The 239,110-nt window shown below is 46.4% G+C and overlaps 51 protein-coding genes and 4 non-coding genes across 55 annotated transcripts; 27 read left to right on the forward strand and 28 right to left on the reverse strand.

Annotated features, from left to right (window-relative positions):
* The first annotated feature begins 16,559 nt into the window (after positions 1-16,559).
* On the forward strand, positions 16,560-17,780 carry IWZ02DRAFT_451803 (CAP domain-containing protein). The gene is made up of 2 exons (XM_066767543.1): positions 16,560-17,184; positions 17,281-17,780. The coding sequence occupies exons 1-2, from the start codon at positions 17,028-17,030 to the stop codon at positions 17,646-17,648; spliced, it is 525 nt and encodes a 174-aa protein (XP_066622081.1). The 5' UTR covers positions 16,560-17,027; the 3' UTR covers positions 17,649-17,780.
* Positions 17,781-17,824: 44 nt separating this feature from the next.
* On the reverse strand, positions 17,825-18,904 carry IWZ02DRAFT_519331 (NADP-dependent oxidoreductase domain-containing protein; the record flags this gene model as incomplete). The annotated part of the gene is made up of 3 exons (XM_066770736.1): positions 17,825-18,243; positions 18,361-18,576; positions 18,674-18,904. The coding sequence occupies 3 exons, from the start codon at positions 18,902-18,904 to the stop codon at positions 17,941-17,943; spliced, it is 750 nt and encodes a 249-aa protein (XP_066622082.1). The 3' UTR covers positions 17,825-17,940.
* A 25,850-nt stretch (positions 18,905-44,754) lies between these two features.
* On the forward strand, positions 44,755-44,876 carry IWZ02DRAFT_t65. Its single transcript has one exon. It is a non-coding gene; the product is annotated as a tRNA-Ala (tRNA).
* A 93-nt stretch (positions 44,877-44,969) lies between these two features.
* Positions 44,970-45,839, reverse strand: IWZ02DRAFT_268777 (uncharacterized protein). The gene is made up of 2 exons (XM_066763450.1): positions 45,386-45,839; positions 44,970-45,332 (listed from the first exon to the last, which is right to left on the reverse strand). The coding sequence occupies exons 1-2, from the start codon at positions 45,654-45,656 to the stop codon at positions 45,145-45,147; spliced, it is 459 nt and encodes a 152-aa protein (XP_066622083.1). The 5' UTR covers positions 45,657-45,839; the 3' UTR covers positions 44,970-45,144.
* Positions 45,840-47,016: 1,177 nt separating this feature from the next.
* On the reverse strand, positions 47,017-49,300 carry IWZ02DRAFT_268798 (uncharacterized protein). Its single transcript, XM_066763451.1, has 6 exons — positions 48,773-49,300; positions 48,628-48,723; positions 48,543-48,579; positions 48,399-48,493; positions 47,943-48,349; positions 47,017-47,893 (listed from the first exon to the last, which is right to left on the reverse strand). The coding sequence occupies exons 1-6, from the start codon at positions 48,857-48,859 to the stop codon at positions 47,299-47,301; spliced, it is 1,317 nt and encodes a 438-aa protein (XP_066622084.1). The 5' UTR covers positions 48,860-49,300; the 3' UTR covers positions 47,017-47,298.
* Positions 49,301-51,116: 1,816 nt separating this feature from the next.
* Positions 51,117-52,811, forward strand: IWZ02DRAFT_378647 (tRNA a64-2'-o-ribosylphosphate transferase-like protein; the record flags this gene model as incomplete). The annotated part of the gene is made up of 4 exons (XM_066765000.1): positions 51,117-51,451; positions 51,520-51,554; positions 51,668-52,522; positions 52,618-52,811. 4 exons carry the CDS (start codon positions 51,117-51,119, stop codon positions 52,809-52,811), a joined length of 1,419 nt encoding a protein of 472 aa, XP_066622085.1.
* Positions 52,812-53,643: 832 nt separating this feature from the next.
* IWZ02DRAFT_490634 (BAR domain-containing protein) lies at positions 53,644-54,662 on the reverse strand (the record flags this gene model as incomplete). The annotated part of the gene is made up of 5 exons (XM_066769677.1): positions 53,644-54,038; positions 54,098-54,156; positions 54,206-54,353; positions 54,413-54,583; positions 54,650-54,662. 5 exons carry the CDS (start codon positions 54,660-54,662, stop codon positions 53,644-53,646), a joined length of 786 nt encoding a protein of 261 aa, XP_066622086.1.
* A 393-nt stretch (positions 54,663-55,055) lies between these two features.
* On the forward strand, positions 55,056-56,239 carry IWZ02DRAFT_469667 (uncharacterized protein; the record flags this gene model as incomplete). The annotated part of the gene is made up of 2 exons (XM_066768743.1): positions 55,056-55,406; positions 55,469-56,239. 2 exons carry the CDS (start codon positions 55,056-55,058, stop codon positions 56,237-56,239), a joined length of 1,122 nt encoding a protein of 373 aa, XP_066622087.1.
* Positions 56,240-56,466: 227 nt separating this feature from the next.
* On the reverse strand, positions 56,467-58,985 carry IWZ02DRAFT_268927 (phosphoribosylformylglycinamidine cyclo-ligase-like protein). The gene is made up of 2 exons (XM_066763453.1): positions 58,578-58,985; positions 56,467-58,525 (listed from the first exon to the last, which is right to left on the reverse strand). The coding sequence occupies exons 1-2, from the start codon at positions 58,899-58,901 to the stop codon at positions 56,723-56,725; spliced, it is 2,127 nt and encodes a 708-aa protein (XP_066622088.1). The 5' UTR covers positions 58,902-58,985; the 3' UTR covers positions 56,467-56,722.
* Positions 58,986-59,010: 25 nt separating this feature from the next.
* IWZ02DRAFT_451822 (phosphoribosylamine-glycine ligase) lies at positions 59,011-60,803 on the forward strand. The gene is made up of 2 exons (XM_066767544.1): positions 59,011-60,009; positions 60,059-60,803. Exons 1-2 carry the CDS (start codon positions 59,205-59,207, stop codon positions 60,535-60,537), a joined length of 1,284 nt encoding a protein of 427 aa, XP_066622089.1. The 5' UTR covers positions 59,011-59,204; the 3' UTR covers positions 60,538-60,803.
* Positions 60,804-60,897: 94 nt separating this feature from the next.
* On the forward strand, positions 60,898-61,923 carry IWZ02DRAFT_268934 (uncharacterized protein). The gene is made up of 4 exons (XM_066763454.1): positions 60,898-61,143; positions 61,283-61,340; positions 61,504-61,596; positions 61,666-61,923. The coding sequence occupies exons 1-4, from the start codon at positions 61,106-61,108 to the stop codon at positions 61,741-61,743; spliced, it is 267 nt and encodes an 88-aa protein (XP_066622090.1). The 5' UTR covers positions 60,898-61,105; the 3' UTR covers positions 61,744-61,923.
* A 1,191-nt stretch (positions 61,924-63,114) lies between these two features.
* On the reverse strand, positions 63,115-63,200 carry IWZ02DRAFT_t76. Its single transcript has one exon. It is a non-coding gene; the product is annotated as a tRNA-Gly (tRNA).
* Positions 63,201-63,227: 27 nt separating this feature from the next.
* On the reverse strand, positions 63,228-63,307 carry IWZ02DRAFT_t75. Its single transcript has one exon. It is a non-coding gene; the product is annotated as a tRNA-Gly (tRNA).
* A 50,173-nt stretch (positions 63,308-113,480) lies between these two features.
* IWZ02DRAFT_451829 (uncharacterized protein) lies at positions 113,481-115,251 on the forward strand. The gene is made up of 4 exons (XM_066767545.1): positions 113,481-113,572; positions 113,619-113,689; positions 113,737-113,984; positions 114,040-115,251. Exons 1-4 carry the CDS (start codon positions 113,551-113,553, stop codon positions 115,136-115,138), a joined length of 1,440 nt encoding a protein of 479 aa, XP_066622091.1. The 5' UTR covers positions 113,481-113,550; the 3' UTR covers positions 115,139-115,251.
* IWZ02DRAFT_268968 (uncharacterized protein) lies at positions 115,205-115,813 on the reverse strand. The gene has a single exon (XM_066763455.1). The coding sequence runs from the start codon at positions 115,712-115,714 to the stop codon at positions 115,271-115,273; it is 444 nt and encodes a 147-aa protein (XP_066622092.1). The 5' UTR covers positions 115,715-115,813; the 3' UTR covers positions 115,205-115,270.
* Positions 115,814-116,150: 337 nt separating this feature from the next.
* Positions 116,151-119,231, reverse strand: IWZ02DRAFT_269005 (uncharacterized protein). The gene is made up of 2 exons (XM_066763456.1): positions 118,568-119,231; positions 116,151-118,518 (listed from the first exon to the last, which is right to left on the reverse strand). The coding sequence occupies exons 1-2, from the start codon at positions 119,070-119,072 to the stop codon at positions 116,231-116,233; spliced, it is 2,793 nt and encodes a 930-aa protein (XP_066622093.1). The 5' UTR covers positions 119,073-119,231; the 3' UTR covers positions 116,151-116,230.
* A 5,625-nt stretch (positions 119,232-124,856) lies between these two features.
* Positions 124,857-125,634, reverse strand: IWZ02DRAFT_481977 (uncharacterized protein; the record flags this gene model as incomplete). Its single annotated transcript, XM_066769135.1, has 1 exon — positions 124,857-125,634. Exon 1 carries the CDS (start codon positions 125,466-125,468, stop codon positions 124,857-124,859), a length of 612 nt encoding a protein of 203 aa, XP_066622094.1. The 5' UTR covers positions 125,469-125,634.
* Positions 125,635-133,719: 8,085 nt separating this feature from the next.
* IWZ02DRAFT_t66 lies at positions 133,720-133,843 on the forward strand. The gene has a single exon. It is a non-coding gene; the product is annotated as a tRNA-His (tRNA).
* Positions 133,844-134,621: 778 nt separating this feature from the next.
* On the reverse strand, positions 134,622-136,225 carry IWZ02DRAFT_469671 (chaperonin 10-like protein; the record flags this gene model as incomplete). Its single annotated transcript, XM_066768744.1, has 6 exons — positions 134,622-134,985; positions 135,173-135,309; positions 135,331-135,666; positions 135,714-135,865; positions 135,991-136,024; positions 136,127-136,225. 6 exons carry the CDS (start codon positions 136,223-136,225, stop codon positions 134,622-134,624), a joined length of 1,122 nt encoding a protein of 373 aa, XP_066622095.1.
* A 2,858-nt stretch (positions 136,226-139,083) lies between these two features.
* IWZ02DRAFT_490644 (uncharacterized protein) lies at positions 139,084-139,977 on the forward strand (the record flags this gene model as incomplete). The annotated part of the gene is made up of 1 exon (XM_066769678.1): positions 139,084-139,977. One exon carries the CDS (start codon positions 139,084-139,086, stop codon positions 139,975-139,977), a length of 894 nt encoding a protein of 297 aa, XP_066622096.1.
* Positions 139,978-140,929: 952 nt separating this feature from the next.
* On the forward strand, positions 140,930-141,658 carry IWZ02DRAFT_269064 (uncharacterized protein). The gene has a single exon (XM_066763457.1). The coding sequence runs from the start codon at positions 141,056-141,058 to the stop codon at positions 141,575-141,577; it is 522 nt and encodes a 173-aa protein (XP_066622097.1). The 5' UTR covers positions 140,930-141,055; the 3' UTR covers positions 141,578-141,658.
* An 82-nt stretch (positions 141,659-141,740) lies between these two features.
* On the reverse strand, positions 141,741-142,456 carry IWZ02DRAFT_378005 (thioredoxin-like protein; the record flags this gene model as incomplete). Its single annotated transcript, XM_066764976.1, has 2 exons — positions 141,741-142,058; positions 142,124-142,456. The coding sequence occupies 2 exons, from the start codon at positions 142,454-142,456 to the stop codon at positions 141,741-141,743; spliced, it is 651 nt and encodes a 216-aa protein (XP_066622098.1).
* A 519-nt stretch (positions 142,457-142,975) lies between these two features.
* Positions 142,976-144,507, forward strand: IWZ02DRAFT_451860 (uncharacterized protein). The gene is made up of 4 exons (XM_066767546.1): positions 142,976-143,181; positions 143,235-143,322; positions 143,374-143,760; positions 143,816-144,507. The coding sequence occupies exons 1-4, from the start codon at positions 143,035-143,037 to the stop codon at positions 144,253-144,255; spliced, it is 1,062 nt and encodes a 353-aa protein (XP_066622099.1). The 5' UTR covers positions 142,976-143,034; the 3' UTR covers positions 144,256-144,507.
* A 981-nt stretch (positions 144,508-145,488) lies between these two features.
* IWZ02DRAFT_519344 (uncharacterized protein) lies at positions 145,489-148,159 on the reverse strand. Its single transcript, XM_066770737.1, has one exon. The coding sequence runs from the start codon at positions 148,030-148,032 to the stop codon at positions 145,825-145,827; it is 2,208 nt and encodes a 735-aa protein (XP_066622100.1). The 5' UTR covers positions 148,033-148,159; the 3' UTR covers positions 145,489-145,824.
* A 1,168-nt stretch (positions 148,160-149,327) lies between these two features.
* On the reverse strand, positions 149,328-153,329 carry IWZ02DRAFT_433201 (aerobic respiration control sensor protein-like protein arcB; the record flags this gene model as incomplete). Its single annotated transcript, XM_066766273.1, has 3 exons — positions 149,328-150,872; positions 150,958-151,075; positions 151,126-153,329. The coding sequence occupies 3 exons, from the start codon at positions 153,327-153,329 to the stop codon at positions 149,328-149,330; spliced, it is 3,867 nt and encodes a 1,288-aa protein (XP_066622101.1).
* Positions 153,330-153,908: 579 nt separating this feature from the next.
* IWZ02DRAFT_269168 (rRNA processing/ribosome biogenesis-domain-containing protein) lies at positions 153,909-156,747 on the reverse strand. The gene has a single exon (XM_066763458.1). The coding sequence runs from the start codon at positions 156,705-156,707 to the stop codon at positions 154,371-154,373; it is 2,337 nt and encodes a 778-aa protein (XP_066622102.1). The 5' UTR covers positions 156,708-156,747; the 3' UTR covers positions 153,909-154,370.
* Positions 156,748-156,844: 97 nt separating this feature from the next.
* IWZ02DRAFT_451867 (filamentation protein-like protein) lies at positions 156,845-161,097 on the forward strand. The gene is made up of 7 exons (XM_066767547.1): positions 156,845-156,909; positions 156,973-157,001; positions 157,059-157,176; positions 157,230-157,571; positions 157,620-158,266; positions 158,315-160,231; positions 160,277-161,097. The coding sequence occupies exons 2-7, from the start codon at positions 156,996-156,998 to the stop codon at positions 160,739-160,741; spliced, it is 3,495 nt and encodes a 1,164-aa protein (XP_066622103.1). The 5' UTR covers positions 156,845-156,909; positions 156,973-156,995; the 3' UTR covers positions 160,742-161,097.
* Positions 161,098-161,344: 247 nt separating this feature from the next.
* On the forward strand, positions 161,345-162,619 carry IWZ02DRAFT_499428 (uncharacterized protein; the record flags this gene model as incomplete). Its single annotated transcript, XM_066770232.1, has 2 exons — positions 161,345-162,301; positions 162,358-162,619. The coding sequence occupies 2 exons, from the start codon at positions 161,348-161,350 to the stop codon at positions 162,580-162,582; spliced, it is 1,179 nt and encodes a 392-aa protein (XP_066622104.1). The 3' UTR covers positions 162,583-162,619.
* Positions 162,620-162,775: 156 nt separating this feature from the next.
* On the forward strand, positions 162,776-164,044 carry IWZ02DRAFT_451873 (uncharacterized protein). Its single transcript, XM_066767548.1, has 3 exons — positions 162,776-163,143; positions 163,394-163,473; positions 163,544-164,044. The coding sequence occupies exons 1-3, from the start codon at positions 162,872-162,874 to the stop codon at positions 163,630-163,632; spliced, it is 441 nt and encodes a 146-aa protein (XP_066622105.1). The 5' UTR covers positions 162,776-162,871; the 3' UTR covers positions 163,633-164,044.
* Positions 164,045-165,338: 1,294 nt separating this feature from the next.
* IWZ02DRAFT_269281 (magnesium transporter NIPA-domain-containing protein) lies at positions 165,339-168,410 on the reverse strand. The gene is made up of 2 exons (XM_066763460.1): positions 167,169-168,410; positions 165,339-167,121 (listed from the first exon to the last, which is right to left on the reverse strand). Exons 1-2 carry the CDS (start codon positions 168,133-168,135, stop codon positions 165,449-165,451), a joined length of 2,640 nt encoding a protein of 879 aa, XP_066622106.1. The 5' UTR covers positions 168,136-168,410; the 3' UTR covers positions 165,339-165,448.
* Position 168,411: 1 nt separating this feature from the next.
* On the reverse strand, positions 168,412-170,374 carry IWZ02DRAFT_269275 (WD repeat protein). Its single transcript, XM_066763459.1, has one exon. It carries the CDS (start codon positions 170,334-170,336, stop codon positions 168,585-168,587), a length of 1,752 nt encoding a protein of 583 aa, XP_066622107.1. The 5' UTR covers positions 170,337-170,374; the 3' UTR covers positions 168,412-168,584.
* Positions 170,375-171,205: 831 nt separating this feature from the next.
* On the forward strand, positions 171,206-173,778 carry IWZ02DRAFT_269304 (major facilitator superfamily domain-containing protein). Its single transcript, XM_066763461.1, has 2 exons — positions 171,206-172,127; positions 172,178-173,778. Exons 1-2 carry the CDS (start codon positions 171,604-171,606, stop codon positions 173,499-173,501), a joined length of 1,848 nt encoding a protein of 615 aa, XP_066622108.1. The 5' UTR covers positions 171,206-171,603; the 3' UTR covers positions 173,502-173,778.
* A 3,087-nt stretch (positions 173,779-176,865) lies between these two features.
* Positions 176,866-178,513, reverse strand: IWZ02DRAFT_469678 (uncharacterized protein; the record flags this gene model as incomplete). Its single annotated transcript, XM_066768745.1, has 4 exons — positions 176,866-177,084; positions 177,610-177,815; positions 178,028-178,325; positions 178,439-178,513. The coding sequence occupies 4 exons, from the start codon at positions 178,511-178,513 to the stop codon at positions 176,866-176,868; spliced, it is 798 nt and encodes a 265-aa protein (XP_066622109.1).
* Positions 178,514-178,987: 474 nt separating this feature from the next.
* Positions 178,988-180,015, forward strand: IWZ02DRAFT_269416 (uncharacterized protein). The gene has a single exon (XM_066763463.1). The coding sequence runs from the start codon at positions 179,433-179,435 to the stop codon at positions 179,955-179,957; it is 525 nt and encodes a 174-aa protein (XP_066622110.1). The 5' UTR covers positions 178,988-179,432; the 3' UTR covers positions 179,958-180,015.
* A 375-nt stretch (positions 180,016-180,390) lies between these two features.
* IWZ02DRAFT_269395 (Gti1/Pac2 family-domain-containing protein) lies at positions 180,391-182,704 on the reverse strand. Its single transcript, XM_066763462.1, has 3 exons — positions 182,456-182,704; positions 181,275-182,328; positions 180,391-181,229 (listed from the first exon to the last, which is right to left on the reverse strand). Exons 1-3 carry the CDS (start codon positions 182,597-182,599, stop codon positions 180,508-180,510), a joined length of 1,920 nt encoding a protein of 639 aa, XP_066622111.1. The 5' UTR covers positions 182,600-182,704; the 3' UTR covers positions 180,391-180,507.
* A 7,576-nt stretch (positions 182,705-190,280) lies between these two features.
* On the reverse strand, positions 190,281-192,333 carry IWZ02DRAFT_519378 (sterigmatocystin biosynthesis P450 monooxygenase). The gene is made up of 3 exons (XM_066770738.1): positions 192,110-192,333; positions 191,527-192,054; positions 190,281-191,468 (listed from the first exon to the last, which is right to left on the reverse strand). The coding sequence occupies exons 1-3, from the start codon at positions 192,206-192,208 to the stop codon at positions 190,515-190,517; spliced, it is 1,581 nt and encodes a 526-aa protein (XP_066622112.1). The 5' UTR covers positions 192,209-192,333; the 3' UTR covers positions 190,281-190,514.
* A 502-nt stretch (positions 192,334-192,835) lies between these two features.
* Positions 192,836-194,616, reverse strand: IWZ02DRAFT_269476 (low-temperature viability protein-like protein ltv1). The gene is made up of 2 exons (XM_066763464.1): positions 194,493-194,616; positions 192,836-194,434 (listed from the first exon to the last, which is right to left on the reverse strand). Exons 1-2 carry the CDS (start codon positions 194,513-194,515, stop codon positions 193,048-193,050), a joined length of 1,410 nt encoding a protein of 469 aa, XP_066622113.1. The 5' UTR covers positions 194,516-194,616; the 3' UTR covers positions 192,836-193,047.
* Positions 194,617-194,671: 55 nt separating this feature from the next.
* Positions 194,672-197,057, forward strand: IWZ02DRAFT_402209 (nucleolar GTP-binding protein 2). Its single transcript, XM_066765633.1, has 2 exons — positions 194,672-194,891; positions 194,941-197,057. Exons 1-2 carry the CDS (start codon positions 194,748-194,750, stop codon positions 196,819-196,821), a joined length of 2,025 nt encoding a protein of 674 aa, XP_066622114.1. The 5' UTR covers positions 194,672-194,747; the 3' UTR covers positions 196,822-197,057.
* A 94-nt stretch (positions 197,058-197,151) lies between these two features.
* IWZ02DRAFT_451889 (acyl-CoA dehydrogenase/oxidase) lies at positions 197,152-199,020 on the forward strand. Its single transcript, XM_066767549.1, has 3 exons — positions 197,152-197,404; positions 197,465-197,926; positions 198,000-199,020. Exons 1-3 carry the CDS (start codon positions 197,288-197,290, stop codon positions 198,834-198,836), a joined length of 1,416 nt encoding a protein of 471 aa, XP_066622115.1. The 5' UTR covers positions 197,152-197,287; the 3' UTR covers positions 198,837-199,020.
* Positions 199,021-199,120: 100 nt separating this feature from the next.
* IWZ02DRAFT_378851 (GPI mannosyltransferase 4) lies at positions 199,121-200,726 on the reverse strand (the record flags this gene model as incomplete). Its single annotated transcript, XM_066765012.1, has 2 exons — positions 199,121-200,562; positions 200,618-200,726. The coding sequence occupies 2 exons, from the start codon at positions 200,724-200,726 to the stop codon at positions 199,121-199,123; spliced, it is 1,551 nt and encodes a 516-aa protein (XP_066622116.1).
* A 1,030-nt stretch (positions 200,727-201,756) lies between these two features.
* IWZ02DRAFT_378569 (Skp1 family, dimerization domain-containing protein) lies at positions 201,757-202,412 on the forward strand (the record flags this gene model as incomplete). Its single annotated transcript, XM_066764995.1, has 4 exons — positions 201,757-201,811; positions 201,877-201,965; positions 202,014-202,184; positions 202,239-202,412. The coding sequence occupies 4 exons, from the start codon at positions 201,757-201,759 to the stop codon at positions 202,410-202,412; spliced, it is 489 nt and encodes a 162-aa protein (XP_066622117.1).
* A 697-nt stretch (positions 202,413-203,109) lies between these two features.
* On the reverse strand, positions 203,110-205,290 carry IWZ02DRAFT_519386 (uncharacterized protein; the record flags this gene model as incomplete). Its single annotated transcript, XM_066770739.1, has 4 exons — positions 204,798-205,290; positions 204,578-204,649; positions 204,235-204,515; positions 203,110-204,145 (listed from the first exon to the last, which is right to left on the reverse strand). Exons 1-4 carry the CDS (start codon positions 205,059-205,061, stop codon positions 203,110-203,112), a joined length of 1,653 nt encoding a protein of 550 aa, XP_066622118.1. The 5' UTR covers positions 205,062-205,290.
* On the forward strand, positions 205,276-206,064 carry IWZ02DRAFT_490664 (NADH ubiquinone oxidoreductase subunit NDUFA12-domain-containing protein; the record flags this gene model as incomplete). The annotated part of the gene is made up of 8 exons (XM_066769679.1): positions 205,276-205,326; positions 205,378-205,398; positions 205,471-205,477; positions 205,529-205,609; positions 205,662-205,704; positions 205,755-205,775; positions 205,828-205,965; positions 206,013-206,064. The coding sequence occupies 8 exons, from the start codon at positions 205,276-205,278 to the stop codon at positions 206,062-206,064; spliced, it is 414 nt and encodes a 137-aa protein (XP_066622119.1).
* A 1,050-nt stretch (positions 206,065-207,114) lies between these two features.
* Positions 207,115-212,320, forward strand: IWZ02DRAFT_378911 (ATP-dependent bile acid permease-like protein; the record flags this gene model as incomplete). Its single annotated transcript, XM_066765016.1, has 3 exons — positions 207,115-207,179; positions 207,237-211,579; positions 211,626-212,320. 3 exons carry the CDS (start codon positions 207,115-207,117, stop codon positions 212,318-212,320), a joined length of 5,103 nt encoding a protein of 1,700 aa, XP_066622120.1.
* An 852-nt stretch (positions 212,321-213,172) lies between these two features.
* On the forward strand, positions 213,173-213,684 carry IWZ02DRAFT_482000 (uncharacterized protein; the record flags this gene model as incomplete). The annotated part of the gene is made up of 1 exon (XM_066769136.1): positions 213,173-213,684. The coding sequence occupies exon 1, from the start codon at positions 213,355-213,357 to the stop codon at positions 213,682-213,684; it is 330 nt and encodes a 109-aa protein (XP_066622121.1). The 5' UTR covers positions 213,173-213,354.
* Positions 213,685-214,893: 1,209 nt separating this feature from the next.
* On the reverse strand, positions 214,894-216,738 carry IWZ02DRAFT_419858 (ATP-NAD kinase-like domain-containing protein). The gene is made up of 2 exons (XM_066765823.1): positions 216,410-216,738; positions 214,894-216,363 (listed from the first exon to the last, which is right to left on the reverse strand). The coding sequence occupies exons 1-2, from the start codon at positions 216,522-216,524 to the stop codon at positions 215,114-215,116; spliced, it is 1,365 nt and encodes a 454-aa protein (XP_066622122.1). The 5' UTR covers positions 216,525-216,738; the 3' UTR covers positions 214,894-215,113.
* A 5-nt stretch (positions 216,739-216,743) lies between these two features.
* On the forward strand, positions 216,744-219,060 carry IWZ02DRAFT_419860 (acyltransferase-domain-containing protein). The gene is made up of 4 exons (XM_066765824.1): positions 216,744-217,294; positions 217,357-217,600; positions 217,645-218,090; positions 218,150-219,060. Exons 1-4 carry the CDS (start codon positions 217,098-217,100, stop codon positions 218,583-218,585), a joined length of 1,323 nt encoding a protein of 440 aa, XP_066622123.1. The 5' UTR covers positions 216,744-217,097; the 3' UTR covers positions 218,586-219,060.
* Positions 219,061-219,666: 606 nt separating this feature from the next.
* On the reverse strand, positions 219,667-221,977 carry IWZ02DRAFT_451905 (major facilitator superfamily domain-containing protein). The gene is made up of 3 exons (XM_066767550.1): positions 221,047-221,977; positions 220,551-220,979; positions 219,667-220,501 (listed from the first exon to the last, which is right to left on the reverse strand). Exons 1-3 carry the CDS (start codon positions 221,560-221,562, stop codon positions 219,857-219,859), a joined length of 1,590 nt encoding a protein of 529 aa, XP_066622124.1. The 5' UTR covers positions 221,563-221,977; the 3' UTR covers positions 219,667-219,856.
* IWZ02DRAFT_269880 (uncharacterized protein) lies at positions 221,577-222,641 on the reverse strand. The gene is made up of 3 exons (XM_066763465.1): positions 222,057-222,641; positions 221,781-221,976; positions 221,577-221,702 (listed from the first exon to the last, which is right to left on the reverse strand). The coding sequence occupies exons 1-3, from the start codon at positions 222,477-222,479 to the stop codon at positions 221,656-221,658; spliced, it is 666 nt and encodes a 221-aa protein (XP_066622125.1). The 5' UTR covers positions 222,480-222,641; the 3' UTR covers positions 221,577-221,655.
* A 461-nt stretch (positions 222,642-223,102) lies between these two features.
* IWZ02DRAFT_377863 (uncharacterized protein) lies at positions 223,103-224,027 on the reverse strand (the record flags this gene model as incomplete). The annotated part of the gene is made up of 3 exons (XM_066764968.1): positions 223,103-223,386; positions 223,442-223,628; positions 223,728-224,027. The coding sequence occupies 3 exons, from the start codon at positions 224,025-224,027 to the stop codon at positions 223,103-223,105; spliced, it is 771 nt and encodes a 256-aa protein (XP_066622126.1).
* A 172-nt stretch (positions 224,028-224,199) lies between these two features.
* On the forward strand, positions 224,200-225,143 carry IWZ02DRAFT_490670 (uncharacterized protein; the record flags this gene model as incomplete). Its single annotated transcript, XM_066769680.1, has 2 exons — positions 224,200-224,565; positions 224,616-225,143. The coding sequence occupies 2 exons, from the start codon at positions 224,200-224,202 to the stop codon at positions 225,141-225,143; spliced, it is 894 nt and encodes a 297-aa protein (XP_066622127.1).
* Positions 225,144-225,526: 383 nt separating this feature from the next.
* IWZ02DRAFT_451916 (uncharacterized protein) lies at positions 225,527-228,094 on the reverse strand. The gene is made up of 5 exons (XM_066767551.1): positions 227,797-228,094; positions 227,536-227,705; positions 227,310-227,439; positions 226,893-227,261; positions 225,527-226,834 (listed from the first exon to the last, which is right to left on the reverse strand). Exons 1-5 carry the CDS (start codon positions 228,022-228,024, stop codon positions 225,914-225,916), a joined length of 1,818 nt encoding a protein of 605 aa, XP_066622128.1. The 5' UTR covers positions 228,025-228,094; the 3' UTR covers positions 225,527-225,913.
* Positions 228,095-229,749: 1,655 nt separating this feature from the next.
* IWZ02DRAFT_451920 (60S ribosomal protein uL2) lies at positions 229,750-231,304 on the forward strand. The gene is made up of 5 exons (XM_066767552.1): positions 229,750-229,797; positions 229,978-230,006; positions 230,064-230,572; positions 230,630-230,715; positions 230,772-231,304. Exons 1-5 carry the CDS (start codon positions 229,795-229,797, stop codon positions 230,907-230,909), a joined length of 765 nt encoding a protein of 254 aa, XP_066622129.1. The 5' UTR covers positions 229,750-229,794; the 3' UTR covers positions 230,910-231,304.
* Positions 231,305-231,870: 566 nt separating this feature from the next.
* On the forward strand, positions 231,871-233,324 carry IWZ02DRAFT_433227 (uncharacterized protein; the record flags this gene model as incomplete). The annotated part of the gene is made up of 4 exons (XM_066766274.1): positions 231,871-231,994; positions 232,050-232,217; positions 232,266-232,662; positions 232,721-233,324. The coding sequence occupies 4 exons, from the start codon at positions 231,871-231,873 to the stop codon at positions 233,322-233,324; spliced, it is 1,293 nt and encodes a 430-aa protein (XP_066622130.1).
* A 1,045-nt stretch (positions 233,325-234,369) lies between these two features.
* IWZ02DRAFT_433228 (SNF2 family N-terminal domain-containing protein) lies at positions 234,370-238,624 on the forward strand (the record flags this gene model as incomplete). The annotated part of the gene is made up of 3 exons (XM_066766275.1): positions 234,370-234,474; positions 234,528-238,572; positions 238,620-238,624. 3 exons carry the CDS (start codon positions 234,370-234,372, stop codon positions 238,622-238,624), a joined length of 4,155 nt encoding a protein of 1,384 aa, XP_066622131.1.
* Positions 238,625-239,110: the final 486 nt, after the last annotated feature.

The following is a 239,110-nucleotide window of genomic DNA, read 5'->3' on the forward strand; positions in this document are numbered from 1 at the left end:
CCTACTAATATTATTATAAATAAGGAGTTAGAGTAGTTATAGCTATCGCGTGTATATATTACGCCTGCCTATTATAATACCCTTTACTATAGTAGCTAAACTAGGTTTTCTTTTCTATAGGATCTATTTATACTAGTTAGGCATTCCTATTATCCCTAGTTCCTATATAGGGTCCGGTTAGTAGAGTTATTAAGTCTTTTTTAATACCCTTATAGTAATTAAGGTCTTTTATAGGTATAGTTAGTAGAATAGTCTACTTATATTAGGCTAAGTCTATAGGATAGTTTCTAAGACATACTTATTCCTATCTAGTACTTACTCTTACCTATTACTACCTATAATCCTTTCTATACTCCTCTTTAAGTTAATATATCTATATGATTATTTAGGCTATCGCCTAAGTTATCTCCTAGTTTCTATAGGGTGTTATTAGGGTCTATTAGGGTCCTAAGGGGGCTCTCTACTACTACTATTACCCCTTTAGGTTTATTTTAGGACCCTAGGGGTTATCCTTATCCTTACTTTATAGGGCCTACTAGGGCTAGCCTATTAGTTACCCCTTTAGGTACTATCTACTTACGTTTAGCTAGGTTTTTTAAAACGTTATAGGTAGACTTATACGTGTCTATTATTTCTTAGTAGTTATCTAGGCTATCCTTATACATCTATTTATTAAATTCATTCCTATAGCCTACCTACTTAACGTAGTACTATACCCCTCTAGGGGTAAGTTTATGGTTAATAATAGTTTCTACTTCCTAGTACTTATCGCCCTCATCATTAATCTTAATAGGGTAGGGTTTAGCATCTACTAGGCCCTAATAGGGTTCTAGTAGGGAGATATAGAATGTTAGGTAGATCCTTACTATACTTAGTAGGAGGTCTAATTTATATGTTAGCCTACCGTATTATTAGATAATAGGGAAAGGGCCTAGATAGTAGGCGTCTAACTTCTTTATTAGTTATTTAGTATAGATATTCTTTAATAAAAGAAGCACTCTTTCTCCTATATTAAATTATTTATCTAATTAGTAACGGTTAGCGTACTTAGCCTAGAGTACTTAGGTACGCTCTATACGCTCCTTAGCCTCCTTATATGTTTTAGTTAGCTAGTAGAGGTAGCTCTCTACCTACTAAGCTTACTTAGAGTCTATTATTACTATAATGTTAGGGTCTATAGTAACCCCTTTATTATTAATTAGGTGCCCTATAGTAGCCCTATTAGTTCCCCCCCCCGTCTAGGGTATAGCGTCTAGCATACTATTAGGGAGATTAGGTACCTAGCTATAGGCTAGGTATATTAGAGCGAACTTAGTTATTAAGTAGACTTTACTATTATAGGTAAAGGCCGCCTCCTATAGGTATAAGGCCTAGTCTAATTATTTATAGTTAACATATATGCGTAAGTACGCCTCTAGCTTCTAGTTTTAGTACTTAGTTTACCTATTAGTCTATAGGTAGAATGCTATACTTAACTTTTAGATAATTCCTAAGTAGTAGTAGAATATGCTCTAGTAGTTACTTATAAAGAGGCTACCCTAGTCTAAGATAATATTAATTAGGTACCTAGTTACTATAATAACCTTATACTAGATAAGAGTACCTAAGCTATCTATGCTTATAGTTATTTATATAGGAAAGTACTATACATATTTCATAAACCTATCTACTAGGACTAGGATAGCATTATATTCGCGTCCTAATAGGTCCTAGGAGGCTAGAAGGTCCGTAATAAAATCTATTACGAAATGTTACTAGGGTATTATAGGTCTTTAGACTAGTTTAAGGAGCCCGTATAGCTTATACCGCTATAGCTTATTTTATTAGTAGGCATTATAGTCTCCTATATACGCGGTTACGTCTTTAGCTAGTATTAGCTACTAGTATTTACGGCTAATAACCTCTATTATGCGTTTAACACTAAAGTATCCGCCTACTAGGTCGTTATAATTCTGTATAAAGATCTTACCGTGTAGTAGGGTGCTATTAGGCACCTATACTTTACTATTCTAGTAGATAAGACCTTAGGGGTCTATAGAATACCCCTCTCTAGTACTATCTACCCCTATTACGCCGTCTATACGGACCTCCTAAGATAGAGGGTTCTTCTTCTAGCTATCTAGAAGTAGCTAGAGAAGGGACTTAGGGGGGTTAGTATATACCGTTTTACTAAGAGTAGCTACTACTTCTTAGTAAGGCATTAGACTTAGCGCTAAGCTAATACTAGTAAGTAAGGACCCTATAAGGAGGTATTACTCGTGTTATTAGACTTATTTTAAGGGCAGCTTTACTAGTACCTCCGCTTTAAGTAGGTACCGTAACGCGTCCGTCTAGCCGGTAACTAGGGGTATAGTAGTACCTAGTAACTCCTTAAGGTCTTTCACTTAGAGCTTCTATTATAGAGTAGGTAATAGTACATCTAATACTAGCTGTTTATCCGCTTCTTTAAAGCCCTTTACGTAGTCTAGGTAGCGGGATAAACTATTAGCGGGGTTAATTAAGCTAGGTTTATAGCTAATCTTAAAGTTAAATTCTACTAATAACTCTATATACCTAGCCTACCTTACGGTTAGGCGTTTAGTATCTATAAAATAGCGGAGGTTATTATAATCTATAAGGACTCGCGTTAGGGCGGGTATATATACTAGGTAGTACTACTACGTCTTAAAGCACTCTATAATTATAAGTAATTCTTTATTATAGGTATTATACCGCACCTCTATAGTAATAAACTTACGTAAGTAGTAGGTAATTAGGTGCTAATAGGTAGCCCTATTACTACTAATAGCTAGCTATAGGAGTATTCCTATATATATATAGTTAGATACGTCCGTAATTAGGGTTAATAGGCGCTTTAGATTATAGTACTATAGTAGGGGGCCTTCTAGGAAGGCTACTTATAGCTATTTAAAGGCCGTCTAGGCGGCCTCTAGCTAGTACTAGGGTTAGTACTACCTTATAGGCCCCTTTCTAGTCTTTTTCTTCTTTACTTCTATAGCATCTAATAAGGCGCCGGCTAGGGCCTAACTAGCCTCCTATAGGAGTTCATATAGGGGTTAAGTTAGCACGGAGTAGTTCTAGATAAACCGGTAATAGAAGTTAGTAAAGTCTAGGAATACTTAGATATCCTTATAGCTTTATAGTTCCGGCTATTCTTTAATAGTCTAGACCCTCTTAGCGTCTATTTAGACGCTATTAGGGGTAATTATAAACCCTAGGAACTTAACGCGTTTTATATAGAATACGCACTTTAAGATTTTAGTATATAGTTTCTATTACTATAGATGTTATAAGATTTACTTTATGTGCCGTATATAGTCTACCTTATTTTAGGAGTATATAAGAATGTTATCTAGGTAGATAATATAGATAGAATCTAGGAGCCTAGCTATAGCTTAGTAGATATACGCTTAGAAAGACGTAGGAGTATTAGCTAGCCTAAAAGGCATAACTAGATACTTATAGTAGCTATACCGCGTCTTAAAGGCCGTCTTCTACTTATCTCCTACCTTAATCTAGGGTCTATAGTAGGTATCACAGAGGTCTAACTTTATATATATAGTGGCCCCTAATACGCGGTCTATTAGCTCCCTAATTAGGGGTAAGGGGTAGTAGTTCTTAATAGTAACCTTATTAAGTCCCTAGTAGTCTATGTAAAGGTATAGGGTCCTATTAGCCTTAGGTATAAAGAGGATTAGGGCCCCTACGGGCGACTTACTTAGTCTAATCTATCTAAGGCGTAGCGTCTTTTCTAGGTACTCTCTAAGGATACTTAATTCTCTCTTAGATAGGTTATATATAGGTAACTATAGTAGTATTCTACCGTCCTTAAGATTAATTATGTAGTTATATACTAAGTTCTAGGCTAATACGCCGGTAAGATCGCTATTAAAGATGTTATTAAATTTAGCGTATTACTCTAGGAGGCCCTAGATTAGGCTCCTACTAGTACCTATATAGGCTACTAGATATAGAGCGTAACCGCCTTTATTAGGGTAACTAGCGGTTACCGGTAATTATATGCCCCGTAGGGTCCTACTAGGGCCTAAGTAGCCGACCTATTAAGGTTATTATACTATAGACCCGTAGGTCTAGGCACTATAGATGTATCCCTTAGGGCTAACCTCCTTTCTTAATTCCTCTAACGATACTTATTTAATTATAGGTTTATAGTCTAGGTTTACCTAGGAGAAACATAGCCCGCGTCTCTAGGAGTACTTAAAATAGCATTTAGCCTTAGAAATCTATTCTAGGCTAAGGATAAGTTTAAACGCTATATCTTAGCTCTCCTAGAATAGTTAGGGGCTAATAGCTTAGCTCTAACCTTAATTATCTTACGTAGTTATAGTAAGCTAATAGGCTAGTCCTAAGGTAAGAGGAGACCTATTAGCTAAGGTAGCGTTTAGGTAGTAACTAGGTAGCTCTTAGGTAGGGACTAGGCCCTTATCCTAAGCTACTAACCTCTAAACTATTACGTAGTAGTAAAATAACTTATAAGCGGAGGGTATAGCCGAAGTAGATCCGCTAAGAAGCGCTTAATTATACGTAATTCTAAGAATGCTCCTTAATCTACCCTAGGCTATGCTACCTTTTATATATCTTTATTAGATAATGATAGGATTACCTTTATCTATAAGCTAACCGCTATCTAGCCTCGTACTATAGTCTACTACTCTATATACGCATCTAAAGTAGTATACGTAGTCGAAGGATTTATCTAGAGTAGTAACTATTTCGTACGACCCTTATACGACGAGTTTAGTCGTTACGGCGTATACCTAGGTAGTTAGATAGTTCGCTACTTAGGTAGGCTAAGTTAGTTCATCTATTAGTTCTACTAAGTTAGTTTATTAGGAAGTATGTTAGGCCGTATCTATCGTTCTAGGTATAGGCCGTAATATAAACTAGGTTTAGAGTAGTACCGTTATTAATAAGAGCTATTAGGGAGTACGTCCTAGTAGCCGTATTACATGCGATACGAACTACTAATAAGTTATATATTACTTAACGGTCTCTTTATTAATTCTCCTACCCTAGTTACTAAGACGCTCTTAGGTATATAACTAGGGCGCGCCTTTTTCTAACTTTTTATTAGTTAGTAGCGGTTAGTCTCTTCTTAGCTAGGGAGTACTACCCTTTTAGTACTAATTACTAGTCTAATAGTTCTTTAGCCCGCTCCCCTATTAGGTTACTTTATTAGCTACGCCCCTAGATAGGAAGCCCTAGTATTTCTTCTTAGGCCTTAGCCCCTAGGGGGGTACTAAGCTAGGTTTAAACTAGCCCCTTTTAGGCGCCCCTTTAGGGTTACCCTTTAGGGATACCTACCCTAGGAGCTCCTCTACCTTCTTAACTTTAGTGAATATATTACGCTTAGTCTTTATATAACTCTTAGTACTTATCTTAGTTAGCTTAGTATGTAAGATTAGGTGTACCTGTAAGAACTAGTATATAACGCGGTGCTCCTTATTAATAATCTTAAACTTAAGATGTCGCTCCTTAGCTTTTAGTATAACCTATAGGCTTTTAAACTCTTACCCCTTTATTTAGGTCGTATTAAAGAACTTTATATACATCTTAAACCTCTATATATTAGGGTCCTAGATCTAGTCTATAATAAACATGCGGAAGTCTTTAAAGTAGACTAGGGGGTTTATTTTTAAGTTAAGGGTATTAAATACCTTATCGCGTAGGTTTACCTTACTAATAGCTAACCCCTAGGTAGCCTATTATAACTAACGCCCTAAATCTTTAGAGGTACTATATGTCTTAAATACGTTATTTAGGGCCTAAAACTAGGAGTCTATATCCTTTACCTCTAAGCTTATAAGCTTAGGCATTATCGCGATAGCTATTACGTAGTAACGACTATTAGACGCTAGTAATGTAAGTATATTATAGCTATGCCATCGTACTATCGCGCGATCACTTAATAAGCTAAAGATAATCATAACTAAGCCGCGTAAACCGGCTAAGCTATATAAGCTAGTAGTGCTAATAGATAATAAATACTACTAAGGATATATAGCCTACTTAACGGCTAATAAAACTTTACGCGGTAATAAGAAGATTGATTTCTTATCTATTTTAATAACATAACTAAAGTAGTAATTCGTATAGTAAAGAGAGAGTTTAGTTCTCATTTCACTCCTTATATAAATACATATAGAAGATAGAAGAGTATATAGTATCTTCTATATTTATAATAATTAAGAAGACTTAACTTAACTTCATCTTTTAACTACTTAACTTTAATTAAGTTCTTTTTAATTTTATATATATCTAACTAAGTAGATAGCCTCTAGGTAAAAGCCTATATATTAGCCGCTTAACAATTTATGATAGATATAGAAGATTATTCTAGGTATTATCCCCGTCCTACTTTTTTATTACCTAAGGGAGGTGTTAGAATACCTAAACTAGGTATACTATATATGTAGCCTAAGCCTTATATATAACCGTCTATTATTTAAGAAGGAAATTTAAGTCGTCTTAGTAAGGTATATTAGTATTATCTAAGGACTAAAGAGCATTAAGTATATATTAACTATAGAAGTCTTTATAAGGCTATAGTATAGTATATAAATATTAAGGAGGTATCTTCTCTATACCTACTTATAAGAAAGTAGAAGACTATTCTATATATAGATAGTATAGCTAAGAATTAAGCCTACGCGACTAGTACTTAAGAGGAGTCTAGTAGTTAATAATAAATACCCTTATATAGAGGTACTAAATTACCTTATAAATTAGAGGAAGGAAGAGGATAGGTACTCCCCTTCTTATTATAATCTTTTTACTCCCTATTACTAGTTAAGCTTAATATATAAGTATAAGAGAAAGGTCTTTTTTATATAATATAATTTTAGGTTAAAGAAGCTTTTAGGTATATTCTACTAGAAGAAGCTAATAACTATTAATCTAAGATTACTCCTCTTATAAAGGGATAAACCTAGGATATTACTATTTACGTAAAGATATAAATTAAGACTCTTAAATAAGTTATCCTTAACTTAGCGGAAAGGATTTTAAGTCATTAACCTTTATTATATAAAGATACTATTAAGTTAATAAGTTCATAGTATTTAGAAGAGAATAGATCCTAGAAGAAGAAGAAACGCATACTAAGAGTACCTAACCTACCTAAATTAATAAATAGCTAAAACCCTATATATGAGTATTAGTAGCTCCTTATAAATAATAAAATCTATAGTAATAAGGACTACTTTAAAAGAGGTACTACTATAGATACTAAGGAAGCTATTATAAGTTATATCCTCTTAAGGATATAGGGTAAGGTAGCATAGCATCTAGTACTATTTTTATATACTTATATAAAGATAGATAATCTAGTTCTTAATACTAACTTATATTACTAGCTTAAGTAAATATTTAAGAATCCGCATTAGTAAAAGGATATAAAGAAGAAGCTAAAGGATCTTCATTATAAAATTCCTATAGATCTTTAGAAGTTCTAGTTAGAGTTTATATACCTAGCTTTAGAAGATAACCTTCCGTATAAATAATAGAAAGAGGATTTTCACTCTTTATTAGATCCCCTACTATAAACTCATTTAGTAGGAATTAAATAAGATAACTCTATTTCATTTAAAGAATACCTTTAAAAGGTATACCCTATTATATAAAGTATAATTAAGTACTAAAACGGTTAAAACATATCTTTATCATCCTAGGAAGACTATATAAAGAAATAATAATAGGAATAAGTAGGTAAATCCACTCTTTTAATAGGTAGAAGTTTAAGAGAGTAGCCTTTTTTAAAGTCATTATAGAGATCTACTTCTCGCGTAATAACGGAAAATCTAATACGTAAAGGAAAAGTAGAACTCTAAGGTAATATTAGACCCTACTATTAATGCGGAAAATTTAGATACCTTATCTAATAGTACCTAGAAACCGAAGTAAAGATAGTTAATACCGTAATAGAAGAAGAAGGAGAAGAGCATGCGATATTAGAACTATACTCTTCTTTATTAGAAAATAATAAGTCTTAGGGGAAGTCTCCTCCCTAAGATATAAGCTTAGAGCTCTATAAATTACTAATTTATAGGTGAATATTCATGACCTTATTAGAGGATACCTATTTACTATATAAACTATAATTATAGCTAGCGGTTATACTATACCTATTTATGCCCTAGTTAATACTAGTATAAACGGATCTAGCTTTATCTATCCTTAACTTCTTCTATAACTTAGGGAATTAGGGATTAAGAAAAGAAAGATTACTAGTAGGAACCTTAAAGTCTCTAGGTTTAACTAACGCATAAATAAGTAACTTAATTTCATTTATTAATTATAATTCCGTTTCTAATATTAGCTAGTTATAATATACGCCTTTATACTAGATATTAGGCGCCATAATATTATTCTAGGCTACTAGTTCCTCATATATCATCATATTCTTCTAGATTACTATAACTAATAACTTATTTAGTTAAGTCCTCTAGACCGAATTTCTTTTTTAAATCTTTTAAATATTCTAAAATTATCCGCATAAAGTAAAGTTTTATGGATAAACTAATTAATTTCTTTAATATATATCTCTAATAATATTAAAGTTAATAACTAAGAAACCTTTTTTACTTCTTTTATGGAAATTAACCTACCTAAAAATATACTAATAGAAGTAGTAGATCTTTATTCTATTATACTAGATAATATTAATAAAGCTAATAAAGATAAAGCCTTTAATAAATACCTTAATGATCATTTACCCTCTAAGTATAAGAACTACCGCGATGTCTTTTTAAAATAAGAGTCTAACTAGCTACTACCTTCTTATATAGGAGTTAATTATTAAATTTTTCTTATACATAAGGATTCTCTATACCTACTAATAAGTCCCCTCTATAGAATGTCTCTAGAATAGCTTACTATAGTAAAGGAATACGTCTAAGAGAATTTAAAGAAAGGATTTATTACTAAGAGTTACGCGCCCTACGCCTCTCTAGTATTAGTAGTAAAAAAACTAGGAGGTAGCTAGTAAATTTATGTTAACTACTAATAGTTAAATAATTAAATAAAGAAGGACTTATATCCTTTACCTCTTATCTTAGAACTCTTATAGAGAGTAGGTAAGGGAAAGGTCTATATAAAACTAGATATTTAATAAGCTTTCTATTAAATCTAACTTTAAGAATAGTCTAAAGAATATACTACCTTCCGTATAAGATACGGACTATTTAAATACCGCGTTTTACCTTTTAGGCTAAGTAATAGGCCTACTACTTTTTAATGTTTTATTAACTAAGTTCTCTTTAACTATTTAGATAATTTCGTTATTACTTTTATGGATGATATTCTTATCATTTCTAAAAAACCGCATAATTATACTTAACACGTCATTAAAGTTCTATAATAATTATAAAAAGCGGGATTATAAGCTAACATAAAAAAGAGTAAGTTTTTAACTACTTACACGAAATTCTTAGGATACATTATCTCTACTAAGGGTATATTAATAGACCCATAAAAAGTTAAACCTATTCGTACCTAGTAATTACCTACGACCCTCTAATCTCTTTAGTCTTTCTTAGGATTCTATAACTTCTATTAGAGATTCCTTCCTAACTACGGATGAATTAGCCGGCTACTAGAAAAACTATATTTAAAAGTAAAGTAGCGATAACTTAGGCTAGTTAAGGAAGAATCTTTTAGGAACCTTAAGAAACTAATATATAGTAAATTACTACTTATAAACTATAATCTAACTTTAGATACTTATATAGAAATAGACGTAAGTAATAGAGTAGTTATAGGAGTCCTATCATAATATTAAGAAGATTATGAATAGAAACTAGTATCCTTTTATTCTAAGGTAATGTTAGATACTAAACTCTACTACGGAATACCTAATAAAGAACTCCTAGCTATTATATAAGGACTAGAGGAATAGAGATCTATACTTATAGGCCTTTATAAACCTTTTCTTATAATTATAGACTATTAAGTATTAGAATACTTTACTTCTAAGTGCTAATTATCTACACGATAAGTAAGATAGGCTAAGTAACTTACTAAGTACTAAGTCCGGTTTACCTACTAACTAGGAAAGGAAAACATTATTATAGATGTTCTTATAAGAAAGTAAGAGTAACTTAAGACTTAAAAAGAGAAAGTAAAGGCTATATAAGAGTAGTATCTCATTCCTACTTCCTAGGTAGTCCTACTTATAATAATAGAGCTAGAAGTTTCTCTACTAATAATTTTCCTTAATAAACTTCTTTATGTGAATAGAGAAAACCTAGATCTTAAACTATAGAGAGAAATAGCCTATCTTTAACTAGAAAACAAATCATATTAGAAGCTATAGGATAGATTACTTCTTTACTATAGCGTATTAGTTATTCCTAACTAGGATAACCTTTACGTAAGAATAATTAAAGTAATACATACTACTTACGTTACTACCTATCCGGGAATTAATAAAATGTAAAAGCTATTATGGTAATACTATTACTAGCCTAGCTAGACTTACATAATTAAGAGATATAGCTGAAACTACTATATTTACTACTAGAACTATGAATTTACTAATAAGACACCTAGCCTTCTATATCCTCTACTAATTCCTAACTATCCCTAGTAATACCTAGCTATAGATTTTAAAGAGATACCGTAAGACTAAAAGGGATTTAATTATATCCTTATTATTATAGACTAGTTATCCTAAAGAACCTTTAGTTTACCTTATATAAAGAAAATTAACGCTAAAGGAGTATCTTAACTTTTCTATAATTACATCTACCGAATTTTCGGAAATCCTAAAAGTATACTATCGGATTAAGGTCCTTAGTTCATTTTAGCCTTCATGTAGGAGCTATATAAGTTAACTAGTATTAAATAACACTTTAATTTAGCCTATTACTCTTAGATAAATAGAATTACTAAGATAGTAAATTAGGTCCTTATGCGCTAACTATAACCCTTTATTAATTACTACTAAAATAACTAGTCTAATCTTCTACTATTAATAGATTTAGCTTAGGCTACCCTCCTATATAAGGCTATAGGTCTTATACTAGTAGAAGTAGACTTTAGCTTCGTGCTATATATATATTATAACTAGACTACTTACATAATAATAACTACTTTACCTAAAGGTAGAACATAGTCTATAGCTTAGTCTCTCTAAAAAAGAAGATAAGAAGCCTATAAGTACACCTATAAATTAATTCACTAATTATAAGAAAAGAACTACTAATAAGCTAATAAATACTATTATATACCTAACTTTAATATTAGAGACTTTATTTACATTAAGAAGACTAGCTAGATAATAGACTAGCTAAATCTAAAATTAGACGCTCCTAACGCGGGACCATTTAAGATTACTAGAATGAAAGGACATTCATATAAATTAGATCTTCTAAAAAGCATGAAGGTGATAAACCTTTTTTATACTAATTACCTACGTAAAGTAGCTATAGACCTATTACTATAATAGAGATACACGGAACTAAAACCTAAGATTATTAATAACTAGTAAGAATAGGAAGTTAACTTTATCCGCGTAAGTAAGGTTACTTATAGAACTTTAAAGTATTAGGTTTAATAGGTAGGATATAATTAAGATAATAAGTAGTATATAGTAAGTTCTTTTATTAGGGCCCCCTAAAAAGTAGAGGACTTCTATACTACTAATCCTTCTACCCCTAGACTACTAAAGAACCTAGAAAAGTAGAAAAGAGCCTTCCTTAAATAAGAATTATAGGAAGAAACGTAATTAGATAACTAACCTACTTATACTCTAGTAAAGAGAATCCTTTAACGCTATAGTAAATAACCCTTATCCGTATAAACTAATTTATCCTTATCTATCCTATTCCCTATTTTAATTTTATTCCTTATCTTTTATACCCCTACTCCTCTTCCTCCTCTTTAGTAGGAATTAGAGCCGACTTCTTAAGTTTAGGCCTTATTACACCTTTAATAGCGCCCTAGAGAAAGTTATTAACCTAGTTATCTATTACATAGTAAAGAGTAAGGTACTCTCTAGGCTATATCTTATCCTTACGCCTTTTATATTAATTAGGAGGATGAGTACTAGTAAGGTTACTTATAGTATAGTTAAGGTTACTAGTGCCCTAGACGTAGTTCGTGTAATAACCCTATAAGAAACCTAGTAACTTATAGTAACTATAGAAGATATAAGTAGAGAGATTATCCTAGCACTTAGTATAACTAGTAGCTTAATTAATACCCGCGTATTAAATTAAGTAAGCATTACGCGAAGAGCTCTAAGATTCTATAGACATAATATTAAAATAATCCTTAGAAACTAGGATGATAGTATAACGAGCTAAGTTACTAAGGCCTAATATATATATTACATATTAGCTAGTTTTATTACTACTAAAGGATTTCTATAATAAGTTAGCTATTATACGAAGATAAATAAGTAGTAATATATACCTTAGCGAGTTTTTTAAAGGCCTTATATAGGATAAAGACTATAATCTTATTAGAAGCATCTACCTCTAAGTCCTAATCTAAAGGTTATACTAGTAATTCTATAGGTAAAGTAGCTAGATGAATGATACTACTATTATTACCCTTATGTGAAGGTATACTTAATAGCGCGTTAGCGTAATAGCTACTAGAACGTGTATATAAGGGTAAAGTAGGCGTAGTAGGCATATTAGCTTACGTAACGTTCGCGCGAGGATCTATAGGTAGAATAGTAATATATACTAGCTCTTAGGAGCTAGGTACTATACCTAGACTAGTTAGCTTTACTTTACCTTTTTAAAACTCTAGATACATAAACGATCGGCTAATTACACGTAACGTATTACGTAATAATCCTAAGTAGCCTTAGTATCCTCTTAAGGCGTTATATTGCCTTTAAGGCGCTTTAAGTAATAAGGTTAATTAGATACTATCGCGCGATAATTAGTTAAGCGTTTTAAACCGAGGACTTACTATAAACGTAATGACTTACTATTATTACTTAAGTAAGAGAGGGAAGATGTAATAATAGGGGTAAGATTATTATTATAGAAAAAGTTAATATAAGGAAGATTAGTTATTATAGAAAGGGTAGTAGTAAAGAAGGTTAGTTAAACTATAACCCTAATAATAAGATATACCTAGTAGTTCTATACTTTACGCCCTTACTAAGATAACGCCGGTTAGTTATCTATATAAGTACCTAATAAGCTAACTTAGGCTTCCTATTAGAGGGGGAATATCGTAATAGCTATTACGTAGTAACGACTATTAGACGCTAGTAATATAAGTATATTATAGCTACGCTATCACGCTATTACGCGATTACTTAATAAGCTAAAGATAATTATAACTAAGCCGCGTAAACTAGCTAAGCCGTGTAAGCTAGTAGTACTAATAGATAATAAATACTACTAAGGATATATAGCCTACTTAACGGCTAATAAAACTTTATGCGGTAATAAGAAGATTAATTTCTTATCTATTTTAATAATATAACTAAAGTAGTAATTCGCGTAGTAAAGAGAGAGTTTAGTTCTCATTTCACTCCTTATATAAATACATATAGAAGATAGAAGAGTACATAGTATCTTCTATATTTATAATAATTAAGAAGACTTTACTTAACTTCATCTTTTAACTACTTAACTTTAATTAAGTTCTTTTTAATTTTATGTATATCCGACTAAGTAGATAGCCTCTAGGTGAAAGCCTATATATTAGCCGCTTAATAATTCATAATAGGTATAGGGGCCTTAATAAGGGAGCTAAGAGGGTTATAATAGGGAGCTTATAAATTAGGTTATAAGTTAGGCCTAACTAGGGTTATAATAGGTAGCCCTAAGAGACTTCTTTTAATCTTCTAAAGCCCCTAAACCCGTTAGTATAAGTTAGTAAGCTCCTCTATATTCGCGGAATTAAGCGTTACTAAGAGCGCTATAATTTTATTATTAATAGTTATAACATATAGATTTAGTATTAGAGTAGCTAAGAGCTAGCTCTTACTATTATTTAGGGACTAGATTTTAATATAAGCATCTTTATTAACTAGGGGGAGGACTATCCTCTAGTTAGTAGCCTCTTAGCCTCTAACTAGCTAGTTTATAGCTAGAGAGCTAGCCTCTAGTTTAATACTTCCTAAACGAGTTATAGGAGCTATTTTTAATTTAACTAGCCGTAGTAGTTAAAGGTTTTAAATGTAAGATTTAGCACTATAGGGAGTTAAATTAAGGGTGAATAATAATAATGTATTTAGTATAGATATTAGATGAAACCTTAGTTTATTAGGTTTTATCTCTTAGGGCGTTTATATATCCTTACTAATATGTATAGCCCTCTTTAGGTCCTAGTATAGCCCCCTTTAGGTCCTAGTTAGAGTTCTCTAGGCCCCGCCTTAGTTATAGCATTATAGTATAGTAATTTTTAATTTTTTAAAAATTTTATGTATAGTAATAACTTATTAACGTATAGGCTTTTTTCTAAGAAGTAGTAGCTAAACTTAAGAAGAGTGTTATTTTCCTAGCTCTTAATTCTTACTAGCTCTACTAGTAACCTTTTATTAGTCGTGCGATCAGCGAGTCTAGATTCCCCGCTAGCGGGTATGTCCATAGCGAGAGAAGATTCTATATGTTGCGACGCACAAAGTCTAGATCGAAACCATCGCAATTTCGATCAATCAGGTGCGTTGAATTATCGATGGAATTGGATTCGAATCGCTTCAACGTCTGTTTTGCCTGGCTTGGTGGCTACACGGAAGTGGCCGACCGTTTGGGCAAGAGAAGGGGAATGAGAGCTCCTTCGGCGAGCCTTGAGTGAGCTGACAATTCATCATGTTGTCCACAGATTCAAGGTTTTCTCATCCCCGAAGTCAAGCGCTTCATCCCGACTCTGAGGATCAAGGTTCGCGGAATCCGAGTCTCGAGGTGGTTCGACGCTGAAGCTGACAAAAGATGATCAAATCCACACTCAGTCGATACATTTTGGACCAAGGTCCATCAGCCAACGACCTGATTTTGCTTCATGGATAGCCGCGACAACAGTTGCCACCTTACCCCGCCGGCGTCTCGTCGAACTGTTGACAATTGGACCATTCGATGAAGCTATGCATTGCATGACGCAACGGGCGTCGTCGTCATTGCAACATCGAAGAGGGATTTCTTTGCAATTCTTCAGCGCAGTAGCAGCCTATTGGCGCTGCCGTCAAACCTTATGAAATTAGGCCATTGCCTGATGGAGAAGCTTCAAGCTATAACCACACGGCCGGGCGTCGGCGCCTATGTCTAGCAGACCAATAGGACTGGAAGCCGCAGTCGAATTGTCTTGAAGGTGGGTCCCAAGCCCTCTTGTTGTCCATGCAGGTGTCTTGTACGGCGCCTCGCTGTGCTGTCGCGGTCTCTGCTCCGATCCTTGATGATGTAGGAAGCGCGAGACAGCATCGGCACTAACTTCCTGGTTGACTCGCGGTCGAGGAAGCACCGGATCGATGCAACAGCGGTGGGAAAACGGACAAAGACTGGACAGTACTTCTGCAATTGGCGTATGAAAAAGCATGCGGGTACTACAAAGGTTCTAATCAAGCATAGGTGATGGCAAAGATGGTCGTCGAGGTGGAAATTGAGGGCGTGACGATCAAAACCCGAAGCGCTCTGGGGCCTCACCAAAACAAGCCTAGCCAACAACCTTAAACGGCTTAAGGACGTGCCCTCAGCCTTACGATGCCAGCCAAGCTCTCGACCTCCCCCGGGGACGAAACACCGACCCTCACCTGCCGACGCTCCAGAAAACCGCACCAAGTCCTGCAACCCTGCCCTTCTGAGACCCTCCCTCGTCGTCCACGTCGGGCGCCGTACCGCCGACTCTCCAATTGCGCCGCCTCCCTGCAAGGTACCCGAGGCTCCTCTGACATCCCCCCGCGCCTTCACGGCGGCAATATTGCTCTTGGGTCTAAGGCGCGCAGGGAAGGGCGCACCAAAACCCGCAACTTCACGTTGAGCTGCAATCGTATTCGTCAAGTCTCGTCCAATACGAGCTCCGCACCGTGTCAAGGCGACGGCTTTGCTTTTGCGGCGACGGCTTGACTGCTTGAGCGGCGTGATGGTGGACCGCAAGGTGCCAGAACTTCACCCAAGGCCTCTGCGGCATTGCGCCGACACGGTCTAGGCATCGAGTGCTTGAAACATCAACGTCAATAATACCCCTGTCGTGGCGCCCTGGTCATCCGCGGCCAAACCCAGCAATCAGAAATAATGGCCTTTCACAGCCCTCTCCTACTCCCTCTGCTCTTCTCACCAATTTTTTCTACCACGGCATCGTCATTCCTTTGCGACCCGTCATTCCCTCGCACGCTGCACAGGTTGTAGTGCTGTTCGACTGCCAGTCTTGACGACTACACGACACTCATTCAAACCAAAAGCGAATTCTTCGATCTTGGCAAATCAACCACCATGAAGGTGGCAGCCCTTCTCAGCGTTCTCTTCTCCACGTCCGCCCTCGCCGGCGTGATTCAGCCTCGCCAGGACGACTCGTACGTTGAGATTTCCGCCCCACTCATCAATCTTTCCACAACGCTGATCATTGCCGATCAACAGGATGTCCGGCGGCGAAGAACAACCAACATCCCAAGATCCCACCGCAGCAAGAGGAGCTGCTGGTGGAGGAGCTTTCAAGTTTGCGCCTTTCTGCAAAGCCTCTGGCTCAGCGACGCAGAACCCGCAGGATCCCATGGCCAAACAACTCATGGCTTACCATAACGTACACCGCACATTCCACGGCGCGTGTTCGTTGTTGTATGATCCCGCGCTGGCCAAGACTGCACAGGCCGCAGCCAATACTTGCAAGTTCCAGCACCAGATGACTGGGTAAGCTTAACCCCTTACGTTCAACTCATTTAACCACGGACCAATCGGTTCCCTATGCTTCGTATTCTCTTTGGCTTACTCTAGTTCTATGAACCCTTCTCCTCTACGAAGGCTTGCTAACAATGTGATCGCAGGGACAATGGTCAAAATGTCGCCGAGCAGTCCGCGTCAGGTGACATCGCCGCTGGTACCGTGTTTATGTGGTATGAGGAAGGATCCAAGACCAACTACCAGGGCGGCAACATGGAGCAAGGCCACTACACCCAGGTGTTGTGGAAGGGCACGTATGCGCTCGGCTGCGGCGTCAAGAATTGCGGACAAATGACGCTCGTGTTCTGCAATTACGCTCCCGCAGGTACGTGCTCATTTCTTCGTCCATCCCCTCGTCACTTTTCCCTTGCCCGTTGTGAGAGGTGTCGTTTCTGCAGTGGAATGCTAACGCTCGTCACAGGAAACATGATTGGTGCGTTTGAGCAAAGCGTCGGCAACCGCGTGCCCAACGCGCGCCCCATCTGCGCCGAGCAGCAAGCAATGTCGCAGTATTCCAACGGCGGCGGCGGAAGCGGTGGCGGCGGTGGTGCCGGAGGCAAGTGCATCACGGATCAAGAGCTTGGTCTGCCCGCCAGCACTGGTGGTAATGGCGGCGGCACCACTGGCACAGAAACAGGCGGCGGTGGCGGCAGTGGTATCAGGATGAAGAAGGGCCAGGGTGGATTGCGCGGCATCCAGCAGAGTGGCGGAGGAGGAGGCATTAGCCCGTTCGCACAGCTGTTCCAGGGAGGCGGAGGCGGTGGTGACATGATGAGCAGTGAAGGTTGAGCTCGCTTCGACGCCGAGCAGTTTTCATTCTCTTTGTACGATATATCGTGCACTCTTTCATCAATACGACGTATGTAGCGATGGTGTTTGATTGTTGCAACACAAGAAATGGGGTTTGCTTTTTGTGATCTATCATGAGTCTCATGTGTGTAAGAGTACTTGTCAGCTACTTACTCTCAAACAACGACAGGAAAAAGAACATATCCGTCTCCCCGGATAGAGTTGGCAGATCAGCCGCACTTGAGTAATCGTCTCCGGCTCCCCTGGCCAGGCCTCGGAGTCTCGGTTCAACTCAGTGCCAATCCTTGAGCGGCAGCCCCCTGGCCAACTCCCATCCCTGATTCAGTGCCTCTACGACATCATCGTCCGGCCGCGGGCCTTTTTCCAACGCCACCAAGTTCTCCTCCAGATGCATCGAGCTGCTAGCGCCAACAATGACAGCGTCGCCCTTGTCCTTGCTAAGCGCCGAGTGACGCGCCAGCCAGCGCAGCGCGGCCTCGGCCTCGCCAATACCGTGCTTCGCAGCGACGGGCCGCAGCAAGTCGAGAGCGCCAAAGTGGGCGTCGTTCCAGTAGCACCCACGGTGCAGAACGCCCTACTTGCGCTTGGGATCGAAGCGGCTGCCCTCCCCGGTCTCGCCGCCGCTCTGGTCGCGGCGGTAGCGGCTCGTCAAGAGGCCGCCGGCCAGCGGGTTGAAGACGTCAATGCCTACAGCGACGATGCCGTAGTGCTGCAGGCACGGGACCAGCTCGGCCTCGACGATGCGGTGCAGCGCGTTATACAGGCCCTGGTACATGGTCGGCATGATCCAGCCGTTGCGCCGGCTGATTTCGCATATCTGCGCCACTTCCCACGACTGGTGGTTGCTGATGCCGAAGCACGTGAAGTAGCCCTCGCGGTGCAGCGCGTCAACTTCGCGCAGCGTGTCCTCGTACGTCGTGCTGCGGTCCGGGCCGCGTAGGATAGAAGGTGTCGAATTTGTCCGCGTTGAGCGCCTTCAGGCTCTGCATGAGCCCGCGCCGCACGTCGGCTGGCTTGTGTGAGATTTCCATGCCCTTGCCGGCCGTCGGGTACAGCTTGGTCTCCATGGTTATGCCCGCGCCTTGCCAGTCGGCCTCACCCAGCGGCTCTTCGGTTGTCCCGTTGCCGTAGACGCGCGCCGTGTCGACTTCGGTGTGGCCGTGAGGGCGGAAGATGGGGAAAAAGTTCTTAACTTCGTCAACAGAGGTCACGCCAATGCCCTCGTTTGCTGTCATACCACGTCAGCTGGCGTTGACATGGCTTTTTGGTTCTATATGGCGGCACGACTTACCGGCCTTTACAATTGCCATTGGCGCCGAGGACGACATTGATGGCGCTCTTTCCAACTACAATTTTGCTGGGTATCTGTGGGTAATCTTGGATGAGACGTAAGTGAAAATTGAAGAAAACACTGGACTGTGAGAGCGCTAAACAGCATCTCGACAGCCAGCAGCCCAATAAATACTTCCTAGAGAGCCCATCTCTGGACCTTGCAGCAGAAACAACAGCAACCGCTTAACTCCGCAAAGCCCAGGAGGCGACAGACGACCATACGCACGAAGGGCTTCTCTCCGCTACCAGCGGCTCCCCGATAATTGCAACGGCCCGAGCCTTGTTAATTCCTTGTCGCATTGTGTGCAAATGCGACGTTAAGCTGTCCGACTCATGCGCAAGTGTTGTCGATGCAAATGGATCCTTTCCTGAACGAGTAATTCGTGGCCGCGGATAAGCAGCAAAAGCTGGAGACAGTGTCGGTGGTGCTGCTGGCCTGGCGGCAGGTCGGTCTTCACCCCTTGGATTTTTCAACAATGTTCTGATGGAAATCTCGATTTGAAGGTCGCTGGCGAGCGAGTACGAGGTAGCACCCAATGTACGTGTAGTCATTTCCAACCAGGCGGGAGGCGATACAAGAAAGTCTTTAAACGCCCTTGATGCCTCCCTTGAGTAATGAAGACGAGTATTTTGATTCTATTCAACTGTTTGCTTGACGTCAAAATTCGAAGCCTCTGGGCAGCTGTTCAGAAGTGGAATCCACTCCACAAACATACGAACGACGTATTTCTCAGAAGAATTTTACCTTCACATGCCATTGATTGTATCATGTCCGCTTATTGCAATCCCACTGAAGAAGAATCTGCAGCGGAGAGAGCAGTATGACGAGTGCCGTGTGTCGGCAACGAGCAGCCAATCCTGTGACACTCGTTCCATTGTCTCAGCTGCCAGCACAAGGTAGAGTGCAGAGCGGACGACGTGTGGTTCTTGGCTAAAGCGACTGAAGTTGGATTTCGAAAAAACGGGAGGAAAATAAATGATGGATGACGTTAATTTAGCCTAGGCTGCGGCAGTCCTAGCAAACTTCACCTTCATATAACATAGCACTACGAACGCTTAACGCATATCTAGTGAAGTACTTTATTTTAAAATAGCTCCTAAAGCATCTAAGATAAATTTTAGCCGTAGAATTATAGCTCTAGATAAGTTACTATACTAGTTTAGTTCTACTCTACTCTTCTCTAGTTTAGCTACTATTTCTTAGAAAAAGCTAATATAATAATAAGTTATTACTATATATAAAAATCCTTAGGAACTTTAAAATTACTATACCTACTATAACTCTATAGTATAGGCTTATATATATAACTAAAGTAGGAAAGTAATAAACTACCTTCTAAAGTATTATACTATAAGTATACTCTTACCTACTCTCTAGGAGGAGGCTATACCTAACTAGATCCCCTTTCTACTAGATAATACTAATAATATCCCCTAAAATGCCCCTATACTATCTAGCCTACTACCTACCTAATTAGCTAAAGATGTAATAGACTAGGATTCTATAGAGGACCTAGTCCCTCTATCCTCCCTACCTATTATTATATAAGGCCTAGTAGAGTGTAAGATTTAGCACCGTAGGGGGTTAAATTAAGTAGTAATAATAATGTATTTAGAGTAGATATTAGATAAAACCTTAGTTTATAAGGTTTTAGCTATAGAGGGCTTTTTATATATCCTTACTTATATATATAGCCCTATTTAGTGTGAGATTTAGCACTATAGAGAGTCGAATTAAGTATGAATAATAATAATATATTTAGTATAGATATTAGACGAAACCTTAGTTTATAAGGTTTTATCTCTTAGGGCGTTTATATATCCTTACTAATATGTACGGCCCTCTTTAGGTCCTAGTATAGCCCCCTTTAGGTCCTAGTTAGAGTTCCCTAGGCCCTACCTTAGTTATAGCATCATACTATCCCCCCCTCTAAAAGGGCTATTCTTAGACTATTAGTAAGTAGCCGTCTTAGGGGTACTAAGTAGTATAGAGTTAAGTAGTAGCGTTACCTATTAGGTCATTATGTTATCTAGCCTAAGGGTATAGTTATGCTATTAGGCGTGTTCTAGCCTATAATTAGTATTATTATAGCCCTAAGCATTATTATATAGTAATAGGGTTTTCTTTATTTAAGTCTATAGAGTTATCTACTTTATTATTAGCCTTATAGCTTATATATAAGTGCCTAGGTGTTAGCTTATAGGTATAGAGTTAGTAGCTAGTAGCGTATAAATAGGGTTACTTATCTTACCTACTATCTATCTTTTTTATCTATTACCTTTATATAACTTTTACTATAGCCCCCCCCCTATCTTATATATAATAAGGTTCATAGCTACCTAGTTTATTTCTAGCCTTAGCCGCTATTAGATCGCCCTACTTATGCGTAATATATTTACTACTAGTCTAGAGTGCTACTAGGTAACCCTTTAGCTCCTATTATAAAGCTATAGACCTCTCCTTATAAGCGTAAGGCGCCTAGCGGCTCTCCTAGGGGTAATACTAGTACGTTATTATCTAGTAGTTATGAGCCGTAGGCTTACTTATAGTAAGTTATTAGGGCTGATTTCCTAAACGGCCGGAGCTAACTATTCTAGGGACTCTTTAATTATTTAGGCCTAGATCTACATGTTATTTATTAGTTATAAGGCGCTAATAGGTAGGAGTAGTAAGTATATATACTACGCCGCTATAGCTAATTAGTATAAATAGGTATACTATTTAGGTACTACTTAGGTATGTTACTAACTAGTTATTAGTAGATTAATGAGCATTTTCACCGCGCGGTTAACATTACGCTAGAGGAGCGTAAGTACTTAATTAACTATACTTACTATACTATAGCGTATAATAAGTTAGAGTCTTATTACTAGACCTAGTCTTAGACTTAGGTGTCTTATTCATCTTCCCTTCTTATATCTACTAGTAGTATAGCTACTACTCCTCTAATAGTAGCCTATTCTAAGGCTAAGCTAGATTATGCTTATAGGCTTTTAGATAAGGATATATATAATGCTACTACTCTAGCCTAGTAAGATATATTTATGTGTCCCTTAGCTTTATAGTTTAGCTATTTAAACATACTAGAGTATATAGCTTAGAACTATACTAAGGCTATAGGTAATAGTATAAAGAGTAAGGGGGTTATACTAGTAGAGTTAGGTTATTATTATTAGGTAAGTTACCGCGCCGCGTAGGAGTATTAGAAGGTAAGTTATTACTATTTATAACCCTATTTAGGTTCCTATTAGCTAACCTATAGTAGAATACTAGCAGCCTCTTTAGCCCTAATAAGCCTACTAATATTATTATAAATAAGGAGTTAGAGTAGTTATAGCTATTATATATATATATTATACCCGCCTATTATAACGCCCTTTACTATAGTAGCTAAGCTAGGTTTTCTTTTCTATAGGATCTATTTATGCTAGTTAGGTGTTCCTATTATCCCTAGTTCCTATATAGGGCCTAGTTAGTAGAGTTATTAGGTTCTTTTTAATACCCTTACGGTAATTAAGGTCTTTTATAGGTATAGTTAGTAGAAGTAGTCTACTTATATTAGGCTAAGTCTATAGGATAGTTTCTAAGATATACTTATTCCTATCTAGCACTTACTCTTACCTATTACTCCCTATAATTCTTTCTATACTCCTTTTTAAGTTAATATATCTATGTTATTACTTAGGCTACTACTTAAGTTATCTCCTAGTTCCTATAGGGTGTTATTAGGGTCTATTAGGGTCCTAAGGGGGCTCCCTACTACTACTATTACCCCTTTAGGTTTATTTTAGGACCCTAGGGGTTATTCTTATCCTTACTTTATAGGGCCTACTAGGGCTAGCCTATTAGTTACCCCTTTAGGTACTATCTACTTACGTTTAGCTAGGTTTTTTAAAATGTTATAGGTAGACTTATACGTGTCTATTATTTCTTAGTAGTTATCTAGGCTATCCTTATACATCTATTTATTAAATTCATTCCTATAGCCTACCTACTTAACGTAGTACTATACCCCTCTAGGGCAAAGTTTATGGTTAATAATAGTTTCTACTTCCTAGTACTCATCGCCCTCGTCATTAATCTTAATAGGGTAGGGTTTAGCATCTACTAGGCCCTAATAGGGTTCTAGTAGGGAGATATAGAATATTAGGTAGATCCTTACTATGCTTAGTAGGAGGTCTAATTTATACATTAGCCTGCCGTATTATTAGATAATAGGGAAAGGGCCTAGATAGTAGGTATCTAACTTCTTTATTAGTTATTTAGTATAGATATTCTTTAATGAAAGAAGCACTCTTTCTCCTATATTAAATTATTTATCTAATTAGTAACGGTTAGTATACTTAGCCTAGAGTACTTAGGTATGCTCTATGCGCTCCTTAGCCTCCTTATATGTTTTAGTTAGCTAGTAGAGGTGGCTCTCTACCTACTAAGCTTACTTAGAGTTCGTTAGCGCTATAATATTAGGGTCTATAGTAACCCCTTTATTATTAATTAGGTGCCCTATAGTAGCCCTATTAGTTCCCCCCCTATCTAGGGTATAGCGTCTAGTATACTGTTAGGGAGATTAGGCACCTAGCTATAGGCTAGGTATATTAGAGTAAACTTAGTTATTAAGTAGACTTTACTATTATAGGTAAAGGCTACCTTACATAGGCGTAAGGCCTAGTCTAATTATTTATAGTTAATGTATATGCGTAAGTACGCCTCTAGCTCCTAGTTTTAGCGCTTAGTTTACCTATTAGTCTATAGGTAGAATGCTATACTTAACTTTTAGATAATCCTTAAGTAGTAGTAGAATATACTCTAGTAGTTACTTATAAAGAGGCTACCCTAGTCTAAGATAATATTAATTAGGCACCTAGTTACTATAATAACCTTATACTAGATGAGAGTACCTAAGCTATCTACGCTTATAGTAATTTATATAGGAAAATACTATGTGTATTTTATAAACCTATCTACTAGGACTAGGATGGTATTATATTTATATCCTAATAGGTCCTAGGAGGCTAGAAGGTCCGTAAGGAAATCTATTATAAAATGTTACTAGGGCATTATAGGTCTTTAGACCGGTTTAAGGAGCCTATATAGCTTATACTACTACGGCTTATTTTACTAGTAGGCATTATAGTCTCCTATATACGCGGTTACGTCTTTAGCTAGTATTAGCTACTAGTATTTACGGCTAATAACCTCTATTATATATTTAATACTAAAGTATCCGCCTACTAGGTTATTATAGTTCTATATAAAGATCTTACTATGTAGTAGGGTGCTATTAGGCACCTATACTTTACTATTCTAGTAGATAAGACCTTAGGGGTCTATAGAATACCCCTCTCTAGTACTATCTACCCCTATTATACCGTCTATACGGACCTCCTAAGATAGAGGGTCCTTCCTCTAGCTATCTAGAAGCAGCTAGAGGAGGGACTTAGGGGGGTTAGTATATACTATTTCGCTAAGAGCGGCTACTACTACCTCTTAGTAAGGTATTATTAATTAATTAATTAATTAATTAATTATTTTACGTCTTACTAGAGCTATAGGCTATCTAAGACGGAGCTATCTATAGGGGATACCGCGTACGTTTATAAGGTAAGTAGGGATGCCCGGCTAAAGAATCTCGTATAATAAAGTATAATTCTCGGTATAATGTCGGTATAGGGTTATTATAGATAGATAGTTTATCTAGGCTCTTTTTAGGTAAGGGGGGGCTAAGAACTAGCCTTCCTACCGTTATCTAAGTAGATAGGTAGTATGAAGCAAGAGTAAGGAAAGGAAGGGGGACGGGAAGAAGGCGTATATAGAAAAGTAAATATAGTATAGGGTAGTAGGTAAGGTAGATTATATATATACTCTACTATAGTATTCTAGTACTATCCCTAATAGCACCATTTTTAGTTAGTATTATATAATACCTTTCTTAGTACCTATAAAGGTGAAAAAGGCGGGTAAGGTTTTTAACTAGTAGCGTATATCTTCTAGCTAACTAGCATAGTTAGCTAATACTTATTATAGAAAATAAGTAATGCTAAAGAACCTAGGTTTAATCTATATTAATGTTACTTATAATTTAATCTAGCCCTATTACCGCTATTAGATAACCGTACGTTAATATTATTACTAATAATAGAGCTCTATATGCCGCCCTAGCCTAGGTATACTATATAGATAAATAGCATTAAGCCCTAGCCTTACTACTAAACGGTTATCTAATTATTATTAGGAGTAGGAGGGTTTAGCTAGAGTAGTTATAGAGTAGTCGTCTAAGCTATATTAATACCTTCCTAATCTAGAGGGCTAGGGTCCTAGTAGAGGCTCTATATAAGGTAGAGGAGGGGTATAAGCCTAGAGGGTATTAGTTAGATTATAGATAAAGGGGTCCTTTCCTAGATTATCTTCGGTTAGAAGGGTAGTTACTAATAAGATATTATAGTATTTATCGGGCGGTATTATTATAGCTATAATTATCCTAGTCTATCTTACTAAACTATACTAGGTAGGCTCTAAAGTAGCTATAGTTTAGTTTTAGTTAGAAGTAGGCTAATACTTCTAGTTATCTATACTTAGGGAGTTAGATAGACATCCTTAGTATAGATAGGAAGTTACGTATATATAACCCCTAGGATAGTATTATCTATGCTTCCTAGTATCATATAGTATATATTATCTATTCTATTATAGTTCTCTATTATACGTACATCCTAAGTAGGGTAGTTATTAGCGGTATTCTATAAAGATAAGTAATATCTTTATTATATACCGTATAGTAGATAGTTTATAGTAGAGAATATAGTAGATTCTTTACTATAAGAGAACTTCCTTAAAGGACTAACTAGCAGGCTACCTAAGGGTGTTTATATAGAAGAACCTATAGATTCTAGAGAGTTCTATCTCTAGGTAATTAGTAATAGGTTCTTCTATTAATAGAAGACGATTTCTAATCAATCTAGACTAGAAGACTCTAGGCCTTAGTAATGAGACAATCTAGAATAAGGGCTAGAATCTAAAAGAACCCGTAGGAATAAGTTCTTAGTAATAGAGGAGGTCTAGAAGAGTCTAGAATAGTCTAGACTTATTCTTAGGCCTCTAACACTCCCCCTAACTTATTACGCAGGGTAATAGAGAGGAATTTAGTAAAGAGAGCCTTAGTAAGTACCTTAGTTAAGGCGTCTATAGGCATCTCTTTAGTAGAGATATAGGAGAATCTTATAAGATTTTCCTTAACTAGCTGCCTTAAGAAGTGATACCTTATGTCTATATTCTTAGACTTTTTAGTAGCATCTTCCGTAGTAGCTATAGCCGGTATGTTATCCCCTTTAAGGACTATAGGAGTAGGTATAAGGTCTTTATAACCTAACTCTTCTAAAAATCCTTTAATATAAAGGATAACCTTAGCTAGTATACTATAACCTATATATTCTACTTCCATAGTAGAAATAGAGATATAGGTTAGTCTACTAGCCTTCTAGGCTATAGGCCCATTAGTAGAGTAAATAATATAAGCTACTAGAGAATGTCTATTAAGCTCATTCCCTAAGTTAGAGTTAGAGTAGGATTCTAGATTAAAACTAGTACCCTTATAGGTAATAGTATAATCTTTAGTTCCTTTTAGATAGGATAAGACTCTTTTAGCAGCTCTAAGGTGCTCTACTAGAGGGCAGCTTAAATACTAGCTTAAAGAAGCTAGTATATAAGCTATATTAGGCCTAGTATAGACTATAGCATATAGAAGAGAGCCTATTAAAGATCTATACTCTTTAATAAGGTCTTTACTAGCCTAATAGTCCGTGGGTGGTCTAGGAAGCTCCTTATATAAATAAGGAGTCTTAGAAGGCGTAATAGAGCTTAGAGAGAAAGTCTCTAAGACTTTAGAAAGATAGCCTTCCTGTAATAAAGATATAGTCTTTTTAGACCTATCCCGGGTGACTTAAATTCCTAAATAATAGGAAATAGGTCCTAGGTCCTTAATAGTAAACCTAGACCTTATTAATTCTTTAAAAGAATTAATAATAGACATATCCTTACTAAAAAGTAGGATATCGTCTACGTATACTAAGACCTATATAAATAAGCCTTCTTTAGAGGTCTTAGTATATAAGTAGGCCTTAGATAGAAGCTATTTATAGCCGTTCTCTTCTAAGAAGTGGCTAAAATAGGCTGCCCATGCCCTAGGGGCTTATTTTAGGCTATAGAGAGCTTTCTTTAATTTATAGACTTTATTATTAAGCTTAAAGCCTATAGGTTGATGTACATAGACGTCTTCATTTATTTTCCCATTTAGGAAGGCGGTTTTAACGTCTATATGTACGATTTCTAGGTCTAAATAGGCAGAAAGGCTTAGTAGTAGGCGTAAAACTATAGGTAAGACTATAGGACTAAAAGTCTCTTTATAGTTTATACTATACTCCTAATTTTAGCCTTACACTACCCATCTAGCCTTATAGCGGGTAATATTTCCCTTATTATTAGTTTTAATCTTATAGACCTATTTACCTCTAAGAATTTTATTATCCTTAGGCGGGTCTACTAAGATCCAGGTTTAATTCTTAATAAGGGAATTATATTCTTCCCGCATAGCTCTCTACTAGTCTAGGCTATTAGGAGAATTAATAGCCTAACTATAAGTAGTAGGTTCCCTATTACTATAGAGTAAGTAATAAGAGATATCTTCCTCTATATTACTTAGGCCTTCTATAGTAACATAGCTGCTACTACTAGGGATTCTAACCTCTTTAAAGGTCTCTCTAAGAGGATGAGGTACTTCTTCTATAGGGCTATTAATAGTAGCCTCTATAGTAGTTAATTCCTTAGAGGATTTTTCTCTAAGGCGCTTACTTCTCCTAGGCTCCTCCCTACTAGTATCTATAGTAGTTATAGACCTAGATCTTAGTCTATTAGGAGGGCTAGTTATAGAAGAAGGAAATATAGGCTTAGTATAGTCTATATCTTCCTTATCTTCTATACTTTTAGTATAGAGAGAAGGAAATTCATCCTCTTTAAAGGTAACATCCCTAGTGCGTATAATAGCTTGTTTTTCTATATCCCAGCATCTATAAATATGCTCCCCCTTAAAGCCTAATAATATACCAGGCCTAGAGCGTGGAGAATACTTAGAGGATATAGTACGCTTTTCTCTAGGGATATTTATAAAGACTTTACTTCCGAAAGTCTTTATATAAGAGAGATTTATAGTAGGAGACCTACCCTTAGCTATATTTAGCCGGGCTAGAGGCGAAATATCCTCTAGGGACTTCTTAGGGGTCCGGTTTAGAATATAAGTAGCGGTTTTAATAGCCTCTAGCTAGAAGGTAAGGGGGACCTTAGAATTTAAGAGAAGGCAACGGGTAATAGTATCTATTAACCCATGTGTCCTCTCTATAAGCCCGTTTTACTCTAGGCTATAAGGAGAACTCTTTTCTAGAGTTATTTCTTTATTTTCAGCTAGTAAATCTAGCTGAGTTCCCCTATATTCTAGGCCATTATCTAGCCTTAAAGACTAGACTTTACCATGCGGCTCTATAAGTTTAAGATAGTAAACTATCTTATTATAGGCTTCTCCTTTAGTAAATAGGGGGAATACCTATGTAAACCTACTATAATAGTCTATAAAGGCTATATAGTAGGTATATCCCCCTATTCCCTTAGGAGTAATAGGTCCTATAACATCTAGACCTATCTTCTTATAAGGTTTAGAGACCGCTACTAGTGTAGTAGATATAGTATGCTTAGATTTAGCTAAAGGGTATATAGAATAGTCTATTTTACTACCCTTAATAGGTAGTAGTGCCCTAAGAGCTTCTAAGTTTATATACCCTAACCTATTATACTATAGGTTTAAATCTGCTATATATGAGTGATTTATAGTAGATTCTACCTTAGGTAGAATAAATAGGTTATTTTAAAGTAAAACTTCGGCATATATCTGCTCTCTTTTATCTATAAGTCTTAAGTTCTTTATATCTAGATATATACCATGTATATAAAGCCTAGATATAGAGATAAGATTTATAGATAAATTAGGGATATAGAGAGCGTCTAGAAGGGTTAGATTTATCCTTCTATTAGCGTACTTTAAGGTAATAGGTATAGTACCTATTCCTTTAGCATAGATCTCTCCTTTACCTAGTTTTATAGGTAAATTTACTTCTTTTAAAGAAGTAAAGAGATCTTTATATCTAGACATATAGGCTGTAGCCCCGGTGTCTAGAATCTAGTTATTTAGACCGGGACCCGCGGTAAAATAAGAGGTATAACCCGTAATATGTAGGGTATCCTCTAAATCCGTAGGACTACTATTATTTTCTTTACCCTTTAAATTCCTAGCTCTTTTATAGCAGTTCTTTTCTAGATGGCTATTCTTTTTATAATAAGAGCACTTCTTAGTACTCTTATTATTATAAGTAGAGGCGTTCTTTTTAGAAGAAGATTTCCCTTTATTACTAGTTATAGTAATAAGGGCAGTATTACTTTCTTCTTCTAGTTCTTAGCGCTAAGACTCTTCTACTAGACACTCTATAAGGTGGTCTAGAGTAGTCTCTTCTTTTAGCCCTAGCTAGGCTACGGCGCTCTATGAAGAATAGCTACTAGGTATATTACTAAAGAATACACCTAGTTTCTGCCTCTCCGTTAAGGCTATCTTAGTCTAAGATAATAGGGTTATCTCATCTAATAGATTAGCTACCTAGGTATTAATATCTCCCGTATCTTTAAGGCTTAGTAGCCTTATAAAGTATGAGACTTCCCATGAAAGTCCCTTAGATTCATATCTTTTTCTAAGGGCTTCTCCCATAGAACTTACAGTTCTATAATGGGCAATGCTAGAATAAAGTTTAGGATCTATAGAGATCCTAATAAAAGTCCTTATTCTAGCATCATTAACCTCCTAGGTAGGATCTTCTACTTTAGGTTAAGATTTAGAGTCTAGATAGGCTTTTAGCCCTTCTATAATTACTATATTATTTATAGTAGATCGCTAAGACTCCTAGTTCTCAGGGCCTTTAAGTTTAGGAATGCTAGGGAATTCTTTTCCTATATTTCCTAGTAGAAGATGTTCCTTTCTTAAGGTATATTAAAGATTTTATACCTTATAGAGGTCTTTAGAGTATAAAACTCTTTATACTTATAGTTTTAAGCGGAAACTATAAGTGTATGAAGTCTTAAAGTTTATTAGGTGCTAATAGGCCTAAGGCACCTAATAGAAAGTAGGGAGATTATTAGAGTATTAATGTTTTCTCTAATAACTTAGCCGAGAGTAGAGATATAAAGAATCTGATTTTAGATCCTTGTCCGCCGAGTTTTTCTCTTCAAAACGGTATACTACTTTACTTACTAAGCAAAGTATTCGGGTCGATGCGGGTCGAAAACGTTTCGAAGTATCATGAAGTTTTAGTGTTCCTTATGCTAAGACACTAGCAGGAACTAGTGTAAACGGGTAACGCTTAGGCCTAATATGGTATAGAGGCTGCGCAGCCACACCTTATATTAACATAGTTGATAGAAATGTAAGGAAATCCGGAGAAAGGCGGAGAAAGGTAAAGAATAGGTAGTAAATAAGGCTATTCTAGACTACTAGAAGGTTCTAGAATAAAATCCTAGGTAGATATAGGCCCGACGGTCCTAGGAAAAATTTAATAGGCTAAGAGCCTAAGGATAGGGCTTAGGATACTAGTCCTTACTCTAAAAAAATGCCTTACTTATATAAATAAGTAGGCTTTCCCTAGACTTCTTTATAAGTTTAGCTTAATAGCTATCTACTAAGATAGTCTTACTAAGCCTTACTTATAAGAGCAGTCTAGTATAGAAAGAATAGTATATTCTTTCTTATAAGTAGGGAAGGAAGTAAAATCCTACTTATAAATTATAAGGCAAGCTATATAGTAATCTATAGATTACTATTAGCCGGGCTCATAACCTATTAGCGGTATTCTATAAAGATAAGTAATATCTTTATTATATACCGTATGGTAGATGGTTTATAGTAGAGAATGTAGTAGATTCTTTACTATAAGAGAACTTCCTTAAAGGACTAACTAGCAGGCTACCTAAGGGTGTTTATATAGAAGAACCTATAGATTCTAGAGAGTTCTATCTCTAGGTAATTAGTAATAGGTTCTTCTATTAATAGAAGACGATTTTTAATTAATCTAGACTAGAAGATTCTAGGCCTTAGTAATGAGATAATCTAGAATAAGGGCTAGAATCTAAAAGAACCCGTAGGAATAAGTTCTTAGTAATAGAGGAGGTCTAGAAGAGTCTAGAATAGTCTAGACTTATTCTTAGGCCTCTAATAGTAGTACTTAAGTTATTATTCTCTAGGGGTAACCTAGTAGCCTCCTTTATAAGGGTATCTACTTATAGGTTTCCTCTAATCCCTATGTAGCCTAGGGCCTATAAGAAGGTAAGACTACCTTATCTAGCTATAATTAAGTGGCCTATATCTATAGCTTAAAGTTATAGTCCTTAACCTAGTAGGTTAGACGGGGTTTAGAGGCAGTATAGTATAGCTTAGTTATCTATATATACTATAATCTATTATCCTAGCCATTTCTAGGCAGCTAGCTCTATAGCCCTTATAAGTGCCTCTAGTTCTCTATCATATATAAGCTAGTATAGTCTAGTGTTTACTCTATATCTTACTACTACTCTTATACTATCTTATTAGGTGTCGTATGCTATAATCCCTATACCTACTCTATTTTCTTTTAGGATAGATGAAGCGTTAGAGTATAGAATGACTACTTAAGTTATATATCCTATATATCTAATGTATGCTTAGGCTTCTTATTCCTTTTAGAGGTAGCTAATCTTAACTTCATACGGCGTAGTCTTTTTCTATAGGGGAAAGGAACCATGCTTAATTAGGCTTTTAGTACCTATTACTAGGTCTAAAATTATGTTCTAGACATGTTTAAGTTATATCTAGCATCCTAGTATGCTCTCTAGTTTAAACTTATTAATAATTATATATACTAGGTGTTAGTAACTAAGTTTAAAGAGTCTTATAGCGTATACTTAAAGTAATATATTCCTCCTAAGGTAGGAGGAGAGAAGGCCTACTTTAATTTCTATAGGAATAATTAGGGAGGTATAAAAGGCTTCTAGGATTTAGTATAGTCTACTATTTTAAAGTGTTCATCTAAGTATCTTAGAGCTACTAACCCGCTAGAAAACTAGGGACCTATAATCTACTACACTTTATACGTAAGTAAGGTATAGCTATTAGATAGTAGTAGGGAATAGTCTATATTATATATTAGCTAGCCGTATAAGTCATCTAAGTAATTACTTTACTTAGGCATTTTAAATTATTATATACTACTAGAATGATAGGTATATATTAAACTATATCCTAAGCTATTAGATAAGTTACTTTAGCTATACTATATAATCTCCTAGGAGTATAATTATAGCTACCTTAGCCTTATCTAAGCTTATAAAATAGATAAGGTCTATTTTATCTTTATTAAAGTTAACGGCATACTAGGTTCTAAGTGAGAAGAGCTAGGTTACTTCCTACTAGAGGATCCGCGTATTTTTCTTCTAACTCATTAAGGAGATTATAATTAAAACATTATTAATGTATAAGAGGAATCTTACTAAGTAAGAGGAAAAGAGCTTTCGTATATAGATAAGAAATAGGATTAGGGAGACTAGGCTTTCTTAGGGGATTCCTAAAACTATTAGATAAAGGTCCTCTTATTAGCTATTAAAGGAGATCTAGAGTTATTAACTACTAGTAAATATCTTTACCTATGCTAGGAGGGAAGTAGGGAGCCTAATTTCCCCTATTATATATAAGAGCTAGTTATAGGCTATATAGTTAAAAGCGCCTTATACATTAAGGAATAGAGTTAATATCTTATACCGTGCCCTCCTCTCATCCTAGATAATATATATAAGGATTATTACTATATTAATTACTAACTTCTATAGTCGTCCGCCTATTTAGGATGGGTATAGGAGGTAGGTAGCTTCTATAAGCGCTCTAAGATGTTTTACTATAATGTGTTTAAGGACTTTTCCTAGGTAGTTAAGTAGGGAGATAACTCTATACGCTTTTAGGTCTACGTAATTAGGTTTTCCTAGCTTCTTAAGTATTATACCTACTACTTCTCTCTAGTATTCTAGGTAATATCCGTACGTAAAAAGGGTTTACTATACCTAGGTAAATTTTTCGGGAGAAGCGTTATACGCCTTAGTAATCATCCTTTAGTAGATCTAGTCTAGCCTAGGGGTGGTGCCTTTAATCTTATAAGAGTAGGTATACTATACTTCCTTATCTATAAGGGAGGGCTAGTCCTATAGCCCTTCCTTATAGTTTATCTAGTTACGTAGGGGAATATATAGTAGTAGGGTAAAGAGTTTCTAATAGAAGGCGGTATACTTACCGTTATATAATGATTAGAGTTAATCTTAAAGGTTACGTTTCTAGGGGATCCGCTTAGATCGGGTTAATTTCCTATACACTATTACCTTATAGATAGACTAGGGTGTTTCTTTTATAAGGAAGTTATTCTAGTACTCTTATTTTACCTACTTAATGGCTATGTTATATATATTATATGCTTATATATAGGCGTCTAGGTCCTAATATGCTCTATACCTTACTTATATAGCGGTTATCCTTAAGGTTATAAGGAGTTAGGACTACTAGGGTTTTTATTACTATTAAGGGGTTACCCGTAGGATGCTATATTTAGCTACTATTTCTATTACCTTTATAAGGCTACGTCTAAGTTAGTCTAGGTCCTCTTATAAGGTCCTACTAGAGAGTATGTATTATACCCTATTAGGAAGGGCTTAGGTAAGTAGAATCATAATCTTATATAACTCTTCTCGGATGATTTACCTATACTAGGCCTAGTTAGCCTTTTTAACATTAAACCGTAGTAGTAGCATTAGTATATCTTAAAACTCGTCGTACGTAATAGTAAAGAGAATAGCATTATAGTTAGATAGGATAGCTAGATAAGGTAGTCTTACCTTCTTATAGGCCCTAGGCTACATAGGGATTAGAGGAAACCTATAAGTAGATACCCTTATAAAGGAGGCTACTAGGTTACCCCTAGAGAATAATAACTTAAGTACTACTATTAGAGGCCTAAGAATAAGTCTAGACTATTCTAGACTCTTCTAGACCTCTTCTATTACTAAGAACTTATTCCTACGGGTTCTTTCAGATTCTAGCCCTTATTCTAGATTATCTTATTACTAAGGCCTAGAATCTTCTAGTCTAGATTAATTAGAAATCGTCTTCTATTAATAGAAGAACCTATTACTAATTACCTAGAGATAGAACTCTCTAGAATCTATAGGTTCTTCTATATAAACACCCTTAGGTAGCCTACTAGTTAGTCCTTTAAGGAAGTTCTCTTATAGTAAAGAATCTACTATATTCTCTACTATAAACCATCTACTATACGGTATATAATAAAGATATTACTTATCTTTATAGAATACCGCTAACAGGTTATGAGCCCGGCTAATAGTAATCTATAGATTACTATATAGCTTACCTTATAATTTATAAGTAGGATTTTACTTCCTTCCCTACTTATAAGAAAGAATATACTATTCTTTCTATACTAGACCGCTCTTATAAGTAAGGCTTAGTAAGACTATCTTAGTAGATAGCTATTAAGCTAAACTTATAAAGAAGTCTAGGGAAAGCCTACTTATTTATATAAGTAAGGTATTTTTTAGGGTAAGGACTAGTATCCTAAGCCCTATCCTTAGGCTCTTAGCCTATTAAATTTTTCCTAGGACCGTTAGGCCTATATCTACCTAGGATTTTATTCTAGAACCTTCTAGTAGTCTAGAATAGCCTTATTTACTACCTATTCTTTACCTTTCTCCGCCTTTCTCCGGATTTCCTCACATTTCTATCAACTATGTTAATATAAGGTGTGGCTGCGCAGCCTCTATACCATATTAGGCCTAAGCGTTACCCGTTTACACTAGTTCCTGCTAGTGTCTTAGCATAAGGAACACTAAAACTTCATGATACTTCGAAACATTTTCGACCCGCATTGACCCGAATACTTTGCTTAGTAAGTAAAGTAGTATACCGTTTTAAAGAGGAAAACTCGGCGGACAAGGATCTAAAATCAGATTCTTTATATCTCTACTCCCGGCTAAGTTATTAGAGAAAATATTAATACTCTAATAATCTCCCTACTTTCTATTAGGTGCATTAGGCCCATTAGCACCTAATAAACTTCAAGACTTCATACACTTATAGTTTCTACTTAAAACTATAAGTATAAAGAGTTTTATACTCTAAAGACCTCTATAAGGTATAAAATCTTTAATATACCTTAAGAAAGAAACATCTTCTACTAGGAAATATAGGAAAAGAATTCCCTAGCATTCCTAAACTTAAAGGCCCTGAGAACTAGGAGTCTTAGTGATCTACTATAAATGATATAGTAATTATAGAAGGGCTAAAAGCCTATCTAGACTCTAAATCTTAACCTAAAGTAGAAGATCCTACCTAGGAGGTTAATAATGCTAGAATAAGGACTTTTATTAGGACCTCTATAGATCCTAAACTTTATTCTAGCATTACCCATTATAGAACTATAAGTTCTATGGGAGAAGCCCTTAGAAAAAGATGTGAATCTAAGGGACTTTTATGGGAAGTCTCACACTTTATAAGGCTACTAAGCCTTAAAGATACGGGAGATATTAATACCTAGGTGGCTAATCTATTAGATGAGATAACCCTATTATCTTAGACTAAGATGGCCTTAATGGAGAGGCAGAAACTAGGTATATTCTTTAGTAATATACCTAGTAGCTATTCTTTATGGAGTGCCGTAGCCTAGCTAGGACTAAAAGAAGAGACTACTCTAGACTACCTTATAGAGCGTCTAGTAGAAGAGTCTCGGCGCCGAGAACTAGAAGAAGAAAGTAATACTACCCTTATTACTATAACTAGTAATAAAGGGAAATCTTCTTCTAAAAAGAACGCCTCTACTTATAATAATAAGAGTACTAAGAAGTGCTCTTATTATAAAAAGAATGGCTATCTAGAAAAGGACTGCTATAAAAGAGCTAGGAATTTAAAGGGTAAAGAAAATAATAGTAGTCCTACGGATTTAGAGGATACCCTACATATTACGGGTTATACCTCTTATTTTACCGCGGGTCCCGGCCTAAATAACTAGATTCTAGATACCGGGGCTACAGCCTATATGTCTAGATATAAAGATCTCTTTACTTCTTTAAAAGAAGTAAATTTACCTATAAAACTAGGTAAAGGAGAGATCTATGCTAAAGGAATAGATACTATACCTATTACCTTTAAGTACACTAATAGAAGGATAAATCTAACCCTTCTAGACACTCTCTATATCCCTAATTTATCTATAAATCTTATCTCTATATCTAGGCTATATATACATGGTATATATCTAGATATAAAGAACTTAAGACTTATAGATAAAAGAGAGCAGATATATGCTAAAGTTTTACTTTAGAATAACCTATTTATACTACCTAAGTTAGAATCTACTATAAATTACTCATATATAGCAGATTTAAACCTATAGCATAATAGGTTAGGGTATATAAACTTAGAAGCTCTTAGGGCACTACTACCTATTAAGGGTAGTAAAATAGACTATTCTATATGCCCTTTAGCTAAATCTAAGTGTACTATATCTACTACACTAGTAGCGGTCTCTAAACCTTATAAGAAGATAGGTCTAGATGTTATAGGACCTATTACTCCTAAGGGAATAGGGGGATATACCTACTATATAGCCTTTATAGACTATTATAGTAGGTTTACATAGGTATTCCCCCTATTTACTAAAGGAGAAGCCTATAATAAGATAGTTTACTATCTTAAACTTATAGAGCCGTATGGTAAAGTCTAGTCTTTAAGGCTAGATAATAGCCTAGAAAATAGGGGAACTTAGCTAGATTTACTAGCTGAAAATAAAGGAATAACTCTAGAAAAGAGTTCTCCTTATAGCCTAGAGCAAAACGGGCTTATAGAGAGGATACATAGGTTAATAGATACTATTACCTGTTGCCTTCTCTTAAATTCTAAGGTCCCCCTTACCTTCTAGCTAGAGGCTATTAAAACCGCCACTTATATTCTAAACCGGACCCCTAAAAAGTCCCTAGAGGGTATTTCACCTCTAGCCCGGCTAAATATAGCTAAGGGCAGGTCTCCTACTATAAATCTCTCTTATATAAAGACTTTCGGAAGTAAAGTCTTTATAAACATCCCTAGAGAAAAGCGTACTATATCCTCTAAGTATTCTCCACGCTCTAGGCCTAGTATATTATTAGGCTTTAAGGGGGAGCATATTTATAGATGCTGGGATATAGAAAAACAAGCTATTATACGCACTAGGGATGTTACCTTTAAAGAGGATGAATTTCCTTCTTCCTATACTAAAAGTATAGAAGATAAGGAAGATATAGACTATACTAAGCCTATATTTCCTTCTTCTATAACTAGCCCTCCTAATAGACTAAGATCTAGGTCTATAACTACTATAGATACTAGTAGGGAGGAGCCTAGGAGAAGTGAGCGCCTTAGAGAAAAATCCTTTAAGGAATTAACTACTATAGAGGCTACTATTAATAGCCCTATAGAAGAAGTACCTTATCCTCTTAGAGAGACCTTTAAAGAGGTTAGAATCCCTAGTAGTAGCAGCTATGTTACTATAGAAGGCCTAAGTAATATAGAGGAAGATATCTCTTATTACTTACTCTATAGTAATGGGGAACCTACTACTTATAGTTAGGCTATTAATTCTCCTAATAGCCTAGACTGGCAGAGAGCTATGCGGGAAGAATATAATTCCCTTATTAAGAATTAAACCTGGATCTTAGTAGACCCGCCTAAGGATAATAAAATTCTTAGAGGTAAATGGGTCTATAAGATTAAAACTGATAATAAGGGAAATATTACCCGCTATAAGGCTAGATGGGTAGTGTAAGACTAAAATTAGGAGTATAGTATAAACTATAAAGAGACTTTTAGTCCTATAGTCTCACCTATAGTTTTACGCCTACTACTAAGCCTTTCTGCCTATTTAGACCTAGAAATCATACATATAGACATCGAAACCGCCTTCCTAAATGGGAAAATAAATGAAGACGTCTATGTATATCAACCTACAGGCTTTAAGCTTAATAATAAAGTCTATAAATTAAAGAAAGCTCTCTATAGCCTAAAATAAGCCCCTAGGGCATGGGCAGCCTATTTTAGCCGCTTCTTAGAAGAGAATAGCTATAAACAGCTTCTATCTAAGGCCTGCTTATATACTAAGACCTCTAAAGAAGGCTTATTTATATGGGTCTTAGTATACGTAGATGATATCCTACTTTTTAGTAAGGATATGTCTATTATTAATTCTTTTAAAGAATTAATAAGGTCTAGGTTTACTATTAAGGACCTAGGACCTATTTCCTATTATTTAGGAATTTAAGTCACCCGGGATAGGTCTAAAAAGACTATATCTTTATTATAGGAAGGCTATCTTTCTAAAGTCTTAGAGACTTTCTCTCTAAGCTCTATTACGCCTTCTAAGACTCCTTATTTATATAAGGAGCTTCCTAGACCACCCGCGGACTATTAGGCTAGTGAAGACCTTATTAAAGAGTATAGATCTTTAATAGGCTCTCTTCTATATGCTATAGTCTATACTAGGCCTGATATAGCTTATATACTAGCTTCTTTAAGCTAGTATTTAAGCTGCCCTCTAGTAGAGCACCTTAGAGCTACTAAAAGAGTCTTATCCTATCTAAAAGGAACTAAAGATTATACTATTACCTATAAGGGTACTAGTTTTAATCTAGAATCCTACTCCGACTCTAACTTAGGGAATGAGCTTAATAGACATTCTCTAGTAGCTTATATTATTTACTCTACTAATGGGCCTATAGCCTGGAAGGCTAGTAGACTAACCTATGTCTCTATTTCTACTATGGAAGTAGAATACATAGGTTATAGTATACTAGCTAAGGTTATCCTTTATATTAAAGGATTTTTAGAAGAGTTAGGTTATAAAGACCTTATACCTACTCCTATAGTCCTTAAAGGGGATAATATACCGGCTATAGCTGCTACGGAAGATGCTACTAAAAAGTCTAAGAATATAGATATAAGGTATTACTTCTTAAGGCAGCTAGTTAAGGAGAAACTTATAAGATTCTCCTATATCTCTACTAAAGAGATGCCTATAGACGCCTTAACTAAGGTACTTACTAAGGCTCTCTTTACTAAATTCCTCTCTATTACCCTGCGTAATAAGTTAGGGGGAGTATTAGAGGCCTAAGAATAAGTCTAGACTATTCTAGACTCTTCTAGACCTCTTCTATTACTAAGAACTTATTCCTACGGGTTCTTTTAGATTCTAGCCCTTATTCTAGATTGTCTCATTACTAAGGCCTAGAATCTTCTAGTCTAGATTAATTAGAAATCGTCTTCTATTAATAGAAGAACCTATTACTAATTACCTAGAGATAGAACTCTCTAGAATCTATAGGTTCTTCTATATAAACACCCTTAGGTAGCCTGCTAGTTAGTCCTTTAAGGAAGTTCTCTTATAGTAAAGAATCTACTACATTCTCTACTATAAACCATCTACCATACGGTATATAATAAAGATATTACTTATCTTTATAGAATACCGCTAATACTTACTATATACTAGCCCCTACACTATAGAAAAGCATAACTATAAATACTATATAAAGAGAGGCATAATATATACCTATATAGCATTAAAGTATAGTAACTATAACGGTACTTATTACTCCTAGGACCTAAACTATCCCTATTATCTAATAAAGCCATCCCCCTAGCATAAATATTAGGTAACCTTAAAGTTATGTAAGTTAACTTAAACTAGAATGCCTAGGCTATAGAAGTAGTACTCTAGGATACTCTCTACTTAGTTATCCACCTAATATTTATCTAGGAACTATGGATGACACTATAAGAAGATATAGCTAATATATAATTAATCTCTTACCCCTCTATAATATAAATTCTCCTAACCTTCCTATAGGGCTCCCATCCTTAGATAATGCTCTACCTAAATAAATCCCTTACCTAAGTCTAGGTAATTCCTTACCTAGATATTTTCTCTAGCCTAGACTACCTTACCGTTAATTTAACCTATAGAGAAGATACTATCTACATAGTTAATATCTATAATAAGGTAGAATAAGGTAACCCATCCTCCCTATATATAATAGAAAGAGTCATTAAGTATAGCCCCCCTACTATGCTAATAATCTACGTAGGGGACTTTAATAAATACTATCTAATATAGGACCTACTCTCCCCCTAATCTTATAAAGTAGAAGCTCTATATGAATAGATTAAGGAAAACCGCCTTAAACTCTAAAACTAGCCTAGAGTAGGTACCTTCTTTTATATAGGGATAGAAAGGGAAATAGTTATTAACCTATCCCTATATACTCTAATAATTACCGCTTAAGTAATTAACTAGTAGTTATAAGAGAACCCCTTATCTAACCATAACGCTATTCTCTTTACTATTACGTATAATAAGTTTTAGGACATACTAATACCTCTACTACGGTTTAACGTTAAAAAAGCTAACTAGGCCTAATATAGGTAAATCGTCTAAGAAGAGTTAAATAAGATTATAATTCTACCTATCTAAGCCCTTCCTAATAGGGTATAATATATACTCTCTAGTAGGACCTTATAAGAGGACCTAGACTAACTTAGATAAAGCCTTATAAAGGTAATAGAGATAGTAGCTAAACATAGCATCCTATAGGTAACACCTAGATAGTAATAAAAACTATAGTAGTCCCTACTCCTTATAGCCCTAAGGATAACTACTATATAAGTAAGGTATAGGGCATGTTAGGACTAAGTTATATATATATAAGCATAGAATATATATAACACGGCTATTAAGTAGGTAAAATAAGAGTACTAGAATAACTTCCTCATAAAAGAAATACCCTAGTCTATCTATAAGGTAATAGCGTATATGAAATTAACCTAATCTAAGCGGATCCCCTAGATATATAACCTTTAAGATTAACTCTAATCATTATATGATAGTAAGTATACTACCTTCTATTAGAAACTCTTCCCCCTACCGCTATACGTCCCCCTACGTAAATAGATAAACTATAAGGAAGGGCTATAGGACTAGCCCTCCCTTATAGATAAGGAAGTATAGTATACCTACTCTTATAAGATTAAAGGTACTACCCCTAGGCTAGACTAGATCTACTAAAGGATAATTACTAAGGCATATAATACTTCTCCTAGAAAATTTACCTAGGTATACTGAACCTTCTTTACGTATAGATACTACCTAGAATGCTAGAGAGAAGCGGTAGGAGTAATACTTAAGAAACTAGGGAAACCTAATTATATAGACCTAAAAGTATATAGAGTTATCTCCCTACTTAACTACCTAGGAAAAGTTCTTAAACATATTATAGTAAAACATCTTAGAGTACTTATAGAAGCTACCTACCTCCTATACCTATCCTAAATAGGTAGATAACTATAGAAGTTAGTAATTAATATAGTAATAATCCTTATACATATTATCTAGGATAAGAGGAGGGTATAGCGTAAGATATTAATCCTATTCCTTAATATATAAGGCGCCTTTAATTATGTAGCCTATAACTAGCTCTTATATATAATAGGGAAAATTAGGCTCCCTACTTCCCTCCTAGTATAGGTAAAGATATTTACTAGTAGTTAATAACTCTAGATCTCCTTTAATAGCTAATAAGAAGACCTTTATCTAATAGTTTTAGGAATCCCTTAAGGAAGCCTAGTCTCCCTAATCCTATTTCTTATCTATATATAAAAGCTCTTTTCCTCTTACTTAGTAAGATTCCTCTTATATATTAATGATGTTTTAATTATAATCTCCTTAATAAGCTAGAAGAAAAATGCGTAGATCCTCTAGTAGGAAGTAACCTAGCTCTTCTTACTTAGAACCTAGTATACTATTAACTTTAATAAAGATAAAATAGACCTCATCCATTTTATAAGCTTAAATAAGGCTAAGGCAGCCATAATTACACTCCTAGGAGATTATATAGTAAAACTAAAGTAACTCATCTAATAGATTAGGATATAGTTTAATATACGCCTATTATTCTAGTAGTATATAATAATTTAAAATGCCTAAGTAAAGTAATTACTAGGATAACTCATGTAGCTAGCTAATATATAATATAGACTATCCCCTACTACTATCTAATAGCTATACCTTACTTATATATAAAGTATAGTAGATTATAGGTCCCTAGTTTTCTAGTAAGTTAGTAGCTCTAAGATACTTAGATAAACACTTTAAAATAGCGGACTATACTAAATCCTAGAAGCCTTTTATACCTCCCTAATTATTCCTATAGAAATTAAAGTAGGCCTTCTCCCCCCCTACCTTAGGAGGAACATGTCACTTTAAGTATACACTATAAGACTCTTTAAACTTAGTTACTAACACCTAGTATATATAATTATTAATTAGTTTAAACTAGAGAGTATACTAGGATACTAGATATAACTTAAATATATCTAGAACATAATTTTAGACCTAGTAATAGGTACTAAAAGCCTAATTAAGTATGGTTCCTTTCCCCTATAGAAAAAGACTATACTATATGAAGTTAAGATTAGCTACCTCTAAAAGGAATAAGAAGCCTAAGTATATATTAGACGTATAGGATATATAACTTAAGTAGTCATCCTATATTCTAATGCTTTATCTATCCTAAAAGGAAATAGAGTAGGTATAGGGATTATAGTATATAATACCTAATAAGATAGTATAAGAGTAGTAGTAAGATATAGAGTAAATACTAGACTATACTAGCTTATATATAATAGAGAACTAGAGGCACTTATAAGGGCTATAGAGCTAGCTACCTAGAAATGGCCTAGGTAATAGATCATAGTATACATAGATAACTAAGCTATACTATACCGCCTCTAAACCCCGTCTAACCTACTAGGTTAAGGTCTATAACTTTAAGCTATAGATATAGGCTACTTAATTATAGCTAGATAAGGTAGTCTTACCTTCTTATAGGCCCTAGGCTATATAGGGATTAGAGGAAACCTATAAGTAGACACCCTTATAAAGGAGGCTACTAGGCTAACCCTAGAGAATAACTACTTAAGCACTACCCTCCTTAGGATACACGTATAATAAAGAACTATAGTAGAATAGATAATATATACTATATAATACTAGGAAGTATAGATACTACCATCCTAGGGGTTATATATATATAACTTCCTACCTATACTAAGGATATCTATCTAACTCCCTAAGTATAGATAACTAGAAGTATTAGCCTACTTCTAATTAAAACTAAACTATAGCTACTTTAGAGCCTACCTAGTATAGTTTAGTAAGATAGACTAGGATAATTATAGCTATAATAATACTACCTAATAAACACTATAACACCTTATTAGTAACTACTTACTCTATAGCTCTACTAGGAGAGAAGCTATATAGGTAGCGTATAAGGCGTATAATAATAATAGTAGGAAAATAGCCTCTATACCCTATAGAGAGCTATTCTAAGGAGATGTTAGTAGATAATTCATACTTAAATTCATATGTTAAACGAAGGTTTCTACTAGGGCATAGCATATATAAATAGTAGACTAAGGGAAAAAAGAAGAGTAAAAAGAAGAGGAGAGAATCTATTCTAATCTCTACTAGTAGAGTAAATAATAAGCTCTATAATCCCTCTACTTATAGTTCCTATAGGTACTACCCTAGAACCCCTCTAACTAAAGATAATTAAGGAAAGGACCCCTTTATCTATAATCTACCTAATACCCTCTAGGCTTATACCCCTCCTCTACCTTATATAGAGCCTCTACTAAGACCCTAGCCCTCTAGATTAGAAAGGCGTTAATATAGCTTAGATAACTACTCTATAACTACTCTAGCTAAATCCTCCTACTCCTAATAATAATTAGATAACTATTTAGCGGTAAGGTAAGGGCTTAACGCTATTTATCTATATAGTATACCTAGGCTAGGGCGGCATATAGAGCTCTATTATTAGTAATAATATTAATATATAGTCATCTAATAGCGGTAATAGGGCTAGATTAAATTATAAGTAACATTAATATAGATTAAACCTAGGTTCTTTAGCATTATTTATTTTCTATAATAAGTATTAGCTAACTATACTAGTTAGCTAGAAGATATATACTACTAGTTAAAAACCTTACCCGCCTTTTTTACCTTTATAGGTGCTAAGAAAGGTATTATATAATACTAACTAAAAAATAGTGCTATTAGGAATAGTACTAGAACGCTATAGTAGAGTATATATATAATCTACCTTACCTACTACCCTATACTATATTTACTTTTCTATATATACCTTCTTTCTATTCCCCTTCCTTTCCTTACTCTTACTTCATACTACCTATCTACTTAGATAATAGTAGGAAGGCTAGTTCTTAGCCCCCCCTTACCTAAAAAGAGCCTAGATAAACTATCTATCTATAATAACCCTATACTAACATTATACTAAGAATTATACTTTATTATATAAGATTCTTTAGCTAGGCATCCCTACTTACCTTATAAATATATATAGTATCCCCTATAGATAGCTCCGTCTTAGATAGCCTATAGCTCTAGTAAGACGTAAAATAATTAATTAATTAATTAATGACTAATTTTTAACCTATATATTTTAACTTGTCAGCTTCTAACAACACGAAAAGGGTCTGTGGTCTAGGGGTATGACACTCCCTTAGCAACATCGGTATCTCTCCTTCACAGAGAGCTGCAGATAGTGCAAACCCCAAATGGGAGAGGTCCCGGGTTCAATTCCCGGCGGATCCAATTCTTTTTTTCCTTTTTTGGCCGTTTAAATCTGTTTCATTCGTCTGTTGGATGCGTTGGCATCAAAAGTGCAAAGTTGGGCGGATGCGGAAGCGCGCAAGTCGCGGAGGGCGCAGAACGCAAGTTTTTGGGAGTATTCTCAACCAGCTCACGCACGAGGAAGGAACGGGCATGCTGGGGACCGAGACTGCTCTGCATTTGCGAACTAAAGCATCTGGTACGGAGAAACACACTGTGCGATTTTTTTGCAACCACTGGACGAAGAGTGTCAGAATTGCGAGCGCTTTGTCGTGCAATCAATTAGAATCTGGTGCAAATGGTCGCGCTTCTCGTCTTCGATGAAGGTGGTTGGTTGTCGCGCACAAATGATGAGAGGGGAGACATTAACTAGAACGAAGGCAATTGACCCGGCTTGTCTCCTGCCTATAGACGGCTCGCTCGACCGAAGAGACTTTCCTGTGTAACCTCGATGAGCAAGTATATTGAGGACCACTTCCGTCGAGACAAACTTGACCAGGACACTGTATGGCGACAACAGTCCTCGCCTCGACCACGTAGCTTGCAGAATCCGTTTTCAACATCATTCGACCTGTACAGAAAGTTCTCGACAGCGCGCACTCGTATGGCAAGATCCTCGTACCGTGCACTCAGAACCGAATTCTTCATCAACAACACATAAAACCCCGTCACCAGAAGACTGATCGAGACACGACGAGGAAGCAGCCAATCGCCAGCAGGTAAACAAGCAAAACAACCAAGTCGGTCAATATTTTCCAGCATGATGCGAGTCCCCGAAAAACAACAAGAACCATGCTTGGCTCAAATTCAGACAAGGCCGGTAAGCTTAACGTGCGTAAGACTAAATAAAACTTACCGTCCTCCCGCCGCCGCGATCATGTGTTGCGAGCGAGTGCATGATTACCCGAATGATTATCCAATGCTCGATAATACAGATTCGATAAAGCATCCACGTCGAACGGGCTTGATCGGCTGCTTGGTCGAGCATTGCTTGCGGAATTTTTTCTGGGTAAGGGAACGAAGAGAGTTTGAAGACCGTATCGAGGCGGGGTTGGTGTGCGAAGGAAGAGGTACGTAGGTAGCCTTCTTCACGGCAAAACTTGACGCTGCGGGCGATTGTCTTGCAGCATGACGCTCGCGGATGATGAAGACTTTTTGAGGCAGGGCTGGGATAGTCAGGGACGCGAGAAAGTAGAATCAGATCAGATCGAAAAAGCGGTAGACAATGCCTTGCATTGGCTTCTTGGCGAAAGAAAAAAAACACTGTTGGCCTTATTTATAACCCGTCTGCCTTTGGGGGCCAAGGTCTTCTTGCGTCAACAAGGGACGCCTGTACAGGAATGTCTTAGATGACAAGACGGCGACTAGATAACATTCGAGCAAACAAAAGCGAGGAATCAGAACATCAAATCCCACTTTAAAAGAATCTAGAGCCACGTGCATGCATCCCCCACGCGAGCCCCAACGGACCAGTCGCAAGCACTGCAAAACCCCATCCCCCCCCCCCCCCCCCCCTCCACAAGCCACGAGTCACCTTCGCTAGACAACTGAAGGCAAGGCGAGGCGGACACGGCAAGCAAGCAAGCAAGCCAACCGCGCCAGGGACTCAGGTCGTCGTACCCGTCCGTCGTACGGCACCCACGGCCGGACGGCCGGTCGGACGGGCAGGGCCAGAGCCCGCGAACGCCACTCCCAAGCATTTTCTCATTCACCAACAAGGACACACGCAGCAAACAAGGCAGGCAGCCCGGCCAACAAGCGGACCGTTTTTAATATCGCGCCAAACTGGCTTGATCCCTGAACGCTCGAGCGGTGGTACAGGGACAACCCGCAGAAAAAGGACTGACTACCTCGTGTGCCCGTCTGATTGCTCATTGGCAAACTAAAAAGCTTTGGGGGAAATAACGAGGGATGGACGGTTGGCTGGCTGGTAGGAAGAGGGGCGCTCAAGGCGGTCGTCACATGTTGGCGCCGGCTTGTGATGAGAGGGATTTTGTGGTGGGATGGTTGTTTACAATGAGGCGGGCAGAGGAGCGGATAGAGAGAAAACACGGAAGCGAGGGCGGCAGAGATGACCGAACGGCACGGGCAGAGACACGGGCAGAGACACGGGCAGAGACACGGGCAGAGACACGAGGCTGCTTACTAATGATGAGTTGTCAAAGTCCTGCTTGAATTCCTCGCTCTCGGAAAGATGATTGTATAGTACAGGTGCACTGCAATGAAATCGGGGGCATTACTTCCAACGGTAACAGAGTAGAGAAACAAAGCTTTGGAAGCGCTTGCGAAGGGGATATCATAGAAGGCTGAAGAACTAGGAAAAGAAAATCAAAAGGAAGGCGAAAGCCAAAGTGAACGACTTGGAGACACAGTTCAGACCCCTCATCGAGCCGTCGCTCTTCCATCATGTGTGATGTTGCTGAGGATGCAACTCCTCCATGGCCACCGGCTCAAACCAAGCACTGGCCTGATGCGTCTTCATCGGATTGTCCAAGGTAGGAGGGCTATCGGGGCAGTAATGGTGATGGTGATGGTGGCCAGGCTCGCGATCCACGGGGCTGGCCAATTCACCCACAACCAAATTGGCGACATGCTTATCACCATAGTGCTTGCGGTGCTGTTCGGCGACGCCACCATCATTGACGACGGTGCTGTTGTTGCTGTCCTTGAGACGCAGGTCGCTAGCATCAGAGGTACTGCGGCTAGTGCGCTGCTGGTGACGTTGCGGGCCTAGGTCTGAAAGATGCGCCTGCGAGTCGCACGACTTGCGTGTCTCGCTGCGGATGATGACTTCCTGGACGACACTGATGGAGCCGGAGAATGTTGATGCGAGGAACGGCCAGAAGATGGGCATCGATGCCGTGAGGATGGCCAGATTGACTTCGACGTCGGATGTGAGGACAATGGGCGGCGCGTACCAGGGAGGGTCGTAGGTCGGGTAGGAACCAGCGTGCGATTTGACGATGAGCCAGAGACGGAGTGCAGCGCAGATTACAGCACTGGATACAGCGTCAGCAGAGAATCGAGGACCAGTGAGATGAAACGTACACGGTGCCCAAGCTGAACAGGCCAATGAGGCCTAGCTTTTGCCTTTTGCACATCTTTAATCGAGCCAATGTCGGGAGTGGGATGGTGAGAATGAGGATGTCGAGGCACATGTTGCTGGCCGTGTGTGACACATAGCCTTTGTACGTCTCGTCCGCATCGCTAGAGCCAAATAGGATGCAGTGGCCATCAACGAGGAAATTCCAACTCTTTTCAACGGGATTGCAGCTGAACACAACTATGAAGAAGTAAGCTGTCCCCCAGCATGCAACAGCGACAGCAATGCAAATGAAAGTCCAATAGAGAACAGGATAAGAACGTCGTCCAAACAGCCTAGTATACTGCACGGCGATCGACAGCTTGATAAGGCCGGTGCTCGAGCAATACGTTGCATTGGTCCACATGAACCACTGGAAGAATCAGCGTCGATCGTTCAAGGACCCGACTCATAGGCCTTACAAAGAGATATTTTGAAAACACAGAGTAGTTGATTGTTCCATCAGGATTTTCTCCCAACATTGACCTCAAATGTAGGCCGAAACCGTATGGGACCTCTATACCAGTGTTAGCAGGTGACGAGATGGAGAAACTTTGACAACAAACCATTGTTCACCGTGACAGTTCCAAAGGTCGACGAAATCTGCACCAGTCAATCATCTCCACGGTCAGGTGAAGGCGCCAGTCTTACGAGTGCAAGAGATACGATGAGATCGTCCCATCCAGGGGACCGTACGACTTTGAATCGACACCATAAACGAAGGAGTACTGCTATCCACGCAGTAAGCTACAGAGCATTAGTAAGGAGAAAGCTGCGAGGAGATTGATTTTATTACAAGCAGGAATATCGAAGTTCCGCGAATTGTTGATGGCAGATGAGTTACGGGGAGAGGATAGTCGGGGGGTGTCAACCAGCGGGCCATGGCTTCCCGTCGGCAGTCAGGACTGCTGTGGCATTTTTCAGAATGCGGACAGCAGGGCCATGGGAAATTGGAGCAGGTGTAGGAGTTGATGAATAAGAACGAGGGGAGTGGAATCCTTGAAGCAAGGAAGGCGGCTTGCTCTAAAGTAACGGCCCGCAGGCTCTATAGTGGCCTGGGGTCGTGTGGATCCCTCTTGGTCGTTTGCTGGGCTTCCGGCCTTTTCGATGGCGTACGCATCCACACGTACGAGTTTTTGGGTTCCTCCCATGACTAGGCCAGGCCACCTGCTGGTCCAGAGAAGCATTCGTCTGTCATGACCTGACTAGCAAGTTTCAGGGTATGAATGTGGTGGATTGCCGTGTCGGAAGAGACGGGGAAAATCCCTAATGGGCCACCAACGCTGTCAACGGTGCGCCTCCCGTAAGGAACAAGAAGCTAACTTGCCACGAGCTCTAGCTAAGCTACTTGTGTATCGTGGCTTCCATCTTGCTGTCAGATCTTGACCCCAGCAGGGTAAATGGTCCGTTAGAGTGGGAATTAATTTCTAGTCAGGGCGCGGCCAACGACAAGGGCCAAGAATTTGGGCGCCAAAGTGACGGGTTGCAACACTTTGCAGAAAAGAAAGTCGGTGGTAAGGTAATTTGGGAGAGGACTGTTGATGGCCATTCCCACAAGACGCCGCGGCGAGCCACGAGAAGCGGAGCCAGGAACATGCCCGTCGACACAAGACTGGGTTTTCGGCCCCGATTCTATTGGTGAGCTAGTGGGGTACGCGCCACTGGGCAAGAGCAATCCTCCTTGGAGACCTGAAGATTTGAACGGCGATGGAGCAACAATAGGAAAAGAGGACCTGTGTAGCTCCGCTCGGCGCTTGAGGCTGTGATGCAGGCGCAGATCATACGCAAGGACGTGACTCGGTCGCAGTCGAGAGCGACATCAAGAATCGGGATCGGCCGCGTTAGCTGGAGCTTCAATGTGCTTTTGGAGAGTCGCAAGCGAGCTGCAGATGGACAAGTTGTTACTGGTCGACTTTACAGTACGAAGATGGTCCGCGCCTTGCAGGTTGGGCGGTTAAATGAGAGCTTGGTCATCGGCGAATTTTGCTCTCGAGCCTGACGTCGTCATGACCGGTATAGATAGTCGCCGAATGTACCGTCAGGAGTCTGTTGTTGCCAGCGTTGGTTCCTGTCCCAACCAACAACAGGCAGGCAGGCAGGCAGGCACGCAGGTGCCGAACACGAAGGCCAATCGAGATGGATGGGATTTGGCTTCAATGGCGTACCAGAGAGAGGTGCAACTTCGAACGTCGTGGTCAAGTCTCCACTTTCTGAATCTGGGGTAGGAAGGTTGGCCAAAGGCGCCGGCAACGCGAGACTGCAGCGGGAGGCGGAAGCCAAACGAGGGACTGCTTGCGCATTGCAGAAGGCGGAGGGCGAAGACAGGGTTGCAGGCCGTCAGCACGCGTGTTTGGGTTTTCCGCTCGCTGCTAATTGCAAAGTGGGCGGAGACTCCAAGCCATGATCCTCGTGTGCTCCTTGACGCCTGCGGGCCGTCGGTGCAGCTTTCCTCCCCGACCATGCTCTTGGGCAGATTCGATTCACCACGGGCAAAGATCAGCTTCGTCAGTTGTCACGCATGGCTACTTGCCGGCTCCAGTTGGCCAGCTGCCTCGAAACTCGATCCGATTTAGAAGCAGTCTGGTTGGAGGTGCTGTTTCGACAGGGCAAAGGCCAGGCCCAACAACGTGTGCTGGTTGACAGCCAGGGCCATCGGACGTAAATTACGCGAGGACGCACAAGGCTGCTTCAAGATGGGACATGTTCTTGGGTGAAGACCAGGACACGCGGCCCCGAGTCGTGCGACGGTCGCTTCGAGCGGATTGCAAGATGCACTGAGTCGATGCTCAATGAGTGTGGCACAAGGTGGAAACATTGGGTCGAGACCATTCCCCACTGATTGTCTGCTGGGGAAAAGATCAACCGCTGAAGCTGAAGCTCGCAATCGAAAGTCAGTCAACCGACGCGGCAAGGCTTCCGGCGGACCGATGGCGCTCGACTCGACTGACTGGGATCGGAAACGCAAAACCGCCCGTGGACGGACGCGACCCGAGCCCGAGCGAGATCCATCCATCTCCAGTCAACACCAAATGGCCTGTGCTTTCTTTGCATTCAATCTCTTCCAGTGCTTCCAGTTGTTCCGCCATCGACACCAACGCCCCATATCTGAATCGAACCTTGGACTTGTCATCCCACGCGTCATGACCTCGCACCAAATCAGCACAGCAGACATCATCTTCCCCGTCCTATCCGGAAACTCCATGTCCAGCACCTTGTCATCGCTCAAGCGCTCAACTCTGTCCACGTCCAATCGGTTGCACTCCATCGCTTCAGACGCAGAGTTTGTCGGCGCCGTGGCCGACGCCTATCAGCGGCCTCTGGTGGCCAATGAGAGGTGCGGCAGCTGGTACATACCGCTGGAGCGCAAGGCGGCGAGCGCCTACTTCAAGAGCACGGACGGCCACATGGGTGAGTGGAGCTTCAGCTTGAGACGGCTCAATGTTCAAGTTCTTGAGGTGGCGGGAAAGCATGATGGGTAGGTTGACTTTCAGTTGCGCAGCCCAACGCCGTCGAGCACGGCATCTAAGGTTGAGACGCTGGCAGGTGCGTAATAGTCGACTCCACCCGGAGAGGAAAGCGTACGTTGATTTCGTAGATGTTCCGGCGACTCCTCCAGCCTGGTTGCATCAAGGTTGTCCAATCGCCCGGGGAACTGCTCGGGTCTCCAGGTTGCTGATTCGTACTCTTGCAGGGATGCCTGATGCTCTATCAAAGACGATTCCAACATGGTGCGCCGTTTGGAACAGACTTCTGTTTCCAAGCAACCCAGAAGCTCCCCAGCTATTTACGCCCCGTCAGTCAGTGTCGGAGTCTGAACACTCGCAAATCGCCGCTCGACTCGACTCATTCGTCGAATTGGCTCGAGAACTTGGGCTTGACCTGGCAAGCCTTCGAGCGCACCTGACCAAGCCGCTCCGCCCAATCTGGGTGACCCAAGAGTCGGCGCTACCATCGTCACCCCTTGACTTTCCAACCTTTCACCCGATCATCCTCTGCACGTCGTCGCGCCGGGTCGTCGGTGGCGAAGTATCTGAGGGCGGCTACGTCCAGGGTGCCGGTGACGACGCCGAAGGCTGGGCCAACGGCCTCACGCCGCAGCTGTTTTGGGAGAACAAGCTGCAGCTGCTTGACACGGCCGAGGGTGAATTGCCCGACCTCATCTCCAATCTTCTCGAGCAGTGCTCTCGCAGTGAGAGCAACGCCACCAGCGCCGCTGTCCCCGTCAAACCTGCCACATGGCTCTCAGTCTGCCCACACGCGTCGCTGACGCAGAACGACGCAGACTTTGACGCTGTCATCTCGTGCACTGAGGCACCTGATGCGGCGCTCAAGCAGCGAAAGAAATCCAAGTACTGCCACCTTAAATGTACCACAGGTAAGCTGGGCAGCCGAGATCTACGCATAGCTCTACCCGCTCTTGAGGCCTTTATGCGTGATCTACCAACAGGCAACTCGCTCCTTGTCAGCTGTGGAACAGGCAAGGATATCTCAGTAGGCGTGGCGCTGGCGGTGCTGTGCCTGTATGCTGATGAAAGAGGTGCGTGCCGTTTCTTGACGACCCTATCAAACCTACAAAATTTTCATGACATCTAGCACCGCCGCTCGAACCGCCCCTGACAACTAACTCTCCTCCTCCCACAGGCACACGCACCCTCGCTCCCACCGCCTCGATCAACAAATCCTTCATCAAGCAGCGCCTCAGCTGGATCATGACGTCTTTCCCCGACGCCAAGCCCTCGCGCGCAACGCTGCAGTCGGTCAACGCCTTTCTCTTCTCGCCGCGCGAGGCCGAGCCAGCAGCGACAAAAGGAGTCGGTGAGCAACAGACTGCGTGAATAGCTCCGTGTTGCTGCCATGCTCGCGATATTTCTCTTGCGTCCCACCCCATCACTGGCGCTCAGGCTCAGGTAGGACGATGAAGTGGGACGCGGCGCGGCGGCGCGGGTCCGATGAGATGCCCGATGAGCCAGCCATGCCAGGCCCTTGGAAGAGTCGAGTGGGTTCGATGATTCGATTCGATTCGATTCGGACGCAGGATGTCAGAAATCTATCCGGCAGCACGGCACTGCAGCTTCCAAACTCTGCAAAGAAGCAACGACAAGGCACTTAGCCTGCCATTGTAAGGTGAGGCGAGTAGCCGAAGTTTGGCAGTCACCAGTCAAGAATAATGGGGACAGAGGATGCTGGGGCGGCTTGTATGGTCAAAAGACGGACAGGAATCAGCGTGATGGACTTCGGCTCGGCGTTACAAGCAGCAGCCCAACTCCCTAGAGCGAAGATTCTGGGGGAAATTTAGACGCCGTGGGAAGGCGGGAGAGTCGAAGCATCCAACGTCGCTACTTTTGGAATATAGTGGTTGGATGAGTGTACTAAGTCAGGCCAAATTATGACTGAAAGAGAAGGGATGGTGATGGGCCGTAGAATTGAGCAGCACAGTGCAGAGCAAAGCGTTAGAATCTTTCTAGGCGGCTAAGAAGCAGCCGCCAAAACGCATTTTATTAGATTCCCGATGCACACGCGCAACAACGCCAATGATATCCCAGGTAGATGATGATTGGCGGGGGGGATGCATGTCTGCTTGCTGATTCGAGGCAAGTCGACCAGAAACCGCACCAACAGATGAGAGAGAAGGAAACGGTAAAAACAATTGCAATATCAAACTTCCGCTCAGACAGTCCCTGCAATACTCAACTCGCGTATCTCCTGCAACACCTCCTCGACACGCTGATCCAACTGGCCACTGGCATACTGATCCCTCACGTCGGCATCGAGGTACTGCTGGACCTGGGCCATGCGCGAGTAGGCCTCTGCGCAGAAGCGCAGCTGGATCTTGACGAGGGCTTCGAACGAGGGGTCGAGGTAGGGGACGCGAAGGTCGATGAGCTGCGGCAGCTCGTTGGTCAGCTGCTCGTTGAGCTGGTCGTAGGCCGCCTTGGCCAGCTGCTCGTCCTTTTCGGCGCGCGGGAGCTTGGTGGGGTCCTTGTCGGGCTTGTCGGTCAGCTTTCGCACTTTGGCGCGCATTGCGTCGTAGTCTGTTTGCTTGTGCCCGCGCTTCTTGATGCCTATAGTGCAGTGCGTCAGTTTTCTGGTCACGTCTGTTGTTGCGCCGGGGATGTCGTACATTCGTTGATTTCGGGGAAGTAGGCGCAGAATCGCGATATAGGTTCAAGAATGGTTTGTCTGCAAGCACGTCAACTCGCATTCTTCAGAGCAGGTTGCCTCTACGCACCGGTACGGCCCGTCCAATGCCTTGATCGTTTCCGCATCCAAGTCTGCCACTGCTTCCTTGTAGCTTCTGCTCACACCATCTCTGGCACCGGCGTCTCCGTAAAAAGCGTCAATTGTCTCGGCAATGCGCATTTGCGAGGCCGTCATGGCTAGAAAAGCAAGCAATCAGCATTGTCCCCATCGCCTCGCTATACCATGGCCTTTGTACCTCGTAGCGAGTCCAGATAGCCCTTGGCTTCCTTTTGTAGCTTGTTGGCGGCCGACTCCATGGTGCGGTACCGGCGCAGCTCCGTCTCAAAGTCTCGGTCGTTGGTCTTTTCGACATGGCCCGTCTTCATCATGACCTGGGTCGTTGCCCGGTTGACGCCCTTTTTGAAGCCTGCAGAGCGACGCGGAACGGGTCAGCGGTTCGTCCATATTGAGGGGCCCGGATTTGCCCACGTACCTGACCAAGACATGGTGATTTTGCTGTAGCCGTTTGTCTCGTCGGGTGGTTGTCTTGTTCAGAGGGTCTTGGATGCGATGCAATCGAGGGGCTGTGGTGGGGGCGACGCGCGGTGCAAGAGGTGGTGACAGTACTGGCGATGGGCGTAGTGGGAGAAATGAAGGCGAAGAGGAGAGGCGCAGGAGGACAGTAGGTAGGCTGCGGCCGGTGGTTTTGCGCAACTGAGTGGGAGTGGGTGTGGCTGTGATGACGGCTGTATACAACCTTGGCTGGCTGGCTGCACTGGCTGCCCTGGCGTAGCCGTAGTTGCGCCCGTCAGAGGGGCTTGGCATGACGACGATTCCGCCGTCATTCATTATGGCTTCCGCTCGTTTCAAAACACCGCCGTCCTTCACCTCCACACCGCATGCTGCCTTCGCTGCCAGCCCGTCGTAGCCTCTTGCGCTTCGCACAATGCGCCCACCGCGTCCAAGCTAGATGTCAATCGACGGATTCTCAGCCCAAGGTCGTCTTTTCCGGCATTCAGCCCACCGGCATTCCGCATCTGGGAAACTATCTCGGCGCTCTGCAGCAATGGGTGAAGCTGCAGGACAGCGTTGGCCCTGATGACACCGTCATCTACTCAATTGTCGACTTGCATGCTTTGACAATGCCCAAGGACGCCGCCCAGCTGCGGGAATGGCGCACGCAGATGCTCGCGAGCCTGCTAGCCGTGGGACTGGACCCGGCCAAGTCGACCATTTTCTACCAGTCCGACGTACGCGACAGCACCATGTCCAACGCGCGCAAGGGGAATCAGACCGACTGACGGGTCTCCAGGTCCCTGCGCACTCGGAGCTCATGTGGTTGCTGAGCTGCCACGCCTCTGTGGGCTACCTTTCGCGGATGACGCAATGGAAGAGCAAGATGGACGTGGCCACCGATAGCAACATCGACAGCATGGCCGTCCGCCAAAAGCTGAAGCTGGGCTTGTTCTCATACCCAGTCTTGCAAGCCGCCGACATTCTCGTCCATCGCGCGACCCACGTGCCCGTGGGCGACGACCAGCGCCAGCACCTCGAGTTTGCGCGTGAGCTGGCTATCGGCTTCAACGCCAACGTCCTGCGCGCCCCCGTCCTCGTCAAACCCACGACCCTCTTCTCCCCCGCCCGCCGCGTCATGTCGCTCGAAGATCCTGCGAACAAGATGAGCAAGAGCCAGGGCTCCGACCTCTCTCGCATCTACATCACAGACTCGGAAGAAGAGATTCGGCGCAAGATTGTCAAGGCCCGCACAGACAGTGTGCGCGGTGTTTCCTATGACACAAAAACGCGGCCTGGCGTCTCGAATCTGGTCGAGATCATGTGGCATTTGGGAGGAGCGGCGAGCGTCGACGACGTCGTAAACGAGTGTAAAGATCTGGACATGAAAGACTTCAAAGCAAAGGTTGCAGATACGGTGGTGGAGCGCCTGGCGCCCATTCGCGATCGCTATCTTGACTTCATGGGCCGGCCGGAGCATCTGCGAGAAATTGCGGACCACGGCGCAGACAAGGCGCGAACACGGGCTGGCGAGACGATGAGGCAGGTTAGAGACGCCATTGGGCTTTAGAAGTCAAGCGGGAAATTTTCATAGTGCATTCTCATGCGTCAGTTCCACGCCCATCGCTTAGCCTTCTCCGCATAGCATCAGCACATGAGTGCAGTTGAACCCTTCGAAAAGTAGATGGATGAGCAGGATAGTCCTGATTGCAGTTGGGTTGAAAGACATCTTTCAGGCATTCTGGTAAAAGATCAGACAGACGAAACGTTGGAAAAGATTACCTCGAAACAAACTTCATCATTTCCATGACAAACTTCTTGTGTTGGGACGCTTGCTGAATGTGAATGCCTTGTTTTGTATTTCTTTTCTCTTGACACCACTATGGGATGTGAATGCTCCCTATATGCGCCGCACTTGTCTACTTATCCAATCCAACATTGTCCACACCGTGGCATCTTCGCCATTCAAAAAACCCAAAAGAAAGCAAAAAGATTTTCCTCCCGAACCGAAAAACCCATAAATCCCTCATCCCGTCATGACTAAAGCCATCACCTACTGCCAAACCTGCATATTCTTGACCTCGCAGCCCTCCCCCGTCGTCCTCTTGACCAAACGACCAACCTCGTACACGTTCTCGCCGTGCTCTTGCAGCACCTCAACGGCGCGATTCTTGTTCTCGGGCGCCACGACGATGACCATGCCGAGGCCGGCGTTGAAGGCGCGGACGAACTCGGCGTCCTCGACGGCGCCGGCCTTCTTGAGCCACGCGAAGACGTCGTGGACGGGCCACAAGCCCGCCTGCACCTCGGCCGACAGGTGCGCTGGAAGCATGCGTGGGATGTTTTCGACGAGACCGCCGCCGGTGATGTGCGCCATGCCCTTGAGGAGATTTTTGCGCGTGGCCGCGAGGAGCGAGCGCACGTAGATGCGCGTTGGTGTGAGAAGGCTGGCGCCAACCGTCTCGCCAGACTTGCTCCACGGCGCTGGCGAGTGGAAGCCGAGGCCAGCGCGCTTGACAACCTTGCGAATGAGAGAGAAGCCGTTTGAGTGCGGACCGTGTGATGACAGGCCCAGCAGCACGTCGCCTTCGGCCATGGCCGCCGTGTTGGGAAGAATGGTGGCATCGCGCGCAATGGCACCAATGGCGGCACCGCCGGCGTCGTACTCGCCTGCCTGGTAGAGACCTGGCATCTCAGCCGTCTCGCCACCAACCAGTGTGCAGTTGGCTTGCTTGCAGCCCTCGGCAACGCCAGAAACAAAGGCTGCGGCCGAGGCGACATCCAGCTTGCTGCAAGCGTAGTAGTCGAGGAACATGAGTGGCTCGGCGCCCTGGACGACCAAGTCGTTGACGTTCATGGCAACCAGGTCAATACCCACCGTGTCGTGCTTACCCATCTCAAAGGCGATTTTGACCTTGGTGCCAATACCGTCAATGGCGCCCACGAGTATAGGCGCAGAGGTGTACCCTGCGGCAGCCAGGTCAAAGGTTCCGCCAAAGCCGCCAATGTCGGCGTCGGCACCTGGACGACGGGTGGACTTGACTGATGCCTTGATCTTTTGAACAAGCTGATTGCCTGCATCGATACTGACACCAGCAGAGGCGTACGTCATGGCCTCTTGCTTCTCAGGGGTAGCCCTCTCGACAGTGGTGCCATCTTCGGCGGGCTCGAGGAGCTTCCAGATGCACTCAATGTTTTCCTTCTTGAATTCATTGATCAAGTGATTGGCGATGCCATTAAAGTTGTGTGTTGCCAGGGCCAGAATGGTGGGACCAGCACCAGACAAACAGATGCCAAGCAGACCTGGGTGTGATTTGGGAGTCACTGACTTCAGAATTTCCGTGAGACCGGGGATGAGCGTCTTGCGATACGGTTGATGAATCTTGTCCTGCATGCCTTCGTAAATCATGTCAGGGTCTGGGGGAGACTCTCCCAGGGCTGTCGTCAACAATGCTATTCTTTGCAGGTTGAAGACCATGTCGGGACGAGAGTACTTTTCCGGAAGGACTCCTCTGGCCTTGGCAGTCGAGACCTCGAACTGGGGTATTATAGCAATGCACTTGATTTCCTTTGCCCACTTGAACTTTTTGTAGTGACCAATGTTGAGTGGAGGCTCCGGCGGCTGGAGGCCAGTGTCCACACCACCAGCAGGCTCGGGCAGGACCTCTGCCAGAGGGATTTCCTTGCGGGCCATGTCCTCTGGGTCCAGCTCATTGAGGTATGTTCCGACGAATCCACCATAGAGCGCCGCCGCGACATTGTCCGGATGTCTCTCAATCATCAAGCAGTAATCCAGCATTCTAGCCTTGGTGAGACCAAGCTTTCCAACCTCGTTTCCGAGGTTTACACCTGCGACCTGGGCGGGAATCAGCCGGCGCATAGTTTGTGCATCCAACGTTCCAACTCACCACTGCGGCTCCACTGCTCCCCAAACCTCTTCCCAGCGGAATTGGGTTTTTGATGTGGACATGCACGCCGGGGAATGTCCTTTGGCCATGGCACTTGAGAACGTAGAGGGCGGTGCGGGTGATGAGGTTGCTGTCTGGGTCCAGGCTGACTTCCTCTTCGCCTTGGCCTTCGTAGGTTATGCGACAGTTGAGAGGGCTGGATTGTGCGGCGCCGTCGTTGGGGGTGACATGAAGCTCGAGATAGATGGAGAGGGCGAGGCCAATGACATCGAAGCCGGGGCCGATGTTGGCAGAGGAGCAGGGGACTTTGATGACGCAGGCCATGGTGGTTGGGTGCGTGTGCGAAGTCAGCGACCTCGATGGGCTCGCCGGACGAGTCTTTCTCTGGTGGTTCGAGATGGAGTCAACGCTCTGCTCTGCGCCAGCCCTACGCGAAAACTGGGAGCAAGGGTCACGCGTTTATCGTGACCGCACTGGCATTGAGCTAGTATCGGCAGATGCGGCAAGGACTTATTGGCCAGGCGTGCCCCGCGAATCGGACCATCTCCACCAGAATTTCAGAGCTTGCGCCGCGGGGCATTCGACATTGAACGCCAGACAACAATCAATCATTCCCACACTGGCCCAATGGCTGACATTCGCGTCCTCATTGTCGGCAACGGCGGCCGTGAGCATGCCATTGCATGGAAGCTCGCCCAATCCCCGCGCATCGACCAAATATTTGTTGTTCCCGGCAATGGCGGCACCGGCGCCCTTGACAAGACCAAGAACATCGAGACGGTCAAAGCCGACGACTTCCCCGGACTCGTCAAATTCGCCCTCGACAATGACGTCAACCTTCTTGTCCCTGGCCCCGAGGCTCCCCTCGTCGATGGCATTGTAGACCACTTCAAGGCAAATGCTCCCAAGATTCTCGCCTTTGGTCCGTCGGGCCCTGCCGCCCGCATGGAGGGCAGCAAGACCTTTTCCAAGGACTTTATGAAGCGCCACAACATTCCCACCGCTGCCTACCAAAACTTCACCTCGCACGATGCCGCTCGCGCCTACCTGGACAGCGTCGACCATCCCGTTGTCATCAAGGCCGACGGCCTGGCTGCTGGCAAAGGCGTCATTATCCCCACAACAAAAGAGGAGGGTCACAAGGCGCTCAAGGACATCATGCTGGACCGGGAATTCGGTGCTGCCGGTGATGAGGTCGTCATTGAGGAGTTTCTTGAGGGTGACGAGCTCAGCATACTGAGCTTTAGCGACGGCACCACCATCCAGAGCCTGCCGCCTGCACAGGACCACAAGCGCATTTTTGATGGCGACCGGGGGCCCAACACCGGCGGCATGGGTACCTACTCTCCCACTCGCATCGCTCCCAAGGACGTGGTGGACAGAATTCACAAGGAGATTCAACAGCCTACAATTGACGGCATGCGCGCTGAAGGTAAGGTATGACTCCTTCAACCATTGGGTGGTATGCTGATAGGTATCAGGCTACCCTATGGTTGGTTGTCTCTTCACTGGTCTCATGATGACCAAGAACGGACCAAAGGTCCTTGAGTACAATGTCCGCTTTGGCGACCCAGAGACCCAGTCACTGTTGCCCCTCTTGGAGACCGACCTCGCTGAAATCATGCTGGCTGGTGCCCAGGGCAAGCTCGGTGGCTTTGAGGTCAAGGTTGCCGACAGGGCTGCCACGACTGTGGTGGTGGCTGCTGGTGGATACCCTGGATCCTACAAGAAAGGCATCGAGATGAAGCTGGACCCCGTCCCTGAAGACAATGTCCATTTCCACGCCGGCACGAGCCTCAAAGATGGCATCTTTCGCACTGCTGGCGGACGCGTCATTGCGTCAACAGCATGGGCACCGACTCTGGAGGAGGCCGTCAAGAAGGCGTACAAGGGCGTCGAGGCAATTCACTTTGAAGGCATGCAATATCGCAAGGACATTGCCGGTCGGGCTTTGAGGTGAAATTGTACGGTGAGTGAATGGCAAAATAGCCACTCAGCATGGGACTCTGGATGCTTGAGAAAATGCATGAGAGAGATGTGAGAAAGTCTGGCCAGCGTAAGTAACAAGCCAGATAGAAATGAAATAAGAAGTACTCAAAAGTGGGCATGTTTCATACAGATTACAAGCAACTGACTGTCCATTTCTTCGCAAGTACTTCTGCCTCGCCGTTGAATTTTTTGAGCAGCAAATCAAGCAAGAGGACGTGTTCAGTCTCAGTGATGTCGTAGTTGGACACCCCCTGCCATTCCATCAATTGCCGACCCCGGTCTTGCGCTAGTAATTGTGCCGTTCCCGTCACACCGCCCGCCAAGACGTCCGCTCACCAACCAGCTGTGGCCGACCTCCATCAACGTCGTCATTCCATTTTGACATAATCCATCAGCAAAAAGTGCCCTCGACCACTCCCGTTCGCTCGCAGAATCGTCCGGCGCTGTGAGCTTCTACCGCCGCTACCACTCAATCGCGACCGTTCCTGCCTCGACCGACGACCGCCGCTGTACCCTTCATACCGTACTCGACCGCCATAATGAAGCCCGTCGTTTCTGCTCTGAATGCATGGACATGGTACGCGCCAGCACCCCAACCGATATCTCTCGCTGTCCTCATACCGCAGTCTTTCTGCTTGGAGGAGTGTCTGTGGAGATTTCGCGCATGACTGCTTGAAGCTTCTATACCGTTGGATTCCGCTAACGCCACGCTTCAGCATCGTCGTGTCCATCTTCGCAATCGTAATCCTTTCCGTCATCGGCTCGCTGTTCAAGGTACGCCTGTCGTGACCTTTTTGTAACTCCGGATTATTCTCCCTCGCTCTGGCCCCCGCTTTACAGCGCGCTTCGCCGAATCACCGCACCTCCGCATCATCACACCGATCGTCAGCTACGTTTGCTGCACCAAAACGGATCAGCTAACATGGAGATATCTTAGACGAACAACCACGTCATGATGGGCTCAACGGAAGATCCAGAGAATGGCCCCGTCGTCGCCGCCTCGGTATTTGGTGCGGTAGCCGTCTACGGTGTACGTCCTCAGCCTCCCATGTCGCTCTTCCCCGCGCCTACAAGTGTGCTAATAATCCTCCGTTCACAGGTCTTCCTCGTCTTTTGCGCTGGCCAAGCATATTTGCACGTGCGCGAGAGCCGTCGCGGCGCCATTGCGCTTTCCTAAACGCACTTCCTCTCCTTGCTTGAAAGCACAGAACATGCATGTCTATTACTTGACGCGAATCCCGAGCGCTGCAGCTTTTGCTGTCTTAGAGCGTAGTCTCGTGGGGATGTTGTTCGTCGTGGAGCGGCGGAGGAGGATCGACGCGAATGTGCTTGCCCGGTCGGAGCCTGGACACGTCCTGGACACGTCTAGTGAACGACGAGACCAACTCAGTTCAGCGCGGGCCGTGATGGACTAGTCTTGTGCTCCTGCTTTGTCCGGCGACGCCCTCTTGCGCATTCGCCTTGCCACGTTCCTTCCGCCTCGCCGGGTTTGCATGTGGACTGACTAGGTTGGAGACGGCCCACTCAAAAACGTCTATGGCTCGGGGTACCCCCCGCTACTTTTCCCTTTTCATTGTCCATCTTTGCTATGTTGTCGATGGCTTGTCGGTCTGCTCTTTGGTTTCCCTGTACAGGTACGTTTTAACGTCGGCGTTTGTGGGCGCGTCAGGGTCGGATGGTTGGTCGTCTATCTTTACATGGTCTGATTCTTTGAGTAATCCATTTTTTCTGCGAATTGATTACTGGCGAGCGAAGTTTGTGTTGTTGCGTGGTGCTGTCCGTGACAATGTGTCAGATTGACTTCCCGGCTCAATTTGGCGGAGTGGAAGAGGTGGCATATCTGGCCCACAAATCGGTCTCTGAGTGACGCTACACCTGTGGCGATGTGTCATGGTTGTCCTTCTCAACAAATGCCAACATCCACAAGCGTGTTGCGGTAGAAATGCAAGGTTGTGATCAATGACTGTAGAAGTGTTGCTCTTCGCCTCCCAGCAACTCAAGCAAAGCAAGCGATTATCACCCTTTCTGAAAAGCCAGCCATTCATTAGCCGTAGATTGTGAAGGCCGTGGATCTCTGTCGCCGCTCGTGGGCAGTGTGCTTGCGCTCTGCGGGTGGAGATGCTGCTCAGTGCGGTTGATTGGACTTCTGCTGGAGTTGTTGACTTGCTCCGTCAAGCTTGATCTTATGTCGCTCATCCAGTCCCTACGACTGCCTTACTACGTGCGCAGAAGAAAAAGCTCGGTATATTTGACCTACGCGGATCAAGTGCTAATTGAAGGGTTGGGTTGGCCGTTCGCTTGCCAGTCCACAATTTACCGATTTGGGTTTCATGTCGCAAGACCAGCACCTTCGTACCGCTCATTCGACGACGTGGAAGTAATTGTGCCTCGCTCCTTCCCTGATTTCCCCGTCCATACCACAAGACCGCACGCCGTCCCTGAAATCCCCCCTGACCCCCCTAATCCTCCCCCCCAAAAAAAAAACATCACCACCACCTCCGCAACCCGACTACAATCATTCAGGATAGTCGAAAAATGCAAAAAGAAATGCGTCGGCCGGGAATCGAACCCGGGGCTCATCGAAGATGCTGCGGGAAATGGCAACGATGAATTTTACCACTAAACCACCAACGCTTAGCAAAGATCACTGACAATGATCAGTGCGCCAGCCCGGAATCGAACCGGGGGCTGATCGAATCATGTGATGGCAACGATCAATTTTACCACTAAACCACTGGCGCATGAATGATGAATCCGTTCTTTTATGCGCATTTTAATTAACCTATACTAGAAGATTAATTAATTCAACTATTAATTCATTAATTAATTAATTAATTAAATAATTATTTTACGTCTTACTAGAGCTATAGGTTAATTAATTATTTTACGTCTTTTTTTTTTTTTTTTTTTTTTTAATTAATTAATTAATTAATTATTTTACTATAAGATTTAGCACTATAGGGAGTTAAATTAAGGGTGAATAATAATAATATATTTAGTATAGATATTAGATAAAACCTTAGTTTATTAGGTTTTATCTCTTAGGGCGTTTATATATTCTTACTAATATATATAGCCCTCTTTAGGTCCTAGTACGGCCCCCTTTAGGTCCTAGTTAGAGTTCTCTAGGCCCTATCTTAGTTATAGCATTATACTATCCTCCCCTATTCTTAGACTATTAGTAAGTAGCTATCTTAGGGGCGCTAAGTTAGAGTTAAGTAGTAGTATTACCTATTAGGTTATTATATTATCTAGCTTAATTAATTAATTAATTAATTAATTATTTTACGTCTTACTAGAGCTATAGGCTATCTAAGACGGAGCTATCTATAGGGGATACTACGTACGTTTATAAGGTAAGTAGGGATACCTAGCTAAAGAGTCTTATATAATGAAGTATAATTCTTAGTATAGTATTAGTATAGGGTTATTATAGATAGATAGTTTATCTAGGCTCTTTTTAGGTAAGGGGGGGCTAAGAACTAGCCTTCCTACTATTATCTAAGTAGATAGGTAGCATGAAGTAAGAGTAATAAAAGGAAGGGGGATAGGTAGAAGGTATATATAGAAAAGTAAATATAGTATAGAGTAGTAGGTAAGGTAGATTATATATACGCTCTACTATAGTATTCTAGTACTATCTCTAATAGTACTATTTTTAGTTAGCGTTATAGAATACCTTTCTTAGCACCTATAAAGGTAAATAAGGCGGGTAAGGTTTTTAACTAGTAGTATATATCTTCTAGCTAACTAGTATAGTTAGCTAATACTTATTATAGAAAATAAATAACGCTAAAGAACCTAGGTTTAATCTATATTAATGTCGCTTATAATTTAATCTAGCCCTATTACCGCTATTAGATAACCGTATATTAACATTATTACTAATAATAGAGCTCTATATGCCGCCCTAGCCTAGGTATACTATATAGATAAATAGCGTTAAGCCCTTACCTTACCGCTAAATAGTTATCTAATTATTATTAGGAGTAGGAGGATTTAGCTAGAGTAGTTATAGAGTAGTTATCTAAGCTATATTAACACCTTCCTAATCTAGAGGGCTAGGGTCTTAGTAGAGGCTCTATATAAGGTAGAGGAGGGGTATAAGCCTAGAGGGTATTAGGTAGATTATAGATAAAGGGGTCCTTTCCTTAATTATCTTTAGTTAGAGGGGTTCTAGGGTAGTACCTATAGGAACTATAAGTAGAGGGATTATGGAGCTTATTATTCACTCTACTAGTAGAGATTAGAATAGATTCTCTCTTCTTCTTTTTACTCTTCTTTTTTCCCTTAGTCTACTATTTATATGTGCTATACCCTAGTAGAAACCTTCATCTAACATATAAATTTAAGTATAAATTATTAACTAATGTCTCCTTAGAATAGCTCTCTATAGGGTATAGAGGCTGTTTTCCTACTATTATTATTATATACCTTACGCGCTTCCTATATAGCTTCTCTCCTAGTAGAGCTATAGAGTAGGTAGTTACTAATAAGGTATTATAGTGTTTATTAGGCGGTATTATTATAGCTATAATTATCCTAGTCTATCTTACTAAACCGTACTAGGTAGGCTCTAAAGTAGCTATAGTTTAGTTTTAATTAGAAGTAGGCTAATGCTTCTAGTTATCTATACTTAGGGAGTTAGATAGACATCCTTAGTATAGATAGGAAGTTATATATATATAACCCCTAGGATAGTATTATTTATGCTTCCTAGTATTATATAGTATATATTATCTATTCTACTATAGTTCTTTATCGTACGCGCATCCTAAGGAGGGTAGTACTTAAGTAGTTATTCTCTAGAGTTAGCCTAGTAGCCTCCTTTATAAGGGCGTCTACTTATAGATTTCCTCTAATTCCTATATAGCCTAGGGCCTATAAGAAGGTAAGACTACCTTATCTAGCTATAATTAAGTAGCCTATATCTATAGCTTAAAGTTATAGACCTTAACCTAGTAGGTTAGATGGGGTTTAGAGGTGGTATAGTATAGCTTAGTTATCCGTATATACTATAATCTATCACCCTAGCTATTTCTAGGCAGCTAGCTCTATAGCCCTTATAAGTACCTCTAGTTCTCTATTATATATGAGCTAGTATAGTCTAGTATTTACTCTATATCTTACTACTACTCTTATACTATCTTATTAGGTATTATATACTATAATCCCTATACCTACTCTATTTCCTTTTAGGATAGATGAAGCGTTAGAATATAGAATAACTACTTAAGTTATATGTCCTATATATCTAATATGTGCTTAGGCTTCTTATTCCTCTTAGAGGTAGCTAATCTTAACTTTATATAGCGTAGTCTTTTTCTATAGGGGAAAGGAACCATGCTTAATTAGGCTTTTAGTACCTATTATTAGGTCTAAAATTATGTTCTAGATATATTTAAGTTATATCTAGCGTCCTAGTATGCTCTCTAGTTTAAACTTATTAATAATTATATATACTAGGTGTTAGTAACTAAGTTTAAAGAGTCTTATAGTATATACTTAAAGTAATATATTCCTCCTAAGGTAGGGGGGGAGAAGGCCTACTTTAATTTCTATAGGAATAATTAGGGAGGTGTAAAAGGTTCCTAGGATTTAGTATAGTCTACTATTTTAAAGTGTTTATCTAAGTATCTTAGAGCCATTAACCTACTAGGAAACTAGGGACCTATAGTCTACTATACTTTATACGTAAGTAAGGTATAGCTATTAGACGGTAGTAGGGGATAGTCTATATTATATATTAGCTAGCCGTATAAGTCATCTAAGTAATTACTTTACTTAGGCATTTTAAATTATTATATACTACCGGAATAATAGGTATATATTAAACTATATCCTAAGCTATTAGACGAGTTACTTTAGCTTTACTATATAATCTCCTAGGAGCGTAATTATGGCTACCTTAGCCTTATCTAAGCTTATAAAATGGATAAGGTCTATTTTATCTTTATTAAAGTTAATAGCATACTAGGTACTAAGTAAGAAGAGCTAGGTTACTTCCTACTAGAGGATCTACGCATTTTTCTTCTAACTTATTAAGGAGATTATAATTAAAATATTATTAATATATAAGAGGAATCTTACTAAGTAAGAGGAAAAGAGCTTTTATATATAGATAAGAAATAGGATTAGGAAGACTAGGCTTCCTTAGGGGATTCCTAAAACTATTAGATAAAGGTCCTCTTATTAGCTATTAAAGGAGATCTAGAGTTATTAACTACTAGTAAATATCTTTACCTATACTAGAAGGGAAGTAGGGAGCCTAATTTCCCCTATTATATATAAGAGTTAGTTATAGGCTATATGATTAAAGGCGCCTTATACATTAAGGAATAGGGTTAATATCTTATACTATGCCCTCCTCTCATCTTAGATAATATATATAAGGATTATTACTATATTAATCGCTAACTTCTATAGTTATCTACCTATTTAGGATAGGTATAGAAGGTAGGTAGCTTCTATAAGCACTCTAAGACATTTTACTATAATATATTTAAGGACTTTTCCTAGGTAGTTAAGTAGGGAGATAACTCTATACGCTTTTAGGTCTATATAATTAGGTTTCCCTAGCTTCTTAAGTATTATACCTACTACTTCTCTCTAGTATTCTAGGTGATATCTATACGTAAAGAGGGTTTAGTATACCTAGGTAAATTTTTCGGGAGAAGCGTTATACGCCTTAGTAATTATCTTTTAGTATATCTAGTCTAGCCCTAGGGTAGTGCCTTTAATCTTATAAGAGTAGGCATATAGTACTTCCTTATCTATAAGGGAGGGCTAGTCCTATATCTTTTCCTTATAGTTTATCTAGTCGCGTAGGGGAATATATAGCGGCTAGGGAAAGAGTTTCTACTAAAAGGTAGTATACTTACCGTTATATAAAGATTAGAGTTAATCTTAAAGGTTACGTATCTAGGGGATCCGCTTAGATTAGGTTAATTTCATATATACTATTACCTTATAGATAGACTAGGGTGTTTCTTTTATGAGGAAATTATTCTAGTACTCTTATTTTACCCGCTTAATAGTAGTATTATATATATTCTATGCTTATACGTATGTATCTTAGTCCTAATATACTCTACGCCTTACTTATATAGTAGTTATCCTTAAGGCTATAAGGAGTAGGGACTACTAGGGTTTTTATTACTATCTAGGGGTTACCTATAGGATGCTATATTTAGCTACTATCTCTATTACCTTTATAAGGCTCTATCTAAGTTAGTCTAGGTCCTCCTATAAGGTCCTACTAGAGAGTATATATTATGCCCTATTAGGAAGGGCTTAGATAAGTAGAATTACTATCTTATTTAACTCTTCTTAGATGATTTACCTATACTAGGCCTAGTTAGCCTTTTTAATGTTAAACTATAGTAGTAGTATTAGTATGTCTTAAAACTTATTATACGTAATAGTGAAGAGAATAGCGTTATAATTAGATAGGGGGTTCTCTTATAACTACTAGTCGATTACTTAAGCGGTAACTATTAGAGTATATAGGGAGAGGTTAATAACTATTTCCCTTTCTATTCCTATATGAAAGAAGGTACCTACTCTAGGCTAGTTTTAGAGCTTAAGGCGGTTTTCCTTAATCTATTCATATAGAGCTTCTACTTTATAGGATTAGGGGGAGAGTAGGTCCTATATTAGATAGTATTTATTAAAGTCCCCTATGTAGATTATTAGTATAGTAGGGGGGCTATACTTAATGACTCTTTCTATTATATATAGGGAGGATGGGTTACCTTATTCTACCTTATTATAGATATTAACTATATAGATAGTATCTTCTCTATAGGTTAAATTAATAGTAAGGTAGTCTAGGCTAGAGAAAATATCTAGGTAAGGAATTACCTAGACTTATGTAAGGGATTTATTTAGGTAGAGTATTATCTAAGGACGGGAGCCCTATAGGGAGGTTAGAAGAATTTATATTATAGAGGGGTAAGAGATTAATTATATACTAGCTATATTATCTTATAGTGTCATCTATAGTTCCTAGATAAATATTAGGTGGATGTCTAATTAGATAGTATCCTAGAGTACTACTTCTATAGCCTAGGTATTCTAGTTTAAGTTAACTTATATAACTTTAAGGTTACCTAATATTTATACTAGGGGGATGGCTTTATTAGATAATAGGGATAGTTTAGGTCCTAGGAGTAATAAGTACCGTTATAGTTACTATACTTTAATGCTATATAGGTACATATTATACCTCTCTTTATATAGTATTTATAGTCATACTTCTCTATAGTATAGGGGCTAGTATATAGTAAGTATTTAGTCCTATTACGACACCTAGAGGAGCTATAGCTAAATTCTTAACACTTTATATACTATATATCTAGAGTAAGCCTAAGGAGTTTTATAACCCTTATACTTACTCCTATAAGATAGAATAGCTTTAAGATAGCTATCTCTACCTCTTTTACTATATAGAAGGCTATAATAACTAACCCTACTTTTTAGGTAGCCCTCCTTTCGGCTAAAGTAAGCTAGTATAGAGTTCCTATAACTAATAGGCCGGGGTTAAAAGTGCGGACCTCTTCTATAATAAATTATCTAATGTTAAGTAGATAGAGGTCTTTAAGAGGGATGCTATAGGTAATAACCTTATACTAGGTTTAGTTCTCCTAGACTATAGTATCTAGGAATAGGTAAGTAAAGAGGTCTTAATAGGAGGTAAGGAATTTAGAGTTATACTAGAGTAAGCTAGTAAGTAGGATGTTACCCTTCTCTATATATATTACTATTATTATGACTAGACTAGATATACCTATGTTCTTAAAGGTATTATTAATATTATTTCATACGGAGAGAGGGTTAAAGTTTAGGAAGGGACTTTACTACTAGATAATAACCTATATATCCTATAGGGTCTTTAGGGGAGTAGTAGCTAGCTTTATAATTATCTTTAGATAAGGAGTTATCGTATTTAGTTTTTTAGTAGTAGTTACTTTCTAGGCTTAGGTTACGTATAATAGTTTAGCTAGGTTTATAGAAAGGATAACTAGCTTTTATAGCTAGTAAACCTTTACTCCTAGCATATAAGTAGTATTTTTAAGGGAGTAAACTTAAGTAGCTAGAACTAATAATATATTACCTATATGACCTATCTTAGTATAATCCTATAGGATATTACTAAGGTTATAGAGTCTTTACTTTTCACTCATGTTATATATAAGGTTTATTATGTATAGAATATAAGAGAGGGCTATATTAATTACCTCCTAGGTAGTATTAAAGTTCGGATAAAATCTAACCCTAGACCTTTTTCCTTAGTAGGTAGGGTTAGGTTTAGAGGTATCTACTAGGATAGTTCTCTTTAGCTTAGTATGCTATTTCTTAATTAGGCCTAGTATAATAAGTAGTAGGGATGATAGGGGGATAGGGCTAGTAGAAAAGTCCTAGTCTATTTCCTTAGGTTTATTAGCTAGTTAAGTAGGTAGTAGGTTAGACGGTATAGGGTTATCCTAGTCTATTTCCTTAGGTTTATTAGTAAGTTAAGTAGGCGGTAGGCTAGGTAGTATAGGGGTATCCTAGATTTTATAGTTACGGCCGTCTAGTAGAAGGGAAACTAGTTTAGGTAGGGCCTCCCCCTAGGGGGTAGATATAGGTATACTTATAGTATGATGCTTTAGAGGGTAGGTTTTTACTTTCTAACTTTAGTTATATATATATGAGCCCGCGCTATAGAGTTATAGCGGGTACGGTGATTTTTAATTTTTTAAAAATTTTATATATAGTAATAACTTATTAACGCATAGGCTTTTTCTAAGAAGTAGTAGCTAAACTAAAGAAGAGTACTATATATTATCCGGCCTAAGGGTATAGTTATGCTATTAGGTATATTCTAGCCTATAATTAGTATTATTATAGCCCTAAGCCTTATTATATAGTAATAGGGTTTTCTTTATTTAAGCCTATAGAGTTATCTACTTTATTATTAGCCTTATAGCTTATATATGAGTGCCTAGGTATTAGCTTATAGGTATAGAGTTAGTAGCTAGCAGCAGTAGTATATAAATAGGGTTACTTATCTTACCTACTATCTATCTTTTTTAACTATTACCTTTATATAACTTTTACTATAGCCCCCCCCTATCTTATATATAATAAGGTTTATAGCCGCCCGGTTTATTTCTAGCCTTAGCCGCTATTAGATCGCCCTACTTATGCGTAATACATTTACTACTAGTCTAGGGTGCTACTAGGTAACCCTTTAGCCCCTATTATAAAGCTATAGACCTCTCCTTATAAGCGTAAGGTGCCTAGTGGCTCTCCTAGGGGTAATGCTAGTATATTATTATCTAGTAGTTATAAGCTATAGGCTTACTTATAGTAAGTTATTAGGGCTAATTTTATAGCTATAGCTAACTATTCTAGGGACCCTTTAATTATTTAGGCCTAGATCTACATATTATTTATTAGTTATAAGGCGCTAATAGGTAGGAGTAGTAAGTATATATACTACGCTACTATAACCGATTAGTATAAATAGGTATGCTATTTAGGTACTACTTAGGCGTATTACTAACCGGTTATTAGTAGATTAATAAGTATTTTCACCGCGCGGTTAATATTATACTAGAGGAGCATAAGTACTTAATTAACTACGCTTACTATACTATAGCGTATAATAAGTTAGAGTCTTATTACTAGACCTAGTCTTAGACTTAGGCGTCTTATTTATCTCCTATTCCCGTATCTACTAGTAGTATAGCTACTATTCTTCTACTAGTAGCCTATTCTAAGGCTAAGCTAGATTATACTTATAGGCTTTTAGATAAGGATACGTATAACGCTACTACTCTAGCCTAGTAAGACATATTTATACGTCCCTTAGCTTTATAGTTCGGCTATTTAAACATACTAGAGTATATAGCTTATAACTATACTAAGGCTATAGATAATAGCATAAAGAGTAAAGGGGTTATACTAGTAGAGTTAGGTTATTATTATTAGGTAAGTTACCGCGCCATATAGGAGTATTAGAAGGTAAGTTATTACTATTTATAACCCTATTTAGGTTCCTATTAGCTAACCTATAGTAGAATACTAGCAGTCTCTTTAGCCCTAATAAGCCTGCTAATATTATTATAAATAAGGAGTTAGAGTAGTTATAGCTATTACGTATATATATTACGCCTACCTACTATAATACCCTTTACTATAGTAGCTAAACTAGGTTTTCTTTTCTATAGGATCTATTTTCTATAAGGTAGTAGGGCTAATACTACTATACTAACTAACCTAAAAAGGTATAGTAAGTAAGATAGTAGCTATCTTACTTAGTTAGTCTATATATTAGGGTAGTAGCATGATACTATCTCCCCCTTAGAGGAACACGTCCTCGCGTTTAACCCGTTTAGCCGCGAAGTAGATGTGAGTTAGCGCTAATAGGGAACTAGTCCGCTAACGCGTAGGTACTAGGCCGGTTAGTAGATAAGGCTAACTAGTAGGTAGCGTAATAAAGGCTATAATAGCTATAGGAATGCGGTATACACGTATAGTAGTAAAAGTATAGCATATACTAGGGCATATAGATTATATAAGTACACCGCTTACTAATATATACACCCCTAAGTAATAACCTAAATTTAGCTTATACCTATAAGAGTAGTTTAACTAGGACTTAAACTAATAACCTCTAGGTAGGTATAAATCTCGCTTACTCTATAAGGTAGTAGGGCTAATACTACTATACTAACTAACCTAAAAAGGTATAGTAAGTAAGATAGTAGCTATCTTACTTAGTTAGTTTATATATTAGGGTAGTAGCATAATATTTACGTCTTACTAGAGCTATAGGCTATCTAAGATAGAGCTATCTATAGGGGATACTATATATGTTTATAAGGTAAGTAGGAATGCCTAGCTAAAGAGTCTTATATAATAAAGTATAATTCTAGGTATATTTTTAGTATAGGGTTATTATAGATAGATAGTTTATCTAGGCTCTTTTTAGGTAAGGGGGGGCTAAGGACTAGCCTTTTTACTATTATCTAAGTAGATAGGTAGCATGAAGTAAGAGTAAGGAAAGGAAGGGGGATAGAAAGAAGGTATATATAGAAAAGTAAATATAGTATAGGGTAGTAGGTAAGGTAGATTATATATACACTCTACTATAGTATTCTAGTACTATCCCTAATAGTACTATTTTTTAGTTAGCGTTATATAATACCTTTCTTAGTACCTATAAATATAAAAAAGGCGGGTAAGGTTTTTAACTAGTAGTATACATCTTCTAGCTAACTAGTATAGTTAGCTAACACTTATTATAGAAAATAAATAACACTAAAGAACCTAGGTTTAATCTATATTAATATTACTTATAATTTAATCTAGCCCTATTACCGCCGTTAGATGACCGTACGTTAATATTATTACTAATAATAGAGCTCTATATGCCGCCCTAGCCTAGGTATACTATATAGATAAATAGTGTTAAGCCCTTACCTTACCGCTAAATAGTTATCTAATTATTATTAGGAGTAGGAGGATTTAGCTAGAGTAGTTATAGAGTAGTCATCTAAGCTATATTAATACCTTCCTAATCTAGAGGGCTAGGGTCTTAGTAGAGGCTCTATATAAGGTAGAGGAGGGGTATAAGCCTAGAGGGTATTAGGTAGATTACGGATAAAGGGGTCCTTTTCTTAATAGTCTTTAGTAAAGAAGGTATATATAGAAAAGTAAATATAGTATAGGGTAGTAGGTAAGGTAGATTATATATACACTCTACTATAGCGTTCTAATACTATTCCTAATAGCACTATTTTTTAGTTAGCATTATATAATACCTTTCTTAGCACCTATAAAGGTAAAAAAAGCGGGTAGGGTTTTTAACTAGTAGCGTATATCTTCTAGCTAGCTAGTATAGTTAGCTAATACTTATCATAGAAAATAAATAGCGCTAAAGAACCTAGGTTTAATCTATACTAATATTACTTATAATTTACTCTAGCCCTATTACCGCTATTAGACATCTATAAGTTAATATTATTATAAATAATAGAGCTCTATATGCCGCCCTAGCCTAGGTATACTATATAGATAAATAACATTAAGCCCTTACCTTACCGCTAAACAGTCATCTAATTATTATTAGAAGTAGGAGGGTTTAGCTAGAGTAGTTATAGAGTAGTCATCTAAGCTATATTAATACCTTCCTAATCTAGAGGGCTAGGGTCTTAGTAGAGGCTTTATATAAGGTAGAGGATGGGTATAAGCCTAGAGGGTATTAGTTAGATTACGGATAAAGGGGTTCTTTCCTAGATTATCTTCGGTTAGAGGGGTTCTAGGGTAGTACTTATAGGAACTATAAGTAGAGGGATTATAGAGCTTATTATTCACTCTACTAGTAGAGCTTAGATTAGATTCTCTCTTCTTCTTTTTACTCTTCTTTTTCCTTAGTCTACTATTTATATATACTATGCCCTAGTAGATACCTTCGTCTAATATGTAAATCTAAGTATAAATTATCATCCGACTTCTCCTTAGAATAGCTCTCTATAGGGTATAGAGGCTGTTTTCCTACTATTATTATCATACGCCTTAAGTGCTTCCTATATAGCTTCTCTCCTAGTAGAGCTATAGAGTAGGTAGTTACTAATAAGATATTATAATATTTATTAGGCGGTATTATTATAGCTATAATTATCCTAGTCTATCTTACTAAACTATAGTAGGTAGGCTCTAAAGTAGCTATAGTTTAGTTTTAGTTAGAAGTAGACTAATACTTCTAGTTATCTATACTTAGGGAGTTAGATAGACGTCCTTAGTATAGATAGGAAGTTATATATATATAACCCCTAGGATACTATTATCTATATTTCCTAGTATTATATAGTATATACTATCTATTCTACTATAGTTCTTTATTATACGCGCACCCTAAGTAGGGTAGTACTTAAGTTATTATTCTCTAGGGTTAACCTAGTAGCATCCTTTATAAGGGCATCTACTTATAGGTTTCCTCTAATCCCTATATAGCCTAGGGCCTATAAGAAGGTAAGACTACCTTATCTAGCTATAATTAAGTAGCCTATATCTATAGCTTAAAGTTATAGTCCTTAACCTAGTAGGTTAGACGGGGTCTAGAGGCGGTATAGTATAGCTTAGTTATCTATATATACTATAATCTATTATCCTAGCTATTTCTAGGCAGCTAGCTCTATAGCCCTTATAATTACTTCTAGTTCTCTATCATAAATAAGCTAGTATAGTCTAGTATTTACTCTATAGCTTACTACTACTCTTATACTATCTTATTAGGTATTATATGCTATGATTCCTATACCTACTCTATTTTCTTTTAGGATAGATAAAGTGTTAGAGTATAGGATAACTACTTAAGTTATATATCCTATATATCTAACGTGTACTTAGGCTTCTTATTCCTTTTAGAGATAGCTAATCTTAACTTTATATAGCGTAGTCTTTTTCTATAGGGGAAAGGAACCGTGCTTAATTAGGCTTTTAGTACCTATTACTAGGTCTAAAATTATGCTCTAGACATGTTTAAGTTATATCTAGCATCCTAGTATACTCTCTAGTTTAAACTTATTAATAATTATACGTACTAGGTGTTAGTAACTAAGTTTAAAGAGTCGCATAGCGTATACTTAAAGTGATATATTATGCCTAAGGTAGAGGGGGAGAAGGCCTACTTTAATTTCTATAGGAGTAATTAGGGAGGTATGAAAGGCTCCTAGAATTTAGCGTAGTCTACTATTTTAAAGCGTTCGTCTAAGTATCTTAGATCTACTAATTTACTAGAAAATTAGGGACCTATAATCTACTATACTTTATATATAAGTAAGGTATAGTTATTAGATAGTAGTAGGGGATAGTCTATATTATATATTAGCTAGCCGTATAAGTCTTCTAAGTAATTACTTTACTTAGGCATTCTAAATTATTATATACTACCGGAATAATAGGTATATATTAAACTATATCCTAAGCTATTAGATGAGCTACTTTAGCTATACTATATAATCTCCTAGGAGTATAATTATGGCTTCCTTAGCCTTATCTAAGCTTATAAAATAGATAAGGTCTATTTTATCTTTATTAAAATTAACGGCGTACTAGGTTCTAAGTAAGAAAAGCTAGGTTACTTCCTACTAGAGGATCCGCGTATTTTTCTTCTAGCTAGTTAAGGAGATTGTAATTAAAACGTTATTAATATATAAGAGGAATTATACTAAGTAAGAGGAAAAGAGTTTTTATATATAAATAAGAAATAGGATTAGTGAGACTAGGCTTCCTTAGGGGATTCCTAAAGCTATTAGATGAAGGTCCTCTTATTAGCTATTAAAGGAGATCTAGAGTTATTAACTACTAGTAAATATCTTTACCTATGCTAGGAGGGAAGTAGGGAGCCTAATTTCCCCTATTACATATAAGAGTTAGTTATAGGCTACATGATTAAAGGCGCCTTATATATTAAGGAATAGGGTTAATATCTTATACTATGCCCTCCTCTCATCTTAGATAATATATATAAGGATTATTACTATATTAATTACTAACTTCTATAGTTATCTACCTATTTAGGATAGGTATAGGAGGTAGGTAGCTTCTATAAGCACTCTAAGATATTTTACTATAATGTGTTTAAGGACTTTTCCTAGGTAGTTAAGTAGGAAGATAACTCTATATGCTTTTAGGTCTACATAATTAGGTTTCCCTAGCTTCTTAAGTATTATACTAACTACTTCTCTCTAGCATTCTAGGTAATATCCGTATATAAAGAGGGTTTAGTATACCTAGGTGAATTTTTTAGGAGAAGCGTTATACGCCTTAGTAATTATCTTTTAGTAGATCTAGTCTAGCCCTAGGGTAGTGCCTTTAATCTTATAAGAGTAGGCATATAGTACTTCCTTATCTATAAGGAAGGGCTAGTCCTATATCTTTTCCTTATAGTTTATCTAGTCGCGTAGGGGAATGTATAGTAGCTAGGGGAAGAGTTTCTAATAGAAGGCGGTATACTTACTATTATATAAAGATTAGAGTTAATCTTAAAGGTTACGTATCTAGGGGATCCGCTTAGATTAGGTTAATTTCATATATACTATTACCTTATAGATAGACTAGGGTGTTTCTTTTATAAGGAAATTATTCTAGTACTCTTATTTTACCTACTTAATAGTAGTATTATATGTATTCTATGCTTATATATATACGTCTTAGTCCTAATATGCTCTACGCCTTACTTATATAGTAGTTATCCTTAAGGCTATAAGGAGTAGGGACTACTAGGGTTTTTATTACTATCTAGGGGTTACCTATAGGATACTATATTTAGCTACTATCTCTATTACCTTTATAAGGCTCCGTCTAAGTCGGTCTAGGTCCTCCTATAAGGTCCTACTAGAGAGTATATATTATACCCTATTAGGAAGGGCTTAGACGAGTAGAATTACTATCTTATTTAACTCTTCTTAGATGATTTACCTATACTAGGCCTAGTTAGCCTTTTTAATATTAAACCATAGTAGTAGCATTAGTATGTCTCGAAACTCATTATACGCGATAGTAAAGAGAATAGTATTATAGTTAGATAGGGGGTTCTCTTATAACTACTAGTCGATTACTTAAGCGGTAATTATTAGAGTATATAGGGAGAGGTTAATAACTATTTCCCTTTCTATCCCTATATAAAAGAAGGTACCTGCTCTAGGCTAGTTTTAGAGTTTAAGGCGGTTTTCCTTAATCTATTTATATAGAGCTTCTACTTTATGAGATTAGGGGGAGAGTAGGTTCTATATTAGATAGTATTTATTAAAGTCCCCTATATAGATTATTAGCATAGTAGGGGGGCTATACTTAATAACTCTTTCTATTATATATAGGAAGGATAGGTTACCTTATTCTACCTCATTATAGATATTAACTACATAGATAGTATCTTCTCCGTAGATTAAATTAATAGTAAGGCAGTCTAGGCTAGGGAAAATATCCGGGTAAGGATTTACCTAGACTTAGGAAAGGGATTTATTTAGGTAGAGCATTATCTAAGGATAGGAGCCCTATAGGGAGGTTAGGAGAATTTATATTATAGAGGGGTAAGAGATTAATTATATACTAGCTATATTATCTTATAGTATCGTCTATGGTTCCTAGATAAATATTAGGTAGATACCTAATTAGATAGTATCCTAGAGTACTACTTCTATAGCCTAGGCATTCTAGTTTAAGTTAACTTACATAACTCTAAGGTTACCTAATATTTATACTAGGGGGATAGCTTTATTAGGTAATAGGAATAGTTTAGGTCCTAGGAGTAATAAGTACCGTTATAGTTACTATACTTTAATACTATATAGGTATATATTATGCCTCTCTTTATATAGTATTTATAGTTATGCTTTTCTATAGTATAGGGGCTAGTATATAGTAAGTATTTAGTCCTATTATAACACCTAGAGGAGCTATAGCTAAATTCTTAATACTTTATATACTATACATCTAGAGTAATCCTAAGGAGTTTTATAACCCTTATACTTACTCCTATAAGATAGAATAGCTTTAAGATAGCTATCTCTACCTCTTTTACTATATAGAAGGCTATAATAACTAACCCTACTTTTTAGGTAGCCCTCCTTTCGGCTGAAGTAAGCTAGTATAGAGTTCTAATAATAGAAAGGCTAGGATTAAAGGTACGGACCTCTTCTATAATAAATTATCTAATGTTAAGTAAGCGTAGGTCTTTAAGAGGGATGCTATAGGTAATAACCTTATACTAGGTTTAGTTCTCCTAGACTATAGCATCTAGGAATAGGTAAGTAAAGAGGTCCTTATAGGAGGTAAGGAATTTAGAGTCATACTAGGGTAAGCTAGTAAGTAGGATGTTACCCTTCTCCGTACATGTTACTATTAACATAATAGGGCTAGATATGCCTATGTTCTTAAAGGCGTTATTAATATTATTTTATATAGAGAGAGGGTTAAAGTCTAGGAAGGGACTTTACTACTAGATAATAACCTACATGTCCTATAGGGTCTTTAGGGGAGTAGTAGCTAGCTTTATAGTTATCTTTAGGTAAGGAGTTATTATGTATAGTTTTCTAGTAGTAGTTACTTTCTAGGCTTAGGTTACGTACGATGGTTTAGCTAGGTTTATAGGAAGGATAACCGGCTTTTATAGCTAGTAAACCTTTACTCCTAGCGTATAAGTAGTGTTTTTAAGGGAGTAAACTTAAGTAGTAAGAATTAATAACGTATTACCTACGTAACCTATCTTAGTATAATCCTATAGGATGTTACTAAGGTTATAGAGTCTTTACTTTTTACTTATGTTATACGTAAGGTTTATTATATATAGGATATAAGAGAGGGCTATATTAATTACCTCCTAGGTAGTATTAAAGTTTAGATAAAATCTAAACGTAGTCCTTTTTCCTTAGTAGGTAGGGTTAGGTTTAGAAGTATCTACTAAGATAGTTCTCTTTAGCATAGTATACTATTTCTTAATTAGGCCTAGTACGATAATTAGTAGGGATAATAGGGGGATAGGGCTTATAGGGAAGTTCTAGTCTATTTTCTTAGGTTTATTAGCTAGTTAAGTAGGCGGTAGGCTAGGTAGTATAGGGGTATCCTAGATTTTATAGTTACGGCCGTCTAGTAGAAGGGAAACTAGGTTAGGTAGGGCCTCCCCTTAGGGGGTAGGTATAGGTATACTTATAGTATAATGCTTTAGAGGGTAGGTTTTCACTTTCTAACTTTAGTTATATATATATAAGCCCGTACTATAGAGTTAAAGTAGGTATAGTGATTTTTAATTTTTTTAAAATTTTATATATAGTAATAACTTATTAACGCATAGGCTTTTTCTAAGAAGTAGTAGCTAAACTAAAGAAGAGTATATCGTACGAGAAATACCTAGCTAAAGAGTCTTATATAATAAGAAAGGTATCTTAGTACTATAGTAGTATAGGGGTAGTCTAGGTAGATAGTTTATCTAGATCTCTCTTTTAGTAAGAGGGGGTTAATTTCTAACTTACCTATTATTATCTAAGTTATAATGCTATAACTAAGGAGGGGCCTAGTAGACTCTAACTAGGACCTAAAGAGGGCTATACGTATTAGTAAAGATATATAAACGCCCTTAAGAGATAAAACCTTATAAACTAAGGTTTTATCTAGTATCTATACTAAACATATTATTATTATTTACGCTTAATTCGACTCCTTATAGTACTAAATCTTATATAAACGCCCTTTTAAGTATAATAGTATTACTACGTTCTTAGGCTAAAATATAAAGAAATAAAGAAGATATAATACTACTACCTATCTATATAATAAACTCTAGCTACTAGGCCTAGGCTAGTCTATACTAGCTACTTAGTACTAACTAGATAGCTAATTTACTCTAATATAGTGTTAATAGACTAAGGATAGCCCTTTTTAGAGAGGAGGGTAGTATAATCCTAATGCCTACTAACCCTACTAGAGGTTAAGGACGGAGGTAGGGCCTAGTTACTACTATTTAGGACCTAAATAGGGCTATATATATAAGTAAGGATATATAAAAAGCCCTCTATAGATAAAACCTTATAAACTAAGGTTTTATCTAATATCTATATGAGATTTAGTACCGTAGGGAGTCGAATCGAGTGTGAATAATAATAATATATTTAGTATAGATATTAGACGAAACCTTAGTTTATAAGGTTTCGTCTCTTAGGGCGTTTATATGTCCTTACTAATACGTACGGCCCTCTTCGGGTCCTAGTACGGCCCCCTTTAGGTCCTAGTCGGAGTTCTCTAGGCCCCGCCTTAGTTATAGCATCATACTATCCCTCCCTCTAAAAGGGCTATCCTTAGACCGTTAGTATACTAAGTAGTATAGAGTTAGGCGGTAGCGTTACCTATTAGGTTATTATATTATCTAGCCTAAGGGTATAGTTATGCCGTTAGGCGTGTTCTAGCTAGTAATTAGCATTATTATAGTTCTAAGCATTATCGCGTAGTGATAGGGTTTCTTTATTTAAGTCTATAGAGTTATCTACTTTATTATTAGCCTCGTAGCTTATATATAAGCGCCTAGGCGTTAGCTTATAGGTGCGGAGTTAGTAGCTAGTAGTATATAAATAGGGTTACTTATCTTACCTACCGTCTATCTTTTTTATCTATTACCTTTATACGACTCTTACTATAGCCCCCCCCTATCTTATATATAATGAGGTTTATAGCCGCCTAGTTTATTTCTAGCCTTAGCTGCTATTAGATCGCCCTACTTATACGTAATATATTTACTACTAGTCTAGAGTACTACTAGGTAACCCTTTAGCTCCTATTATGAAGCTATAGACCTCTCCTTATAAGCGTAAGGCGCCTAGTAGCTCTCCTAGGGGCGATACCGGTACGTTATTATCTAGTAGTTATGAGCTATAGGCTTACTTATAGTAAGTTATTAGGGCTAATTTCCTAAACGGCTATAGTAAACTATTCTAGGGACCCTTTAATCATTTAGGCCTAGATCTACATGTTATTTATTAGTTATAAGGCGCTAATAGGTAGGAGTAGTAAGTATACGTACTATACTACTATAGCTAATTAGTATAAATAGGTATGCTATTTAGTTACTACTTAGGCATGTTACTAACCGGTTATTAGTAGATTAATAAGTATTTTCGCCGCGTAGTTAACATTACGCTAGAGGAGTATAAGTACTTAATTAACTACGCTTACTATACTATAGTGTATAATGAGTTAGAGTCTTATTACTAGACCTAGTCTTAGACTTAGGTGTCTTATTTATCTCCCCTTCTTATATCTACTAGCGGTATAGCTACTACTCCTCTACTAGTAGCCTATTCTAAGGCTAAGCTAGATTATGCTTATAGACTTTTAGATAAGGATATATATGATGCTACTACTCTAGCCTAGGAAGATATATTTATATATCCCTTAGCTTTATAGTTTAGCTATTTTAACACGCTAGAGCGTATAGCTTAGAACTATACTAAGGCTATAGGTAATAGCGTAAAGAGTAAGGGGGTTATACTAGTAGAGTTAGGTTATCATTATTAGGTAAGTTACTATGCCGCGTAGGAGTATTAGAAGGTAAGTTATTATAATTTATAACCCTATTTAGGTTCCTATTAGCTAACCTATAGTAGAACACCGGCGGCCTCTTTAGCCCTAATAAGCCCGCTAATATTATCGTGAATAAGGAGTTAGAGTAGTTATAGCTATTACGTATATATATTATACCTACCTATTATAATGCCCTTTACTATAGTAGCTAAGCTAGGTTTTTTTTCTATAGGATCTATTTACTCTAGTTAGGTATTCCTATTATTCCTAGTTTCTATACGGGGTCCGGTTAGTAGAGTTATTAGGTCCTTTTTAATACCCTTACGGTAATTAAGGTCTTTTACGGGTATAGTTAGTAGAAGTAGTCTATTTATATTAGGCTAAGTCTATAGGATAGTTTCTAAGATATGCTTATTCCTATCTAGTACTTACTCTTACCTATTACTCCCTATAATCCTTCCTATACTCCTTTTTAAGTTAATATATCTATGTTATTACTTAGGCCGCCGCCTAAGTTATCTCCTAGTTCCTATAGGGTGTTATTAGGGTCCGTTAGGGTCCTAAGGGGGCTCCCTACTACTACTATTACCCCTTTAGGTTTATTTTAGAACCCTAGGGGTCGTCCTTATCCTTACTTTACGGGGCCTACTAGGGCTAGCCTATTAGTCGCCCCTTTAGGTACTATCTACTTATATTTAGCCGGGTTTTTTAAAACGTTATAGGTAGACTTATACGCGTCTATTATTTCTTAGTAGTTATCTAGGCCGTCCTTATACATCTATTTATTAAATTTATTCCTATAGCCTACCTACTTAACGTAGTACTATACCCCTCTAGGGGTAAGTTTATAGTTAATAATAGTTTCTACTTCCTAGTACTTATTACCCTCATTATTAATCTTAATAGGGTAGGGTTTAGCGTCTACTAGGCCCTAATAGGGTTCTAGTAGGGAGATATAGAATGTTAGGTAGATCCTTACTATGCTTAGTAGGAGGTCTAATTTATACGTTAGCCTACCGTATTATTAGATAATAGGGAAAGGGCCTAGATAGTAGGCGTCTAACTTCTTTATTAGTTATTTAGTACGGATGTTCTTTAATAAAAGAAGTACTCTTTCTCCTATATTAAATTATTTATCTAATTAGTAACGGTTAGCGTACTTAGCCTAGAGTACTTAGGTATACTCTATGCGCTCCTTAGCCTCCTTATATGTTTTAGTTAGCTAGTAGAGGTAGCTCTCTACCTACTAAGCTTACTTAGAGTCTATTAGCGCTATAATATTAGGGTCTATAGTAGCCCCTTTATTATTAATTAGGTACCCTATAGTAGCCCTATTAGTTCCCCCCTATCTAGGGTGTAGTATCTAGCATGCTATTAGGGAGATTAGGTACCTAGCTATAGGCTAGGTATATTAGAGTGAACTTAGTTATTAAGTAGACTTTACTATTATAGGTAAAGGCCGCCTTATATAGGCGTAAGGCCTAGTCTAATTATTTATAGTTAATATATATGCGTAAGTATGCCTCTAGCTCCTAGTTTTAGTACTCTATCTACCTATTAGTCTATAGGTAGAACGCTATGCTTAACTTTTAGATAATCCTTAAGTAGTAGTAGAATGCGCTCTAGTAGTTACTTATAAAGAGGCTACCCGGTCTAAGATAATATTAATTAGGTACCTAGTTACTATAATAACCTTATGCTAGATAAGAGTATCTAAGCTATCTACGCCTATAGTTATTTATATAGGAAAATACTATGCGTATTTTATGAACCTATCTACTAGGACTAGGATAGTATTATATTTACGTCCTAATAGGTCCTAGGAGGCCGGAAGGTCCGTAATAAAATCTATTATAAAATGTTACTAGGGTATTATAGGTCTTTAGACTAGTTTAAGGAGCCTATATAGCTTATACTACTATAGCTTATTTTACTAGTAGGTATTATAGTCTCCTATATACGCGGTTACATCTTTAGCTAGTATTAGCTACTAGTATTTACGGCTAATAACCTCTATTATATGTTTAACGCTAAAGTATCCGCCTACTAGGTCGTTATAATTCCGCATAAAGATCTTACCGTGTAGTAGGGTACTATTAGGCACCTATACTTTACTATTCTAGTAGATAAGACCTTAGGGGTCTATAGAATACCCCTCTCTAGTACTATCTACCCCTATTACGCCGTCTATATAGACCTCCTAAGATAGAGGGTTCTTCTTCTAGCTATCTAGAAGTAGCTAGAGAAGGGACTTAGGGGGGTTAGTATATACCGTTTTACTAAGAGTAGCTACTACTTCTTAGTAAGGCATTAGACTTAGCGCTAAGCTAATACTAGTAAGTAAGGACCCTATAAGGAGGTATTACTTACATTATTAGACTTATTTTAAGGGCAGCTTTACTAGTACCTCTACTTTAAGTAGGTACCGTAACGCGTCCGTCTAGCCGGTAACTAGGGGTATAGTAGTACCTAGTAACTCCTTAAGGTCTTTCACTTAGAGCTTCTATTATAGAGTAGGTAATAGTACATCTAATACTAGCTATTTATCCGCTTCTTTAAAGCCCCTTACGTAGTTAGGGCAGTAGAATAAACTATTAGTAGGGTTACTTAAGCTAGGTTTATAGCTAATCTTAAAGTTAAATTCCGCTAATAACTCTACGTACCTAGCCTGCCTTACGGTTAGGCGTTTAGTATCTATAAAATAGTAGAGGTTATTATAATCTATAAGGACTCGTGTTAGGGCTAGTATATATACTAGGTAGTACTACTACATCTTAAAGCACTCTATAATCATAAGTAATTCTTTATTATAGGTGTCGTACCGTACCTCTATAGTAATAAATTTACGTAAGTAGTAGGTGATTAGGTGCTAATAGGTAGCCCTATTACTACTAATAGTTAGCTATAGGAGTATTCCTACGTATACATAGTTAGATGTATCTATAATTAGGGTTAGTAGGTACTTTAGATTATAGTACTATAGTAGGGGGCCTTCTAGGAAGGCTGCTTATAGCTACTTAAAGGCCGTCTAGGTAGCCTCTAGCTAGTACTAGGGTTAGTACTACCTTATAGGCCCCTTTCTAGTCTTTTTCTTCTTTACTTCTATAGTATCTAATAAGGCACCGGCTAGGGCCTAACTAGCCTCCTATAGGAGTTCATATAGGGGTTAGGTTAGCGCGGAGTAGTTCTAGATAAACTAGTAATAGAAGTTAGTAAAGCCTAGGAATACTTAGATATCCTTATAGCTTTATAGTTCTAGCTATTCTTTAATAGTCTAGACCCTCTTAGCGTCTATTTAGACGCCTATAGGGGTAATTATGAACCCTAGGAACTTAACGCATTTCATATAGAATGCGTACTTTAAGATTTTAGCGTATAGTTTCTATTCCCGTAGATATTATAAGATTTACTTTATGTGCCGTACGTAGTCTACCTTATTTTAGGAGTATATAAGAATATTATCTAGGTAGATAATATAGATAGAGTCTAGGAGCCTAGCTACGGCTTAGTAGATATATACTTAGAAAGATATAGGAGTATTAGCTAGCCTAAAAGGTATAACTAGATACTTATAGTAGCTATACCGCGTCTTAAAGGCTGTCTTCTACTTATCTCCTACCTTAATCCGGAGTCTATAGTAGGCATCATAGAGGTCTAACTTTATATATATAGTAGCCCCTAATACGCGGTCTATTAGCTCCCTAATAAGGAGTAAGGAGTAGTAGTTCTTAATAGTAACCTTATTAAGTCTCTAGTAGTCTATATAAAGGCGTAGGGTCCTATTAGCCTTAGGTATAAAGAGGATTAGGGCCCCTATAGGCGACTTACTTAGTCTAATCTATCTAAGACGCAGCGCCTTTTCTAGGTACTCTCTAAGGATACTTAATTCTCTCTTAGATAGGTTATATATAGGTAACTATAGTAGTACTCTACCGTCCTTAAGATTAATTACGTGGTTATATACTAAGTTCTAGGCTAATATACCGGTAAGATTACTATTAAAGATGTTATTAAATTTAGTATATTACTCTAGAAGGCCCTAGATCGGGCTCCTACTAGTACCTATATAGGCTACTAGGTATAGAGCGTAACCGCCTTTATTAGGGTAACTAGTAGTTACTAGTAATTATATGCCCTAAGGGGTCCTATTAGGACCTAGGTAGCTAACCTACTAAGGTTATTATACTATAGACCTATAGGTCTAGGCACTATAGATATATCCCTTAGGGCTAACCTCCTTTCTTAATTCCTCTAATAATACTTATTTAATTATAGGTTTATAGTCTAGGTTAGCCTAGAAGAAAGATAGCCTACGTCCCTAGGAGTACTTAAAATAGCATTTAGCCTTAGAAATCTATTCTAGGCTAAGAATAAGTTTAAATACTATATCTTAGCTCTCCTAGAATACTTAGGGGCTAATAGCTTAGCTCTAACCTTAATTATCTTACGTAGTTATAGTAAGCTAATAGGCTAGTCCTAAGGTAAGAGGAGACCTATTAGCTAAGGTAGCGTTTAGGCGGTAACTAGGTAGCTCTTAGGTAGGAACTATACCCTTATCCTAAGCTACTAACCTCTAAACTAGGTTTAGGGTAGCGCCGTTATTAATAAGAGCTATTAGGGAGTACATCCTAGTAGCTATATCGCATACGACATGAAGTACTAATAAGTTATATATTACTTAACGGTCTCTTTATTAATTCTCCTACCCTAGTTACTAAGATGCTCTTAGGTATATAACTAGGACACGCCTTTTTCTAACTTCTTATTAGTTAGTAGCGGTTAGTCTCTCCTTAGCTAGGGAGTACTACCCTTTAAGTACTAATTACTAGTCTAATAGTTCTTTAGCCCGCTCCCCTAGTAGGTTACTTTATTAGCCGTGCCCCTAGATAGGGAGCCCTAGTATTTCTTCTTAGGCCTTAGCCCCTAGGGGGGTACTAAGCTAGGTTTAAACCGGCCCCTTTTAGGCGCCCCTTTAGGGTCGTCCTTTAGGGATACCTACCCTAGGAGCTCCTCTACCTTCTTAACTTTAGTGAATACATTATGCTTAGTCTTTATATAACTCTTAGCACTTATCTTAGTTAGCTTAGTACGTAAGATTAGGTGTACCTATAAGAACTAGTATATAACGCGGTACTCCTTATTAATAATCTTAAACTTAAGATGTTACTCCTTAGCTTCTAGTATAGACTATAGGCTTTTAAACTCTTGCCCCTTCATTTAGGTTATGTTAAAGAACTTTATATACGTCTTAAACCTCTATACGTTAGGGTCCTAGATCTAGTCCATAATAAACATGCGGAAGTCTTTAAAGTAGACTAGGGGGTCTATTTTTAAGTTAAGGGTATTAAATACCTTATTATATAGGTTTACCTTACTAATAGCTAAGTCCTAGGTAGTCTATTATAACTAACGCCCTAAATCTTTAGAGGCGCTATATGTTTTAAATGCGTTATTTAGGGCCTAAAACTAGAAGTCTATATCCTTTACCTCTAAGCTTATAAGCTTAGGCGTAGGGGCCTTAATAAGGGAGCTTAGGGGGTTATAATAGGGAGCTTACGAATTATGTTATAAGTTAGGCCTAACTAGGGTCATAATAGGTAGCCCTAAGAGACTTTATTTAATCTCCTAAAGCCTCTAAACCTATTAGTATACGTTAGTAAGCTCCTCTATATTTACGGAATTAAGCGTTACTAAGAGTGCCGTAATCTTATTATTAATAGTTATAATGTGCGGATTTAGTATTAGAGTAGCTAAGAGCTAGCTCTTACCGTTATTTAGGGACTAGATTTTAATATAAGTATCTTTATTAACTAGGAGGAGGACTATCCTCTAGTTAGTAGCCTCTTAGCCTCTAACTAGCTAGTTTATAGCTAGTAAGCCGGCCTCTAGATTAATACTTCCTAAATAAGTTATAGGAGCTATTTTTAATTTAACTAGCTATAGTAGTTAAAGGTTTTAAATATAAGATTTAGCACTATAGGGAGTTAAATTAAGCGTGAATAATAATAATATATTTAGTATAGATATTAGACGAAACCTTAGTTTATAAGGTTTCGTCTCTTAGGGCGTTTATATGTCCTTACTAATACGTATAGCCCTCTTTAGGTCCTAGTACGGCCCCCTTTAGGTCCTAGTCGGAGTTCCCTAGGCCCTATCTTAGTTATAGCATCATAATCTACTCTAAATATATTATTATTACTACTTAATTTAACCCCCTATAGTACTAAATCTTACATTTTACCCTTAATATATATCTTAGAGGTAGAAAGTTAGAAAAGTCTACTTAGAAAATAAGAGAGGAATAATATAATTAATTTATTTTAATACTTCCTAGGTTTAACTACGCTAAATTCTACTATTATATTCTATATTAATACTATAAATATTTACTATTCTATTTATTCTATTAGAATTTCTAAGGTATAATAACGCGTTATAAGTAGCTTCTCTATCTACTTAAGCTTATATAGTACTCTATAGTATAATTTATAAGTATTACGGTCTCTAACTATTTACATCCTTAGATAGATCCTATAGTTAAAGTATTAGGCTTAAAGCGCCGATTCTCCGCCTATATACTTACTTATATTAGTACTTTAATCCTACTATTATAAGACTAGCTTACTACGACTAATTTTAGTATAAGAAAGAAGTTAACTCATATGCCTACGTCTTAATCTCCTAATATTTAATTAGTTATTAATAAATAATAGAGTAGTAGTAGTAAGATGATTAGGCCGCCTAATAGGCAGCCTTATAGTAGTAGTAGGGGTTACCCCTAGATAAGTAGGCCTACCTTATAGAATAGGTATACTAATAGTAGTAGGAAGCACTCTATATATAATAGTAGAATTAGTAGCTATACTACTAACTAACTACTAGTCTACTAAACCCTAACGTTATCTAGTTACTATAGTAGTAGATAGCCTATTAGGCTAATAAGAAGGAGCATAAGCGCTAAGTAGGTAAACTAACTAAGATCTTACTAGAGATGCCTATTTATTATTAGGAGATTAAGACGTAGACACGTAAGTTAACTCCTTTTTCATAGTAATGATTAGTTATAGTAAGCTAGTCTCACGATAGTAGGATTAAAGTACTAATCTAAGTGAGTATATGCGGAGAATCGGCACTTTAAGCCTAATACTTTAACCGTAGGATCTATCTAAGGATGTAAACGGTTAGAAACCGTAATAATACCCCCCCCTTTACGCCGTTAAATGTAGCGCTAATCTACTATGTAAAAAAAAGGAACGGTAAGGAAAGGGTATAGGCTAAGGTAGCTACTAGGGTTACTACGGCAGCTTACTTATTAGTAAAGCCGTAAGAGATAAGGTAGGCCTAGAATTCTTCGTTACTAGGGCACTTATAGAGGATATAGCCTAGGTTAGGGAGGTTTCTAATATAGATAAAGACTAGGTAGCGGAACTACTTAATAGGGAGGATAAGACCCTAGCTAGACTTATACTTATTAGGTAGCTAGCTAAATAGCGGGATGTCGGTGCTAGTAGAGTAGGTAAGGAACTAGGTCTTACGGTTAGGTAGGCTGTTAGGGCGGTTAAGGATAAGACTACCTATAGCCTTAATCATATCGCTAAGGGAGAGGGATAGAAAGAGGTAGGTGTTAGGGTAGTAAATAATAAACACATTATGCTCTAGCTTATTACCGCGGATCTACTATAAGCGGACGTAGTAGTTAGTAATATAGCTAGGTAATAGGTAGCCCTACTAGACCGTAAAGCGCTTATTAATACTAAGGTAAGGGAATAGGGGTAGGGTATAGATTAAATAGTACTAGCCTTAGGGTAGCTTAGTAATACTAATAGTAATAAGTATATATAGCTTAGTGGGTAAGATCTAGTATATATTATAACTAGGTACGGGTAGGGCGTCATAAGGGGTAAGACTAATAATAACCTTATCTATAATAATCTAACGCTAGATAGAGCTAGGAGGGAATAGACCTAAGTAGTCCTCCTCTTCATCCTTAGTATTACTAAAGTTAGGGAAGGGGAGGATTATACTACTAGTAGCGGTAATAATATTATAGATAGAGTTATTAAGGTCGTCCTAACTAGAGCCTAATATAATATAAAAGTAGTAACCGCGGAGCTTAATGCTAAGGAGGTCTTTAATATTACTAAAGATAGAAGGGATATAGAGAGTAGTACTAAAGTAAGGGTTACTAGGGTAAGCGTTAGGGTAGGCGGTAGGGTTAGCCTTATTAGGAGGAGGGGGATTCTTAAGCTTAGCGACGCGGTTACGTAAGTTATGTAAGTAGTTATTATTAGTATCTATAGTACGGTAAGATGATAAGGTTATAAGGTAGTATAGTCGTAAAGATTATAGAGTTAATTAAACGGTAAGTAGAGCGTAAGTAGGGTTTAGTAGTTCTAGACCTCATAAAGAGGATTATTATAGGCAGGCTTACGTAGTTAGTATGTATTACTAGCGGCCCCCTATTAGTTAGAGTTATAATCTAGCTAGTTTACTTACTTAAGCCTAGTACTATAGCGTCTAGGTATAGATAGTACTACTAGTAGCTTATTTAGATAGTGCTATTACTTATTAGACGTTCCACTACTAGGATCTACTATTATTTACTTATTATTTAGTAGTACTCCCTTACTTCTAACCTAAACTTATTAACTAGCTTTAAACTCATTAACGGCCGCTACATCTTTAAACGTAGATGCTAGTTCCTATATTAGTCTTACGTACCCGGTCTACTTTACTAGGAACTCTCGGCGGTTTTAATACTAACGCTCATCTAGTATACGTTCTACCTCCTACTCGTTCTTATTATTAACGACGACTATAGGTAGCTAATAATCCGTACGTGCCTAGCTTAGTAAGGCGTTATTAGACGCCGGTCGTAGTAGGTCCATATTAAAGATATTATAGATAGTGCCTAGTATATCTAACCGGTAGGCCTTATTTAAAATAACTTACATTATAGTATACTTCGCTAACTAGTAATCTAGCTTCCGAATAGGATGGTCTATAGATATATTACGGAGGCTTAACTAAACTTTATTACCTACTTTATATATAGGTAAGGCGTTATAATAGTAGTTTACCTACCGCTCCTAGGCTACCTAGGACATAGTTATTACGTTTTCTACCTAAGTAGTAGCCTCTTAGATCTTTATTATAATGGTATTACCTTATACTACTAGTATTTACGGGTTAGTAACGCGCTAGGGGACTTCTAAGAGTCTTATTTATAAGGGGTTAGCGTGATAACCGTGTAATAAGAAGAATAGGCTAAGGCCCGTAGTAGCTAACATCCTATTATTTAACATAAACTTAATAACTAGTAAGTAGTTAGCCTAGTTATCCTATACTTAGTTAACTAATACGGCTAACATCCGCTCTAACTCTATATTTACTCTCTTAGTCTAACTATCTATCTCTAGGTAGTAACCCGTTAAGAGACGCTACTAAATATTTAATAGTTTATAGACGCGTTCCTATAAAAGACTCATAAACTATAGACCCTAGTCTAACATAATAGCATTAGGTAACCTATAGCGCTAGTAGTATGTTTATAGGAATAATGCTACTATGGCTTTAGCTATTAGGTTATAATAGGGTTCTAGGATTACGCCTTTTAATAGCCTATCTATAATGACTAGTATATAGGTATTCCCCTTACTAGCTATAAGAGGGCCTATAAAATCCATAGATACCTCTTACTACTATTAATTTAGGACTAGGAGTAGTTAGAGTAGTCCTTACTTATAGTCTCTCTAGAATTTAGTCGCTCCGTAGACGTTATAATTATATCTAAATTACTTTACCTACGCGTTATAGTTTAGCTAAAATAACTTAAGATGGTAGAGCTAGGATACTATCTTATTATTACTAGGGTAGATTACCTCTAGAGAGTTATATATTATCTAGAGGATACTAGTTTATAGGGGTTTAGAATCTAGCACCTATAAGTAACTATACTAATGAAGGTTACCCTTATTATCTACTATTAAGTTAGACATTAATATCTTACTAAGGGAGAGCTCTACTAGTATTATTCTACTCCTACTAAGTACCGCCGTTTTTAGGGCCTAGTAAGCTCCGTCCTCTCCTACTAACTCTCTCTATATATTAGTTATCTATTTACCCCTAGTATTATTACCGCCTAATATAATAGGGTATGCCTATACGGCGTCCTCCTCTACTAGTTCTTCTTCTTAACTAGCCTTTATTATTATAAGGCCGGCGGGTAATGACTTAAGTATTTAGGTAAAGCGGTACTTTAAGCGGCTATTATCTATATTAGTAGGCAGGTCTTACTCTCTTTATAATAGTATATCCGGTTAAGCGTTATCCTTCCCTAGGATATATGCTATTATAAAGTTATACTAGCTAAGCTTCTCTACCTAGTAGACTTAATACTTATTTAGTCGCTTACTAGTTATAAAGTACTCTAAGTTTTTATAGTCCGTCTAGATAGTAAAGTTACTAATACTCCTTAATAGGTAATCCTATTCATCTAGTACCTTTATAATTACTAGGAGCTCCTTATTATAGATCTTATAGTTCGCTTTATGTACGTTACTCTTTCTTAAGTAGAAGGCAGTCGGCTAGAGGACTCCCTAATTATTACATTAGTAAAGGACTCTCCTAGTAGTATAACCTAATAAGTCTATTACTAATACTATCTCTCTTTCTAGATTAAACTATATTAGTATAGGCGCCTTAATAAACGCTAGCTTTAACCTCTTAAATGCGCTCTTAGTCTTATTATCCTATCTAAACTCCTTATTTTTTCGCGTAAGCCTAATGAGAGGTTCTATAATCTCTAAGAAACCGCTAATAAAATGATAATAAAAGTTAGTAAAGCCTAAGAAGCCTTATATAGCCTTAATAGTAGTTAGTCTAGCCTAGTTCTTTACTACCTTAACCTTAGACGGGTCTATATATACTCCTTATCTAGCCTTAATAATGTAGCTAAGGTATTTTATTAATTAGACCTTAAACTTATACTTCCTAATATTAATATAGAGGCCCGCTATAAGTAAGTAATCTATTACTATCTTAACCTAGTAGTGATACTCCTTCTAGGATCCCTCTATAAAGATTAGAACATTATTAATATAGGCTAAAGCGTAATTATCTAGGAACTCTCTTAGTACCTAGTTAATATACTATTAAAAGGTACTAGGAGCATTAGTAAGACTAAATAGCATTACTAACTACTTAAATAGTCTAAATCGGGTATAGAAGGCTGTTAGCTATTTATCTCCTTTAGTAATATAAACGCGGTAGAATACTAAGACTATATCTAGCTTAGTAAACTAGCACGCTTATCTAATCCGGGCTAATATTTCTATAATTAGCGGGAGTAGATAATAGTCCTTCCTTATTAGGGCGTTAAGAGCTTAGTAATCATAATAAAACCTTAATCCTCTACTAGGTTTTTTTATAAATAGTACTAGAGCCGTAGCTAGAGAGCTACTTACGCATATAAACCCCTTCTCTAGGAGCTTATATAACGTCTTATATAGGATGAGTAACTCCTTATAGCTCATTCCGTATAGTAGTCCCTAGGAGGGGTCTAGGTCCTTCCTATTAGGCAGCTTATTTAGCTTAATCTTATAGTTAATTCCTAGTTAGTTAGGAGGGAGTAAATCTATAAGAGCCTTATTAAATAACGGTAAGTACTTATTACTAATCTACTTAGGTAGATAGTAACGGATCTTATTACTACTAATAACTAGCTTTATTACTAAGGCCTTATTAATATTAGTGAGACTTACTATAAACATGTATCCTTTCTACTATTTAGCTACTAATTAGGTGAGTAGTTAGTATACTAGGGCGGAGATAGCCTAAGTAAAGCGGACTCTATCCTTTACCTCTAATCTTCCCTCCTCCTATACTATTAGGCTAGTATCTTTAAATGTAAGGCTCCTAGCTAATAGGTCTAGTAGGACCCTCTCTTAGTAGAGCTATAGTGCTCCTATTAGTAACTTAATACTATTAGGGAGTTAGGGTACTATATAGGTAAGGATTATTCTTAAGTATCCTCCTAAATTAAGTATAAACTCTATTACTATCTTTACTAACTACCCTAAGCTCTTTAGACTAAGTATTAGCATAGGCGTGATTTTATAGACTAGGAGGTTCATATATATCATAAACTAGGAGGTTACTATTACGTATAGTTTACTTCCTAAATTAATAAGAGTTCTAGTATAGAATGCTTAATTAACTAGCGCTAATACTAGTAGGGATTCACTCCTTATATACTACTTAGCCTTACGCTAATAGACTATAATCCTACTATTTAACCTCCTCTAGTTCGTAACTTCACTCCGGACCGTAACTATAGCTAGAGTTCCTTATTTCCTAATTTAGGCTCCTTAATATCTTTAGTCTCATCCTCTAGTAATAGCTAGACTACTATAGCCTAGAGAGGATAAGTAGGCTTATATAGGTACTTACTAATAAAGTAAGTATTACTACCGTAATATAGATAGAGCTTAGATATATATTATTAGCTTACTTCTATATCTAATACCTACTTAGCATACTAGACGGCTAAGCGGGCTAGACTAGTAGGCTCCTATTCTATAGCCTTAGGGGCGGTACTTATTTAATTTAACTATCCTTATAGCGTTATTATAGTACTACTAGGGGCCTAACCTATTAACCTACCTTCATAGAATCGGCTATTAGCCTAGTAACTACTATTACGCGCGCTACTATTATTATTTCTAAGTCTCTCTATAGAATTACTAACTTAGGTAAGAAGGGCTATATACTAGTCCTAAGACTCTCCTCCTAAGGCTAACCCTACTATCTAGGCTAATAGTTTATAGCTTAGCGCGTTCTCTAGGAGACTAATTTTAGCTAAATCTAGCTACTTATTACCCCTAGCTAACTATAAGACCCGATTAAACTTAGTAAAAAACTCTTAGAACGGTGCTTCCTACTAGTATAATGCGTATATCTAGTGTTACATGTTTACTACTTAGTAAGGATTACTATAGATTAGCTCTAAGTACGTAAGTAGTTACTTAAAGGTTATACTAGGATTATCCCTATATTATTTAAACTAGGGCGTCATTTAGTAGGCGGCTTTACTACTAAGTTTAGCCTAGACGGTAAATAACTAAGTCTTTAGTACGTAGTTAGTATAGTCTAGGCTCATCTTATTATGAACTATATCTATCTATGCGTCTAGCCCATCCCTATTACCCTTATAAATAGGCATCTCTAGTAAGATCTTAGTTAGTTTACCTACTTAGCGTTCGTACTCCTTCTTATTAGCCTAGTAGGCCATCTATTACTATAGTAACTAAATAATATTAGGATCTAATAGACCGGCGGTTAGTTAGTAGTATAGCTACTAGTTCTACTATTACGCGCGGAGTACTTCCTACTACTATTAGTACGCCTATTCTATAAGGTAGGCCTGCTTATCTAGGGGTAACCCCTACTACTACTACTATAAGGCTACCTACTAGGCGGCCTAATCATCTTACTACTATTACTATAAGGCTACCTACTAGGCGGCCTAATCGTCTAGCTGCTACTACTCCATTATCTATTAATAACTAATTAAATATTAGGAGATTAAGACGTAGACACGTAAGTTAACTCCTTTTTCATAGTAATAATTAGTCATAGTGAGCTAGTCTTACGACGGTAGGATTAAAGTACTAATCTAAGTAAGTATATACGGAGAATTAGCACTTTAAGCCTAATACTTTAACCGTAGGATCTATCTAAGGATGTAAATAGTTAGAAACCGTAACATTTATAAGGGTAATAGGGATAGACTAGACGCGTAGATAGATATAGTTCGTAATAAGATAAGCCTAGACTATACTAACTACATGCTAAAGACCTAGTTATTTACTATCTAGGCTAAACTTAGCGGTAAAGCTACCTACTAAATAACGCCCTAGTTTAAATAATATAGGGATGATCCTAGCATGACCTTTAAATAACTACTTATATACTTAGAGCTAATCTACGGTGATCCTTACTAAGTAGTAAACATATAGTACTAGATATATACGTTATACTAGTAGGGAGTACTATTCTAGGAGTTTTTACTAAGTTTAACTAGGTCTTATAGTTAGTAGGGAGTAATAAGTAGCTAGACTTAGCTAAGGTTAGTCTCCTAGAGAATATACTAAGCTATAAACTATTAGCCTAGATAGTAGGGTTAGTATTAGGAGGAGAGTTATAGGACTAGTATATAGCCCTACTTACCTAGGTTAGTAACTCTATAGAAAGACTTAGAAATAATAATAGTAGCGCGTATAACGGCGGTTACTAGGCTAATAGCTAATTCTATAAGAGTAGGTTAATAGGTTAGGCCTCTAGCGGCACCTTAATAACGCTATAAGAACGGTTAAACTAAATAAGTACCACCTCTAAGGCTATAGAATAGGAACCTACTAACCTAGCCTACTTAGCTATCTAGTATACTAAGTAGGTATTAGACTTAGAGGTAAGCTAATAGCGTATATCTAAGCTCTACCTATGTTATAGTAGTAATAATTACTTTATTAGTAAGTGCCTATATAAGCCTACTTATCCTCCCTAGGCTATAGTAGTCTAGCTATTACTAGAGGACGATATTAAAGATATTATAGAGCCTAAATTAGGAAATAAGGAGCTCCGGCTATAGTTATAGTCCGGAGTAAAGTTACGAACTAGAGGAGGTTAAATATTAGGATTATAGTCTATTAGCGTAAGGCTAAGTAGTATATAAGGGGTGAATCCCTACTAGTATTAGCGCTAGTTAATTAAGCATCCTATACTAGAACTCTTATTAATTTAGGGAGTAAACTATATATAATAGTAACCTCCTAGTTTATAATATATATGAACCTCCTAGTCTATTAGATTACGCCTATACTAATACTTAGTCTAAAGAGCTTAGGGTAGTTAGTAAAGATAGTAATAGAGTTTACGCTTAATTTAGGAGGATACTTAAGAATAATCCTTACCTATATAGTACCCTAACTCCCTAACGGAATTAAGTTACTAATAGGAGCGCTATAGCTCTACTAGGAGAGGGTCCTACTAGACCTATTAGCTAGGAGCCTTACGTTTAAAGATACCGGCCTAATAGTATAGGAGGAGGGAAGATTAGAGGTTAAGGACGGAATCTATTTTACTTAGGCTATCTCTATCCTAGTATACTAACTACTTACCTAATTAGTAACTAAATAGCGGAAAGGATATATATTCGTAGTAAGTCTTACTAATATTAATAAGGCTCTAGTAATAATGCTAGCTATTAGTAGTAATAAGATCTAGCGCTATCTACCTAAGTAGATTAGTAATAAGTACCTACCGTTATTTAATAAGGCTCTTACGGATTTACTCCCTCCTAACTAGCTAGGAATTAACTATAAGATTAAGCTAAATAAGCTACCTAATAGGAAGGACCTAGACCCCCCCTAGGGACTACTTTACGGAATAAGCTATAAAGAGTTACTTATCCTATATAAGATGTTATATAAGCTCCTAGAGAAGTAGTTTATATACTTTAGTAGCTCTCTAGCCGCGGCTCTAGTACTATTTATAAAGAAACCTAGTAGAGAATTAAGGTTTTATTATAATTACTAAGCTCTTAACGCCTTAATAAGGAAGAACTATTATCTACTCCTACTAATTATAGAAATGTTAGCCTATATTAGATAAGCGCGCTAGTATACTAAGCTAGATATAGTCTTAGCATTCTACCGCGTTTATATTACTAAGAGAGATAAGTAGCTAATAGCCTTCTATACCTAATTTAGACTATTTAAGTAGATAGTAACGCCGTTCGGTCTTACTAACGCTCTAAGCACCTTTTAATAGTATATTAACTAGGTACTAAGTGTTACGGTTTCTAACTATTTACATTCTTAGATAGATCCTACGGTTAAAGTATTAGGCTTAAAGTGCCGATTCTCTATATATACTTACTTAGATTCGTACTTTAATCCTACCGTTATAAGACTAGCTTACTATGACTAATTATTACTATAAGAAAGGAGTTAACTTATATGCCTACGTCTTAATCTCCTAACATTTAATTAGTCGTTAATAAATAATAGAGTAGTAGTAGTAAGATGATTAGGCTACCTAATAAGCGGCCTTATAGTAGTAAGACGATTAGGCCGCCTAATAGGCGGCCTTATAGTAGTAGTAGGAGTTACTCCTAGATAAGTAGGCCTACCTTATAGAATAGGCGTACTAATAGTAGTAGGAAGCGCTCTACGCGTAATAGTAGAATTAGTAGCTATACTACTAACCGACTACTAGTCTACTAAACCCTAATATCATCTAGTTACTATAGTAGTAGATGGCTTATTAGGCTAATAAGAAGGAGCGTAAGCGCTAAGTAGGTAAACTAACTAAGATCTTACTAGAGATTCCTATTTATAAGTGCAATAGGGACGGACTAGACGTATAGATAGATATAGTTCATAATAAGATGAGCCTAGACTATACTATCTACGCGCTAAAGACTTAGTTATTTACTATCTAGGCTAAACTTAGTAGTAAAGCCGCCTACTAAATAACGCCCTAGTTTAAAGAATATAGGGATGATCCTAGTATAAGCTTTAAGTAACTACTTACGTACTTAGAGCTAATCTATAGTAATCCTTACTAAGTAGTAAACGTGTAACACTAGATATACGCGTTATACTAGTAGGAAGTACCGTTCTAAGAGTTTTTTACTAAGTTTAATTAGGTCTTATAGTTAGCTAGGGGTAATAAGTAGCTAGATTTAGCTAAAATTAGTCTCCTAGAGAACGCGCTAAGCTATAAACTATTAGCCTAGATAGTAGGGTTAGCCTTAGGAGGAGAGTCTTAGGACTAGTATATAGCCCTCCTTACCTAAGTTAGTAATTCTATAGAAAGACTTAGAAATAATAATAGTAGTACGCGTAATAGCGGTTACTAGGCTAATAGCTAATTCTATAAGGGTAGGTTAATAGGTTAGGCCTCTAGTAGTACTATAATAACGCCGTAAGGATAATTAAACTAAATAAGTACCGCCCCTAAGGCTATAGAATAGGAGCCTACTAGCCTAGCCTACTTAGCTATCTAGTATACTAAGTAGTTATTAGACTTAGAGGTAAGCTAATAATATATATCTAAGCTCTATCTATGTTATAGTAGTAATACTTACTTTATTAGTAAGTACCTATATAAGCCTACTTACCCTTCCTAGGCTATAGTAGTTTAGCCGTTACTAGAGGACGAGATTAAAGACGTTAAGAAGCCTAAATTAGGAAATAAGGAGCTCTAGCTATAGTTACGGTCTAGAGTAAAGTTACGAACTAGAGGAGGTTAAATAGTAGGATTATAGTCTATTAGCATAAGGCTAAGTAGTATATAAGGGGTGAATCCCTACTAGTATTAGCGCTAGTTAATTAAGCATCCTATACTAGAACTCTTATTAATTTAGGGAGTAAACTATACGTAATAGTAACCTCCTAGTTTATGATATATATGAACCTCCTAGTCTATAAAATCACGCCTATGCTAATACTTAGTCTAAAGAGCTTAGGGTAGTTAGTAAAGATAGTAATAGAGTTTATACTTAATTTAGGAGGATACTTAAGAATAATCCTTACCTATATAGTACCCTAACTCCCTAATAGTATTAAGCTACTTATAGGAGCACTATAGCTCTACTAAGAGAGGGTCCTACTAGACCTATTAGCTAGGAGCCTTATATTTAAAGATACTAGCCTAATAATATAGAAGGAGGGGAGATTAGAGGTAAAGGATAGAATCTATTTTACTTAGGCTATCTCCGCCCTAGTATACTAACTACTTACCTAATTAGTAACTAAATAGTAGAAGGGATATATATTTACGGTAAGTCTTACTAATATTAATAAGGCTTTAGTAATAAAGCTAGTTATTAGTAGTAATAAGATCCGTTACTATCTACTAGAGTAGATTAGTAATAAGTACCTACTATTATTTAATAAGGCTCTTATAGATTTACTCCTTCCTAACTAACTAGGAATTAACTATAAGATTAAGCTAAATAAGCTACCTAATAGGAAGGACCTAGACCCCCCCTAGGAACTACTATACGGAATAAGCCGTAAGGAGTTACTTATCTTACATAAGACATTATATAAGCTCCTAGAGAAGGGGTTTATATACGTAAGTAGCTCTCTAGCCGCGGCTCTAGTACTATTTATAAAGAAACCTAGTAGAGGATTAAGGTTTTATTATAATTACTAGGCTCTTAACGCCCTAATAAGGAAGGACCGTTATCTACTCCTACTAATTACGGAAATATTAGCCCGGATTAGACGAGCGTACTACTTTACTAAGCTAGATATAGTCTTAGTATTCTACCGCGTTTATATTACTAAAGGAGATAAATAGCTAACAGCCTTCTATACCTAATTTAGACTATTTAAGTGGTTAGTAACACCGTTTAGCCTCACTAACGCTCCTAGTACCTTTTAATAGTATATTAACTAGGTGCTAAGAGAGTTCCTAGATAATTACGCTTTAGCCTACATTAATAATATTCTAATCTTTATAGAGGGATCCTAGAAGGAGTATTATTACTAGGTTAGGATAGTAATAGACCGCTTACTTATAGTAGGCCTCTATATTAATATTAGGAAGTATAAGTTTAAGGTCTAATTAATAAAATACCTTAGCTACATTATTAAGGCTAGATAAGGAGTATATATAGACCTATCTAAGGTTAAGGTAGTAAAGAACTAGGCTAGACTAACTAATATTAAGGCTATATAAGGCTTCTTAGGCTTTACTAACTTTTATTATTATTTTATTAGCGGTTTCTTAGAGATTACGGAACCTCTTATTAGGCTTATACGGAAAAATAAGGAGTTTAGATAGGATAATAAGACTAAGAGCGCGTTTAAGAGGTTAAAGCTAGTATTTATTAAGGTGCCTATACTAATGTAGTTTAACCTAGAAAGAGAGACGGTATTAGTAATAGACTTATTAGGTTACGCTACTAGGGGAGTCCTTTACTAATATAATGATTAGGGAGTCCTCTAACTAACCGCCTTCTACTTAAGGAAGAGTAACGTATATAAAGTAAACTATAAGATCTATAATAAGGAGCTCCTAGCAATCATTAAGGTGCTAGATGAATAGGATTACCTATTAAGGAGTATTAGTAGCTTTACTATCTAGATAGACTATAAAAACTTAGAGTACTTCATAACTAGTAAGCGACTAAATGAGCGTTAAGTCCGCTAGGTAGAGAAGCTTAGTTAGTATAACTTTATAATAGTATACATCCTAGGAAAGAATAACGCCTAACCGGATATATAATTATAAAGAGAGTAAGACCTGCCTACTAACGCGGATAATAGCCGCTTAAAGTACTACTTTACCTAAATACTTAAGTTATTACCCGCCGGCCTTATAATAATAAAGGCTAGTTAAGAGGAAGAACTAGTAGAGGAGGATGCTATATAGGTATACCCTATTACGTTAGGCGGTAATAATACCGGGGCTAAATAGATAACTAATATATAGAGAGAGTTAGTAGAAGAGGACGGAGCTTACTAGGCCCTAAAGATAGTAGTGCTTAGTAGGAGCAGGATAGTACTAGTAGAGCTCTCCCTTAGTAAGATATTAATATCCGACCTAACGGTAGATAATAGGGGTAACCTTTATTAGTATAGTCACTTATAGGTACTAGATTCTAAACCTCTATAAACTAGTATCCTCTAGATGATACATAACTCTCTAGAGGTAATCCACCCTAGTAATAATAAGATAGTATCCTAGCTCTACCGTCTTAAGTTATTTTAGCTAAACTATAACGTGTAGGTAAAGCGGTTTAGGCATAATTATAACATCTACGGAGTGACTAAATTCTAGAGAGACTATAAGTAAGGACTACTCTAACTACTCCTAGTGCTAGATTAATAGTAGTAAGAGGTATCTATAGATTTTATAGGCCCTCTTATAGCTAGTAAGGGGAATACCTATATACTAGTCATTATGGATAGGCTATTAAAGGGTATAATCCTAGAACCCTATTATAATCTAATAGCTAAGGCCGTAGTAATATTATTCCTATAAATATACTACTAGTGCTACGGGTTACCTAAGGCTATTATATTAGACTAGGGTTCGTAGTTTATAAGTCTTTTATAGGAACGCGTCTATAAACTATTAAAGATTCGGCGGTGTCTCTTAACTAGTTACTACCTAGAGATGGACGGTTAGACTAAGAGAGTAAATGTAGAGGTTAAGCGGATGTTAGCCGCGTTAGTTAACTAAGTATAGGACGATTAGGCTAACATCTTAGTAGTTATTAAGTTTACATTAAATAATAGGATATTAGCTACTATAGGCCTTAGCCTATTCTTCTTATTATACGGCTATTACGCTAACTCCTTATAAATAAGACTCTTAGAAGGCTCCTAGCATGTTACTAACCTATAAACGCTAGTAGTATAAGGTAATACTATTATAGTAAAGATCTAAGAGGCTAATACCTAGGTAGAAAACGTAATAACCGCGTCCTAGGTAGCCTAGAAGCGGTAGGTAAACCGCTACTATAACGCCTTACCTATATATAAGGTAGGTAATAAAGTTTAGCTAAGCCTTTATAACGTCTCTACGGACTATCCTATTCGGAAGCTAGACTACTAGTTAGTAAAGTATACCGTAACGTAAGTTATCTTAAATAAGGCCTACTAGTTAAATATCCTAGGTACTATCTATAACATCTTTAATTAAGACCTACTACGGCTAGCGTCTAATAACGCCTTACTAAGCTAGGCACGTATAGATTATTAGCCACCTATAGTCGTTATTAATGATGAGAATGAGTAGGAGGTAGAGCGTATACTAGATAAGCGTTAACGTTAAAACCGTTAAGAGTTCTTAGTAAAGTAGACCGGGTACATAAGACTAATATAGGAACTAGTATCTACATTTAAGGATATAGCGGCTATTAATAAGTTTAAAGCTAGTTAATGAGTTTAGGTTAGAGGTAAGAGAGCGCCGCTAAATAATAAGTAAATAATAGTAGACCCTAAAAGCGGAATATCTAATAAGCGCTAGTACTAACTAAATAAGCTACTAGTAGTACTACCTATACCTAGATGCTATAGTGCTAGGCTTAGGTAAGTAGACTAGCTAGATTAGGATTCTAACTAATAGGAGGCCGCTAGTAATATATACTAACTACGTAAGCCTACCTATAATAAAGTCTAGAACTACTAAACCCTACTTACGCTCTACCTACTATTCTACTAACTCTATAATCCTTATAACCTTATTATCTTACCGTACTATAGACGCTAATAATAACTACCTATATAACTTATATAACCGTATTACTAAACTTAAAAATCCTCTAGTTAACGCTATAGATCCTATAGCTCCTCCTATTACCCCTATAGACCTAGCCTCCCCTCCTAATGAGGCTAACCCTACTACCTACCCTAATACTTACCCTAGTAACCCTTACTTTAGCGCTACTCTCTATATCCCTCCTATCTTTAGTAATATTAAAGACCTCCTTAGCGTTAAGCTCCGTAGTTACTACTTTTATATCATGTTAGGTACTAGTTAGGATGACCTTAATAACTCTATCTATAATGTTATTACTACTACTAGTAGTATAATCCTCCCCTTCCCTAACTTTAGTAATACTAAGGATGAAGAGGAGGACTACTTAGGCCCCTTCCCTCCTAGCTCTATCTAGCGTTAGATCATTATAGATGAGGTTATTATTAGTCTTACTCCTTATAATACCCTACCTATACCCGGTTATAACATGCGCTAGATCTTACCTACTAAGCTATATATACTTATTACTATTAGTATTACTAAGCTGCCCTAAGGCTAGCGCCGTTTAATCTATACCCTACCCCTATTCCTACGCCTTAGTATTAATGAGCGCTATACGGTCTAGTAGGGCTATCTATTACCTAGCCGTGTTACTAACTACTATATCTACTTATAGTAGATCCGCGGTAATAAGCTAGAGCACGATGCGTTTATTATTTACTACCCTAACGCCTACCTCTTTCCATCCCTCTCCCTTAGCGATATAATTAAGGCTATAGGTAGCCTTATCCTTAACCGCCCTAGCGGCCTACCTAACTATAAGACCTAGTTCCTTACCTACTCTACTAGTACTAACATCCTACTATTTAGCTAGCTACCTAATAAGTATAAGTCTAGCTAGGGTCTTATCCTCCCTATTAAGTAGTTCTACTACCTAGTCTTTATCCGTATTAGGAACCTTCCTAACCTAGGCTATATCCTCTATAAGTGCCCTAGTAATAAGGAGTTCTAAGCCCGTCTCATCTCTTACGGCTTTACTAATAAGTAAGCTACTATAGTAACTATAGTAGCTGCCTTAGCTTATACCCTTTCCTTACTATTCCCTTTATATAGTAGATTAGTATTGTATTTAATAGCGTTTTAGGACTACGCGGCTATAAGAGGGGGGGGTATTATTACGGTTTCTAACTATTTACATCCTTAGATAGATCCTATAGTTAAAGCGTTAGGCTTAAAGTACCGATTCTCCGTATATACTTACTTAGATTAGTACTTTAATCCTACCGTTATAAGACTAGCTTACTACGACTAATTATTACTATAAGAAAGGAGTTAACTCGCGTGCCTATATCTTAATCTCCTAATAATTAGTAGGAGTAGAATAGTACTAGCGGAACTCTCCCTTAGTAAGATATTAATATCTAACCTAATAGTAGATAATAAGGGTAACCTTTATTAGCGTAGTCACTTATAGGTGCTAGATTCTAAACCTCTATAAACTAGTATCCTCTAGATAATATATAACTCTCTAGAGGTAATTCACCCTAGCGATAATAAGATAGTATCCTAGCTCTACTATCTTAAGTTATTTTAGCCGAACTATAACGCGTAGGTAAAGCGGTTTAGGCGTAATTATAACATCTATAGAGTGACTAAATTCTAGAGAGACCGTAAGTAAGGACTACTCTAACTACTCCTAGTACTAGATTAATAGTAGTAAGAGGTATCTATAGATTTTATAGGCCCTCTTATAGCTAGTAAGGGGAATACCTATATACTAGTCATTATGGATAGGCTATTAAAGGGTATAATCCTAGAACCCTATTATAATCTAATAGCTAAGGCCGTAGTAACGTTATTCCTATATATAAACTACTAGTACTATAGGTTACCTAAGGCTATTATATTAGACCGGGGTCCGTAGTTCGTAAGTCTTTTATAGGAACGCGTCTATAAACTATTAAAGATTTAGCGGCGTCTCTTAGCTAGTTACTACCTAGAGACGGATAGTTAAACTAAGAGAGTAAACGCGGAGGTTAAGTAGATATTAGCCGCGTTAGTTAACTAAGCGTAGGATGATTAGGCTAACTACTTAGTAGTTATTAAGTTCGCGTTAAATAATAGGACGTTAGCTACTATAGGCCTTAGCCTATTCTTCTTATCGCATAGCTATTACGCTAACCCCTTATAAATAAGACTCTTAGAAAGCCCCTAGAGCATTACTAACCCGTAAACGCTAGTAGTATAAGGTAATACTATTATAATAAAGATCTAAGAGGCTACTACCTAGGCGGAAAACGTGATAACTATATCCTAGGTAGCCTAGGAGTAGTAGGTAAACTACTACTATAACACCTTACCTATATATAAGGTAGGAGATAAAGTTTAGCTAAGCCGTTATAACGTATCTATAGACCGTCCTATTTAGAAACTAGTATTAGAGGCCTAAGAATAAGTCTAGACTATTCTAGACTCTTCTAGACCTCTTCTATTACTAAGAACTTATTCCTACGGGTTCTTTTAGATTCTAGCCCTTATTCTAGATTGTCTTATTACTAAGGCCTAGAATCTTCTAGTCTAGATTAATTAGAAATCGTCTTCTATTAATAGAAGAACCTATTACTAATTACCTAGAGATAGAACTCTCTAGAATCTATAGGTTCTTCTATATAAACACCCTTAGGTAGCCTACTAGTTAGTCCTTTAAGGAAGTTCTCTTATAGTAAAGAATCTACTACATTCTCTACTATAAACCATCTACTATACGGTATATAATAAAGATATTACTTATCTTTATAGAATACCGCTAACAACTAGACTACTAGTTAGTGAAGTATACTATAATATAAGTTATTTTAAATAAGGCCTACCGGTTAGATATCCTAGGTACTATCTATAACATCTTTAACATAGACCTACTATAACTAGCATCTAATAATACCTTACTAAGCTAGGTATATACGGATTATTAGCTACCTATAGTTATTATTAATGATAAGAATAAGTAGGAGGTAGAGTATATACTAGATAAGCGTTAATGTTAAAACCTTTAAGAGTTCTTAGTAAAGTAGACCGGGTACGTAAGACTAATATAGTGTTAGAGGCCTAAGAATAAGTCTAGACTGTTCTAGACTCTTCTAGACCTCTTCTATTACTAAGAACTTATTCCTACGGGTTCTTTTAGATTCTAGCCCTTATTCTAGATTGTCTTATTACTAAGGCCTAGAATCTTCTAGTCTAGATTGATTAGAAATCGTCTTCTATTAATAGAAGAACCTATTACTAATTACCTAGAGATAGAACTCTCTAGAATCTATAGGTTCTTCTATATAAACACCCTTAGGTAGCCTACTAGTTAGTCCTTTAAGGAAGTTCTCTTATAGTAAAGAATCTACTACATTCTCTACTATAAACCATCTACCATACGGTATATAATAAAGATATTACTTATCTTTATAGAATACCGCTAATAGGTTATGAGCCTAGCTAATAGTAATCTATAGATTACTATATAGCTTGCCTTATAATTTATAAGTAGGATTTTACTTCCTTCCCTACTTATAAGAAAGAATATACTATTCTTTCTATACTAGACCGCTCTTATAAGTAAGGCTTAGTAAGACTATCTTAGTGGATAGCTATTAAGCTAAACTTATAAAGAAGTCTAGGGAAAGCCTACTTATTTATATAAGTAAGGCATTTTTTAGGGACCGTCAGGCCTATATCTACCTAGGATTTTATTCTAGAACCTTCTAGTAGTCTAGAATAGCCTTATTTACTACCTATTCTTTACCTTTCTCCGCCTTTCTCTAGATTTCCTTACATTTCTATTAACTACGTTGATATAAGGTGTGGCTACGCGGCCTTTATACCATATTAGGCCTAAGCGTTACCCGTTTACACTAGTTCCCGCTAGTATCTTGGCACGAGGAACACTAAAACTTCACGATACTTCGAAACGTTTTTAACCCGCATCGACCCGAATACTTTGCTTAGTAAGTAAAGTAGTATACCGTTTTGAAGAGAAAAACTCGGCGGACAAGGATCTGAAATCAGATTTCTTATATCTCTACTCCCGGCTAAGTTATTAGAGAAAACATCGAAACTCTAATAAACTCCCTACTTTCTATTAGGTGCATCAGGCCCATTAGCACCTAATAAACTTCGAGACTTCATACACTTATAGTTTCCGCTTAAAACTATAAGTACATAGAGTTTTATACTCTAAAGACCTCTATAAGGTATAAAATCTTTAATATACCTTAAGAAAGAAACATCTTCTACTAGGAAATATGGGAAAAGAATTCCCTAGCATTCCTAAACTTAAAGGCCCTGAGAACTAGGAGTCTTAGCGATCTACTATAAATGATATAGTGATTATAGAAGGGCTAAAAGCCTATCTAGACTCTAAATCTTAACCTAAAGTAGAAGATCCTACCTAGGAGGTTAATAATACTAGAATAAGGACTTTCATTAGGACCTCTATAGATCCTAAACTTTATTCTAGCATTACCCATTATAGAACTACAAGTTCTATAGGAGAAGCCCTTAGAAAAAGATGTGAATCTAAGGGACTTTCATAGGAAGTCTCACACTTTATAAGGCTACTAAGCCTTAAAGATACGGGAGATATTAATACCTAGGTAGCTAATCTATTAGATGAGATAACCCTATTATCTTAGACTAAGATGGCCTTAACGGAGAGGCAGAAACTAGGTGTATTCTTTAGTAATATACCTAGTAGCTATTCTTCATAGAGCGCCGTAGCCTAGCTAGGGCTAAAAGAAGAGACTACTCTAGACCACCTTATAGAGCGTCTAGTAGAAGAGTCTCGGCGCTGAGAACTAGAAGAAGAAAGTAATACTGCCCTTATTACTATAACTAGTAATAAAGGGAAATCTTCTTCTAAAAAGAACGCCTCTACTTATAATAATAAGAGTACTAAGAAGTGCTCTTATCGCAAAAAGAATAGCCATCTAGAAAAGGACTGCTATAAAAGAGCTAGGAATTTAAAGGGTAAAGAAAATAATAGTAGTCCTACGGATTTAGAGGATACCCTATACATTACGGGTTATACCTCTTATTTTACCGCAGGTCCCGGCCTAAATGACTAGATTCTAGACACCGGCGCTACAGCCTATATGTCTAGACATAAAGATCTCTTTACTTCTTTAAAAGAAGTAAATTTACCTATAAAGCTAGGTAAAGGAGAGATCTATGCTAAAGGAATAGGCACTATACCTATTACCTTTAAGTACGCTAATAGAAGGATAAATCTAACCCTTCTAGACGCTCTCTATATCCCCGATTTATCTATAAATCTTATCTCTATATCTAGGCTATATACACATGGTATATATCTAGATATAAAGAACTTAAGACTTATAGATAAAAGAGAGCAGATATATGCCGAAGTTTTACTTTAAAATAACCTATTCATTCTACCTAAGGTAGAATCTACTATAAATCACTTATATATAGCAGATTTAAACCTATGGCATAATAGGTTAGGGCATATAAACTTAGAAGCTCTTAGGGCATTACTACCTATTAAGGGTAGTAAAATAGACTATTCTATATGCCCTTTAGCTAAATCTAAGCGTACTATATCTACTATACTAGTAGCGGTCTCTAAACCCTATAAGAAAATAGGTCTAGATGTTATAGGACCTATTACTCCTAAGGGAATAGGGGGATACACCTACTATATAGCCTTTATAGACTATTATAGTAGGTTTACATAGGTATTCCCCCTATTTACTAAAGGAGAAGCCTATAATAAGATAGTTTACTATCTTAAACTTATAGAGCCGCATGGTAAAGTCCAGTCTTTAAGGCTAGATAATGGCCTAGAATATAGGGGAACTTAGCTAGATTTACTAGCTGAAAATAAAGGAATAACTCTAGAAAAGAGTTCTCCTTATAGCCCAGAGCAAAACGGGCTTATAGAGAGGACATATAGGTTAATAGATACTATTACCTGTTGCCTTCTCTTAAATTCTAAGGTCCCCCTTACCTTCTAGCTAGAGGCTATTAAAACCGCCACTTATATTCTAAACCGGACCCCTAAGAAGTCCCTAGAGGGTATTTCGCCTCTAGCCCGGCTAAATATAGCTAAGGGCAGGTCTCCTACTATAAATCTCTCTTATATAAAGACTTTCGGAAGTAAAGTCTTTATAAACATTCCTAGAGAAAAGCGTACTATATCCTCTAAGTATTCTCCACGCTCTAGGCCTGGTTATTATTAGGCTTTAAGGGGGAGCATATTTATAGATGCTAGGATATAGAAAAACAAGCTATTATACGCACTAGGGATGTTACCTTTAAAGAGGATGAATTTCCTTCTCCCTATACTAAAAGTATAGAAGATAAGGAAGATATAGACTATACTAAGCCTATATTTCCTTCTTCTATAACTAGCCCTCCTAATAGACTAAGATCTAGGTCTATAACTACTATAGATACTAGTAGGGAGGAGCCTAGGAGAAGTGAGCGCCTTAGAGAAAAATCCTCTAAGGAATCGACTACTATAGAGGCTACTATTAATAGCCCTATAGAAGAAGTACCTCATCCTCTTAGAGAGACCTTTAAAGAGGTTAGAATCCCTAGTAGTAGCAGCTATGTTACTATAGAAGGCCTAAGTAATATAGAGGAAGATATCTCTTATTACTAACTCTATAGTAATGGGGAACCTACTACTTATAGTTAGGCTATTAATTCTCCTAATAGCCTAGACTAGCAGAGAGCTATGCGGGAAGAATATAATTCCCTTATTAAGAATCAAACCTGGATCTTAGTAGACCCCCCTAAGGATAATAAAATTCTTAGAGGTAAATAGGTCTATAAGATTAAAACTAATAATAAGGGAAATATTACCCGCTATAAGGCTAGATAGGTAGTGTAAGGCTAAAATTAGGAGTATGGTATAAACTATAAAGAGACTTTTAGTCCTATAGTCTCACCTATAGTTTTACGCCTACTACTAAGCCTTTCTACCTATTTAGACCTAGAAATCGTATATATAGACGTCGAAACCGCCTTCCTAAATGGGAAAATAAATGAAGACGTCTATGTACATCAACCTATAGGCTTTAAGCTTAATAATAAAGTCTATAAATTAAAGAAAGCTCTCTATAGCCTAAAATAAGCCCCTAGGGCATGGGCAGCCTGTTTTAGCCACTTCTTAGAAGAGAACGGCTATAAACAGCTTCTATCTGAGGCCTACTTATATACTAAGACCTTTAAAGAAGGCTTATTTATATAGGTCTTAGTATACGTAGACGATATCCTACTTTTTAGTAAGGATATGTCTATTATTAATTCTTTTAAAGAATTAATAAGGTCTAGGTTTACTATTAAGGACCTAGGACCTATTTCCTATTATTTAGGAATTCAAGTCACCCGGGATAGGTCTAAAAAGACTATATCTTTATTATAGGAAGGCTATCTTTCTAAAGTCTTAGAGACTTTCTCTCTAAGCTCTATTACGCCTTCTAAGACTCCTTATTTATATAAGGAGCTTCCTAGACCACCCGCGGACTATTAGGCTAGTGAAGACCTTATTAAAGAGTATAGATCTTTAATAGGCTCTCTTCTATATGCTATAGTCTATACTAGGCCTGATATAGCTTATATACTAGCTTCTTTAAGCTAGTATTTAAGCTGCCCTCTAGTAGAGCACCTTAGAGCTACTAAAAGAGTCTTATCCTATCTAAAAGGAACTAAAGATTATACTATTACCTATAAGGGTACTAGTTTTAATCTAGAATCCTACTCCGACTCTAACTTAGGGAATGAGCTTAATAGACATTCTCTAGCAGCTTATATTATTTACTCTACTAATGGGCCTATAGCCTAGAAGGCTAGTAGACTAACCTATGTCTCTATTTCTACTATAGAGGCAGAATACATAGGTTATAGTATACTAGCTAAGGTTATCCTTTATATTAAAGGATTTTTAGAAGAGTTAGGTTATAAAGACCTTATACCTACTCCTATAGTCCTTAAAGGGGATAACATACCGGCTATAGCTGCTACGGAAGATGCTACTAAAAAGTCTAAGAATATAGATATAAGGTATTACTTCTTAAGGCAGCTAGTTAAGGAGAATCTTATAAGATTCTCCTATATCTCTACTAAAGAGATGCCTATAGACGCCTTAACTAAGGTACTTACTAAGGCTCTCTTTACTAAATTCCTCTCTATTACCCTGCGTAATAAGTTAGGGGGAGTGTTAGAGGCCTAAGAATAAGTCTAGACTATTCTAGACTCTTCTAGACCTCTTCTATTACTAAGAACTTATTCCTACGGGTTCTTTTAGATTCTAGCCCTTATTCTAGATTGTCTCATTACTAAGGCCTAGAATCTTCTAGTCTAGATTAATTAGAAATCGTCTTCTATTAATTAAAGAACCTATTACTAATTACCTAGAGATAGAACTCTCTAGAATCTATAGGTTCTTCTATATAAACACCCTTAGGTAGCCTGCTAGTTAGTCCTTTAAGGAAGTTCTCTTATAGTAAAGAATCTACTACATTCTCTACTATAAACTATCTACTATACGGTATATAATAAAGATATTACTTATCTTTATAGAATACTACTAACATATAGGAACTAGCATCTACGTTTAAGGATATAGTAGCTATTAACGAGTTTAAAGCTAGTTAATAAGTTTAGGTTAGAGGTAAGGGAGCGCCGCTAAATAATAAGTAAATAATAGTAGACCCTAGTAGCGGAATATCTAATAAGCGCTAGTACTAACTAAATAAGCTACTAGTAGTACTACCTATACCTAGATGCTATAGTGCTAGGCTTAGGTAAGTAGACTAGCTAGATTAGGATTCTAACTAATAGGAGGCCGCTAGTAATATATACTAACTACGTAAGCCTACCTATAATAAAGTCTAGAACTACTAAACCCTACTTACGCTCTACCTACTATTCTACTAACTCTATAATCCTTATAACCTTATTATCTTACCGTACTATAGACGCTAATAATAACTACCTATATAACTTATATAACCGCGTTACTAAACTTAAGAATCCCCCTCCTCTAGTTAATACTATAGATCCTATAGCTCCTTCTATTACCCCTATAGACCTAGCCTCCCCTCCTAACGAGGCTAACCCTACTATCTACCCTAATACTTACCCTAGTAACTCCTACTTTAGCGCTACCCTCTATATCCCTCCTATCTTTAGTAATATTAAAGACCTCCTTAGCATTAAGCTCTATAGTTACTACTTTTATATTATGTTAGGTACTAGTTAGGATGACCTTAATAACTCTATCTATAATATTATTACTACTACTAGTAGTATAATCCTCCTCTTCCCTAACTTTAGTAATACTAAGGATGAAGAGGAGGACTACTTAGGCCCCTTCCCTCCTAGCTCTACCTAGCGTTAGATTATTATAGATAAGGTTATTATTAGTCTTACTCCTTATAATACCCTACCTATACCTAGTTATAACGCGCGCTAGATCTTACCTACTAAGCTATATATACTTATTACTATTAGCATTACTAAGCTACCCTAAGGCTAGTACTATTTAATCTATACCCTACCCCTATTCCCTTACCTTAGTATTAATAAGCGCTTTATAGTCTAGTAGGGCTACTTATTACCTAGTTACGTTACTAACTACTATGTCTACTTATAGTAGATCCGCGGTAATAAGCTAGAGCATAACGCGTTTATTATTTACTACCCTAATACCTACCTCTTTCTATCTCTCTCCCTTAGTAATATAATTAAGGCTATAGGTAGTCTTATCCTTAACTATCCTAGTAGCCTACCTAACTATAAGACCTAGTTCCTTACCTACTCTACTAGTACTAATATCCTGCTATTTAGCTAGCTACCTAATAAGTATAAGTCTAGTTAGGGCCTTATCCTCCCTATTAAGTAGTTCTACTACCTAGTCTTTATCTATATTAGGAACCTCCCTAACCTAGGCTATATCCTTTATAAGTGCCCTAGTAATAAGGAGTTCTAAGCCTACCTTATCTCTTACGGCTTTACTAATAAGTAAGCTACTAGTTATAACTATAGTAGCTACCTCTACTTATACCCTTTCCTTACTATTCCCTTTATATAGTAGATTAGTATTATATTTAACGGCGTTTTAGGATAATATAGCTCTAAGGGGGAGGGGTATTATTACGGTCTCTAACTATTTATATTCTTAGATAGATCCTATAGTTAAAGTATTAGGCTTAAAGTACTAATTCTCTATCTATATACTTACTTAGACTAGTACTTTAATCCTACTATTATAAGACTAGCTTACTATAACTAATTATTACTATAAGAAAGGAGTTAACTTATATACCTATATCTTAATCTCCTAATAATAAGGCTAATAAGAATAGGCTAATAGTAATCTTTAAATATAGTATAAGAATATTTTATAGTATATTTAATAGGAGCCTAGTAGTATATTCCTAGTAGAAACTATTTCTAGTAGATTTAGCTAAGGTGTTACTGTTTCGGGTCTATGTGTGTGTCCGGAAAGATCACCGCTTCGGGACATGTATCCGCCGACGTCATTGGGATCGAGGGGCAACTACCAAGATGGCGTGGTACCCCGCCAAACCGACATTTTCAATTCAACACCAACTCCGCCGCCATGGAATACGACACAAAGACGCGTGAGTAAACCCATGCGAAATTTGGCCAAATGCTAATGCCAAGCAGCGCTCTACAAGACCAGCGACCAGACGTCGTTTGCTTACACTTCTGCCAAGGACCGATGGCCCATCATCATTGTCAGTCGACCCGCCGCCGTTGACAGCACGGCGCTAACTCTCACCAGACCCAAGGCATTGATGATGTGCACCGCGGCATCCTCGCGTCCGATGACGCCCAGACGCAAAAGGAGGGCAAGCAGATTGTCGAGGGCATGGCAAAACTCAAGTACGAGCTGCAGCATGACCGCCAACTGACGCCGCTCGAGGACGACGGCGAGCCCGACATTGCCGGATACAACAAGGAATTGGAGCAGCTGGGCAACCCCAAGTGGTTTGATGCGCCGTGGCTGTACGTAGAATGCTACATGTACAGGTAAAACGGACGCCCACCAAGCAACAATGGACGCCGCGTTGACCTTTGCAGATAGGCGCATCAGCACGCTGTTCAAGCGGTCGTCCAAGTGGACCGACTACGACATCTTCGCCCGCCAAAAGATTTCGACCTTCAAGTCGTCGCGCCCGGCCGTCATCGAGCTCGCCGCCAAGTACAAAGAGTTGGTGACGCAGCTCGAGATGGGCAGGTCGGCACAGCCCACGGCCGAGGAGAAGGAAGCCGCCGACAAGATCCTATTCATGGAGATGTGCGAAATTTGCCTCTGGGGCAACGCGACGGACCTGTCGCTCCTGACCAACCTGTCGTACGAAGACATTCAAAAGCTGCAGGGCTCCGAGGCGCGCAAGGCGTCGGAGAAGAACATTCTGGTCAACGACCTCGAAGCGGCGTACTCGGCGCTGCTGGCGGCCAAAAAGGCAGGCAAGGCCGAGCGCCGCGTCGACATTGTGCTCGACAACGCGGGCTTCGAGCTCTTCGTCGACCTGATCCTCGCCGGCTACTTGCTGTCGGCGGGCCTGGCCACCAACGTGGTGCTGCACCCCAAGTCGATCCCGTGGTTCGTGTCGGACGTGGTGCCGGGAGACTTTGGCGCGCTGCTCAACGCGCTGGCCGACCCGCAGGCCTTTTACACGAGCCAGTCCGACGACGACCGCCACGCCGAGCGCGCGCCGTCGCCGCCGCTGTCGCCCCCCGACGCCGCCGCCCTGTCGTTCCTGTTCCAGCGCTGGAGCGGCTTCCACGCCGAGGGCCAGCTCGTCATCCGCCCCAATCGCTTCTGGACCGAGGGCGGTAGTTACTGGCGCCTGCCGGGCACGGCGCCCGCCCTGCTCGACGACCTCAAGCTCTCCGAGCTCGTCCTCTTCAAGGGCGACCTCAATTACCGCAAGCTGACGGCCGACGCCATGTGGGACCCGGCCACGCCCTTCACGACGGCTATTGGCCCCATGGGTCCGTCCAGCGGCGTTCGCGTCCTCGCGCTGCGCACCTGCAAGGCCGACGTCGTCGTTGGCTTGCCCAAGGGCCGCGACGAGGAGCTTCGACAAATGGAGGGCGGCGGCGGTGATAGCGGTTGCAGGAAGTGGGCGTGGAGCGGCAAGTGGGCCGTTGTGCAGTTTAGCGATGGCAAGGCTTGATGAGGCTGGGCCTGAGCCACCGTCTCGATTGATTAAATAGAGAGACAAGATTTCTACCGGTAGACAGCAGTAGAGGCATGTAGATCCAGACCAAACAAAAAGCACTAGAAAGTAGTGTCGATGCTTTGCTTGCTATCTGTGCTCTATCAAACAGTTGATCTTTGTCTCCTTTTCTACAGATTGCCAACGAGCGCGAAAAGGGGAAAGAAAGCACAAGACTCGGTTTCGCGCAACAAAATCTGAAATTGGTATCAAGCCAGCCGCCAGCCCATGCATGCATGATTGCGTCGTCCGTCCGTCCGTCCATCCGTTGCCAGCCAGTTGACGCCGAGCAAGGGGAGAAGAAGGAGAAGAAGAAGAGTAGACAAACGAAAAGGAGACGTGTGTGTATGTACAGCAGCAGGGTAACGAACGCGCGATAGACACACGCAATAGTGTGTGTGTGTGTGTGTGTGTGTGGGATAAGGCCGTCCGTCCGCCGAGAGAAGAGAAGAGAAGAGAAGAAAAATGAACAAAGAGAAGCACGCAAACGAACACTAACCAGCCAGTCTGCCGCCAACCCAACCAAAAAAACATGGAGCCTCCACGCGCCCACCGCCAACGACGCCGACGCCAACATCCTTATGCACCCGTGTCCCACCGACGTCTATTTTCCAATTTCGATTCCGATTCCGATTCCGCCGCGCCCCGCCATGCCATGCCATGCCATGCCATCCGTCTATTCAAAGGAAAAGGGGGTATAGTGATGATGCAGTAGGGACAGTGAGAGATATATGAGAGATGCAAGGTTAGACAGAGACATGAAAGGAAAAGAGAGAGAGAGAGAGAGAGAGAAGAGAAGGAGACACAAGGAGATACAAGGATGGAATGGTAGAGTATGGCAGGAAGAAGAAGAAGAAGTAGAGAGAGATACGAAGGAAAAAAGAGCATGAGAAAGATGAGAAACGAAAGTTGCGAAGGACAGACATTCGGTTGTATTCTTGCTTGCTTGCTTGCCAGGAAAGGGGCTAGGTATTGTCTTCTGATTGTCTCGCTTCCGGCATCTGTCCTCCTGTCTTTCCACTCCAACCTTTCCCCCTCAACACGCCAAATCTACCTCGTCGCCTTGGGGGGCGTGGGAAACAAGCTCAGCGTGTAAGTCTTGCTCGTCACGCTCGGCTTCCTGCCGTTGCTGCCACCGCTGTTGGCAGGCGGTGCGGCCGACATGCCCAAACTCGACACGCGCGAGTGTTGGGCGCGCGCGCCGGCCTGCGCAACTAGCCTGGCCTCGCCGCAATCGGCCGAGGCCGTGCGTTCATGCTGCTGGTGCTGGGGCAGGGCCATCATGCTCCTCGGCGGCATGTGTTGCAGAGTGTGGCGGGGATTTGGTGGCGGGACCTGTTGCTGCCTTTGTTGGTGCTGCAGGTGGCGGAACGACGACGAGCGCGAGGTTGGGCGTGACCGCGACGACTGGCGGCGCGAGGAGCGCGACGATACTGGCCGTGCGTGATGGCGCAGGCGCAGCGAGCTTGCTTCATCGTCGGCGTCGTCGTCTTCGGCCGTGCGCTCTTGCTCGTTCTCATCGTCCGAAATGTTTTCGGCAAAGAATGTCTTGTCACCTGCCGCTTCGTTGGTCTGCTGCTCCTGTCGCTCTTCGTCCTCACGTGCAAAACGTGCCAGGTCCCTGGAGAGGTGGTCCACATTGAGCTCGATGGTGCGTCGCGCGCGCCTACTGTGTACCAGCTCGGGTACGGATCCGATGGAGCTGCGGCTGCGGCGCGGCGGGCTGGTCAGCGAAATGGATGCGCTGCGCAGGCTGCTATCATACGAGCTACCCATGCTGTAGCGTGACGGCCCGCTGCGAGACGATTCCGCAATGGACAGGGTATTGGCCGAGCGCCGATTGGGGTTGTTGCTCAACAGGGGGTAATGGCGGTCCGAAGCCGAGTCGTCGTCAGGTCCTCCGCGCTGCGCGTACGAGTCGAGCATCTCGTCAAACATGCTCTCCTTAGAAGCTTGTTCCTTGAGCTCTTGCGGGACCAGAAGGTTTGGGTTGTACGGTTCCTGACGATCCGAGACAGGGGTCGAGGTGTTGTTGCGGGCGCTATTCGTGCTAGCGGCATAGTTTGAAGCCGTGTACGAGTCGGGCGTAAGCAGGCTGTTGGTAGAGGCGGAGATGGCCGAAGGATAGTCGAGATCAGGAATCGAAGTGGAGCTGGGGACGACCAGCGACGGTCGAAAGTTGCCCAGGGATTGGATTGTCTCTTCATTGTCCTCCTCGGGCTCCTCTTCCACGGTCGAGGTAGTACGGCGATGTTGAAAGCTGGGCTCCATGGGAGTGAAGGAACGCGCGCTGGCCGGTCCATTCGACATGCGCTCCCAGTCGAATTCGCAATCGGCATCGGCACCGACATCGTAGCAAAAGTCAATGTCGTCCTCCCACGTATTGTTGTCCAGTGGCTTGAAAAAGGTCGAGCGTCTCCGAACGGAGCCAGTACGCTGAAGGGCTGGGCTCGCCCGTGGGCCGGGGGACTTTTGGGCAGGATGGAAAGGTGCGCCCAAGGTGTCCGACATTTGTGAAAGCGGCCGGGGGCGAGCACCGCCGGTCCTGGCAGAGAGGCGCGACTGGGCAAATGACTTGAGTTGCTCATGAGGTCCTAGAGTCTCGGTGCGTAGCGGCAAGTCCGAGTGAGGCTGTTCAGACTCGTCCTCTGGTTGGTGCGTCGGCGACAGGTCGGGCGAGGGCGAGCGGAGCACGGATTTTTCGTGCGAACGACGGGCAAAATAGCCTTCCTCCTCCTCGGCAACGCGCTCCAAATCCGTACCCCAGTTGGGGGACGCAACCGGGATAGCCGTGTCATCCGGCGTCGAAAAAGCATGCGGACCGTGCGGTACCTCGTCAGCGGCGCCGCCAGGCATGGATGTATGGTTGTAGGCTTCGTTCCACAGGCCAGAGCTTCTCCGTGAAGAGTGGGTGCCAGTTGCCATGGCGAGTCGCGAAGACGTCCTTGGCATGGGGTCTCCTGAAGGAGCGAGAGGATAGGAAAAACTGCCCAGAGAACGGGTGTGCCGGACCGCCTGCGGATTCGACGACTTTGGAGAAGGAGAGTGGTTTTTGGAAAGATCTCTTGAGGTTTTGGGACTCACGTTTGGAGGCGAGGTGACGACGAAAGAGGAGCCGCTGATTGGGGGTGGGCTTTCAGAAGGGCCAGGGGTCAAGTCTTCAACCTTGATGCCGCGCAGCTCCTTGTTCCGAGCTTGGGAAGCTCTGTGTGCCCAAAACTCGGCGACAAGCTCATCTTGGCGGTTGCTTTCAAGAGCCCTTTCAAACTGTTTGGGATGTGAGTGAGTGAGATGCTGAAAGTCAAAGGGGCTCGAAATGTGGCGCATGCGAAGATTGTCTAGAATCGTCAGCGCAGGATGAGACGAAAAGAGACGACCCTGTCTTACACTGCTCCACGGACTCGTAGGTGCTCTTTTTGCGCTCCCTGCCAAAGAGGGAACTCCTCCGACCCTGGTTGGCCTCGTTCCAGTCGTCAATGGTCATGCTGAGCTTGCTGCTTTGGCGGCGCAGCTTCTTGCCGCGGCTGGCAAACATGGACGACTTGTGCTTGTGGTGGCCGAGCGGTTCTGATACACTGGCCGAAGCCGTGTGCGGCGAGACTTCCCGCGAGGAGCGGCGGTCTGGCTCATCGGGCACGGAAAGCTTCGAGGTCATCGAGTTGGACGTGTTGCTCCGGGGACGAAGGGTAAAGACTGAACTGCGACGGAAACTGGCCGAGTCCCTGTGGCGGCGGTCCGGCGGCAACTGAGCTCCTATGAGGGGACTTGAGTGCGAGGAGCACGACGAGCCTGGCGGGACCGTGATTGAGTCGGGGCGGGGCATCTGAGCATCAAGCGAAGACTGGCGGGACCTCACTTGCGAGTGGCTTCTCTTGAAGAGGTCCATGGACATTTTGGAACAGAAACGAAACGAAAATGAGCGGTGTGCAGAGCTGGCCGGCAGCAACTGTGTCTTGAAAGGGCTCTATACCTGACGTCGAAACAAATACGCGCAGTACGAGTTGACGTCAAGCTGCAGCCGGGGTTAATGACGGGATCGGAGGGTTTCTGTGCGGCGGCAGGTCAAGACAGCAGACAGTCGACAGCAGCGTCTGGTAGGAAATTAGCTGGCCGGAGCTTTGGCAATCTCGCGGGCGGGTCAAAGAGTCAGGAGAAAAAGAGGTTATAGACATACGCGGCACAGGCCAGAACGATGAGCAGCAAGCAGGTGGAGGAGGAAAAAAAGGGCGTCAGGCCATAGCACGCGGGCAGGCAATGGGGGCGGCGGGTATAAGTGAAGAGGAGCGAGGCGAGGTCAAAGGGCGATAGGGCTAAGCCGCACCAGCAATCCCATGAGCACTGACGATTTAGCAGAGCGGGAGGCTTTTTTTTTTTTCTTTTCTTTTTTTTTTTTTGTCTCTCGCGGTCTCGTACGGCAGCGGAAGGGAGTGGTGATGGTGGTGGTGGTAGTGGTGGTGGTGGTGGACGTGGAGCAGAGGAGCGACAGAGGGCGGCGGCGGTCTAGGTATTTGCGGCGCGGCGATTGTCGTGGCAGGCAAATGGCAACGGGGTGGAGAGCCTGACGATATCGAGGGACCATGGCATGCCATGTTCATGTTCAATGCCCCATGGCACGATCCAGGGGAGAGTCGGTGCTATGGACCGGGACCGGGACCGGGACCGGGACCGGGACCGAGGTGCAGCCATTGCCCATTAGCAAGCCCCCTGGGCGGTTGGTTGTTCTCAGCCCAGTGGCCGAGTTTGATGAGGTGCCGTCGCACCAGGTCGGGAGAGGGCGCAGAGATTGCTGGATGTCGGATTTGGATGCAGCTGAAGAGTGGCGCGTGGAAGGGAAGGAATGGACAGCGGGGAAGACCGGGAGGCGAGAGACGACGGTGTGCCCGCAGGACCATCACATGTTTCATGGCATGGAACGTCAAACACTTGACACCAACAGCCAACAACTAAAACAACAACACCAACACCAACAACAACACCAACAGCAGCAGCCCCCATCAAGCCATGCATGCACTGCAGGCAAACACGCGACGAGCAGAGCGAGAGGCACGAGGTAGGCATCGGGCATTGTCTGCCGTACGACGACTTTTGTTTCAGTCGAGGAGCCAACCACTTTGCGCCTAGCTTTTCGTGTTGGCGATACGCCGACGACTACATGTGTATATGTCCGTTCCTGGATGCCGAGCCGCTCACGTTGAACCAAACTTATTTTTGGTTCTGACAGGAACTGGCGTCCGCTGTCTAGGTGTAGGGGTATACCGCCAAAGAGGCCACGCAGATTTTCCCCAGGGTCGCAACAATTCACCGACTTCGTCCAGCGTTGCCCGACTGCCTGCGCATTATCCCCGCGTGATCGTCGACACTTACGTACCCGGGCAGGTCGCACCAGAGGCCAAGGCAGCTTATCGTGCTTTTCGTCGCTTGCCATTTTCGTGGGGTCGCTCAAGTACCTGCGCCTGTCCGTCAGCTTATCAGTTGCACAGCGACACAGGGAAGGGAAAAGGTGCGCTGGAGTCCTGAGGAGCGTCGACTGTGGGGAATTGGTCGAGGTTATTGGACATGGGACCGTGGCTTCAGCTTCAACGGCTACGAAAAGGGAACATCGTTGTGGCGGCCAATAACTTTCAATGCTGTATGTAGCCGAGCAACGGCCAACTTTGTTTGCAACCTCACTGCTACGCCGCATCAATCCTCCGAGAGTACCACCCGTCGCGGCCACGATGAATCCTTTGGCTGCCATCTCCGCTTTAAAGAAATAAAAAAAAAAAAAAAAACCTCGCCGTGGGGTCCGTAGCCTCGAGGACGGCCTGCTGTTCAAATCTCCGCTGCCATCCCACTCCAGTATCAACCTGTCGCTCCCAATACTATTGCCATCGCCTTGCGGACCCTCTCTCTCCCTCTGGACCGCCACCGTCAATGACTTATCATCTCCGTGCCCACTCTTTGTCCAATAGCGTACCATGGCTCCGAATCCCTGACCATCTCAGCCCTTCACATATTACCCACAACCCTCGCCTCTCCACCACCGGACGACCTTCCGCGAATGCTTCGTGCCCCTCCCTGCCTGCGCCGCTTTGATGCCTGCAAATCGCCGCACTGAGCAACTGGAATTTTTCGCGAAGCTTTTTCTCTTGCTTTCGCTTGTTGCGCCCTCACAGCACACCCAGTCAGTCATGCATCCATCCATGCATGCATCCATGCATGCAGCCGTCTGCTTCAACGACACGACTTCGAACCCGAGTACACTACCCTCGACTCGACTCGACTCGACTCGCTTCTCTCCTCCATTCCCGTCCGCCACGGCCACGACGCAGCCCGCTAGGCTTGACGCAGCCGACGCTACGCAGCTACTCCTCCAAGGCACCACCGTCTCCATGTTGAAGCACCAACAACCTCTCGAGCAGACCCAAAACTCAACGACCCTCCATCATCTACCATGCAGCGCGGCACGCGCGCGCCTGGCCGGCCGCCTCCCCGCCCGCGTCGAGCGGGCCGCACTGAGGTACACAGCACCCTGGCCCACGCACGCACGCACGCACGCACGCACGCATCGCTCGCGGGGCCCCGTCAGGCCGCTTGCTGTCTGGTCTGGCTCTAAACACGGGCCCCCTGGGAGGGCAAGAAGCCTGGAACTTGGCCACATGTACTGTACACCTGCGCAGCCATGCGCCCACATTGTTTGACCGTCCATGGTCAAGGTCGAGATTCAAGCAGATGCGAAACAGGGAGCCACAACACAAAGCGGGGCGGGGCGGCATGGCATGCAATGGATGATGGGACCACCTACCGGTGACTCGAGGCAGGGCCAGCGCGAGGTGCTGCTACGTGGTCTTTCTTGCTTGCATCGGGAGCAGAACAGGTCGCGAGCAGTGCTACCGACGCCCTGCACAGCTGCGACGCCCACGCGAGTCCCACGCTGCATGCCATTGCCATGCCCCATCGCACGTGGCGGCGCGGCGTGGTCGCTGTTCCAAGAGTGGGCTGCCTGTCCGTCCGTGTCCCCCGGTCTGCCGCCGGCAGGTAGAGAGGAGTAAATGCAAGGTAGGTGTGAGCGACAGGAGGTTAGCATGGCACTCGGGTACGTGGTCCACGGATCGATGGAGCCTTGAATTCTCCCTGTCCGTGTTCAACTCACTGCCGTTTCCTGTCTGCTCATCGAGGCGCTTGACCGCACTGGCCAGTCCAAGCCGGTCTGAGCTTGTCGATGAATTGACGCAGCAGCTTCGGATATACGACATGAACTCTTGGTCAGACATGTCAAACATGTTTCTTTTTTCCTTGTTCCTTTTTGTCTCGTTTGCAATGACCTACTGCACCGGTACCGCCATGTGGTTGGTGTGGCGGTGTCATAGGATCCAGTCTTCTCAGTCTTTTTATAACAACATCCCCCTCTCGTTCGTCTCTTTGCTTTTGCCCTCTCCTGCTCACTCAACCTTTCGCTTCGCCTCCACCTCACTTCGCCAACTCAAACCCCTTGCCCACCCTTAGTCACCACCATCCTTTTCTACTCCCCTTCCCTCCGCTTTGCTCGTTCCCCTCCCTTAGCCACTCTGAAATGACGCAATCAGACCCACGGGGCTCCGTGTAAGATGCACGCCGCGACGCAACGCGCCCAAAAAAGCGCCACTCAATCGATCTGCTGCACAAAAATCTTGCAATTCTATAGTACCTGTCACATTGCCATCTCCCCCATTCTTTCTCCCATCAAACGCCCCAAATCCCTACACCGCTATCGCCGCCACCTTTACCCGCCGCGCCTACTCGTCTATCTCAGATGCGCGGAATCGGATCGGATCGGATCGTATCGTATCGTGTGCGTGCGTGGCCATGTAGTTGGCTGCGGCAGGGGTAGGCGAGCGAGCTGAGCTGCGCATGTACCTGCGTAAGCGAAATGGAGCGAGACGAGATTGGATCTGGACGGACAGTACATACGAGCCGATGCAAAACGGGATAAAGGAGGTTTGGCTTTTGGGGATGATGTGTCATCTCAAGCAAAGCAGCCGTGGTGTATGTAGCCTGCCAACTGGTAAGTAAGCAAGCAAGCAAGCAGGTAAGCGAATGGCAAATGACATGAAGGCTTGGCACACACAGGCTGGCTGATTCGATGAACTTCTTCCTCGTTTCTACATGTGGTGGTCGTTGTGCGGAGGAGAAAAAGTGCACGCTGCTGCGTCTATAAAAGTGACGGGCAGAATCCGCAAAGGAGCAGGGAGTAGTTGAGCATAATTAAGAACCGCAGCATGAGGAAGAGATGTAGGTAGATTGAAACCATATTGTCGTGCGGAACCAGTGCGTTTCCATCTTGTCTCAGAAGCTGTCTATCATCTAATGGCTCATACTATGTAGTCTGGCTCAAGTCGCCTAGTCAGTAAAGTGTCTGTCTACATCCTCCGCCAACAGCGCATCCGCGATCACATCTTCTTGTTTGTTTGTCTGTCTGCTGGTATAGCTACCTAGCTAGATTACTGCTCAACGCTCTACCACATTGAGATGCCTGCCAGCTTGATCACAATCCACTGTGTTCGACCTTCTCCATTTCACTCCCCAACCAGTTTTGCTATTGACCCTAGACCTCACACACCTTCCTCAGCCTCAAATCCATCAATCTTCCCATCAACCCACAGCACCAATCCAAGCACTCGCAGTACCGACGCCACAACGCCTAAAACCCGACAACAAAACGACGTCCAGCCCATCAGGCGCGCAACAGAGGTCGGCCTGACGGACATCACGCCGGACACCACGGCGGCTCCTGCGTCAACTATCAACCCACCCATCTAGTTAGTCTAGCCCATGTGTATGATGTGCGACTGGCATCGAAATTCCGCAAACCTGCCGATTTCTCTTTCCTCGCCGCCGCCGTCGTTCGCTCGCTCCATGATGATGAAAACTGCCGGCTGTTCATTCATTCGTCCAATGCGTCTCCACCATGTACAGGGGTCCTGCCTATTTCCTCGTCGTCCCTTTCGGCTATCTTCGATACAAAAACGCACCACCGAATCAAGTCAAAGAAGAACCTCCTTATGCTTCCTTGCGTACTTGACTCCCCCCCACCCGAAACTTACCTACCTATCTACCTACCTACCTACCACCCCAACAAGCCCAACAACAACATGCCTACTTCATATGACGGACGACGTGCCTAGGCAGGTCCAAAGTGCCCGCGGGCCTATTCTTGGCTCCGTCAGGTCTCCCATCCTTCAAAGGTACCCACACACCCACAACCCACAACCCGCGACCCCTCCCCCGTCCGCGGCCGCCACCGCGCTCATCGCCAGCAACGGCCAACACCGGCCAACGGCGCCGCGGACCGAGCGCCGGCCAGCGAGCGTGTAGAGCGTCTGATCAGGGTCTATCCATCCATCCATCCATCGGGCCACTAGTCATCAGCCATCAGCCGTTTGTCGGCTGTCGGCTGTTGTCCGTAGACGTACGCAGGCTTTCACACACCCCTGGGTATGCTATGCTCTCGTACCTTTTTCGCACAACAATTGTGGATGATTGACGTCATTGACGTTGTGGCATTCGCTCTTCCTCTTCTGCTTCTTTCTTTCTTTCTTTCTTTCTTTCTTTCTTTGCTCTGTCTGCCATTGCATCGATCGGTGCGTCAACTCGTTATGGGGAAGTAGACATGCGGCGAAAAGCAAAAACATCTTGTTCAGTAGGAGTCTAACCTGTCTCACATTGTCCTTTCTCTTTGCATCTCGTACATCAGCGCCGCCGCGGTGTTGTCAATAATGTTGTCAACGGGCGAGTAACGAGTGACGGGATACTTAGTGGCACCAAACGTCCAATGCCCGTTTCGGGGGAAGGAGAAGGGGGAGGGGAAGGCGGCGCGCCGAATGCCCACATCTACCCACTCGGCGCGTCGCCGCGCCGTCGCGCATTGATTGAGCGCAACGCAACGCAACGCCTTCCTAGCCCACGGCGCAGGGCTCCTTTCTCCGTGTTGTTGAAGCCTCAACATTATCGTCGTCGTCGTCGTCGTTGTTGTTGTTGTTGGTCCATATCCTCGACCGAGATCATGATCATGATATAGATCGTGCGGGTTTGTCTCATTTCTGCTGCCGGTCGTGCTCTTCTCTCTCAATGCTACTGGTTCCTTCTTGTCCCTGCCAAACAGACAGCGGGCGCATCTGCCGCGCTTAAATTGCAAAGGTCTTGCTCCAACACCTAAAGACCTCTGGCCATTGTTGGACAGAAGGGGGAAAAATTTACCTACGCCATCATCACCATCATCATCATCACCATAATCATCATAAGGCGAGCGCCGCGCCGCCACCGTCATCATCCAGTGCCTTTACCTCTCCTCCTCCCGAGCCACCAGCACGTCGGTACAACAAAAAAAATTTTTTTTTTTTTTTTTTTTTTCGTCGGGCCCGGCATTACAATTGACGGACGACGACGCAACAAGGCGTCCCAGCCGGCTGGCTGGCTGGCCGTTCGCCAGGTGTCCGTGTCCCTTAGGGGGGCCGTCGGAAACGCGGTCCGCTTCCCCTTGCCTGCGTGAGGGTCGATGGAGGCGACGTTATGGCGGCGGCGCTGCTGCTGCTCGCATGGTAACGTCTGCGTGGCTCGGTTGCTGATTGAGATTCTGGAGTTGAGATTCTGGAGTTGAGAGACCCTCTCTCCGTACGAAACAACATCAACAACGCCTTTAAGAACGCAGGCATATCTGGCCCTGTTATGTCGATGGTGACACGTACGGAGAAGGGTAACATCCTACTTACCGGCTCACCCTAGTATGACTCCAAATTCCTTACCTCCCATAAGGACCTCTTTACTCACCTATTCCTAGATGCTATAGTCTAGGAGAACTAAACCTAGCATAAGGTCATTACCCATAGCATCCCTCTTAAAGACCTATGCTTACTTAATATCGGATAATTCATTATAGAAGAGGTCCGTACCTTTAATCCTAGCCTTTCTATTATTAGAACTCTATACTAGCTCACTTTAGCCGAAAGGAGGGCTACCTAAAAAGTAGGGTTAGTTATTATAGCCTTCTATATAGTAAAAGAGGTAGAGATAGCTATCTTAAAGCTATTCTATCTTATAGAAGTAAGTATAAGGGTTATAAAACTCCTTAGGATCACTCTAGATATATAGTATATAAAGTATTAAGAATTTAGCTATAGCTCCTCTAGGTATTATAATAGGACTAAATACTTACTATATACTAGCCCCTATACTATAGAAAAGCATAACTATAACTACTATATAAAGAGAGGCATGAAATATACCTATATAGTATTAAAGTATAGTAACTATAACGGTACTTATTACTTCTAGGACCTAAACTATCTCTATTATCTAATAAAGCTATCCCCCTAGCATAAATATTAGGTTACCCTAAAATTATGCTATTAGGGATAGTACTAGAACGCTATAGTAGAGTATATATATAATCTACCTTACCTACTACCCTATACTATATTTACTTTTCTATATACGCCTTCTTTCTACCCTCCTTCCTTTCCTTACTCTTACTTTATACTACCTATCTACTTAGATAATAGTAGGAAGGCTAGTTCTTAGCCCCCCCTTATCTAAAAAGAGCCTAGATAAACTATCTATCTATAATAACCCTATACTAATACTATACTAAGAATTATACTTTATTATATAAGACTCTTTAGCTAGGCATCCCTACTTACCTTATAAACGTATATAGTATCCCCTATAGATAGCTCTATCTTAGATAGCCTATAGCTCTAGTAAGATGTAAAATAATTAATTAATTAATTAATTAATTAATTAATCTAGAGTTAAGAGTTTAGGGATGTAGTAGTAAAGGTTAGTAGTATAATAGACGCGTATAATTAGTTAAGTAGGCGCTAGTATAGTTAGTACGTGCATTTTTCATACCTTCTCCTCTAACTTTCTATAGAAACGACTCTTCTTTAGTTTAGCTACTACTTCTTAGAAAAAGCCTATGCGTTAATAAGTTATTACTATATATAAAATTTTTAAAAAATTAAAAATCACTATACCTACTATAACTCTATAGCGTAGGATTATACGTATATAACTAAAGTTAGAAAGTAAAAACCTACCCTCTAAAGTATCGTACTATAAGTATACCTATACCTACCCCCTAGGGGGAGGCCCTACCTAAACTAGTTTCCCTTCTACTAGACGGCCGTAACTATAAAATCTAGGATACCCCTATACTACCTAGCCTACCGCCTACTTAACTTACTAATAAACCTAAGGAAATAGACTAGGATATCCCTATACCGTCTAACTTACTACTAACTTAACTAGCTAATAAACCTAAGGAAATAGATTAGGACGCTCCTATAAGCTCTATCCCCCTATTATTCCTACTACTTATCGTACTAGGCCTAGTCTAGAAATAGTATACTAGGCTAAAGAGAACTATCCTAGTAGATACTTCTAAACCTAACCCTACCTACTAAGGAAAAAGGACTAGGGTTAGATTTTATCCGAACTTTAATACTACCTAGGAGGTAATTAATGTAGCCCTCTCTTATATCCTATATATAATAAACCTTACGTATAATATAAGTAAAAAGTAAAGACTCTATAATCTTAGTAACGTCCTACGGGATTATACTAAGATAGGTCGTATAGGTAATATGTTATTAGTTCTCACTACTTAAGTTTACTCCCTTAAAAATACTACCTATACGCTAGGAGTAAAAGTTTACTAGCTATAAAAGCCGGTTATCCTTCCTATAACCCTAGCTAACCCTTCGTATATAACCTAAGCCTAGAAAGTAACTACTACTAGGAAACTATACATAATAACTCCCTACCTAAAGATAACTATAAAGCTAGCTACTACTCCCTAAAAGACCCTATAGGATATATAGGTTATTATCTAGAAGTAGAGTCCCTTCCTAGACTTTAACCCTCTTTCCGTACGAAATAATATTAATAACGCCTTTAAGAATATAGGTATATCTAGCCCTATTATGTTAATAGCGATATGTATAGAGAAGGGTAACATCCTACTTACCGGCTTACCCTAGTATAACTCTAAATTCCTTACCTCCTATAAAGACCTCTTTACTTACCTATTCCTAGATGCTATAGTCTAGGAGAACTAAACCTAGTATAAGGTTATTACCTATAGTATCCCTCTAGAAGACCTACGCCTACTTAATATTAGATAATTTATTATAGAAGAGGTCTATACCTTTAACCCTAGCCTTTCTATTATTAGAACACTATACTAGCTTACTTCGGCCGAAAGGAGGGCTACCTAGAAAGTAGAGTTAGTTATTATAGCCTTTTATATAGTAAAAGAAGTAGAGATAGCCATCTTAAAGCTATTCTACCTTATAGAAGTAAGTATAAGGGTTATAAAACTCCTTAGGATTACTCCTAACATATAGTATATAAAGTATTAAGAATTTAGCTATAGCTCCTTAAGGTATCATAATAGGACTAAATACTTACTATATACTAGCCCCTACGTAATAGAGAAGCATAACTATAAATACTATATAAAGAGAGGTATAACATGTACCTATATAGCGCTAAAGTATAGTAACTATAATAGTACTTATTACTCCTAGGACCTAAACTATCCCTACTATCTAATAAAGATATCCTCCTAGTATACATATTAGGTAACCTTAAAGTTATATAAGTTAACTTAAACCGGAATGCCTAGGCTATAGAAGCGGCACTCTAGGATACTCTCTAATTAGGCATCTATCTAATATTTATCTAGGAACCATAGATGATACTATAAGATAATATAGCTAATATATAATTAATCTCCTACCCCTCTATAATATAAATTCTTCTAACCTTCCTATAGGGCTTACGTCCTTAGATAATACTCTATCTAAATAAATCCCTTACCTATATCTAGGTAAATCCTTACCTAGATATCTTCCCTAGCCCTAACTACCTTACTATAGATTTAACCTACGGAGAAGATACTATCTATATAGTTAACATCTATAATAAGGCGGAATAAGGCACCCTATCCTCCCTATATATAATAGAAAGAGTTATTAAGTATAGCCCCCCTACTATGCTAATAATCTATATAGGGGACTTTAATGAATACTATCTAACATAGGACCTACTCTCCCCCTAATCTCATAAAGTAGAAGCTCTATATAAATGGATTAAGGAAAACCGCCTTAAACTCTAAAACTAACCTAGAGTAGGTACCTTCTTTTATATAGGGATAGAAAGGGAAACGGTTATTAACCTCTCCCTATATACTCTAATAGTTACTACTTAAGTGATTAACTAGTAGGTATAAGAGAACCCCCTATCTAACTATAACACTATTCTCTTTACTATTACGTATAATGAGTTTTAAGATATACTAATGCTACTACTATAGTTTAACATTAAAAAGGCTAACTAGGCCTAGTATAGGTAAATTGTCCGAGAAGAGTTAAATAAGATTATAAGTCTACTCATCTAAGCCCTTCCTAATAGGGTATAATATATACTCTCTAGTAGGACCTTATAAGAGGACCTAGACTAACTTAGATAATGCCTTATAAAGGTAATAGAGATAGTAGCTAAATATAGTATCCTATAGGTAACCTCTAGATAGTAATAAAAACTATAGTAGTCCCTACTCCTTACGGCCTTAAGGATAACCGCTATATAAGTAAGGTGTAGGGTATGTTATAACTAAGTTACATATATATAAGTATAGAATATGTATAATATAGCCATTAAGTAGGTAAAATAAGAATACTAGAATAACTTTCTTATAAAAGAAACACCCTAGTCTATCTATAAGGTAATAGTATACATGAAAGTAACCTAATCTAAGCGAATCCCCTAGATATATAACCTTTAAGATTAACTCTAATCATTATATAATAGTAAGTATGCTACCTTCTATTAGAAACTCTTCCCCCTACTACTATATGTTCCCCTACGTAACTAGATAAACTATAAGGAAGGGCTATAGGACTAGCCCTCCCTTATAGATAAGGAAGTATAGTATGCCTACTCTTATAAGATTAAAGGCACTACCCCTAGGCTAGACTAGATCTACTAGAAGATGATTACTAAGGCGTACGACGCTTATCCTAAAAAATTTACCTAGATATACTAAACCTTCTTTATGTACGGATATTACCTAGAATGCTAGAGAGAAGTAGTAGGTATAATACTTAAGAAGCTAGGGAAACCTAATTATATAGACCTAAAAGTATATAGAGTTATCTCCCTACTTAACTACCTAGGAAAAGTCCTTAAACGTATTATAGTAAAACGTCTTAGAGTACTTATAGAAGCTACCTACCTCCTATATCTATCCTAAATAGGTAGATAACTATAGAAGTTAGTAATTAATATAGTAATAATCCTTATATATATTATCTAAGATAAGAGGAGGGCACGGCGTAAGATATTAACCCTATTCCTTAATATATAAGGTGCCTTTAATTATGTAGCCTATAACTAGCTCTTATATATAATAGGGGAAATTAGGCTCCCTACCTCCCTCCTAGCATAGGTAAAGATATTTACTAGTAGGTAATAACTCTAGATCTCCTTTAATAGCTAATAAGAGGACCTTTATCTAATAGTTTTAGGAATCCCCTAGGGAAGCCTAGTCTTACTAATCCTATTTCTTATTTATATATAAAAACTCTTTTCCTCTTACTTAGTCTAATTCCTCTTATATATTAATAATGTTTTAATTATAATCTCCTTAATGAGCTAGAAGAAAAATATATAGATCCTCTAGTAGGAAGCTAACTAGCTTTTCTTACTTAGAACCTAATATGCCGTCGATTTTAATAAAGATAAAATAGACCTTATCTATTTTATAAGCTTAGATAAGGCTAAGTAAGCCATAATTATACTCCTAGGAGACTATATAGTATAGCTAAAGTAACTTATCTAATAGCTTAGGATATAGTTTAATATATACCTATTATTCTAGTAGTATATAATAATTTAGAACGCCTAAGTAAAGTAATTACTTAGAAGGCTTATATGGCTAGCTAATATATAATATAGACTATCCCCTACTACTATCTAATAACTATACCTAGCTTACGTATAAAGTATAGTAGATTATAGGTCCCTAGTTTTCTAGTAAGTTAGTAGCTCTAAGATACTTAGATGAACACTTTAAAATAATAGACTACGCTAAATCCTAGGAGCCTTTTAGACCTCCCTAATTACCCCTATAGAAATTAAAGTAGGACTTCTCCCCCCCTACCTAAGGCGTAATATGTTACTTTAAGCATACACTATATAACTCTTTAAGCTTAGTCACTAATACCTAGTATATATAATTATCGATAAGTTTAAATAAGAGAACATACTAGGACAATAGATATAACTTAAACATGTCTAGAGCATAATTTCGGACCTAGTAATAGGTACTAAAAGCCTAATTAAACATGGTTCCTTTCCCCTATAGAAAAAGACTACTCCGTATAAAGTTAAGATTAGCTACCTCCTAAAGGAATAAGAAGCCTAAGTATATATTAGACGCATAGGATATATAACTTAGGTAGTTATTCTATACTCTAACGCTTTATCTATCCTAAAAGGAAATAGAGTAGGTATAGGAATTATAGCATATAACACCTAATAAGATAGTATAAGAGTAGTAGTAAGATATAGAGGAAATACTAGACTATACTAGCTTATATATAATAGAGAACTAGAGGCACTTATAAGGGCTATAGAGTTAGCTACCTAGAAATAGCTAGGATAACGGATCATAGTATATATAGATAACTAAGCTATACTATACTGCCTCTAAACCCCGTCTAACCTACTAGGTTAAGGACTATAACTTTAAGCTATAGATATAGGCTACTTAATTATAGCTAGATAAGGTAGTCTTACCTTCTTATAGGGCCTAGGCTATATAGGGATTAGAGGAAACCTATAAGTAGACGCCCTTATAAAGGAGGCTGCTAAGCTAACCCTAGAGAATAACTACTTAAGTACTACCCTCCTTAGGATGCGCGTATGATAAAGAACTATAGTAGAATAGATAGTATATACTATATAATACTAGGAAGCATAGATAATACTATCCTAGGAGTTATATATACATAACTTTCTATCTATACTAAGGACGTCTATCTAACTCCCTAAGTATAGATAACTAGAAGCATTAGCCTACTTCTAATTAAAACTAAACTATAGCTACTTTAAAGCCTACCTATTATAGTTTAGTAAGATAGCCTAGGATAACTATAGCTATAATAATACCGCCTAATAAATACTATAACATCTTATTAGTGACTACCTACTCTATAGCTCTACTAGGAAAGAAGTAATATAGGAAGTGCTTTAGGCGTACGATAATAATAGTAGGAATATAGCCTCTATACCCTATAGAGAGCTGTTCTAAGGAGACGTTAGTTAATAATTCATACTTAAATTTATATGTTAGATGAAGGTTTCTACTAGGGCATAGCACATATAAATAGTAGACTAAGGGAAAAAAGAAGAGTAAAAAGAAGAGGAGAGAATCTATTCTAATCTCTACTAGTAGAGTAAATAATAAGCTCTATAATCCCTCTACTTATAGTTCCTATAGATACTACCCTAGAACCCCTCTAACTAAAGATAATTAAGGAAAGGACCCCTTTATCCGTAATCTACCTAATACCCTCTAGGCTTATACCCCTCCTCTACCTTATATAGAGCCTCTACTAAGACCCTAGCCCTCTAGATTAGGAAGGCATTAACATAGCTTAGATAACTACTCCGTAACTACTCTAGCTAAATCCTTCTACTCCTAATAATAATTAGATAACTATTTAGTAGTAAGGTAAGGGCTTAATACTATTTATCTATATAGTATACCTAGGCTAGGGCGGCATATAGAGCTCTATTATTAGTAATAATATTAATATATAGTCATCTAATAGCGGTAATAGGGCTAGATTAAATTATAAGTAATATTAATATAGATTAAACCTAGGTTCTTTAGCGTTATTTATTTTCTATAATAAGTATTAGCTAACTATACTAGTTAGCTAGAAGATGTATACTACTAGTTAAAAACCTTACCCGCCTTTTTACCTTTATAGGTGCTAAGAAAGGTATTATATAACACTAACTAAAAAATAGTACTATTAGGAATAGTACTAGAACGCTATAGTAGAGTATATATATAATCTACCTTACCTACTACCCTATACTATATTTACTTTTCTATATACGCCTTCTTCCCGTCCCCCTTCCTTTCCTTACTCTTACTTCATGCTACCTATCTACTTAGATAACGGTAGAAAGGCTAGTTCTTAGCCCCCCCTTACCTAAAAAGAGCCTAGATAAACTATCCATCTATAATAACCCTATACTAACATTATACTAAGAATTATACTTTATTATACGAGATTCTTTAGCTAGGTATTCCTACTTACCTTATAAACGTATATAGTATCCCCTATAGATAGCTCTATCTTAGATAGCCTATAGCTCTAGTAAGACGTAAAATAATTAATTAATCAATCAATCAATCATCAGAAATTATGCGCAGGCGTTTGCGAGCAATTTTCAGACACAACATATTATAGATGTGTTTTGTATTTCTCAAAAATTAAATCTGAGGTGATGTGGTGTAGGGGTAGCATGCGTCGTTGTGGAGTATCCACAACACCAATCCGAGATTGGTTGTTTGCTGAGGATGATCACAATGCCGACTCGACCTGGGTTCGATTCCCAGCATCGCCAGCTTGATGCTTCCACGCTCAGCGTGGATAATTGCAGTCTTTTTTTTTGTCTTTTTGCTCTTGGGGTGTGATGATTGCCTTCATATTGGTAGGAGAGGAAAGTACAAGATGCATGGTGGTGCGTCGAATTCTGGAAGTCATCGTGGTCTTTCGTTTTACCATGGCATGCACAGGCAAGGGCGGAGGAGCAACTGCCTGTTCGGCTGTCAGACAACGGCGCATAGGAAGGCGCGGCTCTAGAGTACCGTCCGTGTGGATCTCACGAACAAAGTGGGAGAAAGCTCAAAGTATCGCTTTTGGCGCCTCGCATCTCGGAGGGCTTGCAACGGTGAGCAAGACCACTACCGGGCCCGGCAAGGACGCTTTTCAATACCGTCCAGGGGGCGCCGAACACAAAAGCTGAAATCGATCAACGAATGCGTCATTGATGCTGGCCAGCTCCGGTACAAGAAAGCAAGCGACTCAGCGGAAAATAGGGAAAAGCGGATTCAAAATTGACTAAGCTTGTATTTCCTGGTCATGCATGTCCTTGTGCTTCTTACACTGAACTGAGCATGGAGCTAGCCGGCAAAAGTCTTGTGTTTACCAGAGCGACAGAGCAGTGGGACGCAGACCGCGTGGCTCTGACAAAAGAGAAAAGCCTCCATCATTGAATCGTTGCTTGGGGGAGTGAGTGTGTGAAGAGCAGAACGGAAAAAGAGAAGGGGAATCATCACCAAGCCACATGCCCACTACAACGCCGCCTGCCTCTCCTCGCCTCGCGCGCCGCTCAAATACGCTCAACCCCTCGCCGAATCAACCTTTTGCAGTCCTGACCCCTCTCCTTCCTCCGCCCTCGTCTTCCGAGCGACGTCAACCAAAATCTTGACCTCCTTTTCCTTGTTTTCAATGAGCGGGCGGAAGCCGCGCTCGACGATGTCCTCCATGGCGATGCGGCCGGTGATCATGGCGGCCGGCTTGATGCCGCCCGACGCCAGCTGCGCGAGGACGGCTTCAAAGTCGCGCCGCTGGTACCCAAGCACCGCGCCGTACTTGGCTTCCTTCCAGACGAGCAGGTTCGGCTGGAAAGGCACCGGCCGCGCCCAGATGGCGACGTTGATGATGAGGCCGCGCGCGGCGACAGCGCCGCAGGCGGTATTGAGGCTGTTGTGTGAGTTGTTAGTACTGAGTCGGGTCATGCGGATTTGGACGATAGTGTCTGAGGAAATGGCACTTCAAGAAGGTACATCGAGGCGTTCTGTACAGGAGGACTTTTTCGTGGATTTCACCGAGCGGACAAGGCGAAAGGGGCCGGCGCTTGAAGAAGAAGACAACGAGGCAAAAGACGTACCTAGCTTCGACACCTGCACAATCGAATATGACATCTGGCCCCTCACCGCCGCTCAATTGGCGCGAGAGGGCAACCAAGTCATAGGTCTTTGGGTCCAACACGTGGTGCGCTCCAAACTCTTTTGCGAACCGCTGCCTCTACGTTGCCACTTCACTGACGATGATCTTCTTCGTCTTCCTCGCCGAGAGGCACTGCACCACAGCAAGTCCAATGGGCCCGCCCCCGAGGACCAGGACGGTCGAATCAGTAGTCAGCGCAGCTCCAGCGGCTTCCACAGCATGCCACGCCACAGATAGTGGCTCGACAAGCGCGCCAATATCGAGTGGCACGTTTTCTGGCAGCGCGAGAACAGCTCCAGCGGGAACGACAACGGCGTCACTGAGACCGCCGCCTCCGCCGCTGAGCCCTATGAAGCCGCCATTGGAGCAGGCATTTTCAATCCCATTGCGGCAAGCGCTGCAGGCGGCGCAGTAGATGGTGGGTTGGACGACGACCTGGGATTGTTGGTTGGTGTTGACTTGTGGTGGGACGGAAGCATCACCTTTTGTCCAACCTCGAAGCCCGTCACCCCTTCCCCGAGCTCCTTGATTACACCAGAAAATTCGTGCCCAAAGGTGATGGGGATCGTGTCTTTGGTCACTGGATGAGGCTCTTGTGGCGCAAAGTTTGGACCGCTAAGGTACTCGTGCAAGTCTGGCTTTCGTCAGCGGACTTTCGAGTTTGCAAATATTTCCATGAGATGAGAGAGCTTCGACCGAATTGCTGGAGCGGTGCGGAGAAACATGACAGCCCAATCTCGACCGCACCCAACGACTTACCAGTTCCGCAAATGCCGACATACGCGGGTGCGACCTTGACGCTGTTAGCAGTGTGTTCCACCAAACCAAAAGACGACCAAGGCTGCTACCCATGGTGTCGCTGTCGATTCGCAAAAGACGGTAGCGATTGATCTACCTTGATCTGCCCCGGACCCGTATCATCTTCGGGAATCTGTTCGATTCTGATATCCCCCTTCCCGTAATAGCGAGCAGCGCGCATAGTAGGTCGTGCCATTGTGTAGCTTTGGCGGAGAATTGGAGACAATCGATTCTTGCCCACTTTATGGCCAGGGTTTGAACCTGTGCCTCGCTCACGAGAGTGTCAGACGGTTCATGCACGAACAACCGACCGTCAGATGATTCGAGACGCGATGGGTTTGGAAGAAATGGCGAATGAGAATTGCGTTGAAAGCCTTTGCAGACACCCAGCTACATGTACTCGAGCAAGAAGGGAATGCTTGAGAAGGAAGAACAGTCTTGGAGGCAGCTGGTTGTCACGCGTCCAAGCAAGCCAAGGGGCATCCATCTGGAAGAGTGCGGGGATGCATTCCCCACAGCTGGCTTAGGTCTCGATGCGGGGTGCCTGTGGATGGAACAGCGTAGACCCTGATGCGCGGCGCAGTCAGTTCAGATGATAGGATACAGGGCCTGGCCAAGGCTTGGGCATGACGGAGGACTAAACGCGACGGCCGGCTGAGGTCAGACGAAATGCCAGCCAGGGTCGGCTGGTGGACCAGAATCAGACAGAGCCGGCCAAGCACTAGATGGGCCGACGCCAACAGACTGGAAACTACATACCTTGACAGCATAAGACCCGGCAGACTGTTCAAGCTTCAATCGGTTGTTGATGCGCTGAATGAAGAGTCGTTGACTGAGGTGCATCAAATCGGAAAGGCGTTAGGTTGGGGTTGACGCGACTCGTGAAATCCAGAAGGGGCCGGGGAATCCGAGTCATGCGCGTCTCCTTCCCGTCCTCCCGTCGTCGCGACTCTGGATTGCCAACACCTTGCATCACCATCGCAACCTTTGCACGACAAGAGCTGAGATGCATCATGGCACCGTCTGTGAACCGTTGGACAAAGCCACATCCTACCTTCTCTATCCGACCAAGCCACGCTGTTCAGACCTCGCTGCGATAGCCCCCATGTTTCTCCATGGCCAACTTGAGCTGGACTAGCTCCTCAATCCGTCGACGCATCTGCTTTTAGCTGCTTGAATGGGCACGAGTCACAAGCCACTGAAACATGGCGCTGTCAATGGATTGGCCAAATAGTCGTCTTTCAACCAAATTCCCACTGACGAGCCAGCTTGACAACGAGTCTAGTTCAGAAGCTTTTTCCCCCCGGTCTATCTTTGCAGCACCGTTGCTGTAGCACTGCAATTCTGACGCTGGCCGCCTGAATACTGCGGCAAGGACTGCTGAAAGACTCACACAACCGAGAAAAGGTCCCGCCGTTCGTCGACTGCAGTAGCCCCATTTTTTGACACTGAGGACTTTGACTCACGTCCGTCTGGTGTTGCATACTGAGACGGCGAGGACAGCCGCACAGAAAGAAAAATCATCTACACGGAAGCCACACGCAGGTCTCAGCGCTGGACCAGGAAAATCTCAAGTAGCACAGCAGACATCTCAAGTCGATCAATTCAGACTGAGCGACGAACGCTTCTCATTGGTTTGCACGTCTTCAATCGAAACCAAGAAGTTGTCGCCTGCGTGTGAGTTTACATTCAAGGGCTCCCAAGTGCTCTGGTCCAGATGATGTATCTCAAAAGGCGCCGAGAAGAAAAAAGCAAGCATCCAAGCCCGCAACGTCGCGCATCCCTCCTTACCGCTTTTCGCCTCGTCCGATGAACGCAACTTCATCATTGCGCTGGTCGCGCGATCAGTTATTTCCAAGGGCCGGACACGAATCTCGCAGGAGCCGATGCAAGGCTTTGACCTCCCTGCAGCCTGCATTAGCCACCGCCAGCTGCAACTTTTCCACCTGCATCGCTCTGCGGAAACACCGTTTGATGTCACAAGCTGCTAACGAGCCATTCAGCGACGGTCTCGTTCGCTTCCAACAACTCATGTGAAGCCGCGAAGCCAGGAGGTTGGCAGAGCCGCGCTCAGCCCTACTTCAGATGAAAAAGGCGAAGTTGTGCAGTGGTCAGCTGTCAGTACTTGACGTCGGGAGTGACAGCTATCTGCTGCACTCTTGAGTTGATGTTCTCGAAGAAATCCAGCTACAAACGCGCTGGCTGTCGAAGCGCCCAGCAGTTTCCCCAACAAACTCCGACGCGCAGCTATCCGTCTATCCGTTCCATCCAGGCTCTGTGGATTCCGAGCTCAAGCAGGTCTGGCTTCAAACTCGATGGCCGGAGCCACGGCGACCTGGCACCATGTGCGACGTGGGCCACTCTCCCCCAATCCGCTCTCTTTTGCATCCCTTGACATGCACCACACGGTACTTTTGTGCTCCTACACTTGTTCGCCTTACGCCTCTTCCGCCGTCCTCGCTTGAGACTCAGGTCCCCGGGCCGACGCCTGCTGCCGTCTCATCTCAAGCCAGCACATCCGGCCGGGGTGGCGCGCTGCGTGTCTCGCCCACAAAGTGCCAGGACAGACGTGCTGGTGATCCGTGTGCAAGATGAAGTCGTCCACTCCGTCGACGAGGGCGCAAATTCTGGGATCCGGGGTCGAGTGGCTGCTTGCTCGAATGATCCCGTTGTCCACTTGATGCAAGATCTTGCTGGCGAGGGCGGTGCTACCGCGCTGCTGGGACGCGTGTGGTTTTTCCCAGGAAATGGCCTGGCTGGAATGAGATATTAAATAGATGTCTCTCCTTCCCTCATGCTCGTGTTTTGGAGCACCATTCGCCCCTAGACTTGGAATCAATTGTTGTTCACTTCCCCTGTCGACACGTTGTCTTCAACCCACGTTCTCATTTTGTCAATCTTTTTACCATTCATTACAAGCCAGCCAGCCGAGTATTAGTGGAAGACTTGATCAAGTCAGCTTTCAACCTCATTGTCGACTATCCCGAGTCTATCCAGGTTCCTCTCGGCCACTAAAAACTGGACGGCAACAAAACCTCAACTTGCCACTCCATGATGATGCGTCCGTCGAGTAGTTCATCGAGCAGCTCACGCTCTTCCCTGCTTCCGCCAACACCCACAAAGCCAACCTACGTCCGACTAGGCATTGGCGGCGCAGGCAACATCCACAAAGCCTCATCTCTACCGCCATACTCGCCCAACTGTCTCTCGCCAACCCCATCGCACCACTCGTGCCCCTCAAACGCTGGCTCATCGCCATCATCTGCCGCGGGTCCTCGCTCTTCTTACCAATCTACCATTGCGCCCCTTCTGCCTCCTGGCCGGCCACAGCAGCAAAAGACGCACTTCACGTCAGGTATCGGCGGTGCGGGCAACATCCATTCGTACACGGAGCGCAGCGCTCTTGACGCGGCAGAAGAGGTGGCGCGCGCAAGAGCCGTAGCACTCAGGGTCAATGGCGGAAACGGCGGACCATGGCACGTGGGGATTGGGGGTGCGGGCAACACCGCCGCTCGACTACGGTCACGGAAGAGCGAGGCTTCACTTGGCAAATCGGCGACTGCAAGGAACGAACGGATGGTCATGATTGTGCGGGAGGAGGAGCGCGCGGCCGCCGCCGCTTACGCCCCAGTCGAGGAAAAGGACGTCCTCGTCAGCAGCAACACCATCGAACCCAACGGCCGCTACAACTCTGCGGCTGCCTTCAAGCCACAGCCCGTCTCGTACAGCGCCGAGCCGCTGCCGTATGGTGCACTTGACCTGCTGCGCCGCCAGATTTCGCAGACTTTTGGCGCCGGTGGAAGCAGTGGCAACGGCAATGGCAACGGCAATGGCAACAGAGCTGCTCGCGTTGGCCTGGTGGACGAGAAGCGCCGGAATCACTGTGCCGATGAGCAACAGCAGCCGCGCAGGACCCTCCGCAGCCACCGCAGTCTTTGGCGTTTTTAAGATTACGCAAGAGGCTGCCTTATGAGTGGAGAACAACAGTTTGCTTGAGGCTGTTTGTCCGTTTGCCAGCAGACGGATGGATGGACTGACGGACGGGTAGCTGCGGCGGCGGGACCGCTCGCTTATCAACTTACGTCCTACCAACCCACCTCCCTTAGTCTGCAACGTCGAAGTCTCCTAGGAAGATGAGGACCGCAATAGGAAAGCAGATGACAAGAGGATGAAAACTTGGACGACTTCCTCCACGTCCTCCATTCCGGCAGCATCGCACAATGTCGCTGCCACCCACTTGTCGTCAACCAGACCACTACTATCAAAGGACTACGACGACTGATTTGTGCTACCTACTGCCTCTTCTCCATGTCTCCTTCATCCAAACGCCGGCCTCATTTTCTGCTTCTAAAGATGTCTAATATTCACCCCTTACTCTCGCACCTTCTTCCACTTCCTCCCTTCTCCCTCTCCTTCTGCCATTTTCTTGGCCTCTACCTAGCAGCGCGTCTAGACAGACAGACTGCGTTATACCATCAATGGATTGGCCCACGCACACCTCTTTCCATTCTCTCCCTTTCTTCATGCCAAAAATTACCTAGATTGTTCTGCGGCGGCGACGCCCCTGGACTAAGCGAGAGCGATGGATGGCCGGAGAGGCACTTGGGCACTTGGGTGGGTGGAAGATTTGTTTGATTTGAGGGAAAGCTAGATGGATTGATTGATTGATTGATCGAGACATAGCTATCCACATTTGATCATTACTATCGCCTAGGCGTCTTTTAATTTTCCGAGTGAGTGAGATGAATGTTGCGGTCGACATTGAAATGGTCAAGTTGCTCGACGCTTCTCGAAGACATCTAGAATTCACAAGGGGATGGATGGTGGCGGTGGACAAACGAAGTGTCGGTGATTGGGATGTCAGAACGAGCCGAGTTCAGGCAGACAGGCGGATCAGGACAGAGAGGTAGAACGGAATATGCACATGTGTACGTGTGTATGTATTTATCTTTACTTATTTGTCTCAACCCGACTGTAGGGATGGCGGCGGCGGCGGCGGCGGCGGCGACGAAGACGCCAACTATGTATGTATGTATGTGATGAGGAGATGTGGTGGTTGCTTTTTTTTTTTTGTTTTTCTTTTTGTTGTTTCGGCGTGCACCACCCACGCAAGCCCACACGCACCCGCCTACCAAGTCGCCCGCTGCAGAAAGCTCTCTGCATGTCTCACCCGGATAGCTGGCATTTCCGCTCCTCCGTCCGGCAACGTAACAATGTACTTTGCTGGCTTGGCCGCTCGCTCGCTCGCTCGCGGAACGAGACTGATAAAGTCTCCCACCCACCCACTATGCTGCCCCGTCCCGTCCCCGAGTTCGAGGCGAGAAAGCAAGCAAGCAGGACGACCGGCGGTGGTGGTGGTGGCGGCGGCGGCGATCCAACAGCCAGCCAGCCAGACAACCAGTCGGCTGCTTTTGGCACCAGACGCAGAAAGCCATCCATTAGTGCGGATTTCCAGATGGAGACGGGCGGCGCGTGCAACCCGCCACAGCGACGCAGGGCGACGCAGTCCCAGAAACTCGAAAAAAGCTCGACTGGCCCGATAGGGTGAGCCGCGGCGGCCGCCCGCATCCGTGGAGCCATCCACCCACTGTACTTATGGATGATGGACGAGCGGGGGCAAGGGACCCACTCGGCGCGCGCGAGGCAGCTGTCCGGCCGGCCGGCCAGCCAGCCAGCCAGCCAGCCCGTCGCCATCACAGTCGGTGCCAGGCTCAGTCCCAATCGTCGTCGTCATCTTCGTCGTCGTCCTCCTGATGCTTGTTCTTGACGGGACCGGCCGTCTCGCCCTCGGCGACCTTTGCACGGACGAGGGCGCCGCTCTGCAGCAGACGGCGCTCCAGATCGGCGGTCGTGAACTTGTCGGTGCCGTAGCCCAGGCCCTCGAAACCGATGATGCGGTCGACGCCTTGGCCGTCGACGAAGGCGAGCACGCAGGGCAGGACTTGGACCTTGAGCTTGGTGACGAGGAAGGGGGCGTTGTCGACGTTGATGCGGAGGAAGCGCGTGTCGAAGTGCTTGGGAGCGAGGGTCTGAATGGAGAGTGTAAGGATTAGAATAGGAGAACTGACGCGTGTGTTGATGGGGAAATGCATACCTCGAGATGGTTGTCCATGATGCGGCAGCGGCCAAAGTCGGAGTGGAAAAAGTGGACGACGCAGAGCTTGGTCGACGTGGTAATGTTCATCAGGGCCTTTTCGTCCTTGATCTCGGTGTAGGTGCCATGCTCCGAGTTGCGCATGTGCTTTGCGCGGGTGAATTCTGCGTGCAGCTGCTGGAGACGCTGCTCGCGAAAGGCGTCGAGGCCATTTTCGTCTTCTTCGAGCTCGGCAATCAGGGCGTCTTCGTGGTCGTCGTCGTCGTCGTCGTCGTCGTCGTCATCGTGGGGCCTGTCGACGAGGGCGGCAACCTTGGAGTCGAGGGTGGACATTTTTGGGATGGGGTGATGGGTTGGCGTTGGCGGAGGATTGGATTGATGCCAGGGACGCGGCGGGAGCGACGGGACCTTCATTCGAAATGATCGGCGCAAAGGGTCAACAATCACTTAGGATTGCGACTGGGCGCGACTTGGAAGGGTCAAGGTGTCGATAATGCATGCAATCCTGCGCAATGCATCCTGGCGACAGTACTATAGTGCCTTGTACCTATGGTGTAAGGGTTGTTTGGCGGCTACCTAGTCAGCCTCCTGCTTGCCCGCTGCGCCACTCGACGACTGAGTCCTATTATCGTCTAAACCCTTCCTTCTCTCAACACCTCATTGTCTGTCGCGTGTGGAATCCCAGCATTGCGCTTCGAATTGCATTGTGCATTACATACAAGCGCCAGCAGCACCAGCACCAGCACCAGCTTGGGCGTCGGAGCTCCCCCTTACTCGCATTCCGTTCCGCCCGATCGACGTGCCCTGCCTCGCTTCGAATGGCCAGCGACAGGCAGAGAGATCACCTTCAAGACGACGACGACGACAACGACTCTCCCCACGCCAAGCTCATCCACTCGCCCTCGTCCACCATGCCGCCCTCATCCTCGTCGCCGTCGGGCAATCCCATCCTGCCTGTCCTCGCCTACTGCGGCTCCTCCATTTTGATGACCGTTACCAACAAATATGTCTTGTCGGGAACTGGCTTCAACCTCAACTTCTTTTTGCTTTGCGTCCAGGTTGGTCCATCTGCTGCTCCTCCTTCAAGTATGCCCGCTCACTCGTTTCGCAGTCCGTCGTTTGCATCGTCGCCATCCAGTCGCTCAAGACGGCCAAGGTAATCTCCTTTCGCGACTTCAAGACCGACGAGGCCAGGAAATGTAAGCAACCCTCCCACCACACGATACAAAATCATCGCTGACTGCGCGCAGGGCTGCCCATCACCATCCTTCTCATTGGCATGATTTACACGTCGACCAAGGCCCTCAAATTTCTCTCCATCCCCGTCTACACCATCTTCAAAAACTTGACAATTATCCTGATTGCATACGGCGAGGTGCTATGGTTCGGCGGCTCCGTGACGCCCATGGCGCTCCTTTCCTTTGGCCTCATGGTGCTGAGCTCCGTCATTGCAGCCTGGGCCGACATCCAGCACGCGCTGGCCAACCACGGCGGCAGCGGTAGCTCCGAGGCCTCGGACAAGATTTCGACCCTCAACTCGGGCTACATGTGGATGCTGCTCAACTGCTTCTGCAGTGCGACCTACGTCCTCGGTATGCGCGTGCGCATAAAGCTCACCAACTTCAAGGACTTTGACAGTAAGCTGCCCTTTGGTACCACGCGCCCATCAGCGCGGCGCTAATCCGCTCCCAGCCATGTTTTACAACAACCTCTTGTCCATCCCCATTCTCCTCGTCTCCTCCATCCTGGTCGAGGACTGGTCGTCGCTCAACCTGTCCAAGAACTTCCCCCTCGAGAACCGCACCACGATTATCCTGTCCATGATCTTTTCCGGTCTCTCTACAATCTTCATCTCGTACACGTCGGCCTGGTGCGTGCGCGTGACGTCGTCGACGACGTACTCGATGGTGGGCGCGCTGAACAAGCTGCCCATTGCGCTGTCCGGCCTCATCTTCTTCGACGCCCCCGTCACCTTTGGCTCCGTCAGCGCCATCTTCGTCGGCTTCGTCAGCGGCATCGTCTACGCCGTCGCAAAGGTCCGCCAAAAGTCGGACAAGACGGACGCCCTGCCCACCACCAATGTGCCCATGAGCGCCAGCAGCCAGAGCGTGCGCGACGGCCTCAAGGCATGATTTGCCAGCATGGCGTTGACATGAACTTTTCTTCAAAAGAGACGGCCACACGGTTGGTTGGTTGGACGGACGGATGGGCGTAGGCGCCTTATTAGAGCTCTTTTTTCGGCAGGCGACATTTGCGACGGACAAACTCCATGTATGGTCAATTGATGTGGTTGTTGTTGTCGTTGTTGATCACAGTACCCGAGTAGCAGCGACGGAGACCGCGCGCGCTTGGGTCTTGGCGTTTTTTTTTTTTTTTTTTTTTTTGTTGCTGTTGGACTTTGCTTGTATCTCTGCACCTTGCATGAAGGATTCATCATCGGACGCTTGTCAACTTTTCTCTTTTAGGCCTCTCTTCTTCCCACTGTATTCTGTCCGTCTTCTTTCTTTCCCGCTGCATAATGAGAATAGGAACGGTTGAGGGAGTAAGACGTTAAAAATATGGAAAATCTCTTCAGATATTCAGTGGTCCATATGGTTGGGTGCTTCTTAGACCTTTGCGCACGTCCGTCTGAATGCTCTCTGTACTCGCGCGTGACAATTCTAGGGGGAGCATTCGTCAGTCTACCTACAAGCATGAGCAATCAAAAGAAAATCCATTTGTTGCCCTTCTCCTGCTAGACGTGTATAACATAGTCGCGTCAACCTACATTATAGTAAAACGGCGAGCACCGACACGAACAAACTTCACAGCACAAAGGAATTCTAACGAGAAGGGAGGGAGTTCAAGGAGAGCCAAGAATCTCACTACCGCAGCGAGTGAGTTGCTCGACCAGGCAAGGAAGAAGCGCCCGCCCACAAAGTCGTGTTCGTTTTCCCTGGGACGTGGGTGTCCAGATAAGATAGGTGGTCGCTCGTGTGCTAGCTAGCTGGATTGAACACGGTGTTGATCTGTCATGTTGATTTCTATGCATGCGGATATCCTGATTTGCTGGCTAGGTGAGTACGTGACTGATTAGAAGGTGCCTTAACATGTGAGGGAGATGTGGTGTGGTGGGGTTACTGGCGCGTGGATATTTTTTTTTTTTTTGTTTCTTTTTTTTCCCCTTTCTTTTCTTTCGGCCTCTTGATGTATGCGTTTGTTCGAGCTTTCCGGCGCGTGCGCGAAGCACGTTGTCTCTCTAGAAGTCAAAAAGATTACCCCCGTTGCGATTTGCAAGAATTAAATAGCGGTGAAAAGTTGGATTGAGAGATGGTGGTGAATGATGGAAAGAATGACTATGCTCGTCTTCGTTGATTCGTGACGGGATCGCATATTGTGAAGTGTTTGTTGCTACACATTTCTAAATGTACTCTTGCGCCGTCGACTTATGGGCAAACAAGCCACTAGGGCAGGGATTTACAGTTAAAAAGTTGAACGTCGTGTCCGTGTATATGTATGATGTTTATGAGATGGTTTAGCTAGATATCAAATGCACATGAAAAGAGATTCGTTGGACCCCTAGACGCCAGAATGTAGCCCCTCGCTCAGCTGTACGCTCACAAAATCTTAGAAAAAGAACAACGGTCTCAGAAATACAACGGAGACGCAAGAAGAAAGGAAAACGCAGAAAAGAAAGGGAACTTAGGGCTCCGTCCACACAGCTACCTCTGAACAAGACCCAAACTCAACCGCTTCGCCCTCCACTTGCCCACCTCCCACCCCATCCGCCACCGCCAACTCCTCCGCCACCGCCAACTCCTCCGCCACCGCTTGCGCATCTCCTTCTCCTCTTGTTGGTATTCCAGCCGTGTCTCCGTTCCCCACGCGACCCGCTTCTCGTCGTTGTCGTTGTGATTGGGTTGTTGTTGCTCGGCGCAGCCAACGACGCCAAACACCTGCATGCCGCAGACCTCGCGACCTATCCAGTCGGTTCTCTGCGATGCCACCGCCGCCGCCGCCGGAGCCGGAGCCACAGCAGCAGCGGTCGACGGCTGCTCGTCGTCAGCGTGGCCTTCAACCCACATGTCCGCCGCTCCATTCCCCTCGCCAACCGCATCACCGCCATTAGCTTGCTCAAAAACAGCAGGCGGCGCCTCGCTATGCTGCACAATTGCGCTCGGATGCGGATCCGCGTACAGCGCGCGCGCGGCAGCCTCTTCGCGTCTGCCCCACTCGTCCCAAAACGCCTCGACCGTGCGCAGCTTCGCCTCGAGGTACTTGGTCCAGCTGGCAAAGACGACAGTGCGCGGGGCGCCGCAGACCTGGGCGTAAACGCGGCCGGGTTTGGGTTTGGGCGGGTCGCTTGAGTCGTTGCTATTGCTGCTGCTGTTGGGGTTGTGTTGGTAGCGTCCTGGTGCGGGGAAGTATGATGATGAGGTTGATGCCGTGAGAGGTGGGGTGGATACTGGAGAGGCAGGGGATGGCGTGTCGGGAGGAGATGTCGGCGCCGAATGTGAGCGCGAACGCGGTGGCTTGGCTGTGGAGACGGGGGAGAGAACCAGCACGGAGCGCATCTGGGGAGACGAGTCGGTAGTTTGGATGAAGCGCTCGAGCTCGAGTTCCAACGCAGCGCTAGCTCTTGGTGGTCGAAGGCAGAAGAGCGGCGGGGCAGTTGCTATCGTTGGAGATGAAGGACTGCTCGAGTCTGGGCTGGTGATTGGAGGGGTCGGCGGAGGAGTGGGCCAAGGGTCAAGATCCTGACCATGTTTGTCGCTTGGAAAGAAGGGCCTTGGTGACGAGAGGAGACGTGAAGGATCAGGGAGCTTGTTGCGATAGCCAGCCCGGTACCAGCGGGCGACAGCGGCGGAACGGCGCTCACGATCGACGTGCTTGCGAATTTTTGAGAAGGAGGACCTCGGTGTGGGTGGAATACTGCCAAAGTCGCTGTCGATACCTGGCCATAGCATGCCAATGACAGCAGACGAAGGCCACTCCAGAAGCCAGGTCTGGAAGTCTTCGGGGAGACGAGCCGTCGAGCAACCATCCACACCGCCATCAAATGAACGCGTAAGAGCGGCAACGTATGCCTCGCGGTCAAAAGATCGCACATGTGGCAGTATGTATTTTCTTGATGGAATAAAGAAAGGTTGATGGACAGCTTCGAGGTAAATTTGAAGAAGAGCTCGGCGGGAGGAAGAGATGGGACTTTTGCGCGAGTCCATTTGGCTGTCAATCAGGTTGCGCCAGTGCCGCGAAACGCAGTGCATTTTGATCAAGTCGACCAGAGGTAAATGACTGAGAATCAGCAGCTGAACACGCACTGGTAGAGCCTGCGCGGACATGGACGGCGCAAGATGTCGTTTCGTGATGGTTCTAGTCGTCCTTGGGTCGAAGCCGCGCTGGGTAGCAATTTCGTAAATGAAGTGAATCGCATTGCTGGAGACGCCGGTCCGGTACGTGATTTCAGAGTCGCTCAACAGACCCAGAGATTTCAGCGTAACGACCTGCGCCAGCGTGGCAATGTCGTGTTCAGACATTCCGGCGCAACTGCTTTGGGATTTGGCGAGAAGCAGCTCGTGTTGGAGTCCGGACGTCTTAAGTAGAAAGGGCGAGATTGGACAGTCCTGAGAAAAATCCAGTGCTGGTTGAAGACGAAAAAATGGCAACTTCTGTGGTCTGGAGCGGCCATGGTTTACCAAAAAATAATACAACCAGGCAGGCAATAAGTGACGCCAGAGGACAAAATAAAGTTCAGATGTGCAGACTTGATCCAGGATGAGCTCGCGTAGTCGCACAGCCCTGGTCGGATGCGGGAGTCTATCCCCCCAATGATGCCTCTCTGGGTTAGTCTGGGTCAAAAGATCTGCTGTAACAAGGGAATCCACCAGGCGATACCTCACAGGTCGTTGCAAGGTCACTTTCGACTGCATCTCTGCACGCTGGCCAGTCTGCGAGCATTTCAACCAACGATGTCTGCCACAATATTTTCCGTGGGATTCGAAAGGCGACCAATGGCAGACCCAGGAAGCAGGTACCCGCCGTTACATCAAAGCTGCAACATCTTTATCAACGACTTGAGCATGTCTTTTCTGTAGTAGCACCAGGTCAAGTCTCGTTTCCGAAACAAACACTGATCCTCTTCGTCGGTGCGGAAGAAGCAAACGCCTCCCTGGTTTTCAGGCGAATCAGACCGTATTCCGGTAGAACAGTCTCACCAAGCTCGATGGATGAAAGCTCTGGAACATGCTCAGTGGGGTAGCGGCTTCCGTCCATCCACCACGTCCGTCGGTTTTCGGCGTTTTTCCTTTGGCACCAGAGACCCTGCCAATGAGGCTGCTTGGTGTTGGCTTCGGCTTCCCTGGGAACGCGGCGGGTGAGCTTCGGCCACGCCGGCAAGGACAGCTTTTATCGTGCGGCCCGCTATGTCTTGCTGGGTTGTTCGTTGCGGCTTGCCGTGGCAAAAAGCTTTGGCGCTTGGTCTTTTTTATCGCTGTCCAACTGACTACAAGTGTGAAGAAACTTGCAGAATCCACTACCAGAGTGGGGTTTTGGACTCCCATCTCCACACCTCTCAGTCGTCTTTAAGGAAACTGGACTATTCTTACGAGAAAGATATGAATTCAATGGTAACTGTTGCCTTGAAAATGCCGCGAGTCGCTGCAATTATCCACATGAAGGCAGCTGATTCGACGCTTCAAAAAACACCTCTTTCTCTGGACTAAGATAATAGAATGTCCAGCATGAGCTAAGATTGGGGTGGACACGATGTATGCCCCAATGTGGCCCGCTTTCGTGAAGATCCCAGAAATGGCGTGATAGTATTGATATGCAGAGTCGCTGGCATATTGAGGTGCAATATAGGCAGGAGTGGTTGTATGAGACAAGTTAGGTTGGCGGGTCGCAAAGACAGTAGTGGAGCGATATGTGCTGTGATCTGGAAGCGTAGATTCACCGCCCCTTGAACAAACACCCGAGAGAAGTTTCTCCGGATTGTCCGGTAGATTTCAACCATAACATGGCCCACGTGGAGATGCATCTGAGCACTGTGATGGTGCTCTGCGCCAACAATTGTCGAGGTCATCTTGATTGGCCACCAGTGAATGAGGCGGTGGTCGAGAAGCCACGAGTTTGCCGTGCCTGTCGAGAGCGCCCCGGATATTTCTTTTGAACTTCTGATCCGCAATTGCGGCTTTTGGCTCTTCTGAAAGGCCCCGAACCTCTGCTCTCAGCCATGCCCGCCCATCTTATACACTAGCTCTGTCATCTTTTTCGCCAACTCTGGCACTCGAAACGGTTTGCTTACGACGTCGTCCATGCCAGCTTCCATTGCCGTGTTTATCTGCTCGCCTCTTACGTTGGCTGTCACTGCTATGACTGGAACGTGTCCTTTGACTGTGCCTTCGCGCTGCAGGCGACGTATTTCACGTACAGCGGTCAGCCCATCCATCACTGGCATTTCCCAGTCCATGAGGATTAGATCGAGGTTGATCGGAGGCTCAGCCCTGGGGGAGTCAAATGATGACTTTGCCGTGTCATTTGCGGTGATTGCGAGTGAAAAGACGGTCGAGGTGGGGCTTGGAGTTGAAGACATTGTGTTCTGCATATGGGCGCAAAATTTGGTTCGGCGTAGAAAGTCAAGCGCTTCAGCGCCATGGTTGGCGACCGAAACTTCCCAGCCTTTGCTCCGTAGTTGGTTTGCGAGAACGCGCTGATTGATGAGGTTGTCCTCGACCAGAAGTATGTGAACCGGAGTCGGCGGTATTATCGACAGTCTTCTCTGCATCGACGGTCTCCTAAACGGCTTTGGTCTTCCCTTTCTCTCGTCCCCTTTTTCGTGCTCTTGGAAAGATCCTGCTCCGCTTGCGTTCCTACAAGGCGGAGACTCTGACAATGGGCTCTCAGCAGCCAGTGGCGTCATAAGATCTGGGATCAGCTGTGTCGTTCCTTCGAGGCCATCTTGCACGTCTGTGCTCCTCCTCGCCTTGATATAGAATGAAAACGTGCTTCCATGCTTGCTTTCGCTGGAAAACCATATGGCACCGCCATGCATCTCACAGAGTCGTCGAGAGATGAAGAGACCGAGCCCACTGCCCCCATAGCTAATATGAGTGCGGGGACTGGCCTGGCTGAAGCGTGCAAAGAGAAGATCCTTTTCATCTTCTGATAGACCTCGACCCGTGTCTTCTACCGAATACTTGATGAAGAGGTTCTGGGCCGGATCTTGTGCCCAGTCTGCAAGAAGGCTCGGTGCTTCCTCAGCGGCAGCAGTTTGAAGGCTGGAGTCCCTTTCGTTGAGATAGCAGACGGGACGAGCGAGCGCGGCTCCGACTGAGACTGTGATTTTCCTGGTTGCCTCAAGCCGCGTGAATTTGATCGCATTAGTGACGAGGTTGATCAGGATTTGGAGGAGTCTGGTTGGATCGAGAGATATGAAATCAGCTCCAACAATGTTGTGGTAGGAGGGTTCGATGCGAAATCTCAAAGCAATGTCCGCAGCCTTTGCCTCGGCTTCAAACATCTTGACAGCGTGCTGGCCAATTGAGTCTGGCTGTGCATCGACCGGAGTCATGACCAAGAGGCCAGAATCGAGCTTGGACATGGTGAGAACGTCATCAACAATGCACTTCATGTGTTGACTGCATTGTGCAATCGTTTGGGCAGCTTCGACGCCATCCTTGAGAAGCTGGAGGTACGTCGGAGCTAGTTCTTGATTCGAATTGATCTTGTGGCGATGTGATTCGATGATGCTGTCGGCGCATTGAATGATTGCCTAGTGCTGTCAGTATTAAAGACTTCTACGGGTTTGGTTCGGAGGTGAAGTGCTAGGAGCGAGCAGTGGTTGGTTCCAGACTTACACTCAAAGGGTTGCGCATCTCATGCGATGTTGTGTCAATGAAGCTCTCAAGTTGCCGCTTGGATCTCAAAGCATCGTCTGTCCGCTGCTTCTGAAGGCCTTCTCCCCATTTCAGACGACTAGATTTCCAACATCAGCACCGATACCCAGAGAAGTCGGGCCTGCGTACCTGATATCCGTAACTGCACCCACAATCTCCTGGACCTCGCCGCTATCACTTAGCTCCGGAAAAGCGGAGATCAAAATCCACATGCTGTGATGCCAATGATCCTCCCCCACGTCCGGGATGTCGTGAGGAGGCTCCCAACTCCTCTTCAGCCGCAATTCCATCACCACCTGTACTTTTTCCGTCATGAGCTTTGCAAAATGCTTTTCGCATCGACCTTGGTCTTCCGGGAGGCAGAGCTCTCGCCAAGTCTCACGAAAGTCGATGAGATCCTCAGATAGTTGGGCAACGTTGAACCAAGCCTTGTTCCTGTAAGTGAAGCGGCCGTCTGAGCCGACAATGAAAATTCCCACATCAGCTCTTTCCGCAAAACGCTGAAACTTCTTCTCATTACGTTCGGCTTCTTTTTGAGAGACAATGAGCTGTTCAGTAAGATTTGCCTTTATCAGCTCGGCCTGAGTGATCATCTTTTCTCGCTGGCGGATGTCCTCCTCGTGCAGAACCACGGATGCTCCACATGTGGCCAGTAGACGGCTGGTGACGCACATAAACTTCTGATAGTCTTCATCGTATGGACGTCGAGGATTGATGCCGACTACAAGGAATCCTAGGACATTCTTCGTCGTAGTAGGGGTGATTGGGCAAATGACGCCATATTGGCAAGGGTGGCCAAACCCTCGCCATTGAATCCCATCAAGCATGCCTTTGGGTACTGTTTCGCCCTCCAAATCCAACACCGTGGGTCCTCTGGATTTCATGGCTTCGCGAAAGAAGGGCACAAAGCCGTCCGTGCCAGCGAGAAAGTCCAGGCGGTGTGGTGCGGCAGGGTGGCCGTCTGGAACGCCCAACGAGCCTTTTAGGACACACTGTTTGGCTGCAGAGGAAGAGTTTGTCGACATTGACATGGTGTCGCTGGAGTCTTCGTCCTCCATTGCGTATAACAAGGCAAATGGAACGTCTTTGTCGTTGTGGAAAAGGGCGCCAAGAACGAGTTGCCAAAAAGAATCCAGTGTCCTTGCGCGCGAGGTCTCTTCGCTGAGCAGTAAAACTGTTTCCAGTCTTCTCTGAGAGACTACATGTTTTGTTGTTTCTGTCACTGGTTCGTAGTGACCAGCAACAGTCCCATGGTCTCCCAGAATCGGTATCATCGAGAAGGAATAATAAGTCTCTTCCAGGACGCCATTCCTCATGAGAAAGACTGGAAGATTGTGTTCCTGGACAGCCTCGCCAACAAGAATGTTCCGGGCAGTAAATGGTGTAAAGTGGTCCCAGTAGTCCTTCAACGCCACCGCCGCGCTCTTGCCCATGGAAAAGGGATGCAAGTCTCCAATGAGCTCAATGTATGGCTCGTTGTAGATCATCACGACCTCTGAACCCCAGAACAACACAGCTGGTTTGGTGTCCCGCATGATGAGATTGGCCATCAATCGAAGTTGAGGCGACCAGGAATGTCTAGGGCCGAGAGGGGTCATGCTCCAATCAATGGAGCGAGCAAACTTTATCCACTCTGTCATTTTGCCCGATGGAGGATCCGCTGTCCAGTCGAAACCATTTCCAAAATCAGCAAGGCCTTCTCGGCCTGCGGACTGTATGTGGGATAATCGTGACAAACGAGAAATCGCTTCTTCAGGCACCTGAGCCCAGCCCGAGCTTTGCTGCAGAATATGAATGTCATCGTGGCTGCGTGTTCGCACATTGCTGGGCCTTCTAGAATGAGTCCCTTCTTTCGGAGTCCTTGAACCAGGTGTTGCCGCCCTGCTCGGGGATGGAGAAATTTCAGTCGTAACAATGTCCGGGATCGACGGGCGGCGATCGAATTCCAAAGCGCTTATCACGCTCCATCGGCCCTTGATGATGACCTTTGTCCAGCGCAATCCACTGTACGTAAACGCCTCTGATTTTGGGTCCTTCTTCCTGTTGAACATCCACTTGCGAAATTTGGAGTACGGTCTGACAGACCAGGCGCCCGGCGATTCCATGTTCTCTTTTCCAGACACCAACGACATGAGGTCGCCATCCACGGTGGATTGCAAGGCATGGTTGGAGTACACAGGCTGAAGAAGGCATCCGGTTCTATCGGCAATGTCCAAGTCGACAACAAACGTAGGCCTTGGGTCCAAGGCGAGGAATTCCACAAGACCGACAGTCTTGAGTGCGTCGACAGCAGGTTGACACTTTTCCACTCCAGCTTCTTGGCGCCTGTTCATTGTGGGATGCGGGTCCTTTTCTTTGCCGGTGAGAGCCAGGGCCGCCAAGCTGCTGTTATGGCTCATCTCTGTGACTGATGTGTGGGCGACGCCCTCTACCGAGAAGCCATTGTTCATTCCGCAAGCAAGCAGGGCGGAGGCGCCGACTTGTTTGATCCAGAGCCAATAGTGAGCGTCGCTTTCAGAGAATGATCCGGTACTCTAGATGCGCTCGAAGTTGACACATTCTCGATATTCGTGGTTGTAGGTGAACAAGATCTAGCAAAACGCGAATTCAGGGTCGGGTCTGGATAGACTGGGAAAGGGAAAAAGTTAGTACCAGGCAATGCCAAAATCTCACGAGCTAGTGGCGCTTGAGGAAGACCGGAGGGCGTGGGCGGCTGCAGTGACGCAAGGAACAAAGATTCAGGTCTAGACCACCATGACCTCATCCCTTCTGCTGGTCCATCTCAGAGCCATGCAGTACCTTTCACGTTGGAACACGGGAAACATTCGGCTTCATATGTGGGATTGAGAATCTTCGCAACAGCCTTAGGCACCAAGGCAAAGGAGACGCTCAGCCGTCGGAGCAGCTGGCCAGGTTCCCGAATCGGGGAATAGAGGCGGTTGACGCAGGGCTGGATCGGTTGCAGTCAGCCTTGATGTCAGCTTAAAGACAGGGTCTGACGGTTGGAGATTAGCATGCGACAGGTGTCTCTGAGCGAGCCACTCGCGCGAGCAAGTCCGCGGTATTTCGTCCCGGATGCGTCATTGCTGACTGCAACACAACACCACCAGTTTTCCGTCATCTCCGCCAGGCTGGCCGGCGATTGCTGTTGCTGTTTTTAGGGCCCACGCGGCTGTCTCATCTCCACCAGTCCCTCAGTGGTACACGAGAAACCCCGCCATTCCATCGCCGTTTCTGGGCAACGGCTTCTCCAGATTTTCAATGTTTCGCGGTTCATTCGGCGATGGATTCGTAATGGAATTTCGTTGGAAGCGAAGAATGTACTCATTTTGAACTCGTCTACCTCAACTCTGTGAGCTTTCATCGCCTTGTACTTATTCTTCATCTTCATCTTCATCTTCATCGTCGCCCATTACGAGCGAGGGAATTTCGATGTCCTCATCGTCATCTTCAGGATCTTCAATCTCGAAGCTTGTCTGTTCCTTGGCTGCCGTCGAAAAATCGTGAGTTTGCTCACTTTGCGCTGGCCACGTTCCTCTTGGGGGATCCTCTGCCAGACTTGAGATGCGGGCCCGTTTCGGAGAAGGAGCTTGCGCTTCGACATCTTCGCTCTGTCGCTTCTCAGGTCCGTCCTGCAAAGGGGGACTTTTGACGTCTGTGCTTCCAGCTCTGGTGTCTGCTTCAACCTCGTCAACCACGTCTTGATCTTGCGACTGTTGCTGCTCCTCTTGAGTAGGAATTGTCTGCGCTGGATTTGAGTCGCCTTCCATGTCCTCATCCAATCCTTGACGACCTTTGTTCTCTTGGACTGAGTGTAGCTTTTCAAAATCATCACTACCACCATCACTCTCGTCCTCCTCTTCAAATTCTCGGTTCGAGTCGATGATCCCACCGATGCTCGTCTTGATTACCGGCAGCCGTGGTCGCAAAAGTGCCTCGACCTCGGGTTTGGACGGATATAATCTTGCCAGGAGCGGTATCAGGCTGGGGCTGTTGCTGACGGAGTCGTTCAAACAGCTCGACACAAGCGCTTCCTCATGTCTAGTCAATACAGCGACCTGATCCATGCGAGTGCGCACAAGGTGATCAACGGAATCCGCTGGAAGTTGCATAAGTAAAATTGGAAGGAGCACAGATGCATGGTCTCGCAAGCCACGAGGAACAGTTGTCTGTGACATGGCAGGCTGCGGGGCCTTGAGAAAGCTGTCCGCATTTAGTGTTACTTGCGGAACATTCTTGTTCCCATTTTTGGCGACAACAGGTGCGCTCTGAGCAGCGTTTGATTTCTTGCGTGGCAGAAGATCATCGCAACACGCTTGCGCAACAACATTCAAGCTTTTGACTTGCAAAGCTAGGAGACCGTGCCCAACGATAGGCAGAATTTGAGCGAGGCTGGAGTACACAGCAGCACGAATCGATGGGAGAAGTTGCTCCTCTTGGAACAAGTAAACAAGTCTTTCGACGAGAAACTCCATCAGGGGAATTGCAGCCTGTCCGAATCGGTCCATGATGGCCTCAGCAAGGCTGATAGCTGCAACATGGATTTGGGGCAAGATGGCCCACAAGTCGTTGCGCTCCTCTTTTCCGATCTGGTCATTGAATGTCATGCCGCCTTCTTGCTTGCCTCTCGCGGCGGGAGCCGTTACAGACAAGACCCTTGTGACCAAGTCCATGACATGTGCGATGCGGTAGCTGACCGGTGTAGTAGGTGCGGTGGACGTTGTGGTAAATTCTTCAAGTAACTGGAGAAGGCCAATGAGATGGACACCACCAGCATGAATTCCAGTCCATCTAGGGAATCCGTGCGTGTCCTTTTTTGTCATGACTTGATCAGTAGTTTGGTTCGACGTGTTCGATATTTGAACCCCGGTGACGGACTCCCACTCTTCGAGAACGCTGCGGAAGACCTTGTTGGCTGTTTGGTGAGCAGCAGACACAACATTGAGCAGAGACTTTTCCCATTCTTCTTTGGACGCCCCTTTTGCAGCACAGCAGGGGAGCTGCGCAAACAGCCTGCGTGCTGCGGCAAGACCACTCGTTGTCAGATGCGTCGCCTGTGTCGAAGACGCTGAAGCCACAACCTCTGCAAGGAATTGGCTGATTTTACCCAGGTGTGGACGGAAAGTTGTGGGATGACGGGGTAAGAGTCTCGCAAAACTCTCAAGAACAGCCTCAAGCAACTGTGGAGTTCCTGGCTCTAAGCGCGAAGATTTTGCAAGAATGTTGAGGCAGCCGGTAATGAATGGCGGCAACGAAGGCGTGGTAATCTCTCTGACCAGCGTTTGATAGTCACGCGTGAGCATGAAGATTCTGGTGAGAGTGACAATGGCCATGACCTTGGTAGAAGGTGGATCAGGCTTCGAAAGTATGCCAAGCAGTCCTCGTACCCATGGACCGCATTTTTGGAGCATCTCCCAGCCGCCTAGCTCAATCGCTGTCTTGGAGAGAACCACGGCAGACCAGCGCCCCTCGGCAGACCTGTCCTGGAGAAGGGTGGAGATTTGGGTCCTAAACTTGTGGACCAGAACCGAAGATTCGGAAGCATCCTTGGCCGCCGAATTGTGGGAAGAAGACAGGATTGGTCTGCACGGGACAAGCAGCGCTGTGATTTGGGGAATCACGGCCGGCAGTTGTTGGGAGGGGAGCGAGGAAATGCGGTAAAACACGGCCTTGAGTGCGTTGGCCGCGTAGGCGTCCTTGGAGGGAGCCATTTTGGAGTTGTTTGCGATGGCTGTTTGGTGTTGAGCCTCAAGGTAGAAAAGTTGGCGGGCGGCGGGACGGGAGTGCGCCCGGGCCCATCACCCCTGCACGTCGGAGGTCCCTTAGAGTCCTCAAGTCAGTGAGTGCAGTTCTCTCCACCACTGCATCCATCTTCCCGTCGCCTTCCCTTCCTTGGTCCAACTCGGTTGTTTCGTAGGGCTGAACTTCCACTCGATTGTCATGGCCCTCGTATAATAACCTCTTGAGCATTTCTAGGTCGCTGCGCGGGCTGCACAATCATGCCTGTATTTCTCCCTCCCCCTGCTACGTCACCTCTCCCCGTACTGATGCCCCGCCTGCAGGACAACGCCAAAGCAATTGGATACATTGCCCAGCTTGACGACGCCCGTTGCCACGCTCGCTGGGGAGACGTCCCTGAGCTTGCTCGGAAAATCGAAAAGCATGCGCCCCATCGAACTTGTATGCCATTGCTCTCCCTACAATACTGCCCAGAAACCTGACAGCTCCACAAGGCTTGTATACCACTGCCAGAGCAGAGGCCCACGTCGCCGCACATTACAGAGTACAATCTGCTCCACCCCCTTCTCCGACCGCTGCGACTCCTCCACCCCCCGATTTGCGAACCCTGATAGACGCATTGGCCGTCGCTCTGGCCGCAGACACGACGCACAAGCAGGACGCATTCGTGGCGGCTGTATGCTTGGCATGGATACACTCAGTCTTGGATGAGCCCGATCTTACACTATCAAGGCTCCCTGCCAATTTCGAAGACAAAATAGCCGAGTTGAATACTGGAGATGAGTCCTTAACTGGCTGGACCCAGGTTTGCATAATCAAAGGGGCATATTTGAAAGGTAGGAACCGGCTCTTGCCATTGCATCTTCAAAGGCTGACTTTGACAGGCACCGCTCAAAAAAAGCTTGGGTCCACGGCCGAGGCGACACAGTCCTACAAATCAGTCTTTTCATTTCTTTCGCAAAATATTCTCAGCTCTGCTTCGCCGCAGTTCAAGTGTTGGTCAGAAGCCCTGCTAGCCCACCTCTGCATCTACCAAGACATCTCTCGGCCCGGCGCCAGAGTGGAAGAATTTAACCAGTCTATCCAAACCTTCCGCCTGTGGTCGCGCGTTACAGACAACGGCAAGGCTCTATTTGGTGGTCTCGATGGGAGCGACCCACCCAACATGCGACGCGCTGTGTGGAAGACTTACTACAGCTCCCTTTCTGTCATCCTGAGACGTCGCATCCTGTATACGGGCTCTTCAGACCCGGCGGATCCGCTTATGAGGGATGATGCAGAGCATGCTTCTGAAGAACAGTACATCGCGGCGAAACTGCATCAACGCTCAGAGTTGAGATTGGCCGAATCCGTTTACGAGGCTCTCTTGCTCAAGGAGAAGCAATTCCCCAAAGCAAGCGAGAACAATAAGGAGATTGACTCGTGGGCCGAATCTGTAATGCACAATTGGCGTGTGCTGTGTGGACCTACCTGGACAGACGACGAACTTGGTGAAGGAGGCAAGGCCGGGGTCGGCAAATGCGTCCTTGATGTATGTTTGGGAATTCCGTGGGTGCTTTAGCGCTAACCAAGATCCCAGATTCTTTACCGGGCTGCCACAAAATCGTACCATTCAACCAGTATTCTCCGTCACTTGTTCATTGTACATGCCTCCCTAGCCGAATTTGACATGGCCTTCAAGGCATTCGACTCGTATGTCGAAATCATCAGCCGTGGCAAAGACCGTGCAGAGGAAAGCGGGGAAGAAGATCCGGGACTCGACGACAACGATATTGTGCTCAGGACTGCGTCTGAGGCCATCAGGATTCTCTGTCGATTTGGTTCATTCAAAGAAGCTGAAAAGGCAAAGAAAGTGGGAGAGCAGATAGAAAAGTGGTTGAAGCAACACACGCCTGCATCGAGGCCAGGAACGGCCAAAACGAACAGCTCAGAAACAGAAAAAGAGAACCCAACGGAAAGTTCCATCTCGCCACGAGTTCTTGCCATTGCCTATCGTGCGATAGGCATCAGTCGCGCCCATTGGGCCAGAATCACGTACGAGGCGACTGCAAGGTCGACCCTCCAAACGCAGGCGACTCTTGCGCTTCGCCGGGCCCTGAGCCCCGAGTATGAAGACCAAAATAATTTGGAAACCCAATATGCGCTCGGGCTGCTCCTTGCCGAAATGCGGGACATAAACGGAGCAATCAAGATTGTCAAGCGCGCTTTGTCGACGTTTTCGCAGCCTGATGGCCTCAGGACGCCAGATGGTGTTTTGAGCGAAGACGCGGGTGATGAAGAAGCAGAGTACATTCGCGAAAGGAAGCTAATCCCTCTTTGGCACCTTCTTGCTCTACTTCTTACGGCGAAATCCGATTTTGCAACGGCCGAAAGAACGGCAGAGGCCGCTTTTGAGCAATTCAACGACCCATCAGTCCTATTCGGGGCATCCGACACTTTTCGGAGCGAGCATCTCAACGAAAACAGCGCAGGAGCATCGGCCCACCAGGCCAAGGCAATTCACGGACTTGTCGATCGCATGGAGGCTTTTGAAAAGGAGGGTGTTTTGCAGGTAAAGTTCACTCAACTGAAGCTGCTGGAGGTTGTTGAAGGGACAACTGCAGCAGTTGATGCCAGTATGGAGCTCTTGGCCCTCTACAAGAGACTGTTTGGCGACCCTTCTAGTAGTCAGCAAAAAGTTGCTTTGGGGTCGTCAGAAGCTCTGCCTCACAGCCATTCCACGACGAGGTTGTCAATGTTTGGGCGGAGGAAGAATACCAACCAGGGGGGACGCAGTTCATCCGTACCACCAGCCAGTAGGAGGAGCTCTTCCAGGCCTTCGACCATTTTGACCGACGGGACCGCGGCACCGGCAATTCAGGTCACAGACGACACCGGTAAGGCGAATGGACACCGTTCTTTTCCTAATTTGGTCAAACCTCTGGAGAGACATAGCTTCCTGTCAAAAAGTGGAAGCATTAAATTGAAAAAGAGGAGCTCAAGCGTTGCTAAGACGGCCGACTCAGCAGAACACTCGGAGAAGACCGACTCTGTCGCCGATGAAGCAACCAGACGTGGAAGCGCACCCTCCGGAAAGCTTCGTGGATCCGTTAGCAGCTCTAACGATCAACCACTGCGCTCAGTGGCCCACAACCTCTCCCACAAGACCGAGCCACCTCCAGCTGGACACGAGGATCAACCTCCCCAACAGGATACTCGCCTGCCAGCGCCCTTTCCTCGACCGTACTTTTCTTTCATTGAGCCTCAATTCCCAAAACTGCAAGAGCGCAGACATACCACTTCCCTCCTCATAGATGTCTGGCTTTTCATCGCTGGCTTATACACGCGCGCGGCGCTGTTCGAGGACGCCAAGGGGGCTGTCGACGAGGCTTTCAAATTGGCAGACAACTTGGAGCAAGAGGTGGCTCATGATTCATCGAGCGCCAAGTTCTTCTCTGAGAGGGGTTGGGGCGGGGGCAAAAGTGTCGAGGAGCTGTGGGCCGACATTCACGCTTGCGTAAGTTTCATAAACTTCCAGTGAGGGCTTTCTAACGGTTATCAGCGCGGCCAAATCGCACATGCTGAGGGCGAGCCTCATGAGGCTTCATATCACTTTGAAAAGGCCCTGTCGCATGATCCAGATGACTCTGTAGGCGTCATTGGCTTGTCCAACATTTTGCTTGACATATACACAGAAGTGATCCCTCCAGAGCCCGTTGAATTTGCTGGCGCATCTCGGATACAGCCATCTACAAACGAGTCGAGGAGACCAAGTGGCCAATCGCCGAGTCCCGAAGAGCTGAATCGCTTGGCGGCCAGAGATCGAGCATACGGATTGCTCTCAACGCTGACGAAACTGGGAAGCGGTTGGGACGACTCGGAGGCCTGGTTCGCGCTGGCTCGCGCTTATGAAGAGGGAGGCCAAATCGAAAAGGCAAAGGAGGTGCTTTGGTGGTGCGTCGAGCTCGAAGACACCAAGGCCCTGCGTCCGTGGAACTGCGTTGGTGTTGGGGGATTTGTTCTCTGATGTCACCCAACCATCAAGATACCCTTTGTAATTAAGTGAGCGCCGCTACGGTCGGCAATCAGGTACAAAGTCCTAAGCATTTTGTAATATGCCCATGCTGTGCCTTTGGGTAATCTCACACGTGGGTTTGGGTTCCTTTCACTTTCACCATCTTTGTTCGGTCCGATCTTCACTTTCACACTTGGAACACAGACCAGGCAAACTTATACTATTTCCACCATACTTGAGATACGACAGGGCTTTTTCGCCAGGGCTCGGTTGTTGAATCCTCGAGTTCTGAGGTGCGCTATTGCGAATCAGGTTGGCTACTATGCAATCCCCCAATCCTCGCGCGCTTTCTTGGGTCACCATAGCCGAATTCGAAGTTTGTTGAGATCTCAACTTGATATACAGGTCTCCTTGCAACAAAGAAAACCCGGATCAGTCTCGAGCATTTTCAACCATTCACGTGCAGAAATGGCGACTCGGACACCGTTGAACAAAGAGACAAAGAGATGCCTCAACGGCGATTTTACTTTTGGCCATGATGGGAGCCATGTCTTTGAACTTGGACCTTGCTCTGGTGAAGAGCCTACATGCATACGAATCAAGCGCAGCAACAGCATCATGGACTCGCAAGCGCTTTCGGACGAGGACGACCTAATCTTGCCAACGCAGAATTGCTCGATCAAAGGCCCCACGACAACCGCTAAAGTTGAGGAAATGTCCCCCAACAGTAATGACAATGGAACACCTCTCCTCAGTACTCCTCCATCGAGCGTCGCGCCAAAATCTGTTTCACGCAAGCTTCAGGATATCCCTTTGGCCCTCACAACGCCCACGAGGAAGGCGGCCCGCGAACGATTCGTTGCTGGACTTCAAGAAGGAAGCCTCCGCGGCTACGGCAAGAATGACGAGGAGAGAGGTTTCGCCCAGTCTGAGGCAGGAAGCTCAGTCCCGTCACTTCCTCCAACTCCCACCAAGACAAAGGCAGGACTAAACAGGGAGAGAGCCTACAAAGACTCGTTGGAAGCCGTCGAGGATCGCATTACCACAAGAACCACTTTCGATGCCGATGGCATAACAAGAGACGACCTACACAACAAGCCCACTGCGCGAATCCCCGAGAAGCATCGCGGCACAATCGAGACAATACGCCGGGAATGGGCGGTAGCCGCGCAGCTCGAGGAACTTCAACAGCAAATCGTGAATCGCAGAGGGCTGCGGCGACCCAAAGTCGTTGCATTCCCTGGAGGCAACACAAAGGACGGAAGCCCGGAAGAAGAGGCTCTGTTTCTCAAGGAGAACGTGAACAAGGGCAAAATCCACATCATTAACTGCCTGAACTGCGAACTGAAGGGACTTTCATGTCCAATCAGGACACCCACGCCGGGCTTCCCCATGATGAATCGATACCCGCATTGTCTGAGATGCGAGCGCGCTGGACAGAGTCACTTGTGTCTGACGAGGAGGATAGCAACGGATGAAGAGAAGAGCGCAGCAGATTGGCAGGTCAAGCTGGTGCGCACGCGGCACGATGACGACGAACGGTGGAGAGGAAAGTTGAGGCATATGGACGAGGTAAGAACGCGCCGGCTCCCACTTGAATTGTACGGGCTGACGCGCGCTATGCACAGCTATTATTCGCCCATGCATCCAAGCTTGATGCGCAGTACTTTGCTCCTCTCAACCCGACTCTCCTCAGCCAGTCCAGCCGCAAGTGGCTGGATCAGCAGCTGCTCGCTGGCTATGGTCTGAGGCCAGCATTTGATGAGCCGCTGAAGAAATTGGGCAGCGAAGAAGTTGACAGTGCCAACCTGGCGCCCTGGATGATGCAAGGCGAGCAGGGACATGGGGATTAGAATTTTGGCTGATGCGAGAGAAAATATCAAATTGTTTTGGAAGCTCCCCGATGTTGTGAGATGCTGCAAGGGACCGGGACGCACAGAGGTTTAGGTGGCGAGTCATTCGGCTCACAAGCGGCTGGGACCTCGAGTCATTCGGCGCGTCGGAGTTTTTCTGGTCGACAAGTGGTCTAAGAAAGCGAAACCTCCACCTCAAGCTAATAATCCTCTCAAGCTCGGCCCAACTCCAATCACTCCCAACTTTTTCCATCGACGCGTCCAGTTCGTCCAATCCAATCTCCCCACCATGTTCACTCTCCGCCGCTCCGCCGCCATCCTTTCGGCGCCCGCTCGAAGCTTCTCGAGCTCTGCGCGCGCGCAGAAGGCCAGTATGACACTGGTAGGCCGTGTGGCGCGCGACCCTGAGCTCAAAACGACTTCCAGGGGCGAGGAATTCATCACATACTCGATTGCCTGCAAGGATGGAAGCAGGGTCGACTCGGGCGTCAGCTTTTACAATATCTCGAAGTTCAGTCTGTCCCCTGCCTTGAAGGATTTGATGATGGATCTGACCAAAGGGTAAGCAATTGGTTGTTCTCTGCCTCTTCCCCTACATTTTTGGAAATAGCCTGTGACTAGCTGCCTCGTCCGTCAGTGACTCGCTCGCCAGTTGCGGTACGATGGACTTGGATCCTCAACCCGACATGTGGCTTGTCACAGACAGGCAGCGTTATCGCTTAAGAGACAGCTGAACGATCGTGCGCGAGATCTCATATGGAACAGATGACGAGATTCTGAAGCCATTGAGCAGATGCTAACACGAAACCAGAACTCTTGTCCACGTCACTTCCGACGTCACACACCAAAAGAAAGAGGGCGAAAGCGCTCCGCGCCTGAGCCTTAGGCAGCGTAAGTTTATTCCCCTCAGTCTCAATCATCCGTCGACATCAAAGACCTAATCATCTTTTGCAACTGCCAGGCGACCTGGACATCCTGGTCAAGCATCGCAGCAGGCCCAATGACCAGCTACAAGAGGGCGAGGAGCACCGCGGGGAGTACCAACAATAGAGCGGTAGCTGCGACAGCGGCGGCAGGCTTGGCTTGGCCTGGCGTGGTTCCACAGTCGAACAATCAACGGCTTTCGTTGGATGTCGCATCTCGCCCGACTGCTAGTGTCAGCCAGCTAAGGAAGCATGCTCGCCGGATCCATGACCAGAGCACGCGTATCCATCGATACATACCATGTCTGGACGCATATCCCCCGACACGACCAATCGACGAGCAAGCAAGCGAGTTGCGCCTCTTTTCTCTCACCTCTCGGCTTTCGACGCGCATCTGGGTCACTCGGAGGCTCTCGAAAACATCGGGTGGATTTTGTTTCTGGGCCATGATCAGAGCAGTTGTACTCAACGCGGCGGCTTGACAAACTCGATGGAGGAGCTGTGGATGCGAAAGTCATGGATGGTCGGACCAGGCGCAATACACTGAGGTAAACAAAAAAAAAAAAAAAAGAAGGGCGCTACTTTCGACTGCTTTTTCTTCTTCTTGAATTTCGACTCTTTGCTTCTTCCTGTCTGGTTTGATTGTTGGTGATGACCCTACTTGCTTGCTTGTTTGTTGCTCGCTTGTATTTTTGCTGCGCTCTAGGCGCGACATGCACGTGAAGAGTTTACTTGTATTTCGACGTGGTGCTGGACTGATGCTCTCCTCTACTCTGTTGCTGATTTGCTTTGCTCAGTACCTCCTTATCTGACCATGCCTATAGCTTTGACGACAGGCAGGTATGCCAATTTCCTCGAGATATAAGCACCATGTCACTATCAATGCCAAGCAGACAGCTAGGTGGCCTGCCGTGCCTGATCCGTTTTCCACAGTTATAAGAAGAAGAAGAAGAAGAAGAAAAAAAAGAAAAAAAAAAAAAACACTGCGATCTAGGACAACAGACTCCTCTGAGGAAGGAGCGATGGCACAATTCAAAGAAGACTAAGGATTTCTCGCCTCTCTCTGTGGTGTATCACTACCATCACATTCCCCCATCACCCTCAAAAGGACGAGACCGATATACCAAAAAGAAGGAAGAAGAAAGAAGATATTAAGAAGCCAGGCTGGACCAGACCAGATGGCGCCAGGGGGCGGCTGGCTCGTTTGACAATGAAACCCACAAACACGTCTATGTACAAAAGGCGCGCACTTGCCTCTGCTCTCTATCTCTTCTTGCTTGTCTGCTCTACTTTGTATCTTCTCTCTCTCTCTCTCCCCCCCCCCCCCCCCCCCCCCCTCCCCCAATCTCTGTGTGTGTGTCTTCTGCTCTTAGTCCATGTGATGCAAGTGCGGTTTGTATACTCACCGCATTGACTACACAAGCTAACAAGCTAACAAGCGAACAAGCAAGCAGGCAAGGAAGGAAGCAGAGAGACAGGCAGGCAGAGAGGCAGACAGGCGAGCGTAATTGTATGTACAACTCAACAGATGATTTCAAAGACAGACAACAGCAGACCAGCAGCAGCATCAGTAGTAGCAGTAGCAGAGGAGGAGGTATATGAAACGTGAATACCTCCAAAACAGACGCCCGTCCAGCCAACCACCGCCCAACGCACCAAATAAGCGACCCAGGATGAACGCCAAAGAACCAAAGGAGAAAAAACGAAGACAGAGCGAGACCCATCCCATCCAGAGCGAGAAGGAAAGACAACGAAAAAGGTTCGGTCTATGAAATTGCTAGGACGCCAAAATGTCAACTTTCCAATCAAAACTACTCCAGCGCTGATATCCATGCATATACGTCGCGTTACGTCTTGTACCACACGAATCACCGCAGTAGCAGCTGCTGCTGCTGGTGCTGTCATCGCTCAGATGACAGCCAGCAGCCAGCAGCCAGCTACCACTACGGCTCCGTCTGCGCCCTGGTCGCCTGCGGCTTGGGCCTTATCGCGTCCTCCTCCTCCTCCTCGACAACAACCTCGCCCTCGACCGCTTCGGCGTTGCGTCGAGGAGCCGTCGCCGCTCCTCCGCTCGACGACGAGGGTTTGGGTTCGCGGCTGCGGACGCGCTGCAGTAGGGCACCGAGCGGGTTGCTCGCGCTGCAGGCCCTGCCTCTCTTCGCCGCGGCAGGAGAGGCGTTGGGCGTGACGGTGCCGCTGGCGCCCGCGCTCACGCTTCCGCCACCACTGACGACGCTGGCCTCGAGGCTTGCACTCCCGTGGCGGCCGCCGACGCTGCTCCCGTTCTCTTCGGCCGTCATGGCCAGCGAGTCGAACACGGCCAAGCTGCGCCGGCGACCTGGCCGGCTGGTGCTGCGCCTGGCAAAAGTGTTGTTGTCTGCGGGATCGCCGCGCGGACCTGCGACAGCACCCACACCCGAACCCCCGAGCCAGCCACCAAAGGATCCGAGGAGCTCGCCACGCTCGCGGGTGTTGCGACGAGGCCGCTCCATGGAGCCTATGGGCAAACTACGCATCTCGACGCCTTTGCGCAGCGAATCGGCGACGATCGCGCTGAGGCCACCCGAGAGCGGGCTTGTGAGAGGCCCAGGCAAGAGGCTACCGATGGAGCCGCGCTTGAATGGTCGTCCAGTCGAGGGAGTCGCGGGGGTTGCTGGTTCGTTTTGGGTGGCCGGTGTTTGTTTTACAGGACTTGGGCTTGGTGTACGCTGTTGATTTTTGGATGGAGTCGGGGCCGTGAGGACCGAGTGATGTCTTGGTGTCTGCGGGCGGGCACTTTCTGCGGAGACGGCGAGCTCGCCGTTATTCACGTCCGGTTTGCGCGTGTCCTTAGGGCCGAGAGTCTGGGCTTCAGAGGGAAGAATTGGAGCAGACGCAGTGGCATGCAGCAGAGGAGGTTCATTCTGCGCAGTTGAGATGGAAGAAACCAAAGACTCCGATGCCCAGGGGTTGCGAGTGAGGGTCTCGTCCTCCTCATCGTACTCAATTGCGGCTGGCGTGTTAAAAGCTGGTGTATTGGAGGCCGTGACGGCTTGCGAAGGAACCTCGGCGGACAGCATAATGGCAGGAGTTGTGAGACGATGCATGGAAGGACGACGGTGGTGAGTTGCTGACATGGAGGATGGATGTTCTTGGTCTGCTGGAGATTGTCGTCTCGAGGAACGGTTTGCGAAGCTGGCATCGAAAGCTACAACGTCGTCGTCGTACTCTTCTCCTTCCGCAAGATGAATGGCGTGCTCGCGTTCGAGGTCGTGGTCCTGTTCGAGATCTTCCTCGTCCCCGTGTGGCCGACCAGTGGTGATGATCCACACCCCCAAAAAGGTCAAAGCGCAGCCGCCGATAAACTTGCCGGCGTCACTGCCAGTTGTACGTTCAAAGTCGCGGTAGAGGACAGCAGATCCCAGAATGACAGAGAGAGTAAACAAGACAAATTGAGTGGGGATGACTTGGGTGGCGTCGAAGCGCTGCAGGGCTTGGTTGAGGTACTTGATTTGCATAATGGCCGTGGTAGCGAGAATGATGACCATGACATAGGTCATGGGAAATGTGAGGGCGCGGAAGAGGGTATATGACAACATAGATGCTACACCCTTTGTGGAAAGAGCTGTATAGGCACCTATGAGGGATAAGCAGTTGCAATTTCGTCTTTGAGAGGTTTCTTACCAAACAGGCCGACGAGCCCAAGGTCTATGAAAATGCTCTTGCGGCCATATTTCTTGCTCGCAAACATCAACGAGATTATCAAGAAGATGGTGATTCCCAGATACGTCTCGAATTCCCAAGTCTTGATGAGTTGCCAAATTTCATCCGGGCCAAGTTTTGGATTGTTGTCATTGGCGGACAATACGACCGTGACAACGCCGCCTATAGCAATCAAGACGCCGGCCAAGTCCCTCATGCGAAAGGGCTCTTTGAGCATAAAGGGCGCAATGATACAATTCGATATCAGGGCCACCACTCCAAGCGGAGAAACGATGGATGCAGGCGCAAAACCATAGGCCAGGAAATTGCCGGCCTCGCCAACAGTCATGAGCACGATGCCAAGCCACCAATAAGGGCTGCTCAGGTAGGAAGCTTTTTTCTTTGGACGGCGCAGCGCTTCTGCCTGGTCCTCGAGCGATGAGTCCGAATCTTCGCCCTCGCCCGGAGTATAGTCTGAGTCGATGCTGCGACGGTCGTATCCATGGTTGTCCGAAAGCAAAGGATCGGATTCTTGTGCTTCGTCTCCGACTTTCCAATCTGGTCTTCGTATGCTTCCCGTACTGCCGCGAAGTTTCCGTTTTGCCTTGGCGTACTTTTGGCCAGCACCCTGGGGGCTGCCTTTTTGGCTTACTCGCCGGTGTTGGTTGGCTTCACGCCCAAGTCGCAGGTGGGCATATTTTTGCGTGTTGAGCGCAAACGATATGAGAATGTTGCCCACGATGGCCGTCACGATGCCGATGAGCGAGGCCCAGTCGCCATTCTGGTCTCCTTCATCGCTGGGCCTATCCAAAAATGCGAAGCGCGGTCTGGTCGGGAGCGGCGATGCAGGATTCGGGTTGACGTAGTAGGGAGAGGCTACGGCGAGCGAGGCGAGCGTGACTGCGGAGGCATGTTGCAGCGGCCGTTGCACTGCGGTCGGTATTATCATGCCGGAGGCGGAGGGCGAGAGGTGGTTGTGTGGAGGGTTGGCGACGTGTTTGTCGCGGAGGATGCTTCTTGACGGATGGCGGGGCGCGCGTGGAGGGATGGTGGCGAGTCAAGGCGAAGAATGCAAAGGATTCATGAGTCTAGCGGCGGCGAGTGTCTGGCTTGAAGGCCATGCTCAACAGGTCCTCTGCGGACCTGGGCCAAGGTAGGGGAGAGGGTGGATGGGTGAGGTGTTGGACGACTGGAAGTTGGGCCAGCAGGGTCTTGAGCACATGGAGAAGCAGGGATCTGCCTAGGCAAGCCATCTCCGCCCGTCCAACGCCCAGACTGTCAACTGCACCCCAACTATCGAAAAATAGCAATTCATGTCTATCGGCGGGTATCAATTCTACTGCTCCACATGCCCCCTTTGTATCGCTTAGCTTTTTGGAAATCTACTCAAAACTGCCTTTACCATCTCTTTCCCGCTTCCTTTTGCGCCCGCTTCGCCTTCGGTTCTTCCTCTTCCGCCTCGTCATCGCTCAGCTCTCTAAAAATTGGCTTAGGTTGCGTCTCCTTCCATGCCGCAGTGAATACCGGATCCTCCTTGGCCTTGTCCGCGTATTTGAGTAGGGCCTCCCTCGGATCTTCCTCGCGCATCGAACTGAGTGGAATACTTTTGCGAATGTGCTCCTCGTCGGGCTGGTTCTTGGAGAATGGCGTTGCCTGAGGAATGTGCGGCCGTCGTGGATCGCGCGATCTGCCCGACGCCGTGAGTCCGACATTTGGATGCCGTGCCGAGAAGCTGGTGGCCGAAGACGACCCCGGAGTGACGATGCTATCGGCCGAAACACCTTGGGAAAGGTCCATGGTCATACTCGGGTCATCGTCAATGTGCCGCCGCTTTGGCGCTCTTTTCATGACCGACACGGCACCTTGTTGCGATTTGTCGGGATTGTACAGGACGTGCGTCTCCGCATTGGCCGAGCCCGTCAGGATCTGGTTCAGCCGCTCGTGCCACTGGACGGTGATGAGGGGAGAGCCTGGTGTCACGGGTGTGACAAGGGCAGGCCTCAACGTCGCGGCTTGCAAAATGTGCAAGTGTCCAGTATCCGAACCCGTAATCACGTACATGCCGTCCGGAGAAAACTTGATGTTCGAAGTCGGGTATTGGGCCGAAGTCGAATTGTGCGCAACTGTAATCAGAGGCTTCGTAAACTTGCGGGTATCCCAGAGCTTGATGGTATCGTCGCCGCCGCGGGTGACGACCATTCTACCATCGCGACTAATGTCGATCCCGCTGGTCCAGGTGCCTGGGGTGTGTGCTTCCTTTGCTTCTGCCGTCGGACGCCAGGCAGGCGTATAGCCCCGCCACATGATTAGGGTGCCGTCGAGAGCAGCTGCCACGAGCGTGTTGTTGTTCTCCTCACCAGCAGCCCAGGCGACCGCAGTCATCCGTGTCCGGCCCCCTGAACCAGCAGCTTTTGACTTGTAAACAATAACCTCCTTTTGCGATCTCTTGTTATTCACATCCCAGATACGAAGCGTACTGTCCGTGCCCGCTGTTATGCACCAATCTGGATTTGTCGGGTGCCATGCCCCAGTGGTGACCTCGGAGATGTGCCCTTTGGTATTGTTCAAGTCTCGGAGATACATGTCGCCTTTGACGAATTCGGTGAGGACTTCTCCATCCCTGCTGAATATCCTTGGCTGTGACGTCGCGCTGATGACGAGCAGCTGGCTGGCATTGTTTGGATTGTACTCGACGTGGTGGACAGGGTGAGCTTCGACGTTGGTGGATTGCTTGGTTGCGGTAGGGTCGACCGACTTGAATGCGCGAATGGTCGTCGGCGTCATGCTGGAAAAGTCATGGAGCTTGAGATTGCAGTCATTGGACCCCGTAATTACACGATTGCCAACTCTGTCCAGGGCTATGGTTGTCACAGCCTTTTCGTGCGTTTTCATGACCATCTCGTGAGAAACTGGAAACTCGTCGTCTTCATCGTCGCTATCATCATCATCGTCACCACCGTCGGAGCTCGAAGATCCAGAGTCGGCTTGCTTGGCTGGTGAAGCTTCAGCCTGATCTCTCTTGGAGCGATTGATTTGAGCCTCGACATTGGCAGTGCGCTGTTGCTTGCCAAATTCGCTGGCGCCAAGGAAGTTCTTGAGGGCTTCTTCGTCGACACCGAAATCATCGACTTCGACGTCGTCAGCCGTCATGTTGCTGAATCAGGTTGGGGAGATGGCGGGGTTGATCAGATGTATCAATCGAGGTTGAAGCGCGTCGATGTGGATTCGCGCCAGTGGCCCGTGCGGGGGAAACTTGCCCGGGGTTAAGTGACATCTCCGTGTCGACTCCCTTCAACCTCGTCCCTTCGCAGGAGAATCTCATTCCTTTCTTTACTCTCCATCTCCCATTGGGTCCACCACACCCACGCAGCCGAACGAATCCATCGCCTTCAAGTCGCCCTTGATGCGCCCGTCATGCTGCCGTGTCTTGTGTCCGACTCCTCCTACTCGCCGACACCATTAGTAATGACATCAGATGCGCCATCTACGCACTCCCACCTCACTGATCGGATGAGCTTGATATCACCGCCCTCACTAACGACGCTAAATCCACGGCTTTGATCGAACGAATCTCGAGGCGTCGCCCTGCATGTTTTCAGCGAAAACTTCGATTAGCATGCATCAACACAAGAGAAGCAAACGACAGGAAAAGCAATGGCTGCCAAGGATGCGGGTCAACATTTGCCAAAACAAGCAACAGCAGCAAACTGCCGTGACAGCTTCCATAGGCTGCCCTGACGACCTCTGAGGCCTGCCGCTACTTGAAGGGACATCTTCTGTCGGCGCCGCCCAACGCGCTGACCGCAATCACTGCATGCACACCGCGCACAAAGACATTCGTCTCACATTACTAACGACTCGACGATTGGCAGAATTGGAGAATCGGATTTGCAACAAGCCCAGCGTTCGTCCGTTCAAATAGGCCCCTTGAAGAATTTGGATCCGCCATGTCGCCAGTTTAGTGCTGATGTAGGACCAGTTCGACCGCTGTTCGGTCCGATTGGTAAGCCCAGAAAACAAATCAGGAGCCGCATTCGTTTCGCTCAAGCCTGCCACATCTGCACACATGAGCTTGCAAGTCATGCTGATTATTAACGTGCTCTGGTTCCCGAGCAACATGCTTTCCTAGTGCATCTTTACCATCTGGAAACCATGCTTAGCGGGCCATTGCAGCCTGCAGCGTGCTTGGCTCACCATGTCGCAACCTCCCGAGCTATGACTGTCATTGTCGACGCTTACATTGACAAGGGATATAGTCCGCCGGATTTTATGCTCCTCAGACGCCAAAGCCCGATCTGCCATGGAATATAATTGACAGTTGTGCTTCCCACTTGGATCATCATCACCAGTTCAATTCACAGTACATCTTCCTTCCATACAGGAAATTCTCCTTGTCTCAAAAAAGACTGCTTTCAAAATGTCAGACTTGGTTAGAGACGCACCAATCGGACAACTCATCCGCTACTTCTCCCGCAACAGACTGCTACAGTACCCAGAGGAGAGACCAGACTACCAACTCCCTCCAAGCTACACTTCCAAGCGAGTGTCTTTCCTCAACAATTCCAAACCAGCAAATGTCGATTCTACACCAGCAAACCCTGAGCTCGACAAGGATTTGGAGGAGAGAAAATCCTCGGACTCGTCAGAAGGCGAAGAGACGGACGTGGACAAATTTGCATCGGATGTCTCCAATCGCTCTCGCGACCCCAGCCTCAAGAGGTCGACTTCGGGAATAGAAAAGGTCGAGTCCCAAACTGCTCCTCAAGCAGACCTTGAGCGACAAGCAACGACTGCAACCCTGGAAAAATCAGGGAGTCAACCCATCAAACCCCAGAAACTCGACGATGGAACGATTCTCGTCGATTGGTACGACACAGATGACCCTGCCAATCCTCAAAACTGGACATTTGGTAAAAAATCTTTTGCGGCTTTCCAGATATAGTAAGTCCCTGCAAACGCTTGCTCTCGTCCATCTTCTCACCGCGCTTCAGCATCTACACCCTTGCCGTGTACATGGGTTCCGCTATCTACGCCCCCAGCGAGGAGGGCGTGATAGAGGCCTTTGGGGTGTCCATTCAAGCTTCTGCCATGGGCCTCTCCATGTACGTGCTCGCCTACGGCGTAGGCCCGCTGCTCTGGTCGCCGCTATCTGAAGTACCCTTCATCGGCCGCAACCCGCCCTATCTCATCACATTCGGCATCTTCGTCATACTCCTCGTTCCAGCCGCGCTGGCGCCCAACTTTGACACGCTCATCGCCATGCGCTTCTTGCTCGGCTTCTTCGGTAGCCCATGTCTCGCAACCGGCGGCGCAAGTCTGCAGGATTTGTACAGCTTCATCAAGCTGCCTTATGTGCTGAGCCTGTGGGCTCTGGCAGCTACCTGCGGACCTGCCCTGGGTCCCATCATCTCGGGCTTCAGCGTGGCAGCCAAGAACTGGCGATGGTCGCAGTGGGAGCTGCTGTGGCTGGCGGGGCCTGTCTGGATCGTCATGTTTCTGTGCTTGCCTGAGACGTCAGCGTCGACGATTCTGCTGCGGCGCGCACAGCGGCTGCGCCGCGCCACGGGCAACTCAAACCTCAAGGCGCAGTCGGAGATTGATCAGGCGGCCATGACGGTCAACGACGTGGTGGTGGAAGCGCTGTGGCGGCCGATGCAGCTGATGCTCCTCGACCCGTCCATCGCCTTCACCGCCGTCTACGTCGCCCTCGTCTACGGCATTTACTACTCCTTCTTCGAGTCGTTCCCCCTTGTCTACATCGAAATGTACCACATGACGCTGGGTGAGATGGGCCTGACGTTCCTGTCCATCACCGTCGGCGTGATCATCGCCCTTGCGATCTACTGGCCCTACATCTACTACATCGTCGAACCCGAAATCAACAAGCACGGCCTCGGCGCACCCGAGCGACGCCTCATCCCCGCCCTCATCGTCTGCTTCCTGTGCCCCATCGGCTTGTTCATGTTTGCGTGGACGGCGCGCGCCAGCATCCACTGGATCGTGTCGGTCATCGGCGTCGGCATCTTCACGGTCGGCGTCTTCCTCCTCATCCAGTGCATCTTCCTCTACCTGCCCCTGTCGTACCCGCAGTACGCCGCCAGCCTCTTTGCCGGAAACGACTTTTTGCGCTCCGCCGTTGCTGCCGGCGCCATTCACTTTGCTCGCCCGCTCTTCCACAACTTGGGCATTGGTCCCGGTCTTAGCTTGCTCGCCGCTTTTACCGTCGTCTGCTGCGGAGGCATCTATGTGCTGTTTTTATGTGGTGACAAGTTGAGGGCGAGGAGCCGCTTCACTATCAAGACGGCTGGCGTGTAATCAGGGGTGGAAGGATAGAGTGAGTTGGAGAATGATCGAAGAGAATGACAGTAGCGGAATGGAGATGGACGAACAAGGTACTTCAAGAGGTGCGCTCTCAGGGGATAACGACCTTCCTTGTGTTGGATTTTTAATGGCAAGCGCTTGGAGTTTGGCGTTGCTCGGTTCACCCTCGAGGTCAATGAAATTGACGATTCGTATGAATAGAATGTTTCTCCTACATAAGTACCCATACACATACATAATAGATGGACAAATCAAGATTGTATTCAATGACTCTTGGGAACTTTGAGAAAGTGATGTGTGAGAAAAGATTTAGAGGACACACAATCTTGACCAAACATTTAGCTAATTATGACCTCCCAGTCAGGAGTCGACAGAGGATATTCAAGCCTCGACAGTCCAAGTCATTTGGCTCATCTTTGTTGCTTGCTTGCAATTTTTTTATCACAAAGCCTTCGTACCTGCCTATCTATCTACCTACCTACCTACCTACCTACTCCCAACATTTCGCCCGCGCATTCCTCCTGCAAACTACAGCAACTACTACCAAGTAGGTAGGCATTCCGCACCAACCAAACACGCGAGGGAAAAAAAAAAAAAAAAAGAAAAAAACACCAACAGCGATAGAAAAGATTGATTAATTGGCCGAATCGGCGCAAACATGATTAGGTACTATCCTCCACACCTCCGACCCCCCTTTCTACTTCCACTTCCACCCCTCACTCACTCACTCCCCCAATGATTAGTATAACAGTCAGTATACGAATGGCCAAGAAAGCCACGTAAAGGGGGCAGGTGGTAATAGAAAAGTATTCAAATCGAATCTTTCCGCCAGAGTGAGCCCTTATTTCTCTCCATTCGTCCGTTCGCTCGTCCGCTGATTGATCCCCGTTTGCTTGTCTACTCGTCTACTCGTCTACTCGGCGTCACTGATTTCTCGTTCCACGGGTGTTGAAGGCCTCGTCGCGAGCTGGAAGGTAGGGTAATAATTATCGGCGTTGTTGTTGTTGTTGTCGTCGTCATCGTCGTCGCTCTGAAAAAGAAAGATTAAGGAGAAAATAAAGCTCTTGGTTTACGCGAGAGTTGAGGGAAGTGGTGGTGCTGGCCCGGAGTTTTCTAGATGAATTATGAATGAATGAGCACAGAAACGATGGCGTCGACGATGATGACGTGCACCAACAGCCTGGCACAATAGCAGCAGCAGCAGCAGAAGCAGAAGCAGCAACAACCCTTTTTTTTTCCTTTTTTCTTTTTTAACCTGGAGCTAGCGAGAAGGCAGGCAGGCAGGCAGCAAAAATCAACTGCTCAACCAACCGCTCAACAGGTACTAAATCACCCAACACCTACGCAAATCAACATCCAACGTCATGAGAAACCCATCAAAAAACACCGGGGAAGCATCGCCCAGCATGGGAATCAATCGGCGTCGGCGTCGGCGTCGACACGGCACGGCACGGCACGGCATGAGCGCGGCCGACGCAGCGGAGACGCAGCGGAGATGCAGCGGAGGGAACGGGGCACCGGGCCTGATTCGTGGGTGGATGAGCGAGCGAGCGAGCAGCAGGAAGGGTGGAAGGGTGGATGGATGGATGGATAGAAAGACGGGAGAGTGGATAAGTGCCATCTAGGCTGCATTAGCAGGTCTCGGCTTTTGGGTGTGTACGATATGGTGGAGAGGTAAGCTCTGCCTGCCTGCCTGTCTGTCTATCTATCTGTCTGTGTTGTTAGGGAGGGGGGAGAAGACGTGGGCGGGCGGGTGGGGAGCGGAGGCTAGGCATGTGTGCGGTGCGTGCGTGCGCGCGCGCGGTGTCATGATCTGAAGACCGCAGTCGCGGCCGGGGCGGGAATCATATGTATGTGGGGAAGAGGTCAGTAGGTGATCAATTTCTTGCGTGGTGCATTTATACCGTACCTATCGCACGTAAGCTGGTAGTAGCGCTACCACACATGCCATGAGTAGGGGGTTAGCTAGCTGACTAGGTCGACAGCGGGCCCCGCCCCGCTGCGGAGGAGGAGGAGGAGGAGGTGGTGGTGGTGGTAGTGGTGGTGTGGACACAGGGCACATGTCATGCATGCACCCACAACCAGAGAGAGGACGCTGTTGATGATGATGATGATGATGATGATGATGATGATGAAGGCCGTTGTTGGCGAGGGACACGGCAGCTGTCAGTCAGTCAGTGAGTCAGTCAGTCAGTCTGTCACCAAGGACGAACGAAGAAAAAACTTCAATGCTAGCTAGGTAGATAGCTAGCTAGCGCTGCCTTAGCTAGCCCAGCAGCGGGTAAGCGGCAGGCCGGCTGGTCGACGTCGTCCCGCGTCTATCGCGGCTAGCACCATGCCTTATGGACGAGTAGTAGTACGGTACGTTGTAGTAGGAGTAACGGTAGTTGATAGTGCCGGTGGAGGCGGTGGCGGTTGCGACAACATCACACGTACATACATAGATCTAACCGCGGATGGACAGATAGACTGACAGACAGACTGGCTGCACTGCATGTCAAAGCACACGATCCATGTACGTAGGTAACCAACTAACGGCAGACTTGGTGCTTGCTTGACCGCTTGATGCTGCGGCACGCGCGCAGAGGTTGATGAGTGCATCGTAGATGGCGAATGAAGGAGTAGAAAAAGAGAGAGGGTGAGAAGGAAAGACAGTGATGATGCTTGTATCCTTGCTGGACGATGCTTTGCAGGCCAGTAGGGCGTCGACATAAGCTTCGCCACCCTCATCTCCAACATTTCCACCATCGGGGAAGGGGGGGGGGGAGAGGGTGTTTGTCACGCGCTTGCTTTCTTGTCGTATCTGCTTGGCCGGTCGATCGGTAACCAAAGAAAATCAATTGCCTGGCACCTGTCTCGGCTTTGGCCAAGAGATGATTCAAGATGCTTCTTTCTCATTTCTTTTTTCGTAAAAGCAATGCTTTTCGTCGTCGATGTCTCTTTGCTACACAATAAAGACCATGCATGCAGCGCTTGCGCTCGCTCTGAACCATGTCATCATCGCGCATATCCCACCACGAAAAACGGGCGGCGAAAATGCCTGCTGGAGACAAAATCGTAGCAAAGAGGGGAGTGACCAGCGGATATAGACAGTCTGGGAAGGGGAACAAGCAAGCATACGACCCACGTCATTCTCCTTACTCGATGCAACCCCGGCGTAGAGCTTTTCATGTGCCCATTCGCTCGAGCCCATTGCATCTCCTGATCCGTCTCCCTTTCGTTTCGCACGTCAAAGATCATTGAGCTGCTCGGGCGGCACTTGCCCTTGCAGCGCCCAACCACGGCACTGCCCCAACCCAACGTCGACAGCCTGACCATCGTAAACCCAACAATGATGTGCAGGCAGCGAACAGAAAAATTACTCCTCTCGCTCATCTTTCCCTTTCAACCAGCCATCGACGAAAACAGCCCAAGCCGTGGCGGCCACGCAGACAGCCGCAAAGCTGCCCCCAATAATGCGGCGGCCGACGACCCCCTGGCGCTTCTTGAGTGCGTCGTCCTGGCCTAGAATGGTGACGGCATTCTTGAGGATGGCATAACTGAAGCCACTCCAGACGGTAGTGGCGGAAACGAGGACCTGCAGTGCCGTCACCGACGAGATGACGAGGGAGGGGAGGTCGGATACGGGTGGTGCGAGGGAGGTGGCAGCGGTGGTAGAGGAGGAGGTTGTGCTGCTGCTGTTGTCGCTTTGGGCGTCTTGAGCTTGGCCTTTGGGCGCAGGTGAGGAGGCTGGGGCTGTGTTTGCGTGCCGCTGTTGCTGGTGTTGTGATGCTGGTGGTGATGGCTGAGCGTCGCTCCTCGCGCTGGTGGCGTCTCGAGAAGGTGCGATATGCTTGCCGTCGTCGAGTTGCTTCGCGAGCTGGTGCTGCTGGCGCTCGACTCGTTGGAGCGCGTCTTTTCGAGAATCATCGGCGAGGTTGGTAGCGACCGACTCGTCGGACTTGTGTGCGGCTGGCGCTGTCCCGTCGGCGGAGAGCGGTCTGATAGCGACATTTTTGGCGGAGGTAGCGACAGGGGAGCCAGCGTCGAGGAATTGGTGTCCTGTTTGGGAAGCAGGTTTTGATTCGGAGTCATTGGCGGCGGTGGCGTAGTGAGCTGTGACGGGGAAGAGGAGCGTCAGGCCGATCAGCGCCAGCTGGAGGAACGTGTTGACCTTGGACACGGTCGATGGGTGGACCTCAGCCGACGGCAGGGAAAAGTCCCAGTATCGGGCAAATGTCTTGGGCGTCGGCAGCGAGGCGTAGCGATAGTAGATGGCGGCAATGGCCAGAGAGGCGTCTCTGCCAAAGATGAGAATAGCCAACGGCCCTGGCAGGCTGTTAGTGCACCGCCATCCATCTGCAACTAGCCAAGGAGGGGGATACGAAGCGAGGTCTGAGGGCAAGGTGCGGGGTGGAGAGGGAGGAGGGTGGACCGGAGCGGGGCGGGGGCTGGCTGGGCTGCGGAAGCTTGCGGATGTGGGGGGGGGGGGGGGGGTGGGTGGTTTGGGGGATGTGTGGCAGGGCAGCAGTGGCACGCACCAGGCAAAGCTCCCTTGGCGGCCAGACATGCAACCGTGACAGCCATCAGCAGCTTGTCGGCCATGGGATCAACGACACTGCCCACGACCGTCTGCAGCTGCCACCGCCGAGCTATCCAGCCGTCGACGAGGTCCGTGATGCCGGCGTATGCGAAGAGACCCAAAGCCCACGCATGCTGGTCGTGAAGAATCAGGTACCCGACAGCAGGCGCCGCGAAAAGCCGTGACAAGGTCAGGACATTGGGCACGTTCCATATTTGCTCGTGAGTGGTCAGCGACTTGATCTGTCGCCGGAGCTCCTTGGTCTTTTCCAGAAGAGGCTTCTTCGGCAGGTGCTGGGAGGCCACGAGTCGTTAGTGATGTACGCAGGGAGAAGGAGGGCATGGAATCCTTGAGAAGGAGTGTCATGGACAATAATACGAGCAAGATGTGGCAGGGAGGAGTAGAGGTGCCAGAGAAGTGGTAAATGAAGGCGCCATGAGTCCATGCTTGACATGATACAGACCCGGGCGTCCAATGAGAAAATAAAAATTCAAGAGTCAGGACGCATGTCCTAGGACTGCACGGCCTCGAAATGAAACTGCCGCGTAGGGGGGATTGTGGAATTTCTCAATGGCTGGAGCGGCAGATGCCGAGTCCAACAACGTGAAGACGCTGAGGTAACGGGGCAAAGAAATACGACAGAGGTTGACAAAAGCATGAACGACAACAGATGCAGGGTCGCGAATTTTCTCGAGATAGGAAGACGGATAGATGAGTTTGGAGAGTCGGCTCACCTTCTGAGAGGGTTGTTCCCCTGGCGGCTTGCTGGGCTTTCCTGGAGAAGAAGTTTTGACAGAAGTCGAGGACAGCGACCTGCTCGCAGCATGAGTAAGGGCGTGTCAAGATGTGACGACACAGCGGAGAAGTCCATGGACTGACCTCAGGAGGGGGGTAGGGAAGGCAGAGTTGGTGTGCCGTTTGGTTGATGCGAGCATGGAGCGAGGGACCTTGGAGGCGTGCAGGCCCAACAGACTCCGACTGCTCCGGCAGAGGTCAGAGGCTGGACGACAGCACGTGCGGTAGTGGTGGTGCCCGACGCGCAGGTCGATGTGGGAGAAGCCGGAAGCCTGCAGACATCGGGGGGTTACTGAAGCAGGCAGGCTTCTGGAAATGGGCAAGAGACATGCCATTGCTTCCATGGCATGGCTGGTCGGGGTTTGACGACGTTCGAGACGGGGAGTGGTGGTTGGCGGTCGAGGTTGATGGATGGATGGATGGATGGATGGATGGAGATAGAGGACGTGCGAAGATGCCGCGAGCAGAGGGCGCGTGCGTCGTGCAGAGTCTGTACGGTAAGGTAGGTGGGTAGGTAGCGAGCGAGCCGTCCACTGCGCGACTCGCGTAGCCGCCAGCCGTCAGCTTTGATGGAGGAGTCGCTATGGTTGAAGCTATCGTCGTCGTCGTCGTCGTCGTCGTCGTCGTCGTCGTCGTCGCCGTCGTCGCGCGTCTGTATAGACGCCAGCCACCCTATGCAAAAGAAACGCGCAGGGCGAGCGAATGGAAAGAAGTGGTTGACGCGCGCCGCTCGACGGGCCGGCTCGATCTCGCTAGCAAGCCGAAGACGTCGTCGGCACGTCGACCTAGGTGGCTCGAAGCATATTCACGTCTGCCATCATCATCATCATCATCATCATCATCATCATCACATCGAGGCTGACACAAACTCAGCACCGTCTGCCGGCCATTCCAGCCTTCCTGACCGCGTGTGCCTGCCGCGCCCGAGTCCTCAGAGGCCGCTCCTTGCGCCCATGCGCCCCGTGCACCCTCGTCGAATCTGGGGAAAACGGGGTCTCCGTGTCCACGCCCAAACCAACAGCACGAACCACTGCGCAATGTGCTCGAGACCACTTCATTCATCGAGATGTGCCGCTATTCTTGGGTGCCTTTGATCGCTGCTGTCGACCGCGTGCAACACCCTCCCCGCTCGCTGAAACTACCCGCACGCACTGTCCTCCCATGGCCGTGTCTTGACACCCCCCTTTGTGAATCTAAACATCACAGACGCTCAATCAAGAATCATTGACAAAACTTTCATTTTGGCCCACGCCGCGGGCAAAGCCAACAAACAAGCGTAGACATTCGGTGCCGTCGCGCGTAGACTAGACCAACTAAATCTGCAGCAAGGAATGATTATTTTTGACGGCGCGCGCTTGAACTGGGGTATCGTGAAATCACCTGGACAAGTCCATGCACAGCTCCCACACATGACAGAAAGCAATGCGCACCCAGGTGATCGTCAAAGACAAAACATTCGACATGTCCGTTCGTAACACAAACTCCTAATTACCCGAAGTTTGGCCCGGATCCGTGTGGTCGAACGCGCGAAGTAGTAAACCAGAATGAGAACAATCAACATCTGATACAGCTACACCAAACGCCAGACCTGACTTTGACTTGACCTCGTCAGAACAAAGAAAAAGGAAAAAGAGTGCGTCGAGACTAGGTGAAGTGGTTGGAAAAATTGGGTGCTTTTTCATCGAAGGCGCCCATCGTGTCGTGTCGCGTGTGGTGCGGGTCTGAGTTGGGGTACACCGAAAAGCCCCCAGACGTGAGCATCTGGCCGGGACCCTCGCCCAGATAATTTTCGGTTGCAACTTGAGGCTCGTCTTTGGCTTCGCCTACGCTGCCGTGGAATTGAGCCTGGTGGGGCAAAGCTTGACCGGTTTGTTCAAACCCGAAGCCGTGGCTAAAACCTGAACCCTGTGCCGTTTGGTACGAAGTCTCAGCCGGGAAACTTTGATAATCGAGAGAGACCGACCCGGTCACGGGAGGTGCAACATTTTCAACCGGGTACCGCGACTGGTGCCCAGGGGAGGAGCTCAAGTGGAGACTATTCAGCGGACTGACAAGCTCACCAGACGGTCGACTTCCATGCATCAGATGCGCGCCATGGCCAATGCCTCCAAACATACTCCCGGGACTTGGGGAACTCGAAGGCAAGCCGCCAAAAGATCCGCTCGATGATGCGGACAGGCTGCCCATCGACTGAGACGAGGTGTGGCCCCAGGCTGTGTGGGCCGGCAACCCAGGAATAACGGGCTGGTACGAATGATGCGGATGATACTGGGAGGCATACGACCCCAGATGCGCTCCAGGCATATGGCCCATGGTCATGAAGGGGGCGCCATACGGCACAACGTCATCAGGGTCTTGAATGGGACCTGGCCTCGTCAGGGAAGTTTGAGCGACGGTGACAGGGCACTTACTCCTGAATTTTTGGTCGGTGATGAGCTCCTTGCGTGGATGGCAGTTGGCCAGTCGACTGTCATGACCAGGACGGAACAGCGTCGTTTGGTCTCTTGCGTCTTCGATGGTGTAGTAAGCGATAAGGTGGTGAGTGCAACCGTTGACGGTGACACTAAGCGTCCGCTTGAGCAAGCCCCCGCGTTTGAAGTCGTACGAGTCTACCAGGGAGCCGGTGATTTTGCGGTCCTTGGAGTCTGGTATCTCGAACGGCGGCTCTTCATTGTAGTGACTCGAGTTGTTGGTGCGCGAGTACGGCTCGGAGCGCGCGCTTTTGTTTCTGGCGCGATTGGCCCTCTTTTTCTCGCCTGGTGGAAATGGTCGTTCCAGCTCGCGGTAGACGAGGAAGTTGCCCATGATCCGGCTTGGACTCCAGGAAAGCCCGTCAGTCCATCTCTTGATCCCCGAGGTTGTCTCCTCGTAAACAAAGACGGAGCCGCTGCGGATCAACGATGCTCGTTCCCGGTCGTGTGGCCGACGCGGGCAGTGAATGAGGGTGCCATTCAAGCATGCCTCGATGATGGTCAAAGCATCTTGGGTAGTGTGCACGAAGCCATGCCACGTCGGTTGCATGTTCGCGTTGAGGTTCGAGGGTACTGGGGGGATGGAACCAACGTGGGGAGCAACAGGAGAGGCGCTGGTGTGCCTCGTAGCCACACCGCGGTCGCTGTCGCTTGTCTGAGAGTCGGCATAACCGCCACTGACAAAACGTTGCTGGCCGAGGGCATGACTGGGAACGGGGTTGGAGCGGGGGATCAAGCCCAAGTTCTTTGGAGTTGAGGCGGCCTGAGCAAAATACGAAGGAGAAGAATTGAGGGGAGAGTCGGCACCAAAAGGCGGCGAGAAAGTGCTGTCGTGGCGGATGCCAGGAATTGAAGGCTGATAGGGACCGCTGGGCGAGTGGGCAGGACTGCTGGTGGGGGGCATGTATCCGCTGTTGGAGCGCATAGGGATGAGGTTGCGCGGAGTAGTGGCAGTGGCAGCCCTATGATCGTCGTGGAAGTCCATGGCAGCGGTCTGGAGACTGAATTAGGCAACGTTGGATCGGTGGTGGAGCCAGAAGGGGAAGGACGTGGAGCTTAAAGAAGGGTGGAGCTTATGCGGGCGGGCATGATGCGGAACCGGGGGTTTTGGGGCAACTTACCGACGAAGGCGGCGACGATGACGACGAGGACGGGTGTTTGAGCGAGTTGAGGTGAAGGGAGCCGGCAAAGGCGTCTCTTCCCACCACGTTTTCACGGTAGTGGTCCCCACCAAAGCGGGACTCGGGGTGCAGAACGCGCAGCATATAGCGCAGGTCGGGTGGTGGGATGGACGGCGGGGAGATGGCGACGCTCACGTGTTGGACGCGAGGCCGAAGTGAGATGAGGAGCGAGACTGGTTTTGGCGGTTGGTGTGCGACGAGCGTCTTACAGTACAAAAGATAGAGGCGAGCGGTAGTATGGGGTTGGGCTCGGGAGGGCGAGTGATGGATAGACGAGGTCGGCGCGCGGTCCCTTTTAGGTGTGGGATGATGGGAAGCAGGGCAGGTCAGGATGATCCTCGACGGGCTTCAGGCGATGCCGCTTCAGGGATGGGGTGTTTGGCCGGTAGCGGGTGTCTGCTCGCTGCTCACCACCGCAGGCCAGGCACCGCGGGAGGCTCCGACGCGACGGGGGGGGGGTTCGGTGTGCACGAATCGTTCTGGAATCGCGCGCGCGCCGTTGCGAGAGCCAAAATCCAATCACTGCCATGCCACCTGTTCCTTAACGGCCGCCCGTTTCGGCCATGGATTGCACTTGTAGCCGTCCCGCGCAAAGCCGACGTCGTCGACCTGGGGAGCAGGGGGTTTGGCTTGGTTTGATTTGATTGCTTGCTGTTCGAGTGCTGGTCGACTGCATCTGCCATCTGTCGCTCTCTCTTCCCTCTCTCACCCTCTCTCGAGTAGCCAGGTTTTGTATTGTATTGTACTGTTTTGAATTGTGTTGTATTGTATTTTACCAAATGATCACACACCGCCCGTGCCCCAGTGCGCGCCGCGCCAGCTCCCACCCACTGACTCGACCTCTCGCCCGGCTTAGTCAGGCTGCAGCGCGCAATATCGCCAAAACATTCATGTCCATCCATGTTCACGACTCCCAGCCCCATGTCAGCGAGGCCATCCCATCCTCCGCATCCAACCGCACTGCCCATACCTCTACATCCCCCGACTCTCGCTGCCCTCATCCTCCTTTCTCTCTCTTTCTCTCTCTTCCTCTCTCTCTCTCCCTCTTCTTTCCTCTCTCTCTCTGTGTCTCTCTCTCTCTCTCTCTCTCTCTTTCACTGCATCGCCCATTTCCCGCCGCCATGGCTGCCCGTCTTTCCTGGCGCCCGCGAGCAGGGGGGTGCCCTTTTCGCCCGAACGACAGGGCTGCTCCTCATCTCTCGATCAAGACCAGCATGCACGCTGCTCCCTTTGCGCCATAACGATCGGCCTCAACTTTTACCCTTCCGCCTGCTCTGTGTGGTCAGCTTCTTTCCCTCTGCTCTGCCTCGTCGTCGGCCGTTTTCTTCAGGTCCTCCATCATCGGCCCTTCGTCCACTCCTCTTCTCCCCCCCCCCCCCCCCCCCCCCCCCCCCCCCCCCCCCCTCCCCCACCTCCCCCCCGCTCTAAATGTCCTCAGTCGCCGTCTTTTCGCTCTGGCACCTCCGTCTGTTTCGTGCCACGGTCATGTGTTTGTCCGTCAAGAACTACCATGGTCCTCATCGTCACTGTCCACGTACCCGTCTCATTTGGCTTGCAACAAGGGTTGACCATCCTTATGTGACAACCAAGTCCACAGCAAGCGCCAGCCCAACCACTGCGGTTCCTGAGGGACGCTGTCATGGTCGACCCTTTCGCGTCTGGACTCTTTCGGTCACTTGGCAAGCTGGACAAGTCCACCTCCGCCAGCTCCGCGTCCTGACTTGACCATGTATGTGTTTCGGCAAAGGCCTAGCGCTCCGCTCTCAGGCCAGCTTCTGTCCTGCTAGGCCAACACAGTACCCCAGACTGCCTCCCTTCCCTTCCTCTGGGGATGCGCTGGCCTGCTTGCAAGCTACTGCAGCCAATTCTTTCTATATTTGCATTGGAGCACTGACCCATCTCTGACTCTTGCCTGCCTGGTTCCAATACGTGCCCCGGACGACGACAACACTGTCTGCTAAGAGTCATGCTGTCTGGCACCCACCACTTGTGGTTCATTGCGGCTTGCCCTATTCACACCGGTTTTTTCTTCTCCGGACGCCATCTGCCGCTAGTCTCGAGGCCTGAACAGCTGTGGTGGCGCTCCTTATCAGTTCGGTCCCATCATCGTCGGCACTTTTGCTGCAGATGCGGCTGGGCGGCTTGCGGTAGCTACCGCGGCTATGGCGCGGCAATCAGCTCGTTGGCGCCGAAATCCTCCATCATGTTCCTGTAGTTACCACATCCACGTGCTGCATCATCCAAGCTGAAACGTCCAACTCCACCCGCTGCAAATCCGCCTTCTGCAACCTGTCTCGAAACCGTTTTCGCCTGCATGGTAGAGAGCCTAGTGCGCAATTTTGCGGCAGGGCAAAGAAGTCGAACGACATGCGCCCATTCATTGATTCATTTGCTTTGACCCTCGAGTCGCCCTTGCAGAAGCAGTCGGCATCCTCGGTCGACCCGTCGTCTCTGCTCCCTCGAGGCCGTTGGAGCGATTGGCCCAGTCCTCGGCGCGCTGCAGCACCGGCTCCGTCTTCTCCACTTTTCAAAGTCGGGTAGGTACGTTCAAATCTCGCAATTCGTCCCGGACAGGTGGGCTGGGATTGGCCAATTCGTTCCTCCAGCTGCACTGGAATGCGAAATGGGATCCGACATGCACATGGCCGTCAGGCGTTGCCGAAGCCGGCTCGCTGCTTGCCGCTCGCGTTGTTTTCCCAAACGTCGGTTCGAGGGCATTAAACATGACGGAAACGAAACCGTCTTGCGTGCATGGTGGATTCCAAGTCTTTCCCATCCGAGTAAGCATAAGCTTGACAGACGGAGTCTTTGCCTTGAGCAGTCTAGGTTGGAAAAATCCCTGGTTTCAAACTAAGATCTGAGCCGCATGGCCCAGTGCCGCCGGTCCTCTCAGCCCTAGAGCAAGCTCTCGGTTTAGCGCGTCGCCACCCCAGCCCCAGACGTCAAACGAGACAAACAACCTCAAATCCAACCTCTGCCATGCCTCATGGAGACTTGAACATGCACCTCTTTGCTCTCCACGGCACCAATCGACGTCGTTTTCTGCAGGGCGAAGCGCCTGTCGCTTCAACTACGCCGCGGCAGCAAAGACGACGTGGGACGCCTTTGCAAATCATCTCACGTGTCAGTGAGCCCGGCCACTCCATTTCAGATCCTACTGCGCAAATGGCCATTTCAGAGAGCCGCCACACGTTACGCTTTCGCTACGTCTGCGGACGAGCTGGAACTGCAGCGTTTCAAAAGAGTCCCACAAGAGAAGGCCTTGCAAGCCATGGTCCACATGCCCAATGCCAAAGGAGTCTCTAACCACTCAGACAGCCGGTGACGCAGTGATCCGCGTCTTCACCGTCTCAGCAAAAATCCGCATGCTAGCCCTGGTCCCCCACACTGGCACACTTGATCGATCATGGACATGCCGCCTCGGAATTCCTCTTCGACGCGCCATCCCTTGCAAACGACGTCTCAATCTCGGCCGAGTCCGGTCCGACCTGGTGGTGAGCGACGGAGAGGAGCGGCCTTGCAGGGTGAGCACTCGTAGTGGGAGTCGACGCGCGCAGGAAAACACGCGGGTTCGTCATTGATGCAGCACCCTAATCCGAATCAATCAAGGCAGGCGGCAAGCGGGCCTTTGGCCTCGAGTCAAAACCACAAGTGCCGGCGCCACGGGTCTGACTGGCTGCATCTCTAGCCACAGGTCGTGGGCAGCTATCGAGCAGACCGCGCTGTACTCGTCAGGACATGACGTGCTGGGCTTGGGCTGGGGACGCGGTCGTCTTGCCATGCGTTGTGCCGTCTGTCTGTTCGAAACAACCAAGCGATGGCGCAATTGACGGTGGTGGTCGGTTCAGCCTTCATCTCTTAATTGCAGTCGTCGACAATTTGCGAAGTGGACCTGGAGCTTCCAAGCCAGTGGCCCAATGACAGAGTTACTTTGCGACATACACTCTCCTTTTGCATTGCGTCGAGAAAGCACGTTTAAAGTTGCGCGCCCAGTGCGCCAGGGTGCTACAGTTTATTCTCCGAACTGTAGGTTGTGGAACCTGTCACGGACAACCTTCTCCTACGTCCAGCCAAAGTTGTTTTTCCTTTTTCAACAAGCCCTTTTGCCACGTCGAAACTGGCAGATGCGGATACCCTTATCGATTACCGTCTACAAATTTGGTTTCCACCTTGCAAGCCAGAATCCGGCGATGCCAATTTCGATTGCCTATTCCCCGGGCAACATTTGTTGGTCTAGTTGTGCTCGACTATTGACAGGGAAAGGCCGAGCCGTTTCAATGTGGTGGTTGTGGTCGTGCTGCACGGCCTCGCTTAGCCCATGATCGTCTGGTCCTGGTCCCCAGATGATACGGCATGAACAGCCAGCTGACTGACACAAGGCGATGGCAACCTTTGCATGGGCCGGGCTGAGTTGCACGGCGGCAGTCCTTGAACCCATCAAACATTTTTCCTCAATTATTTCTTCAATCTCTCTCTCTCTCTTCCTCTCTCAACGACTATTGATGGCCATTGCGCCCAGGCCCACCTCCCCACACATTAGCGACGCACGAACCGACCGACGCACGCACGCACGCATCATGGCAATAGAGATCTGCCATTCCACAGGCGAGATCCGCTACCCACCCAAGCGAGCGCCGCCCACGCACGGCTGCTCTCCCGGTCCCTCCAAGTCCCGTACCGCATGCACGTTTCCCCACTGTCTCAACCTCATTTCATCACCACGACTCGCCATACATGTTGGGCATCAGCCATTTCTCCACCCCAGTCACCGGTAGGTTACGGTACGGCTCGGTGCGCTACCTTGTGAGAGCTGCTGCGCCCTGCTTTGGCCGCTGATTGCTTGGCCATGGCCGCCGCCACCTCTGCCACGCTTACGTCGTCATGTCTGCTCATGGCGACTGGCAGACCATGGCAGAGCAAGCAGGTCGACTGTTGGCCCCGGTACACTACCTCGATCGTTCCCCCGCATCAAGAGGGACGTCTCGCTGTCGTCAGCGTGCGCGTGTCGAAAAGAAATCGTCTTCCAGTGTCCGAACACGAGAGCGCCGACGGACGAGGCGACGGACGACAGACGACGACAAGATGCAAGACATGGGGCACGCGATCCGACTTGACCACGACATACCATCTTCGCTGACAAAATGAGACGTGCCCAGCCAGACGTTTGAAATAACGGCGACGTCGTTGTCAACATGGTCAACCTCTCAGCTCCTCGTCCCCTGCAGCAGAGCCATGGTGGTGGGCCGGCATTATGACGGTGCGAACGTGCCATGCCAGACCAGCAAGAGCCAGAACCACCGTGCCCGTGCAGAAGCAGCAGCCAGCAACAGCGCGTGGCAGCCATCCCATCCAGCCAGCCAGCCACATGGTCTGTTCGATCCGCCGGCGCGCGTGGTGGCATTGATCGTATCTCGCATCGCCGTCGCTCATTCATTATTCGTTTGCTCCCTCGCTCCCAAGCTCGGTCAGGGGCCACGTTGTGGCAGTGGTGGTGATGGGTAGAGCGCCTTAGGTGCTCCACGCACCGCACCATCACCTGCGCCGCACGCTCCGCCCTACTCTCTCCCTATTGGTATTGGCATCAGAACCTAGCTGCGGGCTGGACCAGCCCTCGCTCCTGGCGTTGCTCCACCCTCCCTGCCGACGCGACTCGTCGCGTCGATTCCTTCGTACGCTGCATGGGCCGCGCTGGGCTAGGCTGCAGAAGATGGGAAGGTGTTGCGACGCGGCGTCGCCGCGTACAAGAGTCGCCCTCCCTATCTGCCTGTGATTGTCATCCAAGCGGTCTAGCCTGACCTAGCCACGTTCTGATTATTTGATGCGCGCAAGTACGCGAGGGACATCATGGTCCTGTAATTGATTGTTGACCGGTTTGATTGAATGATACGTCTGGCTGGCATACTGACTGGCGGGCAGGATAGAATGATGGGCCCAATCTCGTTGCTGCTGATTGTCAGCTGAAGCTACCAGAAGTTAAAAAAAAAAAAAAAAAAAAAAAAAAAGCGGTAGTTCATGAGAAATTACGGCTAAGTGAAAGTAGAATAGTAGGTATGCAGTGCATTATACCTCGAAACCTCCCTCTTCTCCTTTACGCTCCTCGTTCTCCGCTTTTTCTCCCACTTTCGCTCCTCCTCCTCCTCCTCCTCCTCCTCGTTCTCCTCAAGCCACACACACCTACCGACCTTCCTCAAGGACGCGGACGGACATGTGCAAACCCCGAGCCCGGCGAACCGACCACCACCGTGACCACACGGACTTGCGACGACGTATCGCAAGGATGAGCATGAGATGAGACAGCAACCCACGGGCCGCTCCACGGCCTGTCTACTTGCTTGCCTCATCACCATCATCCATCACCACAACCACCACCACCACAACCACCACAACCGTGTGCCGTTGGTCGTGGCTGCGATTGCGGTCATGGCGAGAATGGCAAGGCCCGCCATTTTGCCATGTGGAGCAGATCAGAGCACAAACGCACACGCCCAGATCCAGATCGCCCATCCAACCAGCCCCATCTCCACGACTCGCTCTGGTGTTGTGCGGTGGGGCGAGGCGCTGCGCTGCGTGCGCACCACCCACCCACTTGTCATGGCATGCGTGGTCCCTGCCACATACATACATGGATGGGCATGGGGCATGGGGCATCTCATTACTGCATTTTGCCATCAAATGGGCTGGGCGCACGTGGGCAGCCATCACGTTTGCCCGGGAGGTGGCAATTTGTTGCGCTGACTGACTCTTTGCGCGTCCTTGTTGTTGTGGTAGTCAGTGTAGGTGCGTTGATTGAATCGCTGCTCTGCTCGCTCTACTTACTTACCGTAACTATCTACCCACCCACCCACCCACCTACCTCCCTACCTACCATGTGCATGCCACGCAAACTTTTCCTAGCTTTTCTCGGTGTGAAAGGGGATGTTTGGTGATCAATCAAATCCTACACGCAACGTGACAGTCTTAACCTGAAGTCTGCGCCAGCACAGTCAGCAGAGCCAGCAAGCGGCGAACACGGGGGGATGAATGAATGAATGAATGGACGAATGCCTTCTTATCAATTTGTAAAGATAACGTTTGAATGGACTGTACACGCCGGTGGACTACCTACCTACGTAGCCGTGACGTACCACCTTGGAACGGACAGAGTGGGAATGGAATAGAAATAAGCTTAACATTTAACCTTTGCCATGCTCCATTTCCTTTTTTCCTTCTGGTTGCCTGGTTTTTCCTTTCTTTCCTTTTTTTCTCTTTTTTCTTTTTTTTTTTTTTTCCTTTCTGAACTCTATCCTCATCTTACCGAGAGAAAGGGAAAAACAAAATATTTTGATTCGAATGGGGGGTTTTTTTTTTTTTCTTCAAAAACGTACATTGTAAGAAAACCTAGACATGATAGACAGCCTTTCTAATCCGAAACGCCGTCGCTCTGCGGGACCAAATAGCTTGCTTGCTTGCTTGCCTGCCTTACACCGCGACGCTGGCATGAACCGCGGTGCGTGTCCCCGAAATACCAGGGCGCCGATTCCACGCTGCGTCGAGTCGGTGGACGGATTGAATTAGGGGTCGTTGGATGAATGATGTGGGATGGAAATTTGCACTCCAGTTCTGACAATAGATGGATGGAATGGGTGCCAGTTTGCTGGCAACACTTTGACGTAGGGCCGGGCCGACTGTGCTGTGCTTGTGCGCGTTTCGTGGCTATTGTCTGTCTGTCTGACTGTCTGACGCTTGCGAGTTTCTTCTTCCTTTGGTTGCATAGTTAGGGTTGGAATTTTTTAGCTGGCAGTTCAATCTGGTCGATTGGTTTATCTCTCAAGCTTAGCGACTGAGTGTGTGTACGTACAGACTGGAAATGTGAACGGTTCAAAAGCTGTTGCGTACACGGTGCATCTGGAAAGGTTTGACAAGAAACACGCGCTTTAAACATTTTGGCGTGAAATACAGGACACAACTGCACGGTCTGCGGCGACAGAAAGGCAACTGAGAATCGTCTTCTCTTGACGAATCACTCTCTCTTGTCCACCACCACCTCCTCCTCCTCCTCCTGCCTCTCACCAACAACAACCATACACTTCTCACCCTTGGGTCGAATCAAGAAGAAGTTCACAACCTCCATCAACCCCTCGTCTTTCCACATACACTCGCTCAACCCAACACGGCCCCTCAACTCCTTCAAAAACACCGCCATCGCCAGCCTCAACTCCATCAACGCCAAGTGCAACCCCAAACACGTCCGCGTGCCCGCGCCAAACGGCTGAAAATGCAGACTCGACGGTGCGGTGGTGGCCGGCAGCCCGAGCCAGCGCTCGGGCGCAAACGTCTCGGGATCTTGCCAGTGCGCGGCGTCGCGGTGGATGGTCCAGGCCTGGGTGGACACGGTGGCGCCGGGCGGGACGAAGAAGCCGGCGAGCGTGGCGCCCGAGGGTGACGGCACGCGGCGCGGCAGGCTGCCCGGCGCGGCGCCGTAGAGGCGCAGGGCCTCGTTGATGCTGGCGTTGAGGAGCGGGCAGCGCGCCTCGAGCGCGGCGTCGGTCAACGGTTCGGAAGGGGAGAGGGCGGCGGCGGCTTCGGCTTCGAGGGCGCGCAGCAGCCGCGGCCGTTGCAGGACGCTCCATGTCAGGTACGTAAGCGTCACGGCCGTCGTGTCGCTCCCTGCGGCGATCAAGTTGCCGGCTTCGCGGTTGATGTCGGCGTCGGTGAGCGGGTACGCCGTGTGCGCCAGCTCGTCGGGGTCCAGCTGCGCGAAGATGGTCGTCGTCTCGTCGCCGCCTACCTTCTTGTCGCGCCGGCTGTTGGCCACGGCCTTGGTGCCGTACTGGGTGAGCTTGATCGTTGCGTTGAAGAACGTCTGGCACGCGGCGATGGGCAGCATTTTGCCAATGTTGTCGATGAGGGGCAGCTCGGCGCGGATGCCGCCGCTTTTCATGACTTTTTCGAGGACGTGGATGTACTCGTTTTTCTGGGGGTTGGCAAGTCAGTCATGTCGTTGGCATTTCGTTCAAGTCGCGCAGTGATACCTTGCCATATTCGAGCATGTTAAAACTCTCACCAAACATCAACGTGCCACTAACATCCGTCGCCAGAAACGTCCACCACTTGAACACATCCGCCTCGCCAGCCCGTCGACACTCCTCCTCAATCCGCTGCACCGCGAGCCGAGCCTTGGCGTGCACCATGGGCTCCCAGCGCGCGCGAATCTCGCTCTTGCTAAACGCCCGCGCCATCAGCCTGCGCCGCGCCGCATGCTTCTTGGTGTTGATCGTGTCAAACAGGCCCTCGTTGTCCGTCTCGGTAAACGATTTGTACCACTCCGTCTTGACGAAGCCCGAGTTGGGCTTGTGGATTGTCCGCGCCGCCTCGCCGTCGCTGCATGACACCTCCCGCGGCGAGATGCGCACCAGCGGCCCGTACTTTTGATGCAGCGCGTGGATGAATTGCGTGCGCTGACCCGTGATGACGGCCCATTTCAAGGGATAGTGCGTCACGTGCGACCAGAGCGGTCCAGGTATTTTACGCAGCGGTGAAGTCAGGGCAGTGCGGATTTTCTGTGACGCTGTTAGTCATGTTCTATGTGTCTATGTGAGATGCAAGTCGACTTACTTGGAACACCAAAAAGAGGACCGTGAATAATACAAGGATGCCTGCGAGACGGGTTGGAGATTCCACATATCTGCTGAGAGCTAGTGATGTAGTCGCCATGTTTGGGGATGCAGAGGATCAGTGTATGAGGGGTTGGATACAGGACTAAAACAATTTAGTCCACAGCACTCGTGTTCTGGGCCTCATCCTTTCTTGATTTTGTCGAGCATCTAAAGTCCGAGCTCCGTCGAGGACTGATGGTGGGCAACCGATTGAATATGACGGTTGTGCGATTATACTTAAAACACTTCCCTTTCACTTTACCGTATTTCTTTGCCGTATTGCACAATCCAAAGCACGAAAGGGGAGCCCTAGGACGGGAGATAGGTCATCCGATGGCCACTCAACCAATAGCATTTCCCCATAAAGCGAATGCGTGGGGCCGAATAGGGCATCGGGAGAGCCAAACTGGCGATTCGCTGTTTGTTTTGATGGTCGAAGCCGTCAGGTACCGGCGATACCCTGCCCGTCGCCATGGTGTCGCTTGTTGGGTCTGGGTGCAGGATTTTCCGACATTTTCAAACGCGACTGCAGAGTCTGGCGGATTTCTGGAGAACGCCACTAGTAGGGATTATGGCCCAGGTTTGAGCCTCACTGTGCGGGGAATTTTGGATCTAATGCACATCAGCGTCATCCCGTCACAAGCTTCTCCACGTTCCACGATCAACGGTCAAGATAGTTTCGAGTGTCCCGAACGGCCAATCAGATTGTGCTGTTGTACAGGTTGGGTTCGCATAGTTGCACATCAGTCGGTAGTTGCTGAATTTTTTGAGCCGTTTTGATTCGTCCTGAACTTGTGAATTTTGAAGGTCGGTATTTGCCTTTCCCATGCTCATATCCATCCTTTGTGAGCCCCAACGCCTGTCGTTACCGTGATTCCATGCAGAAGATGAATAGTGCTAACGAGCCTTAGAGGACTGCTTGAACTTGGCCGGTCCCAAGTCCTTGCGAATGTCGTCTAGCTGCGCCAAACCATCCTTGTATCCGTTCCTTTTGTTTCCTCTCTTGCGACCGCTTCCAGAGAACTGTCCGGAAAACTCGTCAAGTATCGAGTCAAAGTCGGTCCTCAAGCCCGGAGCCTGCTCGTCCATCTCTGAGGCTTTGCTGTAGACGGAAATGCCAGACATTCCAGATGCCAACGACATGTTGTCATCGCCAAAGCCATCGTTGGCGTATTCTTCTTCTATCTTTTCGAAACGTTCGTCCAGCAGACTCTGCTGGTCGGTGCGGAAGAGGGCCGAAGACGTCATACTGTAGTTGGAGGTCGACGTCTTTGCACCCTTGCGCTTCTTGCGGCGGGCACCAGTCATGTCGGTGCCAGTGACGAAGGACTGCAATTCGGATGGAGCAGCAGTCTGCTTTTGAGTCTTTTGAGCCTTGGCGTCTTTTTTGAATTTGTTGAATTCAGCCATCCAGTCACCATCAACGTCCTCAACGTCCGGGGCTGGGCCATCAGCAGGAGGCAGGTCGACTCCCTCTCTTGACACGGCATCCTGCGGAGACTTGCTTTCTTTTGTGGGTTTTATGGTGTCATCCGTTGCCCATCCATCGTCTTCGTCGTCAAATTCGTCCTCATTTTGCCATGCCCTGGGGTCAACTTCCTGACCGTCCTTGGCCAGTTCATCGAAAATGTCATCCTCGTCATCGACGTAAGCTTCGTCCTCGAGCGCCTCCAAAACTTCCCTCAATCTTGGATCCATGTCCGGTTGGAATCCGGCAATGGCATCAGGAATGTTTTGCTGGTCTTGGTAGGTCGATGGTCTGACAAACTCGCTCGGCGCCATGTCCTCCCCAAAAAGGTCGGCTGCGCTTGAGCTCGCTGTGGACGACATGCTCATGCCAGCCTCGCTTTGACCGTCGCCCATGTTCATATTCTCCAGCATGTCCTCGAGCTTCATTTTCTTCTTGCCCTTGTCCCCGCCAGTCTTGGCTGGAACAAAGGTAGCATTTCCGCTCGTACCCATCTCTCTCAAGTGTTGCATGTAATCGTATTGGGAGTCGTCGTAAAAAATGCCGTAGTTGGCGGCTTCGCCCTCATTTACTCTTACGCGCCCTCCATATTCGCCCTCGAGGTCCCGTCTTGACTTGATCTTGCTGCTTCGGCTGACACCGCTGAGGGTGCTCGCTCCGTTGCTCGTTGGCGCGTCCCAGTCGTCATTTCGGTGTTTGTTTGAATTTGGCGCCTGGCGTTCGGCAAATACCATTCCCGGCGCATCGGGATCGTGGATGCGAGGGTCATTTTGGGAGCGAAAGACCAGCTGAAAGTTTTGCGCATTCTTCTTGTCACTTTGCGGTCGTTAGCAGGAAGATTTGTTCAAAATATTGATTGTGGTGCGAGACTGACAAAACTCTTTTGCGGGGTGGCATGGTGGTATATTTTGGAACGAACGAGGCGCAGTGATTTGGTCGCAAAATGTGGAAGGAGTTGGTCGGGTGTAGGTGGTTGAGAAATGTTGCTGACAAAGTGCGGCTCAAAAAAAGTGACGCATTCGCCGCTCGCCTCTAGACCCCTCCTCTTGAACACCTCACTCGACCGGCTGCGGTCTCTTCCCCCAACAATCACTGCAACATTGTCAACAGCAACATCAGAGCAGGCAAAATGGTGCTCGCAAAGTCCAAAAACTCGGTCGGGCTGGGCAACAGCCTGATGAACGACCGTTTCGGCAAAGGCAAAGGCTCAGACATGCGCCGCGGAAATTACGACCCCAACGGAATTGCGCGCAAAGGACAAAATGGCGAAACGGTAGACGACTTGGATTTGGAGACTGACTGTCTTGCTAATTTGAGAGTAGTATATCACCAACGGCAAAAAAGAGGCTTCCTGGGTCAAGATGCGCAGTGTCACAGAGCAGGCCGCTCTCGATGAATTCCTTTCAACGGCCGAGCTCGCAGGCACCGATTTCACGGCCGAAAAGATGAACAACGTCAAGATTATTCACAAGGACCAAAAGAATCCCTACTTGCTCTCAGCGGCCGAAGAGCGCGCGGCGGTTCGTAAGCAGAATGCGCACAAGAGAAATCTGACTGTGCCGCGTCGTCCAGCATGGGATGAGCACACTACACCACAAGAGCTGGACATGCGGGAGAGGGAAAGTCTACTGCAATGGAGAAGGGGCTTGGCCGAGCTGCAAGAGAGCAACGACTTGCTGCTGACTCCGTTTGAGCGCAACATCGAGGTGTGGCGGCAACTGTGGCGTGTCATTGAGCGGTCAGACCTCATTGTCCAAATTGTGGATGCCCGGAACCCGCTGCTATTTAGATCTGAGGATCTGGAGAATTACGTCAAGGAGGTGGACAAGAAGAAGAACAACTTGCTCCTGGTGAACAAGGCCGACATGATGACCTTGGAACAAAGACAAGCTTGGGCGACTTACTTCACTGAGCATGGCATAAACTACAAATTCTTTTCGGCGGCGCTGGCCAAAGAGCTAAACGAAGCCGAGGACTTGGATGAGGAGGAAGAGGAGGAGATCAAGGCGGCCGAAGATGAGGAGAAGCAAGAGGCACAACAAGAGGATGACAAGCTCGCACAAGAGGCCAAGAAGATGGACCTTCAGGACAAGGACGATGCTGAAAAGCAGTGGGTTGACGAAGAAGAGGTTGGTCACGAAGCAGACGAGTCATCCCCAAGCGCCGAAGCGGTGCGGATTTTGACCACGGACGAACTCGAGGCACTCTTCCTCGAACACTCGCCCGAGATCGACACTGGCCCCGAAAGCAAGCCACGAAAGGTCCAAATTGGTCTCGTCGGTTACCCCAACGTCGGAAAGTCGTCCACCATCAACGCCCTGATTGGCGCCAAGAAGGTGTCTGTCTCTGCTACTCCGGGTAAAACCAAGCACTTCCAGACTATTCACCTTAGCGACAAGGTCATTCTGTGCGATTGTCCCGGTCTCGTGTTCCCCAACTTCGCGACGACAAAGGCCGAACTCGTCTGCTCGGGTGTCTTGCCCATTGATCAGCTGCGCGAGTTCACTGGACCCGCCGGTCTCGTTGCGCAACGCATCCCGCATGCTTTCCTCGAGGCCATCTACGGCATGAAGATCAACATTCGTCCAGTTGAGGAGGGCGGCACAGGCATTCCCACTGCTTCGGAGCTGCTTGCAGCGTATGCCAAGGCCCGCGGATTTTCCACGCAAGGCAGTCAAGGTCAGCCTGACGAGTCCAGAGCTGCTCGTTACGTATTGAAAGACTACGTCAGCGGCAAGCTCTTGTACTGTCACCCGCCACCTGTGGACCCGCCCATTGACGGCAAGCATTTCAATCGCGAGCTCTACGACGAGGCACACCTGCCCGAGAAGCGGCGGGCTGCTTTTGCTATCCGTGAAGAGAGTAGCATTGCAGACGAGCCCGTTGACGACGTCTCTCTGATGGATGATTCCGACATGGTGCCCCTGGGCAAGAATGTCGTGCAAGGAACCAAGACCAAGGCTCTCGACAAGAAGTTCTTTGCACCTCAAGGCAATGCCGGTCATGTTACGATGCCCTTTCATGAAAAATACAGCGAGCAAGGTCAAGCGTCGGGCAGGCACCTGAGCGGGAGAAAGGCTAGAGTTATGCAGGCGTTGGAAAAGGACGTGGACCCGTCTGAGATGAAGACGACTGGCAAGAAGCACTTCAAGGGCAACAGGAGACAAAAGATTCGGAACAGGGGCGGTGGCTACGACTTGTGAGCTTGCGTACGAAGCGCTGGGAAAATGGGCGGTCAATGATTTGCATTTTAGGCGTTGTGAGTGGTTGAGGAGGGGTACAAATCTGAGCGGGAGGCTTACCCGAATGGGAAAGTCCTTATGATCTTTCCGACATCACCAGTGGAAGACGGCGTGCTTGAATGCATTTTTTGATGCTACAGCGGTGATGCAGTAGCGTGTCAATGTCTCTGGCTATTATTTCCAGTGTCGTGATGGTGGCGTTAGGTCCGGAGCGATCATGGGGGAGGCCGCCTGCCTCGGTATTTCCCCGCAGAAAGCCAACGTCTCGGTGGAGCAAAAGCGGGCAGACGGGCACCTCGCTAACCCCGTTGCTTTCGCATCGCCAGCCATACAACTACAATGGAGCCCCAGGCACATTGCTCGCTGCTTCTCTCGCTCTCGACCATCCCATCCCATCCCGTACCGACTGATTACCACCACCGCCACCATGTCATCGTCGGATCTGCTCGTCAATAGCGAAAAGGGCTACGTGCCAGCCTCGGAACGCATTCCGCCCATTGCGCTGCCGTACGTCAGCGAACGCGCAAAGAAGACATTGGATCTCGTACGCAGCAGCACCGTCCCCCTACGGACCAACAGCAGGCTCACATACGCGGGTACATAGGTCGAGCGGTTCGTCGAAGAAGAATGCATCCCGGCCGACGCCGTCTTCATGCAGCAACTGGGCGAGGGCGTGCAAGAACGCTTCTCGGCACACCCGCCGATTCTGGAAGAGCTCAAGGCCAAGGCCCAAAAGCTGGGCCTGTGGAACATGTTCCTGCCCAAGGGGCACTTCAAGGAGGGCGCGGGCTTCTCCAACCTCGAGTACGGCCTCATGGCCGAGTACCTGGGCAAGTCGCAGACGGCGTCGGAGGCGTGCAACTGCTCGGCGCCCGACACGGGCAACATGGAGGTGCTGGCAAAGTATGGGACGGAGGCTCAAAAGCGCCGCTGGCTCGACCCGCTGCTGCGTGGCGAGATTCGCAGCGCTTTCTTGATGACCGAGCCCCAGGTCGCCAGCAGCGATGCTACCAACATCGAGATGAGCATCCGCCGCGAGGGTGACGAGTGGGTGCTGAACGGCCAGGTTGGTACCCCTGATTCCCTGCTTTGACCCCCCACTCTGCTTATCTCCCCACTAACCGCACTGCGTCCAACAGAAATGGTGGTCGTCTGGCGCCGGAGACCCGCGCTGCCAAATCTACGTTGTGCTGGGCAAGTCAGACCCAACCAACGCGTCGGCCTACGCGCAACAATCCATCATCCTGGTGCCGGCCAACACGCCGGGGATAACGGTGCACCGCATGATGTCAGTCATGGGCTACGACGATGCGCCGCACGGGCACGGGCACATCAGCTTCAACAACGTGCGCGTGCCGGCGGCCAACGTCGTGCTGGGACCCGGCCGCGGGTTCGAGGTGATCCAGGGCCGGCTGGGCCCCGGCCGCATCCACCACGCCATGCGCAGCATCGGCGCGGCCGAGCGCGCGCTCGAGTGGTTCCTGGCCCGCATAAACGACCCGCGCAGAAAGCCGTTCGGCCAGCTTCTCAGCGCCCACGGCATCATGCTCGACCGCGTGGCCCGCAGCCGCATCGACATCGACACGGCCCGCCTTTCCGTCCTCAACGCCGCCGTCAAGATGGACCTCGTCGGCGCCAAGCGCGCGCTCAAGGAGATTGCCGAGACCAAGGTCTTGGTTCCCGCCATGGCCCTGCGCGTCATTGATGCCGCGATCCAGGCGTATGGCGGCGCTGGCGTCAGTCAGGAGACCCCGCTCGCTGGCATGTATGCCCTCGGCCGCACGATGCGCATCGTCGATGGCCCCGACGAGGTGCACTGCTTGCAGCTCGGTCGTAACGAGAACAAGCGCGGCGAGGCGCTCAAGCGTCGCATCGAGGCGCAGCTCAAGAAGACGGACAGCCTGTTTGAGGCGCGTGGGTTGAAGAAGGTCGATGTCTTGGCTCTGGAGCGCTCGACGGGCAAGGCCAAGTTGTAGGCATGTAGGTGGTGTGGTAGGTTTTGTTGATAGGGCAGTAGAAAACGTGCGTGAGATCTACGAGAGACGACGGACAAATAAAAATCAGATTGATTGATTGATTGATTGATTGAGAAAAAGGGTTGAAATTTCTTTATTCAGGGGTATACAGCAGAAATACGACAAGCGCAGACGCCATTGAAGCTCCCACGTAAAAGCCCGTCCATGCCCTGTCATACCGTCCTGACGCCAGAAATATCCAAATATCGACGTCCTTGGGTATACCCCGCAACTCTAAACGCATCTCAACATTGCTTCTGTACTTTCCACACGGAGATGCCTCGCCTCCCTACCACGCGCGAGAGCGTCGGGACCACGCCGTCATCTCCAAACTCCATGTCGTCCAGGTTGATGTGCTTGCCGTACGACCACACTTCGTCGAGACGGAAGGGGACCTGTTCGTTATTCTCGCTAGCGTCTTGGCGAAAGCGGTCCAGGGACGTCGCGCTACGGGGAGCGACGAGGTAGGTCAAATTGGCGGCGTGGTAATCCTGATCCGAGCACGCGGCGCCGTCGACGACGCGGGCAACCATTTCCGCAGGGGGCATGCCCATAAGGTCAACTGTGTGGACGACGGCGTTGCGGCCGTTGAGCAACCATACGGGCGGGCTGTATGTTTTCCACCAGAGGACGCGAGCGAGGCCCGGCTCGCCGTGGCGCGCAATCCACATTTGGGCTGGGACGACACCACCCTGGTGGTAGACGCCCATGAGGACGCCCATGGCGGCATTGAAGGCGACCCACGCGGCGAGCCAGGCGCGCCAGAGACGGCGGTTGGCAAGCGGGTCGGGCAGGCGGATCGACGTGAGTAGCAGTGGGATCGTGGGCAGCAGGAAGCGCGCTTCTTGGTGCGGAAAGACGGAGAGCAACGTGATGCCCGTCACGGCAGCGGCGGTGCGGAGGTTCTTGCGGAACGAGAGGAATATGAGCGGGTAGGTGGGCCCGAGGAGCTGTGGAAGGTTGGCGACGAGGTGCTGGTAGTACGGGTGCAGGCCATGCTTGGCCAGGTTGGACGCGGACGAGTTGTAGAGGAGGTTATTGAGTGGCGTGATGACGGGCCGGAGGACGAAGTCGGAGGGGCTGAGTTCGCCTTGTGTGTAAAAGGACGTGTCAAAGGCAATGGCGGCCATGGCTGTCAAGGTCGCGGAGAGTAGCAGCACAATGAGCGAGAGCGGTTTGCGCTGAAAATGGGAGAAGAGCTGTAATGCCGGAACCACGAGGTAGGCTGGAAAAGTGATACGGTTGAAGACTCCAACGACGGCGAGAAATCCAAGGACGGCGGATGCCGGAAGGCTCGAGTGCTTCTTGTCGTGCTCGATGCGCTGGATCAATACCATGCACCAGATGAGGGCCAGAGTCTCGAGCGAGTTGGAAAAGGTGTGGGTTTGCAATGTCCACGTCACGTACGAGGACGCGACCAGCATCTGAGCAACTTTGCGCTGGCGCGGGGAGGATATGAGCTCGAGAATAGCCCAGTCCTCAAGAACCATGCTCAAGGTAAACATGAGGAAGCGCAGCGTCCAGTATACGACGTGTGGAGGAACGGTGCCTTGGGCGAAGCCGTCCCAGACGACGCGCAAGGTGAACATGGGAATACCGTAGCAGATCCATAGCGGAAAAGAGCTTCGGATGGGATGCTCGACGGTAAACTCCCAAGTTAGGTGGACTGGATAGGAAAAGACTCGTCCTGGGCAATTGTTAGTGGCATGTTCCGGGGCGGCGCAAAGCAATTGGGTAGGTACCTGCAATGACCTCGGGGCCCTGGAAGTTTTCATCGGGATGGAGGTAGCTCGGCGAGAGGGCAAAGTAGAGGCGCACCAGCAGGAGGAAGAGGTAAACCCTGCGCCACATAGCTTTGGGGTTAGGGACAGTTGGTTGGCAGCATGATGCAGAGGAAAGGTGTTTTGTTGTTTGTGTGCGACTGTGAGGTGATGAGGGGAGGCGGGCGATAGGTAAGGTACATGTAGGTAGGTTGGGAGACGATTACACATGACGTGAGTAGAGTTTGCGACTGAGATGCAGCGTCACCATGTTTGTTTGAGCAGCTGGACGCGTGCCTGGCAGCGCAAAGGTCGAGGGCGTTGGCGTTGGCGTTGGCGTTGGCGTTGGCGCGTTGATGGATGGATGCGAGAGGCCTATCCCATCACGTGGGCCTCAGCCTTGTGATGGCTCAATGGTAGCCACAATGCAACACTTGGGCCATGCATGAGTCTGAAGATGCACTCCCGTCAGGTCTCATTCGACCATGTCGTGTCTGAGCATGGCCATGCTGCATGTCTTGTTGGTGTGGTCGGGTGTTTGGTCATGCAGACTTCAAACCACAGCACTCCAGTCACAAAGAGTAAGTATCCAACAGTGAATGAATGAATCAGAAGCAGGCAGTTGCGTGGCCGGCGCTTATTGAGGTGCTGGAGGCTCCCTCCTTCTTGCCAACCAACGCCCGTGCTCACCTTCTGCCTGCCCGCCTGCCCGCCTGCCCGCCCTCGCCTCTTGCCTGCGCTTCGGTTGGTACGGTACAGGTACAATATCAACCAACAGTGCAGTCGAGCCTAGCCTCTGCTTTCTCTGTCCTTCCTCTCAACACCTTTCAACACTCTTCCCAAAAGTCGCTTCATCTTACCACCACCTCCAAGTCCAACAAATCCTCCAGTTTGGTGCGGCCAGATATATACCCGCCTGCCCGCCCCGCCCATCCCAGCTCATCGCCCGGCCTGCCTGCCCGACCCGCGGCTTCTGTTGGCTCCGAACCACCCAAGCACCACAAAGTCCATCCGCCGCCACGCCGACACCACAACAACCCTTCTTCACCCCCCCCCCCCCCCCCCCCACCCCACCACCACTACCACCCACAAGTACGACAGCAACGAACCATCATATCGTCATGTCTTCGCAAAAGATCACCCTCACCACCAGCGACGGCGTCGATATCGAAGTCGGTGCGTTCCGCTCCCCGCTCGCGTCCGTCCTCTGGCGTCATTGTTCCTCGACTGACTGTACCTAGAGCGCCAGGTTGCCGAGAGGTCCATCCTGATCAAGAACTTGCTTGAGGACTTGGGAGCCGAGTCTGGGGAGCCCATCCCCATCCCCAACGTACGCTGCTCGCCGTCTCCTCACCCGACTTTGCTGACGCCCGCCCAGGTCAACGAACAGGTCATGCGCAAAGTCCTCGAATGGTGCGAGCAGCACAAGAAGGACCCGCCCGCCTCCGCCGACGACGACTCCGACTCGCGCAAGAAGTCGACCGACATTGACGAGTGGGACCAGAAGTTCATGCAGGTCGACCAAGAGATGCTCTTCGAGATCATCCTGGTAAGCTGAAGAGGATACCGCTTGGTTTTGGGTCATGTACTGACCTCGACACAGGCTGCCAACTACCTGGACATCAAGGCGCTGCTGGACGTCGGTTGCAAGACTGTCGCCAACATGATCAAGGGCAAGTCGCCTGATGAGATCCGCAAGACCTTCAACATTCAGAACGACTTCACCCCCGAGGAGGAGGACCAGATCCGCCGCGAAAACGAGTGGGCCGAGGAGTGAGTAGCTATTTGTATCCAAACGAGGCCCAAATACTAACAAGCGAATAGCCGCTAAGCGCTCGTCTCCTCCATCCCTGCCTACGCGCTCCAGCTCTCAACATGGTCTACGGTTTACGCTTTGACTTCCGGCAGGCGGTCGTCGACACGGCAGCGCCTGCCTGCCAAATTTCGAATGATTTTGCGGGGTGGTTTTTCACTCGGCAACTGGGTGCCCACGACGTTAGAACGCAGTGGTGTTCTTGCTGGGTGACTGGTGTTTCGGTGTATGCTAAACCCAGGGTAAATGGGTGGGTTTTTACCAGGCCTGGGCGGCCTCATCTTGCCAGCCCTGTCCCAGTCCAAACTCGTTGCTCTTTTTCTCGCGTCGACCCCCCCCCCCCCCCCCCCCCCCTTTCCCCGACCATCATTCTACTAGCCGTCAACAAGGGAGCAGCACTCGGCTTGTATCTACCAAGAATCGGGGGGCCGTCGCCACAGTAGCTAGCTTCTCTTTTGAAAGTATTCCATGGTTCTAGGATAGATGGGAATGCAAGCCCTGAAAGTTCAAACTCCAGACTGTCTTGTCTAGGTGCATGTGCCTCTCTTGTCTCGCCATCTACATGTGCCTATACGTTATCGTTGCCAAGTCCCACACGTGCCAACCAACGTCGTTTCTCAACGGACCATCTCCTCTCGTCAATCATGCAACTCGGCAATTATTACAACGCCCCACCCAAGACCCTGACAATGCCCATGGCCAACCGCACGTGCAGCCCGACGCGCCGCTCGACCCGGGCGAACTCGTCCCAGCCGACGTCGCGGGCGTGGGCGCGCAGCAGCGCCTCCTCGTCGCCCAGCCGCCGCATGAGCCGCGGCTCGCGCGTGACGACGAGCACGTTGGCCTCGAGGTCGAGCGCGTGCGACCGCGCCGTGTAGTTTGAGGAGCCGACGAGGGTGACTTGGGGGAGCGGTGCATCGTTTTCTTGTTGTTGCTGGTGTTGGGGTTGGGATCTGGAGGAGGGCGGCGACACCCACAGGCCCTTGGCGTGATACGTCCAGCCGCCGGGCTCGCCGACGGAGCCGCGCTGCCACTCCATCAGCCTGACGCGCGCGGCGAGCCCGGCCCGCTCGACGGCGCGCAGAAACACCTTGGCCAGGTGCGTGTATGCGGGCGGCAGCATGCCGCTGACGCCGGGGGAGCCGTAGAAGCCGTTTGCGCGGGGGCTGGCGGCGATGACGGTGCCCGATGCCGGGTTCGTGTTCAGGAGGAGGTTGCGAATGTGGGGCGTCATGTTGAAGTAGCCGGCCGTGAAGGTCCAAGTGCTGTGGTGGTGCGGTGGTTGGGTGAGGAGCGTGAGGAGAGAGGTTAGGGCGGGGAGTTCGGTCGACGTGTCGGCAGAGGGGGGCAGGATGGGCGTGAATTGCAGGAGGGGGTAGATTAGTGTTGTCGTTGATGATGAGGATGACGAGAGGGGGGAGGGAGTAGGAGGTGTCGTCGGCCGGACCAGCGGCGTCAGGAGGGACGAGGCCGCACGCTTGAAGGCGTGTCGGTCATCGAGAGGAGACGGGCATGGATTGCTGGCTGGCCAGCTCATCGTGTAGCCGGACGGCTCGCTCTTTGGGGATGGAAGAATCTGATATGACAGCTTGCAGACAGCCGCGTGAATGCGGCCAAAGTAGTCGGCAATGGCGGCGGAGCGGAAAACGTGATAGCGGTCTTGCCGATTCGTAAAGTAGTCGTTGGAGAGATTGGCCCTGTGTCGATTGTCCGTCAGTTGGTGTTGATGATGATGGTGAGAGTTTTGGAGGTTGATAGATTTCCCCCTTACAACATGGTTACTCACCCCGACATGATCAGCTCATCGTCGACGCCGTACAGCTTCATATGCTGCAAGCCCCAGCCCTCGTTGATGCGCTTGGGAATCAGTTTCTTGCGCAGCCCGTGCAAGTTGGGCGTGTGGAACATGCGAATCTCGACGCGGTCCTCTCCAAACTCGGAGATCAGGGGGGCCAGTAGCGACGCGCATGAAGGGTCCGGCGTCTCTCTCGTCCCGCGTAGGGCGTCTGTAAGAATGGATACTTTGAGGTTTGGGTTGCGCTGGAGCGCGTCCCGTATGACTGATATCTATGCCGTGTTAGGACTGAATGTCATGTTATCGGCAATATGGTCGTTGTGGGGGCACGTACCAGCTCATGCTCAGTTTTGCCAATGTAGAGGGTTGAGAGGTAGATCCTCCGTTGTGCGGTAGATATCTTGGTCTGTTCGATTAGTTAGCCATTTTGATGTTTTAAAATTGTCATTCCTAGCATGAAGACTGAGACAGAGGAGAAAAGACAGTCTGGTAGTGACTTGAGAGGGAGAGGGAAGAAAAGAAAAAAAAAAAAAGAAAAAAAAAACCCCCCTGACCTTGAGCGTCTCATAAAATTCAGATGGGGATTTCAAAATCTCTATCTGTTCCGGCTGCACTTCAAACCTGGGCGAAATCTTGTCAAGTTCAGTGGTCAAGCTGCCCAGCAGCGAGGCGCCTGACTGGGCCGCGGCGGGCGAGCTCGCGGCAGTTGCAGAGCTAGAAGAGTATCTCTTGACAGCTTGGGCTCCAGATGCGGCACGATTCAGCGAATGTGCGGGAGAGCGCAAACATGCACATCTAACGATGCCCCTGGCAAACATTTTCGTGTGCAAGAGGGCTTCGGCTGGCCTGCAAGTGGGCGCGCAACGCAAAGCAGCTCTGGTCTGGGTCGGGTGGTGTTGGAGGGCGGAAACCTGGGCGGAATTGCGTCGGAGCGACCCCAGACCGCCAGCCGCCAAGCCCTCCGCATCATCCCATCACCACATCACCACGGTGTCTCGCCGGGATCGTCCATCGTCCTCCACACCATCCAACATGTCTACCATTCTGCGCACGCTGCGCAATCTGCGCCGAGTCGGCCTCAAGGTTGGACTCGTGGCATTCATTGCCCCAATTCGATTGCTAACTTGGTCGTAGGATGCCGCCCACCAGATGCAGGTACGCCTCCCGCTGTTGGCCGCCGCCCGACGTTCAACATCGAAGCTGACTGTACTTTGGCTGGAATTGTAGAACATCGGTCGGTCCACCATTTTCGAGCTTGCAGCAACAAAAGGCTGATTCAGAACAGGCGATACCAAGGCCGGTACTCTGATGGGGATGGACAAGTACGGCAACAAGTACTTTGAGAACTTGGAAGAGGAATTGCCTCGTTAGTGGAGTGTTCCAATTCCCCGAGGCTAAGCCATTGACGGGTATGCCAGTGAGGACACGCTGGGTGGACTACAAGGACAAGGAATATGATGCGTGAGGATACAGCTCCTGAGGATGCTTGCCATGAGACTGACAGCGGGCAGGACGCAGATTGAGCCAGGCTGGTATTATTTGACTTGGGAATTCTCGTCTCTTGTAGCGACTGACGATTTGAAGGCACGCGTGGATATCGTACATGGTCGACAAGCCGCCGAGTGCGGACCCCATTCTCCAAGGACAGGTTCGCGAATGGGAGCCCAAGACGCACAGGCCCCTCCTTACTCTGGGACGTTCTGCCTACAAGCCGTACAGCACGTAAGTCGACTGCAGGGTTTGAGGGGTCATGTAGTGACAATGTACAGCACCAAGCCCAAGTACGCAGCATGGACGCCGGTTGCGGCTCCGCGCCAATAGACGGGGCGGATTTACGAGTAGTTGGGAAATGCAGAAATTAAGGCGTGCCTAGAATTCTTCACATGCAGCTTGTGATTTAACTTCTGGTGAAGGGTCTACTGCAGTGTTGGGGATGCGAGAAGGATGGGAATTTGGCGGCGGTGCGGAGTAGGCCTCCGAGGGGCGGCGTATGTAAGCAAGAAGAAGGCAAGGCGGGCATGACTGGGCGAGACAATGCAGGCGCGGAGTCATTGAAGCGGAGGATCAGGTGGTGGTATCCGGATGCAGGCAACATGAACGAGGCGCCCACGACATCGGTTCCCCCAGCTACTGAGGTACCAACGCCTACGCCGTGAACCCACGCCGACCATGCTATGCCAACGTGAACCTCGCCAAAGCCACGTCGGCCGCCGACAGGTCGTGGTCGAGGTGGAAGGGAGGATGGATGGGGAATGGAGAGGACGGGAAATAGAAAAAGACAACGAAAAAAAGCGATCTCCCTCTTGATGCTCGGCAGATCCGCCCGGTTGACGGTGTTCGTCAGGTTGATGAACATGACATGTGGGGTCGGGTTGTTGGAGCTTCTTTGGCGCTCGAGAAGGAAGGCTGAGAGGACGGTAAACAGTCGGTGTATTACATAGACGCAGACTCCCGGAGGTCCCTCGACGACGCCATGTCGTAATCCTGCCTTCGGCGCACTCACCAGCCTTCCCGCCGCGCTCCCTCTGCTGCAACTGGAAACTTTGCGTCCGGCGTCTGCTCTTCTGCTCGTCTGCGTCACCGCAGTGCCTCCGCTCGCTCGGTGGGTGAATCATCTACATACCTATTTGTTGGTCAATTGCTGGGTCCTGGATACGTCAGACGCAGACGCCGCTCGACGGGACCGCACGGTATTTGCGCCGTCCCCTCTGCCACCAGTCCCGCGTGCCCTGCGACCCGACAACCATCTCCAGTCACTACACGTCCCCGCGTCTCATGCCATCCTGAAAACGTTGCCAAACTCATCGTGTCTTTTGTCAGAGGTTGTGCGCCGCCCAGCCTGATTGCACCATTGGCTGGCTCAACCATAACATGTTCGCCAACTGCAAAGGTCCAGTCTGGGGCACAGATGACTTTTCCCGCTGCTTCCTGCAAGAGTACGTTCCCATTGCCCTGCGTCTAGCTCTACGCTGACTCTAACCTCCCTCAAACAGCTATCTCGAGACACTTTTGCCCCTCTTAGCATGCGCCATCTCGGCCCTCTACCTGTCCTCGCAGCTGCTTCGGTCATGGAGACAATCACGCAAGCCCACGCCCTACGATCCTCTTGACTCGTGGCGCAATTCTTTTTCCAACCAACATTCTGCGAGGACTGCAAATCTTCTCCAAGATGAGTCCGAAACCGAAGACGAGCTCGACCGCAACGCCGACCTCGCCCTGGTCCCCACCATTACAAATGACTCGGTCGTCGAGATGGATAAGCCGCGCGGCGAAGTGCTCTTGGTCGTCGTAGAAGAGGTCGCTGTCCTTGGGGAATTGGCCATTCACGTCGCAGAGCTAGTAACTGGCCAGGGAAATCGGACTGCGGGCATCGCTGGCGTCGTCGTCTGGGGCTACGTCACCGCACTGGCGTCGGCGCGACTCTTGTTCTCCAATTTGAACAGGTTCTCGTTTCCTCGTCTGTGGTATCACACGGCATTTATCTACATCTGGCAATGGCTAATAGGCATTCTTCTGTTCCGCTCGGTCCTGATTTATCCTCCCTCCACGCTGGCCAGGCACTTGACCACTGCAGATTTCTGTGTCAACACCTTGCTGGCCGTGATTGCGCTCCTCTCGCGCAAAGGTAACCGTGCCGTCGAACTGGAATACGAAGGAGAAATCCAACCCTCCAAGGAAGCTACCGCAAGCGTGCTGTCACTGGCCACTTTTGCCTGGGTCGACTCCCTCGTGCTCCGCGGATGGAAACGGACCCTTGAGCTGACGGACGTGTGGAATCTTCCCGCCAAGGACAAGTCGGCAGCCATTCTGGCCAGCTATCGGCAATTCAAAAAGACGCAGGCCCTCGCGTGGCATCTCCTCCGCTACTTCCGCCGCGGTCTCCTGATTCAGGCCGCATGGGCCGCGTGCTCTGGCGCCTTCTTGTTCGCACCCACCATTCTCCTCAAGCTCATCCTCGAGTACGTCGAGAATCCAAGTACGACGCCCAAGAATGCTGCTTGGTTCTACGTCATTCTGCTCTTCTTGTCTGGTGTCATTTCTGCATTGGCAGACGGACAGGCACTGTGGATTGGCCGCAAGATTTGCATTCGACTTCGCGCCATCATCATTGGAGAAATCTATGCCAAGGCGCTCAAGCGCAGAGCCGCTTCTGGTGCGGACAAGATTCTGGGCGAGAAGCGTGATCTCGAATGGACAGAATCAAAGCGCCAAAAATTGAAGCGCATGTTGTCCTTGCGCCGGGGCAAGACCAAGTCTGGAACCACGAAGAGCGCCAATGTTGCAGAGTCTCAGGTCACTTCGGGCGCCATCATCAACCTTATGGCTGTGGACTCTTTCAAGGTTGCTGAGATTTCGGCCTATCTTCATTTTCTTTGGGCGAGCACTCCGGTTCAAGTCGTCGTTTCGGTGGCCCTGCTGTACCGCATCCTCGGTTGGAGCTCAATTGCTGGCATTTGCACCATGATCTTACTCTTGCCTGTCAACATGCTCATCTCAAAGAAGTTCTCTTCCATTCAGAAGCAAATTCTCGCAGCCACAGATGCCCGTATCAACACTACCAATGAAATCCTGTCCAACATCCGGATCATCAAGTACTTTGCCTGGGAAGCGCGCTTCAAGGCCCAGGTCGATGAGAAGCGCGCCGCCGAGCTCCGGCACCTTCGCCGGAGATACCAGTGGTGGGCCACTGCCGCCACGGTCTGGTCCGGTGCCCCAATCATCATCACGTTCTTGTCATTCCTAGTCTACACTACCGTAGAGAAGAAGGATCTCATTCCATCGGTAGCATTCACGTCGCTCTCACTCTTCCAGCTCCTCCGCATCCCGCTCGACCAGCTCGCAGACATGGTCGCGCACGTTCAAGAATCCAAGGTCTCCGTGGATCGCATCGAGGAGTATCTCAACGAGCCGGAAACGGACAAGTACAGGCAGCTCAAAGACGAGAGCACGGACGAAAATGGCGACCCTATCATTGGATTTGAGCATGGCACCTTTAGCTGGGGTACCGGCGAGTCGGACGAGGGCGATGTTGACGATGCTTTCAAGCTGATGGATCTAGACTTCAGATTCCACATTGGACACCTCAACGTCATTGTAGGACCTACTGGATGCGGCAAGACTTCCCTGCTAATGGCCCTGCTCGGCGAGATGACTCTGGTTGACGGAAAAGTATCTCTGCCGGGCGCACGTTGTCGCGAGGACTTGATTCCCGACCCCGAGACTGGCCTCACGGAAAGCGTTGCGTACTGTGCTCAGCAGGCGTGGCTGATGAATGGCACCATCAAGGAGAACATTGTCTTCAACAGCCCCTTTGACCCGAAGCGATACAAGAATGTACTCATTGCTTGCTCGCTTCAGAGGGACTTGGAGATTCTTGATGCTGGGGATCAGACGCTCGTTGGCGAAAAGGGAGTCACCTTGTCTGGAGGCCAAAAGCAGCGCATCTCTCTCGCTCGTGCACTCTACAGCAAGGCCCGTCATGTGCTGCTGGACGACGTCCTTAGTGCTGTCGATTCGCACACGGCCAAGTGGATCTTTGACCAGGCCCTGCTGGGTCCCCTCATGTACAACAGGACTTGCGTCTTGGTCACTCACAATGTCTCTCTCTGCCTGCCTCACTCCGAGTTTGCCATCGTCCTCGACAATGGCAAGATTGCTGCTCAGGGCACGCCCACCGAAGTCATTGATTCCGGAAAGCTCAGCGAGGACCTCTCCAAATCACGACCCGTGTCGCGCGGACCCTCGCGCATTGCATCACGAGTGCCTTCTGATGTTGGAGGCGAGGAAGCCATGGGAGAAAATGGCCACGCAAACGGCAACACCAACGGAAATGCCAATGGAACAGTTGCCAAGGAAAAGAAGCCAGACACCCAAGAGGAGACCAAGGCAGTTGGCGGCGTCAAGATGAGCATCATCGTCATGTACCTCAAATCCATGGGCACCTGGTGGTACTGGCTGGCCGCCTTTGCCGTCTTTGCTGCCCAGCAAGGGGCTTCGGTGTCAACAAACGTCTGGATCCGACAGTGGGCCAATGCCTACCAGGTTAAACAGGTCGGCATCTTGGGCGCCGAAAAGCATCCGGAACACATTACTCATTTGGGCACTGCCAACGGGATCGGATCCTGCTTGACCAGTGGAACATGTATCTGGCCGATTCCGTGGTTCTCCCAATCACAGCCCGACCATGCGGTCAATGACGGGTTCCAAACATCGATGACTTCTGGCGGCCACGCTTACGTCAATGCCGGCTACTATCTCGTTGTCTACGCGTGCCTCGGCGTCATGTTTTGCATCATCACGCTGGTTAGAGAAGGTGTTCTCTTTGCCGGATCCCTGGCCGCGTCTCGCAGGATTCATGAACGTCTTGTCCAGTCAGTCATGCACGCCAAGTTCCGCTTCTTTGACCAAACTCCCCTGGGTCAGCTCATGAACAGGTTCTCCAAGGATATCGAATCCATTGATCAGGAGATTGCGCCCGTCGCGATTGGCGTGGTCCACTGCTTGGCTTCCATCATTACCGTCGTCGTCCTCATCTCCGTCATCATCCCTGCCTTCTTGCTCGCTGGCACCTTCATCACTGCCCTGTTCTTCCTGATTGGCATGTTTTATATCAACTCGTCCCGCGACCTAAAGCGTCTAGAATCGGTCCAGCGCAGCCCGCTCTACCAACAATTCGGAGAGACCTTGTCAGGCATGACCACCATCCGTGCCTACGGTGATGAACGTCGGTTCATCCGCGAGAATCTCGGCCGCATCAACACGCACAACAGACCTTTCATCTACCTCTGGGCCGCTAACAGATGGCTCGCATTCCGTGTTGATGTCATTGGCTCCATGGTTTCCTTTTTTGCCGGCGTGTTTGTCATCATGAGCATAGGCAAGCTGGATGCTGGTGCCGCCGGTCTTGCCATGACCTATGCTGTGACCTTCACCGACAACGTACTCTGGTTTGTCCGCCTGTACGCCGCCAACGAGCAAAACATGAACTCGGTGGAACGCATCAAGGAATATTTGGATGTAGATCAAGAGGCTCCGCCAGTCATTGAGGAAAACAGGCCTCCGGCCAACTGGCCGAGCAAGGGTGCCGTCGAGTTCATCGGATACAGCACTCGCTACAGACAAGATTTTGACTTTGTGCTCAAGCGCATCACCTTCAAGATTCTTCCGGGAGAAAAGGTGGGTGTTGTTGGTCGTACAGGTGCTGGCAAGAGTTCTTTGGCCCTTGCCCTATTCCGAGCTCTGGAAGCCGAAGAAGGAAAGATCCTCGTCGACGACGTCGACATTGGCTTGATTGGTCTGCAGGATTTGCGGGAGAATATTGTCATGGTCCCGCAAGGTGAGTTTTTATCCCCATTTGAAAGACGTAGGCTAATTCGGCACAGATCCCACGCTCTTTAGCGGCACAATACGCAGCAATCTCGATCCTTTCGACCTCTTTACCGACGAAGAAATCTTCACCGCCCTCCGCCGTGTGCAACTGGTGGGCTCAGCCACGACGTCAGCAAACACGACGCGTCCGCCGTCGCCGTCGGGCAGCACGAACAAGCTCGACGTCCCCAAGGGTTCGCCAGCAAGAGGCAAAAATGGCAACAGCAGCATCGCCGCTACGCCCGCTTCGAGTACGACAGACCTGCTGCCGGACAACAAAAACATGTTCCTCAACCTATCTTCGGTTGTGGCCGAGTCTGGCACCAACCTCTCGCAGGGCCAGCGGCAGCTGCTCTGTCTGGCGCGCGCACTGCTCAAGGCGCCCAAGGTGCTGCTTATGGACGAAGCGACTGCGTCCATCGACTACGGAACCGACGCCAAGATCCAAGAGACGATTCGCGAGATTCGCAACACGACCATCACTATTGCGCATCGCCTGCAGACTATCATCGACTACGACAAGGTGCTCGTCCTCGACCGCGGCGAAGTCGTCGAGTACGGCGACCCTTGGGACCTGGTCCGCCAGAAGAAGGGCGTCTTCCGTGGCATGTGTGAGATGAGCGGCGACCTTACGGTGTTAGAGAAGGACGCGAAGAGGGCAAGTGAGGCGAGGGTCAAGGCAGCGAAGGCGGCAGCAAGGGATGAGTAGGGTCGTTGTCGTCGTGGCTGTACATGCAGAGGAATTGGATACTGACCCCGTTCCCCTTTTGACTGTTGTAGTAAACGCGACTGTACCCTAACTATAGACCAAGGGACGGACGGACGGACAGGGGCTAAGAGGAAGAATGGAGTGTGGTGTGGATAGGTAAAGCTTTTCCTTCTACTGTTCTCACCTGCGCTCTGGCCTCTGTCTGGTATGGGTTTCTCTTGTCATTGTTCTGTTTCTATGGTAACTATTGTTGAGAAGGACGGGGGAGAGCGAAATAAGCGGGGCAGAGGGAGGAAAGGAAAGAAGACAGCAGCGCTACGTCGGGCTTTTTTGTGCTTGACGCGGGTGGCACCGTCGCTGGCGGAAGTAAACTCGGCTGCATAGGAGAGGATTTCCTTGGATAGAAGGATAGGTGGTGGTTCGGTAGGTCGGTGGTCTTATTCTTAGTGTTAATTTGACTCCCGTCCTCTTCTACCGCTCTATCAATATTCCCATTAAGCCTAGAGTCGCGGCGCACGCAACGTCTGGACTGCCCCCCTATTGTCTATCCGCAGTCTTTGAGTGACACGACTGCTCCTTGGTTGCCTGTTTCCTACCTTGGGTGTGCCATGCATGACCCTTGGTTAACTACCAAGCCATGCCCTGGTACTCAACACGAAGAATTTGTCTCTGTTCCATAATTCCAACGACCAAGTCTACTACTACCCTTTGTGGACTTTGGGCCGACAGCTACTACTCGCACCCCCAACAACCGGGTGACTGCGCGCGCCCCTGCTGCTTACCTACTCTAGCGCCCTGTCCCCGAGTATAAAAAGCTTTGTTCCCCCAGTCCTCCTCTTCTTTCCTCCATCCCCCAAATCCCATCCTCGGACTCTGTCCTTGGAAGCGGCGGGGGATCACCCACCTACCTCCTCACCATCTCTTTTGTATTTCTTCTCATATCGGCCATCTACATCTTCATCTACTTACCTACCTACCTACTTTGCCATCGCCCAATTCCCATCCTCGGACTCTGTCCTTGGAAGCGGCGGGCGATGTGCCACCTCCTCCTCCTGCTCCTCCTCCTCCTGCTCCTCCTCCTCCTCCTCCTCGCTACTCCATCGCCCAATTCCCATCCTCGAACTCTGTCCTTGGAAGTGGCGGGCGATGTTGAGTCCTCAGCCCCTCCTCCTCCTCCTCCTTCTTCTTCACCATCCTCCTCGCTACTCCGTCGCCCAATTCCCATCCTCGGACTCTGTCCTTGGAAGTGGCGGGCGATGTTGAGTCCTCAGCCCCTCCTCCTCCTCCTTCACCACCCTCCTCGCTACTCCATCGCCCAATTCCCATCCTTGGACTCTGTCCCTGGAAGTGGCGGGCGATGTTGAGTCCTCAGCCCCTCCTCCTCCTCCTTCACCACCCTCCTCGCTACTCCATCGCCCAATTCCCATCCTTGGACTCTGTCCCTGGAAGTGGCGGGCGATGTTGAGTCCTCAGCCCCCTACCTCTTACCAATCTATTTCACATCTAGTCATATCTACCTACCATCTACCATTTTCTTTTTCTCATACCCCATGCTCGGACCTCACGGTCTTTGGAAGCGAAGGAGAAGCTGCGAGTCAGGGCTGCTCGCGTCGCCAAAAGCCCGGGCGGGTGGGTTTCCTAGCGCGGTCTTTGACCCCTGGGGGTTTTTAGTAATTGAGACATGTTGATGCCATTCAATCATTTGCTCCTTCGTTGTGTGTTGATCGTGACCAACAACACTGTTGTCGGATTGTGCCAACGCGGCGCCGTGCTGCTCACCCCTGGATCAGATACTCCTGTGTCCCGCAACACTCCACGGCCAAGTAACTCTTCAGTGACCATTTCCGAGGAACCAAAGCCAAGTCTTGTCGTGCCAGAAGCTAACTTCTGCTTCGGCGCCGTGCAGCTTACTTGTAATCGTTGAAAAGCGACACAGATAACGACTCTTATACCTTCGAGTCCAAAGCTCGGTCCAGGACTCACAAGCCTGCTGGAGGAGGCGCGCGAATCATGCGCAAGACAACATGTGCTCTGCAACATGTGCTATTTCTGGCACAGCAGGGGTATAAAAGCTCCTCCGACCGGCGACAGAACTCCTTTCCTCTGCAGACCAAGGGGCAGAATCAATCGACACGCGGAACGCTCGACGGGAAGCTACTGCTCTGACGACACACTGTGACGCGTTCGATAACTTTGCTGGTTTGTCTCTCGCGGCCGGCAGGATCCTCTGCTTGCCTGTTGAATGGTCATTCCTCTGTCGACTTTTACATCTCTCGCTCTGTGTCCTCATGAAGAGCAGCACTATTATCATCCAATGCTCTTCACCACCGTCGGCATTGCGTCATGAGTGACTGACTGACTGACCGAGCGAGCGGCAGCGGCAGCGGCAGCCTTGGTAGCAAAAGTCGTGGCACTCGGCGAATGAGGCCTTGGGGTGCTCCCAATTCTCAACCTTGTGGTGATGGGGGTTGGCTTGAATGCTTCCTGTTGCCTTCCAGACCGCTGACACGTATGCTCCCTATCATCTCACGCATCTTGTTTTCTGTGTGTGCCGTGCACGACTTTTGGAACCACTCCTCGGAGGTTTGAATTCGACTGAGAGAAAGGAATATCGGGGTATTTCTATTTGGTGACGCGTCCATGCCATGCTACATGCCCATCTAGTACAAGTCGTAAACTAAGAGAGAGAAATCGGCCGTAAATGGGATGATTCTACCAGCTCTTGCTCCGCACACGATGATCAAACCTAAGCGCCTATCCCTTTCTTTTCATATCCCATTTTTGCAAAATGAATTAAATGCCGTCGCCGAAGGGGTAGTTGAACTTGAGCAAGCCATTCAGACCACCAACCCAGTGATCCTCTCCCTTCTCCTGGACTCCGCTCAATCCACGCACGATGCTAGGTACGCCGCCCTGGACCTCGCCTCTGCCTCCGCCTCTGAATCCAGCCAGCCCCACGTCCTCGCCCGTGATTCGCACCTCGCCGCCTCTGCCCAACGGCTCCTCAAGCCGCTGCCCGTCGACGCTGACGTCGACACCCTCGCTCCTGTTCTTCTCCGCCACGCGCAAAACGACTTCTGCATTTGACGGTAGCACCAGAGGCCGAAAACTCAAACTGCGCGGGCAAATGGGCGTCAGAACCAGACTCGAGACCAGCGGGTGGACGATACACCCTCCAGAACTGAGCGAGTAGGCGGTACTGCCTGTGGGCGATGCGACAATGAGACCATCTGCGATGGCGTCCGTCAGATGACGCCCGTTGACCGAGATGGAAATGTGGCAGAGATGCGGCGCGCGGCCGCGATGCATGATAATCTCATTGAGGGCGTACAGAGGCTGAGGCGCTTGTAGTTTGCGCTGAGCAAGGGTTTTGGCGGTTGCAAGGGTCAATGGGGTTTTGGCCGACTTTGAGGAAGAGCTGGCGCTTGGGGGAGACGGAGGATGTACAGAGACTTGGAGTCGATGGCGGAGCAGTATGCGCGCGTGGCGGTTGGGTCCCATGAATTTGCCGCGAAACGGGGCCCAAGGATCCTCCTCTGGGTTGGTTGGAGGCGCAGATGGGACGTCGTCGGGATAGTTTCTTTCCAGCGTCTGTTCCAACGCGGCGCTTGCACCCGACATGTAGACGTCGCGGAATGCCCGCTTGTATTCTCCAAACTTCCACTCTCCCAGAAAGCCAAGGGTGCCCATGCTGAATGCCAAGATGGGAGGCACGCGCTGTACGCGGCCGTAGAGACTGGCGGCATGTAGAATCGTCCCGTCGCCTCCCAGAGTTGTGATGAGATCTACATTCTCCTGCAATACTTTCTGGGCCTCGCTATTCTGCTGCGGCAATGAATAGACGGGCGAGGGAAGCTCGGTGTGGACGGCGCTAGCGACGCTTGGCTCGAAAATGAGGTTTACAGAAGGATATGTATTTTGGAGGTGGTAGCTGAATTCGACGAGAGATTCGGTGATATTAGGCGACTCTTCCTTCTTCATGACAAGGACGTTGCGGAGCGGCGCGGGCCACTGGACGCCGAGGAGATCATTTTGGTGGTTGGCTGGGGTTGTGTGAGCGCAAGATGAGCAGAATGGCGCGACAAGTACCTTGGAAGGAGGGAAATATCCTCGCAGGAAGGGCGTCGGGGCGAGGCAGCTGGACAATGTCGCGGCGTCGGGTGGTGGTCGAAAAGGCGCGGGCAAAGGGCCGCAAGCGCAGCATTTTCTCTCGCTCGGTGTCGAGGTCAGGCCAGGTCAGGTCGAGTCGGGTCAGAGGAGGCTCAGGGAGAGCATGGAAGGGCGGGGATATGGCAGCTGCGGGGGCAGGGGGCGCCCATGTTTTGTGCGAGGTTGCGCGGCAGACGGGAGGGAGCTCTGCATGTGGTGCGAGGCTTGGTGTTGAGGCTGTTGATGTCTGATGTCAAGCAAGCCTGGGCTGGCCAAAGCTCCATCTCCACCACTGGACTAGAACACGCCCACATCACCAACACCGCGACTTCCGGCGCTCGTCGCCCACTTTCTCTCTCTCCCTCTCTCTCCCTCCCTCTCTCTCTCTCTCTCTCTCTCTCTCTCTCTCTCGACAGCTTTCTTCGGAGCTCCGCGACCTTCCCCTCCTCTCTCTTCTCCCTTTTATTCGTATCATGCCGTCGCCCCCGGCCTGACGCCTCGCCATTCCTACAACAGTCACGAACAACCCCACGACTCACGCTTCAACTGCTCACGCGACGCTCACCGCCCACCTCTTTTTATTCTTAGCCCTACCCTCCGCCGCGTCCACAACCTCGACCCGCCCCTCATGGACTCCAACGGCCTCAAACAAAGACACCACCCTCTCGAACCCAAACCTATACCTCCAGAGGATCTACAGCGGCATGGGACAGCCGACACGGCGCTGTCCTTGCAGCACCCCGCTGGGCCCGTCAAACATGGTGGGGCCATGCAGGCGTTGCGCATGTCACTGTTCGGCCTCTACTTCCTCGGCAGCTGCCTGTGGTGAGTGTAAACCCATGCTTACTTGCTCCTAGGACTTTCTTAACCTCGTTGCTCGGCCTTAGCATCAATGTCAGCCAATTCCTTGGCGTTCCTCTATACTTCTTCAACAAAGACTTGTACTATGCCTGGATGGCCGTCACCAAGCAACACTTCGGCCTACTCATCACCACCATGACCCAGTGGTGGAGCCCCACCGTCGTGCGCGTGAGCGGCGACGAGAGTGTGCGCGGACAGCTAAGACAAACAGAAGATGGCAGGCTGGAATGCGACTTTCCAGATCGCATGATTCTCGTAGCAAACCACCAGGTGAGCATGCCCTCAAAATCTAGAGTGCTGGACTAAGAAATCAGATTTACACCGACTGGCTTTATCTGTGGTGGAGTGCCTACACTGCGCGCATGCATGGCCACATTTACATTATCCTCAAAGAGTCTCTCAAATATATTCCCATAATCGGCAACGGGATGCAATTCTTCAGCTTCATCTTCCTCTCGCGCAAGTGGGCCAACGACAAGCCCCGCTTCCAGCACCGCTTGCAGAAGCTCAAGGCGCGACACCAGGGCCCTCTGTCGGGCAAGCAAGAACTCGATCCCATGTGGTTGCTCATCTTTCCAGAAGGCACAAATCTGTCAAATAATGGGAGGGACTCGAGCGCGAGATGGGCGGCAAAGACGAACCAGCCAGACCTGAGGCACGCCATGCTGCCCCGGAGCACTGGATTGCTCTATTGTCTGCAGGAGATGAAAGACTCGGTCGAGTGGGTCTATGACTGCACGATGGCGTATGAGGGGGTCCCGTAAGTGTCTCAACGGCGCAAATCATCTCCGCTTTTTCAAAATCTAATCGTGCATCTAGCCGCGGGGAATACGGCCAGGACCTCTTCACCCTGAAATCGACCTACTTTGAAGGCCGTCCACCTCGCTCCGTCAACATGTACTGGCGCCGGTTCGCCGTCAAGGATATGCCCCTTGATTCCCCTACCGAATTTGAAAAGTGGGTCCTTGCTCGCTGGCGCGAAAAGGACGACCTGCTCGAGCAATATCTCCAGACTGGCCGCTTCCCGGCAGACCCCGAGGGTGTGCGCTATGAAGTCGCAGGACCACGGCTTAATGGCATGCCCAAGCTGGACAAGAGCGAGGAGAGAAAAAATCGTGGCTATATTGAAACAGAAGTGCGGCCCGGCAACCCGGTCGAGTTCCTGCAAATCTTTGTTCCAGGGGCTGCCGCCGTTTTGGTCGTCAACGTGGCGGTCAAGATGATCAGATTAGTTGCCAGGATTGTGGGAGCATGAGACACCGCTGCCCTAATTGAATCTAATCGTTCCTGTCTTGTCGTCGTTTGGGAATACAAGGAGTCTGGCGAAACAGGCAGCATGGTCATTGTAGGACAAAACCACGGGCCGCCGCCGCTGTTGTGTCTCCCCACCAAAGACCCGCACACATACCCAGTTTTGTAGTTCCTTTGAATTTTGCATGTCGGTCGACTGCTCTTGCTGCCATTCATGGGATACGAATGATGATGGGCGGAAAGCTAGTTTTTTGGCTGTTTGTTTGGCTGGGAACTTGGTTCGGTTTTTCGCTTCTCTTTTTGCTCTTGGGTTGGTCCGCGAATGCTGCTTGAGTTTGGTTTGGTCCTTTGTCTGAGGGATTCTTTGGGTGTAGACGCAGCTGCTTGCTTGCTTGCATGAGTGATTGCTTGATCGGCGCACGAATACAAGATGACCTGCTTCAGGAGTAGGTAGGTAGGTAGGTAGGTAGGTAGGGAGGCCTCACGCGAGGCAGAGCCGGTGCTCAATGGACTATTCGGTCAACCACTGTCCATGCTTTTCCACACAACAAACATACAAACGAACAAACGAACAAACGTGAGTCGATTGAAGTGGCGACAGCACACAGCACACGCACTTGTCTCTGTGCTGTGACCACTTCTGGGGACGCTGACACGTGCCGAGTGCTGACTCGGTGCCCGTGTGTGTGTGTGTGTGTGTGTGTGTGTGTGTGTGTGATGTCGCGGCTAGCAAAAGCAAGACTTGGAGGACGGGTCGATCCGTCTCTTCAGCGAGCTTGATTTGGCGTCGAGGTCTGCGTGTACCAAGACCAGGTTCAGCGCTGAAGCACGATCGTTGTCACCATTTCTTCTCCTCGGAAACGCATTTCGAATGACAGGCAATGGTGATCGTCTCCATCTCTAACCCCGATTCCCAATGACCACTAGATTGGCAAAGCAGTGCGAGTGCGAAGGTAAGCAGATTGTGGAAAGAGGCCAAAGTCAGTAAGCCTAGCGCTTTGTTTTTTTTTTTTTTTTGTTTCACTGCCCCGTGCCTGTTGAAGTCATGGCTTGTGGATCTGAGATGCTTGGAAAGGGAGAAGCCGTTGCAGCAAAATGTGTAGTCGAGATTCCGAGCGAGACCTGCTCGATTCGTGACATGGCTATGAACTTTTATATGTACCGATTCTGACATGTGGCGCCTGTCCGCAACGCCTGCACGGGATTTTGTTCCTCTTTCAAAGCAAGCGCTCCATGTTTCCATCTGCAACTCCCGAGTGAACTCCTCGGCCGTTTTCAAGCTCCAGTCCGTCCTCTACTCCACGCCCTTAACCTCAAAGGCCGTCCGATATAGACAAAAGCCAACACCGCAGTCACCGCACTAATGCCTGCCACAACGGCATTCATGTTTCCATAGCCAATGCTGTCCTTGAGCGTGCCCGCCAACAGCGGGCCAATCGTCAAGCCAGCGCTAAACACCATGCTGCTGACGCCATACAACTGCGCATACGGGCCATCAGCACCGAAAAACGTAGGGTTCTGCTCGTGAAACTTCTTCACCACGGATCCAGCTTCGACGATGCTTGGAGCGGACGTGCCAGCGAGACCGGCCCCCGCGAGGAAGAGCAGCGAGGCCCAGATGGCGATTTGCTTCTTTTGGTCGGTGCATGAAGATGCCGCGGCGGTGCTGGCTGCAGCTTCGAAGAGCTGGCTAGGCGAGGTGGAAGAGGCAGAGGGGCAAGGTTTGGGAAGTCGAAGGAGCAGCAGGATTGGGACGAGGTATAGGTAGGAGAGCGTCGCGATGGGTTTGGTGCCGAAGCGGTCGACGGCCCAGCCAAACACGGGGCCTAGAAGGAAATCCGATACGCCCAAGGGGAGGAAGAGGAGTCCAGCTTTGAGTGCTGGGAAGTTGTAGTATTGTTCGGCGACGGTGGGGATCGTCTAATTCGGTTCAGAAGAGATATATTGGAGAGGCTTTTGGGAGACTTACTGCATCAAAGGTACCCAGAATCGTCGCCTGTATACCAGACACAATGAAGGCGGTTACAAGGCTCGGATCTTTGAGACAAGGGAGGAGCTTGACTTTTCGCGCGATGGCTGGCTGGTCAGGAGATATCTTGTACTGTTCCGCCTCCTTTTTACCGAGCAAAGACGTTTCTTCAGTGGCACCCTCGTTCGGCTCTTGGTCCTCAGCATGATCTTCATCATGGCTAAGCGTCTGCTGGAGGTCGCCCTGAGTCGGGTCCTGAGTTTCGTATCTGGCAGCCACCTTCTTTTCGATGACTAAGAGTCGCATGGTGAAATCAACAGCCAGAAGTGCGAAGCCTATTCCGAAAACTCCAGCATATCCACTCTTTTGATACAGGACGCCACCTAAAACGGGCGCCGCGAGATTTCCCACCGAGATGAAGCTGAAAATCTACACCATGTCAGCTCTTACCACTTGTCGATAGCAACAAGATTTCCACTGCTAGGGATTTACTCACCGAGCCAATGGTCTTGCCCAAGTTGTCGCTCCCAACCGTCTCCAAACAGAGTGCCAATCCAATGGTCCACACAACAGCAGCACTTATGCCCTGCAACACTCGTGCGACGACCAAAACAGCGATACTCTGTCCGACAAACAAAAGCATCGTGGCGATGAGCAGGCTCACTAGGCCAAGCAGAAATGGGGCTTGTCGCGTGCTGACACGATCTGCCAAGAAGCCGGCCATGGGAGAGAACAGCACGCTGGCCGCGGCATATGCTGTGAGGAGGCCGGAGACCCAGGACTGGACCTGCGACTGCGGTATGCCGACTCGGTCTTCCAGCATGAATGGGAGGATGGGGACAATGAGGCCGTACAGAAAGAGATCGGTGAAGAGTCCAATGGCTACGGTGCTGATGATGAACACAGAGTTGGTGCGCCATTTTAGACCGAGAGGTGGTGTAGAGTAGTCGGAGAACCACGTCAACTGCAGTGTATTGGCGAGTTTCTGCCATAAAGGAGCAGAATGTGCCATGGAGGCGAATTGGGAGGCTCCGTTGTACAAGATTCGAAAATGACAAGCAACGAGTGGCAATTAATTGTCTAGCTGCGGGCGGGCAAGACGCGATCAAAGGACACGGGGAGAGTACCAAGGTTGGAAAGGGAGAGAGAAGACTGTTGAAGAAAGCGCATTAGACAGGTCGAAGCCAAAAAAAGAGAAGTCGAAGGTCGTTCGACGCGACGAGTACCTACGGTAGACGTTGGCGTCTGTGACGTCAGCCATGCGCATCCGGGCGCTACGGGACAGTCCGTCGTCTTGACTGCGGGTTGACCTTCTTCTCAAGCTTTCCATCTGGTAGCCAGCTGCAAAGCCCCATTTCCAAATTCGCGCGCCGTCATCTCCCATCAAGCCCGCAGATGGCGAGCCGACATGTGGGGGTAGTAGACACTGGACAGGAACGGCCGTCAGCCACGCCGCGCGAGCGAACAACCGTGTCTCAACACCATGTCCGCATCTACGGATCTCACCATGTCATCATCTTGACGCCGTCTGCTGGATGCCCCTTCGGCCAGAGCGGTCCAGATCCGTCGCCACGACTTGGCCAGCTGGACCCGGAATCGAGACAGCGTCGGCTTTTGGCCGACCCTAACGACGGCACAGGTGGTCAAATGTCTGGCAAAAAGAGCGAGCCAAGTGCGGGCCAAGACCGCTACATGGCCAAGAGTCCTAGCGTAGACGATTGAAGTTGCATGCATGCAGCTTGACCTGGAGGGTATCGCGTGGGGTCCATGTCTGTCTGTGGTGGCGGCGCCCTTGCTTGCCTTCGGGACCGTGCGTGCGTGGAGATGCTGTGATGTGTGCGACGACGAGGCTGGGAGAATGAAAGATGCTTTGTTTGCCATCTGTTCGGCTTGCTGGGGTGGATTGATACGTTGAAGACTATTCCTCATCCTCAATTTCTAGCCAGCAATTCTAACTGCTATCTGGACATTAAATGCCGTACTTGAAAAGACACTGATTTGTCTGTTCAGCAACATCAAATGCCCATTGAGAGAAACCTGTGACACATTCCGGCCACCATCAACCCCCCATGCGGATGGACTGACTGCCCGTTGCTACAGCTTCTGAGGCTAGTCAACGACCAAATGAAAGCCAAACTGGCCGAAAAGTACTATTCTGAGACGTCGATAGAAAATGGTCGTCGTGTCCGCTTCCTGTTGCGCTGGTTTGTGACTAGTAAATAGGTAGACAGGCTAACAAGTGCATTAAATCAACATGGACTTTTGGAATGCGGAAATCCTTTTTTGGGTTGCCCCTGCTACTGCCTTCTGGTTTTGTTTATTCCTTCTTGCGTATGTACATACCATTCCTGGTGACGCAGAGCATTCCTGTCCCGGTTCAACAGGCATATGGTTTTCAACCTTGCTTTTCAGCCCCCGGGTTTTCGTCAGGGCCTTAGAATAAATCTGCGCTCAACACCTGAAAAGACCCAACTCAGTGGATCCCAAGTCCGTGCCGGGTCCCGACGGCCCGTCCAGGGTTACCTCTGTCCACAAGGGACGTTCTCGAGCCTTCACTGCTTGGAGTTCCACGCAACGCAGTCAGCAAACTTGACGCTGCTGCCGCCAAAAATGTCCAATGCGCTCCCAATGGTCAAATCGATCTTGCCGTTGCTGAGCTCTTTGACCGCGTCGAGGTCCTCCAGACTCCTGCCGCCGCCGGCATATGTGACGGGAATGGAACACCACTCAGCAAGTTTGCGAACGAGCTCGCGGTCGATTCCTTGCTGCAGACCCTCATTATCTGCGGCATGGATGAGGAATTCTGAGCAGTAGGGCTCCAGGAGAGACATGGATTCTAGACTTCACGTCAGACATATCGACCTTTGAGAAATCGCAAAATGGGTAATTACCTTGGTGAAGCTCCATATCTGTAATTGTCTGCCATTTATTCATGGCCACAAACCAAGTGTCTCCCTTGCGCCGACAGCTCAAGTCGATGACGAGCTTGTTCTTGTCGCCGCCCAGAGCTGCCAGGACGGCTTCGAGGCGTTCGCGGGAGAACTTTCCGGAGGGGAAGAGGTACGATGTGATAATCACCTACTATCCTCCCATCAGCCTCCAGCACGCACAAGCAAAGATATCTCGGAAATGATAGGATTTCTGCCATTCGACACGGCAATATGTACAATGACCCACCTTCTCCGCACCCTTCTCTATCCACCTTGCAGCATTTTGATCCGTGATGCCGCCGCCGACCTGCAGTCCCGATGACCACGCCTGGACAGCCTCCGTGGCCGCTTCTTCGTTTCCAGGGCCAAGCATAATGACATGCGCGCCAGTCAACCCATTGTCCTTGTATAGCTTCGCATAGTGGCCTGCGGGCAGCTCGGAGACATAGTTCGTCTTGAGGTCGGAAGAGGTCGTCGTGAGGGTTCCGCCAACGATCTGCTTGACGGAACCAGAGTGGAGGTCGATACACGGTCGGAATTTCGTCATGGCGAATAGCTCCAGGGATTCAATGGCCTGCAGAGTCACGGTCCTGCCCAGATGCGGAGTTGCGCCGGAGGTGACAAAATACTGCCGACGTTCACCGCCCATGACCCGCTTCCTCGTCCAACCCGGCAAGAAATATTTCCAACATTACTTTCTTTGCAATCTCACATTCGCCATGGGGGTCGCAATCGGAAAGCGGAAGCGCACAGAAACGAAGAAGCAAGCTCCGAGAAAGCGCGTACAGTCACCCACCCCGGAACCATCAGACTCTGAAGATGTCCGCGACGCCTTTCGCCGCGCGTTCGAAGCGCAATTCAAGCCGCTCGAGGGCGTGAGTAAATCCGAGGACAAAAAAGCAGAATCGCCAGACGGCAGCGAGAGCGAGAGTGGAGAAGAGGATGAATCAGAACAGGGAGACGGCGAGGACTCGGAATGGGGAGGAATTTCTGAGGACGGGAAGAACAACCAAGTCGAGGTTGTTGAAGTCTCCGGGCCTCGCTTCAACGAGCGCGTAAGCAAGGATCAACTCAAAGCATTCATGGTGCGCTTCTCCATCTCTCCCTGTGCAGCCGATGCTAACACGGGATCCAGTCTTCAAAACCACCATCATCAGCCACCGCTCCCAAGCCGACCCCTGGCAAAGCCGCCAAAGACGATGCGCCCTCAGACGACGAGGCCGAATCCGCCAACCTAAAAAACGACCTTGCACTCCAGAGACTCCTCCAAGAATCGCACCTGCTCGACGCGTCATCAGGCTCGATGCTCGACGGGCCAAAGGGCAAAAACCGGGTCAAGGCGCTGGACCTGCGGTTCCAGTCGCTGGGCTCCAAGAACTCGGTGCTGGCGCAGGAAAAGATGCCCATGTCGCACCGCAAGGGCATGGCGTCCAAGGCTAAGGGCCGCGAGCAGAAGCGCCGTCATGATGCCCGCGAGAACGGCATCATCCTGGAGAAGGAGAAGAGGGAGGCCAAGACGGATAAGAGGCGCGAGAGGGGCGTTGGTGGGCCTGCCGTCGGCAAGTTTAGGGGTGGAATGCTGAGTTTGAGTCGTAAGGATGTGGCGGATATCGTGGGTGGGGGAGGAGGCAAGTCCAGCGGCAAGAAGGGCAAGCGGAGGTAGTGTGGATGGTTGTCTTTTGCGAGTGTGTTTGAGTCTTGAGCGCTCCGGGCCCTGATACCCCTCTGTCATTCCGGTTTGTAGAGGAATGAGGCAGTTTTACGTCAACATTTGCGAGAAGAGCGAAAGGCTAGTCATGGAAAAGATATCAATCAAAAGTCCCGCCGGATACACAGTGTGTTCACTTGGTTTGAATTTCACCTTGCTCGAGCTCAAGTGAAGAAATCATTCCAACGTCTTCACTGAGGAGAATATTTGTCAAGTGCTGGAGTCTGAGGCGAGTTTGGGTTTGGACTTGGCCTTCAACCTCAACTCCGAGCCCTTGAAAAGTTGGTCCAGTCAAACGAATCTCATGATTCACCATGTCAGGAAGCATTCCCTCTCAAGCAGCACCAAAAGTAATTAATCTCGACCCGTCAAACCATTTTCGACTGCAGAGGTAGGTCTATCGGGTATTCGTGACATACAACTCAATCCCTCATTTCCCTCTTTTGGCTGACAAGTCCTGCGACCATCTATCTGTTCGTCGAAGACGCGACATATTCCTCCTTCCCACCCTCAAACCGTTGGTAGCACCATCCGCTTGACGCCAGACCACAAAGTCAAACCTAAAAGTCTACATCATTCCATGCAGCAGAAGAAGAAGAAGCTATTCCGTTGTTCGCCGTTCCGGTTAAGATACAAGGAGAATAAGAGCAGAAGCTGTGGGAAAATCCACCCCGATTGTCGGATGAAGTGAGCATCAAATTATTGTCGGAGCACGCAAGACGTTCTTAGGGGACATCCGCCATGGCGGCGTCAGGGGCGTCGTGTTGCACCGTGTGCTGCGGGACGGACGTGTTTTGGTGTGGCTGAGGGACGCCATTTTCCTTTGCCTTTGACACAAGCGTAGCCGTTTGCTCAACAGAGCCATTCAGCTCGGTCTCGGGTTTAGTTTTGATCGATACCGGGGGAGAAGGCAGCTTGGCCATGGGCTGCGCAGCCTGCTCAAAGCCATCCGGAGAAATCTTTTCTTCTTTTTCCTGGAACCCATCGACCCGAGCGGGGCTGCTGGGACCGGCGGGAGGGCTGCTAGCTGCAGCGAGGCGGAGCTTGTCGATGCGGAGGGTCACGACGAGGCTCCCCTTGTTCCTGCCGTCGATTTCATCATCAAAGTCGTCCTCGCTCATGCCGTTCGACTCCTCGGCGTCATCATTCAGCTGCGGATAGTCGTCTTCGTCATCTCCACCTTCCCAGTCATCTGCATCGTCCTCGTCGTCCATCTCGTCAATGCTGTTGTATCCGTCAATATGCTTGCGATTGCTGCGCTGGGGCACATTTCCAGTTCGGGCAGCAGCACGACCCGCTCGCGTTGATCGGCCAAGTGCGCTGGGTTCGTCTGTGCCGGACCTGTCGTAGTCTGCGCTGCCAGGAGTATCGCGATCGGCTCCACTCAGAAGTGATTCCCCATAGAGGCCACCAAGACGTGACCTAACCTGACGACCGCTAGCAGTGACAGTTGGTCTCGATTCTGTAGGCGTGCCGCGGCGGGTCGAGCGGCGAGTTGACAGGGCGTCCGAAGCGTCTTCCTCCTCCTCGGAGAATGTGTACCTCATCCGCTTGCCGCGAGTGCGGCCTTCGTAAAGAGAAAAGCCTGGTTCAGGGCGAGCAAATTGAGCCTTCCGAGCCATTCTATACTCGCGCCTCTTGCGCTTCTGTCGGTTATGTCAGAATATGTTCAGCGACGTTGGTCCGCAGGGGCTTTGGTCTTACCTCCTCTGTGGCCTCAAAACGAGGGATGGCTGCAAGAACTCTCTCGCTCAGCCGGCGAGAAGCCTGAGAAGTCTCTTCTGACAGCTTCTTTGCGACAACTCTGAGCTCATCGATTGTACCAGCAATGCTCCACCATGTTGTATTGACCTTGCCAGGCTTGCTTTCGCGATACAGACGGAAAGACGTGTCGTCCTTGCCTTCGATCAACCAGTATCGGCGCTTGTCGCCATCGACTCCCCATGGCTGCACCGACAATGGCTGGTTCAAATCGTCATCATGGCGCGATTGTTTGTAAGATTCCTTGATGGTGGTACTGACAGCCTCTGAACCATGGAGACTCCACAATATGATGGCCCGCATAACAGACAGCTTTCAACGCGTTAGCAATCCCGGCGACCATTTCAACAACGTGCTTACCCGCATCTGCGTTGTCATGGCGTTGAATGAACGTCCACCGGACAGAGGATTGATGCCCCGCCAGGCCCGCGGCCACTGGCTCCTGTACGTAGACATGGCGTCCTCAAGCGCACGACCGTAGTGTCCCTTTCTGTGTACACATCAGCCACGTGCTTTGTTTATAACCCCAAGTGATAGCTTAGGCATTTGACCCTGCGGTGCGACGGAATATGGGCGAGAGACGTACTCGACGGGCTTTTTGCGGTTCAATGCGAGCCCAAGCAGGGCGCAAAGCAGGCTCTCGACCTGCGGTGAAGGAACCGGGTCGACGATGCCCCTCTCAACGTCTTGGGGTCCTAGCTGGGGACATTTGGGAGGGAAGACATCGTTGAAGCGCGAACGGAACATTACAATAAACTATGATGCGGTATGTCAGGTTAGCTGAAGCATTTTGCAACGACGACGCGTTTCTCGCGTCAATACGTGTCAAATCGCGCCTCGCACTCACAGCGATATCTGGATTGTCGGCCAGAACCTCCTCATGAGGTGGCGACGGCGGGCGTTTCCTCTGTGTAGGTGGGCTCGCTGGTGGTTGCGCGTCGGCTACAGCGCCCTTCTTTCTCTTCTTTCCGTTGGGCTTTTTGAGGAATTTGTCGAGCGGACCGACAGCAGGCTGAGGCTCCTCATCGCTTGGAGGAGGCGACGACAGCACCGACGAGAGCTCCGAGTCGCTCATGGTGGCGGTGTTGTGGGGAGGCAGTGGATGTGAGGTTGGTGGTTGTGGAGGTAAGGATGAGGTCGGCTTTGAGCACAAGTCGAGAACGCACCGGACTAATTGGAGCACCACACGCCAGCCAGCGATAAGATTACATGATTGGCTTGTAGGGCCCAAGGCTTAGCATATGAAAGGCATGCATATGAATAGCCGTGTTTTTCAAAGCTCATTCGGTCATTTCTACAAAGATGGTCTACAGTTGCATTAGGGGCTGGTTCTCTTTACATAGCCCATCTATCCTGGCGTCTAACACCTTTCTTGATGCTTCATAGGTGTATGGTGACGATCGACAATCTTGCGCGCAGTCATAGTCCGTCGCACGCAGCCCAGACTATGCCTACGAAAGCCTCCCGCTCTTTCTCTTATGGATTGCGTTGAAGCGCTCTACGCATCGCCAACTTGGTGAGGCGATGATGCTCTGCTGCTGATTTTCGTGGACAGGTGGAAGCGCCTGGCGCCCAGTAGCCGAGCGCCCAAGATCCATCAATACTACTAGCGGCTGTCCCTCGTCAGCAGTTTTTTTTTTTTTACCAAACTCTGCGATCCCGTAAGCGTGATGCGCTTTGTGATGAAAAGACCGTCACATTGATTGGTGCAGGATTCGTCGCTTGCTCGAGCTTGCTGAGAACAGGGCATGTGGTTGGAGTGCGCGTTTGCAAGCCGTGTCTGCACTGGCAAAGCTTAACGCACCATTGCTTTTTTTTGTTTTTGCAGCGCATTAGTGAGCGCGTTGGATCTCAATGTTGACAGACTTGATATTTGGAGTCGGGTGGAACACTTGTGGGCATCCTCCTCAAATCTACATCCAGAGTCTACTGGCGACGACAGCCGGCGGTAGCGAGGCCGTCCCTTTTGACGGCCACCATTTAGAGCTGGCGCAAGATTCTGCTTGCACTGTCTTGATTGACGATGTGGGCGGGCAGATTTGACGATCCTAGATAATCTTGCGGTCTTGGGCCTCCTCGGCAAAATTGCGACCGATTTTCGTTCCACAACGCCTGCCCCAGGAGTCCTGATCCTGCGACAAGCAACCAAAGGTCGGCCCCAAAGGACAGATGGAAGTTCGTAGGAGAGAGACAGCCAAAATTAGAAATACCTGGAAGCTTGTGCTTTGTTTTGACGGACGTTATGGAGCTGAGAAGGACGAAGGACGGACAGAAAGAAAGAAAAAACTTTGTTGGAGAAGCAGAAAAAGCCATTAAGCAGAAATGTGAAAGCCTGCTAACGACTTGAGCGTCTGGTGATGGTCCGGTGTGGTGTCATGAGGTGTTGTTGTAGGCGATCCCCAGTCGCGATTTGATGCCCGTCTTGAAGGATTCTCACCACTCTGGTGGATAGACTTGCAACATTCTATGCAATTTCGCCCCAGCTCTTTCTCCACAGCACTAAGAGGGCTCTACGCTTCGTTTTTTCATTGCTGATGGCAAAACACTTACTGGTGGTGAGAGACCGAGTCAAGGCGAGCAAAGAGACGGAGAGCACAGAGGGGCAATCTCCTGCAAATAACCGGCAGTCGATGATTGAGCTGCACAGTACTGGCGTGGTGGGCGCTGGTGGGAGGAGAAACGGTCGAGAAGCCTGTGGAGAGGAGGTTGGAAGGTGGATGAGGTAAGACGCGGCGCACGGGCCACTGGGCTTCGCTTCCGACCCAGCATCGCACACCCCATCGACGAAATCTTATCCGCAGGACGACTCACTGGAACTCGACGCACGACAACACCACCAGCAAAGATGGTCAGTCACGCCCCTCGCCCCGAACGCTACGCACATTGGACTCTTCACGCTTGATGGATCTGGCTTTCCGGGCTCGGCTTCAGGCAACGGAACGGTAGCAGTCGCCAGCAGCATGCGGAGCTTCCTTGAGGCGCAACACAATGTCGAGACGGGCGCAGAACGCAGGCTAACAGCCAACAGGGTCGCGTTATCAGGAACCAGAGGAAGGGGTATGCTCTTCGATCGGACAAGGCATCGAAATAACGAAATTGCTAACGTATGCAAAGCCGCGGCTCCATCTTCACGGCCCACACCCGTCTCAACAAGGCCCCGGCCAAGTTCCGCAACTACGATTACGCTGAGCGCCATGGCTACATGCGCGGTGTAGTCAAGGAGATCATCCACGACCCTGGCCGTGGTGCTCCCCTCGCCAAGGTCGTCTTCCGCGACCCCTACAAGTACAGGCTCAACACCGAGACCTTCATCGCCAACGAGGGCATGTACACTGGCCAGTTCATCTACGCCGGCAAGAACGCCAGCTTGACCATCGGCAACGTCCTCCCTCTCGGCTCCGTCCCCGAGGGTACCGTCGTCAGCAACGTTGAGGAGAAGATGGGCGACCGCGGTGCGCTCGGCAGGACCTCCGGCAATTACGTGACCGTCATTGGCCACAACCCCGACGAGGGCAAGACCCGCATCAAGCTTCCCTCTGGTGCTAAGAAGGTCGTCAAGAGCTCCGTCCGTGGTATGGTCGGTATCGTCGCTGGTGGTGGCAGGACCGACAAGCCCATGCTCAGTACGTAACGGTCCAAGAAAAAGGTGAAGAATCCAGCAGAGCTAATGACGACAACAGAGGCTTCGCGTGCCAAGCACAAGTTCGCCGTCAAGCGCAACTCGTGGCCCAAGACCCGTGGTGTTGCCATGAACCCCGTCGATCACGTAAGTTGTAGCGGTCACGTAGATTGGGACCAGGAAGCTAACGATCAATTGTACAGCCTCACGGTGGTGGTAACCACCAGCACATTGGTAAGGCGTCGACCATCTCGCGCTTCGCCGCCCAGGGACAGAAGGCTGGTCTCATCGCCGCCAGGAGAACCGGTCTCCTCCGCGGTACCCAGAAGACGAAGGAGTAGATTTGCGGGTAGCACATGGGTTCGGGTGTTCTTTTGCTGCGGGTTCGGATTTCCTGGGGGCTTCTTTTACCCTTATGTCCCGGGAAATAAAAATCATGGTTCACACGAGCTTTGCCCAGCGAGGCCGCGCAATGGGCGCGGGAGGAATCCGCGCGCCACGGGCGGCGGGGTGGTGGAGTGTACGCGTGCAGTTCCAGAAGCAGGCAGGTCGAATGAAATAGCGTCAAGACACACACACACACACACACACACACACACACACACACACACACACACACACGCACGCACGCACGATCAGCTTGTCGGATAATTTGCAGGTGGTCCAAAAATAACGATGCCCAAACCAGCTGGATTGTGCAGTAGATGAGACAAAAGGGGATTCAGGTCAATCGCGTTTCAGACGGGCGACTGGCAGGCGACGCGCCGTGGTCCCCCTGCTGGCAGTCGTCGAATCGAGGGCCGTGAAGGGGCAGGGCGAGTCTCCATTCTTACGACAGCAGCTGCCAAGCCACGCTTGCTCGTGCCAGATGACACCGTGAGCGAACGCGCGGTTGACCAGGCCCTTGCTCCTGATCGGCTCGGCGTGAGAGGTTCGCTGGTGGCATTTATCCTGGCCGCCAACCGCAGTCTTCCGGCGAGGTTAAACCAAAACCTACCTTAACTTTTGAAGGCCACTCGCCACTTCCTGCTCCCCATTACTTACATTCGTTCGTTCATCTCGTCGTCTCTTCTCTCCTTTCATTGCTGCCCGCTCTTTGCTCTCTTCATCAAGACGCCTGAAACCTGCGCATCGACACACCCTTCCACATTGCGCATAAATAGTCCGCCCGCCGAAGCTCCAGCAGGCCACCACCGGTGGAAGCGAGCCCAAGGAATCCGCCCAACACCCACGTGTACCGTCTTCTCTTCATCTCCTTCAGCGACCATCTCATTGTTTTTCCTTCCATCCAACACCGCCACCATGATGAACAAAAAGCTCGACCGCTTCAAGCAATGGGCCGGCGAGCGCATGGGCGCCGAAGCCAAGACAAACACTTCGGACGATTTCAAGGCCCTGGAACAGGAGATGACTGTCCGGTCCGATGGTAATGCTTTCCTACCGCTGCGGCGTGGTACATTCGCTCATGTGTGGACTCGCAGGAATGGATAAGATGCATAGGTCGATGACCAGCTTCGTCAAATGGTTGTCCAAGCGCAATGACGGCGAGGACAAGGAAAAGTACACCCCCGCGGCATTTCTTGGTTATACCATGATTAGCCACGGCGAAGACTTCGACCCTGATTCAGAATATGGTGGATGCTTGTCCGGTAGGTTTTGATACATCAACCATGCGAACGCTGCTCAACGTCATTTAGCACTCGGTCGGGCCCACGAGCGCATTGCCCGCACCCAAGAAACCTTCCTCGCCGACGCGACCGCCAGCTGGCTCGAATGTCTGGAGCGCAATCTCGCTCAGATGAAAGAGTACAACGCGGCGCGCAGGAAGTTGGAACAACGCCGGTTGGCCTACGATGCTGCATTGGCCAAGATGCAAAAGGCCAAAAAGGAAGACTTTCGCGTGGAGGAAGAGCTCCGAACTCAAAAGGTCAAGTACGAAGAAGCCAGCGAGGACGTCTATCGTCGCATGGAGGATGTAAAGGAGTCCGAAAGGGAGAACGTGGACGATTTGACTGCATTCCTTGAGGCAGAGCTGGCCTACCATGACAAATGTCGCGAGGTCCTCATGCAGGTCAAGCGCGACTGGCCCGCCAGGTGAGTGATATCAAATCAAGAAACAAAACATTCAATGACACAAACTAACATGTTGCAGGATCGCTGGGTCTTCGGGGCAGAGCCGCCGCGGTCCCAGGTCTCGGTCAAACACTGCCCACTCTTACTCTGACCGTTTCAACACTGTTGAGGAAGAGCCACCAATGCCCGAGCCAAGGCTGACGATTCCCAAGCTCGGAGGCAGAGGTGCCTCGCCCGGACGTGACTTTTCTGGTACCGAATCGCCCCGACGACCATCTGTCAACCGCACTAGCACAATCGGCACTTTTGAGGGACCACGTTCGGCGCGAGTGGACGACTCTCCAAATGGCATGCCCCGGCTGTCCCGGGTGCCGACCGATTCATCCACCATTGCAGCAAGCCGCAACCAGCTGAGGCCCGTCAGGAGCCGCAATGACGAGTACGAAGAAGAATACAACCGCAACTCGAGCAGAATATCTGTCAGAGACCGATCCGTTTCTCCAGCACCATCATCTCAAGGAAGCCTACCTTCTCGATCTGCAAGTTGGGCCTTGAATGACCCTGGAACACCGGGCAAAAAGGGTCCGCCGCCGCCGCCGCCTTCACGATCGAAGAAGCCCCCTCCGCCTCCACCTCCCATGAAGAGGAGCACCTTGGGATCCTCCGAGGTATCCCAATACTGAAAAGTCGCTTGCGTGAATCTGCTGGAACACGCGAAACCGCGACAAAGTGAAATCAGATTGGAAGGCCAAGGAAGATTGTTTGGACAGACAGTGTAATGGAAGGTTTGGCTCAAGGCCGCAGGACGGTCCCCCGTCTGAATGCATTTTCCATGGACTTTGCCCTAATGGACAGGCGGAATCGCACGGATATTGGCAAGGTCACATGATCTGGCAGCAGAGGTTCAAAGCGTCCAAGTTGTACGATACGTCAAACACAGGTTATCGAATGGAATCGTCTGGCATGAAAATGGCGTTGTGAAATAAATGGCTGGCAGCTTTGTACGTAGCAAGGTAGTGGAAACGTAGCGAGGTAGTGGAACTCTGATTCCGTTGGCATCCGCTCGGCGCTTCGGCTTGGGTGGCTACCTTACCAACGGCCAAGGCAGGCGATGAGAGCTGGCCAGATGCTAGGCGATGGGAGCTGCATGCAGGACGAGGACGATGGGATAAGATGGAAATCAATCGACTTTGTGCTATTGTGTGTCGCTGAAAAGGCTGTGGACTGGGGCGAGTCACGTGCACACCAAGGCCAGGCTGAGGTGGCTCGGAGGACGGGCGCCCCGTCTCTGACCTGGTAGGTTCCTTCACAGCGCCCGAACCTCACGTCCATCACTTGTCGCATCGCGGGTCTTCTCGTCAACCCCCATCAAGCCCACCCCGAAGTTTATCTCCGCGCATCAACACGACCTCCACGACGCGTGCAGCTTCGTACTGCACGCCCGCGCCTCCCTTCACCCTCCATCCGCTCTTTCCACCTCTTCGCCTCCCTCCCTTTGCAACGCGGCAAAACAGCGCTGACGCCTACGTACCTTGGTCTGCGTCCCCGGCACTCGTCCGCTGCCCGCCAAGTCGCAACCTACCCATATTCGCGGCGCACGAGGATGAAATAAGTCCTGCTCCATACCCGTCGTCACACCTCCCAATCACCTCGTCCTTGGCGCCATCGTTGCGCTGACTGGTTGTCGGCGCGTCTTCCACTGGTATTCGAGACGCGCCCATCTCCATCATGGCTTCAGTGCAACCCACATCCGGCATGCCAGGCCCTAATCAAGGCGGCGTCATGGCGCTGCCTGCTGGCATCACCAAGGAACAAATTCAAAGCACATACCTGGTACGCCATTGCGCCTATGCCTTGCAGGACTAATGCGCTGACTTTTTGTCCAGAAATATCAGCAAATGAAGCAGAATAACGTTCGAGACGACGATCCTGAGTTTATCAAAGTGCGCAACATCCTCCAAGCTGTCACTCAGCAACAAATGATTCAAAAGCAAAAGAGGGCATACCTGGAGAAGCAGCAGATGCTGCAACAACAGCAACAGCAAAATGGCACGGCCCACACTGCCAACGGCTCACAGGTTGCTTCCACGCCAACCGCCAACGGCTCAATAGGTTCCACTGCCGGATCAGGATCCAATGACAATGGCATGAACCACGCGGCGCAGCAAGCCGGGACGGATGGAAAACCTGCTCAAGGGACCCCAGGACCAATGATTAACGGCTTCACGCAGCAGCAAATTCACTTGCTGCGCCAACAAGTCGCCATCTTCAAGCGTCTGTCCAAGGCTAGTTCCCTTACGCCTGACATGCAACAATCGCTCTTCCCTTCGAAGCAGGCCACCAAATCCCCAACTCCAGCAGAGGCCGTTGCTGCCGCTGGACAAGCATTGGAAAAGCCGACAGAAACTAGCGACAAGGAGGAAGACAATGCCCACAAGGGTTTCAAGACTTTTACTGACCCGTACACTCTGTTTGACAAGACCATCAGCTACTCCAACCACACGCTTCGGGAAAAGAGGCCCATCCTTCCGAGTATCATGCCCGTCGGTGTCGATGTCGACAAGCTGCGCGAAGAACGCGAAATCATCCTTTACAACCGCATTCAGGCACGGAAAGAAGAGCTGGAGTCGCTGCCCGCAAACGTCGGAATATGGGACACGAGCAAATCTGACGCGCCGAGCGACGAGCATGCCAAGAACCTAAAGCTCAAGGCATTGATCGAGTACAAGAAGTTGTGCCTTCTTCCAAAGCAAACCCAACTTCGACGAGAAATTGGCAAGCAAATGCTGTATGCCGATAACCTCGCCATGACAGCGAACCGGGCTATGTATCGGAGAGTCAAGAAGCAGTCGTTGCGGGAAGCCCGAATCACTGAGAAGTTGGAGAAGCAGCAGCGGGATGCTCGCGAAAGCAAAGAAAAGAAGGAGCAGAATGACCAACTCAAGGCAGTCATCTTGCGTGGTGAAGAAATCTCCAAGGCTGCAATCAACCAGAAGCACCGCCTTCAACGCCTGGGTCGCACTATGCTTCAGACTCATCAAAATATTGAAAAGGAAGAGCAGAAGCGCGTGGAGCGGACAGCGAAGCAGCGTCTGCAGGCTTTGAAAGCCAACGATGAAGAGACGTACCTCAAGCTGCTCGGCCAGGCCAAGGACACTCGTATCTCTCACTTGCTCAAGCAGACGGACGGCTTCCTCAACCAGCTCGCTGCCTCAGTCAAGGAACAACAACGAAGTGCTGCACACCGATACGGCCAGGACATTGCCAGCGAGCCGTCAGATGACGAGGACGACGCCTTGGATGAAGACGACCCTCAGAAGAAGTCCAACAGGATCGACTACTACGAGGTTGCCCATCGCATCAAGGAAGAGGTTACCGAGCAATCATCGAATCTTGTGGGTGGCAAGTTGAAGGAGTATCAGCTCAAGGGTCTGCAGTGGATGATTTCGCTCTACAACAACAATCTCAATGGAATCCTCGCCGACGAAATGGGACTGGGCAAGACGATTCAAACCATTTCACTCATTACATATTTGATTGAGAAGAAGCAACAGCCGGGTCCATATCTTGTGATAGTACCACTCTCGACTCTGACCAACTGGAACAATGAGTTTGAAAAATGGGCACCGAGCGTCAAGCGCATCGTTTACAAAGGTCCGCCAGCTCAGCGACGAGTTCAACAGCAGCAAATTCGCTGGGGCAACTTCCAAGTCCTCCTTACGACCTACGAATTCATCATCAAGGACCGCCCAATTCTAAGCAAAATCAAGTGGTTGCACATGATTGTTGACGAAGGTCACCGCATGAAGAACTCCAACTCGAAGCTGAGTAGTACAATCACGCAGTACTACACCACCCGTTACCGTCTCATCCTTACTGGCACGCCGCTGCAAAACAATCTTCCAGAATTGTGGGCGCTGCTCAACTTTGTCCTCCCCACCATTTTCAAGTCTGTCAAGTCATTTGACGAATGGTTCAACACGCCCTTCGCCAACACTGGCGGTCAAGACAAGATGGAGCTTTCCGAAGAAGAGCAACTGCTCGTTATTCGTCGTCTCCACAAGGTGCTTCGCCCATTCCTGCTTCGTCGTCTCAAGAAGGACGTCGAGAAGGATTTGCCCGACAAGCAGGAGCGCGTCATCAAATGCACCTTTTCTGCACTCCAGGCCAAACTGTACAAGCAGCTCGTAAATCACAACAGACTCATGGTCAGCGACGGCAAAGGAGGCAAGACTGGTATGCGCGGTCTGAGCAACATGCTCATGCAGTTGCGCAAACTCTGCAACCATCCCTTTGTCTTTGAGGAAGTCGAGGACCAAGTCAATCCTGGCCGCGGCACCAACGACCTCATTTGGAGAACAGCGGGCAAGTTTGAGCTGTTGGACAGGATATTACCCAAGTTTCGGGAAACCGGGCACAGGGTGTTGATGTTTTTCCAAATGACGCAAATCATGAACATCATGGAGGACTTTTTGCGCCTAAGAGGGTTGCAATACCTCCGCCTTGATGGTTCGACCAAGTCTGACGATCGGTCGGAGCTCTTGAGACTTTTCAACGCTCCCGACTCACCCTACTTTTGCTTCTTGCTCTCCACGCGTGCTGGCGGTCTAGGACTGAACTTGCAATCTGCCGACACTGTCATCATTTACGACTCGGACTGGAATCCTCACCAGGATCTGCAAGCGCAAGATCGTGCTCACCGCATCGGCCAAAAGAACGAAGTTAGAATCCTGCGTCTCATCTCTTCCAACTCGGTCGAAGAAAAGATTTTGGAGCGCGCCAACTTCAAGCTCGACATGGACGGCAAAGTCATTCAAGCAGGCAAATTCGACAACAAGTCGACCAACGAGGAACGTGATGCCATGCTCAGAATCATGTTGGAAAGCGCCGAGGCTGCGGACAACCTTGAGCAGGCAGAGATGGACGACGAAGACCTCAACGTCATCATGATGAGGAGCGAATCAGAGCTTCAGGTCTTCAGAGACATTGACGACCGCCGCGCCAAAGATGACATGTACGGTCCGGACAAGAAGTTCCCTCGTCTTTTGAGTGAGAACGAGCTGCCTGAAATCTACGTCAGCGACGACAATCCAGTCGTGGAGGAGATTGAGGAAAGCACCGGTCGTGGCGCTCGCGAAAGGAGACAGGTCAAGTATGACGACGGCCTCACCGAGGAGCAATGGCTCGAGGCTGTCGACAATGACGAGGACACGATCGAAGCAGCGATTGCTCGTAAGGAGGCGGCAAAGGCGCGACGTGCGACTAACAAGGCTAGGCGCCTTGGTGACGACGCCGAGTCGCCTGCTCCTTCCCGGGAGAGTTCCGAAGAACCTCAACCTCCAAAGAAGCGTGGGCGCAAGCCTAAGGTGGTGGAGAAGCGCAAAGCAGACGAGGCATCGCTTGACGGTGATGTGACGCCTGCTCCTCGCAAACGCGGTCGTCAGGCCAAAGTCACCGAGACGCTCTCAGCTGAGGATCGACAAGCACTGCAAAAGATTCTCAACAACGTGTACGAGGCGTTGAATGACTTGGAAGAGCAGCCGCCGCCTGGTGAGGACCTCCAACCCCGTGGCATTATTGACCCCTTTATCGTGCTTCCCGATCGAACCGACTATCCAGACTACTACAAAATCATTCCCCAGCCAATATGCATGGACCAGATCAAGAAGAAGATCAACAAGAAGGAATACCAGCACACGCGACAATTCCGAGCCGACATGGCACTGCTGTGCAACAACTGTCGCACATACAACGAAGACGGCAGTATCTTGTATCTTGATGCAAATTTGATCGAGGATACGTGTGTCAAGAAGCTCATGGAGGAGACGGCGGACTACCCGCAGTTCCAGGACTTCGAAGATGGCGGCCACAGCGCAAGGCCGAGCACAGGGCCGGTGAGCAGTGTAGGCACACCTTTGGCGAGTGGAGGCCGTAAGTAAATAACGACAAGACTGGGAGCTTCGCTGACATTACGACAGGTTGAAGTCTAGATTTCATTATGATTGCTGACGGAGTTTATGAGAATGCACGTCTTTGATGTTCTCCTGTTCTGCCCCCTCCCACATCCAAAAAGACTTGATCGCCGTGAAGGCACATTTACCCAAAAAAAAAAAAAACACTAGCTGATACGGTAAATCAACAAAAACTATCACACTGCACACAAGGGCTTAGCATCTGACACCTGTGTGCTGTGCTTTTCCACCCTGGGAGGGGTACAAGCAGTGAAGGACGAATTGACGGAGCTGGAACGGATACTACTACAACAAGGCGCAACAAGAGACACATGGAGAGTCGGCGATTGGTTGATTTCAAGCAGTTGCATTCTAAAATTATTCTCTTTCAGTCCTTTCCTTCCTTTTTCTCCCTGATGCGTTGTTGTCGGCATGGCAATTGAGGAGGGGAGGAGGGGAGAGGAGAGCCCGTCCAACCGGCGTTTTTTTCGGGTTGTACCGTTTTGTCCGAGGGAACT

The sequence above is a fragment of the Phyllosticta citriasiana genome (genome assembly GCF_038021145.1).
Source record: "Phyllosticta citriasiana strain CBS 120426 chromosome Unknown IWZ02scaffold_7, whole genome shotgun sequence".
In the NCBI taxonomy this organism is placed as follows: Eukaryota; Fungi; Ascomycota; class Dothideomycetes; order Botryosphaeriales; family Phyllostictaceae; genus Phyllosticta; species Phyllosticta citriasiana.

Bases quoted from the DNA above. Each gene is read 5' to 3' on its own strand.
- IWZ02DRAFT_269416 (XM_066763463.1), top strand. From the start codon at position 179,433: ATGGAGGAGTCGCTATGGTTGAAGCTATCGTCGTCGTCGTCGTCGTCG.
- IWZ02DRAFT_451867 (XM_066767547.1), top strand. The intron at 157,572-157,619 runs GTAGGAACCGGC...TGACTTTGACAG, and splicing joins CAAAGGGGCATATTTGAAAG to GCACCGCTCAAAAAAAGCTT. The intron at 158,267-158,314 runs GTATGTTTGGGA...CCAAGATCCCAG, and splicing joins TCGGCAAATGCGTCCTTGAT to ATTCTTTACCGGGCTGCCAC.
- IWZ02DRAFT_268934 (XM_066763454.1), top strand. From the start codon at position 61,106: ATGAAGCCCGTCGTTTCTGCTCTGAATGCATGGACATG. The intron at 61,144-61,282 runs GTACGCGCCAGC...GCCACGCTTCAG, and splicing joins GCTCTGAATGCATGGACATG to CATCGTCGTGTCCATCTTCG. The intron at 61,341-61,503 runs GTACGCCTGTCG...GAGATATCTTAG, and splicing joins TCATCGGCTCGCTGTTCAAG to ACGAACAACCACGTCATGAT.
- IWZ02DRAFT_419858 (XM_066765823.1), bottom strand. From the start codon at position 216,524: ATGCTGCGCTTGCGGCCCTTTGCCCGCGCCTTTTCGACCACCACCCGA. The intron at 216,364-216,409 runs GTACTTGTCGCG...ACACAACCCCAG, and splicing joins GATATTTCCCTCCTTCCAAG to CCAACCACCAAAATGATCTC.
- IWZ02DRAFT_269304 (XM_066763461.1), top strand. From the start codon at position 171,604: ATGTCAGACTTGGTTAGAGACGCACCAATCGGACAACTCATCCGCTAC. The intron at 172,128-172,177 runs GTAAGTCCCTGC...ACCGCGCTTCAG, and splicing joins TTTGCGGCTTTCCAGATATA to CATCTACACCCTTGCCGTGT.
- IWZ02DRAFT_451822 (XM_066767544.1), top strand. From the start codon at position 59,205: ATGGCTGACATTCGCGTCCTCATTGTCGGCAACGGCGGCCGTGAGCAT. The intron at 60,010-60,058 runs GTAAGGTATGAC...GATAGGTATCAG, and splicing joins TGACGGCATGCGCGCTGAAG to GCTACCCTATGGTTGGTTGT.
- IWZ02DRAFT_268927 (XM_066763453.1), bottom strand. From the start codon at position 58,901: ATGGCCTGCGTCATCAAAGTCCCCTGCTCCTCTGCCAACATCGGCCCC. The intron at 58,526-58,577 runs GTGAGTTGGAAC...ATTCCCGCCCAG, and splicing joins GGAGCAGTGGAGCCGCAGTG to GTCGCAGGTGTAAACCTCGG.
- IWZ02DRAFT_402209 (XM_066765633.1), top strand. From the start codon at position 194,748: ATGGTGCTCGCAAAGTCCAAAAACTCGGTCGGGCTGGGCAACAGCCTG. The intron at 194,892-194,940 runs GTAGACGACTTG...ATTTGAGAGTAG, and splicing joins AAGGACAAAATGGCGAAACG to TATATCACCAACGGCAAAAA.
- IWZ02DRAFT_519378 (XM_066770738.1), bottom strand. From the start codon at position 192,208: ATGGCGACTACATCACTAGCTCTCAGCAGATATGTGGAATCTCCAACC. The intron at 192,055-192,109 runs GTAAGTCGACTT...ACAGCGTCACAG, and splicing joins TCCTCTTTTTGGTGTTCCAA to AAAATCCGCACTGCCCTGAC. The intron at 191,469-191,526 runs GTATCACTGCGC...GCCAACCCCCAG, and splicing joins ACATGCTCGAATATGGCAAG to AAAAACGAGTACATCCACGT.
- IWZ02DRAFT_269880 (XM_066763465.1), bottom strand. From the start codon at position 222,479: ATGAGGAATAGTCTTCAACGTATCAATCCACCCCAGCAAGCCGAACAG. The intron at 221,977-222,056 runs GTGAGATCCGTA...GTTCCTGTCCAG, and splicing joins GGCGTCAAGATGATGACATG to TGTCTACTACCCCCACATGT. The intron at 221,703-221,780 runs GTAGGTACTCGT...TTTCTTCAACAG, and splicing joins CACAGACGCCAACGTCTACC to TCTTCTCTCTCCCTTTCCAA.
- IWZ02DRAFT_268968 (XM_066763455.1), bottom strand. From the start codon at position 115,714: ATGTTTTTTTGGTTGGGTTGGCGGCAGACTGGCTGGTTAGTGTTCGTT.
- IWZ02DRAFT_269005 (XM_066763456.1), bottom strand. From the start codon at position 119,072: ATGTCCATGGACCTCTTCAAGAGAAGCCACTCGCAAGTGAGGTCCCGC. The intron at 118,519-118,567 runs GTAAGACAGGGT...TGACGATTCTAG, and splicing joins CTACGAGTCCGTGGAGCAGT to ACAATCTTCGCATGCGCCAC.
- IWZ02DRAFT_268777 (XM_066763450.1), bottom strand. From the start codon at position 45,656: ATGCTGGAAAATATTGACCGACTTGGTTGTTTTGCTTGTTTACCTGCT. The intron at 45,333-45,385 runs GTTTGTCTCGAC...GAGGTTACACAG, and splicing joins CCATACAGTGTCCTGGTCAA to GAAAGTCTCTTCGGTCGAGC.
- IWZ02DRAFT_451920 (XM_066767552.1), top strand. The intron at 230,007-230,063 runs GTATGCTCTTCG...ACGTATGCAAAG, and splicing joins ATCAGGAACCAGAGGAAGGG to CCGCGGCTCCATCTTCACGG. The intron at 230,573-230,629 runs GTACGTAACGGT...TGACGACAACAG, and splicing joins GACCGACAAGCCCATGCTCA to AGGCTTCGCGTGCCAAGCAC.
- IWZ02DRAFT_269476 (XM_066763464.1), bottom strand. From the start codon at position 194,515: ATGCCACCCCGCAAAAGAGTTTT. The intron at 194,435-194,492 runs GTCAGTCTCGCA...ACGACCGCAAAG, and splicing joins CCACCCCGCAAAAGAGTTTT to TGACAAGAAGAATGCGCAAA.
- IWZ02DRAFT_269281 (XM_066763460.1), bottom strand. From the start codon at position 168,135: ATGATAATACCGACCGCAGTGCAACGGCCGCTGCAACATGCCTCCGCA. The intron at 167,122-167,168 runs GTAAGAAACCTC...TATCCCTCATAG, and splicing joins TGGGCTCGTCGGCCTGTTTG to GTGCCTATACAGCTCTTTCC.
- IWZ02DRAFT_451889 (XM_066767549.1), top strand. From the start codon at position 197,288: ATGTCATCGTCGGATCTGCTCGTCAATAGCGAAAAGGGCTACGTGCCA. The intron at 197,405-197,464 runs GTACGCAGCAGC...GCGGGTACATAG, and splicing joins CAAAGAAGACATTGGATCTC to GTCGAGCGGTTCGTCGAAGA. The intron at 197,927-197,999 runs GTTGGTACCCCT...TGCGTCCAACAG, and splicing joins AGTGGGTGCTGAACGGCCAG to AAATGGTGGTCGTCTGGCGC.
- IWZ02DRAFT_419860 (XM_066765824.1), top strand. From the start codon at position 217,098: ATGGACTCCAACGGCCTCAAACAAAGACACCACCCTCTCGAACCCAAA. The intron at 217,601-217,644 runs GTGAGCATGCCC...CTAAGAAATCAG, and splicing joins TTCTCGTAGCAAACCACCAG to ATTTACACCGACTGGCTTTA. The intron at 218,091-218,149 runs GTAAGTGTCTCA...TCGTGCATCTAG, and splicing joins ATGGCGTATGAGGGGGTCCC to CCGCGGGGAATACGGCCAGG.
- IWZ02DRAFT_451860 (XM_066767546.1), top strand. From the start codon at position 143,035: ATGCCGCCCTCATCCTCGTCGCCGTCGGGCAATCCCATCCTGCCTGTC. The intron at 143,182-143,234 runs GTTGGTCCATCT...CTCGTTTCGCAG, and splicing joins TCTTTTTGCTTTGCGTCCAG to TCCGTCGTTTGCATCGTCGC. The intron at 143,323-143,373 runs GTAAGCAACCCT...GACTGCGCGCAG, and splicing joins GACCGACGAGGCCAGGAAAT to GGCTGCCCATCACCATCCTT.
- IWZ02DRAFT_451803 (XM_066767543.1), top strand. From the start codon at position 17,028: ATGTGGTATGAGGAAGGATCCAAGACCAACTACCAGGGCGGCAACATG. The intron at 17,185-17,280 runs GTACGTGCTCAT...CGCTCGTCACAG, and splicing joins CTGCAATTACGCTCCCGCAG to GAAACATGATTGGTGCGTTT.
- IWZ02DRAFT_269275 (XM_066763459.1), bottom strand. From the start codon at position 170,336: ATGACGGCTGACGACGTCGAAGTCGATGATTTCGGTGTCGACGAAGAA.
- IWZ02DRAFT_451905 (XM_066767550.1), bottom strand. From the start codon at position 221,562: ATGGCACATTCTGCTCCTTTATGGCAGAAACTCGCCAATACACTGCAG. The intron at 220,980-221,046 runs GTGAGTAAATCC...GACATGGTGTAG, and splicing joins TGGGCAAGACCATTGGCTCG to ATTTTCAGCTTCATCTCGGT. The intron at 220,502-220,550 runs GTAAGTCTCCCA...GAACCGAATTAG, and splicing joins TTCTGGGTACCTTTGATGCA to ACGATCCCCACCGTCGCCGA.
- IWZ02DRAFT_269064 (XM_066763457.1), top strand. From the start codon at position 141,056: ATGTATGTATGTGATGAGGAGATGTGGTGGTTGCTTTTTTTTTTTTGT.
- IWZ02DRAFT_519344 (XM_066770737.1), bottom strand. From the start codon at position 148,032: ATGCAGTCGAAAGTGACCTTGCAACGACCTGTGAGGTATCGCCTGGTG.
- IWZ02DRAFT_268798 (XM_066763451.1), bottom strand. From the start codon at position 48,859: ATGGCCCGCTGGTTGACACCCCCCGACTATCCTCTCCCCGTAACTCAT. The intron at 48,724-48,772 runs GTAATAAAATCA...AATGCTCTGTAG, and splicing joins GAACTTCGATATTCCTGCTT to CTTACTGCGTGGATAGCAGT. The intron at 48,580-48,627 runs GTAAGACTGGCG...TGACTGGTGCAG, and splicing joins TCATCGTATCTCTTGCACTC to ATTTCGTCGACCTTTGGAAC.
- IWZ02DRAFT_451873 (XM_066767548.1), top strand. From the start codon at position 162,872: ATGTTCACTCTCCGCCGCTCCGCCGCCATCCTTTCGGCGCCCGCTCGA. The intron at 163,144-163,393 runs GTAAGCAATTGG...ACACGAAACCAG, and splicing joins ATGATGGATCTGACCAAAGG to AACTCTTGTCCACGTCACTT. The intron at 163,474-163,543 runs GTAAGTTTATTC...TGCAACTGCCAG, and splicing joins GCGCCTGAGCCTTAGGCAGC to GCGACCTGGACATCCTGGTC.
- IWZ02DRAFT_451916 (XM_066767551.1), bottom strand. From the start codon at position 228,024: ATGAGCGACTCGGAGCTCTCGTCGGTGCTGTCGTCGCCTCCTCCAAGC. The intron at 227,706-227,796 runs GTGAGTGCGAGG...ACCGCATCATAG, and splicing joins CCGACAATCCAGATATCGCT to TTTATTGTAATGTTCCGTTC. The intron at 227,440-227,535 runs GTACGTCTCTCG...ATGTGTACACAG, and splicing joins AACCGCAAAAAGCCCGTCGA to AAAGGGACACTACGGTCGTG.
- IWZ02DRAFT_451829 (XM_066767545.1), top strand. From the start codon at position 113,551: ATGGAATACGACACAAAGACGC. The intron at 113,690-113,736 runs GTCAGTCGACCC...AACTCTCACCAG, and splicing joins ACCGATGGCCCATCATCATT to ACCCAAGGCATTGATGATGT. The intron at 113,985-114,039 runs GTAAAACGGACG...CTTTGCAGATAG, and splicing joins GTAGAATGCTACATGTACAG to GCGCATCAGCACGCTGTTCA.
- IWZ02DRAFT_269395 (XM_066763462.1), bottom strand. From the start codon at position 182,599: ATGCTGCGCGTTCTGCACCCCGAGTCCCGCTTTGGTGGGGACCACTAC. The intron at 182,329-182,455 runs GTAAGTTGCCCC...TTCAGTCTCCAG, and splicing joins CATCGTCGCCGCCTTCGTCG to ACCGCTGCCATGGACTTCCA. The intron at 181,230-181,274 runs GTAAGTGCCCTG...TGACGAGGCCAG, and splicing joins CACCGACCAAAAATTCAGGA to GTCCCATTCAAGACCCTGAT.
- IWZ02DRAFT_269168 (XM_066763458.1), bottom strand. From the start codon at position 156,707: ATGGCTCCCTCCAAGGACGCCTACGCGGCCAACGCACTCAAGGCCGTG.